The 267,648-nt window shown below is 52.0% G+C and overlaps 12 protein-coding genes, 1 non-coding gene and 1 pseudogene across 80 annotated transcripts; 5 read left to right on the forward strand and 9 right to left on the reverse strand.

Moving 5' to 3' along the window:
• Positions 1-1,478: 1,478 nt before the first annotated feature.
• On the forward strand, positions 1,479-25,043 carry FBXW12 (F-box and WD repeat domain containing 12). The gene is given in 12 exon segments (XM_015131011.3): positions 1,479-1,676; positions 1,679-1,692; positions 2,141-2,178; positions 2,382-2,539; positions 4,082-4,200; positions 6,728-6,937; positions 7,825-7,983; positions 9,117-9,255; positions 9,258-9,323; positions 10,467-10,645; positions 10,722-10,852; positions 24,881-25,043. Coding segments are annotated over 12 exon segments (1,383 nt in total). The 5' UTR covers positions 1,479-1,603; the 3' UTR covers positions 24,978-25,043.
• On the forward strand, positions 6,119-103,577 carry TREX1 (three prime repair exonuclease 1). 3 transcript variants are annotated; one of them, XM_077992530.1, is made up of 3 exons: positions 6,119-6,122; positions 102,194-102,244; positions 102,563-103,577. In XM_077992530.1, exon 3 carries the CDS (start codon positions 102,588-102,590, stop codon positions 103,530-103,532), a length of 945 nt encoding a protein of 314 aa, XP_077848656.1. In that variant the 5' UTR covers positions 6,119-6,122; positions 102,194-102,244; positions 102,563-102,587; the 3' UTR covers positions 103,533-103,577. The 3 variants fall into 3 exon arrangements, with proteins under 3 accessions (XP_077848656.1, XP_077848655.1, XP_002802855.2); XM_077992529.1 differs by lacking the exons at positions 6,119-6,122; positions 102,194-102,244 and adding an exon at positions 101,660-102,104 and having other exon boundaries at positions 102,600-103,577; XM_002802809.4 differs by lacking the exon at positions 6,119-6,122 and having other exon boundaries at positions 102,158-102,244.
• LOC144339473 (small ribosomal subunit protein eS26 pseudogene) lies at positions 26,280-27,053 on the forward strand (annotated as a pseudogene).
• PLXNB1 (plexin B1) lies at positions 36,991-63,749 on the reverse strand. 15 transcript variants are annotated; one of them, XM_077992384.1, is made up of 39 exons: positions 62,551-62,657; positions 61,853-62,008; positions 58,626-58,678; positions 56,850-57,962; positions 55,798-55,980; positions 55,365-55,493; positions 55,139-55,239; positions 54,707-54,839; positions 54,257-54,413; positions 53,878-53,986; positions 53,695-53,803; positions 52,606-53,286; positions 52,273-52,395; positions 51,946-52,068; positions 51,567-51,660; positions 51,309-51,481; positions 51,029-51,180; positions 49,441-49,546; positions 49,123-49,259; positions 48,675-48,851; positions 48,253-48,439; positions 47,892-48,134; positions 46,984-47,160; positions 46,759-46,907; positions 46,152-46,252; positions 45,835-46,052; positions 45,536-45,714; positions 45,333-45,399; positions 44,957-45,103; positions 43,977-44,145; positions 43,560-43,663; positions 43,401-43,485; positions 43,010-43,182; positions 42,675-42,835; positions 42,433-42,580; positions 40,145-40,209; positions 39,966-40,041; positions 38,858-38,932; positions 36,991-37,726 (listed from the first exon to the last, which is right to left on the reverse strand). In XM_077992384.1, the coding sequence occupies exons 4-39, from the start codon at positions 57,954-57,956 to the stop codon at positions 37,622-37,624; spliced, it is 6,423 nt and encodes a 2,140-aa protein (XP_077848510.1). In that variant the 5' UTR covers positions 57,957-57,962; positions 58,626-58,678; positions 61,853-62,008; positions 62,551-62,657; the 3' UTR covers positions 36,991-37,621. The 15 variants fall into 15 exon arrangements, with proteins under 15 accessions (XP_077848510.1, XP_077848511.1, XP_077848516.1 ...); XM_077992385.1 differs by lacking the exons at positions 61,853-62,008; positions 62,551-62,657 and adding an exon at positions 63,491-63,749; XM_077992390.1 differs by lacking the exons at positions 61,853-62,008; positions 62,551-62,657 and adding an exon at positions 63,491-63,679 and having other exon boundaries at positions 56,850-58,141.
• CCDC51 (coiled-coil domain containing 51) lies at positions 65,452-73,809 on the reverse strand. 7 transcript variants are annotated; one of them, XM_015131003.3, is made up of 4 exons: positions 73,755-73,809; positions 68,111-68,430; positions 66,986-67,150; positions 65,452-66,445 (listed from the first exon to the last, which is right to left on the reverse strand). In XM_015131003.3, exons 2-4 carry the CDS (start codon positions 68,420-68,422, stop codon positions 65,687-65,689), a joined length of 1,236 nt encoding a protein of 411 aa, XP_014986489.2. In that variant the 5' UTR covers positions 68,423-68,430; positions 73,755-73,809; the 3' UTR covers positions 65,452-65,686. The 7 variants fall into 7 exon arrangements, with proteins under 7 accessions (XP_014986489.2, XP_028699917.1, XP_014986490.1 ...); XM_028844084.2 differs by having other exon boundaries at positions 68,111-68,304; positions 73,646-73,808; XM_015131004.3 differs by having other exon boundaries at positions 68,111-68,309; positions 73,646-73,808.
• TMA7 (translation machinery associated 7 homolog) lies at positions 73,914-77,786 on the forward strand. 2 transcript variants are annotated; one of them, XM_077990778.1, is made up of 4 exons: positions 73,914-73,972; positions 74,072-74,127; positions 74,210-74,297; positions 77,500-77,786. In XM_077990778.1, the coding sequence occupies exons 1-4, from the start codon at positions 73,957-73,959 to the stop codon at positions 77,526-77,528; spliced, it is 189 nt and encodes a 62-aa protein (XP_077846904.1). In that variant the 5' UTR covers positions 73,914-73,956; the 3' UTR covers positions 77,529-77,786.
• On the forward strand, positions 80,199-101,582 carry ATRIP (ATR interacting protein). 13 transcript variants are annotated; one of them, XM_077992486.1, is made up of 14 exons: positions 80,199-81,523; positions 82,189-82,237; positions 83,738-83,871; positions 86,200-86,370; positions 89,077-89,195; positions 93,128-93,285; positions 95,012-95,107; positions 95,435-95,564; positions 95,757-96,446; positions 99,681-99,817; positions 99,977-100,068; positions 100,514-100,594; positions 100,763-101,015; positions 101,418-101,582. In XM_077992486.1, exons 3-14 carry the CDS (start codon positions 83,770-83,772, stop codon positions 101,483-101,485), a joined length of 2,097 nt encoding a protein of 698 aa, XP_077848612.1. In that variant the 5' UTR covers positions 80,199-81,523; positions 82,189-82,237; positions 83,738-83,769; the 3' UTR covers positions 101,486-101,582. The 13 variants fall into 13 exon arrangements, with proteins under 13 accessions (XP_077848612.1, XP_077848615.1, XP_077848606.1 ...); XM_077992489.1 differs by having other exon boundaries at positions 99,980-100,068; XM_077992480.1 differs by lacking the exon at positions 82,189-82,237 and adding an exon at positions 97,307-97,393 and having other exon boundaries at positions 80,199-80,556.
• A 226-nt stretch (positions 103,578-103,803) lies between the features above and the next one.
• Positions 103,804-141,125, reverse strand: SHISA5 (shisa family member 5). 11 transcript variants are annotated; one of them, XR_013413855.1, is made up of 8 exons: positions 140,907-141,125; positions 137,949-138,105; positions 117,152-117,232; positions 105,563-105,678; positions 105,197-105,409; positions 104,901-105,022; positions 104,251-104,477; positions 103,804-104,145 (listed from the first exon to the last, which is right to left on the reverse strand). XR_013413855.1 is itself a non-coding variant. In XM_015130998.3 (7 exons), exons 1-6 carry the CDS (start codon positions 140,974-140,976, stop codon positions 104,943-104,945), a joined length of 717 nt encoding a protein of 238 aa, XP_014986484.3. In that variant the 5' UTR covers positions 140,977-141,125; the 3' UTR covers positions 103,804-104,477; positions 104,901-104,942. The 11 variants fall into 11 exon arrangements, 6 of the variants coding, with proteins under 6 accessions (XP_014986484.3, XP_001098155.4, XP_077848665.1 ...); XR_001443021.3 differs by having other exon boundaries at positions 104,251-105,022; XR_013413856.1 differs by lacking the exons at positions 137,949-138,105; positions 140,907-141,125 and adding an exon at positions 118,021-118,288.
• Positions 141,126-150,006: 8,881 nt separating this feature from the next.
• PFKFB4 (6-phosphofructo-2-kinase/fructose-2,6-biphosphatase 4) lies at positions 150,007-200,629 on the reverse strand. Of its 23 annotated transcripts, none has more exons than XR_013413918.1 (16): positions 195,792-196,034; positions 189,305-189,421; positions 189,051-189,147; positions 180,635-180,701; positions 176,711-176,785; positions 176,271-176,327; positions 175,511-175,632; positions 172,958-173,165; positions 172,161-172,307; positions 165,569-165,673; positions 163,713-163,842; positions 163,549-163,611; positions 162,010-162,074; positions 159,354-159,911; positions 155,994-156,055; positions 150,007-150,360 (listed from the first exon to the last, which is right to left on the reverse strand). XR_013413918.1 is itself a non-coding variant. In XM_028844089.2 (15 exons), the coding sequence occupies exons 3-15, from the start codon at positions 189,414-189,416 to the stop codon at positions 159,852-159,854; spliced, it is 1,308 nt and encodes a 435-aa protein (XP_028699922.1). In that variant the 5' UTR covers positions 189,417-189,421; positions 190,047-190,117; positions 195,792-196,034; the 3' UTR covers positions 157,778-159,851. The 23 variants fall into 23 exon arrangements, 12 of the variants coding, with proteins under 12 accessions (XP_028699922.1, XP_028699921.1, XP_077848925.1 ...); XR_013413927.1 differs by lacking the exons at positions 150,007-150,360; positions 155,994-156,055; positions 195,792-196,034 and adding exons at positions 157,778-158,537; positions 164,902-165,024; positions 200,473-200,629; XR_013413924.1 differs by lacking the exons at positions 150,007-150,360; positions 155,994-156,055 and adding exons at positions 157,778-158,537; positions 164,902-165,024.
• A 235-nt stretch (positions 200,630-200,864) lies between these two features.
• Positions 200,865-202,398, reverse strand: UCN2 (urocortin 2). The gene has a single exon (XM_015130990.3). It carries the CDS (start codon positions 202,396-202,398, stop codon positions 202,054-202,056), a length of 345 nt encoding a protein of 114 aa, XP_014986476.3. The 3' UTR covers positions 200,865-202,053.
• Positions 202,399-203,341: 943 nt separating this feature from the next.
• COL7A1 (collagen type VII alpha 1 chain) lies at positions 203,342-235,142 on the reverse strand. Its single transcript, XM_077992568.1, has 118 exons — positions 234,922-235,142; positions 234,215-234,395; positions 233,389-233,548; positions 233,208-233,301; positions 232,954-233,115; positions 232,674-232,837; positions 232,469-232,598; positions 232,250-232,366; positions 232,001-232,147; positions 231,797-231,913; positions 231,572-231,721; positions 231,363-231,491; positions 230,599-230,742; positions 230,385-230,510; positions 230,139-230,282; positions 229,519-229,638; positions 229,246-229,389; positions 228,789-228,914; positions 228,561-228,707; positions 228,184-228,306; positions 227,700-227,846; positions 227,325-227,459; positions 227,095-227,238; positions 226,877-227,013; positions 226,463-226,589; positions 226,232-226,378; positions 225,974-226,146; positions 225,840-225,875; positions 225,730-225,756; positions 225,589-225,633; positions 225,455-225,517; positions 224,934-225,014; positions 224,809-224,844; positions 224,633-224,668; positions 224,384-224,455; positions 224,198-224,275; positions 223,935-223,961; positions 223,800-223,853; positions 223,617-223,679; positions 223,455-223,514; positions 223,292-223,327; positions 223,029-223,073; positions 222,916-222,951; positions 222,517-222,561; positions 222,386-222,421; positions 222,231-222,266; positions 221,824-221,856; positions 221,620-221,673; positions 221,173-221,232; positions 221,048-221,083; positions 220,860-220,940; positions 220,723-220,758; positions 220,483-220,527; positions 220,186-220,257; positions 219,905-219,949; positions 219,636-219,662; positions 219,389-219,418; positions 219,192-219,272; positions 219,085-219,120; positions 218,974-219,009; positions 218,802-218,882; positions 218,524-218,559; positions 218,037-218,099; positions 217,905-217,949; positions 216,259-216,294; positions 216,151-216,186; positions 215,938-216,033; positions 215,784-215,819; positions 215,661-215,696; positions 215,510-215,557; positions 215,128-215,163; positions 214,897-215,019; positions 214,614-214,814; positions 214,483-214,518; positions 214,340-214,402; positions 214,073-214,141; positions 213,953-213,997; positions 213,764-213,826; positions 213,538-213,582; positions 213,173-213,208; positions 213,008-213,043; positions 212,841-212,885; positions 212,644-212,676; positions 212,502-212,564; positions 212,350-212,385; positions 212,191-212,271; positions 211,989-212,057; positions 211,823-211,858; positions 211,701-211,742; positions 211,459-211,503; positions 211,333-211,377; positions 210,573-210,608; positions 210,431-210,490; positions 210,185-210,292; positions 209,965-210,036; positions 209,789-209,824; positions 209,599-209,658; positions 209,458-209,502; positions 209,208-209,243; positions 209,052-209,087; positions 208,919-208,975; positions 208,707-208,778; positions 208,119-208,190; positions 207,835-207,870; positions 207,403-207,483; positions 207,150-207,203; positions 207,022-207,075; positions 206,886-206,948; positions 206,449-206,511; positions 206,228-206,344; positions 205,986-206,063; positions 205,836-205,889; positions 205,553-205,601; positions 204,905-204,937; positions 204,680-204,766; positions 204,379-204,471; positions 204,049-204,246; positions 203,342-203,689 (listed from the first exon to the last, which is right to left on the reverse strand). Exons 1-118 carry the CDS (start codon positions 235,004-235,006, stop codon positions 203,673-203,675), a joined length of 8,832 nt encoding a protein of 2,943 aa, XP_077848694.1. The 5' UTR covers positions 235,007-235,142; the 3' UTR covers positions 203,342-203,672.
• Positions 218,507-218,582, reverse strand: MIR711 (microRNA mir-711). Its single transcript, NR_032735.1, has one exon. It is a non-coding gene; the product is annotated as a microRNA mir-711 (primary transcript).
• Positions 235,143-238,827: 3,685 nt separating the features above from the next.
• On the reverse strand, positions 238,828-250,396 carry UQCRC1 (ubiquinol-cytochrome c reductase core protein 1). Its single transcript, NM_001040119.2, is given in 13 exon segments — positions 238,828-239,012; positions 239,455-239,530; positions 239,882-239,970; positions 240,301-240,386; positions 240,511-240,671; positions 240,806-240,949; positions 241,176-241,291; positions 243,694-243,773; positions 244,365-244,563; positions 244,782-244,911; positions 246,189-246,275; positions 249,912-250,052; positions 250,315-250,396. Coding segments are annotated over 13 exon segments (1,443 nt in total). The 5' UTR covers positions 250,384-250,396; the 3' UTR covers positions 238,828-238,947.
• An 11,272-nt stretch (positions 250,397-261,668) lies between these two features.
• Positions 261,669-262,568, reverse strand: TMEM89 (transmembrane protein 89). The gene is given in 2 exon segments (NM_001194540.2): positions 261,669-261,854; positions 262,275-262,568. Coding segments are annotated over 2 exon segments (480 nt in total).
• Positions 262,569-267,648: the final 5,080 nt, after the last annotated feature.

Raw genomic sequence — 267,648 nt, forward strand, 5'->3', positions numbered from 1 at the left:
TACATTTGCCTTCTTTCTCATCTGTCTTCTTTTCCATTTTATTCCTCCTCTGTCTTGTCTCACAGTTCACTTAAACTTATATTTCCTATCTGTATGTTTTATAATATTTGTGTTTTAATACTTTTAAAATATCCTTTATTTTACTGTTTCTTCTCTTCCCTTGTCATATTTTAAAGTGTTTTATTTCTCAGACCTCTATATCTTTGCATTAATTCTGTTCCTCTACAGTCGAGTCTGTTCCAAGCTTTCTCTCCTCCTTTGTCCTTCCACGGCCCTGGCTCTCTGCATTATTTCCTTTTAATGAAATACAAATCTTTTCCCCTTGTATTTCTCTCACTTCTCTCCACACATCCCTTGTCTCGCCTTTCCCCATGCCCCTTTAGGTGCTTCTTGATCTTTGCTTTTCCTTTTTAATTCCTCACCATATCAATTTGTAATTTTCCTCTCTTACTACTGTGTCATAAATGGGCCTCCCAACAACCACTCCCGTGTGTCTGCCTGGAGGCAGCAGTTTTAAGAAGGATTGGCCGCTGAGCCTCACAGAGGGACCCCCGTCTTATCCTGCAGCGAAGTACCATAGACTGGGTGGCTTACAAACAACAAATTTATTTCTCAAAATTTTGGAGGTGAGAAGTCCAAGATTCACCTGTTGGCATGGTCAGGTTCTGGTGTGGGCCTTCTTCCAGGTTGCAGCTGACACCTTCTCATGTCCTCATATGACATAAACAGGGCTAGAGAGTGTTCTGGGGTCCCTTTTATTAGGGCACTGGTCCCATCATAAGGACTCACTGCCTGTGACCCACTTACCTCCCAAAGGCCCCCCACCTCCAATCACACTGAGGGTTAGAATTTCAACATAGGAATTTTGAGAGGACACAAACACTCAGGCTATGACACGGTCTTTAGACAATCCCAGAATGAGTTGTCAGGTTCTTGGGAGATCTGTAACTGTGGGAAAGCGTCACATCCCAGGGAAAGCCACCGGCTGGGAGAGCCATCCCCGGCAAGGCCTGCTCCCTTTGCGCGGACCTCTGTGGAGAAGCTGCCTTGGCACGTTCTTTCTCCTCCACTGCAAAGTTAAATGTGAGAAGGTAGAAACCCAGAGGCCGTGCTGGCGCTGAGAGATGAGCCCCACTCACCAGATTCAAGATCCTATGATAGGCACAGACACGGGGCAAGCTGACTCCAATTCCAGGAGTTTGGAACTTAAATAGAGTCATAGAGACACTGGGATCTGATCAAAGTGAGTGCATTCGATGACATTTCCTAGAGGGTCCTGACAACTTCATCTGCAGCTGGGGCTGCCCCAGGTTCTGCACCTCCAGCTCACAGTGCACAGGTGTTGCTGAGCTCCTGTAAACAATGAACAGCACTAACACGTGGGTTTAGGTAGGGATGCCGCCAGCTGTGTGGATGAGGCCCCAGGGGAGAGGCCGGGGTGGAGGTCAGCCCGGGAGTCTGCACACCTGCAGCTTGTTTCTACTGCACACAGATGGGCAGGGGTGAAAATCTTTACAAGTGCTGCAGACTTTGGCAAAGCCTTTAAATTCAGAGCAGCCCAGAGAGGAGAAAGGAAAGTGGATGTGGGTTCAGGCTGTGTGAAATGGAGATCCAATTGCCTGACTTAGCTTTGAAGCAAATCTTCTCTTTCCTGGACCTGTTTGGCTTGCTGCAGGCTTCCAGGTGAACAAGGTAAAGGCCTTCCACCTCCCACTGCCCCCACGCCAGCTGCTTCTCTCGACCAGTTTGAGCACCACTTTGCAGAATAGCAGAGGGCTACATTGAGGCTTTGGGGGTTAGCATCCTTCACTCTGAAGGCCTCATATTCTGTTAAACGGAAAGGACAATCTGACATCCAAGAGTTGTGCTGACTAAACAGTCCTTGAGGCTCCCATTTCAAGCCCTAGGAAATCAGAACGTCTTCCTGTGAACTCATGGGAATACCCAGCGCTTGTATGAGCAGTGACAGGTCTCTGTTGTTACCATTTCCTTATCTCCCCGCACTGGGGAGTGCTTTGAGAGCTGGAATCCCAGCTGATTAACCTGTGCCAGCCCAGCTCCCAGAACAAATAATAGCAGAGGATTGCCCCTGCTCTCTGATGTACCTGATTGCCTGCTTGTCTCTTCCTTTCTCCCATAGCATTGGAATAGGATTGCAGAGAGCGATTTCCTGTGGAGGTAAGGAAAGGGAAAGGGTAAGGAGGGAAGGGGAGAGGAGATCATCTGACTGCGCACCCGTGCTGTGTACCGAGGCCTGTGTGTGGCTGTGTTGTGAGATATACACAGAAAGTTAGTGTGAGTAGGGGGTTGTGATATAACCAGAGCTCTGAGGAGGTGAACTGACTGAGAACAGCCTGATGGGACTGTGACTCTGTTTCCAGGTCGCTATCTCTGCAGAGATGGGACTGCAGCAACTTCACCAATCAACACCTGGGCACACACACATGGAAGAAATTTTTCCTGCATCAAAGAAGGAAGGAGCTTCGGTTGGCATTGGCACAGCCGCATAACTTTATCTACAAAGTCACGAAGAACATTGGTATGGGGACAGGTGCCCTAGAGGAACATGAGAAACTTGTTTTCAGAGGTCCACTCTATTTGATTTTTGCTGTGTGCAGTTGTGTGTTCTCATTCAGTGAAGGGAAAAGGAATTAAAATTGAACCAGACTGGTTTGCCGTGGTACCATGCGATGTCTCCCTGCTTCCTCTTGTCCCCGCCATCTGTGCTGAATGAACAAACTAGAGTGATTTTTTTCACAACATAAAATCAGGTCCTGTTACTCCCTTTTTCCTAAGGCTTCTCATCCCTCCCAAGATCAAAATAAAAAATTAATGGGAAACTTTAAAAAACAGGAGGATCTCTTGAGCCCAGGAGGTTGAGGCTGTAGCAGTAGAGCCTACGTATGCATTTATTTAGAGACAGGGTCTGGCCCTGTCACCCAGGCTAATTTTAAAAATTTTTTATAGAGATAAAGCCTCAACCTCCTGGGCTCAAGAGATCCTCCTGCCTCAGCCTCCTGTGTAACTGGGACTACAGGGGTGCCCCACCACAACCAGCTAACTTTTTTTTTTTTTTTTTGAGGTTGAGTCTTGCTCTGTCATCTAGGCTGGAGGGCAATGACACGATCTCAGCTCACTGCAGCCTCTGTCTCCTGGGTTCGAGTGATTCTCCTGCCTTAGCCTCCTGAGTAGCTGGGATTACAGGCATTTACCACTATGCCTAGCTAATTTTTATATTTTTAGTACAGATAGGTTTTCACCATATTAGCCAGGCTGGTCTTGAACTCCTGACCTCAAGTGATCCACCTGCCTTGGCCTCCCAAATTGCTGGGATTCCAGGCATAAGCCACCATGCCCAGCCATAATTTTTTAATTTTTTGGTACAGATTAGGTCTTACTTTGTTACCCAGGCAGGTCTTGAAATCCTGAGCTCAAGCGATCCTCCAACCTTGGCCTCCCAGGCATGAGCCATTGTACCTGACCTAATCCTGATAACTTTTTTTTTTTTTTTTTAAGACAGAGTCTCATTTTGTCACCCAGGCTGGAGTGCAGTGGCGTGATCTTGGCTTACTGCAACCTCCGCCTCCTGGGTTCAGGCAATTCTCATGCCTCAGCCTTCCAAGTAGCTGGGGTTACAGGCACCTGCCACCATGCTAATTTTTGTATTTTTAGTAGAGACAGGGTTTCAACATGTTGGCCAGACCAGTCTCGAACTCCTGGCCTCAAGTGATCCGCCCACCTCAGCTTCCCAAAATGCTCTGATTACAGGCGTGAACCACTGTGCCTGGACTTGATAATGCTTTTAAAACTCAGAAAAGTTCTCTGATGGAGATATTTTAATATGCCTTTTATATCTTTGGAAACTGAGGATTAAAAGGAAAAGCAAGCTGGCCAACATCTCCCAAATGGCCAGTCTGCCATGGGAACCTGTGTTTGGATGACTCTGGAGCCCAATTTCTATCTTCTTCATATTGTTACCCAAACCTTCCTAAGAGGGTACAGAAATATTTTAAATTATCTTCTTTTGGTTTGGATCATCCCTTAACTATCTGGTGGCCAAGTCTTCTGTGTTTCCTTCTAGCATATGACATGGAGTTGGCTTATCTCTCAGGAAATAGCCTGACAATGGATGAACAGGAGAAATCAGTCATTTGTGGTGTATCTCCAAAGCAAGAGCTTTGCGCCTGGGATGTGCAAGAGGTGAGTCTGGCCAATATGTAGCAAAAGTACTGCATTGCATCCATCCTGTTCTGTATGTGAAACGGAAGTGCTGAGAGGAAAATACTCGGAAGTGGTAACAAAAACAAAGTGTCAAATCAGGTTTTCTATCATGTAATTTGTGACCTTTTCATTTGGACCATAGACACACATAGAATTCACTTTTGTTGTTGTTGTTTTTGTTTGTTTGTTGTTTGTTTTTTGAGATGGAGTCTCACTCTGTTGCCCAGGCTGGAGTGCAATGGTGCAATCTCGGCTCACTGCAAGCTCCGCCTCCCGGGTTCACGCCATTCTCCTGCCTCAGTCTCCCAAGTAGCTGGGACTACACGTGCCCATCACCACACCCAGCTAATTTTTTTGTATTTTTGTAGAGATGGGGTTTCACCGTGTTAGCCAGGATGGTCTCAATCTCCTGACCTCGTGATCCGCCTACCTCGGCCTCCCAAAGTGCTTTGATTACAAGCGTGAGCCACTGCGCTTGGCTGAGAATTTACTTTTTAATTTGTGTTTCTATCTATAAATTTGTGTAAGGTCTTATTTTCTATCAATAACATGGAGTGCATTTGTGAAATAATGTTTGGGCTTTGTGCATGTTTATTACCTGTTCTATTGCCTCTTTGTCAATAATTGGCATTTGTTATATTGGTTTTTTCAGAAAGTAGTCTCTAGCTCAGATGATCTCCAAGGCGCACAAAGGATTTATCTCAAAATTGAGTGTGGCTTTTGTCTAATTGTATAAACTGCAGTGAGGTTCTTAGACCCACAAAGTTTTTGTTAAAGAGAATTACATTGGCAGAAACACTGCCAGCTTGGATTTAAAGGGGCCAAAACACACAAAAGGAAAACAGGCTTTTTGGATTTCAGAACTTTGGCAGGAAGCAGACTACCAAAACAATTTAGCTGAAAAATTGGGCCACCATATATAGAAAGTAAAGGATGACTCAGACAGAATCAAGAACCTAGAGAGTAGAACCAAGAGTCATCAAAAATCTTTCTTGGGCCTTGCGTCCTAATCAACAAATTGCCAGCATGTTTTCTATTGGATTTCAAAATTTCTTGTAGCAGTGATTCCTATTTTTCCATTTTCACCTTTTCTGAATGACAGCGACTGTTATCCTGCGCTTACCCCACACTTGTACTTTGGGGATGGTGAGGGACAGATAACTTGTATATTTAGTTCGAAGATTTTCACATCAAGATAAACTGAATCTACAGAGCTTCATCTATACCTGGACCTAGAAACAATGAGATCCTAGATTCTGCAATGATACTATCATGGTATGAGACATTTGAGAGCATTGGGAGATGGTGGATATATTTTCATGTAGGGGAAAGTGAATCACTGGAGGCTATGGGGCAGGCTACGGCTGCCAGTCTCTTGAGATGGCCCAAATATCGTTGCCCAACAATAATCACGATCAATCTTGTATAGTCCACTGCCGCAGTGAATAGGGCTGACCTGTGGAACCAATAGAATATTGTGGAAATTATGATGTATAATTTCTGAAGCTGTCACAGAAGACAATTCTTCACTCATGGGTCATTAGCTCTTAGAAATCCAGTCACAGTGTTATGAGAGCTCTCAAGCAGCCCTCCAGAGAAGATCTGTGTGGTGAGGGACTGAGGACCCCTGCCAGTAGCCAACATCAACTTACACAGCTATATGAGAAGCCGTCTTGGAAGTGAAACTTGACTTCACCCTCAAGAGACCTACAGCCAGAACTATCCAGTCAAGCTGCCCCTGAATTTCTGATCAAAAGAAACTGAGTTAGCAAAAGCCTGTTTCAAGCCACTAAATTTTGGGATGCTTGGTTATGTGGCCATAGATATTACTGCATAGGCAACTTGTTATAGTGTGAGGAATCAAAATAGTGATTACATTTGAGTGTGGGGAGCCATGGGGGAGTTGTGAAATAGAGCACATGCAAAGGGGATTTTGGGAGGGCTTAGAAGTGGTACATTAGCATTCACTTGTGATAATTTATTAAACTTCGTGCTCTTTTCTTGTATGATATACTTCACAATTTTTTTAAAGGCTAAAGAATCATCTAGAAAGAACTATTCTATCTTATATGTAATGTACAAGGTTGATGAATGAATAACAATTTTAATGATAGTTAATGCGTTCTGGGTTCCTACTGTGTCCTAGGCAAAATTCTAAGTATGTTTCATGAGTTGTGAAACGTAATGACAGCCTCATTAGAAGGCATGATAGAAAGCAACTTGCTGAAGCTGTACTGTTAGTAGGAGGCAGAAGTGATTTGAACTCAGGAAGTCTGATCATTCTTTGCACCTGTTATGTACCAAGTTCTTGTCTCTGAGCATAGTGTGTAGTTCCTGTTTTTGTGTTCACTCCTCCAAAATATTGAGATGTGGAGAATTTTCATATCTTTTGCCAGAAGCAAGAAGATCTGATTTGGAAGAGACTTCCAAATAAACATGGACAGAATGAAAGCACAGTAGATGTAAGAGTTCCTTGAACATAGATTGTATTACTCTTGTTCTCTAGGGCACCATGATCTGGTCAAGCCCAGTCCATGAGTTCTATTTCTTAAATCTGGTAACCCTTCCTCAGATGCATCTTGCCATCACTATGGATCAGAAAAAAACTATCAAAGTGTGGAACTGTCAGGACAGGGATGCTCTGGCCATTCTCCGCATGCCAGAGTCCTGTTATGGCATGGAAGCCTATCTCACAAAGGATGGCCCATTCCTGACGGTAAGTGAGCCCTGAATTTAGAGGGGACCAAAAAATCAAATGCCTGCTGTTTTGTCAGGCATCCGTGTCACATTACTGTCCTGTCCCTATTTTTTTTTTTTTTTTTTGAGATGGAGTCTCACTCTGTTGCCCAGGCTCGAGTGCGGTGGTGTGATCTTTGCTCACTGTAACCTCTGCCTGCTGGGTTCAAGCAATTCTCCTGCCTCAGCCTCCTGAGTAGCTGGGACTACAGGCACACGCCACCATGCCTGGCTAATTTTTTGTATTTTTAGTAGAAACAGGGTTTCACCATGCTGACCAGGCTGGTCTTGAACTCCTGACCTCATGATCTGCCCACCTCAGCCTCCCAAGTGCTGGGATTACAGGTATAAGCCACCACACCCAGCCTATTTCTCTTGTAGTCATCCCTTCCACATACCCTGTGAGTCAATCACAATATATCAATGAATGTTATACAAACCTCCATGCTATCTTGGCCCTTGACTTGCCTCAAGTACATTTCCCCAGCCATTCTTCTAAAAACAAAAAGCCAAAAACTTTCTGAATTACTTTATATGTGCCTCTTTCCAGTGTGTGTTATTGTCCAGTCCATGAACTTGGTTGGGGATAGTCGAGGGAGAGAGATGGCTTTGGGTGACATTGAGAAAAAGCATAGTGTTGATGTGCTAATGAATAACTGTCCTTGAGAAGAATGCTTTGGGGCTTGGAAAGTTTTATTCCATGGGATTATCCCAACAGTGTCTCAAGCTAGACTGGTCAGAGGTTTTGATCTCCATTATGTGATTGAAGAAACGGTGGCATATCTTGCAGCTGACAGTGCTGCCTCCTCTGTACTTTAGGATTTCACATATCTTCCTATTGATGTGGTGGGGATGTTTTGGTTTCAGGTTGGTGATGCTGCAGGTAACATCTACACATTTACACTGCCTGGGTTAAGGGATGTTTCTAAAGTTACTGCATCTCAATATGGTATTGTATTTCTACACTGCTCTCCTGACAAGAAATGGATATTTGCATGTGGGACATATCGTCGTACCTTGCCACAGGTAGGTGCTGTTCTGTGTATTTGAACTTCAGGATGGGAATGTCAAGTTAGGAAGCATGCAGAGAAACTGCAGAGCTCAGTGAGGACCAGGCACACTGCTCCCTCTCTCAGACCATATCACAAGGGGAATCCATTGTGATGATCAGGAAACAATGTTCTTTGAAGCAACAACATCCAGTTGATGTGGCAAATGTTAATGAAAACTCATTCATGAAGCCCGAATTTGCCAAAGAAATGGAGGAGGGTGAGACAGGTATCAAGAAATAGGGATTGCTGGGCATGGTGGCGTGCACCTATAGTCCCACCTACTCAGAAGGCTGAAGCGGGAGGATCGCTTGAGCCCAGGAGTTCCAGGCCATAGAGTACTATGCTGATAGGGTGTCCACACTAAGTCTGGCATCAATACGTTTACCTCCTGGAAGCAGGGGACCACCAGGTTGCCTAAGGAGGGGTCAACTGGCCCAGGTCAGAAACAGAACAGGTCTAAACTCTCATGCTGATCAGTAGTGGGATTGCTCCTGTGAATAGCCACTGCACTCCCACCTGGGCAACATGGCGAGACCCTACCTCTTAAAAGAAAAAAAAATTTGTTTTTTACAAAAATATCTTTGACCTTGTTCTCTTTTGCCTTCTTTACTTTTATCTATGTTGGCTGGAAAGTATAGAGAAGTCCAAAAGTAACTGAATATGCAACAGCCTCTGAATATCACTCTGAGGAAGGCTTTGGCCTTTGAGCAGGCCTTTTGTAGGGGGGCACTAGTGGACTGGGCACCAAAGAGGGAAGAGTTCAGAAGGCAGGTAGTAAAAGCCACACAGTCCTTGACTTGTTCCCCAAGAAGGGAAAATCTGCTTAGCCAACCTCAACTTGACCAAGGGTTCAACATGGTGAGATGGTTTTGTAACCCCTTGGTATGCTTCAGGGACACTGTTCTGTGAATGGGACAGGAAGGATAGGAAGACAGTGAGTTCCTTGTAGGCTGGAGTGGTAAGCAGTGACCCCTCATCACTCCTGAGATGTTGAACAAAGCTTTAGCCACAAGATGAGAATTTCTAAGAAGGCTCTTCTGGAGTCACTCCTGTACTGAGAGGCTATAAGTTCCCTTCCCCTGATCACGCACGCGATGCTCTCTTTAGGTATTCCTCACAGAGTCCTTACTGAGACCATCAGAAGGCAGTGCTCCTCTATCTACCTCTCTCCCACATAAATTATGTGTCAGTGCCTGCTGGACCCCAAAGGTGAAAAACAGGCTGACACTGATGTCCCAAAGTAACCCTGAAAAAAAGAATTTGTCACCTTTGATCTAACAACCAAGAGGACTGGAGGCCAAACAGTCATCCAAGGTAGGCTGTGCCACATTAGAAATGCTTGTGGCCGGGCGCGGTGGCTCAAGCCTGTAATCCCAGCACTTTGGGAGGCCGAGACGGGCGGATCACGAGGCCAGGAGATCGAGAGACGATCCCGGCTAACACGGTGAAACCCCGTCTCTACTAAAAAATACAAAAAAACTAGCCGGGCGAGGTGGCGGGCGCCTGTAGTCCCAGCTACTCGGGAGGCTGAGGCAGGAGAATGGCGTAAACCCGGGAGGCGGAGCTTGCAGTGAGCTGAGATCCGGCCACTGCACTCCAGCCCAGGCGACAGAGCAAGACTCCGTCTCAAAAAAAAAAAAAAAAAAAAAAAAGAAATGCTTGTTTCTCTTCCTCATTACACAGTCATTCATGTTTAGCTATAATAAATGGGTCAGTCTGTAAAAAGGGAGCAGGAGATTTCTTTTTTTTCTTTTTTTTTTTTTTTTTTGAAACGGAGTCTCGCTCTGTCGCCCAGGCTGGAGTGCAGTGGCGCAATCTCGGCTCACTGCAAGCTCCACCTCCTGGGTTCACACCATTCTCCTGCCTCAGCCTCCCAAGTAGCTGGGACTACAGGCGCCCGCCAGCATGCCCGGCTAATTTTTTGTGTTTTTAGTAGAGACAGGGTTTCACCATGTTAGCCAGGATGGTCTCGATCTCCTGACCTCATGATCAGCCTGCCTCGACCTCCCAAAGTGCTGGGATTACAGGTGTGAGCCACCGCGCCCGGCCAGGAGTAGGGGATTTCTTTAGCTGGGGGTGAACCCTCCCCAGTTTGGCTCTAATACCCATGCTGATCTCTACCCCGACCCTGCCCTCTTGGGTGAACACATATAGATTTCCATCATGTTTTAGGGCCTGCATTCCAATGTTCCTTCCCATTACAGGTTTTGCCTCAATGCCCAGGGGATTGTTTATTTTCCACAAACTTCTGTTCGTGTGTCCTAGCACCTGTTAACCACAGTCAGTGATATGTATTTGTCAGGCCACTGGACTACCCTTCATTTTCCTCCCTGGAATGAAGTCTGTGGAAGTGGGGACTATGCTTTTTTATTCAGTGTGAGGATATTGTTCTTATTCAATGATCTGATATTTACTTCCTTATGTGTGTGTATATATGTGTGTTTTACATGAAAACAGTACATAAGATTGCAAGTTTCCAGTTGGCAGCTCATCTGGAGTCCCCTGTTTGGATGGGAGCCAATGATGGATATACGATTGTCTTTACCAATGGGCCATACTTGTTACTCTTCAGCATCACTGGCTTCCTGCTGCAACGATTTGAGGACCACCAGGCAGCCATCGACAACTTCTGGGTGGTATGTATGATTCTGCTCCACTGCTTTTTGATCTGACTTTGACTCCTTGGCCACTCACTCTGGCTATCCTTGGAAGGATCCTCGCTATGTGCTCACCACGTCCAAGAACTCTGTGCACGTGTACATGTGGGAAGAAGGAGGCCGCCATCCATACCTCAGGAGCTGCTATCGCCTGGAAAACATATGGCATGATCCCACAACAGATGAGTAAGCTCTGTTTTGTGACCTAAACATTCCCTGAACACTTTTTTTTTTTTTTTTTTTTTTTTTTTTTGAGACAGAGTCTCGCTCTGTCACCCAGGCTGGAGTACAGTGGCCGGATCTCAGCTCACTGCAAGCTCTGTCTCCCAGGTTTATGCCATTCTCCTGCCTCAGCCTCCCGAGTAGCTGGGACTACAGGCGCCCGCCACCTCACCCGGCTAGTTTTTTTGTATTTTGTAGTAGAGACGGGGTTTCACCGTGTTAGCCAGGATGGTCTCGATCTCCTGACCTCGTGATCCACCCGTCTCGGCCTCCCAAAGTGCTGGGATTACAGGCTTGAGCCACCGCGCCTGGCCTTTTTTTTTTTTTTTTTTTTGAGACGGAATCTCCCTTTGTCACCAGGCTGGAGTGCAGTGGCGTGATCTCAGCTCACTGCAACCTCCGACTCCCGGGTTCTAGCAATTCTCCTGCCTCAGCCTCCCAACTAGCTGTGATTAAAGGCATGGTGCCACCACACTTGGCTAATTTTTGTATTTTTAGTAGAGAAGGGATTTCACCATGTTGGCCAGGATGATCTTGATCTCCTGACATCTCGATCTCCTACCTCGTGATCCGCCTGCCTCGACCTCCCAAAGTGCTGGGATTACGGCGTGAGCCACCGTACCCGGCCAAAAACTTCTAATTTCTACATCAAGATGAATGAAGGGAGAACAGGGATTTTTTTTTTTTTTTAAGATTCTTTGAGGATAGATATCAATAAACTCATGCCTGAAAAGAGAATCACTAGTTCTTGAAGTCACGGCACTTGCAATAGATGTTAAAAGTCTTCCCAAAGTGGCTCTCAATCTATATTCCCACGAGCAGTGGATAGATTATGTCCTCAATACCCTGTGTTTTCTTGCTAAGTTGTGCCTTTTGTGAGTTCATTAGCCACTTGGTGGCTGCTTCAGTGAGCTGCCTTTCCCTCCATTTTGTTGATTTTTGCCCCTGGTTTGCTTGCCTTTAAATTGTTTTTCTTGAGATTTTACGTAATACACGTAGAAGTCTTGACTCCTAAGTCTTTGCAGACATTTTCTTCCAGATTATTGCTAGTCATTATACTGCTTATAGTGCTTTATTGGCAACATCTAAGAAAATACATATATCCTTTGCACTGCCAACACCACTAAAAAGAATTTACTGTGAAGCTATACCTCCAATCATTCAAGTACATTGGCTGTTTGTTACAGCAGTTGTGATAGTCAAGAGCTGGAAACTCCCTAAGTGCCCAAACATAAGAGATTGTTTAAATTACCGTCGTATGTCCACACTAGGAAGTATCATGCTGCTGTTATTAACTTTTTTACAAGAATAGGAAAATGTCTACGTTCAGATAATTATTTTCCAGTGTTTTGAGGCAAAAATACTTTGAATATCTGTGATCGTGCTTAGCAGACTTTCATGGTTTTTGCTCTCTGTATCTAATAAATTTTAGCCTACACCAATCATAAATACTTATTTCCTTTCAATAACTTCAAATACTTTCCCGGGATTTGTTTTCTGTCTTACATTTGAATGGATGTATAGTGATACCTCATTGTGATATTTATTGTGCCTTTTCCCAGTGACATTGAGCAATTTATTTGCCATCCACATATCTTCTTTGACACATTTTTTCAAATCTTTTGACCATTTTTTAATTGGGTTGTTAATATTGAGTTTCTTAATATTGAGTGTTGATAGTCCTTTATATATTTGGAATACACGTCTTTTATCAGATAAGGGTTTGCAAATACTTTCTCCCACTCTGCTTCGTCTTTCTACTCTCTTCACGGTGTCTTTCAAAGAGCAAGTGTTAACTGTGAAGTACAATTTTTCTTCTAAAATGACTGGGCTTGGGGCATTGTACCTACGAAATCTTTGCCTAACCCAAGATCACAGAGATGTTCTAAGATTTCCTCTAAAAGTTTTACAGTTTGGGGTTTTACATTTAGGTCTCTGATGTATTTTGAGTTAAATCTTATAAGGGAAAGATAAAGATCAAGGTGTATTTTTTTTTGCATATGAATGTTTAATGATTCAGCACCATTTGTTGAAAAAACTCTTTTTTCTCCATTGAATTGCCTGTGTACCTTTGTCCAAAATCAACCATATTTACATGGGTTAATTTTGAGACTTTCTCTTTTGTTCCAATCATCTATATATGTATCTTATCAAATAACACACTATGTTGAAAATGTAACTTTATAGAGACTTTGCAATCAGATAATATGAGTCCACTAATTTGTTCTTTTGCAGAATTATTCAGACTATTCTGGTTCCCTTGTTTTCCAAGTGAATTTTAGAATTGGTTTGTAAATTTTTACAAAAATTCTGCTGAGATTTATATTGGAATTTGTAGATCTAGAGATTAATTAGGGGGAATTGGCATCTTTACTATTTTGGCTCTTTCAATACTTGAACCTGAATGTCTCTTACTGTTTTAGGCCATCTTTAATTTATTTTATCAGTGTTTTTGTAGTTTTTAGGACAAAGATTTTGCACATATTTGTAAAACTTATACCTAAATATTTCATTGTTTTGATGCTATTATAAAGAGTACTGTCTTATTTCAATTTCCATTTTTCATTACTAGTATATAGAAATATGACTGACTTTTGTATACTGATTTTGTATCCCACAACCTTGCTAAACTCATTTATTCTAAAAGCTTTTATTCATAGATTGGTAGAGACTTTGTGCTTTCTCTATGTAGACAATCATGTCATTTGTCAAACAGCTTTCTTTCTTTCTTTCTTTTCAAATGTATGCCTTGTTGTTCTTCCCTTTTTGCACTGGCTATAACCTCCTGTGTGGCACTGGAGTGGAGAGCCAACATCCTTGCATTGGATGAAAAGTGTTTGGTCTTTCACCATTATTATTATTATATTCACTGTATGTTTTTGTAGATGCCCCTTACTGGGTTGAAAACATTCTCTTCTAGTCCTAGATGGCTGAGAGGTTTTTACTATCATGAATAGATGTTGAATTTTCTCAAAGGCATCTTCTGCATAAATTGATATGAGCATATAATTTTTCTTTTTTAGATTCTTAGTAAGGTGAATTATATTGATTTTCTTTTTTTGTTAGTGGTCAGGACAGAGTATCTTATTAGTTTTTAATTAACAAATAACAATTACATATTTATGGGTACAATGTGATTTCATAGATGTATATATTATAGAATGATTATATCAAGCTAATATATCAATCACTTCATACAGTATTTTTGTGGTAAAAAAAATACTTAAAATCTACTCTCAGCAAATTTGTCAATATGATACACTATTATGAACTACAGTCACCATGCCACAGATCTCTGAAACTTATTCCTCCTGCCTAATGGAAACGCTGGGCCCTTTGACCAACATCTCCTCATTCCCCCTCTCTCCCAGCCTCTGTTAACCACCATTCCACTCTCTGCTTCTGTGAGTTCGATTTTTTTTTTTAAGTTGTCACACATAAGTGAGATGATGCAGTATTTGTCTTTCTGTGCTTGGCTTAGTTCACTGAACATAATGAACTCCAGATTCATCCATGCTGTTGCACATGACAAGATTCCCTTTTCTAAGGCTAAATCGTGTTCCATTGTGTGTGTGTGTGTGTATATATATGTATGTATACATATACCACATTTTCTTTATCCATTCATCCATTGATGTACACTTAGGTTGATTCCATATCTTGGTTATTGTGAATAGTGCTGAAGTGAACATGGGAGTAATGAGAGTACAAACGTTTCTTCAACATACCGATTTCAATTCCTTTTGATGTATACCCAGAAGTGGGATTGCTGTATCATATGATAATCCTATTTTTAGTGTTTCGAGGAACTTTCATGTTGTTTTCCATAAGGCTGTACTAATTTACATTCCCACCTACAACATACATGGGTTCCCTTTTCTTCATATCCTCACCAACACTTGTTTATCTTTCGTCTTTTTGACCATAACCATTCTAACACCTCTAATGAGGTGGTATCTCATTGCATTTTTAATTTGCATTTCCCTGATAATTCATAATGTTGAGCATTTTTTCACATATTTGTTGGCCATTTTGTTGGCAATGAAGAACCTTTGCCCATTTTAATATGGTGGTTTTCTTGCTATTGAGTTCTTATATATTTTGTTTTTTTGTTTTTTTGTTTTTTTGTTTTTTTGTTTTGAGACGGAGTCTCACTCTGTCGCCCAGGCTGGAGTGCAGTGGCCGGATCTCAGCTCACTGCAAGCTCCGCCTCCCGGGTTTACGCCATTCTCCTGCCTCAGCCTCCCGAGTAGCTGGGACTACAGGCGCCCGCCACCTCGCCCGGCTAGTTTTTTGTATTTTTTTTAGTAGAGACGGGGTTTCACCGTGTTAGCCAGGATGCTCTCGACCTCCTGACCTCGTGATCCGCCCGTCTCGGCCTCCCAAAGTGCTGGGATTACAGGCTTGAGCCACTGCGCCCAGCCGAGTTCTTATATATTTTGGATATTAACCCTTATATGTATAATTTGCAAATATTTTCTCCCATTCCATAGGTTGTCTTTTTGATCTGTTTTATTTCCTGTGCAGAAACTTTTTAGGTTGATGCAATCCCATTTACCTATTTTTGCTTTTGTTGTCTGTGCATTTGGGGTCATATCCGAAAAATCATTGCCCAGATCAATGTCACAGAGCTTTTCCCCAGAACTTTCTTCTTGTAGTTCAGGTTTTATATTTAAGTCTTTAATCTATTTTGAGTTTTGTATGTGATGTGAGAAAAAGCCCAAACTTATTTTCTTTTCATGTGAATATCCAGTTTTCCCAATGCCATTTATTGAAGAGCTTGTCCTTTCTCCATCATGTGTTCCTGGCACCTTTGTTGAAAAACAATTGACTATAAATGTGCAGGTTTATTTCTGGGATCATTTATTCTGAGCTGTTGGTCAATGTGCCTGATTTTATGCCAATATGCTGTTTTGATAACTGTAGCTTTATAATATGTTTTGAAATCAGATAATATGATGCCTCCAGCTTTATTCCTTCTCAAGATTGCTTTGAGTATTTGGGGTCTTCTGTGGTTCCATATTCATTTTAGGATTGCTTTTTCTATTTCTGTGGAAAAGGTCATTGAAATTTTGATAGGAATTGCATTGAATCTGTAGATCATCTTGGGGAATATGGACATTTTAACAATATTAATTCTTCCAATCTATGAACATGGGATAGCTTTCCATTTATTTATGTCTTCTGTTTCTTTTATCAGTGTTTTATAGTTTTCAGTATACACATCTTTTACCTCCTTGGTTCAATTTACTCAAGTATTTCAATTTTGGGTGCTGTTGTAAGTGGATTTTCTTCATTTATTTTATTGGATATATGGAATTTCTGAACATTAAATCAGCCTTGCATTCCTAGACTAAACCCCACTTACTCATTTTTTATTATTCTTTTTACATATTGCTGAATTGAGTTTAATGATTGTTGGCTTCTGTGTTTCTGAAGGATATTGGTTTGTAGGTTTTTTTTCCTTTTTTTTTCCTTTTTGAAATGAAGTCTTGCTCTTGTCCCCCAGGCTGGAGTGTGATGGCACGATCTTGGCTCACTGTAACCTCCACCTCCTGGGTTCAAGTGATTCTCCTGCCTCAGGGTGTTATTTCTCCCTTAAATGTTTAGTAAACTTCAGTAGAATAATCTGGGCCTGGAGATAACTTTTTTGAAAAGCTTTTAACTATACATTCCTTAATAGTTATAGTACAACTCAGATTATCTATTTTATGATGGGTGAGTTTTTATAGTTTGAATTTCCAGCAATCAGTCATTTTATCTAACTTGTGAAATGTGTGTAGATTTGTTTCTTTTAATCCTCTTAATGCCTGTAAAATTTGTAATATGAGGCCGGGCGCGGTGGCTCAAGCCTGTAATCCCAGCACTTTGGGAGGCCGAGACGGGCAGATCACGAGGTCAGGAGATAGAGACCATCCTGGCTAACATGGTGAAACCCCGTCTCTACTAAAAAAAAAATACAAAAAACTAGCCGGGCGAGGTGGCGGGCACCTCCAGCTACTCGGGAGGCTGAGTCAGGAGAATGGCGTGAACCCGGGAGGCGGAGCTTGTAGTGAGCTGAGATCCGGCCATTGCACTCCAGCCTGGGCGACAGTGAGACACCATCTCAAAAAAAAAAAAAAAAAATTGTAATATGAACTCCTTAATTTATAATATTGGTAATTTGTGCCATTTCTGTGTTTTTTGTTTTGGTTTTGTTTTTTGGTCAACCTTACTAGAGGCTTATTAATTTTAATTATTTTTTCAAAGAAACAGCTTTTGGTCTCTTTTTATTTTATTTTATTTTTTTAACCTCTATTTTGCTGTTCTGGATTTGTCTATGTCAGCTCTTAAATTTTATTTTCTTGCTTCTGGTTACTTTTATTTTGCTATTTTTTCTAGTTTGTTTGTTTTTAGACACGACCTGAACCTGTCAGGCTGGAGTGCAATGGGGTGTTATGTCAGCTCACTGCAACCTCTGCCTTCTGGGCTCAAGTGATCCTCCCACCTCAACCTCCCAGAGTAGCTTGGATTACAGGGGTGCACCTACATACTAGGCTATTTTTTAATTAATTAATTAATTTTTTTTTTTTTTTTTTGGGGGTGGAGATGGGGTTTTGCCAGTTTGCCCAGGCTGCTCTTGAATTCCTGGGCTCAAGCAATCTGCCTATCTCAGCCTCCCAAAGTTCTGGAATTTCAGGCATAAGTCACTGTGCCTGACCTTTTCTAGTTTCTTAAGGTGGATGCTTAGATCATTGATTTCTGACCTCTTTTTGAAATATAAGCATTTGGTGTTCTAAATTCTCCATTAAACACTGTTTTAGCTGCAATCCTCATATTTTTATTTTTATTTTCATTGAGTTCCATATATTTCCCTTTTCCTCTTTGAGTCATGGACTATTCTAAAATATGTTTAATTTCTAAGATTGGAGATTTTATTGTGATCTTTTTGATCATGATTTTCTAATTTAAAGCTGTTATGGCCAGAGAGCATCCTCCATATTTTCTTCATTCTTTTATATTTGTTAAAATTTGTTTTGTGACCCAGGATATGCTCTATCTTGGTGAATGTTCCATGTTTCCATGTGAGCTTGAAAAGAATGTGTATTCTTCTCCTGTTGGGCACAATGTTTTATAAATGACAATTAGATCACCTTGGTTGATCTTCTTTAGTTCTTTTCTATCCTTTCTGATTTTCAGTATAGTGATTCTATCAATTGAGAGACTGTTGAATTTCCTATTATGGATTATTTTTCCTCTTTGTTCTATTAGTTTTCATGTATTTTGCAGTTCTGTAACTTGCTGCATACACATTTTGGATTAATATATCTTCTAGGTTAATTGGCCCTTTTGTTTTTGTGTAATGTCTCTCCTTGTCCCTGATAATCTTCTTTGCCCTGAAGTCTACTTTATCGAATACTAATTTAACTACTCCTGCTTTATTTTGGTTAATATTTGCATGTTATATTGTTTTTCATTCTTTTACTTCCAACCTACTTATATCATTATATTTGAAGTGAGTTTCTTGTAGATAGAATCTGGTTGGGTCACGCTTTTTATCCATTATGCTAATCTGTCATTTAAGTTTAAATACAAAAGTTTAATGGACAAAGAATACTTGTATATATTTATGGGGTACAATATGATGTTTTCTCGCATGTATACACTGAAATGATCAAATTGGGCTAATTATCCATCCCTTCAAATATTTATCATTTATTTGTGGTGAAAACATTTAAAATTTCTTTGAGCTATTCTGAAACATACAATATGTTATTATTAACTATAGCCACCATGCTCACCAGAATTTATTCCTCTTGACGAACTGAAACTTTGTACCCTTTGACCAACACCTCCCTGTTCCCTGTCTAACCCTCTGCTCTGACCCTGCCTAGCCTCTGGTAAACACCATTTTATCTTTTACATCTATGAGTCTAACTTTTTTTTTTTTTTTTTTTTTTTTTGAGACGGAGTCTTGCTCTGTCGCCCAGGCTGGAGTGCAGTGGCCGGATCTCAGCTCACTACAAGCTCCGCCTCCCGGGTTTACGCCATTCTCCTGCCTCAGCCTCCCGAGTAGCTGGGACTACAGGCGCCGGCCACCTCGCCCGGCTGGTTTTTTGTACTTTTTAGTAGAGACGGGGTTTCACCAGGTTAGCCAGGATGGTCTCGACCTCCTGACCTCGTGATCCGCCCGTCTCGGCCTCCCAAAGTGCTGGGATTACAGGCTTGAGCCACCGCGCCCGGCCGAGTCTAACTTATTTAGATTCCATGTATAAGTGAGATCATCAGGCATGGTGGCTCACGCCTGTAATCCCACCACTCTGAGAGGCCAAGGTTGGGGGATTGCTTGAGCCCAGGAGTTCAAGGCTGCATTGAGCTGTCCATGTTTGCCCATTTTTTAATGGGTTTGTTTTTTACTTGACTTGTTTAAGTTCCTTAGAGGTTCTGAATATTAGACCTTTGTCAGATGCTCGATTTGTGAATATTTTCTACCATTCTATAGGTTATCTGTTTACTCTGTTGATAGTTTCTTTTACTGTGCAAAACCTTTTTTGTTTTGTTTTGTGTTTTAGATGGAGTCTCACTCTGTCACGTAGGCTGGAGTGCAGTGGCACAATCTGGGCTCTGGGCTCACTGCAACCTCCGTCTCCTGGGTTCAAGTGATTCTCCTGCCTCAGCCTCCTGAGTAGCTGGGATTACAGGCATGCGCCACCACACCTAACTAATTGTATTTTTAGTAGAGACAGGGTTTCACCATGTTGGCCAGGCTGGTCTCAAGCTCCTGACCTCAAGTGATCTGTCTGCCTCAGCCTCCCGAAGTGTTGCGATTACAGGTGTGAGCCACCGTGTACAGCCTGTGCAGAAGCTCTTTTGTTTAATTAGGTCCCACTTATCAATTTTTGTTTTCATTGCAATTGCTTTTGAGGACTGAGTCATAAATTCTTTCCCGAAGCCAACACTGTTGTCTAGAATAGTGTTTCCTTAGGTTTTCTTCTAGGACTCCTATAGTTTGGGGTCTTACACCTAAACCTTTAATCCATCTTGAATTAATTTTTGTGTATGGTGAAAGGTAGGGGTCCAGTTTCACTCTTCTACATTTGGCTAGTCAGTTATCCCAGCACCATTTATTGAATAGAGAGTCTTTACTCCATTGTTTTTTTGTCAACTTTTGTTGATGATCAGTTGGCTGTGGGTGTATGGCGTCATTTCTGGGTTCTCTATTCTGTTCCTTGAATCTTTATTCTGTTTTTGTGCCAATACCATGTTAATTTGGTTATTATAGCATTATAGTATAGTTTGAAGTCAGAAAACTGATGTCTCTGGCTTTCTTCTTTTTCCTCCAGATTGCTTTGGCTATTCAACATGGAATCAGGATCTTTCCTGATACCATATAAATTTTAGAATAGTTTTTTCCTAGTTCTGTGAAAAATGACATTGGTAGTTTGATAGGAATAACACTGAATCTGTTGATTGTGGCCATTTTAATGATACTACTGCTTCTTCTCCATGAGCATGAAATGTTTTTGCATTTTTTTTTTTATGTCACCTAGGATTTACTTTTTTTTTTTTTTTTTTTTTTTTTTTTTTTTTTTTTTTTAAGACAGAGTCTTATTCTGTTGCCCAGGCTGGAGTGCAGTGGTGCAATCTCGGCTCATTACAACCTCCACCTCCCGGGTTCAAGAGATCCCGCTGCGTCAGCCTCCCAAGTAGCTGGGACCAGAGGCACGTGCCACCACACCTGGCCAATTCTTGTATTTTTAGTAGAGATAGGGTTTGGCCATGTTGGCCAGGCTGGTCTCAAACTCCTGACCTCAAGTGATCCGCCCGCCTCAGCCTCCCAAAGTGCTGGGATTACAGGCGTGAGCCACCACATCTGGCCTATGATTGCTTCTAGTAGTGTTTCGTAGTTCTCCTTATAGAGATCTTTTACCTCCTTGGGTAGATGTATTCCTAGGTAATTTATTTTGTGGGGTGCTGTTGTAAATGAGGTTTCATTTGGCTCATTTGCTTAAATGAGCTCTCAGCTTAAACAGTATCAGTATATGGAAATACTACTGATTTTTGTACATTGATTTTTGTATCTTGAAAACTTATTGAAGTTGGTTTCAGTTCCCAGAGCATTTTGGCAGAGTCTTTAGGGTTTTCTTTGTATAGAATCATATTGTCATGGAGCATAGTGGCTCATGCATGTATTCCCAGCACTTTGGGAGGCTGAGGCAAGATGATCACTTGAGCCCTGGAGTTCAAGACAAGCCTTGGCAACATACAGAGACCCTGTCTCTACAAAAAAAAAAAATTAGCCAGGCATGGTGGTGTGCACTGGTGGTCCCAGCTACACAAGAAGCTGAGGTGTGAAGATCACTTGAGCCCAGAGGTTGAGGCTGCAATGGGCCATGATTGTGCCACTGCACTCCAGACCGAGTGACACAACAAGACCCTCTCTGGGGAGATTTTAAAAATACATATTATATATATCTATACACACAGACACACACACACAGACACACACACACACACAAAATCAATCATATTGTCATATTGTCCACAAAGAAATAGTTTTACTTCCTCTTTTTCTATTTGGATGCCCTTTCTTTCTTTCTCTTGGCTGACTGCTCTAGCTAGGGCTTCCTAGCTAGAGCTATCACTACTATCACTACTAGTCACTACTATGTTTACTAGGAGTGGTGAGAGTAGGCATCCTTGTCTTGTTCCAGTTCTCAAAGGGAATATTTCCAGTTTTTGCCCATTCATTATGACATTGCCTGTGGATTTGTCATTGATGGCTCTTATTTCAAGGTATGCTCCTTCAATGCCTAGTTTCTTGAGGGTTTTTGTCACAAAGGGATACTGCATTTTATTGAAAGCTTTTTCTGTGTCTATTGAGATGATCATATGGTTTTTTGTTTTTAATTCTGTTTATGTGGGGAATCATGTTTATTGACTTGCATGTGTTGAACCAACCTTGCTCCCGGGAATGAAGACTACTTGATCATGGTGAATTAGCTTTTTGATTTGCTGTTGGATTCAGTTTGCTACTGTTTTCTAGAGGATTTTCACGTCTGTGTTCATCAGGGATATTAGTCTGTAGTTTTCGTTTTTCATTGCCAATACCATGTATTGAAGAGACTGTCCTTTCTCCATTGACTGTTCTTGGTACTTTTGTTTAAACAAAAATCAATTGACCTTAAATGTGAGGGTTTATTTCTGGCCTTCTATCCCATTCCACTGGACAATGTATCTGTATGTATGTCAGTACCACGCTGGATTTTTGTTTGTTTACAGTTTGTCTCTGGGGATGAAAACACAAGAACCGGCCAGGAGTGGTGGCTCACGCCTGTAATCCCAGCACTTTGGGAGGCCGAGGCGGGCGGATCACGAGGTCAGGAGATCAAGACCATCCTGGCTAACATGGTGAAACCCTGTCTCTACTAAAAATACAAAAAAAATTAGCTGGGCGTGGTGGCGGGCACCTGTAGTCCCAGCTACTTGGGAGGCTGAGGTGGGAGAATGGCGTGAACCCAGGAGGCAGAGCTTGCAGTGAGCCGAGATCATGCCACTGCACTCCTGCCTGGGTGACAGAGCAAGACTCAGTCTATGGCCGGGTGCGGTGGCTCAAGCCTGTAATCCCAGCACTTTGGGAGGCCGAGGCGGGTGGATCATGAGGTCAGGAGATCGAGACCATCCTGGCTAACATGGTGAAACCCCGTCTCTACTAAAAATACAAAAAACTAGCCGGGCGTGGTGGCGGGCGCCTGTAGTCCCAGCTACTCGGAGGCTGAGGCGGGAGAATGGCGTGAACCCGGGAGGCGGAGCTTGCAGTGAGCCGAGATCGCGCCACTGCACTCCAGCCTGGGCGACACAGCGAGACTCCGTCTCAAAAAAAAAAAAAAAAAAAAAAAAGACTCAGTCTCAAAAAACAAACAAACAAAAACAAAACAAAAACACCACAACCATGATGTTTTGATTACTATAGTTTTGTGATGTATTTTAAAATCTGGTAATGTGATGCCTCCAGCAAATGTGGTAATGAGGTTTGCTCAAGATGGCTTTGGCTATTTGGGGTCCTTCTACACTCTGTATGCTTTATTTGTTGTTTGTTTATAACATTCTGCTGCTGACCAGGGATACTCTGTTTTAATTGGCGTATTAACTTCTTTTAGCATTTGAAAAATGTTTTGCCTCTTCCTTCTGGCTTCCATGATGTCTGATGAGAAATTCATTGTCATTCAAATCTTTGTATCTCTCTAGATAATGTGTCATTTTGCTCTGGTTGAGTACAGGTTATTTCCTTTGTTTTTAATTCTCAGAAATTTGATTAGGATATGTCTGGTATGAAATTCTTTGGGTTTAACCTGTTTGGGTTTGATTAACTTTTTGAATCTTTAGGTCTATGAATTTGGGGATGTTTTCAGCTATTATCTCTGCAGTGCTTTGTGGGCAGAGGAAGGGGTACCTTTTTTTTTTAGACGAAGTCTCACTCTTTTGCCCAGGCTAGAGTGCCAGTGGCATGATCTCGGCTCACTGCAACCTCCACCTCCTGGTTTCAAGCAATTCTTCTGCCTCAGCCTCCCAAGTAGCTGGGACTACAGGCATGCACCACTGTGCTCAGCTAATTTTTGTATTTTTAGTAGAGATGGGGTTTCGCCATGTTGGTCAGGCTGGTCTAGAACTCCTGACCTGAGGTAATCCACCCACTTTGGCCTCCCAAAGTGCTGGGATTACAGAAGTCAGCCACCACACCTGGTCTGGGGTACCATTTCTACTCACGTCAGTGCACTCGGGGAGATAGTCGACAGGATTCCATCTCTGTGTCTTCAGGGCCTGGTGGGGAGGGGGAGAAGTGTCACCTTTACTTGAGTTAGTGCAAGGCAGAAGTGGTCAACAGGGTACTAACCCTACAGTTTCTGGGCTCCTGGTGGAGAGGGGTAAAACTGTCACTTCATTAATGCAGAATAAGAATCGACAACAGAGCTATGCTCCCACCATTCCCTCATCACACAGTGGGGAGGGAAGCATGGCATCTCTTATGATATTCTATTGGAGTAGAACAGGTATACTCAAAAGGGAACAGAATTCTATTTTAAAATAAAAATCTAGGGCTGGGCACAATGGCTCATGCCTATAATCCCAGCACTTTGGAAGGAAGGCTAAGGCAGGCAGATCGCTTGGGTGCAGGAGTTTGAGACCAGCCTGGGCAACATGCTGAGACCCCATCTCTACAAGAAAAAATATATATACATATACATCTACTATATATATAATTTTATATATATAATATAAAATATATATATTATATACTTTTTTTTTTGAGATGGAATCTCACTGTGTCGCCCAGGCCGGAGTGCAGTAGCGTGATCTCGGCTCACCACAACCTCCACCTCCCGGGTTCAAGCAATTCTCCTGCCTTAGCCTCCCAAGTAGCTGGGACTACAGACATGCACCACCACGCTGGCTAATTTTTTGTAGTTTTAGTAGAGACGGGGTTTCACCGTGTTAACCAGAATGGTCCTGACCTCGTGGTCCACCCACCTCGGCCTCCCAAAGTGCTGGGATTACAGGCATGAGCCACCATGCCTGGCCTACAAGATAATATTTTTAAAAATTAGCTGGGCATGGTGGCGTGTGCCTGTAGTCACAACTACTTGGGAGACTGAGTTGGAAGGATCATTTGAACCCAGGAGATGGAGGTTGCAGTGAACTGACATGGTGCCACTGCACTCCAGCCTGGGCAGCACAGCGAGGCCCTGTATCAAAAAAAAAAAACAAAAACAAAAAAAAACAAAAAAAACCTCTCCAATCATCATTAAACCAGATAATCTGTCAAATCAGATACTGACAATTCTGGCAATAATATTTGAGAGCAGGTTGAGATTGCTATTCCTGCAAATAATAATCAGTGTAACTTTCCCTGGAAAGAATATTGATATCTTAGTCAAGTTCCAATTCAGTATTAACAATGGATAGACCTACTTTTTCTTTTGTTCACTGATGATCTTATTTTTCCATTGACAGCTGCATCTCCAGTGTGATGTGTGATAATGCAAGCATAGTACTTACGGTGACAGCAAGTGAATACAGCATGCTGGTGATGTATTCTTTGAACACGTAATATGGAAACTAACAAAATTGACCTTGCATCATCTTCTGCAATGTAGTAAAGAGAATTCGTTTGCAAGCCCAGAATGATTATTTTAGTGAAATTTAGATGTTGTGGCCTGAAGTGGTGGCACATGGCTGTAGTCCCTGCTACTTGGGAGGCTGAGGTGGGAGGATCCTTTGAGCCCAGGAGTTTGAGGCTGCAATGAGCTGTGATTGTGCCATTGCACTCCAGCCTGGGCAACAGAGTGAGACCCTTAGAAGAAAATGAAAATTAAAGAACAATGGAAGTGGTCATATGACATGGCTGAAGAGATCTAGTTAAACCATTTTCTTGATTGTAAGAGATAACAAATTCTATAAGGTAATACATGGGCAGTGGAGACCAAGGTAGAAGATAAGACAGAGGGAGAGAAATTGTAGAATCATGTACAAAGAATGTCACTTGCCAAAGGAAACAGGAATAAGTAGGATCCCACAAGGATCTGCAATTCCCAGATAACTTAGGTTAAAAGGTGGGTAAAATTGAATTGCTGTTGGGCTTTCATTTTCCAGAAACATGGTGGCCCAGAGCAAAGCATGTATAGCACCTCAGCATTGTTCAAAACTACAAACAAGGCCGGGCGCGGTGGCTCACTCCTATAATCCCAGCACTTTGGGAGGCCGAGGTGGGTGGATCATGAGGTCAGGAGACCGAGACCATCTTGGCTAACATGGTGAAACCCCATCTCTACTAAAAATACAAAAAATTAGTCGGGCATGGTGACGGGCACCTATAGTCCCAGCTACTCAGGAGGCTGAGGCAGGAGAATGGCATGAACCCAGGAGGCAGAGCTTGCAGTAAGCCGAGATCGCGTCACTGCACTCCAGCCTGGGCAACACAGCGAGACTCTGTCTCAAAAAAAAAAAAAAAAAAAAAAAAACTACAAACACAAAACAAAACTAAAAAATCCATGGTTAGATGGCTGGAATAGAATACAAACTTCCAAAATTGGAGAATGAAAAAAATCCAGAAAATTCAACAAATGCTGAAGTTAATGTCTTATTTCATAGAATTCCAAAGGCTACATGATGAAATACAGGCCTCCACCAAATTGGTGGTGAGATCAGAAATCTACAAGATCCGGGACCCTCAGAAAAGTAACACTCCTTGTAGGTAAACTGAAGGAAAATCTATTAGAGAAGGGTGAACAGCTACCTCCCTCAGCTTCAGAGATGGGTGAAACCAGGATAGAAAAACAATTATCTTCAGAGAATTCCTAACCATAACAAAAAACTCACATTTGGGATTTATATCAGTCAAGGTCCCAGGATGATAAAGATGTCACATATAAATTAAGGTAATTTGAGGAAGGTTTAATAAAGGGGCTATTATAATTTGGGGCAGTTTTTTTTTTTTTTTTTTTTTTTTTTTTGAGTAGATGAATTGGCTCTCTCCAGTCTGTGCCTCCAAGATGACGAAGAAAAGGAACAACAGTCATGCCAAAAAGGGCCATGACCACGTGCAGCCTATTGGCTGCATGAACTGTGCCTGATGCGTGCCCAGTGACAAGGCCATTAAGAAATTCGTCATTCGGGCCGGGCGCAGTGGCTCACGCCTGTAATCCCAGCACTTTGGGAGGCTGAGGTGGGCAGATCACAAGGTCAGGAGATCGAGACCACGGTGAAACCCCGTCTCTACTAAAAATACAAAAAATTAGCTGGGCGCGGTGGCGGGCACCTGTAGTCGCAGCTACTCAGGAGGCTGAGGCAGGAGAATGGCGTGAACCCGGGAGGCGGAGCTTGCAGTGAGCCGAGATCACGCCACTGCACTCCAGCCAAGACTCTGTCTCAAAAAAAAAAAAAAAAAAGAAATTCATCATTCAAAACATAGTAGAGGCCACAGCAGTCAGGGACATTACTGAAGCAAGCCTCTTCGATGCCTATGTGCTTCCCAAGCTGTATGTGAAGCTATTAATACTGTGTGAGTTGTGCAATTCACAGCAAAGTAGTCAGGAATCAATCTCATGAAGGCCACAAAGACCGAAAACCCCCACCCAGATTTAGACCTGCGGGTGCTGCCCCATGACCCCCACCAAAGCCCACGTAAACAGCTGAGTCCTTCAAGACTGAAGAATATTCTCTGGAGAAAAATAAAATAGAAACTGTACTTAATATTGGATGTTGAGTGTGTCGGTGTCAGATAGGGTGGGGATTTTGTGTGTGTGTTAGACCAAGTGTGAAGCAACACATAGTATTTTCATGGGGAAGAAAGCTTATTCATGTAAATTAAATTTTAATTGTTTGCAGTCATATCCTTGCCCTCACAATTTGCATAGCTGTGTGAAATAAAAGAGGGTTTAGGCATCTGTAAAAAAAAAAAAAAAAAAAAAAAAGCCGGCGCAGTGGCTCATGCCTGTAATCCCAGCACTTTGGGAGGCCAAGGCAGGCGGATCACAAGGTCAGGAGATCGAGACCATCCTGGCTAACACAGTGAAATCCCGTCTCTACTAAAAATACAAAAAAAAAAAAAAAAGCCAGGCGTGGTGGCGGGCACCTGTAGCCCCAGCTGTTCGGGAGGCTGAGGCAGGAGAATGGCATGAACCTGGGAGGCGTAACTTGCAGTGAGCTGAGATCACGCCACTGCACTCCAGCCTGGGTGACAGAGCAAGACTCCCTCTCAAAAAAAAAAAAAAAAAAAAAAATGGGAATGAAAAAGTTAAGAGAAGCCACAGAAATAATCTAGTGTTATTCTAACACCTCTTTAGTGGCCATCCCTCTGGTCTTAGGTGGCTATGGCCACCCACTTCTGACTTAGACTCAGTAATCCAGGTTTGATTTTCTTTCTTCCTCAGACACGGGAAGCACTACTTGGTAGGCATCATCCAGTGGGAACTAGCTAACCATCCCCTACCAGTGAGGGTGATAAATAGGTCACTAGGGCACAGCAAGGCACTGAAGGATAATAGCTGGTTGTAGCTGGCATAAAGAAGGGGTGTTGAATTTTACCATCTCGCCTCTTCCATTTCCCAGTATGGCCTGAGCTTAATCACTACTGCTGAGTGGAGGTTAGCTAACTCTAGACTCCAGAGAATTACACAAGGCCATTCCCTTTATGAGAGCACCTCTACCAGATGGCATCACTTTAATGGATGACATTCAAGATAACATGGGAATGGTTTACAGATTTGACTGATATGTTCTATTCAGTAAAAATTTCACAGGAGATGGAAGCATCCCTATCACCACCCACATATGTGTTCCATGGAAAGCACTTGGGACAAACCTAGACCTGCTTCTGATGCCCAGGAGATAAAATTCTAATTGCCCCTGGACCAGGTAGCAACGTTGGGTGACACTTGGGAGAAAAATGGATCCTCTGCTGCTGGTTTCAGACGGCCTATGATTTTAACCCCTCCTCTGCTGCTGTGCCTCTTCCTTACCTGAGAAGTTCTTACCCTCACTGGTGTTGACTGTACCTAGTCCGACATTACCTTCTGGCTGCTAAAAGAGGGGTCTATGTTCTTGTAAGCACATTTCACTGTATGTGGATGTCTACAGCAAGCTTTATAGATACCCAGGGACATACAGCCAAGGGCCAGAATATATCATTCTGCTAAACAGATATATCAAAATCTTCTCCTTTGCCTGGCTCTTCCCACTAAATACATAGACTGGCTGTGAATAGGCTTTGAAATTGTAGTTTGTACCCTTGCAGTATTCTGGGTCCTAAAGATGCTTTCACTGACTCCAAGCCCAGGCATTACAAAATAACATACCATGTAGATTATGATTATGATTATTAAAGAGATCAAGACAAGATCTCACTATGCCACCCAGGCTGGCCTCAAACTCCTGGGCTCAAGCCATCCTGTCTCAGCCTTCCAGAGTGCTAGGATTACAGGCGTGAGCCACAGTGCTGGCCACAATTTTGAAAGAATCTCAGACCATGGGATCAATTGTTAAAAATGAGCCAAAGACAGCCTCCAAGTATTGACTCCGGGACTGTTTATTTTTTATTTATTTTTTAGACGGAGTCTTGCTCTGTCACCAGGCTGGAGTATGTGGCACAATCTCAGCTCACCGCAACCTCCGCCTCCCAGGTTCAAGCGATTCTCCTGCCTCAGCCTCCTGAGTAGCTGGGACTACAGGCATATGCCACCAAGCCCAGCTAATTTTTGTATTTTTTAGTAGAGACGGGGTTTCACCATGTTGGGCAGGATGGTCTCGATCTCGTGACCTCGTGATCCGCCTGCCTCGGCCTCCCAAAGTGCTGGGATTACAGACATGAGACACCACGCCTGGCCCTGGACTGTCTGATGCAGGCTGAGACCCATTAGCCCAAGATTCTGGGGACAAACTCAAATTTTTACCTACGTAATTATTTTTTAAATGGCCCAAACAAGCAGATTTTTAGTCCTTTAGAGCCTGCCTGCTTTGCATGCTATCTCCCATGCCATCCCTCCCCACAGACCTCATCTGACAGCTATTGCCCTTTGGTAAGATAGTGCCTTCTGGTTATAACACCCTAGGCTGCTACAGCCATTCAGAGCTCTCTGACCCAGAGATTCCCATCTGCTCCCATGCCCCTGCTGCTGAGCAACATCACCTAGACACAAAGGTCCCCACTCCCATCTCCTCTCCAAGTGTTCCCTTGCTCTCCTCCCCTTCTGGATGGTGGCTCCTGCACCTCAAGCCTCTAGACGGTCTCATGCTCTCACACGACCCTACCCAAGCCCCACTCAGTAAAGTTTGCTGCCTCCCATGGTCACATATTTTTCTTTGATCAGCTCCCAGGTCCCTCAAACCCCTACAGATCTGTATCCCAAATATATAAAGAGCTCTCGAAACTCAGTAAGAGGCCAGGTGTGGTGGCTCATGCCTGTAATCCCAGAACTTTGAGAAGCCAAAGAGAGTGGATCACCTGAGGTCAGGAGTTCAAGGCCAGCCTGGCCAACATGGTGAAACCCCATCTCTACTGAAAATACCAAAATTAGCTGGGCATGGTGGCAGGTGCCTGTAATCCCAGCTACTTGGAAGGTTGAGGCAGGAGAATTGCTTGAACCAAGGAGGCGGAGACTGTAGCGACCCGAGATCGCGCCATTGCACTCCAGCCTGGGCCACAAGAGTGAAACTCCATCTCAATAAAAAGGGGAAATAAAATAATTCAAATAAATTCATATAATATGATTACCAAAATGCTGCTTTCAGGAGAATACTTTCCTTTGTGATTGTTGGAAATCTCACATTTGAAAGATTAGCAATACCTCAAATTATTTTGGCATAAACTTGAAAAAAATGAAATATTTAGAAACCATAATTTGAAAAGCAGCAAAATATGTTAATCTGGAAACTAATATATTTTCCTGGGTTACAAGTAAATACTTTATCCCCTTATAAAAGCACACACACACACACACTCAATCAGAAGCACATGGTTTTATGGCAACTCAGTAGCTTCTCCTTTTTTTCTTTTTTTGAGACAGGGTCTAGCTCTGTCACCCAAGCTGGAGTACAGTGGTACAAACATGTCTCATTGTAGCCTCAACCTCCTGAGCTCAAGCAATCCTCCTGCCTCAGCCTCCCAAAGTGCTGAGATTACAGGCAGGTGCCACCACGCCTGCCCTCAATAATTTTTTTTTTTTTTTTTTTGAGACAGGGTCTCACTCTGTCACCCAAGCTGGAGTGCAGTGGTGCAATCTTGGCTCGCTGCCTCAACCTTCCAGGCTCATGTGATCCTCCCACCTCAGTCTCCTGAGTGACTAGGTAACTGGGATTACAGGCATGCACCACCACCCCTGGCTAATTTTTGTACTTTTTGTAAAGTCAGGGTTTCGCCATGCTTCCCAGGCTGGTCTTGAACTCCTGGGCTCAAGAAATTCTCCCACCACAGCCTCTCAAAGTGCTGGGATTACAGGCATATAGGATCCAAAAGTTGACAGAGTTAAAAGGAGAAATGGGCATAGCCGTGGGAGGTGTGAGAAGGCAGCCAGTGAGAAAGCAAAAGACTGAAGAACAAGGAGACTGGGGTGGGGAGTAAGAAGCAAAGAAGGACCTGTGCTTGGCTAGTCCTCCAGGGGACCCAGGGACCCCCAGTCCAATCATGGACTGAGGACACAGAGGGGCTCAGGAAGTGGCCTGAGGCCCCCCGGCGACAGCAGCAGGGTAGGAGGTGGAACCTGCACAGCATGGAGCAGTGGAAGCCTGGGGTTCCATCTGGAGACATGGGTTCTAGTCCCGCTTGCTGTGTTTTTGGGGCATGTCACTCCATGTCCCTGGGTTCAGCCTCCCTGGGGAAGGAGGCTCTCTTCACCCTTCCCCAGCCTGGCCCTCACAAATGATGATGCCAAAACAGTATCCTTCATGTGTGGGGTTAGCAATAGGGGTGCTGGTCAGACAGAGGATAGAGGCAGGGCCTCTGGCATCGTGGGGAGCCTGGATCTTGCTCTGCAGTCTGGGAGAACCCAGGGAGAACCCTGGGCATGGGACGAAGAGGCAAGAAACCTCTCAGGCTAGATGACGGCCTCTGTGGGCTCACACCGTCATCTACCCTAGGAGAGGCCAGGGCAAGGTATGTACCCTGCTGCTTCCTCCTTGTCCTCCTCCGAGGCCTCAGGCAGTCGCCCAGTTGGGTCACTCTTCACCAGCGTCAGACCTGGCACCTCGGCATTGAGGGCCAGCTCTTGCCCACAGGCTCTAGAGGCTCTGAGGGAGACCAGGGTCCTTCCGCCTCCTGTGACAGTTTGCACAGGATGCTCCCTTTGGAAAGATGGTTAGGGACTTGCAGCTTACAGAAGAGGAACCAGAGGCTTGGAAGAGATGACTGTTCCTAGGTGGTCAGTGCCAGGGCCTGGCCAAAGCCCACTTCTCAAGCTGTAAGTCCATGGAGTGTTCCACCAGAACATCATTCCTCAGTGAGCACAGCCTCTGCCTGTCCCCAATGCCACACACACACATCAAACATATACATCAAATATACGCGCACGCGCGCACACACACACACACACAGTTCTGCCGCCCCCACTCCAGTCAGCAACCTAGGCTGGGCACAGGCACGAGGGGTTGTCTCTGCATGGGGGCTTGGGAGTGCCCCACACACATTTCATTGGGTGTGGGTAACCAGGCGCCCTGGCCCCCCTCAACTCTGGATGGGTCTGTGCCTGGCCCTGCTGACTTCTGCCCTGAGATGAAGCTGTAGACACAGACTGTAGCGTGGAGTCTTCCTTGGGTCTCTATTTGCACACCCAGCATCCCACCCAACCTGGAGAGAAAGTGAAGAGAAAGTGAAGAATGCCCAAAATTTGATGTTTCCAAGATCCTTCAGGTGGACAGTGCAGCACCGCCCAAGGAGCACTAGGGCATGGAGTGTGGTGGAAAATTCTGCAAGCCAGGGGGCTGGAAACCAAGTCCTGCTATGGCCATGACCTTGTGGCGCTGAATAACAAAGCACCTGCTAGGTGCCTCGCAGGGCAGCAAGTCCTCGGGCCAGAGGCAGTTTTCTGCCCACTTCTTCACTACTCAGCAGTCCAGAGGCTGCCCTACCATTTGGGCTCCCCTCTCTGGCTTTCAGGTGGCTTGGCCAACGGGACAGGCTGACAGGAGTCTGGACAGTGGGGAGGAGCAAGAGGCCAGGGTAATTATTCCCCCAGCATCCTCCCTCCAAAGCTTCCACTTTTAGCCATAGCCCCACTGGTCCTGATTACTACTCTGTCCCTACCCCTGGAGCCCGGGACTGATAACAGCTGTGCTTCACCGCCCCTTATCAGCTTCCCAGAGCCCGCAGCTCTGTAAGTAGTCCCCTCATTAAACTCTCTTCCAGCTGCATCTTTCCTGGTACATGCTGTCAGTTTCCTGCCGGGAGCTGGACTGATCCAGCAGTTGACAGATGTTTCTTCATCCTGCCAGATGCCAGCTTGGGATCCAACTCCATGACACAGGGTGGCTCCTGCCACATGCCAGAATGTCCCCGCCCTTCTCTCCAGAGGCCCAGTCAGTGAGAGGAGGAGGAATTAGAATCCAGGTCTCCTGACTCCCAGAGCAAGGCTCCTGTCACTCCACTCCCTGGGGCTTCTTGGGCCTGAGATCTTGAGACAAGTCTGGTGGTGGAGGAGGTCTTGAGCAAGAGAGGCTTGAATCCTCTTCCTGGTGGCACCCATTCACTAGGGCAGCAGGTGCCCCAGCAACACCAACTCACCAGTGTGGGTGGAGGGGCCAGGATATCAGGTTCCCAGGCACCTGCAGCGTCAGTGAGCATGCAGCTCCTGGCTTCCCATGGGCGCCACTGAGTCAGCAGTCAGGGGCTGTGGGTAACACTGCTGTCCCCTTTGCCAGCTTATAGGTGACAGAGGCTTCTATAGTCACTCACCGCTGGATAACTACTACCCTTTTTGTCCTTCACACACTTTCATAATCAATCCCTTATATTTAAATTCCTTCCATTGGAAACACGTAGAGTGGTTTCTGTTTTCTTTTTTTTTTTTTTTCTTTTTGAGACAGAGTCTGGTTCTGCTGCTCAGGCTGGAGTGAGGTGACGTGATCTCGGCTCACTGAAACCTTTGCCTCCCAGGTTCAAGTGATTCTCCTGCCTCAGCTTCCCCAGTAACTGGGATTACAGGTGCACACCATCACACCCAGCTTAATTTTTGCATTTTTAGTAGAGATGAGGTTTCACCATCTTGGCCAGGGTGGTCCCGAACTCCTGACCTCAGGTGATCCACCCGCCTCGGCCACCCAAAGTGCTGGGATTACAGGCATGAGCCACTGTGCCCGGCTATTTTCTTGACTAGTCACTCACTGATATCTGTTAGCCCAGGACTAATAATAGCTGTGCTTCACCACCCCCTTATCAGCTTCTATCTCAACTACGTCCTAAAACATAGCTCACTCTAAAACCAGAATTCACGTTAAAGACAAGGTAAGATTATTCACTACGCTCCAGCACTACTGAATTCCACTGTTGTGATTTCTCTCTCTCTCTCTTTTTTTTTTTTTTTTTTGAAGAGACGGAGTCTCACTCTCACCCAGTCTGGAGTGGAGTGGCATAATCTTTCACGGCAGCCTCAAACTCCTGGGGTCCAGCAATCCTCCCACCTCAACCTCCTAAATAGCTGAGACAAGTGTGTGCTACCATGCCCAGCTAATTTTTAAAGATTTTTTTAAAAGATAGGGTCTGGCTATCTTGCCCAGGCTTGCAATTTATAGTGCTCCAGACACCCTCATTGGTAGCTGCTTCTGATAAATTCCACACTATGGCCAGAAGATGGCAGCAAACCACCAGCTTCAGCCACTCACCTGTGGCCCAGGACACCGGACCGTTTCCAAAATCTGAGCTTCACATTCCTAGACCTGCAGAGGTTCTCTTCATGGCCACCTGGACAACTGGCAAACCATTCTGTTTCCTTACACGTGCACATATCATCCAGATAACTGAAACTCTTATCAATAAAACCCCAACATCACAACCAGGGCATAAATTCTCTTTCAAACATCATGGTGATATCCTTATCTTAGATTTTTGGTAAACATTTGGAATTGGATAAACCATCATCCTTAATTAAGACAGAACACTTTCTCTTTTTTTTTTTTTTTTTTTTGAGATGGAGTTTCACTCTTGTTGCCCAGGCTGGAGTGCAGTGGCACAACCTCGACTCACTGCAACCTCCGCCTCCCGGGTTCAAGCGATTCTCCTGCCTCGGCCTCCGGAGTAGCTGGGATTAGAGATGCCCGCCACCACACCCGGCTAATTTTTTGTATTTTTAGTAGAGACGGGGTTTTGCCACATTGGGCAGGCTGGTCTCGAACTCCTGACCTCAGATGATCCACCTGCCTTGGCCTCCCAAAGTGTTGGGAATACAGGAGTGAGCCACTGCGCCTGGCCAACAGAACACTTTTAAAGAGAGATCCATAAAACATCACCAGTCAGCTGACCTAGGTGGTTTGGGTGTATCTGTTGTTCAATGTGCCATCCTTAGGGAACCCGGTGGAGGAAACACATGCATCAGCAGCCATTGGTGCCCAGCAGAACACAGCTGGGTTCCCTGTATCCCCCAGCACAGCCCAGAGCCACCTGTTGGCACTGGCCAATGGGATCGAGTCCTGACCATTGGGAAGGTTTCAGGTGGCTTCTAAGAATTCCAACATTCATGAGCATAAATTCAGTTGTTATCTTAATTAGCACATGACTCTTTCAGTATCAGAAAATTAGTAAAAATATAGAACTCCTGAGTCATGTAACCATTTGGACAATTATTCCAATTTTTAAGTTGGTGAAAGCTCTTTTTAATAAAGCAAATCACTCCATAAAATGCCTTAAGGAGCCCCGGGTGGTAATGAGAAACAAAGGCCCTTTATATGCTAACAGGTTTGTGAAAAATGTAATAATGAGGGCACACTTTCGTTGCAGTCTTAAGAAAAAATTAGGAAAAAATTGATCAAACTGAATTACAAATGTTCTATGCAGCAATTGTGGCCATAACCCAAGTTAAGTGATCACAAATTCTTGCTGGTGTTGGAATCTCCATTCTTGGTCATGGTTTGGAGCAAAGACAGAATTTCCTATCTTCTTGTGCCAGGTTTTTCTTCTCTATGTCTATATAACAATGTTCTGTGGCAGCCGAGCCATGACTCAGTGAGTGACTCAGAGCACGTTCAGTACTCACCCCTCCCGCGGGCATGCACCCAGGCGTGCAGGCACATGGCCCCCCTCTCCTGGGAGCCTTCACCTGCCCCTAAAACCTGCATGGGCCTGAACCTGGAACAGAGAGGCCTCTGTAACAGAAGCACGGCTCTGTCGAGGTCTGTGATGCTGACCAAGGCTGTTTCCCTCTGTGCCTGCTTGAAGTCCACCCCAAGTGGATTTCCCATTCACCCTGCTCCTGGAGATGGTCAAGATGGAGACCCATTCCACAGTTTGGCCAGAGCAGCCAATGGGGGAGAGTCAGGACCATTCTGGGTGGCTACAAAAACCTGGCCAGAGCATCCAAGCTCACATGCTCCCAAATGATGGCACCTGGCTGCTGACCTGACTGTGCTCCCCACATCCAGCAGAAATGGGAAAGAAGGGACAATGAAGCCACTGCAAAGAATAGCAGCTATGACTACCCCTGGCACAGACAAGACCAACATGGCTCCTTAGGGACAAGGACTTTGTGGATGGCTTTATTTAGGGCCAAAAAGAGGCAGGGGATAGGAGTCCTCCTGGAGTTCTATCAGTCTCTATATCTCCAAACACTCAATGAAGACCCTGAGGGGAGGATGGGTCTCTGTGCCAAATGAGAGGAAATGCTAAGGGTCACTGGGTTATGAAGGGTAAGCAGAGGGCCAAAGGGATGAGCCCTCTGAAGGCGTCAAGGCAGAAGGGCCCTCCTCTCATCTGCCAGGCATAGCTGCCACCCTATCTCTTCTGTTCCATGGGGGGCTGGCCTTCTGCTAAGGCCGAGGGTGGTCTCAGTCAAGAGGGGCATCAATCCCCTGCCCTACAGACCCAACTAGCAACATGAGAGCAGGTAAGACAGTCTCCAAGCTCACCTCCAGCTACAAATCAGGAAGAATCATATAAGGCGGACTTCATGGAGGCAGACAGTTTAGGAGCCGGCCCTAGGATGCCCTGATTTGGAAAGCAACACAGAAACCCTAAGTCCAGGAACAGGACCATGGAAAAGAGCCCTCGAGACCCCCTCTGCCTAGAGTTGCCTGTAATTATGTCATCCTTTCCTAGTCCCTTTCAAGATAAATAGAACATGAGTGGAGAAGTGAGAATAAGCAAACTGCAGATAAAGCAGGCCCCCCTGAAGAGACTGCAGACCCCTCTATCTCAGTCACCAGCTCTGCCCCAGATGGGGTTCTTACTTCCTTCATGGAAGCCTTCACCCCACCAGGCCCTGCCCAGGAGTCAAGGAGAGCCTCAGCCAGCCCTGCAGTCTGGGATACGGTGGGGGACCATGAGACTTCCCCAGGGCGCAGATACTACATCCCCCTGGTACCTGTCAGGCATAGCTGCCATCCTCCTAGTAGCCGGGGGCTGGGCCAGGCTCACACATCAGACTCAGTGCAGTGTGTTATCCTTTAATGAAGAGCTGGGTCAACTGAGCCACCACTCTCCCCAAGACCCCCCTGCAGCAGATGGCCCTCACCATGGCTCCCTGTGAGGCAGGGTGGCCCTGTGACAGCCAGCCCTGCTGAGGGGTCAGTCTGCAGTGGCCTAGGAGAGGCATTCAACTCTTAGACCTAGGATGTGGCAGCAGCAACGAGGCCAGAGGCAGCTCAACTGAGGTCAGGAATGGTGGAGGAGGCAGACAGGAAGTATGGGGCTCTCCTCCTTCCTCTCCGAATCCCAGTGCAGCCAAGGCCAGTGTTCAGGAACAGCACAGTCTCCCCAGGGGCCTGGAGGCTCTTCCGGCCACTCTCTGGAAGCCCTCAGTCCCCAACTCCCTGCAGACCGGTGTCATAGGGTCCCTGGACTCGGGAAGCAGGCTAGGTCCTACCCCATGAGCCTTGAGGCCCCTGGCCTAGGAGGTGGGTCCAGCAGGGCCAAGGCCAGAGCCACCAGGAGACTGTGAGTCACCTTCCACTAACTGCTTGTCAGTCACTACAGGCACCTAAGAAGGTGGCCTCTCCCCCCGAGGTTCCAGGGCTGCCCAGGCCGGGCTGAAGCAATAGCAGGCCGTGGCTCCTGGGTCCCTATAGATCTGTGACCTTGTTTTCCACAGCAGCTGCAATCTGCTGGAGCCGATAGCCCAGCTGCATTTTCTGGGCCGTGCCATCCTCCTCCAGGGCAGTGATGATCTGAAACAGAGACCGATGCCATCAGGGGGAGACTTCTTTGGCCAACGTGTTTGCTGCAAAATTCAACAGCCCTCCTAAGACGCTGTGGCACAAGTGGGATAGGAGGCCAAGAAACCCAGCCAGTCACTTCACGTACTTTCTGTGACCTCAGGGCCTCGCCAGCAGGAGGGGTAATAACATCAAAGCCACCGTTTCTGGACGAATAAGGTAGGAAATGAAGGACCTGACTCAGTACCGAGCCCCTCAGAAGCCCTGATGCAGCCATCCTGGCTCACCCACCCGCCCGGCAACAGCATTTCCCAAGTTCCTATCTGCCTGGTGCCAGACAAGGGGCAGAGACCCAAGAATGACCAGACACATGTGCTGAGAAAACAGACACTGATCAAACACCAACCACAAATTGGGGGCTGCCACCAAGGGAGCCAGTAGGAACCGGAGGGCAGCAGCACTTTGGAAAACAGCCACTGCCCACTATGTCTCCACGAGGGGACATGCCTGCATTACACTCTGCCTCCCCCATGCCCCATGCCATGGCCCATACCATGCCCAGGAAGACTGTGGGCCATGAGGCAGGTTCCTCATCTCTGAGCAGCAACAATCACTTCACTGGTGCCACACAAACATCTAAGTGGACTATTCCATCAGGCACCCAGCAGGTTGACTGGCAGGTGCTCAGCTCTTCAGGCCCAGCCCAGGGATCGTCCAAAAAGATTCACCAGCTCCAGTGTACCCTCACACCCCAGCCCGTGTGCCTGGACTCTCCTCTTCTCAGCTCATGCAGCCAAGCCAGGCCTGCACCTGCATGTTGGCCATGCCCAACATGCTGCCAACTCAGCAAATGCATACCACCTCCAGGCCCTGGTAGACCCCTTGGCCCCCACAACCACCAGCACTGTGCCTCGCCATCCTGCTGGGGAGCCGGAATGGGGAGTGGTGGGACAAGTGAGAGTACAGTCAATGCCAGGAAACCCGCCTGGAGAACACTTCCCAAGCCGCCCAGGGGCCCGGTCCCCCACTATGCTGTTCCTGGGGAAGACCAAAGCCCCCACCATGAGTCACAGGGTCAGAGCCCCTTAAGTCTCCTGGGATGCCTTGGGTCAGCCTCCCAGTTGGGGCCCAGGGCCTGCCCACCTGGTCATAGTACTTGTTGATGTACTTGTAGAGTTCATGCAGGGCCACTCGCGCCCCGAGGTCTCCAGAGTAGTTCTAGGAAAGAGGCCAAATGAAAGGTGAGAGAGATGAGGGGTACAGACAGCCACAGGAGGTGGCCCAGGACCCCAGGGAAGGGTTGGGGGAGAAGGGGACCTGAGAGGTAGGGAATGGGATGGGCACTACAGTGGGAAGCAGAGTCCCCTCCATGGCCCAGGGACCCCAGGCCAGGCGTGCCAGATGGTGACAGAACAGGGCAGCGCCAAGAGGGTCTCCGTGGTAGGAAGACAGCTCAGGTCTAACTGCTTCAGCAAGGTCTGGGGTTTCCACTGGAGCCCTGCCTCTCTCAATCCCTTAAGGTTCTAGCCCAGACCCTCTGCCACCCAGGTGACTCCAGAGCCAAGTGGCACTGATGTCACTTGCAGGCTGACAGCCCAGCATGATTCTGCTCTGGCCTAACTCAAGTATTTCCTGAGGTCACTCTCAGGCCCCTCCATGGGGACATCTCTGAGCCTCAACTTCCTCACCTGGATGATGGAGTCAGTGTCACTTAACTTGTGGAGTTCTTGTGAGGATCAAGTAAGACAATCAAAGCACCCCATGAAGGGCTTCACACACAACACCCCAAAATTACAGCTGCTATTAGTGTTGTGGTTGTGGCTGTCATCACCATCAACATTTCAGAAACATTGTTCGTAACTCCCTGGAGTTACATTTTAGGGCTGTTTTAGGAATGGGGGAAGTGGAGGGGACACCTGTGCCACCAAGGGAGGCACAGCAGTGGGAAGATGCACACAGGCAGACCCAGGCAGGCCTGAGGCTGAATCCCAGCTACCTTACAAGTGCCTGGCTGAATCAGGGTATATGGCAGCTGCCAGGACAAGACCCCTGCTTGTTCTGTGATGAGATGGTGGGAGCTCTGGTCTTTCAGTGGCAGTTGGAACATTCTGTACTTATGTTTCCTGCCCCAACCAGCTCACAGGGCTACTGAGGTTCCCAAGGGCTTCCTTGCAAAGGGGCAGTGTGAAGTGGACAGGACCGTTGTGGCAGGAGGCCTATGCCCAACCCAAGAAGCAGAGGGAGGCCTTACCCAAGACAGCTCAGCCAGGACAGAGTTCATCTCTTGGTCGCTGGCTGGGACAGCCTGTCTGATGTCTGCATAGTACCTGCCAGAGAGACAGGGCACAGCAGCTGCTGGGTAAACAAGCCCACTCCCCGAGTCTCAGCTGCACACACCCTCCAACCTCTACCCACCGCACCCTCCAATACCTTTCCACCATCTGCTTGTACCGGGGGATGTCCCGTGCATACAGAAGTTTGTTGATCGGGGAGTCCTGGACATAGCAGGAGGACAGAAAAGAGGAAGGAAGGAAGGATGATCACCTGTTCGAGTGATCAAGTGTCCTGGGTTTCCCAGCACTGCTTCAGTTTTGAAAAGAAAGTCTCACATCCCAGGAAGCCCCTGAGTCCCAGAAAACCAGCTCAGGTGGTCACCCTAGCATACTTCCTTCCGCAGAAGCCTCCACTGCTCCCTCCCCTCCACCAACGTCCAGCCTCTGATGTCATCAGAAATAATTTCTCGGCTCCACATGCCTCCATCTAGATCCAGCAAGAGCCCGGTATGCAGGGCACGAAGCTGCTGTTCACTCCCAGGGTCATCATTTTAAAAGTGAGTGAACTGAGACCCAGAACATTACCTAAGCGGCCACAGACCACTTCACTCCCCAGTGGCTGAGCTAGGATTTGAAGCAGGTCTGTCCAGTCAGTTTCCACCACTTTAACACACCTAGACACAGCCTCTACCACTGAACTGGGTTCAAGTCCCAGCAGCCATGGGCTCTGGGCAGCATACTTCTGTTCTCAGGACCTCTCCTCATCTTACAGCTGCTGGGACTCGAGGTGGCACTGCCCACCGTGAGCAGGGACCCAAGGCCAGCTCCTCTTGTCAACCTGAGTCAGGATTCGCACCTTCTCGACAACTCCCCATGGGGGAACCCTTGGCATTCCTGGTTGGGGCTACTCCTGAGCTACCCAGGAACCATCTGCTGTTCTGCTGGGAAGGGTAGGTACTGGGAAGATCTGGTAAAAATCCCAGCCACCACATAGGGTCTACCCTGGAGGTGGCCCTGCGGGTCCTGGTGTGGCCCTTTGGTTCTTAGCTCATTATAGGCATGATGACAGCATCTGGATGAAAAATGGCTCCCAAAAGACAGTGCTACAATTTTGAACAGAACTTTCTGTTTTTTTGTTTTCAGACGGTCTCGCTCTGTTACCCAGGCTGAAGTGTAGCAAACAGCGCAGTCATGGCTCACTGCAGCTTCAACCTCCCAGGCTCAAGTGATCCTCCCACCTCACCCTCCCTCGTAGCTGGGACCACAGGCGCACACCACCACTCCTGGCTAATTTTTGTATTTTTTGTAGAGACGGGGTTTTGCCATGTTGCCCAGGCTGGTCTCAAACTCCTGAGCTCCTCAGGCGATCTGCCCACCGCAGCCTCCCAAAGTGCTGGGATTCTAGGTGTGAGCCACCGTGCTCAGCTAATTTTGATTTTTCCCAGAGGTGTAGGGAAGTATCTCTCAAGAGGTCCCTCGCCGACTGAGACCTGGGGGTAAAGGCTAAGCAGAGCCCCACTCATGGACCTGCAGAATTACACGAGGGCCCTGCCCACTGGATGCCTGAGCAGACACCTTGGGGACCTCATATGTCAGGGAACTCCCGGCTTTGACTGCTGTGACAACAGACTCCCAACCTCTGTGCTCCCGGACAGCTCCGACTACTCAGTCTCCTGTACTTCCCAGCTCTCCTCCTCACACATCCCTCAAACCGTGACACCCCTTGGACTCTCTTCCCTACTGCCCTACTGGCAGGCAGACACCTCCAGCACCCTAAGGAACCAAACCCACCCAGCAGCCCAGGGCTGCTCTGGGATTGAACAATCCATGTCTCTACCTGGAAACCCCACAAACACCAGACTCACCTCCTCCAAGTCTGAGCTTACCATAGCCAGAGGCCCAGGGATCATGTGTGACCCCCCCTCCTTCTTCCTCATCCCCCACATCCAACCTTCAGCTTCTGCCTGCCCTGCACCCTCCTGCCCAGCTTGAACCCAGCCGCTGCTTGTCAGAAGGACAGCACAGCGCCCTCGTGGGACTCCCTCACTCAGCTCATCCATGCACAGCAGCCACAATGTTCCACAAACTCTCAGGTCTGGTCACACCACTTCCCTGTTCCCAGACTTTCTGTGGTTCCCACTGCCACAGGAGTGAGTCCTGACCAACTGGCCCTGGCCTACTTCCACGCCTGGCCAGCACTCTATGCCCCAGCCACACCAGGCTGCACTTGCTGCCCACAACTTCAGCTGTGAATTGGCACACAATGCCCCAACCTCTTGCTCATCCCTTAAAACGGAGGCGGCCCTGGGATGAAGCCTTGGCTTGGAAGGTCAGAGGTCTCCCCGAAGTCCTCCTTGAAGTTCTCAGAAGCCTAGAATCTGAGTGCACACACAGCACTGTCCACCCTCACCCATCCCCCTCCACATCCATCCCAGACTTGCTCACCCGGCCCAGCTTGTGGTCGGCCAGGGTGCAGGCGTCCATGAAGGTCTGTGCAATGACAAGGAGCACCGCATCCATGTTATCAGATGTTTGCACGTCGAACACAAACTGCGGGTTTTTTATTATATTGATCCAGAACCTCAGAGGCAAGCTGCGGGTGGGGCAGGCATGGCCAATGAATGTGCTGGGGAGGCACAAGAGAAGACCCCCCACACACACCCAGAGCCCACCCAGCACCACCCTACCTGTTGGTCTTCCAGATGTGGATGGTGTCCTGGTCGGAGATGCCATGCTGCTGGGCCTGCTCATCCAGCAGGTCAAAGAAGTACTTCACAGCGAGTGGCACGGGGCGGCTGGTGCTGAGAATCACCTGGAACAGGTCGTCCACAAACTTCTGCAGGGTGCCCTGTGGGAAGGGGGAAGCAGAGAGGTGTGGTCAGCAAAGGGCCCTCAGCAGCAGCCCAGCCTCAGACACCCCCCGGCACTGTACCTGCACAAACCCCACAGCACCCCCAAATCCCACGAGTGGCCATGCTCCCCCTCAGCCCAGGCCCCACCACCTTGGCAAGCCCCACCCCACCTTCATGGACAGCAGGCGGGTCAGGTAGATCTCAGGGATGGCCTTGGCACGCTCACGCTCCCCGCCCCGAAGGCTGCCCCTCCGAGGCCTGGGCGGCTCCGGCTCATCACTTGGTTTCACCAGGTGCCAGGGCCGGATGCCCCCCTCATCTACATCCTCCAGCATTGGGGTCCCTGTGCCAAGAGCCCACAGCTGTCACCCTTCCCCAGGTGCCACTTCCCCAGGCCCCCTGGTTCTTGCCAGCTCTCCCAGGGGTGGGGGCACCTGGTTGAGAGCTTCCCTGGGCAGAAAGGAAATAGGCACAAGCCTGCCCTGAGGCCCAGAGGACCTTCCCCCTGACTCTGGGCTGAGCACAGCAGGGACAGAGGGCCGTGTTGGGGGCAGTACTCACGCTCTCCAGGGACATAATCCTGGTTTTCCCGGAGCACATGCTTGGTGAGGCAGGGGACGAGGGCCACAGTTGCTCCATCCGGGACCTGCTGAGCACAGCTGGTAATCCCTCCACCAGCCCCAGCTCACCATGCCCTCCTCCAGCTCCCACCCCTCCTACCTTGTAATGCTGCAGTGTGTTCAGGCGCCTCCATAGACCCTGGACCTCAGAAGTGACATCCTCATCAGAAAGAATGAGGTGTCCAGCCACCCCAGACCGCCACTCTGCAAGGGCAAGGCAGAACTGGCTGCAGGGCTGGAGGATACCCTTCCCACAGTAGAGCCCATCTCCTCCTCCACGGGGACACCAGCCCCTCCATCACAGGGCAGTCATACTCAACCTCAACCTCTCCAAAGACCAAGAGCAGGACCCCTCCCCAGATGAGAGGCTGTCCAACAAAGATGTTCCAAAGCCGGCTTCTGCCCACCTCCCAGCATCCTCCCCACCCTGAGTGATGAGCTGTCCCTGCAGAGCTGGTCTGGGGCCAGCCCAGGCCCAACACTGGCTCAGGTCCCCAGGGGCTCTCCACGCCCTTACCAACATCAAGGGTGCGAGGGTCTGGCCGCTGGGTGAGAGACACTCCTTTATAAAGCTGGTCCAGCATCTTCTCCTTGGCCTGGGAGATGGTGTCACAGTCCAGAACCTTCACGGGCACACCCTGGGCCTCTCCTGCCTCAGGCCCCACAGCCAACAGTGCATTCAAAGTCTATGCAGGACACACAGGAGTCGTCAGGGTTCATGTACACTCAGGATGACCAAGACACAGACCAAGGGCAGGGACAACTCATGAGGGGCTGCTGCCTCTGACCCCCATGCACCACACATTCCCTAACTCTCGTCTCTTCACCTGCCTGCCTTCCCCAGGGACAGCAGCTTCCTCCCCATTGTGACCCCAGCACCTAGCGCAGAGCACTTGTAAATGACTACAGGGTAAATGGCAGAAAAAAAGGAGTGAGCACAAGTCCCTCATTACTCAGATCCCCAGGTTCCTGGCTGAATGGGCCAGGCTGAAGGAGCTTCGGGAAGCCTGCATGAGCCAATATTCCCACCCATCCAACAGGGGAGGGGTTCAGCAGGCCTTAATGGGGGTTTCCCGCAGGAACCCTTGTGCGTAACTAAGGGGAAAGCAACCCAGAGAGAAGACCTGCCAGAGTGGGGCTGGCTTGGTGGGCAAGGCCGCATCCCTGGTAGGAGGGCCAGGCCGACAGGTCAGGCCCTGGCACAGCTCAAGCCCATGGTCCAAGGTAGGGCTGGCTCCTCCTAAACCCTGGTTGTGGCTACCCTGGTTCCATCCCTAGTCTGGGGCACCTGGAGGCCTTATCATCAAGGTCTGCTCTAAACTGCCATCCTGCTAAACTAGTCTGATGGGCTCTCACCAGCAACCAGCCAGAGGTCACCCCGCTCTACATCCAGGTACCCACATCAGAAGCTGGTGTCCAGAGCCCACACACCCACACACTCTCCACCCTCGCCCTCACCGCACTCAGACTGCAGGCCACACACTTGCACACCCTCACCAGGGGACGGTACTCCACATCCTCTCTAAGTAGGCGGTTGTCATTCAAGGTGTATTTGGCCTTGCCTGTCACACTGTCCACTGGCCCCTTATCCACTTGATGCTTAATTCCACGAAAGAGCATGTACAGAGGCTCCCCTACAGAGTCCTAGGAGAGCACAGGCAGTTAGGGCCCTCTCGGCAGGTGGCAGAGGTGTATGGGACATGACGCACACTGGGAAAGGGGACAGGACACGGGCTTAAGGGGACTGAGGACAGGCTGAGCAGGAGTCTCTGCTCTGGCACAAGTGTCCGAGCTGCAGGGTGGCTGAGGGCTTAGCAGTTTAGAGGGCCTGACCCTCCCTAGACAGGAGCCCTGTCCAGCTCTGCCCCCTCACCCTCACGAAGGTGTACAGACAGATGGACATCCAGTTGGTGAGCAGCTTCTCCACCACAGTCTCTGTCCTGAGATGATGGGAAAGGGGAATGCCAGGGTCAGCAGGCGGGGCTGCGGGCCTCTCTATCCTGCAGACCCCCCAGCCTGAGGCCCCACCCCAGCTCCAGCTATCCAGGGCCACCCAGCCCCAACAGCCACACAGACCTCCGCAGCATCAGCTTGGGGTTCTTGGCCACATACTGGGCAACCAGGTCACTGAGGAGAGTGCGGAGGATGTCAGTGAAATACTCAAGCTTCCCATGCAGTGCCACAGTGAGCAGAGACGCCACGTAGGCACGGTCCCGAGCTGAGAAGGTGCGCTGGCTCTCCAGCGTGTGGATGAACTGCAGCCAAAGAGAGGGGGTGGGAGAAGGGGGTTGGGGGACAGAAGGGCGGGCTCAGAAACCACGCCCTGGAGAAGGGGCAGGGCCAGGGGCAGGCCAGGAAGATGCAGGTGGGGGCACCTTGGTGAGGAAGAGCTTGCTGTTGAGCAGGTTAGAGAGCTGCCCCAGCCCTTGCTCCACGGTGGGCCGTCTGCTCTCAGGCACACCCAGGTCCCGGTGCAAGGGCGACTCGCGGTGCCCGGGGAAGAAGATCCTCTCCGCATACACCTTGTAGTCGAGGAAGGGGATGCCACTGCCCAGGAGGTCACTGGTGAGATCGGTCATCTCGGTCATGAGGTCTGTTGAGCAGAAGAGGCCAGGTTTGGGCACCAATCCCATGTGATGGGAGCGGGTTTGGGCAGAGCCCTGGAGGGCAGGGCCCGTTCTCCTGGGCACACCTGTGAATTCCTTCTTGCAGCGGTCCCGCACGCTGCTCTCCAGATTCTCCAGCTGGATCTGAACCTTCTTATAGTCCCTCAGGGCCTGCTTGCTCTTCCTCCTGCTCAGCACCAGGGTCAGGAGGGGACGGCCGGATGAGTCCTACTGGCCCAGGCCTGCCTGACCTATCCCGAGGCACACCCTGGCCTCATCCACCACAGTCCAACCCAGCCATGCCAGCCAAGCTCAAGCCTAGCCCAGTACAATTCAGCCTTTCCCCTCCCAAGCAAGTCACAAACACCCGTGCCCCGTCTAGCCCAGCACAGTTTAGCCTAGAGATCAGTCAACCACAACCAGGCCAAATCCATCCCACAACCTATTTTTATAAATAAAGATTTGTTAGAACAGAGCCACATTCATGTGTTTTCATGTCGTCCCTGGCTGCTTTTGTGCCACAGTGGCAAAGTTGAGTTGTTGAGCAGAGACCACTTGGCCTGCAAAGCCTAAAATATTTACTCTCTGGCCATTTACAGAGAATGTTTCCTGACTCCTGGCCCAGTCTGTCCCTTCCCAGTCCAGCCAGATCCCACGACCTGCCCCAGCCCAGCCACATCTGGCTGCACCCACCTGTACATGAGGACAATGATGATGACACCCAGAGCCAGAAGAGAGGTGCCCACCCCCAAGCCCACCTGGGCTGCCACAGGAAAAGCCCCAGGGCTCTCGCCATCATACTGCACGTGACCCAGGGAGAAGCGCAAGTTTCCCATCTGCACCTGTGTCGGGAGCCGCCTGTAAGCAAGGGTTCAGCCCAGGTCAATGCCCAGCCCGGCCAGGGACCTGCCCACTGACCGTGAACTCAGGCAAAGAGTCAAGTGCCTCTCGGAGGGCATGGTGCTGTGGCAGGGGCTGCTCCACAGGGGGCTCGCAGTACAGGTGGTGCCGGGTCAGTGTCTTCACTACACAGGGGCCGTCCCCTATCATAGCCACCACCTCCTCCTTGGACATTGCAAGGTCCAGGTTCTCTCCCTGGAACAGAGGGTCACCGATCAATCACTCAGGACCCTTCCCTCAGATCCTGTCCTCCCCAAATGTGGGAAGGACCCTGAGACCCACTCCCAGCAGCAGGGCTGACAGCCTCTCAGCACCCGTCCCCTGCGTGCAGGCCAGTCACAAGGTGTCCTCCAAGCTGCTCCTCATCACCCTTGGCTGCCCTTTCCTATCTTTCTTCTCCAGAACGAAAAATCTGGAGAACATAAAGCTGTCTCCCAAACCCTGCCCAGTTACCTAACAAAGCCGGAGCCCCCACTCTGTGTCTGATGACTCACCAGGTGGGTGATGATGGCATATCGACCTGTGGTCTGCCCGCATGCCCGTCAGCTGCCCACTGTGTATGTCCAAGACACATGCCTAGTGCATGTCTATGTGAGCCAGGCTGCCAACTCGGGGATTAGCCCGATGGCCTATGTGGACCACGCCACCCAGCTACTGCACAGGCCAAACATACAAATGCAGTCATTCCAGAGCCTGCCATGGAGTGCATCAGGACCCAGGCCACCAGCCAAGCAGTCAAGCCCATGCCAGATCCTGGGCTAGGCACCCCCCACCAGCCCCCTCTGCCCCCGACACAGCAAAGATGAGGAGCCATGTCCATCCACCGGCCCTTGCTCTACGGTCTCGGCCTCTCTACCACACACAGTAGAGATGTCCAGCCAAGGGAAGGGTCTCGGGGCCCTGCCAGGTCCAAGTAGGAGCTGTACCTCCACAGAGAACACACTCCCAGGCTTGTGCCGGAATGGCATGGTGGGGTCCTCAGGGTTGAGTGGCTGCAGGGTGGGGTCAGCCTCGTAGGAGAAAGGTGTGGGGTTCAGTGTTGCAAAGTCAAAGATCAGGTTGTCAAGGATAAATTCCACCCGGACCCAGGGGTCCTCGGGCAGGCCTGGGAGGGCAGGTGTGCGGCATGTGATGAGCTGGGAGGAGTTGACATGGCATAGTTCCTCAAACTGGAAGGAAGACAGGCAGGTTGACGGGGGGCCAAGCAAAAATGGGAAGAGCCTCCTCTGGCACCTGCTCTGGCTATCCCCAGGGTGTGGTATGGGGCGAGGGGAGAGTGTGGGGTACCCAAGGGTGTCCTGCATGCTGGCTACTGCAGGAGGGTCCAAGAGAACACGCCGTCTCCGGGACCACGCGACGCCTCCGTCCAAGCCCCTGGCTGGGCTGCAGCATTCTCGAGACCACGGTCACCCGGATTCTTGGTGTCTGTACCACGTCCAGATTCTGGCCACGGACCAATATCTCACGTCCTCCACTGAAACAGACCATGAGCTTACGTAACGTAAGATGGCTTATGTTACCTGGACCTAAAGCACAGCCCAGTCCCAGCTAGGTCAGCTCAGCCCCAGCCCCAAACCACATGACCCCCTGCCCCTACCAGCAGCATGGGATTCTCAGTGCCCCAACATAAAGCCCTACAAACCCCCACATAGTGGAGCTGCAAAGATCTCCCTGCCACCTGCCATGCAGCCACACCCTTGGCCCAACACCTGAGGAAGCTCTTGGTGGGGCCAGCAGAGGTGATGTTGGGGTCGAAGGTGTACTTGAACTGTCCACGTTGAAGCCTCCGCTCCGTGGCCCCAAACCACACAGCCACAGGGAGCGTGGCAGGTGCGGGGCATGGGCTGGTCTCACACCGCAGCTGTTCTGACTGCTGCCCCGGCAGCCTGGGAGGGGAGGTGGGAATGAATGGAGGGGCGCAGGCAGGGGAAACTTGGACCACTCAGGCCCCAGCTGGCTTCCCTCTAGTGCTGACTGCAGTCTCCACCAGGTGTCCCTGGAGGTGCACTCCCACCACAGCCGGCTAGGGAGGGTCCAGCCACTCTCTGAAGAAGCAGACTGGCCCTCTTCCCCTTTCTGCTCTCCCCAGGATCCCAGACCCCTCCATCTTTCCCCTGGAGCACATGGATTTTTGCAGGATGAGGAAGTGCCCCTCACAAGTGACAAGGCTGGTCTCCAACCACCACTCGGATGTCCTCCAGCCGCCCAGTCAGGAGCTTGGAGCCATTCAGGGTGAGATGGGTGCCCCCAGCTCTGGGGCCGCGGGTTGGGAAGATGGAATGGACCTTCGGGTCCTGTGGGAAGGAGGACAGGGAGAGAGATAAGCATCAGACCAGACACAGGGAGGCGGGGACAGCCTGAGAAACAGGATGGTCCAGGACTGGCAGCCCCACCAAGGCAAAACCAGATAGGTTGAGAGGAGTCACCAGAGGGGGTGGCCCGCTGGCAGCTGGGGGTGGCTCAGCAGTCAGGTACCTGGTAGGCAAAGTCGTGCTCTGAAACGCCACGTCCTCTTCCCAGCACCTCCACCGCTGCGGCGCCGGCCACCTCCTCCCCACTGGCCCCGGTGATGCACACGAGGCTGTAGGCACACAGCAGGCTAGGGGGTGCCAGGCTGCATCGACGGCCCCTCAAGCTTACCTGGCAGCCCCTCTCCCTGCCCCACTGTCAGGTGGTCTTCCCCTTCCCATCCTCCACAAGATTGACAGAGACCCTCTCTCACTTTGGAGGGAATTCTTTATGACACATCAGAAGGCCTTGGTATCTGAGAATTAATATTTGTGGTTTCAATCATTTAAGTTCAACCCCAGAGGCCCCCAACAAGGAAGAATTTATCTGTGGCATAACTTTACAAAGGGGCCCTGTTAGCCTGGTTGTGGGGTGAGCTTCTGAGCAAAAGAGTGGGCACAGCTAGCCGCCCATGTCCTCTGCCACGTCACATGCACAGTACCCACTCAAAGCATGGTAGAAACTTGATTTATTCAGGAAAAAGAGTCCCTGAAAGCCTCTAGTCAGACAGAGGAATACATGTGAAGGGAAAGTGAACCGTCTAAGAAAATGCTGGTTCTTAGCCAGAAAACAGAAGCTTGGGCAAATTAACTTCCAGAGTGTTAAGCCTGCAGTGGCTCAACTCAGTGACATTGTCACAGTTGTTGCAAACACTCTAGGAAGACACAAGTCACATGTGAGCCACGCAGGGGAGGCTCCAGACAGAATATATGCCAATTGCTTCATAAATCACAAAGTCTTATGGTCTGGAACACTAACAGTCTAGATAGTCACTGTAAGTTCTCAGTCATAACACATTCAGGGGACACTCCATGCTCTAGCAGAGTGGTTCTTTATTTCAAATACAGATTCTGGGGCCCCACCGTGGGCCTCCTGAACCCAGATGTCTGAGGGGCAGTTAAGGATCTGCTCTGTGTTGGTTTGGGACAGGGTCTGCAGATTACCCTGATATTCAGCCAGGTTTGGGCCCTGCTGCTTGCGGACATCTCCTTAGGAATGTCCTGCACATGTACCTTTGGGGCCTGCAACCGCTGGCCAGGTTACCATAACCCAGGAGCCCCAGGAAGGCAGCAGGGGTCCCGAGAGACGACAGTGGAGTCTGGCCCTTGGCAGGTGTGCCTTTCTGAGGTGTGCCTTCCAAGTCTACCTTCCTGAGGAGCCTGGCGGCCCAGGACAATGCCTGGGGAAGAGTGAGCTGGTGAGAAGGCCAGCCCCTGAATTTATCTGTCTGATCTCAGGGTCCTGCTGCCACAGCTATTAATATATCCACAGTCCCTCAGAAGACCAGGTGAGCAGAGCAGGAAGCAGAGCCACCAGTCAGCTCTGGGCAGTGACAGGCCCAGGAAGGATTCCCCAGAAGCCCATGCCAGGAACTTACAGGTCTGGTGGGCGCCCAGGGTCTTCAGTGGCAACCCTGGCACTCAGGCATTGTGGCCAGAATCAAGGAACAGGGAGACAGTGGGGCAGATGAGCGGGGGATGGAGGCCCCAAGCAGAAAAGCCAACCGTGGAGGCCCCAGGCTGTGCCACGCTCCAGCTGGGTGCAGCCAGCTCACCTGCTAGAGACCTCATACTCCTGGGCAACCACAGCACAGGGCACTCCAGCCACCGTGACCATGCCCAGCACATCCTGCACATGCTGGCCCAGGTTGGAGCCCCTGATGGTGACACGGGTGCCTCCGTCTACAGGCCCAGTCAGTGGCTCCACCTGTTCCAGGACAAGGACTGCTCACCTCTACTCAACTGGAAAGGCAGCCCCAACCTCCCACCTTTGGGCCCCCACACCCTCCCTCTAAGGGCAGCACTGAGGAAGGGATGGCCAGCCTTTCAACAAACCGAGTGGATGAGGGGCGCTGGGCACTGGGTGGCCACAGCCTCAGCCTCACCACAGGCCTCCCGGGTCACACAACGTGGACGCTCCCCCTCACACCACACACAGCCATACTGGGGCATGGCGGTTTGGCAGCGGCTGCAGTCTCCATGTCCCACGGAACAGTCATACAGTACCACTGGGGGTGGCAGAGACGCACGTGAGAGGCAGGCCTGGGAGAGCCCTGCTACCGCCGCCAGCCCAGCAGCCCGCAGGTGGCTCACCATGCAGCCCCTCAGCACTGTCCACACGCAGACGGCCGGCCCGACGCAGAAACAGCCCCACACGGAGCTCTGGCTGCAGAGCCTCATAGCTGAGCTGGAGAAATGGGAGTGGGTTCAGAGTCAAGCACTGGGGGAAGCGTCAGGCCTGGGGAGGGGGTAGTCAGAGAAAGGACTAAAATGACCAGTTAGGAGCATAGGGTCAGAGGGACCCCATGGGGCCACAGGTTGGAGGGCAGAGCCAGAAATGGAGTATGGGGACCCCATGGGGCCTCAAGTTACAGGTCAGAGCTGGGATGCAAGGACTCTATGGGGCACATGGTCAGAGGTCGGAAATGGGTGTGCAGACTCCCTCAGGGCGACAGGCGCTCATGGTGTGCACCTGGTGCTGCTGGCAGGTGACATGGCACTGGCTATCTGGAGGTGGCTCACACTCGACCCGGGCCTCAACCACCACCTCAAGGCCCTCCAGCTCCATCACACACTCATTTTCTCCTGGGCCGTCCTGAGGGCAGAGAACACAGCTGTTTGGGCAGTTTCAGGAGCTGGGTCCAGGGAGTCCTGTAGGTCGCCCAACAGATCCCCCAGCACAGCCTCTGGGTTGGAGTTGAGCCCTCGGACTCTGCCCTCTTCCTGCTCCCCAGGGCTTGTGCAGAGTTTGTCAAAGCTAAGGAGGCTGCAAGGACAGCGGCAGGCAGGACACACTGACCTGGAAAAGGTGAAGGTTCCTGCCTAGCAGCCGGATTTCCCGCTCCACATGGACCGGCATCAACGTGGAGCCCTGAACGCTCTCTACACAGGGGCAGGAGCTTGCCCCCGAGGTCACCTCTTCCTGCAGGCACCAAGGGCAAGGCAGTCTATGGAGCCCACCCTGCCCAGCTCAGCCCTCTGCCTTGCCAGATTCCAGGGGCAAGGCCTGTGTGGGGCTGCAGACTCCACCCTGCCCCTCGCCCCCTCCCAGTGCAGAATCACAAGGCAAGCTAGGGGTAGCATCTTCCCCACATCCCCTCCCCTGAGGCCTCCTTCCTGGGCTGGGCCTCACCAGCTCCCAGAGCCCGGGGGTGTCATACTGGTAGTCGAGGCTGGACGGGAGGATGAGGGGGGCGGGAGGGCCCTCAAGCTCTGCTGAGTCTCCATCACCTGAGAGGAGGGTGGAAGTGGAGAAGGCGGGTGCGTCACCCCCCGTCCACTCGTCCGCCTCGGGCAGCTCGCTGCCTTCTCTCGTCAGCCAGTCCAGGGCGGGCTTCACGGAGCCCATGGCCCCTGGGAAAGTGGTGGCAGGAACAGTGGCAGGGGGCAGGTCCAGGGGCACTGTGGGAGGAAGGGCCTCAGGGCCAGGGTCTGCAGGGGGCACTGCTGCTACCTCTGAGGGTGACAGCGGGGAGGCCAAGAGGTCCTCAGGTGTGGCTGTGGGTCTGAAGTCAGTGGGGGCAGGGACAGTGGTTCCAGGTCCATTTGGGGGGTTGGGAGGGGAGGGCTCCTCATGGAGAGGCGACTCTGTGGAGCTGAGGGAAGATATGGGGCCAGAACCTGCCCATGGCCCCCAGGGGCTGAGCAGGGAAGGACTGGCCCCAGGTGAGATGTCCAAAGTTGTGGCTGTGGACGGAGCCCCAGGCTCCACAGGAAGGGTATTAGGAGCAGGGGTGACTAGGGCTTTGGGGGCTGTGGGTGGGGAGGGGCTGGGTCCGTCTCTTGCAGGATGGGCTGGGGAGACAAGGGGGCTCTGAAGGGGGAGGCAGAGGAAGACAGGAAGGGCCACTCAGCAGGCAGGCGCGGGACAGGATGCAGGCAGGCACAGTGTATGTTAAGAGGAAAGGAGACCAAGGAAAAGAGAAATAAAAACAGCCCATTAATTCTCCACAGGAGAAAACTGTGGGGGAAGGCTCCAGGGGTGTCTGTGCCGAGGTGGGGCATGAAGGCCAGACCTCCCCTGCCTCTCAGCTACAAACGCCCTCTCCCAAAACAGGCGGGATGTATCGGCGGCTGTTCTCCAGGGAGTCCGTTACACACAGCGGCTCTGGTGCACAGGACAGAGCCTCACATAGGCAGACAGACCCCAGGCCATAAGAAAAACTCTCACACTGGGACCCCCAACCCACCCCCGTATGGCCCAGCCCAAGGTCACACTCACCTGATGGCTTGCAACCATGGGCCCGGTATCACACGAGGCCTTGTGTGTGCACAGGTGCTGCCAGACACACCAGTTACACCCCCAGCGGCTGCTCACACAGGCCTGGCACCTGCACAGAGCACAGCCATGGGGCAGGGGTCGCCACGGGGAAGCCCAGGCCTGGGGACAGGGCGAGGAACTCACTGCGCAGATGGGCGGAGTTCAGCGACCGCCACACAGTCATAGAAGGAGAGAGAAGTTTTGGCGATCACAACGGCGCCAAACCTGAGCTCCACGCTCACGGAGACGTGGTCTGCAGAAGGGGAGAGGGCCAGGGTTAAGCAGCAAGGAGGTGCACTCAGACCCAGAGCCGATATCCTGAGCCCTTGAATGGGGAAGACGACCCAGGGTGAGGGAATACAGTCCAAGGGCACAGAATGGAGGCTTCAGGTGGTTGGGGAGTGGGAGGACTCAGAGAAAGGCATTCATTCATGGCTCTTTGCCTGGATTCACACCTTAACCCCACCACATCCCTTGGAGCAGGGGCTGGCCTCCCCCAAGGCTGGCCCATTCTCTCACCCACCGGCTCCTCTTGGCAGCACTGGGGCCTCATTAGGGTCTGGGGAGGGGCACATCACACCAGAACCAGTCAGCAGGGCAGGACTCTGATGTTCCCCAAAGTGGCAGGAATATGACTCCCCTGGCCACAGTGGTGGCAGGTCTGGCACTGATAGGAAAACCTGCCAAGAGAGCCAAGGACAGACACACTGTTGGGGCTAGTGGGCAGCAGACCAGGGCTCACATTTATGGGGCACCCAATGTGGACAGGCACCAGCAGTTAACAGACCTCAGGCCTCCCCAAACGCCCTCTAGCCTGAGTTAGAAATACATGGGCAAACTGAGCTCCTAAAAGAAGTGACTTGTGTGAGGCCATGTGGTATCTGACATGTCTGACACCAGGATCTAAGATCTCTACCCAGACCTTGATGCCCAGAGCCCTCCCCACCAGGGCCCTCCCTATCTGATCATTCACCTCCCTCGTTTCCTCTCGGCTGATGTTGGCAGGACTCATGGCTGCCACTCGCAGACAGCCCAGCTCAGACTGGAAGCTCCATAGCCACTGCTCTGGGCCCTGGCCCCTTGAGCACTCAGAACTGCGACTGCACCTGAGCAAGAATGACCAGTGTCTATCTGTGACCCTCACAGGCCACTGGGAGTTCATAGGGTAGGGACTCCTACAATCTGGAGGACCTGGGCAGGGCCCTAGAGTGGGTATGATACAGGTTCCTGTGTCTGCCCTGGCAGGGCACTGATGCCCAGTGCAGAGGATGGGGGTGGGGAATCAGGGTGTCTGGGGATCAGGGGTTGAGAGTCAAGCACTAAGGTTCAGGAATTCTGGACAGGACAATTATGCAGGAGCATTGTGGGCTTGAGGCTGAGACTGGGATGGGGTCAGGAATCTGACCTGCCAAGGAGCACACACCACCCACAGTATGGGTCCCTGTGAGCAAGGCAAGATGCACAGTCCAGGTGCTGAGCACAGGAGGCCACGGGAACCTTCAGAAGCTGTGACAGCAAAGAGGACCTGAGGCCAGCAATCCAAACACCAGTGGCTCACCCACAAATGGGTCTCTGGCCCCACCCAGAGGCCCCTCCCAGCAGCCATGCCCTTGTTTATGCCTGGCACTCACTGTGCTCTGGGTCATGACATACAGGTGCTCAAAGTTCCCATCAAAGGTGAGGTCTCTGCTAACTGCAGACCCCTGATGGATGCTCTGTGTGGAGTACGAGTGGCCATCGCTCCCTGGGCCCAAGTAGACCTGGGATCAGAGACCACAGGGTGTGGGATCCAAGTCCATGGGCAGAGGCCCAAAGCCCTCCCCTCCTCCACCCAATCGAAGTAATTTACAGACAGAATTTCCTCCTGGGCAGTCACAGGTCATACCAACCAGCCTAGCGGGGATGGAGGAAAATCACAGGTAAACACCACCCAGTCCTGGGAGAGCAGCTCAGGTCATCTCTCCTGGCCCACGGGTCACAGGGATAGCTTAAACCAGGCTGGGTCCCCAGCAACCTGTTCCCTCCAGACTCTGGGACAGGGGCCAGTACTTCCTGTGGGCTCACCCTGTGCAGCTGCCCTTGACTATCACCCAGGAAAGCAATGGTGTGTCCATCTTCCACGGTGACTGCCACAGCTGTTAGCTGAATCCCTGGCCACTCCAGAATTGGTGTGGCTTCCAGTGGGACCCGGCTCGCCATGGGGCTGGGCGTATGGTCTGAGCCACAGGGATAAGCATCCAGGGTGTCCTATAGGCAGCAAGAAGCATCAGGAAGGCCCTCCCTGGATAACCTCCTTGGCCACATCCTCCCTGGCCAACCTCATTCCCTCCCGCAGCCACTCTGGTAGCTCTCCCTATACAACAGTGTCTTCTCTGCTGGCCCTCCTGGGACAACCCCATCCCTGTCCCCAGTCTCTCTGGGCCCTCCCTAACAACCCTTCCCTGGACAATATCCCCCCAGGTACATCCTTAGCCCTATCGCAGTGGACTGATCTCCAGTTCTGCTCCAGTCCTTGGGCAGTTTCCAGTGGCTCCTTCCCCCTCTTTTGATCCCCACCGCTGCCTGTGGCCCCACCTTCTCCCATCCCTGGCCTGGGAGTGCTTCCTCCAGTTTCTGTGGTCACCTTGCTCCTGGACCACTTCTCCAAAACCTCTCACAGCCTGCTTTTCTGCTCCAAGTCCACTCACCGGGGCCCTCTCCTGCCTCTGACTGACTCAACCCTGTGTGCAGCTTCTTCCCTTTTTTATCCATCCTGAGGCTACAGCTCATCAATCCCGACCTCACCTTCCTCTCCTGCTCAAGAGCCAAAGGTCTCATTCCATTATAGGTCCCTGTCCCTACCCAAGAACCCCCAAACATCCTCCCAATCCACCTACACTAGGGCCACCCCTCCAGCATCCTAGTCCAAGCCCATCTAGACACTGCTGCCACCCGCATGCCAGGTTTGTGGTAAGGTACCACTGCCCAGGAAACACAGGAAGCACTTAATATCTGCTGATCTGATCATCCTCGTGCTACCACCAGCTGCCCTCGGACACTCTGGGCAGCTCCTTGGCTGCAAATACTTGGCCAGTGGCCTCAGAGAGGGGGAAAAGCAGGGCAACACTGGAACTCACCACTGGCAGCTGTGCACAGTCAGAATTGACATCATACTCGATGTAGGCCACCTCGGTCCCATCCTCAGCACGGCCCTCCCGGGTGTAGCAGGCATCTCGCGTGCGATTAGCAAGCCGGTCCACCTCATCCAGGGGGAAGGCACAGAGGGCAGAGGCTCCAGATGCCCCAGCAGCCACCAATGGGGGTCGGCCCACAGTGGGGGGTGCAGCCGAGGAGAAGGCTGCAAAGAGCACCTCCCCATGCGCCACCTCCCTGGACGTGGCCACAGCTGCAGCCTGGATCAGCCCGTAGCGGCCACCTTGGCAGGCCAGAGGCAACTCCACATAGGAATAGTAGTGCTGGTCCCGGAGGCACACTCGAGACACATAGGCACGAAAGGCTCTAGACTGAGCCTGCAGGTCCCGCCGCAGGAACAGGAAGTAGGCGCTGGCCCCACGTGCAAAGGCACTCACGAAGTGGTGGCTGTACTCAGAGAGGCGGCCCACTGCCAGCTTGGCTGTCTCCTCATAGGAGAAGGCAGCTTGGGGGTCCGGCGGCCACAGGGCCCGGGTTGTGATGGGTGGAATGCCACCCCCCACACCCCTGCTGGTGTATCCTCGCCCCACAAACAGGAGGGGCTCCCCTGCCAAGCCCTGGGCTACCAGCCCCACCGTGCTGACCGCAGGATCATTGGCAGCCACATACTGGGTGTCCCCAGGCCGCTCTGGCCGCAGCAGCAGCTGCTCAAGCTGCCCCAGGCGCCGCTGCTCACAGACCCCCTGGTGCACGCTCCCGCACACCACCAGGGCCCCTGGGCTCACCAGGAGCAGCTGGTTCGGGTTGTTGGTAGGCTGGGCCTGGGGGCACTCATCAGGCATCACAGGTGGCAGGCAGTCCCTGCTGTCTAGCACAGGGCCGGTGGACACTGAGGCCTCCAGCTGCAGCCCAGGGCTCAGCTGGAACAGGAAGTTGGTGGCCCCCAGGTAGAGGGTGCCTGAGGTGGGGTCTCTTGCCAGGTGCTGCAGATACGTGCCATTGGGAGTGAAAGCAGCTGGTGGAAGGGGCTGGAGGGTGAGGACCCACCCAGCCCAGAGAGCCTGGAGAAGAGCTGGGCCCAGGGCAGGCATGGTCACCTGGCAGGGAGACACGTCGAGAGAGTGGGGCTCATGTGGCTGCCAGAGCACCCTGGGGCCACTGGTAAGGGATAGGACTGTGGCATTGCCAAGATGCCCCTCCTAACCTAGGGGGTGAGCAGAGGAGGACCAGGCTTCTTAGACAGGCACTATGTCCAGGATGACCTCAGGACCACACACTAGAACGAGGTCAGAAATAGGAGATACTTCCTAGACAACACTGCCCATTCTTGGCAGGCACGATTCTCTAAGGAGACCTGCACCCCACTCACCATCCCCCCAGATCAGAGGGTGAGGGGCTGGAGAGGCCATGCCCAGGAAGCAGGGTCTGGATGGGGCAGGAGAGCAGGTGATGGGAAGGAGGGGCCCAGACCCCAAGAAAGGAGAGGCTCTACATGGATGAGGGTTTCCCAGGCAGAAGGAGGAAGGAGAGGGAGGTCTCCTGAGCCAGCAGAATGTTAGAGCAAGACAAGAGTTGGGGGCAGGGCCTTTCAGGCCAGGAATCCAGAAGGGTAATAACCACAGAACCAAGAGGCCTGAGAGATGTGAGGAGGCTCCAGCTCGGAGGGGTGGGGCCTGAAGGGCTGCACCCCACCTCCGAGAGCCCTCAGAATAGGTAGGAGTCATGCTGTTCCTAGATATCTAGTGTGAGGTCAGGCTCACCTGGCAGGGCTGGCTGGATCAGGAGACAACAGCATGACCCGTGTGGGAGTCACCTAGAAGAGGGGAAAGCCGAGTGTGAAGCTGGGGCCTGGGCTGCAGGCACATGGAAGCCCTGGGCTCCCCACTGGGGAGGCAGCACAGAAGCACCCCCTCCCCACCGCCCAGCCTGCTGGTGGAGCTGGGCCCAGCCTGGCCCCTGGCCACCAAACACATTCCACAGAGGACGCCTCCTCGGAGCCCACACGAGGAGGGGGAGGGCGGCAGAGCCAGGCACCCGAGGGGCCTGGGAAAGGTCAGCTAGGAAGGAGCCCCACGGCTGGCAGGGTCCAGCCAGGCCCCCAGCATGGCCCTCTCCCTGTGAGGTCCCTCTCTCTGCTCAAACTTCACCTTGTAAAGGAACCCAGGTATACACCCTCTACACGGCCAGGGGCTGTCCCAGCCCAAAGGGCTACCAGCGCTTCAGCAGACAGGCACTCGCACAGCAAGATGCATACACACCACCCACCCTGCATGTGTACGCCTACAACACACACACACACACACACACACACACAGAGATGCAGATGCCATCTATACACACAGCACAGTGACACACACAGACACAGCCACCCATGTTCAAACACCACATGAAGACACATCCATATCGACACACAGGAACACACACACGTCACACTCACCTGAGACATTCAGACCACCACTCACATTTAGACACACACACACATTCATGCACACTCCCCTCGTTCGAGAGTACTCAGTTGGAGCCCTACATATAGAGAGCTGTAGAAGCTAGGCCATCTCTTGCTATTTCCTCTCCTGCACTTCAGAGTAGTGCCAGGACCCAAGATGTGGGCTAAGTGGAGTGTGTCCTGGAGGAAGGTGCCATGCCTGGCTGTTCCCAGGCCCATCACCAGGACCTCCCCAGACTTTGGGTGCCTGCTCTCTACACAGACCCCTTCTTGGGCCCCAGCTGAGGCTCCTGAGTCCCTGAACCAAGAAACTATGGCAACACCACCTTCCCCAGTGGTCCCCAGCCAAGAGCACCAAGGTTGGTGAAGTCCTGGGACAGACAATGCATCTCAGACTGGGAGACACTTCCCCTACTTGCCTGTGCCCAGGCCACGTTGCCCAGCCCCTCCCATCACCCAGCTGCCAAGCTGCCTGCGCAAAATATCAAGCGCTTGCTTCTCCCAGGTCGGCTCATCCTAGCTGAGGCCTGAGCAGCGTACTCCTGAGGCTGCCCCAAAGTGAACAGGGCTGGGCACAAGGCTCAGGGGAGGGTCCAGCAGCCTGGTGGAAGCTGGGACACTGTGGCCACAGCCCGGTGGGAGCAGGGGGGCCGTGGTCACAGCCTGGCTGGGCACTGCTCCCGAAATAGCTTGGGGGTTTCCATTTTTAGTGTGCAGAAAACAGGGCAGCTCTATGGGAGCAGGAACAAGGCTGCCTCTGTTTGCCACCCAAGGGGGCGGGGGGGAAGGGGGCAGCAGGGAAAGTCTTGAACCCGGCCAGGATCCCAGGACTGTGGCAAGACCAGGCTGCCCAGGAGCCCCCCACCTAGTTTCCAAGGGATGAGGAAAGAAAGTTTCTTCCCATGGGAAGACAGAGTCCACCTGAGGATGGGCAGAGGTCATCTCTTGCACGGGGCTACTGTTCAATTCTCCTGCCACCGCATGCCAGGGATGGGCCTTGGGCACAGGGTCCCATAGTTAGACCAATACTCACTCCTACATGTTTACAAATATTTGCTCAGAGCCTACTGCATGCCAAAGTTCTCCAGCCCTCAAGGGGCAGCAACAAAACCACTCCCCATATGTGATATCAAAACTGGATTGATGGATGACAGAGCCTTGGGAGATGAAAAAATAGTAATAATAATAATTAATTTAAAAAAAAAAGAACACTGGATGAGGAGACAACAGGAAGAAATGGGTGGGATCAGAACAGCTCCTGGCCAGGCCACCGAGGAGATCGGCCGCTGACCCACTCCAGGGAAAGTGGTCAGGCTTCTGCAATCAGTCTCCCTGTGAATCAGGACCTAGCACCCCTTGCCCCTCCACACATACCATGGGTAGCTGAAGGAGGAGAGAAAGAAGAGCAGTGCGTTTTTCTCTTCCATTATCAGGCACATGGATTTCACTTTATCTCTGCCACAGGCCACTGAGCAGCTCCCAGCCCCTCCAATCTAGCCTCCCAACTCCCAACTTCTTGGGGCTTTACTTGAGTAGAATTGGAGTACACCCCTCCCCCAAAAGCCTCTGGGGCACCCCAGAGCAGGAGGGATAAAGGCCCACCCCTCCAGTCCACACCTCTCCCACCCGATCCATGCCAGTGCTCCCCCACAAATGCCCTTCGTTCCTGCCAGCCTGAACTGCAGGCTGCCTCGCTCCTCCAGCTGCCGCACAGGCTCTTGCCGCTGCCTGGAATGCCCACTCCCTCGCTATCCCATTAACTCCTACACCAACCATCTTCTAACTGGGGAGCCTCCCCTGTCCTCCCAGGCTTCTGAGGAGGCCACTGCATGCAGTGGACAGAATGGACACACCTAGCCAACACTCTGACAGGCACGGCTGCTCGGCCTCAGGCTCTCCGAGCCTCAGATTTCCTAGCTGTACAATGGGAAGAAGGATTGCTCTGACCAGTAAACATGATACAGCATGTGCCTGGCATTAGTGATGCCAGCCAGAGTCACTTTTCTCCCAGTTCCACCCTCCTACTCTGGACTTGAAGCTCCTTGAAGGCAGGGAGTATGCTTTTGATTCAGAGGCCCCGGCAACTTGCACAGACTTCAGCACAGACCAGATGCTCCCTGCATGGTGAACGTACCCCCATTTCACAGCCAAGAAAACCCAACAAATAGGGGAGATAGAAGGCCCACAATCCCTCCAAGCCACTTGGTCTCTCAAAGGGAAGACGTTGGCCCCACTTTTGTTAATGACCAGGCCAGGGCAGACTGAAAAGGCTGATCTAGAACCAGACCTCACATCCCCAACTTACACAGCCTGGATCTCCTGCCCACTCCTAACATCTGAGGCCCTGTTCAGGCTCACAGCCAAAGCCTAATTCTGCCTGTGCCCAGGCCTGCCTGGAGTCTCTTCTGGGCCCACCCTACTCTGAACCTTTTCAGGGGGCCCAAGACTGCCCAACTTTTGTCTGCAGAGCAAGCACCTCCCGGACCCCCGTGGAGCTGTCCTCGACAACAAAAGGGGCTCACAAACCCCGCCATTCCGCACCTGCAGAGGGGCCATAGGACAGCCCACATTTGCCTTGCTTTCCAATTAGTGGGAAGCCGGCCTTCCCGTTTCAACCTCCTGCTCAGCTTCCAGGGTCCACTACAGAGGTGAGTTATTCATTGACAGTGCAGCAGTGCCCGCTGCTCGCCCTGTTTTCTGTGTGTTGAGGAGGGGTGGGGAGATCCACCATTTACCAGGCACCTGCGATGACCCCAGGCGCTGATCGATCACCCACTGAATATGTCTGTGTGTGGAGAGGAGGGCCCCCCTCTGGGGGTCAGCAGGCTCGAGGTCCGCCTTTGTCAGTCCCACCGGGAGCATCCAGAAAGGGCTGTTACTACTGAGGGGAAGCCCCGACCTCCCCACTCGGCTCGTCCTTGACCCTCCCCAACCTCCGGACCCCGAGGCGAGGACCCCATCAGTGGCCCTGGGAGGGCGGGGAAGGGGCCGGCCGGTCCCCGGTGGCGGCGGCGAGGAGGGGGCGCGGAGGAGCAGCTCCACCTCCTCAGTCTCCCAATCGCGTTCCAGGCGGAGCCGCCAGAGTTTCCCTTAGCGCGGAGAAGTGTGGTCCCAACTCTCAAAACCAAAGTCGCCCACCACTCACCCAGGCCGCCCCTGCCCGGCAGGATCGAGGCCCCGACCCGTTCCACCTCTGGAGCCCCGGTCCTCGCCGCCCCGGCCCCGAGCCCCGCACTCACCACCCGGCCAGGCCCCACGGGATGTGCGCGCCGAGGCGGGCGCCGGCCGCTCCGCGCTCGGGCTCCGCGCGCAGCGGCCTCCCCCCGGGTCTGGCGGAGCCGCAGCTGTTACCCGGAGACCGAGGGGCGGAAAACTGCGCCCGCTGCCCGCCCCTCCCGCGCGACGCTGCCACCGCCGGGAACAAAGGAGACAAAGCCGCGTCGGCCGGGCCCGGCTCCGCTCCTTCCCCCTCGCCTGCCGGGCTGCCCTCCCCCCGCCCGCCGCCCGAGCCAGGCCGGAAGCAGCCCGGAGAGCCGGGCGCGCGGCCCCGAGCCGCCCGGGACCCTGCATTCCAACCCCGCGGGCTCAGCGTCGGCCGAGGGCTGGGGATCCGACCCCTCCCGCACGCGGGAGGGCGGGGGCGGGTTGCACAGCGGCGGTCGCCATGGCAACGCCGGTAGCCCAGAGGGGTGAGGAGTGAACCCCGGGAGCCAAAGCCGCCCCGCCCCGTCGGCCTCACCTGCGCGCCGCCTTGGAACCGGAACTGGGAACTTTCCCGGTTACTAGGGGCCGAGGCGGAGGGTCGCGCTCCGCACCCGCAGGTGCTGGTGGAACAGCGCCCTGGCCTCTTCCCGCCCGTCCAGAGCCGGGTCGCACCCGGGTCCCTCACCTGCCCGACCCGTTCTCCTGCCAGCGCCCGGCCTCGCCCCGCGCCCGGAGCTCCTTACCCGGCTCCGGTGGTCATCCTCCCCAACTTTCTTTACCTGAACTCCGAAGCGCCTTGTTTCTCCCCTGCGCACCTGGCCCTGCCCACCGCCCCTGCTCCCAGTACTCCCCAACAACCAGTCCCTCCTTCCGGCCCCACCTCTGGCTGTTTGAGAACATGGGCTTTGGACCTGGGCTTGCGCCATCAACTAAGCCATGTAACCTGACACCAACCCCCCCAGCCTATTTGCTCACCAGCAAGTGGGGGTGATACCACCTCTAGCGGGGCTGTGAAGGCAGGGCACCTGGGCTGCAGAGGCGCACAAGCAAGGGCTCACTTCCTTCCTTTCTTCCCAGCCCAGGACCCAGACCTGGACCCACCCCAAGCTGAGAAGCATTGAGCAAGTCTGGGCTCTCTCACTGGCAAACACCTGGGCCTTCTGCGGGAGGAAACACTGGCAGAAGGGTTCTTTCCTGGGGACCATTTGTCCCCTGTGCAGGGCCATTCACACCCTGGCACGCCCACGGCTAACTCAGGAGCCAGAATCTGGCCCATCCGATTAGGACTTTTGGAGGACTTTGGCTAAAAGCCATTGGCACAGCTTCCTGGGAGGCAAAAATGTCACACGCATCATCTGAAAGCCTCCAAGGCCTCCACAGGCTAGCTGAACCTCAATCAAGAGATTCAGGTCATCCACACTGGCTACTGCCCTAGAGCTACAGACACCCTCTTCCCACCTCCCGCCAGCTATCAAGGGTCTCCCGTCAGGTCACCCCTTTTCCTCCACTCCCACTTCCAGCATCTGAGTCCAGGTGCTTAGCACCTTTTCTGCAGCAGCATAGCAATCCCTCCCTGGATCCCTCACCCTTAGCCTCTCACCTCAGACTGCCAACCTGGTACCCCGGGCCTCTGACTTCATGCTGCGCAACTCCCCCACACTCATCACCACCCCAGCCAGGACAGTCTGCCCCAGTCCCTCACCCACTTTGGCTTTCCTGCCTATGTAGCTTGCAGGAGCCCCCTTCACATGCACAGAATCCCTCCCTCCCCAAATCCATTCATCCAAGCACACACCCTTCAGGACCTATCTCACCTCAGAGGAAACTGGGTCTTCCAAACCCCACAACCCCCTTCATCTGTACACAGATACGATACCTACTGCCCTATGAGGAATGTGAACACTCTAAGCGAGGGTCTTTCCATCCCATGCCATTCTGGGGAGCCATTACTCGCCAAGGATAGAGTGACTGAGGGACCAGGTGCTGAGAACCTGAGGTGGGGGGCATTTGGGCCATACTCACTGCCCAAGACTGAACACAGGCTCCAAGAAGAAAGTATGCCTTATGGGAAACACTCCTGGCTCCACAGGCTCTGACAGCTCTGCACAGACACCAGTGAACAAGCCCCCACCTGCAGCCCCTGCATACAGCTACCCTGCGCTCTCAAAGGGGAGTGGGTTCTCTGGAACGTGCCTGACTTCCAATACTCCAACACCAGGACTGAATACTAGCCCAAAGCTCCTGTTTACTCAGGGCACACAAGGCCACCCATGGCCATTTAGTCCAGGAGGTCATGGGTCACTGTTCCCCTCTGAAAAGATATCATACACATGCCCCCACTGCACCTCCCACCCGTGGGAGACCCCCTCTTCCCTATCACTGCCTCTCCATGCACACTCCTGGTGTCCTGAGCTCTGCCTATGCCTGTGGAAGATTTCCCCGGGCTGTGTGGAGGTGCACCCAGCCCCAGTGGCACACCAGTGCTGCCCAAAGCACTCTCTATACCAGGGATCCAGATTGGCCATCAATTCCTATACTTATGTCCCCAGCAACATTTATCAACCATTCTCCCAGTCTTTCTTCCCTGCTTTCCTCTGATCACTCCTCCAGTACTAGAACCAGGAAGTTCTCCCCCACATGGTAGAGAAAGTGATCCAGGAGATGGGAAGTAACCGTGGTCACCAATGAGTAGGCAGCTGGCTAGGTTCCACTCGCTGGAACTCCCAGGCCATCTGACATCGGACAGTCAGGTAAGTGGAGGGCAGGCCAGGAAATTCAAAATGAAAATCTAGGCCTCAGGAGTGCATCCGTAACAGTTCAGAAAAGAGGACAGACAGGAGATGAGAGAGGAACTAAAGGGGGTGACTACCCCAACTCCAGGCCCAACCTTCAAGTCTTGGATCTTGATTCTCAATGAAAAAAACTCAGTCTGATTGTTTTAAATAATAAAACTCAGGATATTTTAATTGGACATTAGCACAAAGTTTTGATAATTAATGTAAATGAACCTTGTCTGCAAAGTGAAGTGTGCCTGCTGGTGAGTGACACAGATGCTGCTCCTTCAGATTGAGGTTATACACACCCCCAAAGGCTCACTTCATTGCTACAAGTCTCTAACTAAATCCACATTTACAGATATTGCCTCAGACCCTCTGGAGGAGGGGCCAGGGGTTAGCTGGCTCTGAATAGCATGTAGAGCACAGGTAGTGTGGCCACAAATGTCACACAGGTGACCAGGGTGCTGTAGATGGTGTTCCTGTTGACTTGGGCTTCTAGTCTCTGCTCCGTGTCCGACAGTGCCAAGATCATACTCCCCTGCTCTAGCAAGGAGCTGGGCATAGCCCCGTCTGCTGGTTCCGCCAGGCCTGGGTGTGCTGCAGCCTTTACAAGCTGAACCACCCCAGCCATTTGGCTACAAGTCTTTTCTAGGCCATCAAGCTGCTCTCGTAAGCCTTCTAGACATGAATGGACTTGCCTGGAATGACTGAGCTGCTCTTTCAAGGCAGCTGAAAGGACGTCTACATCTCTGTCTCTGGTAGGGGGAGTACCTGCCTGTGACCCAGAGCCCTGCCCCGGCCCAACTGCATGTACCAGGCCTCTCAAGTCCACCATGAGATTGTGGAGGTCCCTCTGCTGGAGGGAGTAGCTAGACGCCTGTTCTCGAATGGCCTCCTGGAGACTCACAGGCCCCTTCTGTGCCTCCAGGAGTAAGGCCTTCAGCTCCTGTAGCCGGACACGGTTCACATAGGTGGAGCCAGCCACACCAATCAGGGCCCCCAGGACTGAGCCAATGAGGGACCAGTTCTTGGTCCTCTCCGCCCTTGTGCGCTCCTTCTCATGACTTTCCCGCACAGCTGCAGAGAAGAGAGAGAATTTCTCGCGCTCAGAGTCTTCTGCACGCAGATAGGCTGTGCGAAGTCTCTTCTCCTCCTGCAGAAGCAAAGCCATGTTACTGGGTTACATGGGGACAAGGTGGCCCTGCAGCTATAGCCACCAACAGATGGCTCACTACCTTGTGCCTGGCAGAGTACATGTTCCATAGACCCCTGCTGAATGAATAAAGGTAGCACGAACCCGGCTGGGTCAGAGGGGCAAAGGAATTGGGAGTGAGCAAAGTGAGTTACATGATCGTCCCACCTGAGCAGTCCTGGGTTTGACCAGAGGTGTACTTATGTCTACACGAAGGGAAGTGTCCAGCACTTCCTGGGCCAGCCCCTCCATGGTTCTCCTTCCTCAGCATTCTGGGTCCCAGGCTACACTGCTCTGAACAGTTGGCCCCTGTACTCCAGAAGAAAGTAGATGGACAGGCTCTGGAAGCTTGGGGTTCTGTCCCTCCGTAGGAGCTTCTGGTTCACCTCTGTACCAGGCCTCTGATTAAGGACCAGTCAGGGTTCCCACCTGGCCCCTCCATGATCTGCCAGGCGAGGGTCACTGTCCAGGTGTGAAAGGATTGCCTCCTGAGGTGCCTACCTGCAGCATCCTGTGCTCGAGAGTAGCCAGTTCCAAGTACTGACTGTCCTCCCTGGAGACACGGTCCAAGCGGTCCCTCACCTCCTTCAGCTTGGCCTGGTGAACTTCCAAGTCCTCCCGAGCCTCTCGGACAAGCCCTCGGGCCACCATGAACACTTTCTCAGCCTGCAAAGAGAAAACCGGAGGCCATCTGCACCTTCTCTCCACACCCACACAGGCTCAGCTGCATTCCCAGCGAGGCTGTGGCTAAGAAGAGGTCACTGGGGTGTGAGCTGCAAAGGGTGGAAACGGAATTCCTTAGACACTAATCCTGGCTCACCCAGTGGTGTTCAAAGTGCAGCCTTGGGCCACACCCATCAGAATCACGAGATTCAGCCATTCAAGCAGAAATAACATGCCCCTGAAAAAACTTGAAAACAGCTAACAATGCACACAATTTGTGTCCATCAAACCTGTGTTGGTAGGCTTGTGTTGGTAGGCTGTTTCCCGTGTGTTGCCTTATATATGCCTCATAACAATGCCATGAAAGGCACTGCTGCAGCCTACAGTTTATAGACCTGGAAACACCAGCTCAGCCAAGCTCAAAATCTCCAAGGAAAGAAATGGCACTGTTTGTCTCAAAGCCCCCGCTGAACCCCAGGTTCTTCCCACCTTGCTACACTACTCCATGCCTAAGCAGGAGTGGGAACAAAGATGACAGAATGCTTTTCTGCCACCACAAAGGACTTGACAACCACAACTCGCTCTTTCCACTCACAGTGTGACATTTCCTACTGCCCTCTACCTTCGCAAAAGATGTTGTAATTACACACGGTAACAGTACTGCAGCAAGCCCCAGGTAACTTTCACCATCAATCCCCAAACAGTCCACAAAGGAAGTATTTGCTGGCCTCACAGACTGGATGTTAGTGGCCAGGGACTTATTAGTACACAGTAACTGTTTTTAGAGAAAGTAGGTGGCACAGTTACATGGAGACCTTCACCCCAGAAGCATCAAGCCCAGGTTTCCACATGAGAAATGAGGCCAAACACAAGTCTGGATGTGGCTACCCAGCACCACGTGACTGGTTTGGCACATTTCCCAAGTCAGAGGGCAGGGCCAGCCACCCCAGCTCCCCTCCTCACCTCTGTCACCTTTCCCTGGGCCTCTCGAACCTCATTGAGTCCAACAAACTCTTCATATCTATCCCACCAAGTCTTGGCTGTGGAGGTCGCTCGTTGCTGAATGCTGTGCCCCAGGGCTCTTCCCAGTGCTGGGAGGCGGTGATGCAGCCCGAGGGCCACTTCCTCAGGTCTTTTCTCTCTGGGTTGGCTTGGGCCTGGGCTGCAGAGAGTCCTGGTCATAAAGAGGTCCCTTCCAAGGAGGCCCCTCCGGACCAGTATGCGGGGCACACCCACGATGTGCTGCATGGCAAACCCAGGGCTGCGCCCCGCCATCAGGAGATCTGTGAGGGGGACGCCAGACAGGTCAGCTCACAGCTGAGAAAGGCTGGACATAAGTCCGTTCTGAGGCCTAGGGACAGTTCTGAACAGACTAATCCTCACTAAAATCATCTAAACTGAGCACCACCCTGTTGGGCCCAGAGACTGCGGCCCCTGTGGCAAGAGGATGGTCAGGCTCTCCCCTGGGTGCTCTTGGGCAATGGAACGCAGTTGGGGAAGAGCCTCTAGGATACCATTCCTTCCAGTGCCTGCCACCATGCCACACAAAGCGGGCCCTTCCCTGCTACCCACTTCCCTACATCCCCCAGGTCTCTCTGCTGTGACTTGAATGAGAATCCTGATGTCCAGGTTTCTGATATCAAAGACAGTTTTGAAACCAGAGTTGTATACATGCTGACAAAGCCCCACAAAGATGCATAAATACTCCCTGCAATGTTGTAGAACTCAGGGGAATTCAGGAAGACTAAGATCCAGGATCATTTCTGTTAAACAGCCTCAAAACCAACTCCCCAGACTCTCTAAGGACTGCCTCAGCACAAGGGAAGCAGAGTTTCAATTCTGTGCAAGGGCCTAAGGACACAGGCCATTTGTGACCCAAGACAGAAAACTCTTAGCTCTCCTCTAAGACAATTCCAAGGGCAAAACAAAACAAAACTGTTTTTGCCACAGAGGACTTTTCTTAGGTTCATGCCATCCGTCTTCGCCCCCAGACTTTCCAGGCCACCAACTCTCAGTCTCACACTTCTTGACTTCCATAAACTTTATCTTTCCTCTCCAACCTGCCATTGCTCAACGGGTTAGGTTTCTCTCATCTTTCCCTCTTCCATCTTGCTTTGATATTTGGGCCTGCTTCTCATTACCTGAACAGCAGGGAGTCTCCTGTTATCCAGAATCAGGCCTCACCTGAGCCCAAGAGTGCCAGTGACTCTGAGGACCACAAAGAGGTGGCCAGGTGACCCGTTTTCTCAGAAAAAGCTGAGCCAACAGCACCCTCCTCTGGCCAAACCACACCTCAAAGTCCCTAAGCGCTGATCCTGGCTGTGAGAGCGACACCTGGTGGCCAACAGACCAGGCCAGAGAGAGAAAAGCAAAGAGAGCTGCAGACAGGAAGAAACTGAAGGTGCTCCAGATACAGAATAGAAAGGGGCTTCCTGATGGAAGGTGATGTGAGACAGAGGCCCCCCACAGCACCCTAGCCTCCTCTCCATCATGCTGTGCTAAGAGCTGTCTTTGGAGAAGCTCAGGGGCTTTGAAAACACAGCTGGTAGGGTAGAAACATGTCTTCTGGGCAAAGTGGGCCTGAGCTGAGAGCCACAGAAGGGAACATCACTGTGACAGTGGTCCCAAGCTCGTGCCACATCCAAACCGCTGGGCCCCCTTCATAAGGCTGGGTTCCATAGCCATGAGGGTGCATACCATCCAGGCCCCAGCAGCCAGTCAGACTCCCAGGCCTCAAGGCCAGCACCCACGACGCACAGGCTGGGACTCTATAACACCCCTGCAGGTGTATCCTTCATCAAACAAAGCATGCAGTGTCCACCATGGCTGGCACCACTTTTCAACACCCTCTCTTCCCAACATCACTGCCCCTCTTGGCTTCCTCCAACCTTCTCAGCCTCCTTTCCCAGCACCGCCTCTACTAGCTGCCCACTTTTAGACCCCAGGAAGGTCACCCATTCCTGGCAGAGATGACAACTACTCTACTGTCTCTTGTGCAATCTTCGCTTTCTTCCCTCCCCTCCCCCACCCCCACGTTCTGCATATGGCAGCCCAAGGCTCCGTAACACAAAAATCAGATTACATTCCTCTGATCAAAATCCCCTAAAAGCTCCCATTTCACCTGGCGGTGGCCAAGAAGCCCTGAGACCTCTCAGCCCTCATCCTCTTCCTTCTACTGCCATACTCTGCTCCAGCCACTGTGCTGCTCTGTGCTCTGCCACCTCCTCCAGCTGGATGACTCTTCCTTCACAAGTCCACTCAGCTCACCCTGACATCTTCATCTTTGCCCAAATATCACCTCTCAGTAAGGCTTCCTTGACCACTCCCTCCCCAGCTAGCTTCTCTGCTTTATTTTTCTCCTGATGGACACATTTCCTTATGTGTTGCCTATTCTCTCACTAGAACCTAAGCTGGGTGACAACAGAGACTTCATAAGGGAATGTGGCAATAATCCCCAAGTTGTTTCTCCACTCCAGTCCCTCCCCTCAGGCTCTCCACCACCCCACCAGCCCCCAACCCCAGGCCCCATTTCTCAGCCCCCAGGATGTCACCACTTAGATGTTTCACAGGCCCCCCAACCACCAAGGGGAAGAATGTTCCTGGCAAAGAGAAAAGGTGGAAAGTGCTTGAGGTTGCTCAAAACCTGAAAGGCAGTCAGTGCAACTGGAAAGCAAAAGCAGAGATGAATGGATGGAGAAGCTGGACAGGTGAAGCAGGGCCCTGAGGGTCAAGTTCAGAATCCTGCCCCTTCAGATCCATTCTCCCATCTATGTAGATGGCTGTCTCCTACCAACTGCCCCTTCCTCAAGCCTCTATCATGTTCCTCATCTTCACTTCCAGCCTGATAGTCTGCTTGCTTCATTTTCCACCAAGAAAATAATAAAAAGTTGGAAGAGAACTTCCACAAACTCCCAATCACCAGTAACTGCCCCATTTCCACCTCCTCTCTTGATCCTCGGGATAAAAAAACCCATGCTTCTAGGGAAGACCAACCTGTGCCCCAGGGCCCAAATCCTCTCTCTTCCTGAGACACTGCTCAGTAATTGATCTGACACCCCCACCAGCAACTGCCCCATTTCTCTGGTTCCCTTTATAACCAAACTCCTTGACAGACTGCCTGAATTCACTGTTTCTGTTCCTCTTCTCTGATTCCATCCAGCTCCCTCTGATCTGGCCTTCACCCCCTCCTCCTTCACATGCCGTTTCACTTGGTTTCCAGTGCCCACTCATCTGCCTAACCTCTGGAATATGCAGCACCCCAGCGCTCAGCACTCAGACTCCTCTCTTATCCAGTCCTGTGGTTTTAAAAATCATCTATGAAAATGGTCTAAAAAATTTATTTTAGTGAAGGCCATACAACTCTGTGAATATAATAAAACCACTGAATTGCACACATTGCATGAATTGTATGGTATGCAAGTTATACATCAATAAAGTTGTTTTAAAAAAAAAAAAATTATACTCTTGACTTCTCCAGCCTATACCTCTCTCCACAGGGTTCTTGGCTCATTTATCAAACTTCCCAACCTGTATCTCTGCCTGAAAATCTTTTTTTTTTTTTTTTTTTTGAGACGGAGTCTTGCTCTGTCGCCCAGGCTGGAGTGCAGTGGCGCAATCTCGGCTCACTGCAACCTCCACCTCCCGGGTTCAAGCAATTCTCCTGCCTCAGCCTCCTGAGTAGCTGGGATTACAGGCACCCCACCATGCCCAGCTAATTTTTATATTTTTAGTAGAGACGGGGTTTCACCATGTTGGTCAGGCTGGTCTCGAATCCCTGACCTCGTGATCCACCCACCTCAGCCTCCCAAAGTGCTGGGATTACAGGCAGGAGTCACCACGCCCGGCCCGTCTGCCTGAAAATCTAATGGAGATCTCATCTTCCCCTCCCAAACCTGTTTTTCCCATAGCCTTCTCCAACATGGATGACAGCAATACCAGGTTCAAGTATTCAGACCAACAACCTCGCATCACCCCTGATTCCTCATTTCTCTCCCACCTCACATCCATCTATCAGCAAATGCCACTGGCTTTCCAAATCCAGGATCCCTCCTCTTCTCACCTCTGCCACTGCTACCAAATGGTCCCAATGACCTACATCACATCTCTAGCCTGGACTATCCCAAGAGCCTCCTGACAGACGTCACCCTGCTTCTATTCCAGTCACTGCAATTTATTGTCAGCAGAGTCAATGTTCCTTTCCAAACACAGGTGGGACCATGTCTCTCTGCTCAACCCCTACAACGGTTCCCCACTTCTCTCAAGGTAAAAGCCTGTCTTTTCCATGGCCTACAGGGAACCTACCCACTGGCTCTCATTCCTCTGACCTCATCTCCCACTAGTCTCCCTTTCCTCACTCCACTCCAAGCACATGGATCTTCTTGAAGTTGCTGGAGCGCACCAGGTTGTCCCCAGCTCAGGGCCTTCATGACAGCTGCTATCAGTGCTGCTTGCTCCCTCACCTTCTTCAAGTCCTGCTCAACTAGTAGCCCCTTGGGAGGTCTACACACACCCTATCAGATATGGCGATCCCACTCCCACCCTAGCACTCCTGACCCACTGTCTACACTTTATTTTTTCCATGCACCTATCACATGACCTACAATATGTATCTCATTTATTTGCTTTGGTTATAGTCTGTCTCACTCACTAGAATTTCAGCTTGGTACCTACATATAGTACATACCCAGCAAAAAATGTATTCATCTGCCTAATCTTTGGACACTGTAGCATCCCAGCACTCAGCACCGTTACTTAAAAAATTAAGAGCTTTGGCCAGGCGCGGTGGCTCACGCCTGTAATCCTAACACTTTGGGAGGCTTAGGCAGGAGGATCATGAGGTCAGGAGTTCGAGACCAGCCTGGCCAATATGGCAAAACCCCGTCTCTACCACAAATTTTCCAGGCATGGTGGCGGGCATCTGTAATCCCAGCTACTGGGGAGGCGAAACCCCGTCTCTACTAAAAATACAAAAATTTTCCGGGCATGGTGGTAGGCACCTGTAATCCCAGCTACTGGGGAGGCTGAGACAGGAGAATCGCTTGAACCCAGGAAGCAGAGGTTGAAGTGATCGTGCCATTGCACTCCAGCCTGGGCGACAAGAGCAAGGCTCCATCTCGGGGGGGGAAAAAAAGCTTTATTGATATATAACTTGCATACCATATAATTCACGCAATAACTTGCATACCATATAATTCACGCAATGTGTACAATTCAGTGGTTTTAGCATATTCACAGAGTTGTATGGCCATGACCAAAATAAATTTTTTAGACCATTTTCATAGATGAATAAACAGAATTCGCAAACTGCTGCACCCCTGACTATATTATAAAACAAACTCCTTACAGGGGTTTTCAAAGCTATAGGACCATGTGATATAACTCCCTCCCACTTCTGCCATCTCCCAGCCTACTCTACCTCCACCCAAGCTGTGCTTTCCTCGGTTCCAAGAACGCGCCGAGCTTCAAGGCCTTTGCACATGCACATGCCCTGCTGTGTACCTGAAGTGCTCTTCCCGCGCACGGCCACAGGCCTGGGGGGCCTTCCGATTAAGTACCCCTCTTACGGTTCCGGATTCTACCCTGGCAGGACGACCCTAGTTCCTCGTACCTGGCGCGGCCGGACCTAGCGTCTGCCACTCAGTTGACCTCTGACCTGTTAGTCCCCGCCCCTGGAGCGCCGCATCCGGTAGCGAGAGTTCAACTTCCTGACTAGGAGCCAATCAGGGGGGCCGCCCCGCTGTCTACGACAGAGGGTGGGGGAAGACGCGCCGTTTCCGGTGGCAGGGTCTGGGGAAGGGGCGCAAGGCGCGATGTCCGGCCGCGAAGGTAAGTGTTGCGGGACGGTGAGGACTGTGAGGACTGCGGGGACGGCGGGGCGGGGACCGGGCGGCAGGGGCAGGCCGAACGTGTTCGTGTCGCCCACAGGGGGCAAGAAGAAGCCACTGAAACAGCCTAAGAAGCAGGCCAAGGAGATGGACGAGGTGAGGGCGGGCGCGGAGACACGGGCGGGTGCGGAGGGCCTGGGAAACAGGCCTGAGTTGAACCCCCTTTGCCTCTCCCCAGGAAGATAAGGCTTTCAAGCAGAAACAAAAAGAGGAGCAGAAGAAACTCGAGGAGCTAAAAGCGAAGGCCGCGGGGAAGGGGCCCTTGGGTAAGTGGGGGCTGAATGTAGCTCAAGCTGGCCAAACGCTATGAGCGTCTGTTGGGATGAGGGCGCGGACATGCCTTTTTCCTGCCTACTGAACTGCGAGGTCTCGTTTTCCGACGTCCGCTGTAGCGGATGGTCCTTAGCCAGTCTCGGATTTGCAGCAGCAGTAAGGGCCGGGAGCTGGAAACGAAGTCTCCTGCCTCCCAGGCAGTCTGGACTTCCATTCCTTAGGGAATGCAGAAACGGAAACATTGAAATGTATTTACCTCAGACGCAGATTCATACAGTTAAGTTTCTCAGTGTCTTCCGCAATCTCTTGCCCCAAATTCGTATTTTACTGCCTTCTTAGTGTTTGAACGTTACTTGACTTCGAAGTTTTTCTGTGTGTTTTTTGTTTTGTTTTGTTTTTTTGAGACAGGCTCACTCTGTCTCCCAGGTTGGAATGCAGCGGCGCGATCGCGGCTCACTGCAGCCTCCGCCTTCCTGGTTCAAGCGATTCTCCTACCTCATCCTCCCAAGTAGCTGGGCGTACAGGCGGCTGCCACCACGTCTGGCTAATTTTTCTCTTTTTTTTTTTTTTTTGAGACGGAGTTCGGCTAATTTTTGTACTTTTAGTAGAGAGAGGGTTTCACCATCTTGGCCAGGCGGGTCTTGAACTCCTGACCTCGTGATCCACCCGCCTCGGCCTCCCAAATGCTGGGATTGCAGGCGTGAACCACCGCGCCTAATTTTTTTCGTATTTATTGTAGAGACGGAGTTTCACCATGTTGGCCAAGCTGGTCTCAACTCCTGACCTCAGGTGATCCACCCGCCTGGGCCTCCCAAAGTGCTCGGATTACAAACCTGAGCCAAAGCGCCCGGCCACCCTTTTTTTTTTTGGTACTCATATTATCTCTATGCTTTTGCTTTCTGAGTCTTTTTACTTCTGGGTGTGCCTAGACTAAAAGATAAAGTCCAGGCTCTTCAGTGTGCTGTTGCTCCATATGCTTTTCTAACTGAATCCTCCACCTTTTTACATCTTTTATGTAGGAGGAATTCATTACATTTCAAAAGATTTTTCAGGCCCAGCAGTTCTAGTACTTTATGTGCATCTTAAGCGTTATTTTACATTCATCCAACTAGTGATTATTTTCTCCACAGTTGTTTATGCCCTATTTGAGCACTGTGAGCCACACTAGGCATGATGGAGACAAGGATGGTGGGAGTGTCATCCGGGGCTTCTCAAGACCTCTCTCCCAGTGGGTTTGATCCATTATTCTTTACCTACCCAGCACTGAGATTCTAGTTCTTGAGATTCCTTTTCAGAATGGTGTAAGGGGCCAGGCACAGTGGCTGACGACCATAATCCTAGTGCTTTGGGAGGCCTAAGCAGGAGGATTGTTTAAGGCTAGGAGTTCACAGCATCAAATGGAGACCCTGTCTACAGAAAAATTTTAAAATTAGCTGAGCGTGGTGGTGGTGGCTCATTTCCTGTAATCCCAGCTATTTAAAAGGCTGAGGCAGCCTCATTTAAGCACAGGAGTTAAAGGTAAGAGGATTATTTGAGCACAGGAGTTCAGGCTGCAGTGAGCTGGGATCACGCCACTGTATTCCAGCCTGGGAGACAGAGTGAGATCCTATCTCAAAAAAAAAAAAAAAAAAAAAAGGTATCTTGCACCCTCTTTTAATCTGTGATTGTGTATAGGGAAAAGATCAGTCCTTAGTGTAACTCTATGCTAGTTGTTTGTCATTGAGCATCATCTAATATTTTTTTTTTAAGGTTTGTCAGGCCCCTTTGGATCTTCTTTCCTGTATTAGGCATATATAACCCTACACTGTTTCTTTTTTTTTTTTTTTTTTTTTTAAGATGGAGTCTCACTCTGTCGCCCAGGCTGGAGTGCAGTGGCGCGATCTCAGCTCACTGCAACCTCCGCCTCCTGGGTTCAAGTGATTCTCCTGCCTCAGCCTCCTGAGTAGCTGGGATTACAGGTGCACACCGCCATTCCTGGCTAATTTTTGTATTTTTAGTAGAGACAGGGTTTCACCATGTTGGCTAGGATGGTCCCAATCTCCTGACGTTGTGATCTGCCCACCTCAGCCTCCTAATGTGCTGGGATTACAGGCGTGAGCCACCGCGCCTGGCCCAATCCTACACTGTTTCTTAAATCGCCTACTGGGTTCCACATATATGATGATTTGTAAATTAGTAGAGTATACCAGGTGCCAGGATCATAATATGGAAGGCAGTGTAACGTGGCAGTTAAGAATGTGGACTTTGAAGTCAGACAACTCAGGTTGGAATCCTGGCTTGTCACATACCTTGAACAACACCTAACAATAATACTTCTTTTTTGGCTGGGCACAGTGGCTCACGCCTGTAATCCCAGCACTTTGGGAGCTGAGGTGGGTGGACCACTTGAGGTCAGGAGTTCGAGACCTGCCTGGCCAACATGGTGAAACCCCATCTCTACTAAAAATACCAAAATTAGCCGGATGTGGTGGCGTGTGCCTGTAGTCCCAGCTACTCGGGAGGCTGATGCATAAACAATCGCTTGAACCCGGGAGGCGGAGGCTGCAGTGAGCCAAAATTGCACCACTGTAGTCCAGCCTAGGTGACAAAACAAGACTCTGTCCCCAAAAAAAGGCTGGGCTCGGTGGCTCACACTTGTAATCCCTGCATTCTGGGAGGTCGAGGCAGGCGGATCACCTGAGGTCAGGAGTTCGAGACCAGCCTGACCAATATGGTGAAGCCCCATCTACTAAAAATACAAAAATTAGCTGGGGCTTGTAGTCCCAGCTGCTCGGGAGGCTGAGACGGGAAAATTGCTTGAACCCAGGAGGCGGGGGTTGCAGTGAGCCGAGATCGTGCCACTGCACTCCAGCCTGGGCGACACAGCAAGACTCTGTCTCAAAAAAAAAAAGAACTTCTTTTTCTGTAAAATGGGTTGATAGGGCATGAGGATTAAATAAGCCAATCTGTGAAGTATACAGGAGTGTAGATCTAGACCAGTGCGCAGCCAGCCACTGCTTGTAAACTCCATCTTATCCTCATTTTACCTTTACCTAGAACAGACAATATCAGTGAAGCTGCTATCCATGCTTGTGTTAAAACGAATGCCCAGTACAAAAGCCAGGCTTTACTAAGGTCCACAGCAGGTCCATGGGGCTTCTACCGTAAGAACTATATTTTTCCCTAATTGTGACTATTTTTCTTTTGCAGCCACAGGTGGAATTAAGAAATCTGGCAAAAAGTAAGCTGTTCCTTGTGCCTGAGGAGATGGTGACCCTTTATTTCATCCTTATTTAAACGTCTATATTCCCTGCCATAACATCTTTTGCCACCTAAAGCTGGAATTAAGTGTTGTCTTGGAGCTGTTGTACATTTAAGAATAAACTTTTGTAAAAAAAAAAAAAAAAAAAAAAACTTACAGTGGTTCATCATCTCTTTAGTTGTTTTCACTAAGTCATTCCTACCATAACTGTGAATTTAAAGTAAAACCAGCTCAGAACCTTGCCAGAGTCTGCTCTTTGGTCTTTGTTCTACCCTAAACTTTGTATCACCTGAAATTAAACCAACTCGTTTGTTTGAAAGGATGTCCTTCTCGTGTGGTTGTATGCCTGACAATACCTTACATGAGGTTAGTGGAAGAATTTGCACGTTTTTTTCTTGGCGGGGGAGGGGGTGGAGTGCAGTGGCATGATCTCTGCTCAATGCAACCTCCACCTCCCGGGTTCAAGGTGTTCTCCTGCTTCGGCCTCCCAAGTAGCTGTGGTTACAGGCACCTGCCACCATGCCTGGCTGATTTTTTGTATTAGTAGAGGGGGGTTTCACCATGTTGGCCAGGCTGGTCTCAGACTCCTGACCTCAAGTGATCTGCCTGCTTCAGCCTCCCAAAGTGCTGGGATTACAGGCATGAGCCACTGTGCCTGACCAGCATTTGTGCTTTTAAAACCCATCTTTATGTTGTGACATCCAGATTGCCGAATGTTTTGGTGAGACTTGTTCATCTGTTCATGTAAGGCGTGTGCTATATGCAGGCACTGGGGTACGTACCAGGGAACAGTTCCTGTTGTCAAGGAACTTCTCTACTGTGGAAGAGGCAGGGCAGGGCAAATGATACGATTCTCCAAGTTGCTGGCGGTGAAGTCCCCATGCCCACCAAACAGGTCCAGGGCAGCAGCTGCAGGAAGCCCCAGCCCACTTGCTGGTGGATGGAGGGGGTGCTGGTGCCAGTGCCAGGCAAGGGGTTGGGGGTGAGACCATAATGTATGCTAAATATGTATTAAAACGCTTAGCTGGGTGTGGGGGTGCACTTCTGTAGTCCCAGCTATTTGGGAGGCTGAGGTGGGAAGATCACTTGAGCCCAGGAGTTTAAGGCTGCAGTGAGCCAAGATCACACCACTGCACTCCATCCTGGGAGACAGAACAAGACCCTGTATTTTTAAAAAAAATTAATTCAGAAGCACAAAGAGAGCTCTGGAACCATTATGGGGCTTTGCTAAATCAAAACTAGGTTTTAGAATATTTAAAACTTTCATGATTAATGTACTAGATATTAACGCAGGATGGGGGGGCGGGGGGAAGCCTGTGTTGGTCCTCTCCAGAAAGTTGCACAGCCAGGAGCACCCTTCTCTAGGCTTCAGGCATTCCCTATGGGGCCTTGCCAGCTGGCACCCAGCCGTATGCTGCTAAAACAAGCCTGAGCACCAGTGATTGACACTGTTCGTGAAAGCAAGTTACTTGGTGGAACCTATCCCCCTTTAACAAATGAACAATCCTGTCTCTTTCCAGGACCAGAGTCCTGCAGCAATTAAGCATGCAACATTTGGGCAGCTATCTGAGGGAGACTACCAGTTACTCCAAAAAACTTTTCAACTCCTTAGACACTGAAGGCCCTGATAGCACTTTTTCATTTAATCTTTTTATTTAATGCCTTCACAAACATTCCTGGGACACTCACAGGTGAAGTTTGGCACTGAGCAGGTAAGGCTGAAAGGGTCTTGCTCCTGTTACTCTCCATTGCCAGTTCTCTATTGCGGCTGTTCTGCACACCACAGCTGCCCAATAAAATGTGTCAGGCACGCAAGCCCACCTCAAATTGCTGCTCCTTTGTGAAGCTTTACCTCTGTCTTCGCCACAGGTAACTGACCTGGCCTTTCTGTGGCTTCCCTTTCAATGTAGAATTCTCGTGTTAGTCTTATGTGCCGGCCTCCTACCCCTCTATCCTGCTAACTTGACTCAACCTGTAGGACAGCCCAGGTGCCATTTACAGAGGGACTTCCTTGACCTCCTGAGCCCTATTCTATGCAACCAGGGCTTACAAAAAAAAAAACACTCCAGCACTCAGAGGAATGAATGTTAACAGCCTGGGCAGCTCCCACCCCCTCCCACACAGGAACAGCTCCAAACATCACTCCTCCTTGGACTTTCCTCCTCCCTAAGCCTACCTCAAATGTACATATGTGAAACATTCACTATACCCGAAGATGTCTGCACACGACAGCTCTATTCATACTCCTCATCCAACAAATTACACTCTCCTCAAGAAAGCCTCGAGGCTTGTAGGAAGTAGGTCTGGCGGGAGAACGAAAACGAGGTCACGGAGACCACATCCCTGAATGCTGCCTGGCTCGACTCAAACGCAACACGCGTTAAATGCTAGGGCAAGCTGCTCCTGCGCAGCCCTCCTCCACAGAGTGCCAGGGAGAGAGCGTAAAGCCACCCGCGAGGCGGAGCTGGTGCGCCTCCGACCCGCGCCTACGGTAACCGGTCGTGCGGCACTGAGTCCTTGCAGCAAACCTGCCGAACTCCAGCCGTGGACCTCTGAACACCCGGCAGGGCCGGGTTTGGCGGCGCGCTGGGACTTTCGTCATTCTTCCGCGCCCTCCGCCTGCCAGCTGATTGGCCCCTGGGCCAGGGGCGGGGCACTCGCTGTGGAGGCAAGCCGCGGCGCGCGGGCGGTTGGTCGGGTTCTCGGGCCTGGCGGTAGGCAAGTGTGGCTTGTCGCTGTCGGATACTTGGGGTGAGCGGAAAGCATGGCGGGGACCTCCGCGCCAGGCAGCAAGAGGCGGAGCGAGCCCCCGGCGCCTCGCCCCGGCCCGCCGCCGGGCACCGGGCACCCCCCTAGCAAGCGGGCCCGGGGCTTCTCCGCGGCCGCTGCCCCGGACCCTGACGACCCGTTTGGCGCGCATGGGGACTTCACTGCCGACGACCTGGAGGAGCTTGACACCCTCGCGTCACAGGCCCTGAGCCAATGTCCGGCCGCGGCTCAGCACGTGTCCAGTGAGTGCTCCTCGCGGCCTTTTTCTCGGAGGGAGTTGCAGACCGCGCCAGATCGCCTTGATGGCTGTGGCTTCGGAGCCTCGCGGCCAGCACTGCCCTTTCGCCTTTTTAAAATATGGGAACACTCTGATTTAAGCAGCGGTTGTCTTCCAGAAGGTCCTTTGATTTTAGGGGGAAATAAATTAGCCAGGTCATACAGCAGATTTGAAACATAGAACGCTAAGTTGACATTTTACTTTATTTTCTAAAGTTTAGGCCACTTGGTTCTTGGTTCTAAGCAGAGATCCTTGGAACACACCTACCACCACCATCAGAACCATCACTACCCATGCATGAGGACCCATTCTTGTGACAAGTTTGAGCGGCTTTAGATCTTATGAAGCCCACTGTCTCCCTTGGGCAGTGTTAGCATGGGAGGAGTCTGACACAGGCAAGAGATGAAATAAATTTATTCTTTTATACAACCAGTAAACTGCTAGGTGCCCAAACGTGAGGAACTGCAACTGAGCTAACAATGAACAAAATACAAAAACTGTCCTTCATGGAGCTTACATGCTAGTTGAGGAATGAGTGAAGTCTTGAGGACTCCTAGAAAGAGAAAGGTTTTGAGTGCACCTTGCATCTGTACTTGAGTGTCTCAAGGCACCTTAAACTCAACACGATCATTTCCTGGAAACCCAGTCCTCCTCCAGCATTTCTAGCATGGTGCCGGCAAAGCAGACATTCAGAGAATGATGACCACAAGGAAGTAACTAGCACCACTCTCCATCCAGTGGCACAAGGCGACTCTTCGCCTTTCCTTGACTCTACATCTAATTTCGTTGCAAAGCCTGTCAAGCTTACCTTCTTAATCCTTCTCTGGACTCTTATCACTTCTACCAACTGCCTGATCTATACTGCCATGAGTCCTCCCTTGAACAATAGTCTGCTAAATTGGTTTCCCATTTCCAGTCTTGACTCCCTACAAGTGAGGCTTCACATTACATTCTGAGTGATCTTTTCAAAACTCAAATCTGGCTGTTATATACATAACTATTATCTTATATACATTAACACCCCTATTTTTTTTTTTTTTTTTTGAGACGGAGTCTCACTCTGTCACCCTGGCTGAAGTGCAGTGGTGCCATCTTGGCTCACTGCAGCCTCCACCTCCCAGGTTCAAGCGATACTGCCTCAACCTCCCTAGTAGCCTCAGCCTCCCAAGTAGCTGGGATTACTTGTGCCCACTACCACGCCCAGCTAATTTTTGTATTTTTAGTAAAGACGGGATTTTGCCGTGTTGGCCAGGCTGGTCTCAGACTCCTGACCTCAGGTGATCCACCTGCCTCGGCCTCCCAAAGTGCTGGGGTTACAGGCGTGAGCCACCGCACCCAGCCATGAACACCCCTAATGAAAGCCCTTTAATAATTTCCCACTTCTAGTGTAAAGACCAAAATCCTTAACATGGCCTGCAAGGCCCAGCCTGATTTGGCCCTTTCTCACTCTCTGGGTTCTGGCTGCACTAACTTTCTTTGAATTCTCTCTGCTTCTTTACAATACAGGAACTTTATACATTGTTCTTTCTTTGTACATTGAGTATACTTTCCATTCATTCATCTCCACTTATCTGGTTAATTCCTACTTGTCCTTCAGCTCTCAGCTCCTTCAAGTCTTCCCTAGGGAAATGTTCCAGTCATCCCACGTAAGTCAGATTGCTGTCATATTACAGACTTTCCTGTATTTGTTCTCTTCTGCAGTTCTTAATCACAGTTATAATTTTCCATTTATCTGTGTGATTATTTGTCAAATGTCTTTTAAGCTCTGTAAGGACAGTATCAATTTTGCTCGCCATTGTATCTGTAGAGCCTAACATGCCTGGCATATTGTATGTGGTCAGTAACTATTTTTTTTTTTTTTTTTTTTTTTGAGACGGAGTCTCGCTCTGTTGCCCAGGCTGGAGTGCAGTGGCCGGATCTCAGCTCACTGCAAGCTCCGCCTCCTGGGTTTACACCATTCTCCTGCCTCAGCCGCCAGAGTAGCTGGAACTACAGGCGCCCGCCACCTCGCCCGGCTAGTTTTTTGTATTTTTTAGTAGAGACGGGGTTTCACTAAACCCCGCCTCAGCCTCCCAAAGTGCTGGGATTACAGGTGTGAGCCACTGTGCCCGGCTGCCTGGCTAATTTTAAAATTCTTTGTAGAGATGGGGTTTTTTCCTTATGTTGCCCAGGTTGGTCTTGAACTCCTGGGCTTAAGCAATCCTCCTGCCTTTGCCTCCCAAAGTGCTGGGAAGAATTGCTCTTGAAAGCAAAGCAGAGAAAGACCTAGTAAGCAATATAGGTGTTTTTCAACCTAAGAACATGGTTCAAACTCATAAATGATCCTTCTTTTTTTTTTTTTTTGAGACGGAGTCTTGCTCTGTTGCCCAGGCTGGAGTGCAGTGGTGTGATCTCAGCTAACTGCAACCTCCACCTCCCAGGTTCAAGTGATTCTCGTGCCTTACCCTCCTGAGTAGCTGGGATTACAGGCATGTGCTACCAGGCCCGGGTAATTTTTATATTTTTAGTAGAGATGGGGTTTCACCATATTGGCCAGCCTGGTCTCAAACTCCTGGCCTCAAGTGATAAGCCCGTGTCGGCCTCCCAAAGTGCTGGGATTACAGGCATGAGTCACCACACCGGCTGAAATTCATAAATGATCCTTCTAAAACAACAGATCCTGTTACTCTTTCCCTATCCTTCATCCAATTCCAAGAGTCTCATCTAAAGCCTGAGGAGATCTCATTGGCCAGAACTCAATGATCTATTTATTATTCAATAATAGTTACTGGCTGGGCGCAGTGGCTCAAGCCTGTAATCCCAGCACTTTGGGAGGCCGAGACGGGCGGATCACGAGGTCAGGAGATCGAGACCAGCCTGGCCAACATGGTGAAATGCCATCTCTACTAAAATACAAAAAAAAAAAAAAAATTAGCCAGGCATGGTAGCACACACCTGTAGTCCCAGCTACATAGGAGGCTAAGGCAGGAGGATCACTTGAACCCAGGAGGTCAAGGTGGCAGTGAGCAGTGATCACACCACTGCACTCCAGCCTGGGTGACAGAGCAAGACCCTATTTAAAAAAAAAAAGTGGGTATTTTCAGCATTTTCTGGTGAAAGTGGGAAAATGTTGGGTCCTGAAATGTATATGGAACTGTTTTTTACAGGTGATCATAAGGTCCACAGATTAATAGATGGCATGTCAAAAAATCCTGCGGGGAAAAACAGAGAAAGTGTTCCAATTAAAGATAATTTTGAATTAGAGGTACTTCAAGCACAATACAAAGAACTGAAAGAAAAGGTAAGTGACTTAACTTGCTGTTTTTGTAGCTAATTCATTCACGTATGTGTTTAAGAGCATGTACAGTAAAATATACAAAAATTGCAAAACAAGTGTCTAGATTCATCCCTATGACATGGGAGAAGACTAGGGAAAGACAGCCAGAAAGTTTAGGCTGAAAGAAACTAAATCATGAAATTCCTAATGGCAAAGGCAAGAAGAAAAACACTGTATACCAGATCCAAAAAGAGATACAAACTTAGGGTACTGAGACGAATTTATAGCATATATCTTCACGTGAAGAACACAACTTCATAATGGTTGCTATTTTCTTTTTTTTTTTTTTTTTTTTTGAGACGGAGTCTTGCTCATTCTCCCAGGCTGGAGTGCAGTGGCGCGATCTCGGCTCACTGCAAGCTCTGCCTCCCGGGTTCTCGCCATTCTCCTGCCTCAGACTCCCGAGTAGCTGGGACTACAGGCGCCCGCCACTATGCCTGGCTAGTTTTTTGTATTTTTAGTAGAGACGGGGTTTCACCGTGTTAGACAGGATGGTCTCGATCTCCTGACCTTGTGATCCGCCCGTCTCGGCCTCCCAAAGTGCTGGGATTACAGGCTTGAGCCACCGCGCCCGGCCAATGGTTGCTATTTTCACTAGCAGCTTTGCAAGAAAGCAGACACCCTTCATATCACCATCTGTAGGTCCCTAAGAAAACCAGGAATATAATGTGGAATTTTAGTTGTGCAAAGTATGTGACCCAGATCTTTTTTTTTTTTTTTTGAGATGGAGTCTGTCATCCAGGCTGGAGTGCGGTGACACAGTCTCGGCTCACTGCAACCTCTGCTTTCTGGTTTTAAGCGATTTTCATGCCTTAGCTTCCAGAGTAGCTGGGACTACAGGTGTGCACCACCATGCCCAGCTAATTCTTGTATTTTTAGTAGAGACGGAGTTTCACCATTCTGGCCAGGCTGGTCTCAAACACCTGGCCTCAGCCTCCCAAAGTGTTGAGATTACAGACATGAGCTACCACACCCAGCTGACCCAGATTGTTAATGCCTCTTAGAGCCTAAAGAATCCAGCTAGACATGGTGGCTCACACCTGTAATCCCAGCACTTTGGTAGGCTAAGGCCAGTGGATCACCTGAGGTCAGGAGTTCAAGACCAGCCTGGCCAACATGGTGAAAACCTGTCTCTACTAAAAATACAAAAATTAGCTGGGCGTGGTGGCGGGCACCTGTAATAGGTCAGCTACTCGGGAGGCTGAGGCAAGCTGGAACCCAGGAGATGAAGGTTGCAGAGCCGAGATCGTGCCATCACACTCCAGCCCAGGTGACAACAGAGAGACTCCGTCTCAAGAAAAAAAAAAAAAAAAAAGCTTGCCGGGCACGGTAGCTCAAGCCTGTAATCCCAGCACTTTGGGAGGCTGAGACGGGCGGATCACAAGGTCAGGAGATCGAGACCATCCTGGCTAACCCGGTGAAACCCCGTCTCTACTAGAAAATACAAAAACCGGCCGGGCGCGGTGGCTCACACCTGTAATCCCAGCACTTTGGGAGGCCGAGACGGGCGGATCACAAGGTCAGGAGATCGAGACCATCCAGGCCAACATGGTGAAACCCCGTCTCTACTAAAAAATACAAAAAAAATTTAGCCGGGCGTAGTGGCGGGCGTCTGTAGTTCCAGCTACTGGGGAGGCTGAGGCAGGAGAATGGCGTGAACCCAGGAGGTGGAGCTTGTAGTGAGCCGAGATCGCGCCACTGCACTCCAGCCTGGGCGACTGAGGGAGACTCAGTCTCAAAAAAAAAAAAAAAAAAGGAATCTGGCCAGGCAAGGTGGCTCATGCCTGTAATACCAGCACTTTGGGAGGCCAAGGTGAGAGAATTGCTTGAACTCAGGAGTTCAAGACCAGCCTGGGCAATACAATGAGACCCTGTCTCTACAAATAAAAATGAGAATTAGCCAGGTTAGTGGCACATGCGTTATAGTCCGAACTACTCAATAGGTTGAGCTGAGAGGATCACTTGAGCCGAGGAGTTCGAGGTTACATTGAGCTATGATTGTGCCACGGCATTCCAGCCTAAGCAACCCGATCCCCCTCCCTGGCAAAAAGAACCTGCATGCATGAGTGACAAGTGTATCCTTAAGCTGTCTTGATGAATATCAGCTGTCCCATGAACAGGCCTAGCAGACCATGGTGACATCTGGTTGCTGTGGATATATTTTGAGTACTCATTTATCTGTAGGATATGTTTTTCCTGTGCTTTCTCCATCTCCCCAACTACATGTTAAAACAAAGTACATAAGTAGTTTTCTCTTACAAAGTTTTCACGAGATTAATTTGGTATTTACAGATGAAAGTAATGGAAGAAGAAGTTCTCATTAAGAATGGAGAAATTAAAATTTTGCGAGACTCACTACATCAGACGGAATCCGTTCTAGAGGAACAGAGAAGATCACATTTTCTTCTTGAGCAAGAGAAAACCCTAGCACTCAGTGACAAAGAAAAGGAATTCTCCAAAAAGGTGACCCAGAGCATTTGTTTTGCACCAGCTTTTCCTGCCCACTGAGTTCCTTTGACCAGGGTTGCCTGTAAATCTTCCAGGGAGATTTCAACATTTGTTTATCTTAAATACTTTCTGCTCTCATCTAATTGCCAAGCACTCTTCTTCCAGTGTCTGGATATGTTTTGGGAAGGGATTTAGGTGAAACTCTATTTTGCTGTGGTCTTGGCGGGAATGAATAACTAGCTTAGCATTTCTAGAAACAGGCTTACATTAGGGCTCTTTTGCTAGATCAGAAACTCAACTGACCTAGCTTAGGCTAAAAGGAAATGTATTGGCTTCCATATCCAAGTCTTGGAAGAACAGGGGTGTGCTGGGGCCTTAAATGACTTAAATCTTGCCAGGACATTTTTATTCTCTATGCTATAAAAAGGCTCTATCATTATGGTAGAGGGTGTGTTCTCCAAAAGCTCCTGGGCTCATATTTTGTAAATACAGAGCAGAATTAAGACTTAAGGCCACGTGCAGTGGCCCACACCTGTAATCCCGCACTTTGGAGGCTGAGGTGAGAGGATCACTTGAGCCAGAAGTTCGAGACCAGCCTGGGCAACTGGTGAGACCTCATCTCTACAAAAAAAAAAAAAAAAAGAAAAAATTAACAAAATCATCTAGGCATGGTGGTGTGCACCTGTAGTCCTAGCTACTCAGGAGGCTGAGGTGGGAGAATTGCTTGAGCCCAGGAGGTTGAGGCTGCAGTAAGCCACGATCATGCCATTATCCTCTAGCCTGGGCAACAGAGCGAGACCCTGTCTCAAAAAAAGACTTAGGCTTCCTCATTGCAAGTTTTAAAATTCTGAGAAAGGCTCTGATTGGTCTAACTTAAGTGTCTGTCCCTGGCCAATTGCTGTAACCAAAAGCAAAAAAATGATAGCTCTCATTCTAATAAAATAGTCAGAGGTAGGGAAATTACTGACTTTTTTTTCTTTTTTCTTTTTCTTTTTTTTGAGACAAGGTCCAGGGTTTCACTCTGTTGCCCAGGCTAGAGTGCAGTGGTGCAATCACAGCTTGCTGCAGCCTTGACCTCTCAGACTCAAGCAGTCCTCCCCCATCAGCCTCCCAGGTAGCTGGAACTACAGGCACACACCACCAGGCACAGCTAATTTTTAAATTTTGGTACAGACGGGGTCTTGCTATGTTCCCCAAGCTGTTCTCAAAATCCTGGGCTCACACAGTCCTCCCACCTTGGCCTCCCAAAGTGCTGAGATTACAGGCATGAGCGACCATGCCCAGCCTGTTTCTCAGGGAGAGGAAAATGCTATTCTGGAAAGAAAAACAGTAGGTATCCAGTACCTACCACAACTTTCCCTCAGCACTTCCCCATGCTTCAATCAGGACATGGGATCTTACTCTCTCATTGTTTCATTCAGCAAACTTAGCAAACTTTAAGCACTTACCTGTGCCCAACACTAACTGCAATAGTTAACTTTCTGTATAAGTGATGAAGAGCAAGGAATTTGCAGTCAGACAAACCTGAATTTGAATCCAGGCTTCATCACACATTAGCGGTGATCTCAAGGTAATAACTTAAGCTCCATGGCTCATTTCCCTTATCTGTTCCAAAACATAACCAGAAAGGTTGTTGGGAGACTCACACGTTCTTGCACTTACTGTGTCTGGTGCTGGGCCTGGCACAGAGTGTGCTTGGGGAATGATGGCAGTTACTGTTGGGTGTGGCACCTACAGGCCAGAGCAGCAGGTGTCTCTATACTGCACAGTGTCTTGGTAAACTATTCCAAATACTCTTCCCAAACTTTGAAGAAGACCTGGAATTGTGCACCATTGCATTGGTTAATAAAGGTCAGTATGTTACTGCTGACATAGAGCCCCTTAGCAAGCTCTGTGCTGAGTGTTTTACACTCATCATTCTGCTTAATCCTCCCAACGATGATGAAGACAGGCATTTTATGTTTCAAATAAGCTAGAGTTCAAAGACATTTAGTAAATGGTGGGCTGGTATTTAATTCTTTTTTTTATTTTTTTAATTTTTTTTTTTTTTTTTTTTTTGAGACGGAGTCTCGCTCTATCGCCCAAACTAGAGTGCAGTGACTGGATCTCAGCTCACTGCAAGCTCCGCCTCCTGGGTTCACGCCATTCTCCTGCCTCAGCCTCCCAAGTAGCTGGGACTACAGGCGCCCGCCACCTCGCCCGGCTAGTTTTTTGTATTTTTTAGTGGAGACGGTGTTTCACCGGGTTAGCCAGGATGGTCTCGATCTCCTGACCTTGTGATCCGCCCGTCTCGGCCTCCCAAAGTGCTGGGATTACAGGCTTGAGCCACTGCGCCCGGTCTATTTTTTAAATTTTTTGTAGAGGCAATGTCTTGCTATTTTGCCCAGGCTGGTCTCGAATTCCTAGACTCAAATGATCCTCCTGCCTCAACCTCCCAAAGTGCTTAGGATTACAGGCCTGAGCCACCACACCCAGCCAGGGCTGGTATTTGAACCCTCACAAACTACCCTTATAATAGTTAGAGTCCATTATCTTTTTAGCGCACCATATTGTCTTTCAGAAAGAAAGCTAATGTTTGATATTTTAGGACGTTTATGTCACAGCAGACTTTCATATGTATTTTTTCATTGTTTGTCTTTTACTGGCTTGTGATTTTGAAGCCCAGAGATATTTTTGTGTATATGATGGGGCCACTACAAGCATGTTTCTTTTGCCTTCCAGCTCCAATCATTGCAGTCTGAACTCCAGTTTAAAGATGCAGAGATGAATGAATTAAGGACAAAGCTCCAGACCAGTGAACGCGCAAATAAACTGGCTGCTCCCTCTGTTTCCCATGTCAGGTAATGATGGTGCTGGAGGAGGGATAGTTCAGTTTTGCATTATTTAGTAAACAATCTGCATAACAATGTCAGGCCAGTCCTAAATGAAGGTCATTTAGACCCTGCCACCTGGACAGAGATCCTCTTTTCCTGAAGGATTCAGAGGTGGTTTAGATGAAGCTTGCGTGGTTTGAGACATCACAGCATAAAGGCCCATACTCTAGAAATGCTGCCACTATATGGCACTTTACAAACATAATTCCTCCGGACCAGAAAGACCTGGAAAAACGGACCGGGTGTGGTGGCTCACACCTGTAATCCCAGCACTTTGGGAGGCCAAGGTGGGCGGATCACAAGGTCAGGAGATTGAGACCACGGTGAAACCCTGTCTCTACTAAAAATACAAAATGATTAGCCGGGCATGGTGGCGGGTGCCTGTAGTCCCAGCTACTCAGGAGACTGATGCAGGAGAATGGCATGAACCTGGGAGGCAGAGCTTGCAGTGAGCTGAGATCACGCCACTGCACTCCAGCCTGGGTGACAGAGCGAGACTCTGTCTCAGAAAAAAAAAAAAAAGAAAGAAAGACCTGGAGAAATGATCTCCAAATTTTGGGGGTGGGCCAGTCTTTACTTTTATGTAATTTGTTTAACTGATTTTGTTGCAAGCATGAGTGTATTTTAGTTCCAGCTACTTGGAATATTTTTTCTTATTTGCTGTCTGGGGACCCTTGTCCAACAGCCCCATTCTTTGTGGTCAGATGTGCTCAACTTTTTTGTTTTTCTTTTTTTTTGAGACAGAGTCTCACTTTGTCACCCAGGCTGGAGTACAGTGGTACAATCTCAAGCTCACTGCAACCTCCACCTCTTGGGTTCAAAAAATTCTCCCTCAGCCTGAGTAGCTGGGACTACAGGCACACACCACCACGCCCAGCTAATTTTTGTATTTTTAGTAGAGATGAGGTTTCACTATGTTGGCCAGGCTCATCTCAAACTCCTGACCTCGTGATCCACCCTCCTCGGCCTCCAAGGTGCTGGGATTACAGGCGTGAGCCACTGAGCCCGGCCTTGTTTTGTTTTTATACAGAGGCGGGGTCTCACTATGTTGCTCAAGCTAATCTTGAACTCCTGGGCTCAAGCAATCCTCCCACTTCGGCCTCCTAAAGTGCTGAGTTACAGACATGAGCCGCCGTGCCTGGCCTCAACTTGTTAATGATCTGTCCTGCCCTCTGCCTTACAGAGATGTCTGGCACTGTCAGTATCAGCCTTGAAATTTGCTGTGGTTTTTTGTTGTTGTGGTTGTTGTTTTGAGATGGAGTCTCACTCTGTTAGGCGGGGGTGCAATGGTGTGATCTCGGCTCACTGCAGTCTCCACCTTCCAAATTCAAGTGATTCTCCTGCCTCAGCCTCCCGAGTAGCTGGGATTACAGGCATGCACCACCACACCTGGCTACTTTTTGTATTTTTAGAGATGGGGTTTCATCATGGCCAGGCTGGTCTCGAACTCCTGGACTCAAATGATCTGCCAGCCTGGGCCTCTCAAACTACTGGGATTACAAGCATGAGCCACTGTGCCTGGCCCAGCCTTGAGATTTGAACAGTGTCAGGGCATCTTCTGGTTTTGAACATTCTGCTGCCTTTGCTCATAATGGGCAGTGTGTGAAACTGAACTCTCCATGCCTTGCATTGTCCACATAAGAGAGCAGAGGGGATCCTCTTCACACATCAGTAACAGAAAGACCTCAGCATTATATGATCAGATCAGAGGGTTAACACTGCTTCTCTAACATAAAGACATTAGCACTGAGAAGTTGCTCAGTTTTCAACATACTTAATAGGTTTATCAAAATTTTGATACTTATTTTGATAACTCTTTTTCTATTTAAAGTCTTTGCATTCTATTGGAAGTTTTTTTTTTGAAACAGAGTCTCGCTCTGTTGCCCAAGTTGGAGTGCAGTGGCATGATCTCAGCTCACTGCAACCTCCACTTCCCAGGTTCAAGTGATTCTCCTGTCTCAGCCTCCCAAGTAGCTGGGATTACAGGCACACACCACCACGCCAGGCTAGTTTTTTTGTTTTTTTTGTTTTTTTTTTTTTTGAGACAGAGTCTCGCTCTGTCGCCCAGGCTGGAGTGCAGTGGTGCAATCTCGGCTCACTGCAAGCTCCGCCTCCCGGGTTCACGCCATTCTCCTGCCTCAGCCTCCTGAGTAGCTGGGACTACAGGCGCCCGCCACCGCGCCCGGCTAATTTTTTGTATTTTTAGTAGAAACGGGGTTTCACCGTGGTCTCGATCTCCTGACCTTGTGATCCGCCCGCCTCGGCCTCCCAAAGTGCTGGGATTACAGGCGTGAGCCACCGCGCCGGGCATTTTTTGTATTTTTTTTTAAGTAGAGACGGGATATCACCATGTGACATCAGGTGATCCATCCGCCTCAGCCTCCCAAATTACTGGGATTACAGGTGTGAGCCACCACACCCAGCCTGGAAGTCTTGTGACTATTAAAAAATCGTTTGTTCCACATTGGCTGGGCGCAGTGGCTCACACCTGTAATCCCAACACTTTGGGAGGCTGAGGCGGGCAGATCACTTGAGGTCAGGAGTTCGAGACCAACCTGGCCAACATGGTGAAACCCTGTCTCTACTGAAAATATAAAAATTAGCTGGGCATGGTGGCATGCGCCTGTAATCCCAGCTACCTGGGAGGCTGAGGCAGGAGAATCACTTGAACCTGGAGGCAGAAGTTGCAGTGAGCCAAGATCACACCACTGTACTCCAGCCTGGGCAACAGAACGAGACTCCGTCCCAGAAAAAAAAAAAAAACAGTTTGTTCCACATTGAAAAGATGTTTTGCACCAGGCATGGTAGCTACACAGGCAATCCCAGCTACACAGGAGGCTAAGGCAGGAAGATTGCTTAAGGCTAGGAGTTCGAGACCAGCCTGGGCAACATAGCAAAACCCCACTGCTACTAAAAAAACAATAAAATAAAATTACCGGCCCTGGTGGCTCACGCCTGTAATCCCAGCATTTTAGGAAGCTGAGGTGGGCTGATCATTTGAGCCCATGAGTTCAAGACTAGCCTAGGCAACATGGTGAAACCCAATCTCTAGAAATAACTCTATCTCTAGAAAGAATAAAAAGTTAGCCAGATGTGGTGGTTGCATACCTGTAGTCCCTGTGCTACTCAGAAGGATGAGGTGGGAGGATCACTGAGCCCAAGAGGTCGAGGCCACAGTGAGCCATAATTGTGCCACTGGGCTCCAGCATGGGCAACAGAGTGAGACACTGTCTCACCAAAAAAAAAAAAAAAAAATTATCTGGTCATGTTGGTGTGTGCCTGTAATCCCAGCTACTCAGGAGGCTGGGATTACAGGTGGATGGATCGCTTGAGCCTAGGAGGTCAAGGCTGCAGTGAGCTATGATCATGCTACTGTACTCCAGCCTGGGCAACGGAGCAAGACTCTGTCGCAAAAAAAAAAAAAAGTTTTGGTGGAATTGGAAATAGTGATAATAAAGAATAGTAAAAGAATTTTGGCTAATATTATATTTTTGGATGATTAGAAAAATAGAAAAATGAATAAAAAACTTTTTCAACGATTTGGATCAAAATGCCTGGAATTGGCCAGTAACGGTGGATCATGCCCGTAATCCCAGCACTTTGGGAGAACAAAGTGGGTGGATCACTCAAGCTCAGGAGTTCCAGACCAGCGTGGGTAACTTAGCGAAACCCCATCTCTATAGAGAAATTAAAATTTAAAAATATTTTTAAAAAAGAAAACCAAATGCCTGGAATTTTGCACTGCTCCCCTGACAAAGAATGGTAGACATAATAGATAAAACCTTTGGTTAAAACACCTAGACATGAAAAGTTTAAAGTTTGTTAGAAATTTTGTAACCAGGTATTTTGAATTGTTTTAGTAGAATCATTACTTTGCTTTCATAGTTAACTTTTTCCAGTCCTAGGAAAAACCCTTCTGTGGTTATAAAGCCAGAAGCATGTTCTCCACAATTTGGAAAAACATCTTTTCCTACAAAGGAGTCTTTTAGTGCTAACATGTCCCTTCCCCACCCCTGCCAGACAGAGTCAGGATACAAGCCGCTGGTGGGCAGAGAGGGTAAGTCCATAAGTCATCTATTGCTTTTTAACAAACTACCCAAATTTGTGGCTTAAAACAATTGTTATTTATTTTCTCCCAATTTCTGTGATCAGCAATTCTGACAGGGCACAGTGGGGACAATCTCTGCAGGGACTGGAATCACTGAAAGCTTGTCTTAAGCTGGAGGATCTATTTCAAGATGGCTCACTCACATGACTGGCAGTGTAATTCCTTGCCGCATGGGCCTCTGCACATGGATACGGGGTATCCTTATAACCTGGTGGGTGGCTTCCTCTAAAGCCAGCAAATCCAGAGAGAGAGAGAGCCAGGCAGAAGCTGTCCTTTTGTGGCCTAGCCTCAGAAGTCACACAGCGTCACCTGTGCCACATTCTGTTTGTTAGAAGCAAATCACTGAGTCTGGGCTTCACTCAAGGAGGGGAAATCAAGCTATACCCTTTGAAGGGAGGTGTGTCAAAGCATTTGTGGGCTTTTTTTGTTTGTTTGTTTTTTTGGAGACGGAGTCTCACTCTGTCACCCACCCAGGCTGGAGTGCAATGGCACGATCTCGACTCACTGCAACTTCTGCCTCCCGGTTTCAAGTGATTCTCCAGCCTCAGCCTCCCGAGTAGCTGGGATTACAGGCACCTGCCATCATGGTTGTGGGTATATTTTTAAACCATCAGTAGTATGCAGGAACCTGTTTTTCTTTTCTTTTTTTTTTTTTTCTTTGAGGTGGAGTCTCACTCTGTCACCAGGCTGGAGTGCAGTGACGTGATCTCGGCTCACTGCAACCTCCGCCTCCCAGGTTCAAGTGATTCTTCTGCCTCAGCCTCCCGAGTAGCTGGGACTAGGTGCACACCACCATGCCCAGCTAATTTCTGTATTTTTAGTAGAGATGGGTTTCACCATGTTGGCGTGGATGGTCTCAATTTCATGACCTCGTGATCCACCTACCTCAGCCTCCCAAAGTGCTGGGATTACAGGCATGAGCCACCGTGCCCAGCCTCTGTTTTCCTTTTGTAGTCCAGCTTTTGAGTTTTTATAACTCAGTCCAGGTTGAGGGGATGCTGCTGTTTTTTTGAGAGAGACAATCTAACATCAGTAGGTTTTCAGACTGCTATGTCAATGTATCTTATAAATCAGATACATTGACCCTCTTTTTACCATCAACCTTTCAAATCCTTGGCCATTACACACTTCTGAGAAACTGCAGCCCACTTACATTTTTGGAATCTAGCAGCTAAAGTGGCAGTGTACAGTAGTGTTACAAGCAGGCAGTAGAGCCCAATAGCCTGGATGTGAGTCCCAGTAATGCTACTTACTGGCTTATGTAATTTGGGCAAGTCCTTTAGTCTCTGTGCCTCAGTTTCCCTATATGTAAAACAGAGCTAATGATAACTACTTGTAGGGTCACTGAGGAACAAATGGGCTGATGTGTGTAAAGCTCTTAGAACAGTGTCTAGCACATAACAAGCACCATGTCAATGTTAGTGGTTACTGTTTTATCTAATTGCCTCATTTTGAGTGAGGCAAACAGCTTGATTTTCTTTTCCTTTCCTTGTATGAGTTCCTGTTTTACATAAGAAAGGTAAAAAATGCAGGGCTTTTGAGCTGCTTTGGCTCTTGTTTGATCCAAGGTGGAAGAAGTAGAACAGCCTGTGTTTTAAACTCATTGCATGTAAAAGTTTCTAATATGCCCATGCTTTTGTGCTCAAGTTTTGATTTACATTTTATCACATTTCAGATAGTAAGACCCACAGTCTGAGAGGTGACTCCATAAAACAAGAAGAGGCCCAGAAAAGCTTTGTTGACAGCTGGAGACAGAGATCAAACACTCAAGGTACCAGAATCCCTGCTTCTGCAGGGGCCTGCATGGCTCTGAGTGATATGCAGAAGAATTGCCCAGGCCTCTGAGAACCGGCGCCCTGGGCAGTCCTTCAGGGAGTCCAGGGAAGTCAAAGTATGTGGCTTAAGCAGAAGACTTTATAAAGTGGAAAGGGCCAAAGGCAGGTATGTCCCAGAGCCTTCCGCACCCACAGGCATCTACCTGGGGCTTAGTGGCAACTTAGAGGACAGTTGGCATCCAAAGAGTCCTTACTGTTTCCTTCTGAGGCCACAGAAAAGATCTCCCATGTCAGAACCTTCTAGAGTCACCTTGTCTTCACAGGTTCCATTTTGATAAACCTGCTCCTGAAGCAGCCTTTGATCCCAGGGTCATCCCTAAGCCTGTGCCACCTCCTGAGTAGTAGTTCTGAGTCTCCTGCTGGCACCCCCCTGCAGCCACCAGGGTTTGGCAGGTAAGCATAAGACTCCTGGAAAGCTTGTTTGGGAAGGAGCTTCCTGGAAGCAAATTCCTTTCTGGTCCTAGCCAGCCTGGGAAGTCTGTGGGAAGGGCAGGGAGCCTGGAGAATTTGGCAGGCAAGCTGTTTGGGGCCCTTGACCTTATCTCCATCCCACACTTACCTATTTTTCTTTGTGTTTGTTGCCAGTACCTTGGCTGGAATGTCAGGCCTCAGGACCACAGGTTCTCAGGATGGGTCATTTTCCCTCTCAGCCCTGAGAGAAGCACAGAACCTGGCATTCACTGGACTGAATCTGGTTGCCAGGAATGAGTGCTCACGTGATGGAGACCCAGCAGAGGGAGGCAGAAGGGCCTTCCCACTCTGCCAGCTTCCTGGAGCCGTGCATTTCCTCCCCCTTGTACAGTTCTTCATCGGCTTACACTGCCAGGCCCTGCAGGACTTGGCAGCTGCTAAGAGAAGTGGAGCACCTGGGGACTCACCGACACATTCCTCCCGCGTGAGCTCTGGGGTAGAGACCAACCCTGAGGACTCAGTGTGCATCCTGGAAGGCTTCTCTGTGACTGCACTTAGCATTCTTCAGCACCTGGTGTGCCACAGCGGAGCAGTGGTCTCCCTATTACTGTCACGAGTTGGGGCAGATTCTGCTGCTGGGGAAGGAAATGGGAGCCTGGTTCACAGGTTTAGTGATGGAGATATGACCTCAGCCCCAAGGGGGGTTGCTGATGACCAAGGACAGCACCCACTGTTGAAGATGCTTCTTCACCTGTTGGCTTTCTCTTCTGCAGCAACAGGTCACCTTCAAGCCAGTGTCCTGACCCAGTGCCTTAAGGTTTTGGTGAAATTAGCCGAAAACACTTCCTCTGATTTCTTGCCCAGGTATAAAGCAGCATAGGAGTCATGATTCTTTGTGGGTCTCACCTGACCTGTTAAGGTCTAACCCGTGTCTCTTGTACTTTGCTCACATCTTGACTTATCTACACTAGTTAGTTCTAAGGCCTGGTTCAGGGAGTTCTGAAGTGATGGGAAGTGGGACCAAATGGGAGAACCAAGGAAGTGGTTTATTTGGTTTTTTTTTTTTTTTTTGAGACGGAGTCTTGCTCTGTAGCCCGGGCTGGAGTGCAGTGGCCGGATCTCAGCACACTGCAAGCTCCGCCTCCCGGGTTTAGGCCATTCTCCTGCCTCAGCCTCCGGAGTAGCTGGGACTACAGGCGCCCGCCACCTCGCCCGGCTAGTTTTTTATATTTTTAGTAGAGATGGGGTTTCACAGTGTTAGCCAGGATGGTCTCGATCTCCTGACCTCGTGATCCGCCCGTCTCGGCCTCCCAAAGTGCTGGGATTACAGGCTTGAGCCACCGCGCCCGGCCGTTTATTTGGTTTAATTCTGCCTCTGAACAACAGGTAAGCAGAAGGCACACATGATTAAAGGAGGCTGCTAACCTCTGTGGAGGAGGGCCCTGTCCCAGAACAAGGGCTAAGACAAGGGGCCTCTGAACCTGAGATGTGGGTAAGGTGAAGACCATATATCACAAGCACGTTGAAGTTTAGTGGGTTCCCTAAGGAAGCAGAGGATGTGGGGAGGATCTGCAGGCTGACCTTGCTGGAGTCTCTGCCTGTCATTGTGCCCATCTTTAGCATGCATCTGGGGTGGCATGTTCCTCTTATGGTTTGTGGGTAGTAGTATTACAGTGAACCTAGCGAATGAACACTGATCATAAATTCCTCCCTTGGGATTCCAGAGCCACAAGACTGGGGAGAACTGTGAACACAGCCAGCCCATCCCCTCATCCAGTAATCCAGTCTCCCTCTCAGCACTCTACCAAAGGGCCAGTTTCTATGTTGGAATGATTCCACTGGCTGAATGTATCTGAAACCATCTCATCTCTGAGCTCAGCACTGCTGTTTCCTGATCTATTTCCATCTGAATATTTTTGGTTGGTCTGGCCCATGCTAAAGGTGGTACTCAGAGCTGGACACAGCACCGCAGTATAGTGTAGGCAGTGGGATCAGGCAGACCCAGCACTCAAGTGCCCAGCAGGGGCCCAGCTCATAGTGGCTGTTTTGTTTGTTTATTTTTGGTTTTGTTTTGAGACGAAGTTTCACTCTTGTTGCCCAGGTTGGAGTGCAATGGTGTAATCTCAGCTCACTGCAACCTCCATCTCCCAGGTTCAAGCAGTTGTCCTGCCTCAGCTTCCTGAGAAGCTGGGATTACAGGTGCCTGCCACCACGCCCAGCTAATTTTTGTATTTTTAGTAGAGACAGGGTTTCACCATGCTGGCCAGGCTGGTCTCAAATGCCTGACCTCAGGTGATCCACCCACCTTGGCCTCCCAAAGTGCTGGGATTATAGGTGTGAGCCACTGGGCCCAGCCTTGGTTATTTGTTTAATAATTGTTAAATGAATGAATCCCAGGCTGGGCACAGTGGCTCCTGCCTGTAATCTCAGCACTTTTGGAGGCCAAGGTGGGAGGATCACTTAAGCCCAGGAGTTTGAGACCAGCATGGGCAACAAAGCGAGACTCCATCTCTACAATTTTTTTTTTTTTTTAATTAGCCAGGCATAGTGGCAGTGAGCTGTGACCATGCCACTGCACTCCAGCCTAGGTGACAGAGTGAGACCCTATCTCAAAAAAAAGAATCCCAGAAACCATGTTTTTGCTGGTGGTAGACACACCATTATTCCATTCCTGTTGAGCTTGTCCACAGGGACATTCAAAACATAGCCATGGCTGGGTGCTTATCTATTTCATGTACTGGGGCTCTTCATAAAATTTCATTTAAAAAGGTTCTTATGGGCCAGGCGTGATGGCTCACGCCTATAATCCCAGCACTTTGGGAAGCCGAGGCGGGTGGATCATGAGGTCGGGAGATTGAGACCATCCTGGCTAACACGGTGAAACCCCATCTCTACTAAAAACACAAAAAATTAGCTGGGTGTAGTGGCACCTGTAGTCCCAGCTACTTGGGAGGCTGAGGCAGGAGAATCACTTGAACCCTGGAGACAGAGGTTGCAGTGAGCTGAGATCATGCCACTGCACTCTAGCCTGGGCCACAGAGCAAGACTCCATTTCAAAAAAAAAAGAAAAAGTTATTACACTATCAAAAAATAACTTGGAAACCACTGTGTTGTATATAAAGGTGGATTTTCCTTGCAATACCTTCTGCAAGTGGCAGATATTGGGCTTCTTACAGCCCAGTAATGAAACCAGGTAACAACCATGTTAAATTGAAGCTTCCCGCAAAGGTCTGCACACCCTGGCAACTAAAAAGCATTGGACTTTTTGTCTGCTGTGCAGGATTTGCTCTAAAGTGAGTTCACCCCACATAGTGAGACCTTGCTTCCTAAGGACATACTGAGGGATATCTTGACCTTCTGTGCTCAAGAAACTGCAGATGTCTGAAGGGGTACACAGCTGGCCAGTCCCCACAGGGTGTTTCAGAATTGCTCTTCTCTCCACCCACCAGGCCAGTCCACCGTGCTTCTCCAGGCTATGTGGGTTTAGCAAACAGCAGCAGTTGCCTTGGGGCTTGGTTTCTTGGTAATAGCTTTCCTTTTGCCCCTGAGACCTGTGGCAGTGTGCCCAGAACTCCTCCCTCCTGCACACCCCACAGTAGGCACATTCTCCTACTGGCAGCAGATACGTTTTCTAACAAGTAGAGAAAATGGTTTTTCTTGCCCTGCAAGAGGTCTCATAAGATCCAACTATAGCCAAGGCCATGTTTATCACTTGTGGAGCCCTGGCCGATCCTTCTATGGGCACAGAACATTTCTCTCCCACCTAAGTTAGGACCTGCATCCCTGTTTGGGAGCATATGGAAGCCAGGCATCCCAGGTCCAGGAGGTCATCCCACTTCCTGGGCAGTGCTATGCCAGATGAGGGCCTGTCCTCTCAGCTGCAGCATCTTGCAGTGGAAGTGCCTGCTTGTTCACATGAAACAAGTTTCATAGTAAGTAAGTGGAGGTCAGGCCAGCACTGAAACCCAAGTCTGGCTGAACCAACTCACCTGTTCGTATTGCCTTGCTCAATTTTCTGTTACCTCTAGTGGAATGTGAGGGTAGGTTATGAAGCTGTGGTTGGGGAGTGTCACTTCTCTCTGGGTCCTTGTCTTTTAGGTTCCAGTGTGTGTTCCAAGTGCTGCCAAAGTGCCTCAGCCCAGAGACACCCCTGCCTGGCGTGGTGCTGGCTGTTGAGCTCCTCTCCCTCCTTGCGGACCACGACCAGTTGGCACCTCAGCTCTGTTCCCACTCGGGTAAAGCAGGGTGGGGCGGGCGTCTGGACTGCTCCTGCAGATCAAGGGAAGTGTTGGGGTGGGGACAGGGTCAAGGGCCTCGGAGGGCTTCTGCAGCATGTAGCCCAGGCTCTTCATGAGAAAGGGCACCCTGAGTGAGAGGTGCACTGTCCTTTTCAGAAGACTGCCTCCTGCTGCTGCTGTACATGTACATCACATCACGGCCTGACAGAGTGGCCTCAGAGACACAATGGCTCCAGCTGGAACAAGAGGTAAAAACTCCAGAGCCCCTTCTGGACACTGTCCCCACCCCATCCTAAGAACCGACAGAATCTCCTCTTTCTACTGGGGAGAAAAGGAGCTTTAGTTCATTTTAGTAACGAGTATATCAAGCAGCTAAAGAGGTAAACTCAGTTTGGGGGCTGTGCACTACACAGATGCAATGCAGACAGGAATTGGCAGAGTTGCCTGATGACTGAACCTGTCCTGGCTTTGGGGCTTGGGGGCAGGATGGGGGGCTGGAGGCAGGTGGGTTGCTGGTGAGACATGGGTGCTCGTCCTGGGTCTGCCCTGGGAAGGTCCCACACCACTTCTTGGACCCCATTTGTGCAGACAAGCAGTTGCTGAAGTAAGTGAACTCTTACAGAAGCTTGAGAAAGCCCTCACAGGGACTGGTCTTCTTCTGCCCACGATGGAGCTGATCTGTTCTTGTTCTAGGTGGTGTGGCTCCTGGCTAAGCTTGGTGTGCAGAGCCCCTTGCCCCTAGTCACTGGCTCCAACTGCCAGTGTAATGTAGAGGTGAGTAGGCAGGGGCCAACAGCTGGCAGCTCTGTGGGTGGTAAGGGGACTCTGTGCAAGGACTGTAGACCCCACTGCAAACCCCCTCACCTGAGGTGGCTAGGCTGAATGGATTGTTAGGGTGCAGGCCATGGTGGCACCAGACAGTCTGTGCCCCCTCTCTCCCAGGTGGTCAGAGCGCTCACGGTGATGTTGCATAGACAGTGGCTGACAGTGCGGAGGGCAGGTGGGCCCCCAAGGACTGACCAGCAGAGGCGGACAGTGCGCTGTCTGCGGGACACGGTGCTGCTGCTGCACGGCCTGTCCCAGAAGGACAAGCTCTTCATAATGCACTGCGTGGAGGTCCTGCATCAGTATGACCAGGTGATGCCGGGGGTCAGCATGCTCATCCGCGGGCTTCCTGACGTGACCGACTGTGAAGGTGAGCCTGCCAGAGGCCCTCCCGCCCAGCCCCCACGGCTTCTCCCTGAGGTTCCCCAACAACTCATATTCCTGGGCATCCCCTCAGCAGGCCCCTGCCCATTACAGCCTGTTCCGGCACTGGGGTCATTTTCTTTTATCTTCTGCCCCAGTTCTTCTCCAAGCATATTGGGCTGCCTTTTGCTCCTATCTGTTGAATGTGCCTGGCAGAGCCACAGTTTTTCCAGAAATACCTGTGTCTGAATTGCTTTTGTATCACTTTGTTTGCAGTAGCTGAGGGAGCAAGGCCTGGGTCTGGAAGGGACTGGTTAGTTCCTGCGGGCGTTGGGGGAGGAGAGGTGGGACCCGCCCTAGGCCCTGGCACCTTTGGGCCCTCACCAAGAACCTCTCCTTTTTGTCTCAGAGGCAGCCCTGGATGACCTCTGTGCCGCGGAAACCGATGTGGACGACCCCGAGTTGGAGTGTGGCTGAGGCCCTGAGTGTCCAGCCACATGGTGGCACCAGCACCATTCCTTTCCTTACCACATCAACTGATTAAAGCAGTGACCAGCAGGAACTGCCCAGAGAACCGGCTGGCCTTGTTTCCTGAGTCTAATCTCTTTGGCGGAGTGGGAGGGGTGGAGCGGGACCGGGACGGGACCTTGAGTGGCTGGGATCCTTCTTCCTGTCCCTGGCTGCTGCTGATCCCCAGTCCCCATGGTAACCGATCTGCCTTGAGGAAGGAGCCCTGCCTTGCCTGTGGAATTGTCCTGAGTCATTGCTTTGGGCTGGGGCCATGGGAAGAAACCATTGTGTGGCAGGGAAGGAGGTGGCTCTTGGCCCAGGCCTAAACCAGGAAAGCCTGGAAAAGTGGGACCCACAGGTGGGCACGAAAGGGCTGCAGCAGGAGCTCCCAGCAGTGTGTAACACCGGGAGCTGGTCTGGCGCCACTGCCCTGGTCCTTCCAGCTGCCTGTCATTGGTGTGATGGCCCGGTGCATTGTGCCACCATCAGGCCACAGCCGTGGATCTCAGAAGGCCTCTGGGGTCCCCTGGGGGCGGGGAAGTGGGGGTGGGGGGACGGATGTTGGCGAGAGGGACAGACCAGGCAGGCTGACGAGCAGGGCGGGCCTGGCTCACGTGGGGCTGTAGGCGGGCCCATACCAAGTTTCACTTCCCGCCACTGCTGCCAGCGAGAGCCGCGGGAGAGTGTGCAGCAAAGTCACTACTGCCTGCCTGCCTGCCTGCTACGGTAAGTGTGGCTCCCCAAGGGGATGGCGCAGGGCAGGAGGGCCATGGGTTCCCCGACCCCAGACTAAGGGGGCACTAGGGGAGGGGCCAAGTCATGTGAAGAGGGAGCCCTCTCAGACAGTCGAATGTGCTGGTCCCACTAAGGAAACCACCCCACCCTCTCCAACTTCCTGCCTGAAAATGGGCCCTGGAGCTCACAGACAGGGCAGGATTGTGCAGGGAAGGCCTGAGATGTGCTTCTGCCCACCCCCTACCCCACTCCCTCCCCTTCGGATCTTAACACTGGGCACTCACACACCCACCCTATGCTCCTCCCCAGGCTCAGCGGCAGGTCCTACCCAACCATGGGCTCGCAGGCCCTGCCCCCGGGGCCCATGCAGACCCTCATCTTTTTCGACATGGAGGCCACTGGCTTGCCCTTCTCCCAGCCCAAGGTCACGGAGCTGTGCCTGCTGGCTGTCCACAGATGTGCCCTGGAGAGCCCCCCCACCTCTCAGGGACCACCTCCCACAGTTCCTCCACCACCGCGTGTGGTGGACAAGCTCTCCCTGTGCGTGGCTCCGGGAAAAGCCTGCAGCTCTGCAGCCAGCGAGATCACAGGTCTGAGCACAGCTGTGCTGGCAGCGCATGGGCGTCAATGTTTCGATGACAACCTGGCCAACCTGCTCCTAGCCTTCCTGCGGCGCCAGCCACAGCCCTGGTGCCTGGTGGCACACAATGGTGACCGCTATGACTTCCCCCTGCTCCAAGCAGAGCTGGCTATGCTGGGCCTCACCAGTGCTCTGGATGGTGCCTTCTGTGTGGATAGCATCACTGCGCTGAAGGCCGTGGAGCGAGCAGACAGCCCCTCAGAACACGGCCCAAGGAAGAGCTACAGCCTAGGCAGCATCTACACACGCCTGTATGGGCAGTCCCCTCCGGACTCGCACACGGCTGAGGGTGATGTCCTGGCCCTGCTCAGCATCTGTCAGTGGAGACCACAGGCCCTGCTGCGGTGGGTAGATGCTCACGCCAGGCCCTTCAGCACCATCAGGCCCATGTATGGGGTCACAGCCTCTGCTGGGACCAAGCCAAGACCATCTGCTGTCACAGCCCCTGCACACCTGGCCACAACCAGGAACACTAGTCCCAGCCTTGGAGAGAGAAGGAGACCCAAGGATCTTCCTCCAATGAAGGACCCTGGAGCCCTACCCAGGGAGGGGCTGCTGGCACCACTGGGTCTACTGGCCGTCCTGACCTTGGCAGTGGCCACACTGTATGGACTATCCCTGGCTGCACCTGGGGAATAGGCCAAGAAGGAAAATCTGAAGAATAAAGACCCCCCCCGTCCTCCAGCACTGAGTGGTCACTTGGCTCCTACCCTTCTTGGCAGTCCAGACCTCTGCCCACACTCAGGGACCTGGGGAGGAGGGCATAGTGTTTGTCCCTCACTTTCCCTAGCAGGATGATCAACTATCTGAGCTCAATAAAAGTAGGGAAAACACGAGAAGCCCGAATGGTTGATGGAAACAGTACAGCCTGATCCCAATCCCAGCAGCCAGGAAGAAAGGGGACAGCAGCTCCAAACGATTGCATTTATTATAAACAAGAGTACAGACCCCAGACTCAGAAACACAACAGATTTGAAGCTAAGACAGCTCTGGTGAAACAGTAATGGAGGAGGAACACCGAGGTATTCATGTCTGGGCCAGAGCTGCCATCCAGGGCCCCACACCCCACCTTTGGTCCAGATGGCCCCTTGGCCCAGGTGTCCCTGCTGCCAGAACACCCTGGACTGGGGTACCAGGGTTGCATATTCCATGAGGCTGGTGTCGGGGAAAGCAGGGACTCACAGTTGCCAGGTTGTCCGTCTCCTCTGAGCCAATTTCCCTCCACTATCCTGGGGTTTCAGTCTCATATCAACTATCATGTTTAAAACAGAAAACAGGCAAAATGTTTGGCTAAAATAAAATGAAAACACGGCAGGGAAGAGACCTGAGTGTGCTGGTGGACAGGAGCCCTGCTCACCTGTGGGAAGGGCAGGGCCAGCAAGGGCAGCAGAGCTCCCTGTGGGCAGCTAGGCTGTGTGTGGATGTGGCCCTCCGGGTGGTCCCAGGGAAGATGCAGGGACAGGGGACAGTCCAGGCAGACAACTCTCAGGTGAGAAGGGCTCTGCCTGAGGTGTTCTGGCATCAGGAGGCTGCCTGACCCCCAACAGGCACGACACAGGCTCCAGGGAACAATGGGACATCTGCCTAAAGAATCAAAGCCCAACTTGGTCAGATCCCAAGCTTCGCCTGCATCACCTCAAGCAGCAGCTGGCTACACTGCCAAAACCAGGACACATCTGCATCATACAGAAAGCTGCGCCACCCTGGTGCGACAGGCCATACTTGGTCACCCTAGGGTAAGCTGGAGAAGAACTCCAGATGTGCCCTGGAGAACCCCCCCACCTCTCAGGGGCGACCTCACAGGGTGCCCCCACCACCCCATTCTTTGAGTTTGGCTTGAGATTTTAGGAAGCATAATTTCAGGTGAGGAAGAGAACAAAGTCTGGTCCCAGCCCACTCTGGCAAGGATCATTCCCCACCTCGTCAGCATCAGAGGAAGCCACATATACAGGCAGGACACACACAGCACGGCTGGGACATAAGGAACCGTGCCTGCACACCACTCACACACAACATAACCAAGTGGCAGCCAGAGAGGTCGGAGAACACTCAGAGGGCCGCCTTCGGGGCATCCACGTAGGCCGGGTTGTAAGGAGGCTGGCTGGCAGGGTAGGGCGCGGCTGCTCCTCCTGAAAGCAGAGAGGATCCTGGTTGGCTGTGAGCATGGTGGGCTGCCGTATGAGTGGCAGGCGAGCAGAAAGGGGCAGAGGCCTATTCAGTGATGTACTCTGGGATGGGTGCCCGAGGGATGCTGGCAGATACTCAGGGAGTTGGGCAGGGCTAGAGTCAGCAGGGGCACTCACCAGCCAGGGTCTCGTGGTAGGCCGGCGGGCCCATGGGTTGGGCCGGGTAAGGTGGTGGGTACTGCATTGGGTAGGGTGCTGCTGGCATCCCTGGCTGAGGTGGCATGGTGTGGTAGCCCTGGTAGCTTGGTCCAGGGTAGCTGGGCGGCACACTTGGAGGCTGAGGATAAGGGGCATGCACCACAGTGGTGGATGTGGTGGTGGTGACAACCGCTGCAAAGAGAATTCCAGTGAGGACCCTCCTCCACCTCCCCAGGTATTAGGGCCAGGCTTGCCACCCATCCCTCCAGCTTAGCCAAAGCAGGGCCTGGTCAGCTCCCCTTGCCATCCCAGGGGGTCACAGTGGAGCAGGGTAGGCACACTTACGACGTGGTCGGCGGCACGTCTTGTACAGGCAGCAGCAGGAGCAGGTGAAGCAGATGATGATAGCGACGACAGACAGCACAAAGATGGTCAGGCCAACGGCCAAGGTTGCTCCGAACCTGCCAAAGAGCTGGATGTGACCTGGGGCCCCTCGACCCTCCCCCGAGACCAGCATCCACACTCCACCCCTTCCCAGGGCACGCCCCTCTTGCCAGAAGGGGTCTGGGCAATACAGATACAGCTACTTCCTTGTTGGGTGGCCTGCACCTGTTTCAATCTGTTTCCTTGTGTGTAAACTGGGGTATATGTGAGTCTCTATAACCATCTTGCCCCGGGTCTGCCCCGCTTGTCCCACCCTCAGAGGCATGGGAGGAAGCTCAAGTCCCACCCCACACACATACATCTATCTTGTCCACCTCACAACCAAGTGATGAGGAGATGGGTATAGGGCACATGCCACAGTCAGGCACTGTGATTTGAGTCAAAAAACTTAACAGTGGGCAAGACAGCCAGCCCCGGCCTCTGGGAGCCCACAGTCCAGTGTAAGAGGCAGACAGTGAAGGTAAAATGGCTCAGGAAGCACGGGGTGAAGAGAGAGAGAAGCCCCAGGAGGGTAGAGGCCAGTGTGGCCGGAACAGGAGGCCCCTAGTGTTCCCCTGCACTCCACGACAGCCCCAGGGCAGGGAGGCTGGCCCCTGAGTGATAAGGACAGTTGCCTCTGCCTGCAAGCTTGCTGTGTGCCAAGCACTGTGCCAGGGGTCACACACACCCCTGGGTCCCCCACCTCTGACCTGCTCGGCCACTTCTACAGGTGAAAGGGCCAAGAGCCAAGGGGAGGACACAGAGGCCTGGAGGCAGGAGGTCAGAGGGCCTGCCCTTTGAGAAAGCAAGCCTGGGCTGGGAAGTTCACCAAAATTGACTTCTAGGCGGGGGCGGTGGCTCATGCCTACAATCCCAGCACTTTGGGAGGCCGAGGAGGGCGGATTACCTGAGGTCTGGAGTTCGAGACCAGACTAGCCAACATGGTGAAACCCTATCTCTACTAAAAATACAAAAATTAGCCAGGCACGGTGACAGGTGCCTGTAATCCCAGCTACTTGGGAGGTTGAGGCAGGAGAATTGCTTGAACCTGAGAGGCAGAGGTTGCAGTGAGCTGAGATCACACCACTGCATACCAGCCTGGAGACAGGAGCAAAACTCTGTCTCAAAAAAAAAAAAAAAAAAAAAAAAACCCTGACTTCCAAGTGCAGACAGAGCCCCTTACTAGCCACCCTGCCGTGTTTGCAGAGGCCAAGCTTCATTCTTCTCTTTTTCAATTTATTTTTTGAGATCTCTGTCGCCCAGGTTGGAGTGCAGTAGTGTGATCACAGTTCACTGCAGCCTCCACCTCCCAGGCTGAAGTGATTCTCCCACCTCAGCCTCCCCAGTAGCTGGAACCACAGGCATGCACTACCACATTTATTTTTGTAGAGACAGGGGTCTCACTATGTTACCTAACTGGTTTCCAACTCCTGGCCTCAAGCTATCTTCCCTCCTCGGCCTCTCAAAGTGCTGGGATTAAAACTGTCATCATGGCCGGCCAGGCGCTGTAACTCATGCCTATAATCCCAACACTTTGGGAGGCCAAGGTGGGTGGATCACGAGCTTAGGAGTTTGAGACCAGCCTGGCCAACATGGCGAAACCCCGTCTCTACTAAAAATACAAAAATTAGCCGGTTGTGGTGGTGCACGCCTGTAATCCCAGCTACTCAGGAGGCTGAGGCAGGAGAATTGCTTGAACCCAGGAGGTAGAGGTTGTAGTGAGCCAAGATCGCGCCACTGCATTCCAGCCTGGGAGACAGAGTGAGAATCTGTCTCGAAAAAAAAAAAGAAAAACAAAAAACAAAAAAAAAACTGTTAGCCTGACATTTTGTGCTGGATGATAAAAGGTTTTAAAAAATAAAAAGCGGGCTGGGCACGGTGGCTCAAGCCTGTAATCCCAGCACTTTGGGAGGCCAAGACGGGCGGATCACCAGGTCAGGAGATTGAGACCATCCTGGCTAACCCAGTGAAACCCCGTCTCTACTAAAAAATACAAAAAACTAGCCAGGCGACGTGGCGGGCGCCTGTAGTCCCAGCTACTCAGGAGGCTGAGGCAGGAGAATGGTGTAAACCCAGGAGGCGGAGCTTGCAGTGAGCTGAGATCCGGCCACTGTACTCCAGCCTGGGCAACAGAGACTCGTCTCAAAAAATAAATAAATAAATAAAAAACAGCTGGGCGCGGTGGCTCACACCTATAATCCCAGCACTTTGGGAGGCCGAGGCAGGCGGATCACCTGAGATCTGGAGTTCAAGAAAGTACAAAAAAAATTAGCCGGGCATGATGGCGGGTGCTTGCAATCCCAGCTACTTGGGAGGCTTATGCAGGAGAATCTCTTGAACCCGGGGAGGCAGAGATTGCAGTAGGCCGAGATCACACCATTGCACTCCAGCCTAGGCAACAAAAGCGAAACTCCGTCTCAGAAAAGTAAATAAATAAAAAATAGGCCGGGCGAGGTGGCTCAAGCCTGTAATCTCAGCACTTTGGGAGGCCGAGATGGGCGGATCGTGAGGTCAGGAGATCAAGACCATCCTGGCTAACACGGTGAAACCCCTCTCTACTAAAAAATACAAAAAAGTAGCCGGGTGAGGTGGCGGGCGCCTGTAGTCCCAGCTACTCGGGAGGCTGAGGCAGGAGAATGGCATAAACCCGGGAGGCGGAGCTTGCAGTGAGCTGAGATCCGGCCACTGCACCCCAGCCTGGGCGACAGAGCAAGACTCCGTCTCAAAAAAAAATAATAAAAAATAAAAAAAAATAAAAAATAAAAATAAAAACTGGCCAGGTGCGGTGGTTCACGCCCTTGATCCCAACACTTTGAGAGGCCGAGGTGGGCATATCACTCGAGGTCAGGAGTTCTAGACTACCCTGGCCAACATGGTGAAACCCTGACTCTACTAAAAACACAAAAATGCCGGGCGCGGTGGCTCAAGCCTGTAATCCCAGCACTTTGGGAGGCCGAGATGGGCGGATCACGAGGTCAGGAGATCGAGACCATCCTGGCTAACACGGTGAAACCCCGTCTCTACTAAAAAATACAAAAAAACTAGCCGGGCGTGGTGGCGGCGCCTGTAGTCCCAGCTACTCGGGAGGCTGAGGCAGGAGAATGGCGGGAACCCGGGAGGCGGAGCTTGCAGTGAGCTGAGATCCGGCCACCGCACTCCAGCCTGGGCGGCAGAGCAAGACTCCGTCTCAAAAAAAAAAAAAAAAAAAAAAAAAACACAAAAATTAGCCGGGCGTAGTGGCACAAGACTGTAGTCCCAGCTACTCAGGAGACTGAGGCAGGAGAATCGCTTGAACCCAGGAGGTGGAGGTTGCAGTGAGCTAAGATGGCGCCACTGCACCCCAGCGTGAGTGACAGAGGGAGACTCCATCTCAAAAAAATAAAAAATAAAATAAATAGGCCGGGCGCGGTGGCTCAAGCCTGTAATCCCAGCACTTTGGGAGGCCGAGACGGGCGGATCACGAGGTCAGGAGATCGAGACCATCCTGGCTAACACGGTGAAACCCCTCTCTACTAAAAAATACAAAAAAGTAGCCGGGTGAGGTGGCGGGCACCTGTAGTCCCAGCTACTCGGGAGGCTGAGGCAGGAGAATGGCGTAAACCTGGGAGGCGGAGCTTGCAGTGAGCTGAGATCCGGCCACTGCACCCCAGCCTGGGTGGCAGAGCAAGACTCCGTCTCAAAAAAAATAAAATAAAATAAAATAAAATAAAATAAATAGGCCAGGAGCAGTGGTTCACGCCTGTAATCCTAACACTTTGGGAGGCCAAAGCAGTCGCCTGGGGTCAGGAATTTGAGACCAGCCTGGGCAACATAGTGAAACCCCATCTCTACTAAAATACAAAAAAAGGCCGGGCGCGGTGGCTCAAGCCTGTAATCCCAGCACTTTGGGAGGCCGAGATGGGCGGATCACGAGGTCAGGAGATCGAGACCATCCTGGCTAACACGGTGAAACCCCGTCTCTACTAAAAAATACAAAAAACTAGCCGGGCGCGGTGGCAGGCGCCTGTAGTCCCAGCTACTCAGGAGGCTGAGGTAGGAGAATGGCGTGAACCCGGGAGGCGGAGCTTGCAGTGAGCTGAGATCCGGCCACTGCACTCCAGCCTGGGCGGCAGAGCGAGACTCCGTCTCAAAAAAAAAAAAAAAAAAAAAAAAATACAAAAAAAAAAAGAATTAGCCGGGGTGGTGGCACGTGCCTGTAGTTCCAGCTACTCTGGAGGCTGAGGCAGGAGAATCACGTGAACCCACGAGGCAGAGGTTGCAGTGATCCGAGATCGCACCACTGCACTCCAGCCTGGGTGACAGAGCGAGACTCCATCTCCAAAAAAATAAAAAATAGTAAGTTTTTAAAAAGGTGTCAGCCACCATGCCCAACCCAAGCTTTATTCTAACAAAAGGCAAATGCTTGGTAACTGCATCAAACGCATTCAAAAACTCCAGAGTTGTAGGGCATCCCCTCAGCCTCTGCCCCACAGAGGCCCAAGGAGGGTGTGGGTTCCCCCCTTCCCCGCCCTGGGGCTGCACAACTTCAGCAGGGCCCCACAACACAGCCAGGGACAGAGCTAAAGACTCCGGGCTCAAAAGCACCCCTCAGGACTCTCAAAGCAGGAGCCATCAGCCCCAGGCCATCCAGGACAAAGCCCTAAGACAGGACCAGCAGACTATAGGTGTCTTCCTGCCCAACCAGAGGCAGGAATGGAGAAACGCACACACATTCACACGCCATCAATGACACGCGACCGCAAGGCCGTTATCATCCCTCCAGAGCTCTCTCAGTGTCTGTCTCTCACACACACACACGCAGCATGGGGCCCAAGCTCACCCCATATTAGCCTCTGCCTTCACCCAGAGGCCTCCTGTACCCCTGGGCTTCCCCTCTTCCCATCGTGGGCCACTCAGTTTCAACTTCCTCCCCTTTTGGAGAAAAGGAAAGCAAATCTCCTCCAGATGACGTCGGCCACAGGAAGCACAGACGCGAGGCCCCGTTCCACCCTCTTAAAGACACAGGATGGCCCCACCCAGTAGCGGGCTAGCAGCCAAGGAGCCAAGGGGTGGGGGCCAGAGAGGAGGGGAAGCAGAGGTGCCCCAGCTGCCTCCCAGAGCTGCCTCTCTGAGCGGAGCCTGCGGGGCCTGGCCTCGGAATGCAGCCTGGCCACTAGGGAGTCCAAGAGCCACCCCAGCCTCTGTGGGCCCCAACCACACTCTAACTCAGCAGCACCCCCACCCCCACTTCCACCTAACCCACCAGCCCTGTTCCACCAGCCTCCAGGAGGAGCTTCTGCATCCAACTAGGCCTAGAGGGCGACCCTGGGGCCCTGGCTGACACACCACAGCGAGCAAAGTCCAGCCTATCCCTTCAGCTCCTCCTCTCCCACCAGCACTCTCTCCAGTCTGTCTCCCCTGTTCTCCGGCCACCCTGCAGGGTCCATCATGTCACCCCCTACTCCAACGCCAGCTATGGCTCCTGTAGCTCTTGGGATTACAAAGGAATTTGCTTTATAATTACATGTTAAATAGAGTGTGTGTACCTGTGCTTTCCTGTATACGTATTATAGTTGACAATAAAAGAAGAGGCCACGTGCTGTGGCTCACACCTGTAATCTCAGTACTTTGGGAGGCCGGGGCTTTGGGGAAGCTTGAGCCCAGGAGTTCGAGACCAGCCTGGGCAACATGGCAAAACTCCGTCTTTACCTATCAAAAAAATCAAAAATTAGCCAGGCATGGTGGCACGCACCTGTAATCCCAGCTACTCAGGAAGCTTGCTCCTGCCTGGGAGACTGAGTGAGAATCTGTCAAAAAAAAAAAAAAAGAAGAAGAAGAAGAAGATTTATCTCACCAGACACTGAAACTTATAATAAAGGAAATTTTTTTTTTTTGAGGTGGGGTCTCACTTTGTTGCCCAGGCTGGAGTGCAGTGGCACAATCACAGCTCACTGCAGCCTCAAACTCCCAGGCTCAAGTGATCCTTCCACCTCAGTCCCCCAAGTAGCTGGAACCACAGGCACGCACCACCACACTCGGCTATTTTTTTTATTTTTTGTAGAGACAGGGTCTCACTGTGTTGCCCAGGCTAGATTTTAATATTTAATTAAAATTTTATTTTATTATTTTATTTATTTATTTTTTTGAGACAGAGTCTTTCTCTGTCATAGGGCTGGAGTGCAGTGGTGTGATCTCAGCTCACTGCAACCTCCACCTCCCAGGTTTCAAGTGATTCTCATACCTCAGCCTCCAGAGAAACTGGAACTACAGGCGTACGCCACCACACCTGGCTAATTTGTGTATTTTTAGTAGAGATGGGGCTTTACCATATTGGCCAGGCTGGTCTCGAACTCCTGACCTCAGGTGATCTGCCCACCTTGGCCTCCCAAAGTGCTGGGATTACAGGCATGAGCCACCGTGCCCGACCTTTAATTAACATTTTAAATAAAATAAAACTCCCTATTAGGCCCACAAAGTCATGTGTGGTCTGGAACTGGCCCCTCTCCTTCAACCTCTGTGCTCAGTCCCATTCCCCTCCTTTCAGCTTTGAAAGCACCATGCTGTGTCCTACTCAAGGCCTTTGTACATGCAGATCCTCCTGCCAGCTCAGCCCTTTCCTCTTTTCATCTCACCCACACCTAACTCATTTCTGCTCACCCCTCAGGCCTCAGCTCAAAGTGTCACTTCCTCAGGAGCACCTTCCCCACCATGCAGAAGAGGCCAGGCCCCTCAGCACATGCCCACATGGAATTAAATTCCTTTCTACCTCAGTTCATAAACAGACACTCTGTTGTGTGTGAGCATTTGATCAACTACATCTTGCCCCTGCTTTGTACCATTATCATCCAATACAGCTTTCGGCCACCACTGTACTTCCAGTGCCTACCATATGGTGAGTGCTCAATAAAAAAATTTTTTTAAACAATCTTGTGAATGAATCAATAAATATCGGACGGGTAAATGAATAAATTCACTCAGGGACCCCATGGTAGCTCCTGGCAGAACATCCAGGCGTGGTAACCTTAGAAAACCAAGCAAATTCAAGGAGTGGTTGCAGAGTGGGCCTAGGGTCCAAGGCCACACATGGCTACAGTACCAAAGGAACCACGCCTCTGAGAGGAAGGAATGGGGTCTCCAAAGGCCCAAGGCTGGGGCCAAGCTCAAAAGACAGAGTCAGCCCAAGCAGGAGAGAACAGAAGGCAGAGAAGCAGCCACCCTGGCAGGGAGTTCGGGCAGGATTGTAGGGTCTGGGGAGAATTGGGGGGCCTCCAAGAAATGGAAGGCTACAAACCTTAGACTGTGAATGTCATGCGCGTCCGTGTGAAGAGACCACCAAACAGGCTTTATGTGAGCAACATGGCTGTTTATTTCACCTGGGTGCAGGCGGGCTGAGTCCGAAAAGAGAGTCAGCAAAGGGAAATAAGTGTGGGGCTGTTTTATAGGATTTGAGTAGGTAAAGGAAAATTACAGTCAAAGGGGGGTTGTTCTCTGACGGGCAGGAGTGGGGGTTACAAGGTGCTCAGTGGGGGAGCTTTTTGAGCCAGGATGAGCCAGGAAAAGGAATTTCACAAGATAATATCATCCCTTAAGGCAAGGCTTGGCCATTTTCACTTCTTTTATGGTGGAATGTTATCAGTTAAGGCGAGGCAGGGCATTTGCACTTCTTTTGTGATTCTTCAGTTACTTCAGGCCATCTGGGCGTATACGTGCAAGTCACAGGGGATGCGATGGCTTGGCGTGGGCTCAGAAGCCTGACAGTGAACAGGCTGGCTCTGGACCTGGGATACCCACACTACCCCCATGGTGTCAGCAAGGCCCCAGACAGGCTGTACCACAGAGGGCCTGAGAACCACAAAAAGGACGCTTTGAGGGCTGGGAGGTAGCACAGCGGCTGTGGCCACACCTTGCCTAATGGGCCTCTCTCCCTTTCCCCTGCACTGTGGCAGTGGAGTCATGGCAGAGGGTCAATGGTGGCCTCCTTGGGGTCTGCAGCCAGAGCTTCTGCCACTCGGTGCTTAGAAACCCAACAGTCTTGCCTGACAGTCCCGTGAGTGCAAGGAGCTGGGAAGAGGACATGAGGGCAGGACCCAAAACAACCAGGAGACTAAGGAAGCTCTAGGGAGTGAACAAGCCATGAATGGCTGGAGCCACTCACCATTAAACAGAGATTCACTTGCCAAAGTCTAGGGGGCAGAAGACCTGGGCCAACCCTGAGCCCACAAACAGGGCCACACTATAACCCCTGCCATAGGTGGCATCCTCCTGCGGCAGGGGTTCTGGGCCAGGCATATGTGGACCCATCTGAATCCAGGCTCCAGCCTGCTGCCTCATGCCTAGAAAAGTCAAAAAATCGCCCAGGTCAGGCACGGTGGCTCACGCCTGTAATCCCAGCATTTTGCGAGGCTGAGGCAGGCAAATCACGAAGTCAGGAGCTCGAGAGAAGTCTGGCCAACATGGTGAAACCCCATCTCTACTAAAAATACAAAAATTAGCCGGGCATAGTGGCCAACACCTGTAATCCCAGCTACTCAGGAAGCTGAGGCAGGAGAATGGCTTGAACCCAGGAGGCGGAGGTTGCAGTGAGCAGAGATTGTGCCACTGTACTCCAGCCTGGGCAACAGGACAGACGCTCCATCTCAAAAAAAAAAAGCCCAGAGGGAGACAGTCAGAGGCAAGGGTCCCAAAATAAGAAGAGGAGGAGGGGTCAGTGGCAGGGAGTGGGGCAGAGCTGGGTGGGGCCCCTGGCCTGGGGTCTTTCCCCTGCCTGGCTTCTCCTGAGCTCCTGGCCATGGCCTTGACAGCAGGAGCCAGACCCTCACCAAGGAGCCAACTCTCCAGTGGACAAACAGTGCCCTTGGCCAAGTAGGCAGCACACGTATGCCCAGCAGAGGATGTCTCCTTGGGAGCCAGACAGGCAGCCACCTGAGAGTGTTCAAAAGAGAGGAGTCACTGATGACCCTGTCCCCGCTCTCCTCCCAGCACCCACTTCTTTTGCTCCTGCACCTTTATAAAGCAGGTCCTAGGCATGAGCTGGGGCTCAGAACAAAGCAGAGGACAAGGGATGACAGGAGGTGCGGGATGGGGAGCATCACTCCAGTCACCTGCTCTTCTCAGTGCATGGGCAAAATAGCCTGGGGCAGGAGGCAGCAGGGCGCACCAAGCACACAGCACACGAGGCCCAGTGCCGTGCACACCACGGCGGCAGCTGGGCTAACAGAACAGGTCCCACACGCATACCTTGGGGAGTCACAGGTGCAGCTGAGCTGGCCCCAGTCACCTCCCTGTTGCCACAACCCCAGGAAGCCACTCCTCCTCCTATGCCCCTCTGGGAGCTTGTTCCGCACTGTCTCCTCTCTGCTGTCCCAGCTCAAATCGCTACCATTGGAAGAAAAAACAAACAAACAAACACACCACAAGAAACCCTTCACATGGAATCTCCAACTCCCTTTTTTGTTGTTGTTTTTGAGACGGACTCTTACTCTGTCGCCCACACTGGAGTGCAGTGGCGCGATCTCGGCTCACGGCAACCTTTGCCTCCTGGGTTCAAGTGATTCTCCTGCCTCAGCCTACAGAGTATTGGAATTACAGGCACCTGCCAATATGCCCGGCTAATTTTTGTATTTTTAGTAGAGATGGGGTTTCACCATGTTGTCCAGGCTGGTCTTGAACTCCTGGCCTCAGGTGATCTGTCCGTGTCAGCCTCCTAAAGTGCTGGGATTATACGCATTAGCCACCACACCTGGCCTCCCTTAAAAAATAAAAATAAAAAATAAAAATCCACGGGGTCTTGCTATGTCGCCCAGGCTGGAGTGCAGGGATTACTCCCAGGCAGGATTATAGCTCACTGTACCCCTGAACTCCTGGCCTCTAGTGATCCTCCTGCCTCAGCCTCCCAAGTAGCTGGGACTACAGGAGTGTGGCACTGTGCCCAGCTTCAATGCCTGTCTTACTCCTCATCCATTCACGGCCAAAACTCTCCAAGGAGTTGCCTGCGACCAGCATACAATTTCCAACCGCTCTTCAGTCTGCTCCACTGCCTGGCTCTTGCCCAGGGTGCCATGGACTCCATGGTGTGAAATCTCCATTCCACACTGCACTTCACCGCAAGCCTGCCTTTGTCCAGTGTCCAGCCCCAGGTCCTTCCCACTCCCTCCACACCCTCCCTTGAGGGAGCTGCTGAATGTATGTCTCCATCCTCACCTCTCCCCTCCAAGCTCTGGCTCTCTCTGGCCTCCAGTGCCTCTGGCCAGGATGCCGCCTAAGGCCATCTCCTACAGAAACGACTTTCCACCTCCCACACCCGCCCCATCTGCTCTTTCCATCTTCCACAGAGCAGCCAGTGTGGTCTTCCTAAAACACCATTCAGTCCCCAGCGCTCCCAGGACCCTCCGTGATGCCCACTGTCCTCAGGACGAGGCCCACTCCTGGACTGCCTCCAGGCCCACACAGGCTGGGCGTAGGCATCTCCCACGGGGCCATCTGAAAGCCCACGATCCTGGGCCTCGGGGCAGGACAGCCAGCCGCTTCTGGGCTCCTGGACACGGAGGGGAAGGCCTGTAGAGATCTCAGGCTCCAACCAGCCCTGAGGTGTTGAGGAGGGGCACAACTGCACTTCTTCCCCTCCTCCATGCACAGGAACCCTGCCCTGATTCTGCTGTAGCCAGTGAGGCCCCATACCTGCCTGGGCCTATAGGATGGGATGGGGCAAAACAAGAACCCAAGCCCCCCACCCAGGCCCAGAGCCCAAGGTCTCTTCCTCCAAAGGGGCAACCCTGCCCTCCTGGGCAGAACTTTTCTTTAAATGGCTTCTAGATCCACCAGGGCAGGGGGGAGACAGCAAGTGGAATAGACTCAGCCAGGAAAGCCCGCCCTAGTGGCTGCACACCCATTCCACCTCCAGGAAGATGTCACAACTCCTGTTACCATGGCAATAACACAGGCCGGAGCCCAGCCAAGGGGACTGGGGCTTGGGGGCTGGGGTTGCTCCTTGGTTCCCTGAGAGAAGAGTCCTGACACAGTAACCACGACCCACAAAGCTTGACACGAACTGTGGCGTCATTGGTTATCCCAGGACCTCTCCCCACCGTTATCACCCCACTACCATGCGCTTGCCAGCACCATCACCCCATCACCATCACCCTTGTCACCAATGTCCAACCGCAATATACCCACCCCCATCTACCATCATCACATGCCCAGCACAGCCCCATTCTCTGTCACTCCTGCCCTTATTGGGACCCATCAGTCATCCGCTGACTCAACCCAGCATCTAGGGCAATGTGACCCCGACTCCTGGTCCTTCAACTGTCAACCTGCGACCGCAGTCACCCCCGTCCCCACCACCCCAGCACGCTAATGAAGACACCTTCACAACATAAGGAGCAAGTGTCCTCGCAGTCAGATATGGTGACAGCTTCTTGGGCTCCACCCCAATGACCGAATCATCCCAGTCCCCCAGATGCACGCTGGCCCCACCGAGTCCTCTTGTCACCTTTGCCAGGAAGATGCACCCAGCCTGCAGGCTTTACTTACCCTAACATGGGGTCGCTGTAGCCAGGGCGAAACCTCAGCGCTGAGCCCAGCTGCTCCACCGGCTCTACACTGGCGGGCACACTGCCAACAGGAAACCTCATGATCAGCACAATGAAACCCCACCGAGCGCGCCAGCACAAACACTACCTTAGGGCACCGCAAAATGTGTGCAGAAGCGACTATGAACCGGTGGCTTCAATGGCCTTCCAGAGGTGGACTCTGCCCACACTGGGATCTCACAGCACAAAGCCACACGTCCTCTCAGGTGTCCACTGGACTGTCTCCAGGAGAGAACATATGTTAGGCCACAAAACAAATCTCAGCAGATTTTAGAAGACAGATACCATACAAAGGATCTTCTCTGACCACAACAGGATGAAGTTACAAATCAGTAACTACATTGCCACAAAGTTTATTATTATTATTATTTTTTTGAGATAGAGTCTTGTTCTGTCGCCTAGGCTGGAATGCAGTGGCATGATCTTGGCTCACCACAACCTCCGCCTCCCGGGTTCAAGTAATTCTCCTGCCTCACCCTCCTGAGTAGCTGGGATTACAGGCACCCGCCACCTTGCCCAGCTAATTTTTGTATTTTTAGTAGAGACGGTGTTTCGCCATACTGGCCAGGCTGGTCTCGAACTCCTGACCTTGTGATCTGCCCGCCTTGGCCTCCCAAAGTGCTGGGATTACAGGCGTGAGCCACTGCACCTGGCCTACATTGCCACAAAGTTTTTTTTAAAAAGCACTAAAAAAAAAAAAAAAAAAAAAAAAAAAACCTTGGGAAACTAAAAGTACAAAAAAAAAAGCAAAATAAAACCAAAGCTCTTGAGTTGTATTGTGTTAAATAAGAACTCATACAAGATACTTACCTAGCAGGGGAGATACCATGATCACAAAGAAGTAAAAAAGGAGGCCGGGCGCGGGGGCTCAAGCCTGTAATCCCAGCACTTTGGGAGGCCAAGACAGGCGGATCACGAGGTCAGGAGATCGAGACCATCCTGGCTAACCTGGTGAAACACCGTCTCTACTAAAAAATACAAAAAACTAGCCGGGCGAGGTGGCGGGCGCCTGTAGTCCCAGCTACTCAGGAGGCTGAGGCAGGAGAATGGCTTAAACCCAGGAGGCGGAGTTTGCAGTGAGCTGAGATCCGGCCACTGCACCCCAGCCTGGGCGACAGAGCGAGACTCCGCCTCAAAAAAAAAAAAAAAAAAAAAAAGAGAAGTAAAAAAGGAAATTAACAAGTATGTAGAACTGAAGGATGAAAATACATCAAAATTTGTGAAACCCAGATAAAATAGTTCTTAGTGGGAGATTTATATCTTTAATAGAACTTATCAAGAAATGGGGAGGCCAAGGAGGGTGGATCACAAGGTCAGGAGTTCAAGACTAGCCTGTCCAGGATGGTGAAACCCCATCTCTACTAAAAATACAAAAATTAGCCAGGCACAGTGGCATGCACCTGTAATCCCAGCTACTCGGGAGGCTGAGGCAGGAGAATCGCTTGAACCCAGGACGTTGCAGTAAGCTGAGATCGTGTCACTGTACTCTAGCCTGGGCGACACAGCAAGACTCCATCTCAAAAATAATAATAATAATAATAATTTATCAGGAAATAGGAATGGTTAAAAATAAATGATATGGGCCGGGTGAAGTGACTCACACCTGTAATCCTGGTGCTTTGGGAGACCGAGGCAGGCAGATCACCTGAGGTAGTTCAAGACCAGCCTGGCCAACATGGTAAAACCCCATCTCAACTAAAAATACAAAAATTAGCCAGGCGTGGTGGCGGGCACCTGTGATCCCAGCTACTCTGGAGGCTGAGGCAGGAGAATCACTTGAACCCAGGTGGTGGAGGCTGCAGTGAGCTGAGATCATGCCATTGCAGTCCAGCCTGGGCAACAAGAGGGAGACTCCATCTCGAAAAATAATAATAAATAAATAAATAAATAAGATGATATTAAATTCAAGATGAGCCAGGTGCGGTGGCTCACGCCTGTAATCCCAGCACTTTGGGAGGCCAAGGTGGGTGGATCACGAGGTCAGGAGTTGAAGACCAGCCTAGCCAAGATGGTGAAACCCCATCTCTACTAAAAATACAAAAAATTAGCCGGGTGTGGTGGCAGGTGCCTGTAATCCCAGCTACACGGGTGGCTGAGGCAGAGAATTGCTTGAAACCAGGAGATGCAGGTTGCAGTGAGCCAAGATTGCGCCACTGATCTCCAGCCTTGGCGACAGACCGAGACTCTGTCTCAAAAAAAAAAAAACTCAAGATGATTTATTTAAAAGTAATGGAAAACCCAGGCAGGGTGGTGGCTCATGCCTGTAATAACAGCACTTGGGGAGGCCGAGGAGGGCGGATCACGAAGTCGGGAGTTCAAGACCAGCCTTGCCAACACGGTGAAACCCTGTCTCTACTAAAAATACAAAAATTAGCCTGGCGTGGTGGTGGCCATCTGTAATCCCAGCTACTCGGGAGGCTGAGGCAGGAGAATTGCTTGAACCTGGGAGACAGAGGTTGCAGTGAGCCAAGATCATGCCATTGCACTCCAGCCTGGGCGAAAAGAGCAAAACTCTGTCTCAGCTGGGCGTGATGGCTCACACCTGTAATCTCAGCACTTTGGGAGGCCGAGGCGGGCAGATCACCAGGTCAGGAGATTGAGACCATCCTGGCTAACACAGTGAAATCCTGTCTACTAAAAATATAAACAATTAGCCGGGCATGGTGGCAGACGCCTGTAGGCCCAGCTACTCCGGAGGCTGAGGCAGGAGAATGGTGTGAACCCAGGAGGCGGAGGTTGCAGTGAGCTGAGATCACGCCACTGCACTCCAGCCTAGGGGACAGAGCGAGACTCCGTAGAGAATAATAGAGAATAGAGAAGATTAGCAAACCAAAGCTGATAGACCTCTGACAAGACTAACCACAAAAAAGGAGGCAGTCAAGTGAAGTAGCACATGCCAGTGGTCCCAGCTACTCAGGAGGCTGAGGTGGGAGGATCACTTGAGCCCAGGAGTTCCAGGCTGCAGTGAGCTGTGATCATGCCACTGCACTCCAGCCTGGGCGACAGAGTGAGACTCTGTCTCGAAAACAATAAATAAATAAAATAACATAATAACCTTATTTGGATTCTGATTTGGACAAACCATCTGTGAAAAGGCATTTTGGAAACTAGTGGAGGCAACTGAACGCAGTATTGAAAGTTATCAGTGAAGTATTGCTAATTGTGCCAAATATAATAGTGGTTATATTTCCCTTATATTGGAAGGGAAATAGTTATATTTCCCTTCAAAGACCTCATTTTTAGCAATGAAAACTCACTTTTTTTTTGAGATGGAGTCTCATCTCTGTTCACCCAGGCTGGAGTGCAGTGGTGAAACCTTGGCTCACTGCAACCTTCACCTCCCAGGTTCAAGCGATTCTCCTGCCTCAGTCTCCTGAGTAGCTGGGATTACAGGCACGTGCCACCATGCCCGGCTGATTTTTGTATTTTTAGTAGAGACAGGGTTTTACCATGTTAGTCAGGCTGGTCTCGAACTCCTGACCTCGTGATCCGCCCATCTCGGCCTCCCAAAGTTATGGGATTACAGGTGTGAGCCACCGTGCCTGGCCTTTTTTTTTTTTTTTTTTTGAGACGGTCTCATCTGTCACCCAGGCTGCAATGCAGTGGTGTGATCACAGCTCACTGCAGCCATGACCTCCCGGGCTCAAGTGATCCTCCCACCTTGGCCTCCCAAGTAGCTGGGACTACAGGCACATGCCACCACACCTAGCTAATTTTTTGAATTTTTTGTAGACACAAGGTCTCACTATGTTGCCCAGGTTGGTCTGAAACTCCTGGACTCAAGTGATCCTTCCGCCAAAGCCTCCCAAAGTGCTGGGATTACAGGTGCAAGCCACTACACCCAGCCATATACTAATATTTAAGGAGAACTTTTTTTTTTTTTTTTTTTTTTGAGACGGAGTCTCGCTCTGCCACCCAGGCTGGAGTGCAGTGGCCGGATCTCAGCTCACTGCAAGCTCCGCCTCCTGGGTTCACGCCATTCTCCTGCCTCAGCCTCCCGAGTAGCTGGGACTACAGGCGCCCGCCACCTCGCCTGGCTAGTTTTTTGTATTTTTAGTAGAGACGGGGTTTCACCATGTTAGCCAGGATGGTCTCGATCTCCTGACCTCGTGATCCGCCCGTCTCGGCCTCCCAAAGTGCTGGGATTACAGGCTTGAGCCACCGCGCCCGGCCTTAAGGAGAACTTTTTATGATGTCTGGGATTTGCTTTAAAATAATTCAGAAAAAGAAAAGTGGCCGGAGGTATATAGCATAATGGTGTCAGAGTACTGGTAACTGGTAGTGGGTGATGGATGCATAGAGTTATATTGTTCTCTCTGCTTTTGTACTGATTTGAAACGTTCCAAAATTAGATGTAAAACAAAATAAAATGTAAAAGCGTTATAAACAATTATACCCTAATACACTTGGAGGAAAACCAGTAAAGCTAAGGAGAAAATATTTTTTAAGAAATCTGTGGGCTGGGTGCATATATATATACACACACACCCATATATAACAGATATATATTTATATATAAAACATATATATTTATAAATTATATATAGTTTATATATATACATATAAAAGAAATCAGTGTGAAAGCTTCAGAGAGCAATGGAAAGAATGTGAAGCTGATATGAGTGGTGGTGAGGCTGGGGACAAAGATCCAGAGATGAGCCTGACAGTTGAGGTCCTTTTTCTCCTTGGAGCACTAGCCAGTTTCAGAAGGGCAGCTGAGAGGCTAAGCAGCACTTCTGGAAGCTTCAGGAGACCAAGGTGACAGGGCTTAGATCCAGAGCCCAGCAGGTGAGGCGGCCCTGATGACCCCCATTCACTCAGGCTGAGACCCAAAAAGCTGTACCTTAAGAGAAAGGGAGAGACTGAGTAGACGGCTCAGCCTCTAATCATTTCAGTCTCTGCAGCTAAACCAGGTGATCCGAGAACACTAGAGTTACTGCCAGAAGCAACCTAAATCCTCCCTGGAGAAAGTCCTGAGTTCCAAATTTCTATAATCAATTTTGCAAATGCAATGTTAGGCACACAATCAAAAATTTTCAGGAACACGAGGAGACTAGACAGTATGAATAGAAAACAGTAGAAACAACTGACAATAGAAAAACCCACAGGCAGCCAGGTGTGGTGGCTCACGCCTATAATCCCAGCAGTTTGGGAGGCAGAGGCGGGTGGATCACCTGAGGTCAGGAGTTCAAGACCAGCCTGGCCAACATGGTGAAACCCTGTCTCTACTAAAAATACAAAAAAAAAAAATTAGCTAGGCATGGTGGCATGATCACACCACTGCACTCCAGCCTGGGCAACAAGAGCAAAACTCCATCTCAAAAAAAAAAAAAAAAAAGGTGAAAAAAGAGAAATGAATTGTTAAGCAAAAAAAGAACTAGAACTTAAAAATTTGGACAATTCTCAGCCTATTCATACTGTAAATACTAAGAGTATAGTCCAAAAACTGCGAGGTAAGGAGATTAGAATGGGTATGAACCACAGACCTAATCAGTCACCCTAGCACCGGCCAGAGGGGAGAAAGGGGATGAAGTAAAGGAAGGCTGTCGGATGTCTAAGATCCTACAGGACTAGGCCATAGAGCAAGCTTGTCCCACCTGTGGCCAGCAGCCCACATTCAGGTCAGGATGGCTTTGAATGTGGCCCAACACAAATTCTTAAACTTTCTTAAAACATGAGATTCTTTTTTTTTGAAATTTCTTTTTTTTTTTTTTTTAGCTCATCAGCTATCATTAGTGTGTGTTTTTTTGTTTTTTTGTTTTTTTTTGAGGCGGAGTCTTCACTCTGTCGCCCAGGCTGGAGTGCAGTGGCACCATCTCGGCTCACTGCAAGCTCCGCCTCCCGGGTTCGCGCCATTCTCCTGCCTCAGCCTCCGGAGTAGCTGGGACTACAGGCGCCCACCACCGCGCCCGGCTAATTTTTTGTATTTTAGTAGAGACGGGGTTTCACCGTGTTAGCCAGGATGGTCTCGATCTACTGACCTCGTGATCCGCCCGCCTCGGCCTCCCAAAGTGCAGGGATTACAGGCATGAGCCACCGCGCCCGGCCTCATTAGTGTGTTTTATGTGTGGCCCAAGACAATTTTCTTCTTCCAAAGTGGCCCAGAGAAGGCAAAAGATTGGACACCCCTACTACCGCTTTTTTTTTTTTTTTTTTTTTTTTTTGAGACGGAGTCTTGCTCAGTTACCTAGGCTGGAGTATAGTGACATGATCTTGGCTCACTGCAAGCTCCACCTCCCAGGTTCACGCCATTCTCCTGCCTCAGCCTCCCAAGTAGCTGGGACTACAGGCGCCCACCACCACGCCCAGTTAATTTTTTTGTAATTTCAGTAAAGACAGGGTTTCACCATGTTAGCCAGGATGGTCTCAATCTCCTGACCTTGTGATCCACCCGCCTCAGTCTCCCAAAGTGCTGGGATTACAAGTGAGAGCCACCACACCTGGTCTTTTTTTTTTTTTTTTTTCTGAGACAGGGTCTCACTCTGCCACCCAAGCTGGAGTGCAGTAGTGAGATCACAGCTCACTGCAACCTTGATCATCCGGGCTCAAGCAATCCTCCCACCTCAGCCTCCTGAGTAGCTGGGGCTACAAGTGCATGCTACCATCGATGCCCAGCTAATTTAAAAAAATATATATATATATAGAGATGAGGTCTCACTATGTTGCCCAGCCTGGTCTCGAACTCCTGGGCTCAAGCAATCCTCCCACCTCGGCCTCTCAAAGTATTGGGATTACAGGCATTAGCCATCATGCCTGGAAGAGCTATTTTCAAGGTGCAGTGTTCTTAAAGACAAGAAAAGGATCCCAAAGACAATTCAATCATCAAGGCTGCCACTCCCACCAAAGGTCCATGGTGCACAGGCCAAAACAAGGTTGCCGCCACCTCAGTTTTTTTTTGTTTGTTTGTTTGTTTTCTGAGACGGAGTTTTGCTCTTGTCGCCCAGGCTGGCTGGAGTGCAATGGCACAATCTCCGCTCACCACAACCGCCGCCTCTTGGATTCAAGCGATTCTCCTGCCACAGCCTCCCAAGTAGCTGGGATCACAGGCATGCACCACCATGCCCGGCTATTTTTGCATACTTTTTTTTTTTTTTTTTTGAGACGGAGTCTTGCTCTGTCGCCCAGGCTGAAGTGCAGTGGCTCGATCTCCGCTCACTGCAGGCTCTGCCTCCCAGGTTCACGCCATTCTCCTGCCTCAGCCTCCCGAGTAGCTGGGACTACAGGCGCCCGCCACCACGCCTGGCTAATTTTTTGTATTTTTAGTAGAGACAGGGTCTCACTGTGTTAGCCAGGATGGTCTCCATCTCCTGACCTTGTGATCCACCTGCCTTGGCCTCCCAAAGTGCTGGGATTACAGGCGTGAGCCACCACGCCCGGCTATCTTTGCATTATTAATAGAGATGGGGTTTCTCTATGTTGGTCAGGCTGGTCTCAAACTCCTGACCTCAGGTGATCTGCCCACCTTGGCCTCCCAAAGGGCTAGGATTACAGGCATGAGCCACTGCGCCGGGCCAGCCACCTCAGTTTTGAAGGCTAGGACCACCACCCAGCAGAGCCATGGGGGTACAGCCCCCACCCCAGTGGGTCCAGAGGGCAGAGTGTCCAGCCAAAGAGGATTATTCCCAAGCCTTAAAGTCTACTGGAGTTTGTCTTGCTAGAATTTAGAATTGCTTGGCACTGAGAACTAAACTCTGACTTTTTATCTTGCCCAAATTCCTATCTAAGGGGCCTGGGGAGTCATGCCCTACAAATCATACATTCTCATCAAATGGGTTTTATTTAATCCTATAGATCGTGATTTACTTTCCAACCTGACTCTGGCATAACATTATGAGACAAGGAAAAAAAATAAAAATATTTTACTCCAAAACATGTTTCTTTGCCATATTTTGAAATGGCCCTGCAAAGCTGTTTTCTATGGGGGGAAATGTGCATCTGTAAGAATCTCTATTAACATAGCTAGATCTTTTTCTTCCAGACCCTCCCAATCCTAAAGAGAGTAACTAAGATCTGAATAGGAAACATTTGTCATCTATTGTCACTAAGGGTAGCCACTAGAAGACTTCTTGGAACTTTGGTCTCCACAATCTTCATCTTAATCTGAACATTCCCTTTCTATCGATCAATTTTGTCTTTAGACAAACTCAACCAATTGCCAAACTAGAAAATGTTTAAATTAACCTATAGAATGGAAGCCTTCCACCCCCCACTCCCTGCCCTTTGAGTTGTCCTACCTTTCTGGACCAAACCAATGTATTTCTTTTTTGTGTGTGTTTTTTTTTTTTTTTTTTTTTTTGAGATGGAGTCTTGCTCTGTCGCCCAGGCTGGAGTGCAGTGGCGCGATCTCGGCTCACTGCAAGCTCCGCCTCCCGGGTTCACGCCATTCTCCTGCCTCAGCCTCCCGAGTAGCTGGGACTACAGGCGCCCACAACCGCGCCCGGCTAATTTTTTGTATTTTTAGTAGAGACGGGGTTTCACCGTGGTCTCGATCTCCTGACCTTGTGATCCGCCCGCCTCGGCCTCCCAAAGTGCTGGGATTACAGGCGTGAGCCACCGCGCCCGGCTTTTTTTTTTTTTTTTTTTTTTTGAGTCTCACTGTCTTCCAGGCTGGAGTGCAGTGGCACGTTCTCGGCTCACTGCAAGCTCCGCCTCCCAGATTCATGCCATTCTCCTGCCTGAGCCTCACAAGTAGCTGGGACAACAGGCGTCTGCCACCACACCCAGATAATTTTTTGTATTAGCCAGGATGGTCTCCATCTCCTGACCTCATGATCCGCCCACCTTGGCCTCCCAAAGTGCTGGGATTACGGTCATGAGCCATTGTGCCCAGCCTAACCAATGTATTTCTTAAATGTATTTGACTGATGTCTTATGCCTCTCTAAAATGTATAAAACCAAGCTGTGCCTGGATCACCTTGGGCACATGTTCTCAGGACCTGAGGGCTGTGTCACAGGCCATGGTCACTCATATTTGGCTCAGAATAAATCTCTTCAAATATTTTACAGAGTTTGGCTCTTCATTGACAGCACCTATCACTTCCTACTGTTTTTGTTTGTTTTTGTTTTGTTTTGTTTGAGACAAGGGTCTCACTCTGTCCCAGGCTGGAATAGAGTGGCACAATCTCAGCTCACTGTAACCTCTGCCCCCACCGACCTCAAGCAATTCTCCCACTTCAGCCTCCCAATAGCTGGGGCCGCATACGCGCACCATCATGCCTGGTGATTTTTTTAGTAGAGATGGGGTCTCACCATGTTGCCCTGGCTACGCTTCCTACTGATTTTTCTCCCTTTTGTAATAGGAGTGGCTATCCTTTGCCTGTCCCACAAATGCATTTCTGGCTTCACAGATTTCACAACTGGAGATAAATTTTGCCTCAGGATGAAATGCACCTATGGTCTCATTCATATCTGATTTAGATAATATTTGAATAAGGCTTTGCACTTTAGAGTTAAGAGGTGATTCTGGAATGAGGTAAGACTGGTCAGGGGGTGGAGGTTGCAGTGAGCTGAGACCGCGCCACTCCACTCCAGCCGGGGACAGAGCAAGACTCCATCTCAAAAAAAAAAAAAAAGAGGTAATTGTCAGGCCTCTGAGCCCAAGCTAAGCATCATATCCCCGGTGACCTGGACGTGTACATCCAGACGGCCAGAAGCAACTGAAGATCCACAGAAGTGAAAATAGCCTTAACTGATGACATTCCACCATTGTGATTTGTTTCTGCCCCACCCTAATTGATCGATGTACTTTGTAATCTCTCCCACCCTTAAGAAGGTTCTTTATAATTCTCCCCACCCTTGAGAATATACTTTGTGAGATCCACCCCCTGCCCCCAAAACATTGCTCTTAACTCCACCGCCTATCCCAAAACCTATGAGAACTAATAATAATCCACCACCCTTTGCTGACTCCCTTTTTGGACTCAGCCCGCCTGCACCCAGGTGAAATAAACAGCTATGTTGCTCACACAAAACCTGTTTGGTGATCTCTTCACACCGACGCGTGAAACAGTAATTAGGCTTAGATGAGATCATGAGGGCGAAGCTGCCAGGATGGGATTAGTGTCCTTATAAAAAGAGGAAGAAAAATTCGATTTCTCTCTGCATGCATGCCCCAATGTTTGGAGGTGAGCATGTCTGTACAAACCTTCACCCGAGGAAGCTGAGAAGCTGAAGAAAAAGGCTGACAAATCCAGTTTCTTTTTTTTTTTTTTTGAGATGGAGTCTCGCTGTCACCCAGGCTGGAGTGCAGTGGCACCATCTCAGCTCACTGCAACCTCTGCCTACCGGGTTCAAGCAATTCTCCCTGCCTCAGCCTCCCGAGTAGCTGGGATTATAGGTGTGTGCCACCACACCCAGCTAATTTTTGTATTTTTTAGTAGAGATGGGGTGGCACCATGTTGGCCAGGCTGGTCTTGAACTTTTGACCTCAGGTGATCCACCCACCTCAGACTCCCAAGGTGCTGGGATTACCGGCATGAGCCACCGCACCCATCTGATTTCTTTTTTAACTGACAAAAATTGTATATATTTATGGTGTACAAAAATGATGTTTTGAAATATGTATATATTGAATGGTTAAATTTAGGTAATTAGCATATGCACTACTTCACATACTTTTTTGTGTGTGTGGTGAGAACACGCAAAATATATTTCCTTAGCAATTTTCAAGTATACAACATATTATTGTAAACTATAGTCACCATTATGATGTACAATAGATCTCTTGAACTTATTCTTCCTAAGTGAAATTTTGTGTCCTTTGACCAACGTCTCCCTAATCCTGCCACCTCTTAGTCTCCAGTTACCACCATTTTATTCTGTTATATTCTATGAGTTTGACTTTGACACTCCACATATAAGTGAGATGGTGCTGTATTTGTCTTTCTATGCCTGGCTTATTTCACTTAACATAATGTTCTCCAGGTACATCCATGTCATCATAAATGACAGGATTTCCGGATTTCCTTTTTTTTTTTTTTTTTTTTTTGAGACAGAGTTTCACTCTGTTGCCAGGCTAGAGTGCAGCGGCGTGATCTCAGCTCACTGCAACCTCCACCTCCCGAGTTCAAGGGATTCTCCTGCCTCAGCCTCCCGAGTAGCTGGGATTACAGGTGCGCACCACCACGCCCAGCTAATTTTTGTATTTTTGGCAGAAACAGGGTTTCACCATGTTGGCCAGGATGGTCTCAATCTCCTGACCTCGTGATCTACCTCTGTCAGCCTCCCAAAGTGCTGGGATTACAGGCGTGGGTTACTGCACCCAGCCAATTGCCTTCTTTTTAAGGCTGAATGGTATTTCACTGTGTACATATACCACATTTTCTTTATCTATTTATCCACTGATGACAGGTAGATTGATTGCATACTTTGGCTATCGTGATAATGCTACAATGAACAAGGGAGAGCAGGTATCTCTGAGGTATGGATTTCATATCCTTTGGATATATAGCCAGTGATGTGATGGCTGGATCATATGCACATGGTAGCTCTACTTTTAATTTTTGGGGGAACCTCCTACTTTTTACCATGACAATGATTTATATGTGGTCTAGCATGTTGTATACATGAAATGTATACATCTGTTAAAACTCATCAAACTGAAACATGAAAGATTTGTGCATTTTACTGTACGTAATTATATATCGATTTTTTCTTTTCTTTTTTAATTTATTTATTTATTTATTTTTTTTGAGATGGAGTCTTGCTTTGTCGCCCAGGCTGGGGTGCAGTGACCGGATCTCAGCTCACTGCAAGCTCCGCCTCCCGGGTTTACACCATTCTCCTGCCTCAGCCTCCCGAGTAGCTGGGACTACAGGCGCCCGCCACCTCGCCCGGCTAGTTTTTTGTATTTTTAGTAGAGACGAGGTTTCACCAGGTTAGCCAGGATGGTCTCGATCTCCTGACCTCGTGATTCGCCCATCTCGGCCTCCCAAAGTGCTGGGATTACAGGCTTGAGCCACCGCGCCCGGCCTTTTCTTTTCTTTTTAGAGACTGAGTCTTGCTATGTTGCCCAGGCTAGCCTCCAACTCCTGGGCTCAAGCGATCCTCCTACCTCAGCCTCCCAAAGTGCTGGGATTACAGGTGTGAGCCACTCCACCCAGCCTATATCTCAATATTTTGAAAAAGATTTACAATCCAAGTTTTGAAGAGGATGTAGAGCAAACTGGAACCCTCATATATGGCTGGTGGGAGTACAAATGGCACATTTATAACATGTTGGAAAGCTGTTTGGAAGTTATCTGCCTAAACTGAACACATGCACATAATAACTTAGTAATTCCACTCCTAGATATATACCCAGAAAAAGTATGTTCCTTTTACAATGCTTTTTTTTTTTCTTTTTTTTTTTAATTGAGAGGGAGTCTCGCTCTGTCACCCAGGCTGGAGTGAAGTGGCTCAAAACAAAAAACAAAAAACAAAACAAATTGATTGCTTGGTCAGTGGGTGGGAAGAAACTCCCACACATTTGGTCACAGAAATCTTACGTTGATTGTTGTGGTGTGAGAGAATAGATAAAGCACTCTGAGTTTGTTTTTCCACTTTTTTGGGGGGGGCAGGGATGGAGTCTCTCTGTTGCCCAGGTTAGAGTGCAGTGACACGATGTCAGCTCACTGCAACCTCCGCCCCCTGGGTTCAAGCCATTCTCATGCGTCACCCTCCCAAGTGGCTAAGTCTACAACCATGCCTGGCTAATTTTTGTATTTTTTAGTAGAGATAGGGTTTCACCATGTTGGCCAGCCTCGTCTCGAACTCCAGACCTCGTGGTCTGCCCACCTCAGCCTCCCAAAGTGTTGGGATTACAGGCATGAGCCACCACACCCAGACAGTTTTCCACATTTATGTATCAATAAACAATTGGAAAATAAAAATCGTGGCCGGGGGCAGTGGCTCACACCTGTAATCCTAGCACTATTGGGAGGCCAAGGAGGGCAGATCACTTGAGGTCAGGAGTTCGAGATCAGACTAACCAACATGGTAAAACGCTATCTCAACTAAAAATACAAAAATTAGGCCGGGTGTGGTCACTCACGCCTGTAATCCCAGCACTTTGGGTGGCCGAGGCGGGGGGATCACGAGGTCAGGAGATCAAGATCATCCTGGCTAACACGGTGAAACCCTGTCTCTACTAAAAAAAAAATACAAAAAATTAGCCGGGTGTGATGGCGGGCGCCTGTAGTACCAGCTGCTTGGGAGGCTGAGGCAGGAGAATGGTGTGAACCCAGGAGATGGAGCTTGCACTGAGCCAAGATCACGCCACTGCACTCCAGCCTGGGCGACAGAGCCAGACTCCATCTCAAAAAACAAACAAACAAACAAACAAACAAAATTAGCCAGGCAAGATGGCAGGCGCCTGTAATCCTAGCTACTTGGGAGGCTGAGGCAGGAGAATCACTTGAACCTGAGAGGCAGAGGTTGCAGTGAGAAAGGATCATGCCACTGCACTCCACCCTGGTCAACAAAGTTAGATTCCATCTCAAAAAAAAAAAAAAAAAAAAAAAAAAAAAGCCGGGCACAGTGGCTCACGCCTGTAATCCCAGCATTTTGGGAGGCCAAGGCGGGTGGATCACCTGAGGTCGGGAGCTCAAGACCAGCCTGACCAACATGATGAAACCCCGTCTCTACTAAAAATTAAAAAAAATTAGCTGGGCGTGGTTGCAGGCGCCTGTAATCCCAGCTACTCAGGAGGCTGAGGCAGTAGAATCGCTTGAACCCAGGAGGCAGAGGTTGCAGTGAGCCGAGATCGCACCACCGCACTCTAACCTGGGGGACAAGAGCAAGACTTCATTTCAAAAAAAAAAGAAAAGAAATTTAAACTATACTATTTATAATATAATACCATCAAAAAAAGTACAAAGGAAAAAATGAAATATATATAAGACTTTGAAATAGAAAAAATATAATACAAAATTGAGACAGAAGGAAAGAAAACTAAATACACAAGCAGAAATACCATGTTAATGGATTGGAAAACTCAATATAGTAAAATATCAATTCCACAGAAATGGCCGCGTGTGGTGGCTAACACCTGTGATCCCAGCACTTTGGGAGGCTGAGGCGGGTGGATCACCTGAGGTCAGGAGTTCGAGACCAGCCTGGGTAACCTGGTGAAACCCTGTCTCTATTAAAAATACAAAAGACTTAGCTGGGTGTGGTGGCGGGTACCTGTAATCCCAGCTACTCGGGAGGCTGAGGCAGGACAATCACTTGAACCCGGGAGGTGGAGGTTGTAGTAAGCCGGGATTACGCCATTGCACTCCAACCTGGGTGAGAGTGAGACTCTGTCTCGGGGGAAAAAAAAAAAAAAAAAAAAATTCCACAGAAATGTTCTATAGAGTCAGTGAAGTCCAAGGTAGTTTTATTGACAAGCTGATTCTAAAATTTATATGGAAATACCAGAGACAAAAAGAGCCAAGACAATATTGAAGAATATCAAGCTTTATTACAAAGCTACAGTAATTATGAGCCTACTGTTAGCTCAAAGATAGAAAAATAGATCAATGCCCAGCACTGTGGGAGGCCGAGACGGGCGGATCACGAGGTCAGAAGATCGAGACCATCCTGGTTAACACGGTGAAACCTCGTCTCTACTAAAAAAAAATACAAAAAACTAGCCGGGCGAGGTGGCGGGCGCCTGTAGTCCCAGCTACTCGGGAGGCTGAGGCAGGAGAATGGCGTAAACCCGGGAGGCGGAGCTTGCAGTGAGCTGAGATCCAGCCACTGCACTCCAGCCTGGGCGACAGAGCGAGACTCCGTCTCAAAAAAAAAAAAAAAAAAAAAAGAAAAATAGATCAATGCAACAGAATAGAGCCTACAGACGTATCTATCCATGCGCATGTGAACACTCGATTTATAACAAAGTTGTAACTGCAGAGCAATAGAAGAAAAGGATTTCTCAATAAATGGTGCTGGGTCAATTGGATATCCAAATTAAAAAATGAAACTTGATTCTCACATCTTCTACTACGAACATATTTAAAATAAATGCATATAGTTGTGAGTGGTGGCGTGTGTCTGTAGTTCACTACAACTACTAGTAGTAAAGCAGTTGCTTCATGATAAATCATTGAATTGTATGTTTATTTTGTTCACTTTTCTGTGACTTATATTTCACAATATAACAGCACACAAAACCACCTCAGTGGATGGGCTTAACAGCAGATGAGGCTGGCACAGTGGCTCACACCTGTAATCCCAGCACTTTGGGAGGCCGAAGTGGGCGGCTCACCTGAGGTCAGGAGTTTGAGACCAGCCTGGCCAACATGGAGAAACCCCGTCTCTACTAAAAATATAAAAATTGGCCGGGCGTGGTGGCGGGCACCTGTAATCCCAGCCACTCAGGAGGCTGAGGCAGGAGAATCACTTGAACCTGGGAAGTGGAGGTTGCAGTGAGCTGAGATCGCGCCATTGTACTTCAGCCTGGGCAACAAGAGCGAAACTCCATCGCAAAAAAACACCAAAACAAACAAAAAAGAAAAACAGCAGATTAGACACAGCTGAAGAAAGAATTACATGACCTGAGAAGTTAGAAGATATTACCCAGAAAGCAGCATGGAGATGAACATAAGAGAAAGGCTAAGAGAAATGCACACGAAAGGGTGAAGTATAGCATGTGTCTACTCAGAGTCCCAGACAGAAAGAAAAAGGAGAAAGAAGCAATATTTAAAGAAGTAATGGGGCTAGGTGCGCTGGCTCACGCCTGTAATCCCAGCACTTTGGGAAGCCGAGGTGAGCAGATCATAAAGTCAGGAGTTCAAGACCAACCTGGCCAAAATGGTGAAACCCCGTCTCTATTAAAAATAACAAAAGTTAACCAGGCATGGTGGCACGCGCCTATAATTCCAGCTACTCGGGAGGCTGAGGCAGGGGAATTGCTTGAACCTGGGAGGCAGAGGTTGCAGTGAGCCGAGATCGTACCACTGCACTCCAGCCTGGGCAACAGAGCAATACTCTGTCCCCTACCAATAAAAAAAGGAATGGCAGATGTAATCCTAGCACTGTGGGAGGCCAAGGCTAGAGGCTCACTTGAGGCCAGGAGTTCAAGACCAGTTTAGGCAACATAACAAGACCCCATCTGCACAAAAAATAAAACATAAAAAAATAGCAGGGCATGGTGGCACACACTTGTAGTCCTAGCTACCTGGCAGGTTGAGGCAGGTGGTTTGTTTGAGCCGTGATTGTGCCACTGCACTCCAGTCTGGGCCAGAGCTAAACCTGGACTCAAAAAAAAAAAAAGTAATGGCAGACAATTTTCCTGAACTGATGGGATGTGAAACCACAGTTCAAGAAACTTAACAAATCCCAGCCAGGTGCAGTGGTTCACGCTGTAATCCCAGCTCTTACGGAAGCAGAGGCAGGAAGATAGCTTGAGCCCAGGAGTTCAAGACCTGTCTGGGCAATATAGCAAGACCCCGTTCTTCACAAAAAGCAAACAACAACAACAACAACACAAGCGTAAGAAGCTTAACAAATCCTTAGCAGCATAAAAAAAAGAAATCCATACCTACATACAGCACAGTGAACGAATAACACCAAAGACAAAGAAAAAAACAATCTTAAAAAGCCATCAGAGGGTTTAAAAAAAAAAGAGAGAGAGATTTCAACTAGGTGCACCTGTAATCTCAGCACTTTGGGAGGCCGAAGTGAGAGGATCACTTGAGCCCAGGAGTTCAAGACCAGCCTGGGCAACATAGGGAGACCCCCATCTCTACAAAAAATAAACAAAAATTAGCCAGGCATGGTGGCAGGCACCTGTAATCCCAGCTACTTGGAAAACTGAGGTAGGAGGATATGCTTCAGCCTAGGAGGCTGAGGCTGCCATGAGCAGTGACTGCACCACTGTACTTCAGCCTGGGCAACAGAGTGAGACCCTGTCTCAAAAAAAAAAAAAAAAAAAGAGCAAGAGAGAGATTTCTTTTCAATGAGAGACACTGGCTGTTAAGCCTATGTCTCAACAGAAATAATGGAAGCTGGGAGACAGAAGAATGGAAGCTTCAATATGATAAGAAAAAATAACCATCAACCTAAGCTCTATACTCACATAAAATACTGTTTTAGAGAGTAATATAATTTACCATATTAAGAGAATAAAAATTTTAAAATCATACAGTCATCTCTACAAATGCACAAAAAGCATTTGACAAAATTCAACATCTATCCATAATTAAAACTCTAGGTGTACTAGAAATGCAGAGAACTGCCTCAACCTGATAAAGGACACCTGTGAAAAAGCCACAGCTGACATCCTTCCTACTAGTGAAAGACTGAATGCCTTCCCCCTTAACTCGGAAACAAGACACAGATGTCTGCTTTCTCCACTTCTACTCAACATTGTAACTGAGGGCTTAGCCAACACAACAAGGCAAGAAAAAAAAAGGCATTCAGAATAGGAAAGAAGCCTGGGGGTGGTGGCTCATGCCTGTAATCCTAGCACTTTGGGAGGCTGAGGCAGGCAGACTGCCTGAGTTCAGTAGTTCGAGACCAGCCTGGGAACACAGTGAAACCCTGTCTCTCCTAAAATAAAAAAAAATTAGCTGGGCATGGCAGCATGCGCTTGTGGTCCCAGCTACTTGGGCAGCTGAGGCAGGAGAACTGCTTGAACCCGACAGGTGGAGGTTGCAGTGAGCCAAGATCACACCACTGCACTCCAGCCTGGGAGACAGAGAGACTCTGTCTCCAGAAAAAAAAAAAAAAAACAGAATAGAAAAGAAGTAACAATCGAAGAAAAACATAGTGTAAAAACAAATCAAAACAATACAGGAAGTAAAAAAAGGTTAATGCAGGAGAGACAAATAGCACAAAAGATGCAAATATAACCCCAGAATATCAATAGCTACATTAAATTAATTAATTAATTTTTGAGACAAGGTCTTGCTATGTTGCCCAGGCTGGAGTGCAGTGGCACCAATCATGACTTACTGCAGCCTCAACCTGCTGGGTTCAAGTGATCCTCCTACCTCAGCTTCCCAAAGTGCTGAGATTACAGGCATGAGCCACAGCACCCACCTGGCCCTCTACATTAAATTTAAATGGAATGCTCCTGCTTTTAAAAAAAGAAATACTGCCAGGTGCGGTGGCTTATGCCTGTTATCCCAGCACTTTGGGAGGCCGAGATGGGCAGATCACCTGAGGTCAGGAGTTCAAGACCAGCTTGGTCAACATGGTGAAACCCTGTCTCTAGTAAAAATACAAAAATTAGCCGGGCGTAGTGGCGCACACCTGTAATTCCAGCTACTCAGGAGGCTGAGGCAGGAGAATTGCTTGAACCTGGGAGGCGGAGGTTGCAGTGAGCCAAGATCGTGCCATTGCACTCCAGTCTGGGTGACAAAGCAAGACTCTGTCTCAAAAAAAAAAAAAACAAAAAAAACAAACAAAGAAATACCACAATAGTTTTTGTTTTTGTTTTTGTTTTAAGACAGAGTCTCTTGCTCTGTCACCCAGTCAGGAGTGGAATGGTGCAATCTCGGCTCACTGCAATCTCTGCCTCCCGGGTTCCAGTGATTCTCCTGCCTCAGCCTCCTGAATAGCTGGGGTTACAGGAACCCACCACCACGTCCAGCTAGTTTTTTGTGTTTTTACTAGAGACAGAGTTTCACCACATTGGCCAGGCTGGTCTTGAACTCCTAACCTCAGGTGATCTGCCTGCCTCAGCCTCCCAAAGTGCTGGGATTACAGGCATGAGCCACCGCACCCAGCCTAATTTTGCATTTTTAGTAGAGACGGGGTTTCTCCATGTTGGTCAGGCTGGTCTTGAACTCCCGACCTCAGGTGATCTGCCCACCTCGGCCTTCCAAAGTGCTGGGATTACAGGCGTGAGCCACCATGCCCGGCTACAATAGATGTTTTTTGTTTGTTTGTTTTTGTTTTTTTTGAGATGGAGTCTCACTCTGTCACCCAAGCTAGAATGCAGTGGCGTGATATCGGCTCACTGCAACCTCCGCCCAGGTTCACACCATTCTCCTGCCTCAGCCTCCGGAGTAGCTGGGACTACAGGTGCCCGCCACCGTGCCTGGCTAATTTTTTTTTTTGTATTTTTAGTAGAGACGGGGTTTCACAGTGGTTTCAATCTCCTGACCTCGTGATCCACCCGCCTCGACCTCACAAAGTGCTGGGATTACAGGCATGAGTCACCGCGCCCGGCCTACAATAGATGTTTTTAAAGACATTTGTAAAATATACAAATGGCAGGCCGGGTGCGATGGCTCACACCTGTAATCCCAGCACTTTGTGAGGTCGAGGCAGGTAGATCACCTGAGATCGGGAGTTCGAGACTAGCCTGGCCAACATGGAGAAGCCCCGTCTCTACTAAAAACACAAAATTAGCCGGACATGATGGTGCATGCCCATAATCCCAGCTACTCAAGAGGCTGAGGCAGGAGAATCACCTGAACCCGGGAGGTGGAGGTTGCAGTGAGCCAAGATCACATTATTACACTCCAATCTGGGCAACAAAAACGAGACTCCGTCTCAAAAAAAAAAAAAAAAAAAAAAAAGCCAAAAGGTGAAGTGAAAGGGTAAAAGCTGACCCGTTAGGAACCCTCAGGCAGAACTGACATGTGTGCGGCCCTGTGCACCACTCCCAAGAGCACCTGGAAGTTCTTAGTGGATAACTGTGTGCATCTATGACATGGCAACTGCACAACTAGATGTGTTTCCAAGAAAATTATTACACAGCTCCATAAAAGGAGGTATACCAGATGCCCACTGAAGCTATCTATCGTGATAACCACTGTGGACTCACACCATTCAGAGGGACACAGCATTAGTGGGCAAGAGCCAGACATGCCACAGCAATGTGGCTAGGTCTTACACTACAAGACCTACAAGTTCTTACTTTGCAAGAACTCAAGTAATAAAAAGGATGCACCTTATACATAGCAGACAGTTGCCCGTGGGGTGGGAAGGGAATGAAATGGTCCTGAGATATTAAAGTAAATATATAGGCTAGGCACAGTGGTGCACACCTATAGTTCCAGCTACTCAGGAGGCTGAGGGAGAAGGATGGCTTGAGCCCAGGAGTATGAGACCAGCCTGGGCAACATGGTGAGACTCCATCTCACAAAAATAATTATGTAAGACAGCGGGGGTTGGTCTTGCCCAGACCCAGGATAATCACCTGCCATGAGCAGAGGAGTATGACCATCTCAACCCTCTACACATGAGGCCAAACAAAGGAAATACAGAATACGGCAAACAGCCACACACAGGGGCCTGGAACCTTGGTCCCAGCCATGAAACCGTCTACACCCAACATGCAGGGAAATTCATAGGCTGCACTGGGAGGACACGGATAGAGCTCACACTGGGTCACATGCTTACGCACTGCGCCCTACAGGCTCCACAAGAGGGTCCCTGAACAAAGGATACCCTTTGGGGGCATGTGCATACTTTGGGGTACAGTCAAGCCCAGGTACCCACCCTGAGGATGTATCTTGGCACAGGTACACACCTGGGGTGAGCCACAGGACCAGCTGAGGCCAAGGACCCCTAAGAAACCTGCTCAGCCCAAGGCTCAGCGAGCCAGAGCCCTCAGGGTAGGGAGGAGATGGACAGGGGATTAACTGAGCAGGTCTAGGGGGTCCAGCCCAGAACAGGAGATCCCTAAACCCTCTGCTCCAATGCTCTGGCCACCACCTGGAGAGGGCTGAGAGGCCAGAGGTGCAGAGCTATTTCTCTTCCACATACTCTCCTGCGAGGCACAGGCTCAAGCCACCCACCCTGTGGCCCACCGCTGCACCCACCTGGCCTCAGGCACAGCACACCTTTCCTTGGTCCACACAAATTTCTTGAGCACGTCAGAGCAGCAGTATTGGTCATAACAGGTACCACAGCAGAAATCTGGACAGGACTCGGGGAAGAGGCTGAGTCCATGGGAAGCCGTACACACCTCACCATGCGCTGGAGAGGAGAAACACATCTGTTCATCTGTGCCCACAGGGCCAGGCCCCAGCAGACACAGTGCCCTCCCTGGCACAGCCACCAGACCACACACATGCTGCACCATCTCTGAGCCACCCTAGCCACAGGCCATCTTCTGACCCCTGGCCACTGCTCCCCCTCAGCCTTGCCCTATCCCAAAGGCCACAACAGAGCTGCCCTATCTGGGCTCCTTCTCTCCCTCGCCAGTGCACTGGCCTCCTGATAGGAGGGTGAGCTTTCTCAGTGTGAGTCTGATGGGGCCACACCCTGCTTTCAGACCTCCCCTAACTCCCACTACTTCAGGATCAAGGCCCCGAGTTTCCAAGCAGGGTCTAAACTGCAAAGAGTCCTGAAGATCACTCCAGCTCTCCAACCTGTCCACACTCTGTTCACATTCTTGCCTGGTTCCTATCCCTTGCCCTTCAACTCTACTCATCCTTCAAGGCCCTACTCCAGGCGGCCTCCTCCAGAAGCTGCCCAGGCAAGAAGTCACACAGCTCAACACCTGCAGGAGATCAGACACTGGACTGTCTGTTTCTTTCTTTTTTTTTTTTTTGAGACAGAGTCTCGCTCTGTTGCCCAGGCTGGAGTGCAGTGACACGATCTCAGCTCACTGCAACCTCTGCCTCCCAGATTCAAGCAATTCTCCTGCCTCAGCCTCCCGAGTAGATGGGATTACAGGCGCCTGCCACCAGGCCCAGCTAATTTTTTGTATTTTTTAGTAGAGACAGAGTTTCACCATGTTGGCCAGGCTGGTCTTGAACTCCTGACCTCAGGTGATCCACTCACCTTGGCGTCCAAAGTGCCAAAATTACAGGGATAAGGCACCACGCCCCAGCCAGACTGTCTGGTTCTTAATCCTCATTCACTCTCCCTCTCACTCAGCCATAGCAGCCTCAGCCCCTGCTGGGCACCACAACGGCAGGGGCCTGGCTCTCACGGACCACCCCATGACCGTGATGGTAGGCTAGCTCCTGGTCAGCGGAGCTTGCAGTGAGCCGAGATCGCGCCACTGCACTCCAGCCTGGGCAACAGCGTGAGACTCCGTCTCAAAAAAAAAAAAAAAAAAAAAAAAAAGAAATTGTCACACCCACCATACCAGTGTTCACAAAGCACTTAGCCCTGCTCTGGGCCTGCAGCAGTTATCCAGGAAATGTCTGTTTCTTCCAGGAGTTTGAGACCAGCCTGGGCAACAGGGCTCCAAGGCAGTGGCACCATCTGTAGCCCTGGAGCCATCACAAGCCTCTCAGCACAGAGTTGGGATCTAATGACATCCTTACAAGTCTCAATATACAAGGTCATGCTGAGGGGATCTGGCTGACAACAAATGTGGAAAATGTCCCAGGGTTTTGGATGACCACAAGGTTTACAAACCTCCAGGAAGATGCTACAGTCAAATGTTCCCATGTATCCTCAGGCTACATTAGCGGAGACCTGTGCCCACTAGCAGGAAGGAACAGTACCAGATTCTGCCAGAGCAGACTCCAAAGAGAACACCTAGTCCAGCAAGGCCCACAAGTCCACAGTAGTCAGGGGACAGGCCTGATGATAGCCCTGAGGCATAACTAGGTTGGCCTGGAAACAGTCTGGCATAGCACGTGGCCTCTGGAGACCCAGCCAGGCCAGGCACCTGGCCATGTGCAGCATCTGGTGCCCAAGCCTGATCAGGGCACCACACATCCTGAGGCTGTCAGTAGAGTGAAGCCCAGAGACAGACACTGAGTGACCTCCTTGGGAAGAGGGAACTTTAGTGGGGAATTGGGGGGAACTGCACTTCTTGGCAGCTCCAGGCAGAACCCTGCTCTTGGCAAAGCCATGGAGCAGAGGATTGGACCATTGACCAGCCCAGCTTGGCCAGCTGCCCACCTGAAACCTGGTACCATCAGCATGGCCCGCGCCTGGTAGCTCAGGTGAAAACACATGGAGCAGGGTCTTCACAGCCCAACCTCTGAGCTAGGGCTGAAGACACACCGGTGAGGCTGTTAAGGCTGAGTCCGTGGCACAAATGCGCTCTGACCCCCAGACCTCACTGAATCTGTGACCCTCCTACAGGCTCACTCCAGGGGTGGGGGATTTTGGGCACAGGTCTCCCCTTTCTCATTTCTCTGGCCCAGGTCCTCTGGATTCATCCCAGCCCCCAGGAAATATAGCCTTGACCCCCATGAAGCCACCCACCCCAAAAGGGTCTTTGGCTTCTCCTGGGTGGGCAGGGGGTTGTTCCAATTCCTAACCCTTTAAAGGGCCCGCCCCCAGCCAGCCTTCCAGAGTCTGTGAATTATCTATCTGCAACCAACACACACAGTGGTGTCTCCACCCCAGAGGACAGCCTCAGCGCCAGGCTCTCCAGCAACACAAGGGCCAATGGAGGCAGCGGTGGGGGATCCCAGACATTAAACACAGGCAAAGAGGGAAGGCCTCTGATGGAGGGGCCAGGCCGCCCTGTAGCCACCCGCCAGACTAAAGCTAGGTGGGGGAACCCTACCCTAGCCTCTGGGGATCCCATCCCCAGGGACAAGGGCGGAAGGGCAGACCCTTCCCCACCGTTCCAGGACAGACAAAGGTGGCAGCTGCCTGGGGTCTGCGCAGGGTTGTTCAGGAAAGGAGGGTACTCAGGTGAAGGAGAGGTCCGCAGTCGTGGGGGGACGCTGACGGCCTCGGGGCAATCAGGGGTCTGTGGGGGACATGGTGGGGCTGGTGCTGCCCGGCTCGTTGAAGCGGCAGCGCGGGTAAGTGTCTGCCCGGTCCCAGGGCAGGACGGGCAGCCCCCACCCTCGGCTCACCACCCGGAGGCGGCGGTAGCAGCAGCAGCAACAGCAACAGGATCCGCAGCGCGGAGACCGGCGCAGCCATGGCTGGGCGGACGGACGGGCGGACGGACTGACGGACGCGAGCGCGGGGCGCGGTGCCGCCACTGCCTCAGTGATCCGCGCGGCCGCCCCCTCCCTCGCCCCGCCCAGCCCCGGCCCGGACGGTTCCCGGAACCCCCGCCCGGGAAAGGAGGAGGGGGAGGGAGAGGAGGGGGAGAGGGAGGGGGAGGGGGGGAGAGGGAGGGGGAGGGGGGGAGAGGGAGGGGGAGGGGGGGAGGAGGAGGAGGAGGAGGAGGAGAAGGAGGAGGAGGAGGGAGGAGGAGGGAGGAGGAGGGAGGAGGAGGGAGGAGGAGGGAGGAGGAGGGAAGGAAGCGAATGCCTTCCCAGCCTCGGGGCCAGCTCCGCGCCCGGGGTCTGCGTGAAAACTTGGACCGTTCCCGGACCGGATGCTTGGGGGGTAGGGGCGGCCCACAGCTCTCAGGCCGGGAGGGCGTCCCCGGGAATATGCACCCTAACTCTGAGCGCCTACTGTGTGGGCGGTGGGGGGCAGCCACAGCCATCCCTCCCAGCCGCGGTCCCAGCGGAGCCTCACTTGCCCGAGGACTAAGTGAGGCGGTGCGAGGACAGTGCCCAGCGCAGACCTTGGCACTCAGTAGACACTCCACAAATGCCGGTTCCCTTCTGCAAGCCCAGTCACCACCTCAGAGGACACGCGATCTCCTGCCCCGTGGGACTGATACCCTCATCCCAAGGTGATCCCCAGCCTCAGCCCTGGCAGGCTCAGCGCTGGCGCAGTGGGCCAGGACTGAGCTAGAAACTGGCAGCTCCCAGGGCACAGCCAGGTCAACTTCCCGCACAGGGCTCTGCCCCCTCACTGCGGGGCAGGGGTCCAGGCAGAATCAGGGATGTTGAGTCGTTCTTCCTTTTATGCCCAGAGTTCCTGACCCACCCCCACTCTGCACCTGGCACAATCAGAACATTTCACTCAAGACAGAAAACATGAAATGTCACGCTAATGAGGCACCCAGGCCGGGTTGTGCACCCTGTGTGCCACCATATATTTCTCACCTAAAGGTGGGGGCATCGCTGTAGACGAAGAGGAACCGAAAGGGACAATCTGGGATGTTCCCAGCAGTTTCCCAGGCTAGGGTGTTAGAACCGGGAGAGGAAGGCCTGGGTCTCCAATAAGCCCCCATCACCTCCTGGCCAAGAAGGGCTTAAGACTCACCGTGCTCAGCACACATGTGGGGCGCAGGGATATGACTGTCCCCAGGCAGGATGCCCTCTGGGAGAGTCTTAGTATGGGACTGGAGTCACATCCTCCCTGACAGCCCAGCCTTGTTATCCCACCTCTGCCTCTTGAGCTCCACTCTCCAAAGCTGGGTGCAGCCCAGGTCTCCCTTCTGCAGAATGGACACTGCATGCCCCTCATGTCCAGCTCTAGAGCCATCCTGTGTTCCACACCCTGGGTGCCCAACCCTCTGCCTCCCTAAAGGTTGCTCATTCCACTCTGCACCATTCACAAGCTTGGTTTCTTTTCCCTTGGTTTTCCACTCCCTGCCCTCTAGCCAAGCTCCTAAGAGTTGTCCTAAGCCTGGGCAGCATAAGGAGACCCCGTATCTACAGAAAATTTTTAAATTAGCTGGGTATGGTGGCACGTACCTGTGGTCTCAGCTACTTGGGAGGCTGAGGTGGAGGATCATTTGAGCCCAGGAGATGAAGGTTGCAGTGAGTTATGATTGCGACACTGCACTCCAGTCTGGGCAACAGAGCAAAACCCTGTCTCCGAAAAAGAAAAACAAGGCTGGGCGCGGTGGCTCACGCCTGTAATCCCAGCACTTTGGGAGGCAGAGGCGGGCAGATACCTGAGGTTGGGAGTTTGAGACCAGCCTGGCCAACATGGAGAAGCCCCTTCTCTGCTAAAAATACAAAATTAGCCGGGCATGGTGGTGCATGCCTGTAATCCCAGCCACTCGGGAGACTGAGGCAGGAGAACTGCTTGAACTCAGGAGGCAGAGGCAGAGGTTGTGGTGAGCCGAGATCACACCACTGCACTCCAGCCTGGGTGACAGAGCGAGACTCCATCTCAAAAAAAAAAAAGGAAAGAAAAAAAAGAATTGTCCTTTCCCACCTCCCATGCCTTCCTTTGGCTTCTCTACTCTGCTGCCCCTACCCCCAGATCCTTTAGGGGCCTCTCACCTGGCTTCCTCCCTGCCTTTTTAGTCTTTGGCTCTCACACACCCTCTTATCTGCCCACAGCTCATGGTTGAGCTTGGTGGGTGTTTTGGGCCCCACCCAGGGCTGTGCATGGGCAAGAGAGTGGAGGCTAGGATCACCCCAGTAGCTCGGAAATTGCAACCATGCATCTCACAGGCATATGCCCACGTGTGCAGGCATTTTCTGTGGGTCAGGCTGACAAAGCCTGGAAATACAAGTTGCCTGGGGAAAGTGACCCCTCCAAGGCAGAAACCAAACTTGGCCCAGATGCTGTACCAAGGCTAGGTAGCTCTGTAAACAGCACTTTTTTTTTTTTTTTTTTTTTCTGGAGACAGGGTCTCACTCTGTCACCCAGGCTGGAGTACAGTCACGGCTCACTGTAGCCTCAGTTTTCCCAGGAAACTGGGGTGATCCTCCCACCTCACTCTTCGGAGTAACTGGGACCACAGATGCACACCATCACATCCAGATAATTTTTGTATTTTTTGTCGAAATGGGGTTTTGCCATGTTTCCCAGGCTGGTCTCAAACTCCTGGGCTCAAGCAGTCTGCCCGCCTCAGCCTCCCAAAGTGCAAGAGCACTTTTATTAAACTCTCCTCAAATACCCAGTTTGATAAGAATGACTGTTTTCTGCTGGGACCTTGGTTACAGTTTGTAGGTGAGAACTTTGCATCAGGCTGTTGGGGCAAAGCAACACCGATTGATGCTTGTAAAGCCCAGGGTGAGAGTGACCAGTGAGGATGAGGCCATCAGCCCAGCCCCAGGACTGACCGCAGGGCTAGGATGGGTGAGTTCTACAGTAGAACACTTGCCATTCTTCTTCATTCAGCACCTGGTCCCCTTTCCTCCACATCAGAGGAGGAACATTCTAGATATTATCTTTTTCAGATTCCTTTGCCCCAGGGCAAGTGCTTTTGCCCTAGCCCCAACCAATCAGACGTAGCCTCCCTGGAGTCAGTCAGGGGCACTGGTGCCGGCTTTGATGGAGGGCTGCAGCAGTCCTGGCAGCAACATGAGTCTGCACCTGTGGGGAGGGCTGTGTGAGTCACAAAGGCCCCTGCTTCCCCCTGGTGGCAGGAGAGTCAGTTTCCTCCAAATGATAGAGAAATTCTCACCAGGGCCAGGCACAGTGATGACTCATGCCTGTAATCCCAGCACTTTGGGAGGCAGAGGTAGGCAGATACCTCTTGAGCGCAGGAGTTCGAGACCAGCCTGGGCAACATGACAAAACCCTGTCTCTACAAAAAATACAAAAATTAGCTGGGCGTGGTGATGCACACCTGTAGTCCCAGTTACAAGGGAGGATTGCTTGAGCCCAGGAGGCAGAGGTTGCAGTGAGCTAAGATTGCACCACTGCACTCCAGCTTGGGCAACAGAGCAAGACTCTGTCTCAAAAAGGGGAAAAAAAGGCCGGGCGCGGTGGCTCAAGCCTGTAATCCCAGCACTTTGGGAGGCCGAGACGGGCGGATCATGAGGTCAGGAGATCGAGACCATCCTGGCGAACACGGTGAAACCCCATCTCTACTAAAAAATACCAAAAAAACTAGCCGGGCGAGGTGGAGGGCGCCTGTAGTCCCAGCTACTTGGGAGGCTGAGGCAGGAGAATGGCATAGACCCGGGAGGCGGAGCTTGCAGTGAGCTGAGATCCGGCCACTGCACTCCAGCCCGGGCGACAGAGCGAGACTCTGTCTCAAAAAAAAAAAAAAAAAAAAGGGGGAAAAAAAAAACACCTTAGAAAAAAAAAGAAAACGTCTGGACGAGGTGGCTCAAGCCTGTAATCCCAGCACTCTGGGAGGCCGAGGCAGGTGGATAACCTGAGGTCAGGAGTTCAAAACTAGCCTGGCCAACATGGCGAAACCCCATCTCTACTAAACATACAAAAAAATTAGCCAGGCATAGTGGCATGCACCTATAATCCCAACTACTCAGGAGGCTGAGGTGGGAGAATCACTTGAACCCAGGAGGCAGAGGTTTCAGTGAGCCAAGATCGCACCACTGCACTCCAGCCTGGGCGACAGAGACTCAGAGGCCAGTCAAAAGTCCCAGGGGGGCCCAGATGCTGTGACTCACACCTGTAATCCCAGCACTTTGGGAGCCCCAGGTAGGAGGATCATTTGAGCCTAGGAGTCCAAGATCAACCTGGTCAGGCTGGGTGCAGCGACTCATGCCTGTAATCCCAGCACTTTGGGAGGCCTAGGCAGGTGGATCTCTTGAGCCCAGGAGTTCGATTCCAGCTTGGGCAACATGGCAAAACTCTGTCTCTACAAAAAAAAAAAAAATTAGCCAAGTGTGGTGGTGTGAACCTGTAGTCCCAGCTACTCAGGAGGCTGAGGTGGGAGGATCTCTTGAGCCGAGGAGGTCAAGGCTGCAATGAGCTGTGATTGCACCACTGCACTCCAGCCTAGGTGACAAAGCAAGACTCTGTCTCTTGAAAAATCAAAATAAAACAAAAACAAACAAACAGACAAAAAAACAAGTCCGGTGGGGGCCAACTGTATTTCTGACTGGGCTGACTATAAATTAGGGGTTCTTACAACCCCCTCCTCAGGTTCTGTGCTTCACCTGAGTAGCTCACAGAGTTCATGAGAATACTTTACTTATATTTACTGGTTTATTATAAAGGAAGAAAAGGATGTAACTGAGGAGTAGCCTGTTGCTGTTTTTCTCAGCGCTCCCCTAACCACAGAAGGAACAACTGTTAAATAAAAATTACGGGAGCCATTGTTTGGACTGAACTCCTGCAGTAGGCCCCAGCAAACCAGACCAAATCAAAATGGAGTCACTCATGCTAAATGCCGCAAACTGAAACTTTATCTTTTATTTGAGACAAGGTCTTGCTCCATCACCCAGGCTGGAGTCTAGTGGCATGACCAGAGCTCACTGTAGCCTTGACTTCCCCTTGCTCAGGTGATTCTCCTGCCCCAGCCTCCTGAGTAACTAGGACTCCAGGTACACACCACCATGCCCATCTACTTTTTTGTATTTTTTGTAGAGGTGGAGTTTTGCCATGTCACCAAGGCTGGTCTCGACCTCCTAGATTCAAGTGAACTCCCAGAGTCAAGCAATCTGCCTGTCCCGGCCTCCCAAAGTGCTGGGAGTACAGACTTGAGCCACTGTACCTGGCCAAACTGAAGGTTTTTTGTCGTTTTTTTTTTTAGACTGAGTCTCCCTGTGTCACCCAGGCTGCAGTGTAGTGGCAGTGGCGCGATCTCAGCTCACCACAACCTCTGCCTCCCAGGTTCAAGCGAATCTCCTGCCCCAGCCTCTTCAGTAGCTGGGATTACAGGCACCCGCCACCACACCCGGCTAATTTTTGTATTTTTAGTAGAGGCAGGGTTTCACTGTGTTGGCCAGGCTGGTCTCAAACTCTTGACCTCAGGTGATCTGCCCGCCTCAGCCTCCCAAAGTGCTGGGATTACAGGCATTAGCCACTGTGCCTGGCCCAAACTGAAACTTTAAGAAAGCAGGCCAGGCACAGTGGCTCAGGCCTGTAATCCCAGCACTTTGGGAGGCTGAGGCAGGCCGATCACAAGGCCAGGAGATCGAGACCATCCTGGCTAATACAGTGAAAACCTGTCCCTACTAAAAATGCAAAAAAATTAGCCGGGTGTGGTGGTGGGTGCCTGTAGTCCCAGCTACTTGGGAGGCTGAGGCAGAAGAATGGTGTGAACCCGTGAGGTGGAAGTTGCAGTGAGCCAACATCATGCCATTGCACTCCAGCCTGGGCAACAAGAGCTAAACTCCATCAAGAAAGAAATAAAGAGAGAAAGAGAGAGAGAGAGAGAGAGAGAAAGAAAGAGAAAGAAAGAAGGAAAGAAGGAAAGAAAACAGATCTCAAAATAGACCAGTTTTTTCCTGAAAACCAGTTTACCTGAGCCAGTGTAATAAGGAAGTGATAGCAACAGGAGGCAGCCAAATGCCTAGTCAAAGAGGAGTGGGTTCCCAGTGAAACCTCACCTCCAAGCTGAAGACAGTTTAAAGCCTGAAAGCCAAGCTACAAATTAAATCCTCAGACCAGATTGAGAATGTGTCTTCCCATTTGTCGTGCTTTCCTCTGATTGATTCCTATCCTTCACCTATTTTACATAGACCTACCCTTTCGCAATTGGTTTTCTACACTGTCGTGCCCACCTTTGAGTGGTGTCTTCACTTTAACCTTTTTTGCAGACTCACAAACCAATCATCATGCACTCCCCATTCTGAGTCCATAAAAGGCCCCAGACCCAGCCACACTGGGTCTGGGGCCTGCCTTTGGGTAGGGGAACCACCCCCACGTCCGCTCTCTGCTGAAAGCAGTTTCCTCACTCAATAAAACTCCCCGCCTTGCTCACTCTTCGACCGCCAGTGCATCCTCATTCTTCTTGGGCGCAGGATAAGAACTCAGGAACATGTGCACAGGGAACTAGTGCACAGAAAACCCGTGTGTAAGCCAGACTCGGTCTGGGGGTGCCGAGTGGGTGGGCTGTCTCCTGCAGCAGGTTGTGTGGCTGAGCCAGGCCTGAACAGGATGTCACTGGCAGAGGTCCCTGGCTTGCAAAGTGACCAGGAAGAAAATCCTGCGTCAGGAGTCCCCTCTATTTTAACCCTTATAAGAAAGTAACCTGAAGTAAACTGATGTTAATCAGCCATCTTTTCCCGTATTGTTTCCTTGTTCCCACCTTACAAAACCCACCATTCTGCTACTGCCCAGTGGGAAGTCTCATGTAGAATGGAGATTGCCCTATTCATGAATTGTGAATAAAAGCCAATTATTTCTATAACTAAATTCATTGTAATTTTCTCTTTTAACAAGCCAAATGAAGGTATGCACAGGGTAAGGTATGAGGGGAGGGGGCACAGAGCTTCCATGTCATCTCCGAGCACACCAATCTTCCCTGCACCTCAATGTGTTTGCCAACACAGAAGCTCTCAAACCCCACTATTTAATAGTTTTTATGGAGGTTTCATTACAAAGGCATGACTGATTAAATCATTGGCTACTGGTGATTGAACTCAATCTCTAGCCTCCCTCCCTTCCCCAGAGTTTGGGAGATGTGACTGAAAGTTCCAAAACTCTTATCCTTATTTGGTCTTTCTTTCCTTTCTTTTTTTTTTTTTTTTTTTTTTTTGAGACAGAGTTTCACTCTTGTTGCCCAGGCTGGAGTGCAATGGTGCGATCTCGGCTCACCACAACCTCCGCCTCCCGGGTTCAGGCGATTCTCTTGCCTCAGCCTCCCGAGTAGCTGGGATTATAGGCATGTACCTCCACACCTAGCTAATTTTTTGTATTTTTTGTAGAGACAGGATTTCTCCATGTTGGTCAGGCTTGTCTCGAACTCCCAACCTCAGGTGATCCACCTGCCTCTGCCTCCCAAAGTACTGAGATTACAGACGTGAGCCACTGTGCCTGGAAACTTACTTGGTCTTTCAGGCCTATATCCTAAAGCTATCTAGTGGTGGTGCTCTGCTAGGAGTCATCTCATTTGCGTCAGAAGGACGGTAAATTCTAAGGGGTTAAAGCGCTCTGTGTGAGGAATGGAGAACTAAGACTAAATGTTTAGTTTTTTATCATGCAACGCCACCAGCAGTGACTTTACCGCCTCAGTCTCCTCTGCCTGCCACAAGTTGCCAGAGCCCTTTCCTTTCTCAGGGTTGGACTTCCGCTGCTTATAGCTCCAACCAGGCAGATGACCAGTTGGACACCCCCATTTCCCTGGGCATCTGTTACCATTCCTGGTGAGGACTAATTTTTAAAAACAATTATTAATTTTTTATTTCTCTCTCTCTCTTTTTTTTTTTTTTTTTTTTTTGACAGTCTTGCCCTGTTACACAGGCTGGTGTGCAGTGGCATGATCTTGGCTCACTGCAACCTCCGCCTCCCAGGTTCAGGCAATTCTCTTGACTCAGCCTCCCCAGTTGCTGGGATTACAGGCGCACACCACACCCAGCTAATTTTTGTGTTTTTAGTAGAGACGGGGTTTTGCCATGTTGGTCAGGATGGTCTGGAACTCCTGACCTCAAGTGATCTGTCCGTCTCAGCCTCCCAAAGTGCTGGGATTACAAGGGTGAGCCACAACGCCCAGCCTAGTTTTCTCTCTTTTTTTTTTTTTCTTTTGAGACACAGTCTCAAAGACCCCATGGGGTCCGTGCTAACTCCAGGAATTGGTATGTGAATTGAATTGCTGGACATCAGCTGGTGTCAGAATGAGCAAATGATTGTTGGTGTGGAAAACCCCACACAGTTTGGTATCAGAAAAAAAGACACCAAAGGAATCCAGTCAGATGATGAGCTCACAGAAGACAAGGCCTTTTCGAATAGCATGAATGGCCTGAGAAATTCACTAAGGTGTCAGGTGGTTGCTTCTTTTTTTTTTTTTTTTTTTTTTTTTGAGATGGAGTCTCGCTCTGTCACCCGGGCTGGAGTGCAGTGGCCGGATCTCAGCTCACTACAAGCTCCGCCTCCCGGGTTCACGCCATTCTCTGGCCTCAGCCTCCCGAGTAGCTGGGACTACAGGCGCCCGCCAACTCACCCGGCTAATTTTTTGTATTTTTTAGTAGAGATGGGGTTTCACTGTGTTAGCCAGGATGGTCTCGATCTCCTGACCTCGTGATCCACCCGTCTCGGCCTCCCAAAGTGCTGGGATTACAGGCTTGAGAAGTGGTTGCTTCTAATGGCACCAAACAGCTTAAAGAAAGAGAACGGCAGGATGAGGTCAAGTTGTTAGCTGCCTGTGTCAAGGCACAAACTGAAAACTTTTTCAACTCTGCTAAAATGAGCCTCTTGCAGCCATGGGGCTGAGATGGCCCAATATCAAACCCAAGGGCTGATTCTGTGTATTCCAGATTAAAATACTGGCTGAATCACAGCCTCACTCAGTCTTTTTCTTTCTTTCTTTCTTTTTTTTTTTTTGAGATGGAGTCTCACTCTGTCGCCAGGCTGGAGTATAGTGGCGCAATCTCTGCTCACTGCAACCTCCGCCTCCTGGGTTCAAGCGATTCTTCTGCCTCAGCCTCCTGAGTAGCTGGGATTACAGGTGCGCACCACCACACCCGGCTAATTTTTGTATTTTTAGTAGAGACGGGGTTTCACCATGTTGGTCAGGCTGGTCTCGAACTCCTGACGTTGCGATCCGCCTGCCTCGGCCTCCCAAAGTGCTGGGAGTACAGGTGTGAGCCACCACATCCGGTCGTTATTTTCCTTTCATTGTTGACCAGGCTCACTCAGTCTTTCCTGTGAAAGTTAGGCACTGATCAAGACAAAGCATGCCCCTGGGAAACTAGAGTCCACACACATGTCTACATCCAGTGGTCAGTTCTCTGACTACCTTCCCTGACCCTCCAGCTTCAGTGACAGGGCGGGACACTCCCTCTTCCATCACACACTCCTTACACTGCTGCTTCTCAAGCCACACTTTTTTTTTTTTTTTTTTTAAGACGGAGTCTCACTCTGCCGCCCAGGCTGGAGTGCAGTGGCGTGATCTGGGCTCACTGCAACCTCTGCCCCCTGGGTTCAACTGATTCTCCTGCCTCAGCCTCCCAAGTAGCTGGGGCTACAGGCACAGGCCATCATGCTCAATTAATTTTTGTATTTTTAGTAGTGATGGGGTTTCACCATGTTGATCAGGCTGGTCTCAAACTCCTGACCTCAGGTGATCCACCCGCCTCAGCCTCCCAAAATGCTGGGATTACAGACCTGAACCACTGTGCCGGGCTGGGCATTACATCTTGAACCCACCTTCAACTGCCAACCCCAATCCTCAGCTTGCTTCCCCCACGGGCTTCCACATATCCATAAGTGGCAGCTCCAGACCTTGGGATTATCTCTCTCTCACATGCCTTCATCCAAATCGTCAGCCAAACTTGGCTGTACCTGAAAAGTATATGTAGAATCCAACCACTTCTCCGCAGCTCCATCAGGAGCTCATTGTCTCACATTGCAGCAGCCTCCAGATAAGTGACCTGGCTTCCACTTAGCCCCATTTCAGATCAAGTCTTGATTCTGTAGCAGCCAGAGGAGTTCTTTTTTTTTTTTTTTTTTGAGACAGAGTATGGCTCAGTTGCCCAGGCTGGGGTGTGCAGTGGTGTGATTACCGCTCACTGCAAGCTCCGCCTCCAGGGTTCACGCCATTCTCCTGCCTTAGCCACCCGAGTAGCTGGGACTACAGGCGCCCGCCACCACGCCCGGCTAATTTTTTTTTTTTTTGTATTTTTAGTAGAGACAGGGTTTCACCGTGTTAGTCAGGATGGTCTCGATCTCCTGACCTCGTGATCCACCCGTCTTGACCTCCCAAAGTGCTGGGATTACAGGAGTGAGCCACCACGACCGGCCGAGGAGTTCTTTTTAAATGCTTATCAGATCAAGTCACTCTGCTCAAAACTCTTTCCTGGGCTCCCCATTTCCAAGGCCCCACATATTCTGTACCCCATGACCTCTCTGACCTGGTCTTCCTCCTCCTCCTCTCTCTTCTCCAGCTCCACCAGCCTCTTCTGTGTTTTTTGACTGGGCATAGCCACCCTCAGAGCCTTTGTATTGGCTATGGAATGCTCCATGGCCTCCTGTAGCCTTTGGTCACCTTCTCAGTGAGGCCTGCTTGCAATCCCCTCCCATGCCCGTTCCCTCCATTCCAGCACCCTCATATACTCTGTGTTTTACTTATTTGCCTACTGTATCTCCTACCAATAGAATATCATCTCTGTGACAGCAGGGTAGTGCTTACTCCTGTATCCCCACTGCCTGGCACATAGTGGGCACTTGATAAATGTGCTGAATTGGCTAGGCATTGTGGCTTATGCCTATATTCTGAGTACTTTGTGAGGCCAAGGTGGGAGGATCTCTTGAGGCCATGGGTTTGAGGCCAGCCTGGGCAACAAAGCGAGACCCCCATCGCAACAAAAAAAAATTTAAATAATAAAAAAACCAAAAACAGACAGGGTGCAGTGGTTTGCAACTGTAATCCCCACACTTCGGGAGGCTGAGGTGGGCAGATTGCTTCCATCCAGGAGTTTGAGACCAGCCTGGGCAACATGGCAAAACCCTACCTCTGCAAAAAGAAAAAACAATTAGCCGGTTGTGGTGGTGTGCACCTGTAGTTCAGCTACCAGGGAGGCTGAGGTGGGAGGATCACCTGAACCCAGGAGGTTGAGGCTACAGTAAGCTGAGATCACGTCACTGTACTCTGGCCTGGGGAACAGAGTGAAACTCTCTCAAAAACAAACACAAAAACAGAAACAAAAAACATAAAAAACCCCCACAAGTATGAAATTAATGAATGAAGTGGAATGAAGATACATGAAAGAATTCAGAGGAGTAAGATCCCCACCAACCCTCAGCCTCTTCTGCACCTCCCTTGCTTGCTGAGGCAAGGTGTCCTCCACTGAAAGACACCATGGACATCATGAAGGAGTTACCTTGCAAGAGGAAGCCAACTCTTCTCATGGCCCCTCCCCCCAATTCCTTATGACTTCCAGAGCTTTTAACTGGAGACAGATCTCAGCATGTCTGGAGACCCTTTCACAAAGTCAAGCCCAGAGTGGGAGGCTCACATATCAAAAGAATTGCAAGACTGTTATTTTATGTTGCCAAAATATGGAGAATATGTGTGGGAACAGACTGAAGTTCTAGACCAAGAATATAAGAACATAAGTGTATACTGGGCTGAATTTATCAATATGGGTGCACTTAGCAAGGATTTGGATTCCATGCACCAGCTCAAGCTGTCGGGGGTTGTTCCATACATCTATTTGGTTGGCTGAATAAAAACTGGATCCCACTCAATGCAGTTAAGGTGCCAAAAGCTCCCTGGTATAACACAGAGGAAAGAATCCAAAGCCTTAAGAAGATGTATTCAGGCCAGGCGCGGTGGCTCAAGTCTGTAATCCCAGCACTTTGAGAGGCCGAGACGGGCGGATCACGAGGTCAGGAGATCGAGACCATCCTGGCTAACACGGTGAAACCCCGTCTCTACTAAAAAATACAAAAAACTAGCCGGGCGAGGTGGTGGACACCTGTAGTCCCAGCTACTCGGGAGGCTGAGGCAGGAGAATGGCATAAACCCGGGAGGCGGAGCTTGCAGTGAGCTGAGATCCAGCCACTGCACTCCAGCCTGGGCGACAGAGCGAGACTCCGTCTCAAAAAAAAAAAGAAAAAAAAAAAAAAGAAGATGTATTTATTTTTATTTATTCAAAATAAATGTTGAGGCTGGGCGTGGTGGCCCACACCTGTAATCCCAGCATTTTGGGAGGCCAAGGCAGGCGGATCACCTGAGGTCAGGAGTTCAAGATCAGATTGGCCAACATGGTGAAACCCCACCCCTACAAAAATACAAAAAGTAGCTGGACATGATGGCAGGTGCCTGTAATCCCAGCTACTCAGGGGAGCAAGACTCCATCTCAAAAAATAAATACATACAGGCCGGGTGCAGTGGCTCATGCCTGTAATCCCAACACTTTGGGAGGCTGAAGCGGGTGGATCACCTGAGGTCAGGAGTTCGAGACCAGCCTGACCAATATGATGAAACCCCGTCTCTACTAAAAATACAAAAATTAGCCAGGCATGGTGGCACCCGCCTGTAATCCCAGCTACTCAGAAGCCTGAGAGAGGAGAATAGCTTGAATCCAGGAGGCGGAGGTTGTGGTGAGCCGAGGGGAAACAAGAGTGAAACTCCGTCTCAAAAAAAAATAATAATAATAAATACATACATAAATATATAAATGAATAAATATTGGACTGAATTTATCATGGACAACTCATCTTTTCCCTAACCAATCCCCTGGATTGAAGGGATTGGATTGAAGATTCAGAAGATATTCCTTTCTCAGCAATGAAAAGGGAAATTCATTGCTGAGGGGTGCGTCTTTGAAAAGCTTTAGTTTTAGTTTGCTATGGCTACCATGACAAAGTCCCACAAATTGAGTGTCTAAAACAACAGAAAATGTATTGTCTCACAGTTCTAGGGGCTAGAAGTCAGATCAGGGTGTTCGCAGGGCCATGTTCTCTCCGAAGACACTAGGTTATATTAGATTAGGGGCCATCCTACCGCAGTCTAACTTGGTCTTAACTTATTACATCTGCAATGACCTTATTTCCACATAAGGTCACATTCTGAAATACTAGGGGTTAGAACTTCAACATATAAATTGGTGGGGGGTGCATAATAAGCACCATAGTCACTCTTCTCCATAGGTTAGGGATTCTAGTGGGAGACACTAGAGTTGAAATGGCTCCTTGATTGCTTTTTTTTTTTTTTGAGACGGAGTCTCGCTCTGTCGCCCAGGCTGCAGTGTGGCGCAATCTTGGCTCACTGCAACCTCCAGCTTCCGGGTTCAAGCAATTCTCCTGCTTCAGCCTCCACTAGTAGCTGGGATTATAGGCATGTGCCACCAGGCCCAGCTAATTTTTTTGTATTTTTAGTAGAGACAGGGTTTCACCATGTTGGCCAGGCTGGTCTCAAACTCCTGACCTCAAATGATCCACCCACCTCGGCCTCCCGAAGTGCTGGGATTACAGGCGTGAGCCACCGCACCAAGCCGGCTCCTTGATTTCAATGCAGATACGAGGAGTCTGGGGTGCCAAGGGTCAAGCAGCAGTGTTGAGCTGCCAGAGGAGAGAGAGGAGCCGAGACTGGGAATGCAGGATTTACAGGTTATCGGAAAGGTCAGACCTGGAGGGATCTTTAGCAACCTGCAGGAATCTTTAGCAATAGGGGCCTGATCACCAGACCCCTAGCACCAAAATAGAGGGAGAGGCCAGAAAAGTCCCACTTATATAACAAGAGAGGGTGAAGTCCAACTGACAGAGACTCGTCTGCAACAGAGAGGAGACCCTCACCAATTTTCTAGATAAAAGTCAGTTTACAAACCCAGGGGCCCCTGAAGGAGGTGGGGCATGCACTCTTAAGGAGGGCCCTATAAAAACAGCACAGATTCATCCTGGCATTTTCCTCACAATCTCCCCAAAGAGACCTGTGGCCACAAGCCAGGTGTGGCAGATACTACTTGTGGTCTACGACAAAGCCATTTTTCACTTTTCTGGTTTTTGAGACAGAATCTCGCTCTGTCACTCACACTGGAGTGCAGTGGCACACTCATAGCTCACTGCAGCCTCAACTTACTGGGCTCAAGCAGTCCTCCCACCTCAGACTCCCGAGTAGCTGGGATTACAGGCACGAACCACCATGCCCAGCTAAGTTTTTGATTTTGTGTAGAGACAAGGTCTCATTACGCTGCCCAGGCTAATCTCAAATGATTACAGCTATGGGCCACTACACCCCACCTCATTTTTCACTTTTAATAAAATAGTTTTACCGACACAGTGGTGCGTGCTTGTAATCCCAGCTACTCAGGAGGCTGAGGCAACAGGATCACTTGAAGCCATGAGTTTATAACCAGCCAGGGCTACAGAGCAAAATCCTGTTTTTATTTTTGCTTTTGAGAGAGGGTCTTATTTTGTCGCCCAGGTTGCAGTGGCGTGACCCTGGCTCACTGCAACCTCTAACTTCTGGGCTTAAGCAATTCTCTCGTCTCAGCCTCCCAAGTAGCTAGGACTGTAGATATGTGCCACCACACTTAGTCATTCGAAAATTTTTTTGTAGAGATAGGATCTCATTATGTTCCCCAGGCTGGTCTCAAACTTCTGGGCTCACTCAACTCTCCCACCTCGGCCTCTTAAAGCACTGGGATTACAGGTGTGAACTATTGTGTTCGGTGCAAGACCCTGTTTTTACAAAAATAAAATAAAATAGTTTTGTTTAAACAATAGCATACCCAGAAATGATCAGTCTAAATCAAATATGGCAACACTCTTCTCTGCAAGTAAAAAATATTATCTATATTTATAGATATAAATCCAATATTGCTGAAACGTACCTATGTCTTTGCAACAATATTTGATTCTATCCAAATATTATCTGATCCTTTCAAGTTCATTCCTGTTGGTGTAAGAAAAAATGAAAACAGTCAGGCACAGTGGCTCATACCTGTAATCACAGCATTTTGGGAGGCCGAGACAGGCAGATCACCTGAGGTTGGGAGTTCGAGTCAAGCCTGACCAACATGGAGAATCCCCGTCTCTACTAAAAATACAAAATTAGCCAGGCGTGGTGGCGCACACCTGTAATCCCAGCTACTTGGGAGGCTGAGGCAGGAGAATTGCTTGAACCCGGGATGGGGAGGTTGCAGTGAGCGGAGATGACGCCATTGCACTCCAGCCTCGGCAACAAGAGTGAAACTCTGTCTCAAAAAAAATAAAATAAAATACAAAACAAATATCCTGTGACCTTATATGATGGCTATTATTTCCCGGTAACCCAAAATGCTACTCAACACAATAATATAATTGCCCTTTCTAGGTTATAGTACAACACTGGACCTGAAGAAAAACTCCGATATTGTTATATTTCATTCCTTTTGTTGTTTTCTACTAATATCTTCAAAACCTTCTTCCAAAAGTGCTGAGAAGCCTCAAAGAGAGTCAGGTGTCCACCCTAGGAACTCAGTGCCAAGACACAGGTGAGGACCCCGAAGCTGTCCTCCAAGCTCTCATCAGGTGGAGCTTAGTCACCACCTGAATCCTGCAAAGCTGCCTCTCCCTCAGACCCCTTGGCATAGTTGGAGAAGGCAGAAACATAGCTGCTGGCCACCCAAACCACCCAGAAGCAGGCCAGCCACAGCCATCCTCTGCCCTGACACACTGGGAGGAGCACAGGTGGGCACCTGGCGATGCCCTGCCCCATCTTGTCCACAGAGGAGCCCCCTAACAACCCACTTCCCGGAAAGCCAGCTGCAGGGCAGGAAGTATGGACAGCCCCATGACGTTCTGAGGTATGGGAAAAAGAACACCCTGCCCCTTGTCTCCACCTTCCCCACCCCAGACGCAGATGACAAAGAAAATACCAGAACAGGCTGGGCACAGTGGTTCACGCCTGTAATCCCAGCACTTTGGGAGGCGGAGGCGGGTGGATCACCTGAGGTCGGGAGTTCGAGACAAGCCTGACCAACATGGAAAAACCCTGTCTCCACTAAAAATGTAAAAATTAGCTGGGTGTGATGGCGCATGCCTGTAATCCCAGCTGCTCAGGGAGGCCGAGGCAGGAGAATCGCTTGAACCCGGGGCGGAGGTTGCAGTGAGGCGAGATTGTGCCATTGTACTCCAGCCTGGGCAACAAGAGAGAAACTCCGTCTCCAAAAATAAAAATAAAAAAAAAAAAGAAGAAAATACCAAAACAGTGGTCAGCATGCCCTCACCCACAGCCTCATGTAGCCACTACATCCTCGACCCAGCCCCCAGGGACCCTTCCCCAAGAATGCCGCATTTGGAGCCCACATTCCTAGGGACCTCAGAATCCTTCCCTTAACAGTGCTCCACTCCAGCTTCACCGCCCCCTCCACATTTGCCTCTTGTTCAGGGACAACGGCCCCATACCCCAGGTCAGCCCAGGGAAGACTCAGGCCCCTGCCCACGTGTGCCAGGCCAGGGCTCACTCCAGGGCAGCACCATTCCTCTTCAGTGAGAGTGAACATGGGGGTGGAAGCTGAACCAAGGATCCCAACACAGACCTTCGAGGAAGACCACAGCACCAGGCATCGACAAAGCAGGCCAGAAAAAAAAACACTTCACAAATGGAGAACTGGCTATCAAATACAACCTGAGATTATATTTTAAAAAGTATTTATTGCAAAGAATGCTGGACACAGTGTTGCATGTGGCTGAGATTCGATACCATCCATTCTGGGGAACTCGGGAAAATACCTGCAACATGGGCACACCAGCCCACATGGCCGAAATGTGGCAGCCAATCAGCCATGCCACAGCCCATGTGGAGACCATGCCAGGGCAGAGGCCGGGGGGCTGCCCCCACTCATGCCCTGATCCCTGGATGTCCCTCTGCCGTGTCCCCAGTCCTTGTAATGCATCCAGTCCAGCAGCTCCTAACTCCCCTCTGTACACAGAGAGAAAAGGCCTCGGTGGTCTCACCTCAGGTGACATCCAGAGGTACATGCACTGTTGCTGACCAAGGGGACCCACTATGGCTAACAATTGAGTGTGTCCAGGTGACAAAAGTCACCGAAACTCCAAAAGACACGGAAGCAAAGGCTGCAGTCCCCATGCCCCAAAGGGAGTGGCATGGTCCTTGGGCTGTGGGTCTAAAGGGTTTGGGGCTCTGACAGATGAGTGTGGAAGGAGGATCCTGCCCCTGCTCCGCCTTGGACATCTCTTAGGAGAGCAGCACACAAGGATGAGAGACCACCAGCCAGGGCCAGGGATGCTAACTTCTCTCAGGGGCAGGTGGCATCTGCAGGCTGCAAAGCCCTGGGAGGCTGGAAAGATGTGCTATGTTCCAGGCACAGGCCAGGTAAGGCTCCAGACACAAAGGACTTGGGATCCAGGGGCCTGGCTTCCCCAGAGTCCACCTGTGGACAGCAGGGCACCCGATTACCAGTCCAGACACTTTCTGACCCAGCACCACAACTTGCCAGCCAGTGTTTGCCAGCTGTAAACAGACTGCCCAGGCTGCCTCTCTGGGACCACAAGAACTCAGGGGCATGACAGACACTGGACTACACAAGGCCATTTTCACCAGACTCACATGCACATGAATGGAAAGCTGTGCTGCAGCTGGGAAAATCCTCCCTTGCCCAGGGACTGCCTATGGGTCTGCCTTCTCCCTTCCTCAGGCCCACAGGCAGAAGTCAAAAAACACCAGAAAAGTTTTACAGGACCATACAAGTGTTTCTGAATCATTTATGGCAAATGCATGTCTCTGCCACCAGTGTACATTCCTGTGTGGACACAGGCAGCAACAGGTGAGAGGCCACCTCCCCATCGGCTGCCAGTGTTCACAGCCAGGGAAGGGGAGAGCGGGCGGCAGCCTCTCCCTCGAGCACTTCGGTGTGTGCACCAGGAAGGGAACTCGTATGCCTACCCTGTCTTGAGGTGGTTTTACTGTGAGAGCAGGCCTGAAGGGGCATCCCTGGCCACCAGCTCCCCTAAGCATACCTAAGTAGCCGGGTACATGCACAACAGGGGAGGGGCGACCACAACTGCCCCCCTGCCTGCACATTTCTGTGCATTGCAATGTGCCGAAGCAAGCGCATTGCTTCCATGAATGCCTGCAAATAAGGGTGACATGGATACAAGGGCCTGGCCAGTGGCTGCCTGGGAAGCATCTGCTGTGGTTGGGGCTCTAGTTCCTGGTGGGTAAGGATGGGAAGGGCTCTCCCTCTTACCAGAGGCAGCAGAAGCTCAGGGCCCCATGAACACCTGGCCTCTGGCTCAGGCAGTGGCCACAGAGAGGATGGTAGAGGCCCTGCGGAGAGTCACCAGGTCCACGCTGGGCAGCTGGGCCACAGTAGGAACATCACAGCAAGCACTTTCCTTTCACATTGTAGGGTTTCACACTTCACAAAGCCAACTGAGCTGGCGAGAGTGAACACCTAAGAGCTGCGCCGGAAGAACCTGGGGCTGGGCAACCTCCGCACAGCCCATGCAGATGCAGTCTGGTCAAGTGACTCTTAGCAGCAGGTCAGGAGCCATGCACAACCTTGTTGCCGACTGTCAACAAAGAGCCAGGTGCGCTGGGGCGGGGGTTCTGGGTTCCGCCAGCCATATGTGGCTTCAAGAATATCCCTGCATGGCACGGTGACTGTCACACACACTGGAGGGCCTGGAATGACCCCCTCTGCAGAGACCAGTGCCTGCCTAGTGGTCACAGTGGATGAACGTGGTCACTGGTGAGCAGGCACCGTGACAAGGGCTTCCTCTGGAGGTCTTGAGATGTCCACGTTCTGTACAATAAAAACACAGAGCGTTCACTCCATAGCAGGAATAGATGAGAGGCCTGCTGTCTACCTTCCTTATCACTGTGGCTCGTTAGGCTTCACATTCTCACTGTAGCAGCCTTGGCCGCAAGACTCTAGAACGCAAGCTTCCCTGAGAATGCATGGCCAAGAGCTTCGTGCCACACAGTGGGTGGACAGACAATAGAACAAAGGTGCGGTGGAGGATGCCACCACGTTTTCTGCTCCACTGCAGCCAGGTCAGGAAATACCCAAAGCAAGGCTGCTACCTCCTCCTATCTTAGGGCTGGGTCAATTGAGGAGGAATGCCTGGCTTGGGGATTTTATCCTCATTTTTGGGGCAGGGATGGGGTTCAGCTCCTGGGGGTGCCTCCATCCTGGTTTAAAGGGTGGGCACACAGGTGTCAGAGGTGCCCCAGAAGCCTAAGGGCATTTCCTGGTCTGCAGCCTGGTCTGTCCCCTCAGAACTGGGGCACAGGGCCTCCTGAAGCCCTCAGCTATAGACAGCCCCCACCAACTTGCAGAGCTCAGTCCCATCCTTGGCCTGTCGGGCTCAGGGTGTCTCAGGCCTGAGGAACAGGGAATCTGAAACTTCCCTTAGATCTCTGAGGCTGTCTTATGTTCCCCCGAGCCTGGTGGCCCTCCTCCCAGCTGTGGGCCCTGGAACCATCACCTGCAGGAGCAGGTCACTGATGATCTGAGCTGCTGCCTTATGCAACATGACATGCCCAGATCTGCAGGGAGACATGGCCCCCATGGCCCATAGCCTGGGCTCATAGGACCGGCCCCTGGAATTGTAGGGGCAGGTATAATTCTTATTGCTGGGCAGGCTTCCTGAGGCACCCCTTTTCCACCACAGCCTGCCCCAACGGATGGGCTGGAAGGGAGCCATCAAGGAACCTGGGGTTAGTAGCAGTTTGCCTCTGAGAAGCACCCACCCATAGTGGGCCGAGTGACCGTCAGTCACACTATGGTGATGGACTGGCAGGGTCAGCTCCCAAGGGCTGCCAGGCCCAGGGGTCTCTCTTACCATCACTCTGTCAGCACTGGGGGCCCAGTGCCATCTGGGCCTTCCTTGGCCCAAAGGATGCCAGTTGGGAGGTGCCTTCCCCTGTGACTTGTGGGTACTAAATTGGGCCTGGGCTGAACTTGGCCAAGACATGCACGGACTCTCAGAGCAATGGGAAGAGAGGCCTGCAGGGTAACTGGTCCTGCTTGGGGGCAGTGGTGTTGGGAAGGGACAGGACACATCTACACAGCTATGCTATGAGGTCCAAGGCCAGATGTCCTGGTCCAGTTCAAGGCCTGCACCCTCAGCAGGGACCCAGAGCCGAAGCAGGCCCCATCATGGATGGCAATAGGCATCACTGAGGCCCAGGAGCCTTCTCCGTGCAATGGACTCCAGGAACTGGGACCAGGGCTCCCAGAAGTGTAGGTCCGACCCTTGGCCCCAATGGGAGAGGGAGCCACCATTGTAGAGGGACCCCACATGGGACCGAGTGGTTCTGAGCTACACTCTGAGGAGCTTCTACTTTCCACAAGGCACTTGGGGAGCACAGGTGGTGACTGCTCTTCTGGACCAAGGTCTCCACCCCATGCGGAGGCCCCTTCAGCATCTGCATGGCCCTTTCCCCAAAAGCGCATGATCCCATTTTAATTTTTAAAGGTACTGTGGTTAGAAAAGGGGCTCATGAGGCCTCGGCTGCAGGGATGGGGAGTGGGAAGAGTAAGCCTCATTCTTAGCCTCCAGCCTCTTTCTCACTGAGCCCAAGGGCCCCCTTGACTTAGACCTCCAAGGAGCTGCTGGGGAGCCCTGTGGCTCCTCAGGTCCTGGGGGTCCAACCACACCCAAGCTCAGGCACTCCTGAGCCTGGTGGCTCAGCATCAGGGATTTCCCCATCGCCAGGGCAGGTGCCTTGGGAAGGGCTGATGCAGGCCCCACCCTGCTGATAGGACAACAGTCTTGGCAGAAGATTCAAGCTCCCTCTGGCAGGTGCCCCAGCTGGGCCTGGCCCTGGAGGATGTGCAGTCTGGACACCCCCACATCAGGAACACCCCACTACCCCAGCAGTGACCCCATTGCTACCTGAGGCCTGTCCCGGTGCGTGTTCACAGCGGCCACATTCAGGAATATGGACTCCACTTTACAACCTGCCAAAGGGAAGATGCAAATCCATCCCCACTCCTGAAAGGCAGCTGAGCCGCAGAAGCTAGAAACTTCTCTTGGAGGGGGGTTTGGGTGTGTGGAATGGAGCAGCCATCTCAGCCTCACTCTAGTTCTTCCACTTTAGGCAGCTCTGGGGAGCCCCGGGAGGAAGGACGAGACACCCTGCCAGACCCATACTTATCCATATATGGCGGCCCAGACAGGGCCACACAGAGGCCCCAGGCTCCCCAACCCCAGGGCCGAGAGGGATCGGGGGAGCAGCAGGCCTAAGGTGAGGTCACTGGCTCTCAAAGTCTTCAGGGCCCCCAAACCACCCACATCCCAACTCTACCATGCAAGTCCCAGTCAACCACGTGCCAGGTGCACAGTGCAATGGGTGATGAGGCCATTATCACACAGTGGAGTGACATCAGCTGCCACTGGGCTTCACAGCCATTCCCCCAAGAGCACCTGTGTTAAAGGTGAGGAGCTAAGACCTGAGAGATGAAGTTGCCTGAGGTCTCTGCTGGTATAGCAAGAGGCAGGGGTGGGACTCACACTGCCCTGCACCCAGAATAAAGTCCAGGCCCTGGGGACCATGGGGCCTTGTGGGGGTTTGGAAAAATCAGTAGAAAAGCCCCTCATGCAGGTAGGCAATGGGTAAGCAAAGTCACTGGGGAGGCCTTCTGTGTGGCCACATAAACTTTTTCACGACAAAGTTTTTTTTTTTTTGAGACGGAGCCTCACTCTGTCGACCAGGCTGGAGTGTAGTGGCGCGATATAGGCTCACTGCAAGCTCCGCCTCCCAGGTTCACGTCTCAGCCTCCTGAGTAGCTGTGACTACAGGCACCCGCCACCATGCCCGGCTAATTTTTTTGTATTTTTAGTAGAGACGGGGTTTTACCATGTTAGCCAGGATGGTCTCGATCTCCTGACCTTGTGATCCGCCCGCCTTGGCCTCCCAAAATGCTGGGATTACAGGCGTGAGCCACTGCGCCCGGCCCCACAACAAACTTTTTAAAGGCAAATTAGGGCTGGGGATGGTAGCTCATGACGGTAGCTCATGCCTGTAATCCCAGCACTTTGGGAGGCCAAGGTAGGTAGATTACCTAGGGTCAGGAGTTCGAGACCAGCCTGACAACATGGTGAAACCCTGTCTCTATTAAAAATACAAAAATTAGCTGGGTATGGCGGCAGGCGCCTGTAATCCCAGCTACTCGGGAGGCTGAGGCAAGAGAATCACTTGAACCCAGGAGGTGGAGGTTGCAGTGAGCCGAGATCACGCCATTGCACTGCAGCCTGGGTGACAGAGCAAGACTCCGTCTGAAAGAAGAAAAACATATTGGGAAAGGTAGTGGGGTAGTGGGTGAAGGAATGGGTTCCTAACACAATTTTCCAGGAATTTGGAGAAAATCATGGAACTGTGCAGAGATCCAAGGTCATGGCTACCCATGGTCAATGTTCAGGAAGCTTCCTTACCGTATGCCACAGGGGTCAGCTTCAGGACTGTGTGCAGTGGACACTTGAGGTAGGGCAGCTGTTCTGTAGACACAGAGGGGGATGGCTAGCACACCAGAAATGCCTGGTGACAGTGCCTACCTTCTCACACAACCCTCCCACCTCCCCCAGCGCATGGCCCGCACCTGCTGCCTTGTCGAGGAAGTAGGCCAGCAGGCAGCGCATCACAGCCTGGTGGCAGATGACCAGCACATTCTCTTGCCTCTCCAGCTCCATGATGACAGGCTCCAGTCTCTGGACCAGGTCCTCGTAGGACTGCAAGGGCAAGCAGAGAGGTGTCCCTCAGGCCCAGCTCCGGGGGAGGGACAGACACATCCCGGACACTGGGCCACCTACCACTCCTGCAGCTGCTCACCATTCTGGGAAGCTGTGACTGGGCCTCCTCCAGCCTAGCCTTCTGAGGGCATGGGGGTGGGCAGCTAAGGAAAGGGGCCACCTTTCCCATCTCAGGGCCAGGTTCTGGTAGGATTGAGAGTGCAGAGCTAGGCCTCAGGCTCCATCCCAGGGTCCACCTCAGTGCTCACCCATGGAGCTCTGCACTGAATCCTCAGCTATGGAATTAATGTGACTGGAGAAGACTCTGCCTGCTTCCAGCCCACAGCAAAGAGAGTGTACCAACAAAAGTGCAGGGGAAGAGAGCAAAGACCAGGAACTTTCTGGAGTGTGACTCATCAGAAACAGTTGGGGTCCCCAGGAACTATCCTCAGTCTACCTGCCCAGTATCTTCCCCCTATGCCTGCCACGATGTACGGTTTGGGCCCCTGCTGGGCCTCTCGACCTCGCAGGTTTAGATTTTCATCAGTTTCATCCTTCTGCACACAATGAGTGGTCCTTCAAAAATGGCCTCCAGCAGTCAGAATTGAATGTACCCCGAGCTTTGATTAGGAAGCAAGAATGACACACTGATTTGTGCCAGCTCCTGGTAGTTCTGAGAAAATCCTAGATCAGTTCTTTTGGTAACATGAATTTCTCAACCAATTCTCCTCCCTGTATTCTCAAGTTTGAGCAGCCAGCTGCTTTGTTTCTCCTGACCGTTATCTGGGTTAGTTCTAAATCTGAACTTGGCCTCACAACATGATGTGGGGAATAATTAATGTTTCCAAGAGCTATACTATCCTGAGGATGGTACAGTATAGGGGCCTGTGAGCCTAGTTTCTGGGTGGAGGTACTTCTACATGTGTACATATACGTGTACATATGTGTGTTGATGGGGGGTATTTTTATTTGGCCCCTGCCCCAGGCCACCTCCTGGAATTGGAAGGAAATGCCTCAGTCAAGGTGACCCTCAGTTTCTGACCTGGGGCTGGGGCTGACCTCTGTCAGAGAAGGTGACAAGTGCAGTGGCTTGTGGTAGCCAACTCATGTGTGGAAGGTCTCCCCGGGTCTGGTGCCAGGGCTGGGGGTGGTGCCTGGAGCCACAGGGAGGATGGGCTCAGCCTGTGACAAAAGGAAGCATCCAAAGGAAGGGTGAGGCCCGAGACAGGGACGCGAATGAGCTGAGACCCAAGTCCCAGGTCTGCCATGGTCTCCCCAACTCCCCAGCCATTTGAGCACCCTGGAAAGGGCCGACAACTCCCTGGGAAAGGAGCTGGCCTGGGAATTCCAGGGGACAGCTCACTGTCTATAGGGGTCCCAGGAAAGCCTAACCCCACAGACCCCCCACCTCAGGCCCTGCCCTTCCGAATTCTCCACCCCTGGGAAGGGGAAAGACAAGAATGGAGAGCAGGGAGCCAAAGGTCTCCGGGTTGAAGGTCTGCCCTACACGGTACTGCCCACCCCACACCTGAGGAAGGGACTAAGGCCTGGGCCGCACAGCTGGGAAGGGGTGGAAATGAACCACACACCCAGGCTGGCCTGCCTCTGAGACCAGGCCCCTTCTGCTACCCCCGCAGCCCCTGTAGAGCCCCACAGGCCCTCAGCCACAGGTGGTACTCCCAGGCGGGCGGTAGGTGGCTGGGACTAAGCCCCAAATCCCACGTACCTCCCCTTTAGGGTACCGGTACCGGTACTTGTCCTGGTCCCGCAGGGCGAACTCCAGTGGATAATTATCCTGAATTTCCTCATAGGTCATTTCCTCACAGACGCCCTAGGGAGATACCACAGTCATCACACCTCCTACAATGCCTAGAAGACAAGCCTTGGGGGTGTTTGGGGTGAGGCAGCATCAAGCAGAGGACACCAAATTCATGGGCATTTCCTGGGCAAAGGGAACAGAAACCTGTCCAGGGAAGGGAGGCCCTCTAGGAACACTGATCATTGGTGGTTCCTTGTTTGTAAAAAGCTACCAGGACAGCCTTGTCCACCTATCCATCACCCATCCAATACATACAGAGATGCTATGTGTTTTTTCTTTTCTGTGCTGTGAAAATACTTCTCGTGAGTATAGGTTGTTATGCAAACTATGAAGGAAAACTTCACTTGTGTTATTTGGGATACACACACACACACACATACACACACACACAGCATAGATCATCTTCTACAAATGCCATTAAAAAAAAAAAACAAAAAAAGCTGACCGGGCATGATGGCTCATGCCTGTAATCCCAGCACTTTGGGAGGCTGAGGAGGTCAGGAGTTCAAGATCAGCCTGGCCAACATGGTGGAGGAGGCAGTGGTTGCAGTGAGTTGAGATTGGGCCACTGCACTCCAGCCTGGGCAACAGAGAGACTCCCTCTCAAAAAAAAAAAAAAGAAAAGTTGGTTGGGCATGTAATCCCAGCACTTTGGGAGGCCGAAGCAGGTGGATCACCTGAGATCAGGAGTTCAAGGCCAGCATGGTCAACATGATGAATCCCCATCTCTACTAAAAATACAAAAACTAGTCAGGTGTGGTGGCGCACGCCTATAGGCAGGAGAATCACACGTACCCAGGAGGTGGAGATTGCAGTGAGCCGAGATCGCACCACTGCACTCCAGCCTGGGGCAGAGAGTGAGACTCTGTCTCAAAAAAAAAAAAAAAGATGGGGACATATTGTATTAGAGTGGGTCCTAAATTCAATCATTGGTGTCCTTTTAAGAACGCCATGTAGGCCAGGTGCGGTGGCTCATGCCTGCAACCCCAGCACTCTGGGAGGCTGAGGCGGGTGGATCATAAGGTCAGGAGTCTGAGACCAGCCTGGCCAATATGATGAAACCCCGTCTCCACTAAAAAAATACAAAAATTAGCTGGGTGTGGTGGCACACATCTATAGTCCCAGCTAGTTGGGAGGCTGAGGCAGAAGAATCTCTTGAACCTGGGAGGCAGAGGTTGCAGTGAGCTGAGATCGTGCCACTGCACTCCAGCCTGGGCAACAGAGTGAGACTCCGTCTCAAAAAAAAAAAAAAAAAAAAAAAAAAAAAAAAAAAAAAGAATGCCATGTGAAGGCACGGACAGACACACATAGGGAAGAAAGCCATGTGACGACAGCCAGCGGACAGAGGTGGGATTGGAATGATGAGGCTATGAGCCAAGAAATACCAAGGATTGCTGACAACAACTGGAAACTAGGAAGAGGTGAGGAAGGTTCTTTATTAGCACCTTCAGAGGGAGCACAGCCCTGCTGAGGCCTTCATTTCAGAATTCCAGCCTCCAGAATTGTGAGAGAATCAATTCATGTCATTTTAAGCCACTCATCTGTAGTGCTTTGTTACAGCAGCCCTAGTAAACTAATACATACTTTTTTTTATATTTAGTGGTTCTTTTGTTTTGTTTCATTTTGTTTTTTGAGACAGTCTTACTCTGTCACCCAGACTGGAGTCCAGTGGTGTGATCTTGGCTCACTGCAGCCTCAAACTTCCCAGGCTCAGGTGATCCTCTCACCTCAGCCTCCCAAGTAGCTGGGACTACAGGCGTGCACCACCACACTTGAATACTAACACGTATTTTGGTACCAGGAAGTGAAGTGCTGCTGGCTGCTGTAATAAAGAACTAAAAATGTGGAAGTGGTTATGAAATTGGATAGTGGGTAGAGGCTGGAAGAATTTTGTGGTGCATGATAAAAAGCTTAGACTGTCTTAAAGAGACTGTTAGTAGAAATTTAGACATGAAAGATTATTCTGGTGAAGGCACAGAAGGAAGTGAAGAGGAAGACAGAGAAAGCTTCCATCTTATTTTTTTTTTTTGAGACAGGGTCTCGCTCTGTTGCCCAGGTTGGAGTGCAGTGGTGTAATCTCAGCTCACTGCAACCTCCGCCTCCTGGGTTCAAACAATTCTCCTGCCTCTGAGTGCTGGGATTACAGGCAGAGGCCACCATGGCTGGCTAATTTTTTGTATTTTTAGAAGAGACGGGGTTTTGTCATGTTGACCAGGCTGGTCTCGAACTCCTGGCCTCAAGTGATCTGCCCGCCTCAGCCTCCCAAAGTGCTGGAATTGCAGGCATGAGCCACTGCGCCTGGCCTATGCTCTTTATTCTAAAGAAAATGATACAAAAATGTTAAAAATAAAAGGGAAAAAAATAAAATAAAAAAATATGGACAGGTTGGGCATGGTGGTTCATGCCTGTAATCTCAGCACTTTGGGAGGCCAAGGAAGGAGGATCGCTTGAGCCCAGGAGTTCAAGACCACCCTGGGCAACATAGCAAGACCACATCTCTAAAAATTTTTTAAATTTAGGACAGGTGCAGTGGCTCACGCCTGTAATACTAGCAATTTGAGAGGCCAAGGTGGGATCACCTGAGGTCAGGAGTTTGAGACCAGCCTGACCAACATGGAGAAACCTCATCTCTGCTAAAAATACAAAATTAGCCAGGCTTGGTGGCTCATTCCTGTAATCCCAGCTACTCAGGAGGCTGAGGCAGGAGAATCACTTGAAACTGGGAGGCAGAAATTTTTTTTTTTTTTAATTTTGAGAGGGAGTTTTGCTCTTGTTGCCCAGGCTGGAGTGCAGTGGCAGGATCTTGGCTCACCACAACCTCCACCTCCTGGGTCTCGAACTCCCGAGCTCAGGTGATCTGCCCACCGTGGCCTCCCAAAGTGCTGGGATTACAGGCATAAGCCACCACACCTGGCCAAAAAAAATTTTTTTTCTTAATTTAGCTGGGCACAGTGATGTGCGCCTGTAGTCCTAGCTACTTGGGAGGCTGAGGTAGGAGGATTACTTGAACTTGGGAGGTCAAGGCTGCAGTGAACTGTGATGGTGCCATAGAGCTCCAGCCAGGACAACAGAGCAAGACTCTGTCGCTAAAAAAAAAAAAAAAGAAAAAGAAAAAATTATATGGACAGAAAGCAGGAATAACAAATCAAAACCACAATGCAATACCACACCCATTAGGATGGCTACTATTTAAAAAGAAAAGAAAAGAAAACAACAAGTGTTGACGAGGATGTGGAGAAATTGGAACCCGTGTGCACTTCTGGTAGAAATGTAAAATGATGCAGCTGCTATGGGAAACAGTACAGCAGTTCCTCAAAAAAATAAAAGCAGATGCCGGGCACGGTGGCTCATGCCTGTAATCCCAGCACTTTGGAAGGCTGAGGCAGGTGGATCGCCTGAGGTCAGGAATTCGAGACCAGTCTGACCAACATGTGAAACCCTGTTGCTACTAAAAATACAAAAAAATTAGCTAGGCGTGGTGGTGTGCGCCTACAATCCCAGCTACTCGGGAGGCTGAGGCAGGGGAATTGCCTGAACCAGGGAGGTGGAGGTTGCAGTGAGCTGAGATCGCGCCTTGCCCTCCAGCCTGGGTGACACAGCAAGACTCCGTTTCAAAAATAAATAAATAAATAAAATAAAAATAAAAACAGAATTACCATAGGATCTGGCAATTTTACTTCTAGGTCTATATCAAAAACAACTGAATTGAGAGCAGGGTCTCAAAGAGACATTTATATCCATATTCATAGCTGCATTATCCACAATAGCTAAAAAGTGGAAGCTGTCCAAGTGTCCATTGGCAGATGAATGGATACAGGAAATGTGGTATACAATAAAATCTTATTCTGCCTTAAAAAGGAAGAAAATTCTTCAGGTTGGGTGTGGTGATTCACACTTGTAATCTGAGCACTTTGGGAGGCCAAGGTGGTAGAATCGCTTGAGGCTAGGAGTTTGGGACCAGCCTGGGCAACATAGCGAGCCTCCCTTCTCTACAAAAAATAAAAGAATTAGCTAGGCATGGTGGTGTACACTTGCTAGTCCCAGCTACAAAGGAGGCTAAGACAAGAGAATCATTGAGTCTAGGAGTTTGAGGCTGCAGTGATTGCTGCATTGCACTGTAGCCTGGGTGACAGAGTGAGATGCTGTCTTGAAAAAAAAAGGGGGAAGGAAACTCTTGTGCAAGCTGCAACCTGGATGAACCTTGAGGATGTTACGCTAACTGAAGTAACCAGTTACAAAAAGACAAATACTATATGATTTCACTTACATGAGGTGTATAAAGTAGTCAAAGTCATAAAGACAAAGTGGTTGCCAGGGGCTGGGAGTAGCAAATAGAGTTATTGTTTTTCTTTTTTAAATTTTTTTAGAGATGGGGTCTCGGCCAGGCGCGGTGGCTCAAGCCTGTAATCCCAGCACTTTGGGAGGCCGAGACGGGCGGATCATGAGGTCAGGAGATCGAGACCATCTTGGCTAACACAGTGAAACCCCGTCTCTACTAAAATACAAAAAAAAACTAGCCGGGCGAGGTGGCGGGCGCCTGTACTCCCAGCTACTCGGGAGGCTGAGGCAGGAGAATGGCGTGAACCCGGGAGGCGGAGCTTGCAGTGAGCTGAGATCCGGCCACTGCACTCCAGCCTGGGCGACAGAGCGAGACTCCGTCTCAAAAAAAAAAAAAAAAAAAAAAAACAAAAGAGTTCTGCAGATGCATGGTGGTGATGGTTGCGTAACATTGTAAATATACTTCATAGCCCTGAAATGTACACTTCAAAACAGCTATGATGATAAATTTTATGTTATGTGTATTTTACTACAGTAAAAAAAAAAAAAATGGAAAAACAAAAGCAGGGGTGGTAATATTCAGATTAGTCAAAGTATATATCCACAGCAAAACTTTTCATATTGAAATGGGAACCACCCATAATACAGATCAAGCCACGATGGAGCAACTGGTACCAGATTTGCTCTGGCCCCAACAAAAACAACTATTATTTAAAAAAGGACAAAATGGCAGGGTGCCGTGGCTCACACCTGTAATCCCAGCACTTTGGGAGGTCGAGGCGGGTGGATCGCCTGAGGTCGGGAGTTCAAGACCAGCCTGGCCAATGTGGTGAAACCTTGTCTCTACTAAAAATACAAAATTTAGCTGGTGTGGTGGCGGGTGCCTGTAATCCCAGCTACTCTGGAGGCGGAGGCACGAGAATCACTTGAACCCGGGAGGCGAAGGTGGCAGTGAGCCGAGATCGTGCCATTGCACTCCAGCCTGGACAACAAGAGCAAACCTCCGTCTCAAATAAATAAATAAATAAATAAAAGGACAAATCAAACAACTGTTTTTAGACACAAGACTAGGCAGGACTGTGATCCTTGAGAAAAGGGAAGCAAGCGGAGGGGAAGAGGCAGCAGCTTACTGCCCAGAGGCACTTCCTGGACTTCAGAGCCAAGCACCATGAAGAAATAATGAAAGATTCAAGAAAGGAAAAAAGTGGAATTCCCGGAGCTTTGAAACACCACATCTGATATGAAAAGTTCACTGGATGGGTTTAATAAAAATGCAGAAGTAGCCGGGCGCGGTGGCTCACGCCTGTAATTCCAGCACTTTGGGAGGCTGAGGCGGGCAGATCACAAGGTCAGGAGATCGAGACCACGGTGAAACCCCGTCTCTACTAAAAAATACAAAAAATTAGCCGGGCGCGGTTGTGGGTGCCTGTAGTCCCAGCTACTCGGGAGGCTGAGCCAGGAGAATGGTGGGAACCCGGGAGGCGGAGCTTGCAGTGAGCTGAGATCCGGCCACTGCACTCCAGCCTGGGTGACAGAGCGAGACTCCGTCTCAAAAAAAAAAATAAATAAAAATAAATAAATAAATAAATAAATAAATAAATAAAAATGCAGAAGTAAAGATAAGTGAACTAAAGCTCGGAAGGAAAAAAAGACTGAGAAAAAATGCACAGAAGAAAGAAAAAAACCAGAAGTTCAGTGACCTATGGGATGATACTGGACAGTTGGCCAGGTTGGAGTCAAACTCCTGACTTCAGGTGATGAGCCCACCTCAGCTTCCCAAAGTGCTAGGATTGCAGGCGTGAGCCACCGCTCCGGGCCAGAACAGCATCTTTAAAGAGACAAAGGCCGTGCTGGTTCACCTCATTTGTGTCTCCAGATCCCTGGCAGGTTGGCTATGGCTGACTGCAGCTACCAAGCTCCCCTGGCCGCTGATTTCTTGTTGAGCTAGACCATGAGGAACCCTAGCAGGAGGCCACAGGGAGGGAGGAGAGTAAGGTTGAGGTGTCAATTCCCAGGCTCACTCCTGAGAATGGTCTAGGGCTCACCCAAGGTCCCATCCTGTTAGGCTGCCCTTTCCTCTCTGCTCCCAGCCCCTAGGTTCCTGTATCCTTTCTCTCTCCTCTCCTTTGCCCAAGGGGAGCAATGGTCACTGTTGTTACAATGCGATGCATCGGCCCTGCGGTGTCCGGGAAGCAGACAGGGAGGGAGGGACGGTAACTACCGCGTCAATCTCGTTGAGGACCTTCCACTGTTCATAGGGCACACCTAGCGCCTCAGCCGTCTGGATTGTCCTCTTCATCTGGCTTGTCCAGACCTTCAGATCCTTGATATTCTGGTCACTGATGAACTGGGCCAGACTCTTGGCAAACTGAAATACATCATAAGCAAACTCAGACCCACAGGTCCTGGGATGCCCTTAAAGCATCCCACAGCCGCAGGGTTCATGAGATCATCCTCACCTTGAACGCTCACTACAGGTTTGGTAAAAAGCATGAACTAACTTGTCAATGACACACATGCTGACACACAAGAACACAGTGCTGTTCTTGTCCACCCTCCCAGACCCTGAGCACAGTAGCGCAGTTCCAGCTGTGACTCATCAGGGCCACTGTCTCCCCACAACCAGGTGCCCTGTGCTTCGTGACCACTGAGGTCTCACTATCTCCCCTGGACTGCGACACAGCCATCTGCTACACTGTATGGACTCAAGTCGCTCCAAGGGTGGCATGCCTCTGACAAAAGGGGCTCAGCGAGTGACAGTTCACACGGACACCAGAGATTTGCCTGTTGCTTGGTGACCTTCCTTACATGATGGGAAGATTCTAGGCTGAATGAAGGTCATTCACCTCGACTGCACATTAAAAGAATGGAAGCCCCACCCCCAAAAAATACAAATAAAAAATAAAGAAAAAAAAAAGAATGGGAGCCCAGCCCCAGCACACACACACATGCATAAACCTAGCCATGCAGAGGTACAAATGCAGGCCCATGTGCACACGCAGGCACACATGCACTGACCTCCCTGCCCCGGGGGGACAGTCCTGGGTCCCCGCCAATCCGGCCCTTGAGGTTGAGCTCACTCTCCCCGTGCCGGCAGAGGTAGATGGAGCGGGGGGTCACGTGGATGTTCATGAGGTAATATACGATGCGGCTCTGGATGTGGTCAGCTACACGGTTCACCACGTAGCTCTGACCCACATCCATGATCTTGATATAGGACAGGTCCCTGTCCACAGAGAAGGTAGAAAGAAGCCTGTGAGTGTGGCCAGGGTCCTCACAGAGCACGTCTGGCCAGCCACAGAGTCGCTGCGAGGCCTTGCACCTCTGACCACCAGAGATTACAACCCTCAGGACCGTCAGCTGGTGTGCAAGTGATGGGGGTGAGGCGGGAGCAACACAGTGAGTTTGACGCACAGGCAAACCCTGTGGGAGACAGGAGATGGGAGGTGCTCATCACTCATCATGCTTCCCAAAGGTGACAACCAAAGTTGGGGGTCCGCCATACCACATCATGACTTTCTCCGCTGCTCATGTGTCCCTGGGGCCCCTCTGGCCTACCTCCGAGTTCTCAACACACTGTCTGTAAGTTGAACCAAGAGACAGGTTTCCCCAGGGTTGTTGACTTGAGAGTAGCTGGCAAACGCTCCACGCCCCCACTCTTCCTGGCCAGCCATCCAAGGACCTGGCCTTTCCTTCCCGTGACCTCCTCCCACTACAGCCCAGTCCAGGTCATCCAAGTGTGCTGAGCAGCTGCCACACCCCACCCTGGGCAGCTGGTGGACGAGACAAGAAGCACAGGAGGATGGTGCCGGTGGTGGCAGCCGATAAGTCCAGCTCAGCCACTTTCCGTGCTCTGGATCCATATGGCACTGCAGCTTGGACAGCACACTGATCAGTCTCTGTGGGGGTGCAGGGTGTGGGGGTGCACGGTGGGCTCTGGTTCAGGCCGAGAGTCCTCTGGATATTCTCAGTTGAGCTCTCACTGTCTGGACCTTGGGACCTTGGTTTGGGGGTGTCGTGATGACACCACCATAAAAGCAAGAGCAATGCTTACTGACAAACCACCACTCCAGACAAATGGATCACACCACAGAACCATGAAAAGAAATGCTGTGTGGGGGAACCATGAAAGCCACAGAGAGACCCAGGCGGCAGAGGCCATTCAGCTCAGGCCCGGCCTGGGCTGGCTCCAGAACCCAGCTGAGGACACTGCTCTATGCACACCCCAAAAGCATTCATCTCAGAGTTGCTTATGTTTCTTGGTTTACGTGCATCCTTTTTTTGTTTTTGAGACAGGGTCTCACTCTGTCACCTAGGCTGGAGTGCAGTGGTGCAATCACAACTCACTGCAGCCTTGACCTCCCTGGGGTTAGGTGATTCTCCCACCTCAGCCTCCTGAGTAGCTGGGACAACAGGGGTGCGCCACCACGCCAGGCTAATTTTTTTTTTTTGAGACAGAGTCTCGCTCTGTCGCCCAGGCTGGAGTGCAGTGGCATGATCTCGGCTCACTGCAAGCTCCACCTCCCGGGTTCACGCCATTCTTCTACCTCAGCCTCCCGAGTAGCTGAGACTACAGGTGCCCGCCACCACGCCCAGCTAATTTGTTTGTATTTTTAGTAGAGACGGGGTTTCACTGTGTTAGCCAGGATGGTCTCGACCTCCTGACCTTGTGATCCACCCACCTCGGCCTCCCAAAGTGCTGGGATTACAGGCGTGAGCCACCGCGCCCAGCCGCCAGGCTAATTTTTGTATTTTTTGTAGAGATAGGGTTTCACCATGTTGCCCAGGCTGGTATCAAAATCCTGGGATTAAGGAATCCTCCCGCCTCATCCTCCCAAAGTGCTAGGATTACAGGCATGAGCCACTCTGCCCGGCCTGTATTACAGATGCTTATAGAATTATAGAACCCAAGCACAAGTTTGTATTCCAGCCTTTTCACTGAATGCAGTGTTATATTTTCCCATGTCTCTCCACAATGACGAGTTATAATGATGACTGTAATACTTCACCAAGTATTACATTCTGTGATGTAATACTTCACATTATTATTTACCCAGCCCACTGCCCCATGTGTTCTGTAAGACAGGATTTGGTAAACTATGGCCAGACAGTCAAATTCAGCTGCGGGCTGTTTTTATCAAGTTTTACTGGAACACAGCTATACCCATTGATTTACATATCATCTATGTTTCATTTGTACTGTGACAGCAGAGCAAGTGCCTGCAACAGAGGCTGTACATCCTCCAAGGTCTAAATACAATATTTACTTTCTGATCTTTGACAGAAAATATTTGCCAACCCCTGCTTTAAGACCCCCTGCATAGAAATTCGGCTTGATTTCATGATGGAATAGTATAAAATCCTGACTCGCAGAGTTTCGGATGAGGTAGCAGGTGTTCTGCAAGTCACCTGTGGCCAAAAATTTCTGCCCCAAGGAAATAAACAAGAAAATCAGACCATCTCTGCTTTTTGGTCCCCCAGCCACCACCATGGGGAGCCACAGGAGGCAACCAAGTATGACCCCTGCTGCCCGCCATGGCAGCTGCAGGGCCCGGCGCTGCCCTGACTCACCTATCCAGGTCCTCATCTAGCGACTCGTAGGAGTTCTCATAGCACTCAATGCGCCTCATGAAGTCCTCGGTAGCCTCGTCACTGTCGCGGTTAACATAGTCAGGGCTGCCCAGTTTCACTTGCTGCCGGAGCCAGGCACAGAGCAAGGACATACCAGGGTCAGAAGCCAGGCGGGGCCAGAGACCAAGGAGACTGCGGTGCAGGGGGCTGGAGGAGGTTGGGCCAGAGACCAGGGCAGGGACCTGAGGCTGGAAGCTGAGGTTGGGGGCTGGTCCAGCAGCTCCCTGGTCTGAGTTCTCATACGAGTGCAGAGAGGATATCACTAAGGGTCCAGGGATTGAAGTCCCTCATCCTTGTGGGTACGGGGGAGGCCTAGAGGCCTTTCCCCACCCTGAACTCTCATTTCCCCAGACCCAGATGGCCATTCCTGAGATAAACTGGGGGAGGAGAAGGGAAGAATGAGTCTTTCTTTCTCTGAAATATAAAACATGCCCCTCACCCACCCTCCCACCCCTGCTGAAGGTGCTCTCCTAGTGTCCAGGTGGTTACGATGGGGAGAAGGGGTGAGTGAATGTCCACCAGCCACCCAGCCTTCCACACAGTGGTCCACAGAGTGCAAGGCTCACCTGACCCAGCATTTGATGTTACACTGCCTCCCTACCCCCCGCAAGGTTCAAGATCAAATTAAGATTAGCCAAAACCTGAAAAGGGATGTCCCTGTCACACACGACCTTCTGACAAGGTCAGATGCACCACTCACCACGATGTTGGCAGCTATGACCTCAGGATCCACACAGATGGACTCGACAAAAAAGGTCTGCGGCAGGACCAGAAGCGCCGGGATGGTGGGAGGGAGGAACACGGACATGTTCAGGGCCTCCTGCCTTGCTCGGAGCTCTCCATCCCCCGAGGCCCATGCTGACCAGCAGCCAGGCCCTGAAACCCTGCTCCAGGGGGCTGGAGGCAGGGTCAAGGAGTCCGGAGCTAAAGCAGGTGCTGCCCTATCCTAGACTCTCCCACCAAAACCCCCTTCCCTCTGGAAAGCAAACCCCAGGTGGAGACAGCCCTTCTCATCCCAAATTACACTCAGGAGCCATGCCAGCCCCATGCCCCTTATGCATCAGCAGGCGGTGAAAGGAGCCCTGGAGGGCAGGGGGCATGCCACAGTTCCACCAAGGAGAGGAGCCAAGGAGGCCTCACCTTGTAGCCATTCTGTTCTCCAAAATTAAAGATGGTCGCTCTCCGTTCTCGGGTGGTGTTTGTGGCATCAAAAACCTAGGACCAAACTAGGGTTAACTCAGCCTCTGGCCCTGGGGAAGGTAGGAGTCACCTGAGGGCCGCAGCACAGGCTCTCTGGGGACTGGTTTTTTACAAGGACCAGCTGCTGCCAGGGCCACCTGCCTGGCCGGTCTCCTTCAGACTTGCAAGGGCTGGGCTGGCCCTCCCCTTCCTTGGAGAGAATGACCCAAGGAAGATGGAAGGAGAGGATGCCTATGCTCCCAGCAGGGGAGCAGATCTTTAGCACAGAAGAACCTACTCAGTGCTGCTCTGCACACAATGGGCACTCAGTTTGTGTTTGACCAACAGGAATTTCAGTGAAACCAGTTAAACCTGGTGAACTGAACCTACTTTTATTTCTACTCCATCTTGACACCCCAGTAAAATGGGAACGGAAAGACAAAGAGAAAAAGAGAGGACAGGAGATGGAGGCATCTACAACATTCTGTCAGATAGATCCATGGTGACGGACTCAAAGTCATGGAGGAAACCAAACACAGGTGCTCGCCAACCCCAGTTCACACCACCTGCGCAGGACCAGAGAACTCAGGAGGGTGTGCTGGCATTGCTAGGAAAAGGGACAAAGGTGGGGAGGAAATGGGAAGACTGGCTGGCTGATAAAGAAGAGCTGGAGGCCCAGGCCCCCTTCCCAACCCCATCCAGCTGGGCACTGACCCATCTGGAGCTCTTTGAGAAGCATCCTTTGATGCGGCCCACCCACCAGCATGTCTAAGCCGTTTTTTTAACAGCATCATTTTTTTATTTTTTAAGTTTTTGTTTTCTTTTCAGAGATGGAGTCTCGTTGTGTTGCCTGGGCTGGAGTGCAATGGCTATTCACAGGCAAGATCATATGCACTGCAGCCTCAAGCCTCTGGGCTCAAGAGATCCCCTAAACTTAGCCTCCTGAGTAGCTGGGACTACAATTGTGCACCACCACACCTGGGTTACAGCATCATTTTTTGTTTTTGTTTAAAAAAAATTTTTTTTGAGACAGGGTCTCCCTTTGTCGCCCAGGCTGGAATATAGTGGAGCAATCATAGCTCACTGCAGCCTCAACCTCCTGGGCTTAAGTGATTCTTTCACCTCAGCTTCCCAAGTAGCTGGGATTACAGGCATGTACCACCATACCTGGCTAATTTTTTTTTTTGTTTGAGACAGAGTCTTGCTCTGTCGTCCAGGCTGGAGTGCAGTGGCGTGATCTCGGCTTACTGCAAGAATTTGGAGGTGGAGGTGGAGAATTGCTCCACCTCCCTGGTTCAAGCAATTCTCCTGCCTCAGCCTCCTGAGTAGCTGGGACTACAGGCATGTGCTACCACACCTAGTTAATTTTTGTATTTTTAGTAGAGATGAGGTTTCACCATGTTGGCCAGGCTGGTCTGGAACTCCTGACCTCATGATCTGCCCACCTTGGCCTCCCAAAGTGCTGGGATTACAGGAGTGAGCCACTGCGCCCAGCCACACCTGGCTAATTTTTTTTTTTTTTTTTTTTTTTGAGATGGAGTCTTGCTCTGTTACCCAGGCTGAAGTGCAGTGGCATGATTTCAGCTCACTGCAAGCTCCGCCTCCCAGGTTCACGCCATTCTCCTGCCTCAGCCTACTGAGTAGCTGGGACTACAGGCACCCGCCACCATGCCTGGATAATTTTTTGTATTTTTTTAGTAGAGACGAAGTTTCACTGTGTTAGCCAGGATAGTCTCAATCTTCTGACCTCATAATCTGCCTGCCTCGGCCTCCCAAAGTGCTGGGATTACAGGCGTGAGCCTCCGTGCCTGGCCCACAGCTGGCTAATTTAAAAAATTTTCTGTAGACACAGAGTCTCGCTGTGTTGCCCAGGCTGGTCTCAAACTCTTGGGCTCAAGCAATCCTCCTGCCTTGGCCTCCCGAAGTGCTGCGATTACAGGCACGAGCTACCATGTCAGCCCAGCATCATTTTTTTAAAAAGGGCATCCAGCCAGGGCTCACTGGACACTCCAGCAAAACCTTTAACAAGAAAAACAGAAAGTAAATCAAACAAACAAACAAAAAAAAGGAATTTGGGCCAGGTGCAGTGGCTCATGCCTATAATCCCAGCACTTTCAGAGGCTGGGGCAGGCAAATTGCTTGAGACCAGGAACTTGAGACCAGCCTGGGCAACAAGGTGAAACCCTGTCTCTATGAAAAATACAAAATTAGCCAAGCATGGTGGCACATGCCTGTAGTCCCAGCTACTCGGAGGCTGAGGCAGGAGAATGGCGTAAACCCGGGAGGTGGAGCTTGCAGTGAGCTGAGATCCGGCCACTGCACCCCAGCCTGGGCGACAGAGCGAGACTCCGTCTCAAAAAAAAAAAAAAAAAAAAAAAAAAAGAATCAAGCTAGCATGCAGCCACCAGTTCTAGAAAAAGCAGCTCAGAAAATGAGAGTAGGGATGGAGTGAGTTGCCAGAAAGAGGCAGAGGTGATTTGTCACAGAAATAATACATGACAATTTCCATAACCTGGACAACAAGAGTGTTATGATGAAAAGGGGCCCCCTAGGACCATGTGTGGTGGAGGAGAGAAGACCCACCACAAACCACATCACCTTGAAGACCCTAAAGGCCTCCCAAGAGGAAGGAGCATGAGAAATTCTCAGCTCCCTCTCAGAGATGAAGCTTTTAGGAAGATCAGCAAATCAGAATGACGTGAGACTTCTCCACAGCCATACTAGAAGCCGTAAGACATCAGAGTGATGTTGTAGAAGTTCTAAGGGAAAAGCACTTTCCACCTAGAATTCTATACCCAACCATCAAATGTGAGGATTAAAAAAAGACACTTCAGGCCGGGCGCGGTGGCTCAAGCCTGTAATCCCAGCACTTTGGGAGGCCGAGATGGGCGGATCACGAGGTCAGGAGATCGAGACCATCCTGGCTAACACGGTGAAACCCCGTCTCTACTAAGAAATACAAAAAATAGCCGGGCGAGGTGGCAGCGCCTGTAGTCCCAGCTACTCGGGAGGCTGAGGCCGGAGAATGGCGTGAACCCGGGAGGCGGAGCTTGCAGTGAGCTGAGATCCGGCCACTGCACTCCAGCCTGGGCTACAGAGCGAGACTCCGTCTCAAAAAAAAAAAAAAAAAAAAAAAAAAAAGACACTTCAGACATGCAAGGTCTCACACAATTTACCTCCCCAAGCACCTTTCTCAGGAGGTTACTGGTGAATGTGCTTCAACGAAACAAATCAGTAAGTCTAGGAGAAGATGATGTGGGATCCATAGGCAGAACATTCAACCCAGGAGAGAGAAGGGCAATGGCTGTGCTACAGGCACAGATTGTAGCTGGGGACAGAGAACTCCGGAAGGCATGACTCCAAGAAGGAAAAGGAAGGGAAAGAACAGACCCTGTGTTTGACTATATAAGGTTGGGGTAGAGCCCTTTCCCACAGACACCCCAGCTCAACCCTGTTCCGCCCTTCCATCTGACTAGGGGGGCCAACACACAGGTGGAATCCCCTTAACCCAGGATTTGGTGGGTTCCTGCAACAACCAGTAATGCTGGGCAGGACTCTCTCCACACCAGGAAAAATCACATTTACTAAAGACTTAGGCAACCTGATGCCTGTAACTTCTGGGGTGGCCAACAATACAAGTATCCAGAGGGAAGTCCTGCAGGGTCAAGTGCGGCCACCACATGCCCAGAGGGAAACTCCTGGCCCACATCCAGTCTCTCGCTTCCTCCTGCATAGCTGTTGTAGACTTCCTCCCAAGGGCTGGCACCCAGGGCATCTGGGGCACACACACCCTGCCTTCCCCTCCAGATGCCTGATGAGCAAAGGCACAGATGTGGGTGGGCTCCCATGTGTCACTCCCAGCTGTCACCAGGGTGTCACACTCACCGCCACATGTCCCCCCTCCTCACTAAGGAATCGCCGGACGTCACGGAGAGCTGCCAGGGCACACTGCCTTCAGGAGAGAAAACACAGGGTCAGCTCAGCACCCGACCCTGGCTGCAGGAGGGTGGCCAGGGACACACGACAGGAGGAGACATGACAGGAGAAGGAACAGTCCCAAGATCTCTTGCTCTCTTTTCAAAATTTCTCTTGTCTTTCCTCCGCATAATGTTCAGTGTTTGGCTAACTCTGCTCCTGTGAGGTGGAAGGCTATATATTCTTGGCCATTAGCAACATTTTTTAAGCATTACGTTTCTGTATTTTCCCTCATCTTCTCATTGTGTGCAAATCCATGTTGTCATTGTGCCATATTCATGATTTCTAATTGTCATATATTTTCCCTGATTATCAAAATAGGCCTCCTTTTTTTTTTGAGACTGAGTCTCGCTCTGTCACCCAGGCTGGAGGGCAGTGGCGCGAGCTTGGCTCAGTGCAACTTCTGCCCAGTTTCAAGCCCTTTTCGTGCCTCAGTCTACTGAGTAGCTGGGATTACAGGCATGCACCACTACACCCAGCTAATTTTTGTATTTCAAAATAACCATTTTTAAAAGCAGCCGTTTTCTTGTGTGCATGTCAGGAGTTGGTGGTGGGGATGGGAGGAACGCTAGTGCTGGCCCTCAGGCAGTGTTAGGCTTAATGCTCAACTTTCTTTCCTGAAAGAGAATTCCCCAAACCACCCCTTCTGGGGGAGGGTTCTGCATCTCTGCTTCTATCATATGCATACCCTCCAGAATGGGAATCCCCCACCTATGACCGAACACTGACCATACAGTTTTCAGATCTTTTTTTTTTGAGATAAGGTCTCGCCCTGCCACCTAGGCTGGAGTGCAGTAGTGGGATCATGTCTCACTGCAACCCAAACTCCTGGGCTCAAGCAGTCTTCCTGCCTCAGCCTCCAGAGTAGCTGAAACTACAGGGGTATGCCACCACACCTGGCTAATCTTTAAATTTATTTTAGAGATGGGGTCTTGCTATGTTGCCCAGGTTTACACAATCTTTATAAGTTCTCAGCTTTTTCATTTATTGCTGCAAAATGGATTGACACATAAGGATTTTTTTTTTTTTTTTTTTTTTGAGACGGAGTCTCACTGTGTCACCCAGGCTGGAGTGCAGTGGTGCGATCTCGGCTCACTGCAAGCTCCGCCTCCCAGGTTCACGCCATTCTCCTGCCTCAGCCTCCGAGTAGCTGGGACTACAGGCGCCCGCCACCACGCCCGGCTACTTTTTTTGTATTTTTAGTAGAGACGGGGTTTCACCATGTTAGCCAGGATGGTCTCGATCTCCTGACCTCGTGATCCACCCGCCTCGGCCTCCCAAAGTGCTGGGATTACAGGCTTGAGCCACCGTGCCCGGCCTTTTTTTTTTTTTTTTTTTTTTAGACAGAGTATTACTCTCTGTTGCCCAGGTTGGAGTGCAGTGGTACAATCTCAGCTCACTGTAACCTCTGCCTCCCAGGTTCAAGCAATTCTTGTGCCTCAGCCATCCAAGTACCAGGGATTATGGGTGCTTGCCACCACATCTGGCTAACTGTTGTATTTTCAGTAGAGATAGGGTTTCGTCATGTTAGCCAGGCTGGTCTCAAACTCCTGACTTCAACTGATCTGCCCACTTTGGTCTCCCAAAGTGCTGGGATTACAGGCGCGAGCCACTGCGCCCAGCCAGGATTGTTCTCATCTTTTCTTTTTGAGACGGAGTCTCACTCTCTCTCCCAGTCTGGAGTGCAGTGGCGCGATCTCGGCTCACTGCAAGCTCCACCTCCCGGGTTCACACCATTCTCCTGCCTCAGCCTCCCGAGTAGCTAGGACTACAAGCGCCTGCCACCACGCCCGGCTAATTTTTTGTATTTTTAGTAGAGACGGGGTTTCACCGTGTTAGCCAGGATGGTCTTGATCTCCTGACCTCATGATCCACCTGCCTTAGCCTCCCAAAGCCCTGGGATTACAGGCATGAGCCACCACGCCCGGCCTGTTCTTATCGTATCAATTTCTCCTATGAGGTCTGGAGACAGCTAAATTACCTTTTGATCTATTTTCTTTCTTTCTTTTTTTTTTTTTTTTTTTTGAGACGGAGTCTCGCTCTGCTGCCCAGGCTGGAGTGCAGTGGCCGGATCTCAGCTCACTGCAAGCTCCGCCTCCCGGGTTCACGCCATTCTCCTGCCTCAGCCTCCCGAGTAGTTGGGACTACAGGCGCCCGCCACCGCGCCCGGCTAGTTTTTTGTATTTTTTAGTAGAGACAGGGTTTCACCGTGTTAGCCAGGATGGTCTCGATCTCCTGACCTCGTGATCCGCCCGTCTCGGCCTCCCAAAGTGCTGGGATTACAGGCTTGAGCCACCGCGCCCGGCCTTGATCTATTTTCTTTCCTTCTTCTATGTAAGGGTAAAGCTAGATCTCCTAGCCTTGTGTTTTTTGGTTTTGATTTTTGTTTTTTTGAGACAGAGTCTCACTTTGTTGCCCAGACTGGAGTACAGCGGCATGATCTCAGCTCACTAACCTCCACCTCCTGGGTTCAAGCAATTATCCTGCCTCAGCCTCCTGAGTAGCTGGGATTACAGGCATGTGCCACCACACCCAGGTAATTTTTTGTATTTTTAGTAGAGATGGGATTTCACCATGTTCCCCATGTGGGTCTTAAACTCCTGACCTCAAGTGATCCACCCTCCTCAGCCTCCCAAGTCCTGGCATTACAAGCATGAGCCACAGTGCCCAGCCTTCCTGACTTTGTTGATCTTTGGATTTTGTGTTTAAACTACCAGCATGTCAAAGTCAAAGAGCTCTCATCAGGACGATATGCCTGAAATACAGAGGCAGAAGCTGATCTGGAAACCACAGAGAAATCAGTGGTAGAGCTGAGTCCAGGGCACTGAAAGAAGCTCTCCTCTTATGGCTCCTTGTGACCTTTCTTTTCTTTCTTTCTTTCTTTCTTTCTTTTTTTTTAAGAGACGGGGTCTCACTATGCTCCCCAGGCTGGTCTTTAACTCCTGGCTTCCAGTGATCCTCCTGCCACAGCCTCCCCAAATATTGGGATTACACACGTGAGCTACTACGTCCAGCCCTTGTAACCATTTCTTTGCCCCAACGGTTCTTTCAGTTAGAGCCTCAAGGTGCTTTCTTCCTCATGCCAAAAACATCTGAATTCTGAGAGTCCAGGTAACTGGCATTTGTGGGGACATTTCTCACCACCTGCACTTAGAGCCCCATGTTCTGGGCTAAGATCTCTTTTGTGGGCTGCTCTGGCCATGACACCACCATGCAGAAGACACCTCAGGGCCCCGGTGGAGATGCTGAGGGAAGAGCCTGGGAGCCTGTGTGTGCGTGTGTGTGTGTGACAAAGTGCGAATAGGGTGAAGAGATGCATATGTGCATGAATCCACATGTGTGGGTGGATATGTATGAGTGTGTTGTGCCCAAATATGTACATGTAAATCTGTGAGTGTACCTGTGTGAGCATTCCCTGGGCCCATGTGTGAGCACAGATGCATACACACATAAGCGTGCACTATCCCTGTGTGCAGTGTGTGACTAAATGGGCATAGGTGTGAATGAGTGTGCCCGCATGTGTGCACACAGGATGTGTGTGCATGCACCCATGTGTATAAGTTTGTGTGTGTGTGTCCAAGCATATACAGAGTATGCATGTGGGGGTGCCCGTGTGTGTACACGTGGTGTGTGTGTATACATCTCTTCATGTGCTATGTGACTGAGCACAAATGTGATCATGCTTGGTGTGTACGTGTGCACAGATCCACATGTGCATACAGGTGAGCACAAGTGTGTATGTGCCCACACACATGCCTCTGAGGTATGCATGTGTGTGCACCACCTTCATGTGTAGTGGGTGACTGCATGTGTGTGGAAGAGTTAACACAGCAGGTGTGAGAATGGTCCCCTTCAAAAGGCCTGCTTGTGAGGTTGGCCGTTGGCCAGGATCGGGGAAATTTTTTTTCTTTTTTTTTTTTTTGAGACGTAGTCTCGCTCTGTCTCCCAGGCTGGAGTGCAGTGGCGTGATCTCGGCTCACTGCAAGCTCCGCCTCCCGGGCTCACGCCATTCTCCTGCCTCAGCCTCCCAAGTAGCTGGGACTACAGGCGCCCGCCACCACGCCTGGCTAGTTTTTTGTATTTTTAGTAGAGATGGGGTTTCACCATGTTAGCCAGGATAGTCTCGATCTCCTGACCTCGTGATCCACCCGCCTCGGCCTCCCAAAGTGCTGGGATTACAGGCTTGAGCCACCGCGCCCGGCCAAGGATTGGGGAAATTGATGGTAAATGGTTCCCTCTAGTGATATAAAACTTTCCCTGAATTGGCCGGGCGCAGTGGCTCATGCCTGTAATCCCAGCACTTTGGGAGGCTGAGGCAGGTGGATCACGAGGTCAGGAGATCGAGGCCATCCTGGCTAACACTGTGAAACCCCATCTCTACTAAAAATACAAAACAAAATTAGCTGGGTGTGGTGGCGGGTGCCTGTAGTCCCAGCTACTTGGGAGGCTGAGGCAGGAGAATGGCATGAACCTGGGAGGCGGAGCTTGCAGTGAGCCGAGATCGCGCCACTGCACTCTAGCTTGGGCGACAGAGCAAGACTCCGTCTCAAAAAAAAAAAAACAAAACCTTTCCCTGAATTATAAGAGGAGCTCACTGTGCATAGACTGTTTATACAAACAACATGGTTTATGTTGGATACCTGCTTTCCTTCTGGAGTCTGGAATTTTGGTACATGCTAGGCACAGGGTGCTTATGTGACCAGCCTCCAATAAAAACCTTGGTCGTTGAGTCTCTGATGAAATTCCCTGGCAGACAACATTTCACACGTGTTGTCACAGTTCAATGCAGGAGGAATTAAGTGCATCCTGTGTGACTCCATGGGGACAGAATCTTGATGCTCACTCCTGGTTTCCTCTGGACTTCACCCCAGGCCCCTTTTCTCTTTCTGATTTTGCTTTGTGTCATTTTGCCATACTAAGTCTTAGCTATGAGTCCAGCTATATGCCCAGTCCTGGGAGTCACCCTAGCAAATCACTGAACCTGAGGGCAGTCTTGGGGAATGCCAACACATCATGTATGAGCCTGCTCAGGTGTGTATGTATATACAGGGTGAGAACATGTGCGCCTGCATGTGTGTAATGGCCCTTGAATCATGTGTGGCTCACGTGAGCCCAAGTATTTATATGTGTAGGTGCCCACACATGTACATATACCCTGATGTATAATGTGACTGTGTACACAGGGGGTGTGCATGTGTATATACCCTGTACATATGGTATATGCATGTCCAGATGTGTGCCTATGAGGTATGCACATGTATGCACGTGCCCACATGTGTGTGTGCATGGGGGCTTGTGTGTGGTATATGACTGTGTGCAGGAGTATGAGTGTGCCTGTTTAGAATATGTGTACTCATGCCCTTGCATACATTTTTTTTTTGAGACACAGTCTTGCTCTATCAATCACCCAGGCCGGAGCACAGAGACGCGATCTTGGCTCGTTGCAACCTCCACCTCTCAGATTCAAGCAATTCTCATGCCTCAGCCTCCTGATGTAGCTGGGATTACAGGTGTGCACCACCACATGTGGCTAATTTTTGTGATTTTAGTAGAGACGGGGTTTTGCCATGTTGGTCAGGCTGGTCTCAAACTCCTGGTCTCAAGTGATCCACCCACCTCAGCCTCCCAAAGTGCTAGGATTACAGGCGTGAATCACTGCACCCGGCCTTGCATGCACTTTTCTAGATCTTCTGCTGTGTCCAGTGTCAGAGAAGGACTTCAACATTGTGTGAGTAACTGGGCCTCTGGGAAACACAGCTGTCTCTTCCCAGGTTTTCCACTTTAAAAACTCCGGTTCTTTTATTTTGCTAATTGGGAAATTTTGGGCTGATTAATAGGAAATGGCCCTGTGGCCCAGCCAGAGCCAGGATTCAGATACAGGAGAGAGGGTTTCTAGGGCAGCCACAGGGTGTGCCTGCAGAAAGGCAGCAATGAGCCTGTCCCCAGCTTCTGTCGCAGGGTGACGCTGGACTAGCTTCCCAACCTGTATTGAGTCTAGGTCTCTTCATTTGAATTAATCCGAAATATCCCCACCTTAGGGGGACAGCCGGAGTGGAACGGCTGGCAGACTCTCCCCACTAACACTATGGATTCAGACAGGACAGACTTCAAATTCAAACCCTGAGTGACCCAAGGCACCCCCCTCACTTTCTGGCCTTGGTCTCAGCATCTGGAAAAGTGAGGCACCACCCACCACAGAAGCTGCTGGGAAGATGAGACAGGCTAGGCTATCAGCATCCACAGCTTGGGTTGTTTAAAATTTGCATCTGGTGGGGGTATTAAAAAATAAAATAAAATAGGCCAGGCACGGTGGCTCACGCCTATAATCCCAGCACTTTGGGAGGCCAAGGTGGGAGGATCATTTGAGGTCAGGAGTTCAAGACCAGCCTGACCAACAAGGTGAAACTCCGTCTCTATTAAAAATACAAAAAAATTAGCCAGGCATGGTGGCATGTACCTGTAGTACCAGCTACTTGGGAGGCTGAGGCAGGAGAATTGCTTGAACCCAGGAGGTTGCAGTGAGCTAAGATTGCACCACTGCACTCCAGCCTGGGCAACAGAGTGAGACTCCATCGTGAAAAAAATAATAATAATTTAAAAAATAAATAAAATTTGCATTTTATATGTTCCTTGACCTACCTATTGAGGAATATTGGAATGATGGACACTTTTTAGCAGTAGATGGGCTTAGATTCAAGTCTGGGTGCTGACGTAAACTTGCTATTTTGTGTGAGACTCCTGGCCTGTCCGAGCCTCAGTTTCCTCATCTGTAAAAGGGGGGTGACAACAGGCATCAAGAACCCAGCACATGGTAGGTTCAGACATTAGTCCCCTACTTTTTTTTTTTTTTTTTTTTTTTTTTGAGACGGAGTCTCACGCTGTTGCCCAGGCTGGAGTGCAGTGGCGCGATCTCGGCTCACTGCAAGCTCCGCCTCCTGGGTTCACGCCATTCTCCTGCCTCAGCCTCCTGAGTAGCTAGGACTACAGGCGCCCGCCACCGCGCCCGGCTAATTTTTTGTATTTTTAGTAGAGACGGGGTTTCACTGTGGTCTCGATCTCCTGACCTTGTGATCCGCCCGCCTCGGCCTCCCAAAGTGCTGGGATTACAGGCTTGAGCCACCGCGCCCGGCCTTAGTCCCCTACTTTTTATCTGACTCAATATAACCAGAGGGTCCAGCCTTGATTTTTATCCACAATTTAGCCACAGAAACCTGAATGTCAGGCTCCCCTTCCCTTCTTGGTGCCACAGCCTTGCCAGGCCACACCGATGGAAGAACAAAGGCAGTCTCTGGTCTGAAGGTCCAAGACCCACAGCAGGGAGTTCCTGCCCCCTGGTGGCCAGAGAAAGAACAGGCAGCCTAGTGTGGACCCCAGTGGCAGCCTGGTAGCCTCTGGCCTGGGGCTAGGCTTAATTTGGGGAAGTCACTAGAGCTGGGTCAACCTCTGCTCACTGCCCTATCCTGATGGCTGGGCCAAGAGCAAGTCTCTGTCACCCTAAGTTGATAAGGTGCTTCTCAAGCCCCCAGCTAACACCTCCCGAGAAAAGCACAGCATGGCTGCTCAGACCACCAGCTGGTACTCAGTTCCTTGAAGAAAGGACTCAGTTCAAGTCTGAAAGTTGTTCGGGGTGGGGGTAGCATATACACATTTCTATCTCAGGAATAACAGCAGAAGTGTGAACGACTCACCCAGCAGCACCTAGGAGATGTCAATGCAAAGTCAATCACACCAGCAATCACACACCAAGAACATAGCAAGCACAGGGCAAACATGCTCCAAATACACAGGAGAGAGCTTATCCTGGGGCAAGGGAGGAAGTCCCCCGCCCCCTGCTCCATCCCTAAGGCCTGTATGCTTGTACTCACTCAGGTTCTCTTACCCAGCAGCAGGCATCCCCACGGGGGCGCTGGGGTGAGCGAGGATGACCTCCAGGCAGCAGCTCCTATGACCTGTGTGGGCTGAGCCCCTCTCACCTCCCTGAAGCTCTGTCCTCCCCTCCCACAGGCTGTTCTTCCCAAGGGCTCCTTAACCCCAGGGCAGGAATGGCCCAGCCACCAGGAGGCCACACAACACACCCTCTCTTCTCATCCCCAAACCCATCACCTCCCACCCCCACCACATCCTGAGAGATCCAGAGACCAGCCTTGTCACACGGCCCTGTCACACAGCCGTCAGGGCCGGGCAAGGCCAGGGCTCAGGAGTAGCTCAGTCATTCACCAGCAGCTCCACTCCAGGGGCTTCTCAGTAAATGGTCAGTAATGTGTTAGCTATCTCCACACTGGGTCCCCCAGCAACCTCTCCCCCAACACCCAACACATATACTTACTTCCTGATTTTCAGGCCCTCTTCATTGTCGGGGAGAAAAAATTCAAAAGATTTGTAGGTCTTGACCATGTTCCGGCGATACTGGCCAACATTGAACTCTGGCGGAAAGGAGAGGCTCAGCTTTCACAGCAACAGCAACCCCTACCAACCCTGACCTTGATCCACCCCCAGGCCAAAGAATAGAGGATAGGCCTTCTCTCTTCTCTTCGCCATGCCCCACAAAGCTTCCCTCGGATAGCTGGGGCCAAGCCTCACCCCGAGTAGGCACACCAATCCAGTTCAGGTATCGAGTGAGCTTCTTGGAGATGTAGGTCTTGCCCCTGGCGGGCAGGCCCACCATGACAATGAGCGTTGGGCAGTTGGTCATGCACACTAAAAGGCAAGCAGCACAGTGTCAGATGAGGGCCGGGACCCTCCCAGCAAACCCCTCCCTCTCGGCCTGTGTTCTCTCAGCCTCAGGGCATGGGAATGGCACCAGATGTATCTTCTTGGCTTCCTAGCATCACACAGTTCCTGGAGTGGCCCCAGATGCCGGTTTCAAGCCACCATTGGCATGTCCCCCTTCCCCAGGCCCGCCTGGGCTCTGGCACACACAGTGGGATCTCTCCAGCCCTTTTCATCCTGATGTGCACCACTAGGTATAAAGTCAACCGACCTTGCCACTGGCTAAACACAGCTAGGAGGGTCCCCACATCATGAAGGACAGGACCAAAACCCAGCAGGGTAATCAACATCCTGCCTCTGTCATCCAGGAATCCATACCCTAACATTTTTACATCTCTCCCACCCCAGCCATCACTCAGTGCTCCCAGAACACACAGCCCCACTGCGTGCCCTCCCCGTGGTGAACTTCTTTTCATCACACAAAGCCCACCTCAAAAGTCACTTCCTCAACGAGTCCTTTCCCCAAGGCATCTCCATGGTCACCAGGAACACCCTCACCCTCAATCCTGGTCACCTCACTAATGACACTCTTCTCTCTAGACTGATCACTTACAGCAGAAGAAGCCCTGTGGTATCTGAGCCCTTCAGGGTCCTGGGGCCTGGCACAGCGCTGGTGCTCGGGAACTGTGGGCAGGATCAGGGAGGGAGGCATCTAGAAGTCTCTCAGGGTAAGGACAAGGGGTTGAGACCAGAGACCCAGACAGATGCCCACAAGAACAGTCCCTCTGATAGCCCACCCACCACCATCCATGTGCCACAGGTCAGTGTGCCAGCCAGAGAAGACGCCAGGCTAAAGGAATGAAGGGTCTGAATGCAGCCCCTATATACCCAGCTAGCTAGAACAGATGCCAAGGCAGCAGAACTGCCAGCTCCATCTCGTGGCACCCAGCTCAGTTTTCTTTTTTTTTTGGGACAGAGTCTCGCTCTGTCTCCCAGGCTGGAGGGCAGTGGTGCGATCTTGGCTCACTGCAACCTCCACCTCCCAGGTTCAAGAGATTCTCCTGCCTCAGCCTCCCAAGTGGCTGGGATTACAGGCACCCACCACCACGCCTGGCTAATTTTTGCATTTTTAGTAGAGACAGGGTTTTACCATGTTGGTCAGGCTGATCTCAAACTCCTGACCTCAGGTGATCCACCCACCTGGGCCTCCCAAAGTGCTGGGATTACAGGTGTGAGCCATCACCCCCGGCCTTCTTTTTTTTTTGAGACAGAGTCTCGCTCTGTCGCCCTTGCCCAGGCTGGAGTGCTGGAGTGCAGTGGCGCCCAGCTCACTGCAACCTCTGCCTCCCAGGTTCAAGCGATTCTTGTGCCTCAGCCTCTAAAGTAGCTGGGATTACAGGTGCACACCTGGCTAATTTTTGTATTTTCAGTAGACACAGGATTTCATTATGTTGGTCAGACTGGTCTTGAATTCCTGACCTCAGGTGATCTGCCCGCCTTGTCCTCCCAAAGTGCTAGGATTACAGGCATGAGCCCAGCCCCCAGCTCAGTTTCCAGTGCCATCAAATGCGGTCTCACGTCAGAAGCCTCAGGAAGCTTCCTTTTCCTCATCCTTAGGACCTGGGTCAGGTAAAACCATAGCAGACAGGCAGATGGACAGATGTGGGGACCTGTCACTGCCCCTCTTCTGCCCACTTGGTTCTGCAAGTGCCTTCACCTGGTTGCCTAGACAGACTGTCCCCACCAACAAGTTGTCTCCCTCAGAGCACAGAGGCCCCAGGAGCACTTCCGCGGGGTTTCAGGAGTCAGGCCTGGGTTGCCATCTCGAGTCTGACACTCATTGGGAACTCTGAGCCTCGGCGTCCCCAGCTGTAAAACGGGGCAATCATCCCTCAGAGAAGCCTAGTGCTATCTCCATGGAAGAGCCTGGGCACTTCTGGGAAGCTGTGCCCTCTGTCCTATCCTGGCAGATACTGAGCTAAAGCCATAGGTATACCTCAGCACCGACTGCCCTTGGGACTCAGGGCGTGGAGGCGGTGGCCTGGCCCCAGGCAGGCCCTGCAGAGAAACAAAGGGCCTTGCTGGCCAGTGGGGCTCCATCACTCCTGTGCATGCCCCTTGTTTAAAGGTGACCCAAACAGTGAGCCTCAGGGGCAGGAAGGAGGAGACCCCATGAAACAGGCTGACTGAGTGAGAGTGAAGAAACTTGCAGAGAAATATCAGCATTGGCTAAGGTGAGAGGAAAACAAGTCAGGCAAGGCCTTGCCTCCTCAGGGCCGGTGGACAGCTGAGGTCTGCATTGTTTGCATAGCTCCTGGCCAGGTGGCCGGGCTCTCAAGCAACCGAGGGTAGTGTGACAGCTGCTAAGCAGGAGGAAATCCTGCATCCACCCTGCTCCCGCTGACGGGGCCACCTCCCGACCGCTCCTTCAGGGGCTCCCACAACCTCAGGACTGGGGATCTGCACCCCCTCTCCACATCTCCTATTTTCCCAGAGACAGCTCCAGCCTCCTCCCTTGGCATTTGGTGACATTTCCCTTCCCCCCTCCCACCCACATGCGCAGCACAAGGTGCGCAGGCAGGGCAGCAAATCAGGCCTGGGTGCAAAACAAGGCAATAAATTACCTATCTCCTCTGCTCCCCAAGATAAGATCCCAAGGAAATGACCCAAAAGAAAACCAAAGTTCAAGTGTATCACAACAGCTCCGCTTACCATAGCAAAACACTGGGGAATTCCAGCCATGAGAAATTGCCAACTGAGGCACAACAAGGAGGGAACACATTGCATCCCTTGAAACAGAGCGCGTGAACTAAGCGGGCTGGGTGTGCAGCTGCACCTGCGGCTGTGAGCCCACAGGACCGTGACACTGAGCAAACAGGACAGCAGAACACACTGTTTATAGCTGGGCGTGATGGCCCATGCCTGTAATCCCAGCACTTTGGGAGGCTGAGGCAGGCGGATCACCTGAGGTCAGGAGTTCGAGACCAGCCTGGCCAATATGGCAAAACCCTGTCTCTACTAAAAATACAAAAATTAGCCGGGTGTGGTGGTACACGCCAGTAATCCCAGCTACTCAGGAGGCTGAGACAAGAGAATTGCTTTAACACAGGAGGCAGAGGTTACAGTGAGCCAAAATAGTGCCACTGCACTCCAGCCTGGGGGTACAAAGTGAGACTGTCTCCAAACAAAAAGAACACACTGTTTATAACATTGAGCATGTGCGGAAGGAAATGTGAAGACATGTCAGCCCAACTTCCCTCACGGGTTCCTTTCCTGTAAATTTGCTGCAGGCCCCATGAGCTCTAGGAGCCAAGCGGCCTGAGACATGCCTGGCAAGGGGCAGTGTTTATGTTCCGGCACTTCCACCCAAGGAGCAGCCACAAGTCCCTGGAGGGGGTGCCAGAATTGACTCCTGAACTGCAGCTGCTCTCACCTCCTTAGGCCAGGCTGGGGAAGGAAGAGCTCTTTAAAATAAAGCAATGTGCCATGGAGGCCCTGTTCAGAGGGGACAGAAAGTCATCTCTCCTGTTGCCCTGTGCACACACCAGTCATGTCCTTACCCAGGAATAGTCTTGCCACCTTTCAGCTGAGAAAAGCCATCAAACACCGTCCTTTCTGCAGTCCTTCCTGAGTTGGCTCTTGACCCACCTGCCCCCAGAGTTTCTCCAGGTCTGAGCTCAGAGGCCAATGATGGGAAAGGTAAAAGCCTCCCAGCCCTCAGGTGTGGCTTTAGGTTTTATCAAGTGGGGGTGTGTCTGTGGGAGTGGAGGAGGTGCAGTACATCCCTCAGTCCACTAGCCCCTAGTGCCCTGAGGAGCTGGGGACTAGACTCCAGAGAAAACCCAGTACAAAGCACAGACCAGCAGTGGGTCCTAGTTCCTCCTCCCCACAAAGCCCTGGGACCAAATCCGCTTCCAGCCCCACCCACGCCCTCTGGGTTCGGACTGTCCTTGCAGTCACTCAACATACAAGTCTACCATGCAAAGGGTAAAATGTTGCCCAAATGCAGGCACTGGGAGCTGGAGGTGCTGCATGGGCAGGTTTCATTCATTCACTACCCACTCCCTGCTGTGAACCCTGGGACCTTGGCTGAGGCCCAAGTCCCCACACAACCTGCAGGTCTCATCTTTGGCCTCTCGGGTGCTACTTCCTCCTCCAGGAAAAAGTGTGGACCTAGAACCCAGTCTACCCCAACACCCTGAGACACTGTGATGGCATGAGCCCCTCAGCTCAGGCCAGAGCCACATTTCAGTCCCCCACTTAGAGCTTGGAGAAACAGAGGCCCTGCCTCAGGAGCTATGAGACCTACCCATTGGGCCTCAGCTTCCTCTCACCTGTAAAGGGGGTTGGCTTGGAGCTGATGCATCAATCCCTGACTCAGACGTAGTGAGAAGCAAACAAAGAATGGTAGTGATGACAGAATACTCTGCCTCCACTTATTGAGGACCTACTCCTTAAAGGCTCACAGACTTGGCTGGGCACGGCAGCTTGTGCCTGTAATCCCAACACTTTGGGAGGCCGAGGGGGGGCAGATCATTAGAGGTAAGGAATTCAAGACCAGCCTGGCCAACATGGTGAAACTCCATCTCTACTAAAAATACAAAATTAGCCGGGCGTGGTGGTGCATGCCTGTAATCCCAGCAACTTGGAGGCTGAGGCAGGAGAATTGCTTGAACCCAGGAGGCAGAGGTTGCCAGTGAGCTGAGACAGGACCACTGCACTACAACCTGGGCAACAAGAGTGAAACTCCATCTCAAAAAAAAAAAAAAAGGCCAGGTCCTCACTCCTTTCCTCTGTGTAGTAATAGCAGCCACCCCTCTAAGTCAGGACCACATAACACTAATAACACAGACTGGCTCTGCCTCCATGCCTCCAGAAGAGTCTCAAAGGAGGGCTGGCCATAGCCGTCAGGACTGAATGTGCATTGTAGACAGCCACAGACCCCAGGACCTACATCACAATCAGAGCCATGAGTTACCACGACTTGGTCTGGTCAGAAACATGGCCTTCCCCTACCAGGACTCACAGTGGGGCCAGAAATACACACACCCTTCCCCCAGGATTCATATCATGATCAAAGCCGTGGCCCCAGGCTGCTGCAGCAGGATGAGCACAAAGAACTCTCCCCTTGCTTATCATACATAAGCAGAGGCAGGATCACAGGGAGACCCAGGCATGTCACACAATCTCCTGATCTCCATTTCACTGTGAGTTAAACTAGATGTTCTCTGAGGTCCTGGACAAGTTGCAAATTCATTACAATGTTTCAGTTACTCCTAAAACAAATCTTTCTTTTTCCTGGTAATAAAAAAGTTGCAGGCCAGGACCCATGCCTGTAATCCCAACACTTTGCAAGGCAGAGGCCAAAGGATCCACTTGAAGCTATGAGTTGGAGACCAGCCCAGACAATATAGCAAGACCCTGTTTCTACAAAAAAAAAAAAAAGTTGGGTGTGGTGGTGCACCTGTAGTCCCAGCTAATCGGGAGGTTGAGGTGGGAGGACTGCTTGAGCCCAGTAGGTTGTGACTGCAGTGAACTATGATCGAGCCACTGCACTTGCTCCAGCTTGGGCCACTGAGCGAAAAAAAAAAAAACAAAACTGCCAGCTCATTTAAGGACAGGCAGAAACTCAAGGAAGCGGTTTAAACACCTGGGACCCTAGGAGAGGTGAGCCCCTGAACAATTCCATGAATTTCAGCATTCTCCTAGCTGTTTCACCCTCCAGTTTTACTGTACACCCATGACCCCAGGTGGATACTTACATGTCCAGGGACACAGACACAGGCCCACATGGCATACTTTTCTGTCTCTATCCTGAGCACATCTGCGCTGAAGTTCCTACCCAAGCTCAGCTTTAAGGCCAAGAGGCACCCTTCCTCCTGTTGGAAAACTAGCCCACCTTTGAAAGTTCTGGGCTCAGAGAGGTCAAGTAATTCACCTAGGGCCACACAGCTCAGTTCCAGTCCAACAATCCGGCCCACGCTCCTTCGCCAGGAGAGAGGGAAGGGCCTGGGGTGCCCACAGGGTCCTCCCCAGGCTGGGGGCGATGGGGATTGGGGCGGGAAGCGAGGGGGCCAGCGCCCTCCCCGAGGTGATGGTAGCCAGACCTAGTCACCGCCAAGCCGATATGCCCCCACATACCTGTCCCCGACCCCTGCTCTGCCACACCTGTCTCTGGCCCACCACTGTCACGACCGCCTCACCTGTCCCCAGCAGCCTCCCCAAGTCACGGCGGCCTCACCTGTCCCCGGTTCCCCACCTGTCTACAGCCCCTTCTCCATGCGAGACCCCCGCCCAGGCCGCGCTACCCACCCATCCCGGTGCACCTCCCATCCCCTCCCGGAGGACCCCGCCTCACCACCGCGCTGGCAAGCGTGCAGAGCGGGCCGCCCATTGCTGTATGGCATCCAGATCTTCTTCAGGGGGTTCTGGGTCAATTCCCGTGGGGACGCCATCCCGGGGCCGGGATGAGTCGGATTACGCCGCTTCCAACCCAGCAGCCGGGCCACCTCGGGCCACCCGAGGTCCCGCCCCTTGGGCCACGCCCCTCCCCAAGCCGCGACAGCCCATGTCTATCTTCCCGCAGGCCCCGCCCCAGAGTGAGTAGGCTCCGCCCCAGCTGAGAGGGCCCGGCCTCCGACCACGCATGCCCAACTCACGTACCCGCCCGTTTTGGAACAAGCGGGCCCAGTTCTTCAGGCCAGGATCGAGAATGCGCATGCTCAACTCCGGATCGTGCTGGCCCCGCCCCAGTTCAAGACCCGGATTATGTAGGCCCGCCCCGGATGCGCAAACTCAGCGCTCCCAATCTGCCCGCGCTGATTTGCATAGGCCCCACCTACGGGCCCCGCCCCGGCGCTGCATACCTGAGCAGCGGCACGCGTGAATTCTGCTCCCTCCTTGCCGGGGAGCCCGGGGCCCCCAGGAGGGAGGGGTTTTCATGCAGTGGGACGAGGCCTACGTGACCCGCATGGCCAGGTTGGTCAGAGCCGACAGGGGCCACTAGGCCTGTTGTGCCAGCCGTCAGCTCCGCTTCGCCCTCCTGCCCCTGCTCGGGGTCCCCCTTGACTGCTCCGAGCCCCGGGACTCTCCACCGTCCATAGGAGTGCGCTCAACCACGCTGGAAAAGCTCCTTTATATCATGGATAGAGACGCAAAACACATTTCAATATTGTTCCTCTTTCTCTTTGCTTTGGCTGCTGGAGACGGAGTTTCGCTCCCGTTGCCCAGGCTGGAGTGCAATGGCGCTATCTCGGCTCACTGCAAACTCCGCCTCCCGGGTTCAAGGGATTCTCCTGCCTCAGCTTCCCAAGTAGCTGGGGTTACAAGCGCCTACCACCACGCCCTGCTAATTTTTGTATTTTTAGTTTCACCACTTTGGCCAGGCTGGTCTTGAACTCCTGACCTCTGGTGATCCGCCCTCCTCAGCTTCCCAAAGTACTGGGATTACAGGCGTGAGCCACCGCGCCCGGCCGTGCGTGGGACTTAGTAACCAAGTACTTTGGGTACTCACTAAGCCCGGCAGTATCTTGTCTTTCCAGAATTTCAGTTTTTCCAATTAACTTTTTTTTTTTTTTTTTTTGAGACGGAGTCTCGCTCTGTCGCCCAGACTGGAGTGCAGTGGCGCGATCTCGGCTCACTGCAAGCTCCGCCTCCCGGGTTCACGCCATTCTCCTGCCTCAGCCTCCGGAGTAGCTGGGACTACAGGCGCCCGCCACCACACCCGGCTAATTTCTTTTTGTATTTTTAGTAGAGACGGGGTTTCACCGTGTTAGCCAGGATGGTCTCGATTTCCTGACCTTGTGATCCGCCCGCCTCGGCCTCCCAAAGTGCTGAGATTACAGGCTTGAGCCACCGCGCCCGGCCCCAATTAACTTTTCTTTGTTTGTTTTTTAGTATTTTGGGTTTTTTTCCAACTAAATTTTTACATATTTTTTGAAAATAGTATGTTAATAACATTTTCTCTTCATCAGGAAAATGGGATGTGCACATCGTCAATCTTGCAGTATTATAGTATGAATTAAATATGTCAATCTCTAAGAAATTCATTTTAAACTACGTTAAGGTTGCCTTTTACTATATTTGTATCTCCCTCTTGTCTTTGAAAATGCACTGGGGACAAGGAACAGGGGAGAGATCCAGAAGTTCGTAAACCGCTGGCTCACTCTCTTGTTTGGCCCCCACCGGACTCTTTCAGGCTCCCGCCTCCTCAGGATCCCCAGCCCCGCCTCTCCAAGCTTTGTACACTCTCCGCCCCAGCCCCCACCAACACGGCTTCGACCTGAGCCACACTGCCCTCTAGCGACCTCATCCACAACACCCCTGTCCGGTGCCCTGCATCCTCAAGTTCTCTCTGCCCAGTGTGTAGCCAGCCAGGAGCCAGGTGTTGAGGGCATGGGACTGGCAACAAGACTGGCCTCGTGGGCTATAGGTGTAGCACCCCTTCCCATGCCATCCCTGCCAGAGCCCTGCCTTGGATCAGTCCAAGTCCACCCAGCTCTTTAAAGCTTGGCAAGGACCCTTAAGATGACTGACACAGATGTCTTGCCCACTTCATAGGAAATGAAGATTCCGAAGGTCCACATTCTGGAAGCCCATCTGGACCCTCCCCCAAACCAGCTCTAGCTGCTTGCCCTGGGAACACCCTGCCCCAGGCAGGGTCAACGACTTCTTCCTTCCTCATCCTCCTTTTGCAGTATCCACCCACTCATTCCTCCACCCCAGTCCCAGCAGATCTGAGCACATCCATGGGCGGCTCCTGATGAACTGGGTGCCCCTTGTGTCCTGCTCCCTACTTCTCCAAAGCCACTCATTCTGTTTGTGACACAGTCAACCCTCTTTTCTTCTGGCCACTGCCAAGGCCATCGTGGTGCCACTGTGGCCTCTGAGACCTCATTACCACACACCCACACCCTGTCTAACCCACAGGACTCATTGCAAAACCTATCTCCTCTGACATCTACAGACACCCAGCACCTCCTCCGGCCTGTCCATTCTTCTCTTCCCAGACCTCCTGGCACACTAATCAAGGGCTGGGGGTAGAGGACAGCCGGCCTGGGCAGGGGGCCACGGCTATCTCTGGGAAGGCATCCTCACACCCAGACAGGATGAGCCTGGTTCCCAGGAAATGCAGCAGCTCTGCACCTCCCTCTCTTCCCCAGAAAGTCTACCCGTGGCTGACCCAGGCACCCTCCTTCAAGCCCCTATGTCCAGCTGGAAGGTCACAGTTCAACATCAGGAGATGCCTGGGGTTCCTCCCCAAGGCCACAGTCCACATCTGCTCTGAGGATATTCTCCATCTCCCCTCCCATGGCCCTGTTTGTCAGGTGGGAACCTGAGGGTCGGGAAGAGGGAGAAGGGCCCAAGATCACAGAGTGAGTCCGCAGTGCAGCATGGACTCAGTTCAACTCCCAGCCTTCCGGACCTTGCCTCCCACACTCCACTGGAATTGCACAGTCCACCTCCACACGTGTGCTCCCACTCCCCCGTGTCCTCTCCATGGAGATGCTGTCCCGGCGTCTGCTCTCTCAGCATCAGCAGATGCCTGGTAGAATCCCTGGCCCTCATGGCTTTTTCCTCCTCAGCATATCCCAAAGCGAGCCAGCTGTCCTGTCCCAGGTGTGAGAAGTACGCTGGGATGTTTGTACACACATGTGTGAACATGTTCTGCTCAGCCTCTGCCCACCATGAACCTGGCTGGCCTGACCCTGGTTGGCTCCCAGGGTGCCCTCTGCACTGACAATGGACTTCCTCCCAGTGTCCCAGCCTAGAAGCCATGTGGTGGCCAGTCCTCAAAGTTCACTCTTCCCAGTCCCTGTATCTACTGGCCAGTCATGACAGACCTGCCAAACCATCCCACCACACACACACGCAGATACACACACACACGCAGATACACACACACACACACACACAATTTTCTTTTTTTTTGAGACAGAGTCTCGCACTCGTCACCCAGCCTGGAGCACAGTGGTGCAATCATGGCTCCCTGCAGCCTTGAACTCCTGGCCTCAAGCGATCCTCCCATCTCGACCTCCCAAAGCCCTGGGTTTATAGCCGTGAGCTACCACATCTGGCCCACAAACCACCCTTTGCAGCATAAAGACCCAGGGGTGTCAGTGCGTGCCACACAGGCCCTCACACTGATGCACAGAGACACTGGCACAGCTGCACATGCACACACAGATGCACACACACTCACAAGCCCTGTACCCAGGCATGTGCAGAGACAGGCAGGCTGCAGTGGGGCCTGCTGCTCTCTGCTGCCTCCCTTCCCATATATATCTCTCCACCCCCACCCCTGCTGTCCACTGGGAGGTTCAGGAGTTTCCAGGAATTCCAGCTTCCTCTGGCCATTTCCAGCAAAGGATTGTCCCCTGTGTTTCCCTGGGCCCAGGGCTCACAGGGAGTGTGAGGTTTTGACTTCGGGGTATAGAGCCATGTCACCAAGCAGCCTGGGAACCCTGATCTGCACTTCCTTCTTCCAGCCTGCCACAGGGCGTACAGTAGGTGCTTAGGGATTCAGGACCAGCAAGGGCACACAGAAAGAGTTCAGAGAGGTTCATGACCAAACTGTGTACATAGCAGGTGTTCAGAGAAGCTCAGGACTGGCACAGGGCACACAGCAGACACCCTAGAAGTGCTGGTTTAAGGGCTAAAGCCATATCATGTGAAACCCTTCCTAAATGAGCCTCTAGACCTCCCCAAACTGGTGTGACCCCTAAGAGGAGACCTGGACAAACATGATCCCTTGGAGGCCAGCAAAGAGCAGAGCAGGAGGGCCTAGGCAGCTCCAGCTGGCAGTCCCTCCCCCTGGGCTCGAGGAAGACACTATTTATAGTTCCCCATTGGCCCAGCCCCCTCTCCTTTGCAAGGCGACAATCTTCCCCCTCCTTCAGGCCACTGACGGATGAATGCCCCTCAGAGCACCCCTAAACCAGGAGAGACCCCCCAGCATTCTCGCACCCCTCCAGCACAACTCTGACTTCATCCAGGTCTTTCCCTAACCCCCCACCCTCCCCACGCTGTCCCGTGCCTACCCCGCCTGCTGCTCCCTGGCCCCAGGTCCGTCAGGGAGCTGCCTTCTAACGAGCATCTGTCCATCCTGCAACCAAACTGGCCAGGGTCACTGCCCCCTGCAGCTCCAGAGTGGGGTCACCCCGCCCAGCACTCTGAAGAGTGTGGTTCCTGCAGCCCCGCCTCCCCAGCCCGCCCTAGGCCCGCCCCTACAGGGCTGCTTACAACTGCGAGGGCAGCGCCAGTGCCCCCACTCCAGTCAGCCGGCCACGCTCGGTTAATATGGCCTCCCTCTCCCGCCAGAGCTGCCCATGCCACCCAGCGTCTGCCTTCATGTCCACCTAGAGTTGTCTGCACGGCCCAGAGTGCCTGTCCCCTCTGCAGGCAAGCCTATCCACGATGCCCAGAAAGTCAGTTCCGTCTCTGGCCCAACAATGGAGTTGGGCTGTGAAATCAGGCAAAATTTAATCCTTCCAAGCCAAGGGACCAGGTCAGTTAAGGGGGGAGCTAGGGAGGAAGGCAGAGAAGCCAGGTGTGACTCACCACTCATGTGTCACAGCCTGGGTGCACATGACTGGGATTCTTGCACATCCCATCCTTCAATTGCTTTGCATTTATAGAGCACCTCCTGCTGCAGGACTTCCATGTCTGCTACACACACAATGCTCACAGGCTTGCTGGTGTCGCTCTGCTTTACAGATAAGGAAATCAAGGCTTGGAAAGGTGAACACCTTTGCCCAGGGCAATCTGTGCATGAAGTGGGGCAGAGTTTGGTCAGAGCTCCAGCAGCCTGAGCCCTGTCTCCTGTGAGCCATGCGTGTCCCTGGGTTGAGGCTGGGGATGCAGGGGTACATGGGGAGGACAGTGCCTGGCTAGGAGTTGTGCTTGCTTCATGCAGGTTTGGGGGACAAGCACCCACTCCTCTCAGACCCCTCACGTACCTTTACCCTGCTCACACACACTCATAGCTGTCAGAGGACCAGCCACACACGCACACATGCGTGCCATGGTCATAGGCTTCCTGTGTTCAGGCTTTGTGCCTGGAGATACCCCTCACAGCCCCGTCCATCTGGGGCAGGTGCTGCCTCATGGGGCACAGAGCAAGCAAGTGACCCTCAGCCAGCATCTCCCTGTGTGGTGGCCTGTGGCAGGACAGACCTATGGGCCTCAGAGGGTTGTCTCAGAGGCAGTGTTGAGCTCTCGTGTTGAGGCTCCTGAAAGTAACATGATGATGACTGCATGTGGCAGTGTCCAGGTGCTCTGTGACTATGGGGCACCCAGACACAGCAAGACTCGCCACAGCAGTGACCTTACGTGGTAGCATCCAAGCTGTTCAGACATATATTAGGTCTGTGGGGCACACAGGCATGGCAAGACTCCATGTGGCAGTGACCCAGCTTAGCAATGTCCAATATCCAAGCTGTCCAGACACACTGTGACTCTGTGGGGCACTCAGATGTGAAATGACCTGCATGACAGTGGCTTCATGTGGCAGTGTCCAGACACTCTATGCCCAGATGTGGCAGCATCTGTCCAGCTGTGTGGCTAACCTCCAGGTCTTCCCATCCAGGGCAGCCCTATCACTGTGACCCTCTCCCTCAGGCTCAGCGGCGGCCGACACGGGCCAGGATGCGGGCGTTGGTGGTGGCCTGCTCCCTGGCAGCCCTGGCCCGGGCTTGCTCCAGTAAGATCTGCAAGAGGCCGATGGAGACATCCAGCGATAGGACAATGCGCGAGCCAGAGTGGCGGGTGGGGCTGCGGTGGCTCTGGGCAGCCCAGGGCCATGTGGGAGCAGCTGAGGGGCTCTCTGAGGCTGCAGGTGCAGGTCCGGGAGTGGTCTGGGGAGAATTCTGAGGGCGGAGCTGGAAGGTTGGGATAGGGGTCACTGGGACAACCAGGACTCTGCCAAACATCAGGACCATCAGCACCAGCAGAGCACACCTGGTCATCGTGAGGTCAGGCTGCAAGGAGAAAATGGGCTCAGGGCAGGGGCCCTGGTCAACAGGGGTCCATGGACAGAGACAGATGGCAAGGGCAGAGCGACAGAGAGGGGGATGGAGAGAGAGGAAGACACCGAGAAAGGGGTTAGAGAGGCCAGGCCGGAGACAGAGAAGGGGAAACAAGAGGAGAGGCAGAAAGCAAGACAGAAAAAAAGAGACAAAGAAATTCAGAGACAGAGAGACAGCAAGAGGGGGAGATGAAGGAGATGGAGGCAGAGCAAAATGGAGACTGGAAGAAAAAGACAGAGACAGAAACCATCCCAGAGACAGGGAGCACGATGGAAAGAAAGATTCAGACAGAGAGAAACACAGAGTCCACAGGAGGGCAGGCAGTTCTCAGCAGGAGAGCTTGCAGCTGATCCAGGAAAGAGAAGGGCAGGAATGGGGTCTCAGAGGCAGAAAAGCAGCTAGAGATCCCAGAGCCCTCTGGGTCCAAGCCCTCCATAAAGCCAAACCCCAGATCCACTCAACCCCCAAGATCCTTCCCATCCCTACCCAACCCAGTCCTACCGCCACCAGCTTCTTCTGGGGTAAGTCAGGCTGCCGTGGCTGCCTGGGGCTGGGGCCAGGCAATGCTGTACTGTGGTCTGACCCTCTACCCCGCTTCAGGGCCCATTTATCTCCCTCAGCCCCCTGGGGTGGGAGCTGGGACATGCTTCCTGGCATGAGGCAGCCCCCCAGCTATGACTCATCCCTCCCAGGGGGCAGTGGAGACATGTCCTTAGCTCCCACCCTATCTACTCCTTTCTGGGGACAAGTTAGAGACTGCGAATCACAAGACAGCGACCAGGACTGGGCAGAGGGACTGTGTACCCATGCAGAATAATACCAACCCCCCCAGGGAAAACCTTCCCCCTTGACACCCCCATTTTCCCAAACAGTCACAACAGGAGCCTTTTAAAACAGCAGCTTTAATGCCCCCCAGAATCAGCACCATGTCATCACAGGCTTGGGTCAAGGGGCGGGTCAGACGCCAGTCACATCCGCTCACTGCCCACAGCCACCCCCCACAGTGAGTCATCTGCCAGGGTGGCAGGAGCCACAATGGGGGTTTGTCCACAGGGGGGAAGGCCAGACCCACGGGACCAAGTCACTGAAATAACAGACATGCACACGCACGCTCACGTGCACACAAGCCTCTAGCACCAAGGGGAGGGACAGCGGGTTCTGCTGAGACCCTGACTCCTCTAGGGGATGCTGAATCTCAGCTCATCATCTGGGCCTCAGTCCTGGATAGCACCTGGTGAGGACAGGTTGGAAACGGTCATCAGCCATCTGACCTTACCCAGAGAAGCTCAGGCAGAGGCACCCATGGGGAGGGAGTTGAGGTTACAACAGGAAGTGGGGGCTCTGACCTCAGAAGGGTCCATACTTAGGTCTTTAAAGAAGGGAACATGGAAGGGGACCCTACTGGGGGCTCCACAGCTGGTGCTCAATATTCAGCTCTTTGGTCTGGGTGTCTGCCCCAGGTCCCCTAGTGTGAAGGAGCGTCTCCTCCAGGACCCTGACCTGGGACCCTGGCCCAAGGACTCCTCCCCCAGACCCTGATCCAGGCAGGTTCAGTGCCCAGTCCCCCCACTGTGGGGGCTCAGCTCATACCTATCCCCTGGCTCTGGGCCACTCGGGGTGGGCAGCGGCGCTCACAGGCCTCACGGGTCCCAAAACGGTTGGCATTCCCTCCACAGCCGCCATAGACAAAAGGGTGACAGGCCTCTGTGCTGCCTGGCACAGCCCGATGGTACCAGCGCAGGGTGTAGGCAGTACAGGAGCCCTCATCCAGCGGCAGGGAACAGGGGTCTGGGCCAATGGGGTCAAGTCAATAGGGGTTGTGGGAATCAGAGAGGGTTAAAAGGTCAGGGGAAGGTCAGCAAGGGTCAGCTCTGCCTGCCCCTCCCCAAGCCCCGTTGGGCGCAGCCCCCCCATTCTCACCATCGCTATCCCAAGGGGCTTCAGGGTCCTGGTACTCCTCCACGGAATACTCGGAGTATTCGGAGTACTCATCATCCTCAGGGGGCACCCGCTCTGCAGGTAGGGCAGGGTGTGCTGGGAACAGTGGCTGCTGGCCCCGGGGCAAGGTGGGCAGCACTGATCTCCATTGTGTGCACACAGTGCCCATGCGTGTGCCCTGCATGCAGACCCTATGTGCTTGGCATGTGCCCTGCATGCATGAACACCCATGTGCATGTCTGGGCCCCACCCATAGCTGCCCCACGGGTTCAGCTGTCCTCACCTTCCTCCTCTGCATGAGAGACGCGGAGCACAGGCACAGCATGGAGCTGGGAGCCAGCAGTGTCTGCAGCATAACTAGGTAGGGGTCCTGGAGCCAAGAGCAGGGGCCTCAGGGCCCTGAGGTCACCATGGGCAGCCATCCCAGCCAACCCCGCTGAAAGGACCCAGGTGATAGGTAAGGCAGGGCCTGGGGTGAAGAAAGTTCTGCGAGTAGAAAACTACTCACGTGATCCGGATGCGATGAACTGGCCCTGGCAGGCTAGAGGGGGCAGAGAGGGATAGAGAGAAAATGACAGAGAGAAGGATGGGAAGATGGAGAGACAGACAGAGACACACACGCAGAGGGGTAGAGATACACAAAGAGACATCAGGAGAGGGTAACAGACAGGAGAGAGAGGAAGAGAGAGGGTGGGAGGTAGATAGAGAGATGGAAAAAGGGAAGAAGGCAGAGGAGAGGGAAGTTGGGAACAGGCCAACAAAAGGCAAGAGACAGAAGCAGGCCAGACACAGAAACACGCAGGCGGCGCAGACAGAGATGGGAAGACACAGCTTCACTCTGATGCCCCTCAGGGTCGTCATAGTCCCATCGGGTCCAGGTCAGGCCCAAGGGGACCAGCTCTGGCTCCCACCATCATCCTGCTCCCCATACAGCCAAGCTGGACATCCAAGAACACTGCATGGCAATCCTCATCTGCCTGTGTGTCTCCCTTCACTGGGGACACGTGTCATGTGTCAGTACTGAAGCACACGTGTCCTGTGTATCCATCCATCCCCCCATTTTCTTAACTGCTTGCCCTGTAAGTTCTAGGGGCCTGCCTGCCCTTGCCTAGGGTGCTGGCACGGAGTGGGAGACTGCAGGCTGGGCACCACTCACCGCAGTGCTGACTCATCTCCTGGCGCACAAAGCCCCGGATGTCATCCTCCTGGGAGCAGAAGGCCAAGGGAACCATGAAGAACCCATGGCTCACAGGAAGGACATAGGGCACATAATGCAGGGACCATAGAGAGACTGCATGGAGCCAGGGCCCAGGGGTCAGGGTGCTGGGTGAGGGAGGGAGGGCCCCAGCCTACCCAGGCCCACCCAGGCCCACCCAGGCCCATCCAGGCCCATCCAGGCCCACCCAGGCCCATCCAGGCCCATCCAGGCCCACACTCACCGTCAGTGCAGCTTCTCCCTTCTCGCCTCGGGGGCCAGCAGGCCCTGGCCGCCCCTATGTATAACAGATGGGACCAGGCTGTGACCTCTGATCTCAGGGACAACAGAGGTCACCCCGATCTCTGACCCAAGCCTGGGAATCCCAACTCACCTGCTCCCCTCTCTCGCCAGGGGCTCCAGGGGCCCCAGGAGCCCCCACCACTCTCTCTCCAGGGGGACCTCGCTCACCCTGTCAGACACAGGGACCAAATGAGCAGGGTCAGAGACAGCAGGGATCAGGAGTCAGGCAGGTTGGGGGTCACAGCTTCAAAGGTTGGGGCAGGCAGGCTGGAGGATGATTATGAGGTTGGAAGGGTAGGGAAGGGGTCAGGAGTCAGAGCTGGGGCCCCTTACCTTCTGGCCCTGAAGTCCTTCAGGGCCTCTGGGACCAACACCGCCAGGTGGCCCCGGGGAACCAGCAGAGCCATCACTACCCCTGGGGCCTGGGAAGCCCCCAATTCCTGGGGTTCCCTGGGGAGATATAAGACAGAGTCAGTAATTAGAGGCCCCAAAGATGGACCCTCTCCCAAAGGGCACGCTTCCCTCAATTCACCATGACCATGGCCTCAACTCACCCGTTCCCCTTTCTCGCCCTGGTCACCCTTGGGGCCTGGCTGCCCATCAAAGCCTCGGTCACCCTGGGAACAGAAGAAGCATGAGAGACCTTCTGCCCTGATCTCCCTCAGCTCTGGACCCTCCCTGAACTGCCATGCACTCCCTGGCCTAATGCCCAAACTTTCTGTAACCCGAGTACCTGTGAGCCAACCAGATGTGATCCCCATGACTCCAACTCCACTATAGCCCCCTGTCCTGATACACATGCCCCCTCTACCTCCCATGCTTTCATCCTAACTCCACTGTGACCCCAACCCACCTTGACACCTCAAGACTAGCCCCACTTCAGTCCCAACCCTCCACAGCCTTCCTTGTCCCTACACCCCCATGACCCGACTGTGAGCTTCCCTGCCCCATCCTGACTCCCTGTCATGTCCACTGTCCACAGACCCTGTACCTTGGGACCGATCAGGCCCTCCTTGCCAGGGGCCCCCGACTGGCCCGGCACACCAGGCTCCCCCTGGAGAAAAAAAGACATGAGCTTGGCCCCAGTCCGCCCATGGCCCCCTCATTCTGAGCGTGCCCACACTCACCATCTCTCCTTTGTGTCCTGCCAGCCCAGGGCGGCCTGGGGGACCAGCTTCTCCCTGCAGGCATCAGGCAGTGGGGTCAGCCTTAGGCCCCAGGCCCCATAGCCCCCCATCCCCCATCCCCTCTGCACCTTGTCTCCCTTCTCTCCATCAAGGCCACAGGCTCCCTTCACTCCCCGTTCACCCTGAGGGAGAAAAGCAGGTGAAGAAGTGATTCCCAGACGCCTCACTCTGTGATCCCCTTCGCCCTGAAACCAACTCTCCAAACAGGCCTCAGGTACTCCAACCTCTGACCCAGCACCCTAACATCTGACCCCAGGCCACTCGCCCTTCAACATTAGGCCTTTCTGACCAGAAAAAAATACAATCTTGTTTCTTTCCTACCTTGAGGCCCCGGGGACCCATGAAGCCAACATCTCCTTTTCCTCCTCGAATGCCAGGCACTCCATCCTTTCCTGGGGAGCCCTAGCAGGGAGAGGGTCCATGTGAGGTCAGAGGAGGTCAGCGAGGGACCAAAGAGAATTGCCCTGGATAGTGGGTAGGGAACTCCATGGGATGGGAGTCACCTCTGGAGGTCGGAGCCACTGAGGCTTGCCATGGGGACAAGGGTCACCACAGGCAGGGGATAAGGGTCACCATCAGCAAGGGATACCATCATAGGTGGCTACTGTGGAAGTGGGGGACCCTGGGCAACATGAGGACACCATGAGAGCACTGGGTCACTGTAAGGTCAAAAGCTACCACATTAGTGGGACCACCACGGTGACGGGGGCCCTCTGGGAACAGGGGGCCCCTGTGGGAGCAGGGGCATCTTACCGGGTCACCAGGGATCCCTGCTGCACCAGGTTGACCCTGTGAGAAACACAGATGGGGGAGCCCTTCAGTGGGACTGTCCCCAATGCTGGCCCATCCGCTGCATGTGTGGCCACTCAGATGCTCAGTGGCCGGGGCCCAGCCCACACACAGATCCCAGGTGAACACACATGGGGCCAGCAGCGAGGGAGCCAGAACCCCCAGCACTCAGAGGACCCCCAGGATATGTGTGTGTGTGATGCTGGCTCTGGACCTGGGCCTGGGCCTGGGCCTGGGGCAGGACTTGCCTGGGGTCCTGGGAGTCCACGCAGTCCTGGCGACCCAGCTGAGCCCTTGTCACCAGGCTCTCCCTTGCTGCCCTGTGGGATAGGGAGAGGGATACAATCAGGACCAGACCAGGCTGGCAGCTTAGAATACAATGAGCCCGCCAGCTGGGGCAGAGCTTGAGTCACTCACGACTGGACCCAGCGGCACGCCCCTCCCAGCCCATGCCATAGCAGGGTGGAGCTGGGGGCTGTAGTCCACAGACTGGCTCATTTCTCACCCCAAGGACTCCAGACTCTTGCCCCTCCCTCTTATCACTGGGTTCCTCATCCCATCTGAAGCACCTTCAGATGGGGACACCCAAGGAGCCCCCTTCCTGTCCCTATAGGGCCCCTCATAGGGCCAGTGCACAGAGCTCTCCTAACCTCACACCAAAGCCTTGAGCTCTCCCTGGAGCCCCTCCTCTCAGTCACTCCACAGTCAGCCACAGAAACCCTTCCCCCTGAACCCCAGAAAGTCCCCTCCTATCCTCCCCTCCTGCCCTCACAGACGCTGTGGAACTCCCATAGCCACAGGACCCCACAGACAGTACACCACCCCCTTCCCCGTACCTTGTCACCAGGGTCCCCACTATCTCCCCGAGGTCCTTTTTCACCATCCAAGCCCCGAGGCCCTCGTTCGCCCTGGGTTGGGTAAGAAGTCATGGTAAGGGGCTGAAGGTCCCTCACCCTCTGGGGGTTTGAGCTCTCAGATGCCCTGGGCCAGCCCCATGGGGTCCCTCTCGCACCCGGGGAAGACCCAGTCTGCATGTGGGCTCACTCACCATGTCCCCCTTGGCACCCCGTGGCCCTGGAGGCCCCAGGATCACAGCGGAGTCTCCCTGAGGGGGCAGGGAGGAGTCAGAGGAGTTGGGAGCACCCTGGCCCCTGCCCTGCCCTCCCCATGCCCACACTCACCTTGTCGCCCTTTAGTCCTGCAGTCCCAACATCACCCTATTGTGCGAAAGAGTGTGAGTCCCACCCAAACTGGGGAGGCCCCAGGCCTGAATTCTAATATCATGCAAGATCCACTCACCCGTCCCACTCATGCCAGGACCTTCCCCACATTCCTACCTTCTCCCCACGCTCTCCCCTGCTGCCAGGGGGCCCCTGTGTGAGAGAAGGCAACTGTGAGCTACAGGAACTAGGGCAGTGGAGGAAAGAGGAGGATCGGGGGGAGGAGGGAAACACTGGGGACCAAAGGGGACAGGGGTAGACCAGGAGGGCCAGAGGGCTAGGGAGGATGGCAGAGAGTCCTGGGGCACAAAGGGCACAGGCAGGGGACTGAAGTCACAGCACTGTCACTTCCTCCAGCGGGACCCACCGTGAGTCCTCGGGGTCCCTCCTGGCCAGGGCGGCCATCTTCACCCTTTATGGTGACATTAAGTTCATTGACTCAGAGGTTGGAAATCTGAGGCAAGAGCTGGGATGAAGGGAGCTCGGCTGTGGAGTAGGACGTACATACCCGGACGCCTGGCTCCCCACGCTCGCCTCGGGGCCCGGGCAGCCCTGCTCCAGGGTCTCCCTGGAGACCAACAGGACACGGGGGATCAGTGAGGGGAATCAGTGGGGGACGCAGGATCATGGGAGGTCAGTGGAGGCTGGAGGGGGTGACGAGGGCACAAGAGACAGCCGGTAGCATTTGTCCAACCTACCTTGTCTCCTTTGAGTCCAGAGGCCCCAGGTGGTCCCTATAGGTCAGAGTGAGGTGAGGGTCCTGTGGGTCTCAAAGTGCCTCCCCCAACACCCCACAGTATGGCCCAGCCCCCATCTTAAGTCCTCACGAGGACAGGCAATCAAACACGTGGGGCTTTAGGGCACCTCTACTCACCACTGACCCCGGTGGTCCAGGTGGCCCCAAGGGGCCTGGAACTCCTTCTCTCCCTGGGGGGCCTGCCAGACCCTACCAGAAAAATGGAGCAAGAGAGGCAGAGAGTGACTTGGAAACCCTCCTACCCTCTGCCCCCTCAAGACTGGGAACCCCCAAAGCAGGGCCCTCTCCTCCCACCACAGATTCACCAAGCCCCTACATGCTGTTTCCAGTCCCTCACCCGCTCTCCGCTAGGGCCTGGCTGACCCATCTCTCCTCGAGGGCCTGTCTGACCCGGGAACCCAACAACACCAGGAGCACCAGGGGGGCCAGGGAGGCCCAGATCTCCCTGAAATCAACACAGCAAAGGGAGGAAATGGTCAATGCAGGACCTCTCCCGGGACTCTCATCAGAACTCCCTCTTCCTCCTACCTCCAGCAGCCGCCTGGCCCGCTGCCCCCACAACCGGTGATGGGGTATGACTTACCTTCACACCTGGAGGGCCAGGCAGCCCAGGGGAGCCTGGGACCCCAACTCCTGGGTCACCCTTTGAGGAAAAGAGGCATCAGATCAAGCTCATGGAGTCTCAGGACCAGGACCCCAGCAGGGACCCTTCTGGGTACACATACCTTGAAACCTTTGGGTCCTGGAGCCCCTTTCTGACCCTAAAAAACCCAGCAAACAGCATGTGAGAGGGTAGGAACATGAGCACAGAGTTCAGACATGGCCCAAAATATTCCCAGGGGAGCTCAGATGTGACCATGAACACCTGGGAACTCAGACATGCGACCAAGAATTGGCTCACAGGAGCTCAGACATGACCATGGCCTGTCTCAGGATGGCACAGACAGAGGGACACTCAGATACGACCATAGACAGGTGGGAGTTCCGGCATGGCCACAGGCACACGGAGCCCACACACGAGTGCAGACATCTGGCTCCACAGACGTGAGTGCGGACACACGGGAGCTCAGAGGGGAACCCCAACACGTCCACTCCCGGGTAGAGCAGGCGTGGCCACAGGCTGAACGCTGGCAGTCAGGGGCAGGGGAAAGGAGGACTGTAAACACAGGACCAAGGAGAGGTTCACAAGAACTCAGGTGTGTTCTGGGATCTGGGAGATCAGACCAGAGCACACATGTGTGTCCAGATGCGGTGAGGAACAGACCAAGGACAGGCACACAGAAGCCAAGACACGGCCCCCCAGAGCTCAGTGTGTGGAAGCCAATAGCCTGTGGCTCCCTGTTCTCCAGGGAGCAGGCTCCTGGATGTTGGGACATGCAGCCTGACTCAGGGGCTCAGACATGTGCCCAGGCCCAAGAGTGGCCCCTTGTGCCCACCATCACCCGCCTCAGGCCAGGCTCACCCTTGCCCGGGCCCCAGACTCACATCTTCCCCAGGGTCTCCGGGCTCCCCTGCACGGCCAGCTTCACCCTGCAAAGAATGGCTGGAGAGGGGTGTCTGGACTGAGCCTTCTCTTCTCAGTACTCAGGTCCTGGGGCCAGCCCACCTCACCTTCTCGCCTCGCGGCCCTGGCAGTCCTCGGTCACCTTTGGCTCCCTGTTGACAGAGGTCAGGAGGCAACACAGTCACAGATGAGACTCCAGAGGGAGGCATGAGGCCAGGGCTCAAATATGGGGTCTACTGTGAAAGCTGAGGGTCATGAGGGTAGGTAAACTATGGGTCAAAGGTCAGATGTTGGGCCACTGGAGAGACAGGAACCCCAGAACTTCTGCTGTCAGAAGTTCCCTACTCACCGGCTCACCCACCAGGTCTCCAGCAAGGCCTCCAGGGGCTCCCTGGTAAGGGGGAGGGGTCAGTGGGATTCCTCGGCCCCCACCAGTTGACCCCTCCTCACTGGCAGCCCCTACACACTCACCTTCTCTCCCTTTGCTCCAGGGAGCCCGACCACAGCCTGTGGGGAATGCTAGTGAGTTTCCTTCTCCTCCCCGCCCCCACCCTGCCACCCCCATGCGTTTGGAAACAGGCTTGTGGGTGAAGCAGAGGAGTTACTGCAGGGGGTGGAAGTCAGGGTCAAAGATCACCTGTCCAGGGGCCCCCGTGGGGCCAGGCTCTCCTTTAGGTCCGACAGGGCCGGGCAGACCTGGTGATCCCTATGGCACAGCAGCGGGAGGAACTCAGTGTCTCCACTACCACCCCTGCTGCCCCACTCCTCATATTTCAAGCTCACAGCGGGGCACCACACCCCACAGCAGGCCCACAGCGAGCTGCCCCCAGAACACATACTGGCACACCAGGGCTCCCTCTGTCTCCATCTTTTCCACCGGCACCATCTCGACCTGGGGCTCCCGGCTTCCCTGTCTCCCCCTGAGAGGGAGGAGCTCTGTCAGGGCTGCCTGCTGACCCCTGACCCCTGGAGCCCAACCCTTGACCCCCAGAACTCACCACTTGTCCAGGCAAACCTGGAGACCCCTGTGGACCCTGAGGGAGAACAAGTAGGATGTCAGGGTAACAAGGGACACACAAGGACATGAGAGAACATGGGCCCCAAGGAGTGAAAACACAGTGTCCCTGCAGGGGCCACAGGGCTCACTCACCACAAGGCCCGAAGGCCCGGGGGGACCAGGAAGTCCCACAGCTCCAGTAGGTCCAGGCAGGCCCTGGAGGAAGAGAAAGTTCAGGGCAGTGCCAACCCCACCCATCTCCCTATGACCCTAACATGTGAGCTAGGCCACTCACCCGTCCAGGGGGTCCTGTCTCTCCAGGCTCCCCCTGCAAACAACCCAGAGACTGCATGAGCAGAGCCCACACGGCCAGGGCTCCTGGAGCTCAGCCTTACTGCAGGAGATGACAGCCCAGGAGGTTGGCACACACTACCCCGGGCATGGACATGGCTCAAAGGAGCCTCCTCCTCCCATCCACACACCTAGACTCACCTTCAGGCCAGAGGGTCCCTGGGGTCCTGCAGGGCCAGCAAGACCCTAGAGAAAAGGGTCAAGGGCAGGGAACAGGGCTCAGGGATTAACACAGAGAAGGTGTGGCTTATCAGTTGTGGCCAATGCCTATCCCATCCCTTCCAGACCCTCACTCCCTGGTCACTCACCGGGGCACCAGGTGGTCCAGGGTCTCCATGACCACCCTGTTGGGGAGAAAAAGAGTCTGATTAGGGGGAATTAGCCTCGCCCCACCAGGGAAACTAAGGCAGTACTGCTCATTGGGGCAGGGCACAGGATGGAGGCAGGATAGGTGAAGGTTCTTGGGTACTCACCGCTGGGCCAGGGGGTCCTCTTGGACCCTGCAGACCCTACGTAGAGAGGGCACTGATGAGCCTCAATCTGGGCCTCACTTGGGCCTGTTCCCAACCTCTGGGGCTTTTACCTTGGGGCAATTTCCATACCTCACCCTTTCCAGTCACAGATAACACCTACCTATGGGCTGCCTCTCACAGATAGCACACATGGGCCTGCACACACACATCCACATACAACCACACACACAGACACAGGCACACACAGACAGGCACACACAAGCAGGCACACACAAACACACACACACAGACATGCACACACACAGCAGCAGCAGCACCTAGCGGAGAGTCCAGAGCCTGGGCCGGGTGCTTCAGCCATCACTCACCGGCTTCCCTTCAGGCCCAGCCACACCACGCTCTCCCGGTAGACCCTGCAGAGAACAGGTTTCAGGCCTTAGTTTCCCAGTTCCAACTTCCCCTCCACCCACCATCCCCCTTGACAGAGTCAGGACTCAGACAGTCCCAGGCAGTGCAGACCCCAGCCCTGCACATAGAACAACATATATGAGAGCCACCTTCTTGCACATGTGTGGCTGTTGGGCAAGGACTTACCAGGTTGCCATCCTGGCCCCTCGGTCCAGGCTCTCCCCGGTCTCCTTTGATGCCTGGCACACCCTGAAGGCAGAGTGTTGTGCCCTGAGTCCCCAGTCACTGCCACACACCCAGGTACTTAAGCACATCACCTCTCACGTGCCCCCAGAAAGGAGGGGGACTCTATGGAAGTGTGGGGAGAGGTCTCACCCTGTCTCCTTTGGGACCTCGGTCACCATCGCTGCCTGGCTCCCCCTGTGGGGATGAGATGTCAAGTCAGTCCCTAGTGCCACGGTAGAGGGTGGCCCCGAGCTGAACCCACACACTGACCTTAGCACCCTTGAGTCCAGGGGGTCCCTGTTCTCCAGAGAGTGCAGGACCTGGCCCATCCACAGACACCTAAAAACACAAGGTCACAGGGGAGAGATGTCTCTGTCATAGAGGCATGGGCGGGTCATCACAGATCTTAGCATCACAGAGGGTTACAGGGTCAGAAATTCCAGGGTCATGGCACACACTACCATATTTCTGGGGACCAAGCTAAGGGTGGCTTCCTGGTCACCAGTCACAGGCTTAGGGCAGGGATGGGGTGATCACCTTGGGGCCAGGGGGTCCAGGGAGCCCAGGGGATCCAGGGAGGCCAGGAGGGCCATCTCTGCCCTGCAGGAAACAAGAAAACGGGGTGGCAGCCCCAGCACAGCCTCCAGGCAGCCTGCCCCACAGAGCCCATCGCAGCCCACCTGTTCTCCACGTTCTCCTTTCTCTCCCCGTTCTCCCTGAAATGCAAATAGCGGGTGAGGGCCAAGCCCATGGGGGTCCCACCCCTCCCAACCGCTCTTCCCTTACTCTCCCGGCCAGCCCCCAGCCTCACCCTCTCTCCTGGCCTTCCTGCCTCTCCCACACCCCCAGCCCTGCCTGGGAGCCCGGGAATACCAGGCTTTCCAGGCTCCCCGGCAAGGCCGGGAGGTCCAGGGGGGCCCCTCTCCCCAAGGGCCAGGCCAGGTGGCCCCTGAGGGCCAGGGTCTCCACGGTCTCCCTTCAGCCCGCGTTCTCCAGGAAAGCCGATGGGGCCCTGCAGGAGTTGAAGAGAGAATGCTGGTTGCTGTACAGCTACACCCCCACAGGGTACACCCCACTGAGCCACCTCTGCTCACCTCCTTGCCTGGGGAGCCCCGCTCGCCTGGGTCCCCCTTGGGGCCTCGACGCCGTTCGGGCACAGGCAGGAAGCTACCAGAGCTCTCATCCCAGGTCTCCACGATCTCCCGCAGGGCAGACACCTGAGGGACAGCAAGAGGTCAGAGGAGCGGGGTGCATCGCTGCAGCTCCCGTGCCTGTGGGCCCTGCTAGGCCCACTTGCCCCTATCCCCAGCCCCTAAACAACCCACCTTGATGCCTGCAGTTTCCAGCAACCGATCCACGTTCTAGGGACAAAGGCTGGGTGAAGGGCTGCCCATGACAGAGAAGCTCCTGCCTTCTGCTCCACGCAGCCTCAGGAAAACACCTCCACGCCCTTTTCCCCAGGCCTCTTGCCCAGAGCACCCTTTAGCACTTGGCTGAGGCATGGCTGGAGACCCCTGAGAGCCCCTTTCTGGCATGTCCCCACTGCCCAAGTTCCCTTGAGTGTGGGCTACAAGAACCCCAATGGGGCAGGGCACTGAACATACAGCACAGAACCTATGGAGCCTCGTGGCAAGGGGAAGGGGATGGTGAGGTGGCCCCCATGGGCATGCAAAACAGAATCAAGGGGACTTCCCAAGGCTGGCTCACCGGCACACTTCCAGGCTCTCCTCGCAGGCCACGCTCTCCAGGGAGGCCCTGGAAAAATGAAGACAAACTGCTAGGAACCAGCCTATGGGCGTGCATGTGCGCATGTGGGTGCTGTGGCTACCTGGGCGTGTGGAAAAGGTGGGGGCCTCACCTGCTCCCCTTTGGATCCAGTCTCCCCACGGTCACCCTGAAAACAAGAATGACCAGGTGAGGAAATGACCCCCAGCCTGGTCAGCCCCTCATCACGCCCCCTACCCAACATCCACACACTTACCTTGGGGCCCGTGCCTCCTGGAACACCAGGAAAACCCTGAGATACGGCAGAACACAAAGGGGTCACACAGGCCTATGGCTTCCTGGGAGGGTTATCCATGAAAACATAATGGCTTCTAATGCTCTCAAGTCCCAGAATGACCCAGGACACTCACCTGGCCAGGAGGGCCCACTGGCCCTGGGAGGCCTGGAGGGCCCTGGGGTCCAAGGATGCCAGGAACGCCACGCTCACCCTTGGGGCCATCACGACCCTGTGAGGGATGCAGTCAGCATCAGGACCCTGAGACCTCAGAAAAGAGTGGAGTCATATCCCCCAGGGTCAGGGTCAGGGTCAGGGGTCAGAGGTTGCAGAAAACTCCAACACTCACTTCTCTCCCAGGGGCACCTGAATCTCCTTTCTCTCCCTAAGGAAAACAAGGATGCTTCAGACATGGCTCCAAGCAGAGACCAGGGAGACCCCAGGTGGGGGACTTTACCTTCCTCCCGTCTTCTCCAGGGTCCCCAGGTTCTCCCTGTGGGCAGAGGACTCACATCAGCCCAAACATTCACTTGTGTCTGACTGCAAGACACTATCTTGGCAGATTTCAGATGACTATGACTGTATTTCTGGGCCTGTAGCTCCATGGCTGTGTATGTCTTGGAGCATGGCCTGTGGCCGTCCGAGTGAGCTGCTGCATGTCTAAGGGTGTGCCTGTGCAGCCCTGCTCACCCCAACAGGCAACTGCACACATGTCCTCTGTCTCTGGCTCTCTAGAGGTAGCTCCACATTCATGCATCTCTGGGTTGGTGATTGTCCACATGTCCTGGGTGTGTGCATATCCATGTGTGTCTTAGTACATGTACCCATGGGTCTGGGTGTCCTAGTCTGTTTGCACATCTTGGCCCATGTCTGCATATGGGCATGGGCTTATATATGTCTCCAAAGGCTCCCAGTGCCTTGGGTCTTGAGGCCTATGTGTTGGCATCTGTCTGCAACTCGTGTGTAGCTCAATGTGTACGACCATAAGCGTGTGGGTGACGATATAAAGTCATGTGCCAGCATGTCGTAGCACATGTCACAGGTCAGAGCCATCCATGTGTGTCTCACCATGTCTCAACACAGGTCCACATGCAGTCTTGGGTCCATGTCTGAGCACATGAGTCTGGGTGGAAGTGTCTGGGTGTCAACATGTCTCTAAGTGCCTCAAATGTGGCTTCACACTAGTGTGCTTGTGCCTGTTGGCCTGTCTGTGGCTCTTCACTTGTGCCTATGGCTGTGGGTTATCTGGGCATGTGTCAACCCATCCTGGCACAAATTGGCCCATTCACCAAACCCCTATGTTTCTGTGAGGCTGCATGTGTGTGCATATAGAACTATTTTTCCAGGCCTGATGCGGTGGCTCACGCCTGTAAACTCAGCACTTTGGAAGGCCGAGGCGGGCGGATCACCTGAGGTCGGTTCGAGACCAGCCTGACCAACATGGAGAAACCCTGTCTCTATTAAAAATACAAAATGCAGCCGGGCGCAGTGGCTTAAGCCTGTAATCCCAGCACTTTGGGAGGCCGAGACGGATGGATCACGAGGTCAGGAGATCGAGACCATCCTGGCTAACACGGTGAAACCTCGTCTCTACTAAAAAATACAAAAAACTAGCCGGGCGAGGTGGCGGGCGCCTGTAGTCCCAGCTACTCGGGAGGCTGAGGCAGGAGAATGGCGTAAACCCGGGAGGCAGAGCTTGCAGTGAGCTGAGATCCGGCCACTGCACTCCAGCCTGGGCGACAGAGCGAGACTCCGTCTCAAAAACAAAAAAACCCAAAATGCCAGGCGTGGTGGCGCATGCCTGTAATCCCAGCTACTCAGGAGGCTGAGGCAGGAGAATCACTTGAACCCAGGAGGCAGAGGTTGCGGTGAGCCGAGATTGTGCCATTGCATTCCAACCTGAGCAACAAGAGCGAAACTCCGTCTCAAAAAAAAAAAAAAAAAAAAAAAAAAAAAGAACTATGTTTCTGGATGCATCTGTATGTCTGGGCCAGGATGCATGTGTCTGCACGTGTGCCTCATGTGTTGCTAGAGATCTTGGCTATGTAGGTGTGCTGGCGTTTCTTGGCAGGTTTCGCCGCAGTTGCCCTGGACACAACTCACTTTTTTTCCATTCAGGCCAGGTTTGCCATCCTCGCCTGGCTTTCCCTGTGGGAACAGATCACTGGTCAGATGTCAGGGATCAGGTGAGGGTAGTAAGGGGGAAAATAGGGTAACATGAAAGTCTGGACTCACCGGTAATCCAGGGGAACCAGAGGGGCCAGGGGGGCCCTGTTCTCCACGGAGGCCTGGAAGCCCCTGGAAAAAGTATTTGTTAAGATTTATAGGGCCTCTGAGATATTCCTTGGGGCATACCCCATGGACTAAGAGGACCCCAATAAGATCTCCCTCCAGGGTACAGACCCCCAAGACTGGGAGGTCCCATTGAGATCCCTCAGGCACAGACCCCATGGATGGGGGGCCCCCTGCTGATACTCCCAAGGGAAGAACTCCCAGAACTTGGAGGGCCTATGAAGACTCCCAAGGCAAAGAAGGTCAGAAAGGGGGATTCTACTAAAACCTGTCTGCCAGGGACTGAGACCCCTCCCGAGGACTGAGACCCCTCCCAAAGGCAAGGGTGAACCAACGCCCCCCACTCTCCTGATGCTGTGACTATGATGATCTGGTCGGAGCTTATGCAAACCCCTGAGTTCCCTCTGTCCCAGCATCTCCCCTCACTTACGTCTCTCCCTGGGTCCCCAGCTTTGCCTGCAGCACCCTGAGGAGAGACTCAAAGTCAGTTCATCATGGTCATGGGGTCAGGGGCTCTAGTCCCTGTAAGCCTAAGGCCTGCATGGCAACAATGCACCCCACCCAGGCAGGGCTCTGGGAGAAGACAGAGACAACATGTCTGGCCCCAGAGCTCGTCAAGGCCAAGACCAACCAACGAGGCTGGGGTCTAGGGCCCTCATGTGAAGGGATAAGGGAAGGGGACAACCAGGCAGGACTACCTAGACTCACATTCAGCCCAGGGGGCCCGGAGGCTCCTGGTTTCCCATCCAGTCCGCTCTGGCCATCCAGCCCAGGGGGACCCCGGTCACCCTGTGGAAAATAGAGTGGTAAGAGGCCACCAAGGCCGAGGTGGATCTGATAACCCAGGCTCATGTCCTGAGAAACCTACACACCCTCTCACCTTTTCTCCTGCTGGGCCTCGGACACCTGGGTCCCCCTGGAGGGAACAGGGTCAGATAAGAGGTGAGGGCAAGATGGGGACTCGGCAGACAGGGCAAAGTGCATCACTCACCTGTGGGCCTGGGGGCCCGCGAAGCCCATCTATGCCCTGAAGATAGGGGAGGAAGAAATCAGAGTGGGCCCTCCCACACCTGCACCCCCAGGACCAGCCATACTCACCCTATCCCCAGGGGCTCCAGGGAGGCCAGGGTCGCCCTTGGGCCCTCGAGGACCCTCTTGTCCGCGGTCCCCAGGCTCTCCCTGTGGCAGAGATAAGCTTGCTGAGGAACAGCCTGGAAGCTAAGCCATGCCCAAGGTAGAACCTGCCGGGAGGGGCACTGGGGTCTTTCTTACCCTCCACCCACAGACTCTAATACCTTCTCTCTTGCTCCAGGTCCTATGTCTACCTGTGGGGGGAATGGCCAGTGAGAAGAATGGCTCAACAAGGGGAAGAGTGGTTGGCGAGGGGATACAGGGTCTGTGAGGGGCTCCAGGGATCTATGGAGGTTTCAGAAGGGCAGCTGGGGGAAGTGGGAATTAGTGGAAGGAACGAGGGGACATGACGTGGAGCCAAAGGGGCAAGTGAGGGCAATGACAGAGGACCAGACCCAGTGCAGCCCTTACCAGCCGTCCCGGGAGTCCTGGGGGACCCTGGGAAAGGAAATGATTATAGTCAACAGGAAGCCTCAGGTCCCAGGCCATGGCTCTGGTTTGCTCCAGGCTCAACTCTGCCCCCAAGTTCCCCGAAGTACCCCAATGCCAGCCCCCAGCAGGCATGGGTGGCCATCCATGCTTCCCACCTTGACCTCCAGACCCCTCGTGTGAAGGCACACTGGCAGCAGTGCCAGGGGACCCTCAATCCTTTCTGAGCCCAGGACACCAGCCCTACTCACCGGCTCCCCACGGTCACCCTTGGATCCAGATGGTCCAGGGCTGCCCTGCAGAAAGGCAGGGGTCAGGACCACTCAAGGTGGGCAGCAGTTTGGGGGAGCTTTGGAAGCACCATGGGGACTCATGGGAATGTTGGTAGGCTTCAGGTGGGCGTGATGCAGGGGTCACAGGAAGTAAAGATTGGGAGGGTTTAGCATTACGGGGTTGGGGATAGGATCAGGTGTTGGGAATTGACTGGTTGCAGGGTTAAGGTTGGGGTGAGGAGTCATAGATTGGGACTCACATTTTGTCCATCCGCTCCAGGATCTCCCTGGTTTCCCTTCTCACCCACAGGCCCCCGAACTCCAGGTGCCCCCTAAGAAGAGCAGCTGGCCTGAGACAGACCCAGTATTTTGCAGGTACCCCTGTGACCCCCTACACTGCCTCAGGCTCCCCATCACTCCAAAATCCACATCAGAGGTTCCCATCACCCCATGCCTCCCTGCAGGGCCTCCCATCACCCCTTAGCCCCCCTCAGCCTTTCCTATCACCTTCATGCCCACCTCCCATCACCCCGTTACTTCTCTCTGCCAAGACTCACCCGAAGGCCACGCTCGCCTGCTTTTCCAGGCAAACCTGGGTCACCCTGGTGATAGAAAGAAAAGTCATACTGCACAGGGGAGTTAGGATCTAACTCACTCAGGGAGAGGGGACAGAGAAGGGCCTGAGCAGCAGCTGGACAGGAGGCAAGGAGTGGATGGATGGTCTGGTGGAGCCCCAGCCCACTGGGATCCTAGTTCAAGGGTAAAGGATCAGAAACCACAGTGGGAAGAAGTCTCACCGGAGGACCCTCGTCACCTTTCTCTCCAACTTCACCCTGTGAAACATGAGTGTCAGCCCTGGTTTCAAGAACCCCATGATGCTGGCAACAGCCCTACTCCCTTACCCGCCGTGACTCCCCCGGCTCCAGCCTCTTACATCTCGTCCTCGGGGGCCAACAGGTCCTGGGGGGCCAGACCGCCCAGGGTCTCCCTTCTCTCCAGGAGGCCCTGAGTCACCCTGTGGAGGAGGCAAGAGGGAGGTGATGCAGGATGCTCAAAGCAGGCAGTCCTCAAGGGGAGGGGATCCCGGAAGCCTTGAGGTTGCCCAGGGTCATGGGTACTCACTGGGGGTCCTGCTCTGCCAGTAAGGCCAATGGGACCCTGAAGGGAATAGAAGGGGGACAGGATTTAGTCAGGGTCCTACCACCTCATCTCCCTCTGTCACACTCCCCATTCCGACATTGATTCACCCGGTCTCCAGGGTCTCCCTTGGGGCCAGGGTCTCCAGGAAGAACCAAGCCAGGTGCGCCCTGTGGATGGAAGGATAAGAAGTCAGGAAGACAACCTCTACCAACCACCCCCTAAACACTTCCCTTCACGGGCCAGGCGCAGTGGCTCACGCCTATAATCCCAGCACTTTGGGAGGCCGAGACGGGTGGATCACGAGGTCAGGAGATTGAGACCACGGTGAAACCCTGTCTCTACAAAAAATACAAAAAATTAGCCGGCCATGCTGGCGGGCGCCTGTACTCCCAGCTACTTGGGAGGCTGAGGCAGGAGAATCATTTGAACCCGGGAGGCAGAGCTTGCAGTGAGCCGAGATCCCGCCACTGCACTCCAGCCTGGGCAACAGAGCGAGACTCTGTCTCAAAAAAAAAAACAAAAAAAAACAAAAAAAACCACTTCCCTTCACTTACCCGTTCCCCTTGGACTCCAGTAGCTCCTCTGGGCCCAGCAGGCCCCACATCTCCCTGGAGGTGACAAAGACCATCAGTGCTAGTCCCAGGCTCCAGTTAACCCCCTGACCTAGCAAGTCCTATGACCCTCAAGTCCCATACATAGGCCCTATGACCTAGACCTCAACTCTGTAGAAACCTCCCCTTGCCCCATACCAGGCTTACCTTTTCTCCTTTGGGTCCAGCAACAGCAGGTCCCTGAAAACAAACAGGACAGATACAGCTTGGCCCTGCCTTGGGGTTGTATGACCAGTCTTCATTGGAATGGAGGTCACACAGAATTCGAAGTCATACAGCTCAGTCTCCACCCAGAAGTCACAGGGTCACCGCCGATAGCAGGGAAGGGGTTATACGAAATGGACTGACACAAAGAGCTCATGACCTGCATGGCGGTCATGGGGTCACAGGATCACAGCCAGGAGTCTGGAGGCAGGTTCTAGCAGGTGAGCCACAGAGCTCTGAGACTGCTCACGGGCCCAGCACTGTGGAATCACAGCCCAGATAGTGTTCTATAGGAGGATCACTGCTCAAGGGCTGTGCTGTGCTCAGAGCCCCATCCTCTCATCACTCACCACCACTGCAGGGTCCCCAGGACGACCAGGCTCCCCCTGTGGAGAGAGGATAGGAGCAGGGACAGGTCAGGGAGTCACCTTGGAGCCCCAAATCCCAGTGTCCCACCTGCCACACCCCTAGTACCAGATAGTACCACCCCCAGTCGAGGACCCACCTTCTCTCCTTGGCGGCCGGTGGGTCCTGGTGGCCCCTGAATGTAGAGAAAGTGGGAGTCCAGGAGGGGAAAGGAAAGGGGAGGGACACATAAAAGTCCCACTCGTGGTCCCACCACAGTCACAGACTCACTTCAGGACCCTCTGCTCCAGGACGTCCAGCAACCCCTGGCAGCCCCTGGAGGAAAGAAAGGGAAGAGCTGTGCAGGTGGGTGGGGATGGGGGATATGGGCAGGGCTAGAGGCTGGGGTGGGGGCTGGAGAGGGGTCAGGGAAGATTGGGATTTAGGTTGGCAGGGGTAGACTTGGCAGGAGGACAGAGACCAGGTCAGTGAAAGTCAAGGTCAGTTCAGCAGGGTCAGAGATTTAAAGCCAGGTCCCTGGGGCTGATGGTTAGAGCCTGTATCAGCAGGGATAAGGGGTCATTGAGGAGGGGTGAGGAGCAGGGGCAGCGGGGGTCAAGGGCAAAAAGCCAAAACCAGAAAGGGCACAGCCAGGTCAGCTGGTATGAGCATTGCAGCCAGTGGGCTTACCCGGGATCCCGCTGGGCCTGGGGGTCCACGTTCGCCCTGATGGAACAGAAGAGGTCAGAGCTGAGTTGGGCCAGATCCTCCAGGGCCCTTGGAGCCCCCCAGGTTACACTTACCTTCTCTCCAGCCTCACCCAGGGGCCCTGGAAAGCCCCGGTCACCCTGAAGACAGAGGATGAGAGAACGACAGAGAGAGAGGGTTGGTGGCGGGCTTGAATGTCAAACCCCAGACAAGGGGTCTCAAACTCCAACCACCCCCTCCAAAACCACAACCTCTGACCTGGAGGGAACTGTTATCTCCTGATCTTCCAGCCTCCCCTAACACCACGGGGAGCCCGGAGTAGCACCCCTCACACCTCAGTCCCCCAACTGGTACTCACTTTGGGGCCAATAGCTCCAGGAGGTCCCCGTGGGCCCTGGAAGGGATGAATTTGGGGGTTCAGAGATTTGCGTTTGGGCATGAGGATGGAGCAGTGGTTGATGATTGAGGTGGGGGCTGGAGCTGTGCCCACCACATTCAGAACCCCTGGCCCCTCCACTCACTTGCTCACCCGGAGACCCAGGTTGTCCTGGGAGGCCTGGAGCTCCATCCTCAGAGTCACCCTGAAGGAGAAACGCGCGGGTGGGAAGACCGAAGGGAGGCCCTGCCCCTAGCACCCAGCCTCCCACCCCAGAACTGGGATATCATCAAGTCAGGCTCCCTACTTTTTCTCCTTTCTCTCCAGGGGGGCCAACGGGGCCTTGGGGTCCAGGGCTTCCGGGAAGACCCTAGGAGGAAGTGAGTAAAAATGTGAGCAAAGAACTATGAAGCCCAGCACCCAACCACTGCCCCAGGAGAGACCCACAGCCCTGAGCAGGGCCCCCAGCAGAGCCTCAAGGCCCACTCACTGGCAGCCCAGGCTCCCCGGGAGCAATGCCACCTTCACCTGGTCCAGGGGGACCCTGGAAGAGAACAGCAGGTCACGGAATGAACAGGGGAATCAGACTCCAAGCCACCCCCAGCACAACCTGTCCCTCACTTACCCGCTCCCCACGATCACCTTTGTCACCCTAGAAAACAGATGATGACCCCATGACCCTGGGCCACACCTCACTCCCAAAGATACTAGGAGGGATGAGGGTCATGGGGTCCAATTAGATTACAAGGATCTTGGGAGAACTGAGGCATCATGGTGAGGATGGGGGTGATCAGAGGGTCACAAGAGCCAGAGGAACTGGTAGGGGTTATGTGGGTTCAAATGGGGTCACCAGGTCTCTGCATCACATGGCACTCATGAGGTTGTCACCTTCATGGCTGTTCCAGGAAGCCCTGGGGGGCCACGGGGTCCTGGGTCCCCCAGTGGTCCACGAGGTCCAGGGGGGCCCTGATGGAGGAGACAAAGTATAAGGTGCAACCCCATAGACCCTCCTCTCACCCCCTCTTGTCAGTCCCCCCACTACCCATCACTCGCCACCACATACTCTGGACTTACCGATGGTCCAGGGTCCCCTTTCCGCCCAGGAAGCCCAGGTCCTTCGCCTCCAGTGATTTGTCCGGGAGCCCCCTGTAGGGACAGAGAGCAGTGGGCAGGATTCAGGATATGGGGACCTTGAGCTGGAATAAGTCCCTAGACACGTCCAGCTATTCCTATTCGCGCCTTAGGCCCTGCACAGGGTCTGGCGTGGGGCAGTCCTGCTCCTCCCTGGGACATCCCGGCCACCTCCCTTCCCCCTTCACCTACCGGCTCCCCCTTTGGGCCTCGAGGTCCTTGCTCTCCCTGAGGACCAAACAGAGCAGAGGGTGGTGCTTGGGCTCAGGCGAGTGTCAGCGTGGGCACTGACCCACCACCCCAGGCTCCCGCCCTGTGGAAGAGCCCTGGGAAGACACTTGGAGAGCAAAGAAGGGAGGGTGCCTTACCGGTTCCCCACGAGGGCCAGGCAACCCTGGAGAGCCCTGCAAATGGAGGCCAGAGGCAGAACAGTCGGAGCCACCCACCCACTCAGGCAGCGCCCACCCTGACTCGCAGGGCAAGGCTTGCTCACCTTTAGGCCAGGGGCTCCAGGGGTCCCAGGAGTCCCGGGGCGGCCAGGGCTGCCTGGACGCCCATCTGCTCCAGGGAAGCCCTGAGGAGGTGAAGAGGTCAGGGCAGGAAGGGACCCTGCCCCAAGGCCCCTGGTTTGCTGGAGGGGCCTCACCCCATCAACAAGGGGTCCCCTACCTCACTGGCCCCCAGGTATTATTGGGGGTGGAACAGTGAGGCAGAGAAGTGGCCCCTCAGAGCTGCACGGAGTCCAATTCCAGGCACAAGGGCAGTGACAAGGCAGAGGGCTTCCCTGCCTCTGGGACTTAGAGCTGCTGCTCAGGCTCTGCAGAGGGGCTAGAAGCCCCACTGGCCCTTCTACTTCAGAGTGTCCCCTAAAGTCTCTGCGGTGGTTTATAACCTCCAGCTGGGCTTCTAGGAATTTCCGATGATTCTAACTCTGCTTATTCCTTCCCTCTTGTAAAAACCCTGAGAAAGCTTTGAGGAGTGCCTCAGAGAAACCTCGATGGTCCCCACACTCACCCTTTCGCCCTTAGCAATGGCACTTCCAGGGGGCCCCTGGGGGCCAGGAGCACCAGTCCTGCCCTGAGAGAAGAGAGCAGGTTAGGTGGTGATAAGCCAGTCAGGGTGCAGGGACAGATGTGGGGGGCACTCACCGGGAGGCCAGGGTCGCCAGGAGGCCCAACTTGTCCTCTCAGGCCCTAGGAAGGGTGATCAGTGAGACCTGTGCTGCCAACCTCCCCTGCCCCACTGACACCCAACCCACTCTCTATTCCCCGCCCTACAGGGGCACTTACCATTTCTCCAGGTTCCCCCTTCTGGCCCTGGGGAAAGACATGTCAGATGTGGGTCAGAGTGGCTAGCCCCAGGTGCAGCTTCTGCCCACCTCTCGTCACAGGACTCTTACCTTTGGACAATATACTGGGCAGGGTTCTGGCCGGGGCTGTGGACATAGGGTCTCTTTGAGGTTGAACATTTCTACCAAGAACCCCCAGATCCCTTATTTTCTACCACCTAGTCCCCCAGAGGCCTCTTCCAAACCTGAGTAGTGAAGGATGCCTGACACAGGGCTGCGGCCAGACCACTGACTGCCCGGTCCAGGCTTGGCCCATCATCCACGGCGAAAAAGGTCTGGACAGAGTCCATGCCCGGCACCAAGCGACGCAGCTGCTCTGGGTCCGCTCCAGCCATTCCCAACATCACCACTTTAAGCCCTAAGGTGGGGTCCAGTGGCTGCTTGATAGCCCTGTCAGGGCCACCCCTATTCCCAGACCCCTTCCCCATCAGCCTACTCCTTACCAGCAGCCTGGGCCTCACGGATGGGGCTGAATATGTCACCTCTCAAGGGTTCATCCACTAGCAGAACCATCACCCCTGGCACGTGCTGGCGGCGCCCAGGAGCATCTGGTGCCAACACATATCTGTGAGCTGTGACCACGGCTGTGCCTGGAAGGAAGGACATGTCAGAACCCTGGGGCACCAAGTTCCCAGTGGATAGCCCCAAGAGTCCATGCCTGCTGCAGTCCTCACCCAGGTTGTTCCCACTTGGGTCCATGTAGGGCATGTCACGGATCCTTTGCAAGATAATGCCAAGGTCATAGGAGCCATTCAGGGGGAACAGTGGGGAGGGCCGGTGACTGTAAGACAGCAGGCCAACCTGGGGTGGAGGGAGACCCAGAGCCTAAGGAGGATGATAGAGCAGGGATGGGGGTGCACAGAGCCTGGAGAAACACATCAGGCTGTATGTGACCAAAGCCTGACTATCTATTAGGGAGTCAGCAGTGACGGCAGGATAGGAAGCCAGGCAGCAGGTGAGATCTGGAGCCTGTGGGAGAGCTGGGAGAATGACTGAACCTGTTGGGTGGTCAGGAGATGGTAACTGGCATGGAGCCTGGGTGGGGGGCCACAGGGAGAGGTAAGAATCTGGTTGCCCCAGGACCAAACCTGAACCGCCTGTGGCCCAAGAGGCCCAAGTGCCAACACCAGACGCTCCAGGACCCGCCTCGTAGCCTCCGCACGGTGAGCATTGTCTTGAGTGGCGTGTGGTAGGAACACCACATCCGCCAGGCCACGGGGACACACTGCAGGAAGGGGAACAAGTTACTGAAGCGAGCAGCCCACCCAGACACACCTTTCTGCCCTTCCCACTATGCCCGCCATACCTGGCGCCTGTGTGATGGATGCCTCAGGACCCTGCACGCCATCCAGGACAGGCGTCAGGGAGAATATGTAAGAGACGCCAGGCTCTAGCCCTGTCACCCGCTGGGAGCTTGAGATCCCTGGAAGTGTCTGCGGGGCCCCAGGCACTTATGCAGGAGAGAGAACTTGATTAAAAATCAGTCTCCACAGAACCCCAACTGCCAGCCCACCCCAACCCTGGCCTCCCCCTCACCCTGGCCAGGGCCTCTGAGTGGCCGCCAGGATAGGATGTAGCTGGATGCCCTGGACACTGGGGTCCAGGCCAAAGTCACCGAGTCGATCGAGGTGTCCACCACACGTAGTTCAGTGCTTGGAACACGAGGTGACTCTGAAGGAGGAATGAAAGATCGAGGATCAGAGGTTGAGTCCTGAGAACCCAGAGGGGAGAGAGATCTGAGATCCTGGGTCGGGTTTGTCTTATTGAAGCGTCATGAGAGGTCATGCTGGGGTCACCCAGGGTCAGAGGGTGAGGGGTGGGGGTACAGGAGGAGTCACTCAGAATCGGGGTGCAGGAAGCCAGGGTGGGTCATCAGTAGGGGAGGAGCACGCCAAGGTGAGGCAGGCTTACCAGTGCGCACAGTCATGTCTGCAGAGGGCCCTTCTCCAGCCGGCCCTAGGACACTCAGCCTCACGCGGTACTGTGTGGCTGGCTCCAGCCCGTCCAGGTGATAGCTGTTGAGCTCGGGCCCCAGGACCCGGGACTGTTCTTGGCCACCTGGGGCAGGCGTGAGGGTGGGGGCCAAGAGCATGTGGGAGAGTGACACCTGGAGGCATTAAAGGGCCCACCCACCTCACTGGCTCTGTTAACTGGGTCCACCCTCCTGACTTCCTCATCCTCACTGACTCTGCCCACTTTATGGACCTTGCCAGACTGACCCTCCATGAACTCATTGATCCTGCCCACTTCATTGACTGATCTTACCTACTGTCACTGATCTCACAGACCCCCAATGACAGACCCCACTCACTGTCACTGTCCTCACCTACCTTGCAGCATCTGCCACAGCTTTGCCCCCATTGGTTCCTAACCCCCTCCCAGGGACACCCCTCACCCTCTGGTTGCCAGCGCAGAAGGAAGCCCTGCACTCCGGGCACCGGCTCCCAGCGCAGCCTCAGCGAGTGCTCCCCGCGCTGTACCACGTGAAGCGTCCCCAGGGCTGGTGGAGCCTCAGGCGCTGGAGAGAAAGCTCAGGAATCAGGGAGGCTCTGCCCCAATGGCCCCTGTGCCAATCCCAGGCCCACCCTGGCACACGCACCCCACCCAGCCAGCCCCTCTGCCTATCCCGGGCTTCACCTTCCCTCCTCTCAGACCCCGCCCCCAAAGGCTCACTACCAATCCTGGTCCTTTCTCCAATCTGGAGCACAAGCCCCGATCCCCAAACCATCCACACCACCCATCCCGAGGCTCTCCAGCTCATGCTCTGCCTACGCGTGGTGACGACAATGGAGACAGGTGTGCCCTCGCGGTCCCCGACAAGTGCAGTCACTCGCACTGAGTAGCTGACTCCACCTTCGAGACCCCGGATCTCTGCAGAGTCTGTGTTTCCTGGGAGTATCTGGTGTCTCATGGGGCCACCTGGCCAGGTGGGCATAGAGCAATGGTTAGGGGTGGGCAGTCCCAGCCAGGAAGGATAGGGGTGGCATCAGGGAGCCATACCTTCACTTCGGCCCCAGGCCAGTCTGTAAGCTGTGGCCCCAGTGACCCCTACCCAGGTGATCCGCAGAACGTCGCTGGAAGCATTGAGGATTTGCAGCCTTGACACACGGCCCACAGGCTCAGGGGCTGGGGACAGAGGCAAGGTAAAGGGGTCTGGCAGAGAACAGAGTGGTAGTGCAGGCATGGTTGACACGGGGGTAATCTGAAAGTCAGTGTGAGGTTAGTATGGACAGGTCACTGTAGGCAGCCCTGAGAAGGAGGAGGTCAGTGCCTTGGGGTGGGCAGTGTGGGGCCACCAGGAAGTCACCGTGGGTGGACACTTAATCAGTGCGGGGTGGGTCAGTGTGGATAGGACAGTCACTAAGCAGGGGCGTGGAGGCAGCTGGGCAATCAGGAATACACAGCAGGGCAGGGTAGCTATTTCGGTGTGGCTAGCAGCTGGTTAGGGTCCACTCACCAGTCCTGACAACCACAGAGGCAGGGGGCCCATCCACACCAGCCACATGGGCCCTTACATGCACCGTATACTCAGTATCTGGCTCCAGCCCGTCCAGCTCAGCCACCGTGGCCTCCCCAGAAACCAACTGGGATTTCTCTGGGCCTAGGAGCAGGGACGGAGGCAACTCCAGGGCTAGTCAAACTCTGTCCCCCAGAGCCCCACCTGGACCCCCAATAAACCCCCAGCCCCCATTCCACCCTGACCTGCCCCCTCCCAAACCCCAGTCCCCACCGTGGGCTGAGTGCCAGGAAACCCTGTATCCTGTGGCGCCAGGAACCCTGGTCCAGGTAATGGTGACAGATGAGCTGCTGGCCTGAGTCACATGGACGGTCCTCACTGGGCCCAGTGGGTCTAGTGAGGAGAGGCAATGGGGAGTCTGTTGGAGCAGGCAGGAAGGAGTGGGGCTATCTGATACTGATAGTGGAAGGCGATGAGAGTCTAACAGAAGACAGGGATCTGATAGAGGAGATGGTGAATAGGTCCAGTGGAGAAGTGGGGAGATGGAGGTTTTAGGAGGCAGTGAGGGGGTCTGATGGAGGAGAAAGTGTAAATCTCAGAGGAGATTTGGGTCCAGCAAAAAAGGGGTGGGGGTCTGAGGGCTGAGGTGGTGGAAATTTGAGGGCAAAGATTGTGGGAGTCTTAGGGGAGAAGCGGGGGAATCTGAAGATGGGAAGGGCTTAAGGGGAGACAGCTGAAACTGAAGGGGAAGCAGAGTCTCTGAGGGAGGAGGGAGTAGGAATCTGAAGGGGGAGGCAGGAGTTCTGGGGAGTAGCAAGGGTCTGCAAGGGAAGGCATGGGGGTCTGAAAGAGCAATGGAGGCAGAGAGTCAAGGGACAGGGGTAGGCCCTGACCTGTTCGAGCCACGATGACCGCAGCGGGGCCCTCCTCTCTCCCTCGAAGTACAGACACAGCCACCTGGTAGGCGGTTCCAGGCTGCAACCCTGTGATGTCTGTGACAGTAGAGTCTGGGGGCAGTGTCTGGCTGGACTCTGGACCTGAGGTCAGAGGGAAATGCTGGCATGGCTCCTGCCTGTCCCCTCCGGCCCCCATACCCTCATTGGTCCCTTCAGCAGTCCCCCCACACACCCCACACTGACCACTGCCTGTGCTCCAGCTAATCCGAAATCCACTGGCTCGAGGGACGGGTCCCCAGGCCACCCTCACTCTCGTAGCATCTGACACCACAACCCGCAGCCCTGGAACAGCAAGTGGGGTTTCCGGCTCTAGGGGTTAAACACAGAGGTCAGAGGTCAGAACCAGGACCAGAGTGAGGCAGACAGCTGTCCTCCACAAGCTTCCTGTAGTGCTCACCCCGGCGGACAGTGAGGACACTGGCACTGCCCTCACGGGAACCCACTCGAGCAGACACCCGCACAGTGTAGCTAAGCCCAGCCTGAACGTCATCCAAGTCGAACGCTGTCTGACTCCCGGGAAGCATCAGGATCCGCTCAACCCCTAAGAGAGAAGTCAGCGTAGGTGGGCAGGGGTCAAAAAGAGACAGGGATGTGGGACGATGGCAGTGATGGACAGGGACACACAGCAAGAAGGGCCATGGAGGTGGGGATGTGGGGTGGTGGGGACCAGAGAGATGGGATATGGTTGAAAAAAGTGAATGCAAGACAAGGACATAGGATGAAAGGGGCCAGTGATGGTCAGGGACACTGGAGGACAGGGGTCCGTGGGATGCTGGCATGTAGGATGACAGGAGCCAGTGGACTGCAGTGAGAACTGATGAGCTGTTGATAGACACTGACGTGGGATGGCAGAAGTCGGTGCTGGATGGGGACATGCAATGAGAGGTTGGTGTACAGTGGTCACCACTAGGGTCACAGAAAGGCAGGTGACTGAGTTTGTGGCTGTGCAGAGTCGCAAGCCATGGACAGGGGTGTGGGGCAGGGAGGAGATCGGCTGGGGCAGGGTAGGGGCAGACACACCCTGTGACACTTCAGGGCTCAGTGCCATCCTGGGAAGCAGATGGATAAGGAGACAGGGAGGAGACTATAGGGACCCAGGTGTGGAAGGAGAGGCTGGAACTTCAGTGTGTGTGGTGGGGGTGCTGGTTGTGTCCACCTTACCCTGGGTGCTGCGCACAATGATGCGGTACTGGGTGGCACCAGGGACTGGGCTCCAGGACACTCGCACCCGCTGCCCGGGCAGCTCGGTGGCTTGCAGGTCCATCACAGGGCCCACAGGCAGCTCTGGTCCTGTTGGAGAGCACAGCATAGAGGCAGCCTGGGGCTCCGACACCTCCCCCACTCACTGGCCCAGCCCACAGAGCCCTCACCAGTGGGAACCACGGTTGCAGGGGTGGCCACCTCGCGGCCCTCCAGCAGAGTGTAGAGTGTGAGGCGGTACTCTGTGCCCGGCTGCAGCCCATCCAACTGGTAGCGGGTCACATCAGAGGGCAGCACCACCTTCTGTGGTGGCTCCAAGCCTGCAAGATGACAGGGTCAGGCCAGCTGACGCCATGCCCTGACCCTTGCCTGTCCGTCCCTTCCCCCACACTGACCAGTCTCACGCCGCCATTCCAACCGGTAGCCACGGGCCTCAGGCACCAAGTTCCAGGAAAGGAGGATGGATGTGGGGCCCAGGATGACCGGGCGTAGGGTCTGCTCAACAGAAGTGTCTGCCCAGGGCACATGGGATGTCAGTGGCCTCCGGTCCTTGCCCTGCCTGCCCGTCCCAGCCTGACGAAAGTGCCCAGCCTTCTCACCAGTGCGAGCCGTCAGGGAAGCGGTGGGCCCCACACTATGGCCAAACAGAGTGCTTATGGTCACCTCATAGTCTGTGCCAGGCTCCAAGTCGTGCAGCAACACTGAACCTTGCCCAGGGCCCAGCTCCTGCTGCTGTGTGGGCCCACCTGCATGGGGGGCACCAAAAGGCCAGTGAGCCTTGCAGACACAGGACTCTACAGTTTTGTCTGAGGTGCAGGGACTCCCCTCAGCCCACATCTCTCACTCACCACTGAGGACCCGCCATGTCACACGGTAGCCAGTGGCACCTGACACACTCCGCCAGGCCACCAGGAGGCTGTGGGCTGTGGTATTCTGGATGGTCAGTTCCGGCCCCTCCAGGGCAGCTGGGGGAGAGTCCCACCAGGGATTCATGGAGTCAGGAGTGGGAGGGGGTACTGGGGTGGGGAGTTAGGTGAATGGGGTCAGAGGCTGGCAGAATTGCTCACTGGTCCGAGCTGTCCCGCTCACTGCCTCCCCGATGCTGTTGGCGTAGAGGGCAACCACAGTCACTTGGTACTCAGTCAGTGGCCGGAGACCCTGCAGCCACACGCTGGTCTCACCAGCTGGGATGTTCACCTGCCCAGGGCCAGAGGTCACTTTATCTTGCCCAGCCAAGTCCCCAGCCACCACTTATCACTCCTGACATCCTACCTCCTGCCGCTCGCTCGGCAGTGGCTGTCCCAGCCCCGTCAGAGGAGTATACTGGACCTTGTAGCCAGTCACAGGGCCACTGGCCGCTGTCCACTGTACTCTCAAGGATTGGCTGCTTGGCTCAGACAGCACCAGGTCTCGTGGAGCAGAGGTTGAGTCATCCACTGGGAATGGGGGATCAGGGGATCAGGCAGGAGGACTGGGGTGGGCATGTGTGGTGCAGAGTTGGGGTTAGGGTCCAGGGTCTAGGTCGGGGCACACCATGTAGGCAGGAACTCACGAGGCCGGGTCACAGGCATGCCACCAGCAGTTGTGCACACTCTCCGGGAAACGAGGGGGAGTAGTGTCCTCAAGATGCTGAAGTCATTGACGAAGAAGAAGAACTCACTGGTGGGCTGTGAGGCAACTCGCTTCAGCTCCTCAGGGTCGGCATTCTTGATCCCTGAAGTGACAACCAGTCAGGACTCAGTCACCCACATGCTCTCTGACCGCTCCCACTCCCCAGCTGACCTGTCATCCCTGCTCGGTCCTTACCCACAGCAAACAGCTTGACCCCCTGCCCCTTCAGCTTTTGGGCAGCTGTGTCCACCAGGTCCTGGGACTTCCCATCTGTGATCAGGATGCAGACCTGGGACAGGTGCAGGGGTCAAATCACGGCTCCTCTGAACACTTAATTTGGGGTCATCTTGGGAGGCATGGAAGGGGTAAGGATCACCTTGGGGACACCAGGTCGGGCCAGCTGGGGCAGGAAGACACGGTCAGCCACATGGAGAATTGCAGCCCCTGTGCGAGTGTTGCCCCCTTTGTAGCTGAGCTCACGGATGGCGCGGATCACATCACCCCCAGAGCCAAGTGCATCCAGGCTGAACTCTGTCCTGTTGGAGGGTAGGGGTGGCAACAGGCTAGGACTCAGGATCTCTTCTGGCCCTGGCCTTGAGGAGGCCTCTAGGGTGAGGGTTATGGGTATCAGGCTCTCTTGAGAGGTCCCTTCATTCTGTGATTCTCCACATCCACTTTCCTCTGGAACCCCCAGGTTAACAAACTCCCCAGGGGCTCCTTTGTGCACCATCTGCAGCTGGGCCTGGGCAGGCCTGAAGGAGCCCTTAGGGGCTCACAGTCTGTGGGAAACAAGATGCTGCTTAATTAAATAATTGCAGGAGGAGGGGTCCAGATGTAGGAAAGTGGATGCTGGCCAGATGGAGCACCTCTGGTGAACGGCTGCAGGGGTTAAGGGGCTAGAACATGAAGAGTCCAACAGGCATGGGGGGCCCCTCCTGGGCTCCCCATCTCCAGCTCAGAAAACACAGCCTGTCTTGCACCTTCCTGTCTTGCAATAGCCTGGAGGTGCTTCAGGGCATGAAGGTTCTACCTAGGGAATCCTTATCTCTGTCTCCAGAGGAGGTCCTGGCTAGGGGGTCTCTAGGTTCCCCAAAACTTGTTTCCGGAAAGACCCGGTCTGAGGTTTCCGGGGTCTCCTCCCTTCCTGGGGAAGGGGTCTTGGTGGGATCCCGGGGTCCCCAGCCCCCAGGGCCGCTACTCACCGTGGGTCATCACTGTACTGCACTGTGGCAAAGCGCACACCCTGTGCACTGGCTGCTCCAGAGAAAGGCAGCACCAGCCCTTCGAGAAAGCTGCGGACCTCGCGGAAATTGCTGCGGCCAATGGATGAGGAGCCATCCAGTAAGAACACAATGTCAGCGGCGTAAAGGCGCGTGCAGGTCACTGGGGCGGGCAGAAGAGATCAGGGCCTCTTCTGGGAGGCCAACCACCCGCCTCCCCGCACGGTGGCCTCGCTGGGACTTGGGATGGTGGGGAGAGTAGGCCTCATCTTATGCAAACCAGGGCCGAGTCGGCCTGAGCCTGGGGGCCTTGGAGGGAGTCGAGCTGGGTGGGTCCCAGAGCAGACTCCCGCGGGGGGTTGGGGTGTGCGGGGGAGGGAGAGTCGCCAGCACGGGTGTGGACTTGGGACTGAGGTCAGCCTCTAGGGGCCGGCGCCGATTGACATAAGGCAGGGGACCCCGCGTGCATCCAGGGAGCCAGAATTTGAGTCGGAACAGGATAGGAGGCAGTTTAGGGAACCCAGCACCGACCGCGGAGGGTTCGGGGAGTCCCAGAATTAGGAGGAATCCTCGGGGAGTCGCGGAGTTGGCTGGGTTGTGGGCGGGGGGGTGTCGGGGATGAAGGCCGAGTGGAGCGGAGGGTGACACGGTGCAGTGCCCCGGGCCGGGTCCTCCCTTGCGGTGCCCACCTCTCTCCCTGTGCTGGGCTCGCACTCGGGGCGCCCCTGCCAGGATCCCGGCGCAGAGCGCGGCCACCAGAAGTCGCAGCCTCATCCTAGTCGGTAGAAGCAGTCAGCTAGGACCCCCGCCTCTGCCCCTTGCTCCCCTGCGGCCTTGGCGGGTCCGAGCCCAGCGCCCCTCCAGCCCGAGTCCTGGTCTTGCCTGCGCGTCCGCCCGCTCCCGCCGCCGCCGCTGCAGTCCCGCGGGCAGAGCAGAGAAAAGTCCCTGATCTCGGGGGGCGGAGCGGCAGGCGGGGACCCAGGCACCCGCCCTCACCCACATCCCTGAGAGGTCGCCGCCCCCACCACCCCTCCCCCAGACAAACGATATGACGCACTTAACTACAAACCCACCGACCCCCCTTGGCTTCTGGGAATTTCCCAGAAGGTTCTCCATGGACAGATGCTGAGGGAGTACCCCTAACTCCATCTAAGGTCACAGGTCTTGGCTGCTTTAGGTCAATCACAGTGACCAGGCTGAGGAGTGGACAGGTTCCTGCAGAGCCACAAGGCAGCAGCGCCGTGGGGGGTGGGGGCTGCAGCTGAGGATGACTCACCACCAATCCGGTGGGGGTGCCCAGACAAGCCCTCAGGCCATGGGTCCCGCCGGCCACTCCTGTGATTCAGCCATCTGTCTGGTGGGCCTCCTGAGCCCCACCCCAATCTCCTTGACAGGAGAGAAGCCCTGGCAAATGAGTGACTCTGGGCCTGTCTTAGGGAAACCAAGGTCCCCTTGGCCTAGATCCAAGTAACTCACCCTGTCTTTGTAGGGGATAAGCCAGAAGGAGGAGAGAACCTGTGTCATGCTTATGCATATGTCCCAGTGTCCCACACCCTCTACCATGTCCCAGGCAGATGCAATCCAGCTGTGCCTGAAGGGAGGGGGCCGCCCATCTGTGGAGAGCGGGACCACCCACAGTGACAGCTCATCTCTCAGGAATCCAGGAATCCAGCCCTCCATGCCTCAGGCCGGGTCCCCCTACCTACATGTCCTCACCCATAGGCATCCCCTCATTCCATCTACTTTTCTTGCAGGTCCCTGCCACCCATCTCCCCCACCAGGCCGAGGTCTCCTTGGGCCCCTTCCTCCTTTCCTCATTGCCCTCATGGTACCTGTAGCTTCTGGCTTCATAACTGCCCGCTACCTTACTCCTCTCCCCTTACCCAGGCTGACTTCCCACCCTCCTCCAGCTTGGCTTCTGAGGCTGTGGACAGTCCCCCAATACACCAGACCAGGGCCACTGTCCCAAGGAGGTGGGACTTTGTATATGCGTATCTCTTCGTTAGATGGGTGACACTAAGGCAGACAGGCACCCCTAAGAAGGGCAGGCCTCCATCTGGGTCCTGCTCCCCCTTTTTTTCTGCTAATCCTGAATAACTCTGGGCAGCCCAGAAAGCACATCTATACTCACCAAGGCTGCTGGGCCCCTTCTAATATGCCCAGCCCCACAGCCTGAGGACTCCGGTGTGGCCAGAGCTGGAGGCAGTGAAGACCATCCATGCTGCCTGCTTTCCTATTGCCCAAGGAAGGCTGGGGCTATTCCTTATTACTGACCCCCGAAACTATCCTGGGGCACAGTGCTGTGACCCCATGGGGCCTAGAACCTTATTCCAAGGTCAGAGTCTCCTCAACCATGTCCCAGGACCCCCCATCCCTGCAAGGTGTGCTCCAGGTGAGGGCTGCAGAGAACCACATATGTTCTCATCACACAAGCAGCCCCTTCCCACTAAGACTGTCACTTCCTCCTGCAGAGCCAGGGCGGGCGAGAGCAGGCCAGTGGCACAGACAGTACAGTACAGACATATGTGCACACGTGGGCCAGCCTTAGGGGAGACAGGAGGCCCAGCTGGGAGGGTGGGTGCTCAGGCAAACCTCATCAGAATTGAGGTGCCCCCAAAAGAAAGGACAGGTTGCTGTGAGAGGGTCTCTCAAAGGGTGCTGGGAGAGGCTGTTGGGAAGGTAGGAGTAAGGTTGGAATGACTACATGTCTGGAGCTCCTATGAGGCTTATGAGCAGGAATGTGGCCCTCTGAGGCCCCGGCTCTGGCCTCCTGGGAGGCACACAGCCTAGGGCACAGCCCCAGAGGCCAGTACCTGTCTGCAATCCCATCAGGGCAGTGGAGCCCCCAGAGCACATCTTTCTCCCTCCCAAGCTTCCCTGAACATTTCCTTCCCTGGCCTCAGTCACTACCTCTCCCCATCTGTTTCCAACCAGGGCCTCTTTATCAGGTGCCAGCCCCACACATCCCACTGTGCCCTAGACACCACCAAACTCCTCACTGGACTATGGAAGATTACCCTCCTCCAATCCACTCCTGCCCCTGCGTCTCCCAGCCCTGCTGGGAATGTAGTCCTCTTTGTGTCCCCTGCAGCTGGCTCCAGCTCTTGTGTGGCCATGACCTCTGCTCTGCCACAGCACAGCTCACCAGGACTGATACAGAAATGTGGCCCGAGAGTCCCCATGCTGAATCTCAATGCTGACCAAGTCACTTCTCTTCATGGTAACCTCCACACACCTCCCCAGCATGGCTCCAGGGTAAAGACCAGAGTCCCTGGTTTGGTATGCAAGGTCCCTTAGAACCAGACCACTCCCAGCAGCTCAAGCTCTCGTGACCAGCACACCTGTAGTCTCTAAGGGCCAGGCTGGGCTTACAGATGAAGCCCCATCCTCCAGGAGCTCAAACTTGGCAACAGACTTGGCACTTGTTCCCCTGCCTGGGTGTTGCATCTCCACGAGCACCCAGGGTTGGGCCTGTCAGGGTTCTGCGCTGCCCAGCATCTTCTCTCCAGCGGTTCACAAAGTAGAATGATCTGTGCAATGCCCTGGTCCCGGACCATAGAAGGTGCTTAACAAATGTCTCCGAATTGACAACTTATGGCACCCAATGGTGAAGGAAAGGCACTGGGGCAGGGTGAGAACGGTACAAGGGTTCCTTGGGCTACTTCCAAGCTAGGATGCCGGGGGGACTTCTCAACAGCCCTCTTCTAAACGACCTTGTCCCAGCACCCTGCTTGTGATTGCCAGGCAGTGACTTCCTCAAAGGAAAACTGGGCCCCTCACTTTCAACTTCCCCCTGGGATCCCAGAGAACCTGATTGTGGAAGCACTGGGGGGTGAAGGAGGAACGGCCTACCTGCCCACCCACCATGGGGACCAGAATCCAAAGAGATAACAGAGGGACTAGGTAGCTAAGAGCTGTACCGGGTCCTGGCAGCCTCAGGAAAATGGGGAGGGGATTGTCAGGGCAGCAGCTCTGGACTTGCCTGGGACAGATGTAGTTGAAGGAGGGGGCTTGGGCCCCACTGAGCTCAGGGCTATTCTTGGAGCCTGAGTCAGCGGAGGCAAAGGATTCTTGCCCTGCTTGTCCAGGCAGCAGTTAGAAACCAAATGGGAACACTATGCCCCAGGCTATCCTCCTCCCAGAATCCAGAGTAAACACACGCAAGAGGCATCCTTGGAGATACCCCTTGGCCCCTCTGGTCCACCCCAGCAAACTAGAGACCACCAGGGGGTGACCTGGCACAAGGTCCACAGTGAGGGGTTTCCCACCTGAGCCCCCAGGGATTCCAGGCTGACTCCTACAGGGGCAAAGGCTGGGTTTACACTTCCTATGGACTCCCATAGCCCACTCTTGGGACCGGCTGGCTGAGGAACATCCCCTAAGTGGCTGAGTGGAAACATCTGGGCTCAGCTCCCTGCAGGCATCAAAGACTTCCGGCCTCTGCTGCAGCCCCCATGCTTGCCCCTGGCTGAGGACACATCAGCCTGTGGGAAGGCAGGAGGATCCAGGAGCTGCAGAACTAGAGGGAAGTCCTTGCTCCCCATCTACTGCCCCATGGACTCCATGTCAATGCCAAAAGAGGGACGACACATTTCTCAGCAGAAGATTTTATTGGTGGTCACCTGCGGCACAGGTTAGAGGAGCCGGAGTGCTGTGTTTGTGGTGGGGGGACCACGAGCCCCAGCCCAGCTCTCTTGTTTACACAGGCTTCCCGCCTAGAAGCGCAGCCAGAACATGCCGCTACGGATCCGGTTGTAGTCTGGGAGCTGCTCAATGGGGCCTGTGGGGATAGGGTGGAGCGTCAGGGTGGGGTACCTGGCCTGCACAGGGACACCTGGCCCTGCGCCGCACCCAGTTCGGAGCTGCTGCCTAGAGCAGCACAAGACAGGCTTTGAGTGGAAAGAGGGAAGAGAACATTCCCCCAGGGGTGCTGAGCCTGTCCCTTCATGTTCTGGCCCTTGAAGCCCCACCCCACATGGAGGTGCCCGTTACCTGACGGGTGCAGGGTATTGATGGAGGCACCCTGGCAGGCAGTCAAGGAACTGCCGGGACAGGTTTTCTGAGCAAGAACTCCCTGGCAGCCAGGGGACTTGGGAGAGCTGCTTGGGGCCTTAACTGGCTGCTCTGTAAGCTGAGCAGCAGTGGGGGAGCAGAGGTGGAAGGCGAGGCCAAGAGAATGGCCTGAGGAAATAAACAAAGAGCAGATCCCCTAGGCCACTTACCATATCCAGCCACCGCTGGGCACTGGTCATAGATGTACTTGGAGCAGATCTCACGCACCACACTGGCATCCACCTCCTGCAGGGTGAGGCAGAGGACATACTAGCTAACAGGCACCTGGCCACCACCTCAGCCAGTCAGCATCATCCAACTAGCTGAGATCTCCCACAGGCAGCATGCAGCTGTCCCCAACCCAAAAGGGGAAAGGCGGAAGGGATCCCTGCTATAGACTTCCATGGGCCGCACCCATCTCCACAGCCATCAGCACCTCTGCCCTGCCCTCCCACTATGCTATCCCTGCAGGTGACAGCTGCCTAGGACACCAGGGATGCCTATAGGAGCAGGCTCTGCTGTGCCAGGCCCCAACGCTGCACCTCCAGGTGTCTGTCAGGTCAAGATTCCAGAACCTCTCCCAGGGGCCCATGTTACCGCAATCCGGCTTTCCCATTCAGCCAGGGGGATGCGGCGGCCATAGGTCAGGAGGCTGCGACCAATGTCCTCACACACAGGAGTAGTGCCTTTAAGGATGGGGGAGGGCTCAGAAGTCCACCCAGCCCAATCCTGGACCCACAGGTACACAAACAACTTCCAGCCTAAGGTTGACAAGGACCTCCCTGACCTCATGCTGACCCAGATCACAGCCCTCTCTTCTGTGGTCACCTATTATGGCAGCGATGGGCTGTGGACCTGTCCCACACCTGCCTGCATCTCCAAGGGTGGGGTGATGGGGCACAGTGTGGTCTTCAAAGTTTTCCTTTCTAACTTTGGTTAGTTAGGAGTGGTGGCCACCTTGGGGCTGTCGCTGGCAAGATGCACTCTATCCCTCCCCACTGAGCTGCAGGACTCACCATCTAGATGAGATACCAGGGCATTTCTGAGGATGTTTTTGCCCCGGGCCACCTCACTCTCCGTGGCACTGGTACACAGGCGCATCCTAAAGTCGGAGGGGGCGGGGGTGGGTGGGTGGTGTTCACTTTGAGCCAATGTGTCCTCTCTCAGCCTCCCACTGCACTGGTTAAAGCCGCCATCCCACCTAGGAGTACCAGGCTGCCACTTACCACTGCCCTTGCAGGACGAACATCATGTCATCGATTTTCATTCGGTCACAGACAAAGTGTGCACCCAGCAAACCCGTGTCTGCATAGCAGATGCTGAAGGTCTGGAAACTCTGGCATAGCTTGTTGGCCACGGCACCTGAAGCCAGTGGGCTGGACAGGTGCTGCCAGGGGGATAGGTGGTCAGCACCCACCCTCTTGTCTTCAACCCATACTGTGACCCCCACGCACAGAAGCACACAGCCCCAGCACCCTCTCTTCCCTGAAGGTGAGGTACCATGCTCACTCTGGCACTCACCACGCCACCACCGTAAGTGCAATCATAGTGGCCGATGATGGCATTGGCCACTTGCAAGGCCACATTGTCCGGGCTGGCCCAGCCAGGACCCTCTACTGCAATGGCCACATGAGCAAAAGGTAGAGCATCGTCACGGTGGCGGATCTGAAACAGTATATGACAAGGTTGAGGGACAGCCAGACTGCCGGGGGAACAGAAAAGGTGGGTAGAGGGTGTACGTGTGTGTGACCATGTGTGCCTGTGACGCAGAAGCCAGAGAACCCCTTCCCAACTGCTGAGGTATCTCTGGAGTCACCAGGATAACCATGCACATGGGGGTCCTCCCACAGGCCCCCAGCTGAGCACTACCCCGGCCCAACAGGCAGCACACCTCACTGCCAGTGAAGCGGCACGGAGTAAGAGCAGGCACAGTGTCCTCTGCGTATGTCCAAGGGATGTCACCAAGGTGCTTCTGGGCAAGGTCTAACAGTTGCTGGTGCTCCACTCCTGCTGAGACAGACAGTGGCATTACTGACCAGCCAGGGCCCAAAGCACAGGGTGCAGGGGAGTTCACAGACAGGCGGAGGACCCCCATGTCCTGTCTTAGTGGGAGAAACCAGGAGTATGTGACATTAGAACAGGGTGAGGAAAGAAGGTCCTCCTCAGACAGACCCTGCCTTGTGGACAGGACAGACACCTCAGGGCCAGATAGCTCCCACGGCCTCAGTCCTAGAAGAGCAGCAGTGCTCAGAACTTCAACACGGGCTGCCATGTGATGTAAGTGTGGGTTCTCACTTGAGAAGGTGCATTCCACCTATATCAAGGACAAGACTGGTACTCCTGGGTACAAAGCCACCTGGCCTGCCTTTTCCCTCTAGCTCTCCCTCAAGTATTTCTGGCTGCTGGCCCGGCAGGGGGTGGCAAGTGAGGGGGCAGAAAGAGGTGCTATTACAGGGCTGTGATAAGGTCTGGGGTCCCCTGAGAGCTGGGGACATTTGCAAATAATGTTACAAACGTATACCCTAGGACTCCTTGGATCTGGCCTCCTCACCTCCACAAGAGGACTCTGTGGTGCCACCAGTTACGCTGGCCTTTTTTTTCCCCCCCAAGACGGAGTCTCGCTCTGTTGCCCAGGCTGGAGCACAGTGACGCGATCTCAGCTCACTGCAAGCTCCGCCTCCCGGGTTCACGCTATTCTCCTGCCTCAGCCTCCCAAGTAACTGGGACTATAGATGCCCGACACCATGCCTGTCTAATTTTTTTGTATTTTCAGTAGAGGCAGGGTTTCACTGTGTTAGCCAGGATGGTCTCGATCTCCTGACCTCGTGATCCGCCCACCTCAGCCTCCCAAAGTGCTGGGATTACAGGCGTGAGCCACTCCACCCGGCCTGTGTTGGCCTATTTTTTTTTTGTTTTTGTTTTTTGTTTTTTTGAGACGGAGTCTCGCTCTGTCGCCCAGACTGGAGTGCAGTGGCACGATCTCGGCTCCCTGCAAGCTCCACCTCCCAGGTTCATGCCATTCTCCTGGCTCAGCCTCCCAAGTAGCTGGGACTACAGGCGCCGGCTACCATGCCCGGCTAATTTTTTTGTATTTTTAGTAGAGACGGGGTTTCACCGTGTTAGCCAGGATGGTCTCAATCTCTTGACCTCGTGATCCGCCTGCCTCGGCCTCCCAAAAAGTGCTGGGATTACAGGCGTGAGCCCCTGCATCCTGCCCTGTGTTGGCCTTTTATTCCTTCCGTGAGCTCAAGCCCTGCTAGTCTGACAGACATGTCAGACTGCTGTTACCCCCAGGTTCCTCAGCTCCAAAGCCCCGGTCATGTTCATCCTATTGGTCTTTTATGCATACTCAGCTGCCAAAGTCAGCTCAGCTGGGAAGCTTTTTTTTTTTTTTTTTTTGAGATGGAGTCTCATTCTGTTGCCCAGGCCAGAGTGCAGTGGCACAATCTCAGCTCACTGCAACCTCCGCCCCCCGGGTTCAAGCGATTCTCCTGCCTCAGCCTTCCGAGTAGCTGGGATTATAGGTGCCTGCCACCACGCCTGGCTAATTTTTGTACTTTTACTAGAGACAGGGTTTTGCCATGTTGGCTAGGCTGGTCTCGAACTCCTGACCTCAAGTGATTAACCTACCTCGGCCTCCCAAAGTGCTAGGATTACAGGCGTGAGCCACCACGCCCAGCCAAGATGGGAAGCATCTTAACCTCAGTTCCTTACCCATGTCCAGACCCCAACCAGGTTCCATCTATAAAACCACCTGGAGTACATTTACTGCTCCCCCTTGCTCCTGCCATCTCCTGCCCAGTCCCTACCACAGCCCCTCTCTAGCTAGCCTGCCTGCACTGTGACCCCACACAGCAGCAGAGCAAACCTCAGACCATGACATGCTCTTCCCCTGTGCTCAGTTCCCCATACCACCTAAGTAACACTCACCACCTTTCAGGCTTCTGTTCAAACTACAGGTGCTTTAAAAAGCCCCTCCCCCAACCTACAACTCTGAGGCCCCAGTGAAATCTCCCCGACCCCTCTGTGCCTTCCTTTCAAGGCACTTCTTGGTCTGTTATCAGGCATGCATCAATACACAACTAATGGCTGGCTCTCCCAAGGGCAAGGCCACAAGGAACAAGGCCAGGGGCTTACATCCCCTACCAGCCCATAAACTCAGTATCCTAGGACTAGGTGGGGCTAAGACAGACCTGTACCAGAGGGACAGCATCCTGTTTAACCAGTCCCAGTGGTGGCAGCAGGGTAGACTCCTATCCCACCTCAGACAGCACAGGCGGAAGGTCATTCCCCTCAAGGTTAGGGTGGGAGCAGGGTCCCCTGGGGTGGAACGTCCCCTATGGTGGGAACCAGGACCTTGGCTTTGATAACCAAGGCTAGGACCCCACTTCAGTGAATCCATCACTCACCTCCAGCTGCTGCCAGCACCATTCGAGGGGCCTTGTAATGAGTGCTGAAGTACTCGGTCAAGTCTGCACGAGACAGCTTCCTACAAGACATATGGCCAGTGTGTCAGCACCTCTACCACACTGGAGTGAGTTGGGGTGTGTGCGTGAATGGGACGGAGGAGGCAGACTAGGAGAGGCATGGTTTCTCCAAAGAGTGGGCCCTAGCACACCCCCGACCCCCTTTCCCCATCTCTGCCACCCACCCCTCCAAGGCCCAGAGGGCAACCCTCGTCTGCCCTTGCCTCATGCCTGACCTCAGGACAGGCTCATAGTCTTCTCTGAGAATGTGTGAGCCAACACTGTGGGACTCTCAAAGGGCAGTATCAAAGCTCCCAGAGCCATCACCAAAGGAGACAAGAGACCACATGGAGGGGACACCCAGACACCCCGCCCTTGGACTGTCAGGACATGCACCAAAACATACCTTAAAACAAAGCCCAAAACTCAAGTGAAGCCCACAAAGCCATTAAAAAAGACTCACTGGACCACATGGATATAGAAACTGTCTCCAATCGCATGACTCAGGAAAATAACCCCGACAGACAGTTAGCCAACTAAAAATGTGACCTGGAAAGGGTCTGGCCAGGCGAGAATGGGGCAAGCATCCCACCACAAGCCCAGCCAACTCTCACCTGACATTCTCACTGGGCCCCTCCACAGCCTGGGCTAGAGGTGTGCCCTGGAATGCTGTGGCATGCAGGTAGTCAAAGACCACGTCTCGCATAGATGCGTCATTCTCCTGCATCTCCCGCAGGATCACATCACGTTCCTTCTCGATCTGTGAGTCTTCCAGACTACAGTTCTGCACAATGTCACCCAAGAGCTCCACAACTAGATGCAAGGAGGACATGTTTAGGTGCCAGGTGGACCACTGGAGACCAATGACAGCACAAAATCCCCAGGCCTGGCATCTCCTGCTGCCCACACCTAGTTGCCCAGCTGCAAAGCCATACGCTAAGGGTAATAGGATTCTGTGGTCAGCCAGGGACTCCTGGGTAGCTGTCCTCTGCTCCCCTGCCCTCTGCCCCACCTCTTCCTCCAGGTGTTACCTTTTGGCAGATCCTTGGACAGCGCCTTGATGTAGTAAGCTGTGTGTTCCCGGGTGCTGTAGGCATTAAGATGGGCCCCCATGCTCTCCACCTCCTTCTCCAGGGCACTGCCAGGCCGATTCTTTGTTCCCTGGAATCAGATATCAACCAGACCAATCAGAAGCCACACAGGAGCCCAAGAACCCTGTCCTCAGAGGCTAAAGATCCAGCAGGACCACTGGTCCACAGGTACCTCCCTCAGCATAGACTCTGGGGACACAGATCCCAGAGTCTGTGTTTACCAAGTACTAAGCAGGCCTTGTGGTGACCAAGGCCATGGCATCATGGGCCAACAGAATAGAGATAACCAGGGTGAGGACAGAAGGGCATGGCCAGACCAAGTGTTTCCTAAAGCTCCTGTAACACCTTACCAACAAGCAGTGGGGTCATTACCAGTACACCTCCCCCTTCTTATTGACAGCCATGGTCAGGTAAGCCCACACCTGTGTTCAAGTGATACAACCCACTCCTCCCATGCCATTCCCATGACTGTATGTGTCTGTTTATACATGCTAGTGGCCACCTCTGTGGGACCCAATCCTAGTCCTATGTGTGGAGAACAGTGGTGCTCTCTCTTGGTTAATACTGCACACATACCCGTGACATTGCAGCTGGCTGGGTTGCCCATTAGAGCTCCATGGCCCTGCCCACCCCAACCAAGGGATGCCCAGGTATTCCACCACAGCAGAACATTTCATAAGCAAGCATGTACGTCCATGTCTGTGGGTTTGTTACAATGCACGTGCATATCTATGTGTGTTCCACAGGTCTCCTGTATGCATGCACATAACACAGGCCTGGCTTCTCTGGTGAAAAGTGGGGTTCCTGTGGTTCCTTGGGTCTTCTTGGCTCTGAGGGCCTCATGCAGGGGCTCATCAGATACCTGCCTACTCAGGAGACGTTAAGCTCATGTGGTTCCTTTTAGGAAGGCTGGCCAGACATCCGCCCCGCCACTGAGGCCCATAATCAGGCTATTTTTTCTTTTTTCTTTTTTTTTTTGAGACGGAGTCTCGCTGTGTCTCCCAGGCTGGAGTGCAGTGGCGTGATCTCGGCTCACTGCAAGCTCCGCCTCCCGGGTTCACGCCATTCTCCCGCCTCAGCCTCCCAAGTAGCTGAGACTACAGGCGCCCGCCACCACGCCCGGCTAGTTTTTTGTATTTTTAGTAGAGACGGGGTTTCACCATGTTAGCCAGGATAGTCTCGATCTCCTGACCTCGTGATCCACCCGCCTCGGCCTCCCAAAGTGCTGGGATTACAGGCTTGAGCCACCGCGCCCGGCCTAATCAGGCTATTTTTTTCTGACCTTCATCCTCAGGAGGGACAACAGGCAGCCCTAAGTCCAGAGGAGACAGACTTCAAGAGCCTCACCTTGAAAGCCAGATGCTCCAAAAAGTAGCCTGCCCCATTGTTCTTCTCAGTCTCAAAACGGCTGCCAACATCAATCCACACTCCCACCTGGACAAGAAGCCACCAACAAAGGTTACAAACAAACCACTCCCCAGCCCCCTACTCACACCCCACCTGAGTGACTCAGTACAAGCCCCAGGCAGGGACTCATGAATCCTGGAGTCAGGGAGAACTGCCCCAGCAGGACCCCTGTGCTTGGAGATACAGTCACGCCTGGCAAACAGAGGGCCAGCCGAATGACTAGTCACACTGCATCATTGCTCTCCTGATTGGCTATCAAGGACCCCCAGGGACACTTCTAACTGTGCACATTTACCTGGTCTCACCAGCATACAAAATCCTTAAATTCACTCTCACTTTTCAGTTAATTATTTGTTTTTGTCTAGGCATACAACACATCATTTGCAAACAACTACTTATTTTTTCCTTTCTAAAAATTACACGCTGCCTTTGTTCTGGCAATGATTTGATCCTTTCATCATTAAGGAAGGGACTATTGGTTTAGACTGTATATTTTATCACACTAAATATTGTTCCTATAACACCATTTTGTTGTCGTTTTTAATCAGATCTGGACACCAAACACTGCCCAGTGCTGCCCTGGCACCCAATAAGATAATATTAATTTTCTTTCTTTTTTTTTTTTTTTTTGAGACAGAGTCTCGCTGTGTCTCCCAGGCTGGAGTGCAGTGGCGTGATCTCGGCTCACTGCAAGCTCCGCCTCCCGGGTTCACGCCATTCTCCCACCTCAGCCTCCCAAGTAGCTGAGACTACAGGCGCCCGCCACCACGCCCGGCTAGTTTTTTGTATTTTTAGTAGAGACGGGGTTTCACCATGTTAGCCAGGATAGTCTCGATCTCCTGACCTTGTGATCCACCCGCCTCGGCCTCCCAAAGTGCTGGGATTACAGGCTTGAGCCACCGCGCCCGGCCGATAATATTAATTTTCTTGACAGCCTCCTGGTTGCTGTGAAACGTGCACCACAGGCCAGGCGTGGTGCCTTATACCTGTAATCCCAGCACTTTGGGAGGCCAAGGCGGGTGGATCACGAGGTCAGGAGTTTGAGACCAGCCTGGCCAACATGGTGAAACCCTGTCTCTACTACAAATACAAAAATTAGTTGAGCATGGTGGCACATGCCTGTAGTCCCAGCTACTTGGGAGGCTGACGCAGAAGAATCGCTTGAGCCCGGGAGGCAGAGGTTGTAGTGAGTCCAGACTGTGCCACTGCACTCCAGCCTGGGTGAGACAGAGACTCCATCTCAAAAAAAAAAAAAAAAGAAAGAAGAAAAAGAAAAAGAAACAGAAACATGTACCACTCACCCCACCTGGTCACATGGTCTAGTCTTTCAATTTAGTATTTGTTCACAGCTGATTTAAGTTTTTCACATCTACTTTCCTAAGATACTTTTCTTTTTTGAGACGGAGTCTCACTCTGTCACCCAGGCTGGAGTGCAATGGCGTGATCTCGGCTCACTCCCGGGTTCACGCCATTCTCCTGCCTCAGCCTCCCGAGTAGCTGGGACTATAGGCGCCTGCCACCACACCCGGCTAATTTTTTGTATTTTTAGTAGAGATTGGGTTTCACCATGTTAGCCAGGATGCTCTCGATCTCCTGACCTTGTGACCCACCCGCCTCAGCCTCCCAAAGTGCTGGGATTACAGGCATGAGCCACCGCGCTCGGCCATTTTTTTTGTTTTGACATGGAGTCTCACTCGGTCACGAGGCTGGAGTGCAGTGGCCTGATGTCAGCTCACTCAACCTCTGCTTCCTGGGTTCAAGCGATTCTCCTGCTTCAGCCTTACGAGTAGCTGGGACTATAGGTGTGTGCCACCACGCCCAGCTAATTTTTGTATTTTTAGTAGAGGTGGGGTTTCACCACGTTGGCCAGGATGGTCTTAATCTCTTGACCTCATGATCCACCTGCCTCGGTCTCCCAAAGTGCTAGAACTACAGGCATGAGCCACTGCGCCAAGACTTTTTTTTAATTGTATAAATTTATGGGGTACAAGCGCAATTTTTAAAAGTTTCTATCCACACCCAAAACTCCATTTTTTTTTTTTTTTTTTTTTTTTAAAGACAGAGGGCCTTGCTCTGTCACCCAGGCCAGAGTAATCATGGCTCACTGCAACCTCGTATTCCTGGGCTCAATTGATCCTCCTGCTTTGGCCTCTCAAAGCCCTGGAATTACCTGTGTTAGCCACTGTGCCCCGCACACAAGTGCGATGTCGTTACATGCACAGAATGCACAAGTAGTCAACGGAGTTCAAGACCAGCCTGACCAACGTGGAGAAACCCCATCTCTACTAAAAATACAAAAAATTAGCCGGGCACGGTGGCACATGCCTGTAATCCCAGTTACTCAGGAGGTTGAGGCAGGAGAATCACTTGAACCCGGGAGATGGAGGTTGCAGTGAGCTGAGACTGCACCATTGCACACCAGCCTGTGTAACAAGAGCGAAACTCTGTCTCCAAAAAAAAAAAAAAAAAAAAAGCACAAGTAGTCAAATCAGGGCTTTTACGTTATCCATCACCAGAATAACACACCTTGTACCCATTAAGTAATTTCTTCTTTTTTTTTTTTTGAGATGGACTCTCACTCTGTCACTCAGGCTGGAGTACAGTGGCACGATCTTGGCTCACTGCAATCATTATCCACCCTTTCATCTTTCCAAGTCTTCACTGTCCACCATTCCACTTTCTACATCTGTATGTACATATTTCTTAGCTCCCACTGATAAGTGAGAACATAAAGTAATATTTGCTTTCCTAAGAGATGTCAATGCATATATCATAAGTCACACAATCTTAGATGAACATGTATTTCACATCTAACATCTTGGAATGCAAGAGGCATTTTACAATCTACAGCACCCTTTTATCAAAATTGGCAAGATTCTTAAGATTCTCTGCACTGGAACACAGACGGCTCCTTACAATCTAGGACATTTTGAAGTTCATGTAATATAGCATTCTTTACTACAACAGGTGCCATATAACAAGGAAGTTGCAGGCCACCTTTTCCTATGCTTAGTAATAATTTAAATCGCAGGACATTGTTTCTGGAAAACTAAAAGGATGTGTCAATAAAAACATCTGGCCCTGGAGCTGGGGGATGGGGACTGAAGGGAGGAGGAGATAATTATTTCTTGGGAATCTTCTCACCTATTCATATATCTATTTGTGAGTCAAGATTTCTATCCTTGAGTCAATTTTGAGAATTTGTATTTTTTGGAAAATCACACATTTCATTGTACTGTTAAAATTAATTTCTTCCTAAAATGCATTTGTGGTCTAGCCTGGAGATTATGAGCTTGGGCATAATGAGGGTGACAGACCTGGACGCCTGCAAGTCACCTAAGGTGTCTGAATCCCATTTTCCGCATTGTAAGAGGAGACGTGATCACTTCTCTTACATGGGCTCCTTAACAAAAGGCTGGAAAAGAATTTGGCCGCCTACTTGACGGGCATTATATGCTAAACAATGTTGGCTTATAGTGAAGATTGTCCCGTGAAGCCAAGGCGTGGCTAGGGTCGCGAATGGGGCCATTCTTGGGGTGAGTGATCCTGAGTCCGAATCCAAACCATAAACGGGAAGACCCGAGCCCAAGGTCACACCCCAACCTGAGAAAAGATGGCAGGCCTAATCTGGAGGCCCTCTCCCCAGTGGCGTCCCCAGCTCACCGTGCAAGTGGGCTGAGAGGACTGCTCGGAGGCCACACGCAGGCCGTTGTCCAGCAGGCTAACCTGCGTCTCCGGCACGAACTGGAGCGCCTGAGCGAAGGTTGCCGTACTCCGCAAGGCTGGCGTCCGCAGCAGGGTCGGCTGTGGAAGGGAACAGCTGCGAGTGAGGACTCTGTTGGGGAATCGCTCACCACCTCCCAGGTGCTCAGGAGGATGCCAGTCCCCCTCCCCGCCCCCGCCCCTAGGCCAGCGGCGAGGTACCTTCCCCCGCCCTCCTCCATGACCTTCCCACAGCCCTGACCCCGCGTCCTCCCCACCTCGACCTGCCACTGCTAACAGCCCACACCCGTCCGCTTCCCGAAGCCCTGTCCCCTGAAGCCCCGCGCTCTCGCCACCACCTTACCGAGCGGCGGGCGCGCAATAGCACTTGTGCCCCGGAGGTAGCAGCCCGGCAGACCACGGACGCCGCCATCTTCCAGCTCTAGTCGGCTCTAAGTTGCGCCGCGCAAGCGTAGAGTAGGCGCGTTGGCGGTCGCGGCGCAGGCGCAGTATCGTAAAGTTGGCGCTCGGCCGCCTCCTGGCGGGATCCGGGACCGTCAGTTGTGCTGGCCTGGCTTTGGCTGGCTGCCTGGCTGGCTGGCTGGCTCTATCAGTGCCGCCGCCCGTGCCTTCGCACACAGTCCGCCTGCCGTCCATCAGCCCGAGCAGGTTTGCCCGCCGTGCGGTCCATCTCCCCGTTCCACGCGTGGAAGTCAGAGTGCACAATGTTTCTCACCAGCCGCGCTGCGTACTCCGAGTAGAGGTCTGGCGGGTGGGGCGTTGCAGCCGCAGCGTGTCCGCAGGTTCGAGCCCAGGGCTGAAGTACCAGAGTGGAAACTTACCTGGGACCACAAGGCGGTGCTGAAAGTCAGTTTTTTTTCTCTTTATTTATTTATTTTTTATTTTCTGAGACGGTCTCGCTCTGTCGCCCAGGCTGGAGTGCAGTGGCGCGATCTCAGCCCACTGCAGCCTCCGCCTCCCGGGTTCAAGCAATTCTGCCTCAGCCTCCCGAGTAGCTGGGATTACGCCCGGCTAATTGTTGTATCTTTAAGAGACAAGGTTTCTCCATGTTGGCCAGGTTTGCGCCCTGCCAGTTTTCTCTTTAAAAGAATTAAGTAGAGACCGGGCGCGGTGGCTCACGCCTGTAATCCCAACACTGGGAGGCCGAGGCACGTGGATCACTTGAGGCCAGGAGTTGGAGACCAGCCTGGCCAACATAGTGAAACTTTTCCTTTCCTGTAAGAGGAAAAAGAATTCTAGCTGGGCGCGGTGGGTCAGGCCTGTAATCCCAGCACTTTGGGAGGCCGAGTCGGGCGGATCACCTGTCAGGAGCTTAAGACCAGCCTGACCAACATGGAGAAACCCCATCTCTACTAAAAACACAAAATTAGCTGGGCGTGGTGGCGCATGCTTATAATCCTAGCTACTCGGGAGGCTGAGGCAGGAGAATCACTTGAATCCGGGAGGCTGAGGTTGTTTGCCCAAGATCGCGCCATTTCCAGCCTGGGCAACAAGAGCGAAACTACGTCTCAAAAAAAAAAATTCTAAGGTATGCTTTGTTATGTCAACTAATGAAAAAAAAAAAAATCAAGCTTTTAAATATTTAAAGTTAGTTCTATTCAGAAGTCTTACTGTGAATTACAACCCAGGAAAGCCTTTCAGGGAGTTTCTGCCAGATTGCTCCAAAGCAGCGTTTCCGACACAGCTTATACACTAGTGGTGGCGGCTTTCCATGTGCTCAGAAATTACATATGTGCTCAGAAGTTACATTAGAGCAAAGTCTCATCAAGGTTTGGGTGTGAGAGTACATCTGTTTATAGGTCACAGAAGTGTAATCATTAATCCTGTCGGAGAGTATCTTAAGTATAGGAAGAGGCAAGGGCTAGGATCATTGCATTTTCTACCATGTTGGCCAGGCTGGTATTGAACTCCTAGCCTCAGGCAATCCACCCGCCTCAGCCTCTCAACATGCTAGGATTACAGGGGTGAGCCACCATGCCTTACCCAAAAACTACTCTTATACTTAAAATAAAACTATCTTTATAAAAATCATGCCAGGCACCATGATGACCACAGGCTCGCACACTACACCCAGCTAATTTTTTAAATTTTTTGTAGAGACAGGGGTCTCACTATGTTGTCCAGGATGATCTTGAACTCCTGGGCTCAAGTGATCCTCCTGTCTCAGCCTCCCAAAGTTCTGGGATTACAGTCGTGAGCCACCGTACCAGGCTGACTTCATTTCTTATAAAAGGTTGCGACCTGCAGTCTGGGAAGTGGGCCTCTGGTCGAAACCAGAGACAGACCTCTCAAAAGAGGAGGGATTTGGGCAGGAGCTGTATGTCGAATGGCTTGGCTAAACATACATCTTCAGCTGGACACGGTGTCTCACACCTGTAATCCCAACACTTTAGGAGGCCGAGGTGGGTGGATCACAATGTCAGAAGATTGAGACCATCCTGGCTAACACGGTGAAAACCCATCTCTACTAAAAATACAAAAAATCAGCCAGGCATGGTGGCATGTGCCTATAATCCCAGATACTTGGGAAGCTGAGGCAGGAGAATCACTTGAACCCGGGAGGCGGAGGTTGCAGTAAGCCGAGATCGCACCACTGCACTCCAGCCTGGGCTACAGAGGGAGACTCCGTCTCAAACACCACCACCACCACCACCACCACCACCACCACCACCACCACCACCAAAAGAAATACAATTAGCTCCATATGTCAAAATATGAAGCAAGGATACAAAAGCACTCACTGCACAGGTTCCATAAACCAACTAAAGCCAGTCCCTGCTCAGTGGTCTCTTATCAGGAAAAAAATCACTAAAATCAGTCTCTTGTCCAATCAAAGCTATAGTTAACGGCTTGTGGAACAGGGAATGGGGTCAGTGTCTGGTGATGGATGAACTGCAATTGTTTCCGTATTGCTCATCTCAAGGCCAGTGCTTGTTTAGCTGCTGGAAAAAAAGAAATACCTTGCAGCAGTTAGAACATAGTTTATTCTTTGGTGAATGGCTTAACTCTTGCCTGGCATGGCCTTAGGTCTTGTTTATACTTTGGTATCTTATTGCTACAAAGAGTTAATTCTTTCAGTCTTAGGATCTCTATTATTTTTCTTTCTTTTTTGAGACAGCATCTCATTGTGTCATCCAGGCTGGAGTGCAGTGGCATGATCTCTGCTCACTCCAACCTCCACCTCCCAAGTTCAAGCCAAGCAATTCTCCTGCCTCGGCCTCCCAAGTAGCTGGAACTGCAGGCACATGCCAATATGGCTAATTTTTGACGGAGTCTCGCTCTGTCACCCAGGCTGAAGTGCAGTAGCACAATCTTGGCTCACTGCAACCTCCGCTTCCTGGATTCAAGCAATTCTCCTGCCTCAGCCTCCCAAGTAGCTGGGATGCCACACGCCACCATGCCCCGGCTCAAGTGATCCTTTTTTTTTTTTTTTTTTTTTGAGACGGAGTCTCGCTCTGTCACCCAGGCTGGAGTGCAGTGGCGCAATCTCGGCTCACTGCAAGCTCCGCCTCCCGGGTTCACGCCATTCTCCTGCCTCAGCCTCTGAGTAGCTGGGACTACAGGCGCGCACCACCACGCCCGGCTAATTTTTTGTATTTTTAGTAGAGATGGGGTTTCACCGTGTTAGCCAGGATTGTCTCGATCTCCTGACCTCGTGATCCGCCCGCCTCGGCCTCCCAAAGTGCTGGGATTACAGGCGTGAGCCAAGTGATCCTTTTACCTCAGGCTCCTGAGTAGCTGGGACCACAGGTGCTCACTATCATACCCAGCTAACTTGTATATTTTTTGTAGAGACAGGATTTTACTTCCTTCCTTCCTTCCTTACTTCCTTCCTCCCTTCCTCCCTTCCTCCCTTCCTTCTCTCTCTTTCTTTTTTTTTTGGAGAGGCTCTCTGTTACTCAGGCTGGAACGCAGTGGTGTGATCATGGCTCACTGCAGCCTCAACCTCCCAGCTCAAGCCATCCTCCCACTCCAGCCTCCTGAGTAGCTGGAACTATAGGCATGCACCATCACACCCAGCTAATTTAAAAAAAAATTTTTTTAGAGACGGGGTCTCACTATATTTCCTAGTCTGGTCTTGAATTCCTGGGCTCAGGTGATCCTCCCACCTCAGCCTCCCATATGAAATATTTCTAAACCCAGTCACCTAGCCTCCCTCCCTATACTCACTGCTACGCTGGGCTAAGAAGGTAAGGCCATTGAAGTAGGAGACAACCAGGAAGTGTGATGCTGGTTGGGAATGACGTGTTTCAAGGGGTTGGTCAAAACAGGAAATATTACTAAAATGTTAAGTGCAAGCAGTGATCATTGCAATAATTTTGCCACAGTGTTTGGTGACTCATTGATTTTCTGGAATTTACTTGGTATATGGAGTGAGGTAAGGTCAAAATATCCTCTTTCCCCCTAAACGGCAAACTAAATTTTGTAACACCATTTCTTGACCAGGCCCTGTTTTCCAATCCATCTCTAATGTTCCCTCTATCATCCCAGAGATTCTCAAACCTGTACCAGGTCCCTGCAGGCTGTGTTCTGTTGGGAGGGCTCTGGTACTCACCTTACCCTTCTTACTCAATATTTATTTGATACATTCACCTATTTATTCCTCTAGATTTTTCTTTTTATTTTTTAAATTTACTTTTACTTTTTTAAAATAGAGACAGGATTTTGCCACGTTTCCCAGCTTGGTCTTGAACTCCTGGGCTCCAGTGATTCCCCTGCCTCAGTCTCACAGAGTCCTGGGATTACATGAGCCACTGCACACAGCTTTTTTTTTTTTTTTTTTTTTTTGAGATGGAGTTTTGCTCTTGTTGCCCAGGTTGGAGTGCAGTGGCATGATCTCGGCTCACTGCAACCTCCACCTCCCGGTTCAAGCGATTCTCATGCCTCAGTCTCCTGAGTAACTGAGATTATAGGGGCCTGTCACCATGCCTGGATAATTTTTGTATTTTTAGTAGAAACAAGGTTTTACCATCTTGACCAGGCTGGTCTTGAACTCCTGAGAGATGGGGTTTCATTGTGTTAGCCAGGATGGTCTCTATCTCCTGACCTTGTGATCTGCCCGCCTTGGCCTCCCAAGTCCTGGGATTACAGGCGTGTGCCACCATGGCCTGCCTCTTCTATTCATTAATGAAAGTGGGTGGTTGAAATATGTACTATAATTGTAGAGCTGACTACTTTCGATTCTGTTTTTGTTTCATTGTTTTTGGGGCTCTGTTAGGCACATGAATGTTTCTAATTGTCATATTGCCTTGTTTTGAAACTTTTATTAGTTGGGTGGATCACCTCAGGTCAAGAGTTCAAGACCAGCCTGACCAACATGGATAAACTCCATCTCTACTAAAAATACAAAATTAGCAGGGCATGGTGGTGCGTGCCTGTAATCCCAGCTACTCAGGAGGCTGAGGCAGGAGAATTGCTTGAACCCAGGAGGTGGAGGTTGCGGTGAGCCAAGATCATGCCATTGCACTCCAGCCTGGGCAACAAGAGCGAAACTCTATCTTAAAAAAAAAAAAGAAAAGAAAAAGGCTGGGCGCAGTGGCTCATGCCTGTAATCCCAGCACTTTGGGAGGCCAAGGCAGGCAGATTACGAGGTCAGGAGATAGAGACCATCCTGGCTAACACAATGAAACCCCATCTCTACTAAAAATACAAAAAAAAATAGCTGGGCATGGTGGTGGATACCTGTAGTCCCAGCTACTTGGGAGGCTGAGGCTGGAGAATGGTGTGAACCCAGGAGGCAGAGGTTGCAGTGAGCCATGATCGTGCCACTGCACTCCTGCCTGGGCAACAGAGCGAGACTCCCTCTCAAAAAAAAAAAAAGAAATTTTTATCAATAGATAATGCCCTTCTTTGTCTCTTGTAACCTTTTTGATTTAGAGGCTACTATACCTGACAATAATAAAGCCACCCTGGCTCTCTTCTGGTTATTATTTGCATGAAATATTTTTTTTTTCTTTTTTTTCTTTTTTTTTTCTTGAGACAGAGTTTCACTCTGTCGCCCCAGGCTAGAGTGCGGTGGTGTGATCATGACTCACTCCAGCTTTGACCTTCCTGAGATCAGGTGATCCTCCCACTTCAGCCTCCTGGGTAGCGGGGACTAAAGGTGCACACCACCATGCCCAGCTAATTTTTTGTGTTTTTTGTAGAAATAGGGTTTTGCCTTGTTGCCCAGGCTAGTCTCAAACTCCTTAAGCAATCCACCTGCCTCAGCCCCCAAAGTGTTGGGATTACAGGCATAAGCCATCATGCCTGGCCATAAAATATTTTTTCCATCCTTTTACTTCCAGTGTTTTTATGTTCTTATATCTGAAGTGAGTCTCTGATAGGCAACATATAGATTAACCTTTTTAAACCAATCTGAAAATCCATTTATTAATAGGAGAGTTTAATCTATTTACATTTAATGAGGTTACTGACAAATCATTTGCTTCTGCTGTTTAACTATTTGTTTTCTGTATGTCTTATATTTATTTTCTTGTTCCTCCATTCCTCTATTACTGCCTTTTTTTTTTTTTTTTTTTTTTTTTTGGTGTTTGATTTTTGAAGTATACCATTATAACATTTTGATTACTTTTTTTTTTTTTTTTTTTTTTTGAGACGGAGTCTTGCTCTGTCACCCAGGCTGGAGTGCAGTGGCTCCATCTTGGCTCACTGCAGTCTCCAACTCCCAGGTTCAAGAGATTCTCCTGCCTCAGCCTCCGGAGTAGCTGGGACTACAGGAGTGCATCACCACGCCCAGCTAATTTTTGTGTTTTTAGTAGAGATGGGGTTTTACCATGTTGGCCAGGCTGGTTTCAAACTCCTGGTGATCTGCCCACCTCTGCTTCCCAAAGTGCTAGGATTACAGATGTGAGCCATGGCGTCCAGCCTTAATTATCTTAGCTTCAAGTTCACTGATCCTTTATTCTGCCTGCTCCAATCTGCTGCTGAATTCCTCTAATGAAATTTTCATTTCAGTTACTATACTTTTCAGGTTCAGAATTTGTTTGGTCCCTCTAAATTTTTTCTCTTTGTTAATATTCTTTATGTTCAGACATAATTTTCCTAATTTCCTTTAGTTCTTGTCCATGGCTTCCCTTAGTTCATTGAACATACTAAGACAGTTGATTTATTGTTTTTGATTAATAATTCCAATGTCTGGGCTTCCTGAGGGATACTTCCTGTCAATCTCTTTTTCAGCCAGGTGCAGTGGCTCATGCCTATAATCTCAGAACTTTGGGAGGCCAAGGTGGGAGAGTCACTTGAGTCCCGGAGTTTGAGACCAGTATGGGCAACATAGTGAGACCCTGTCTCTCTTTTGACTCCAGCCTACTTCCCCTTACTTGGAGGACATCAGAGAGGCTGTGGCATTTTCAGGGTCCAGCCAAGGGGAAGGTGGGTTGAGGATGGTCCCAGGTTGGGTTCTCTAGGAATCCGACTCCAAGAGGAAGATCAGTGTACAAGATATTTATAAGAGTCCCTTGAGATGAGCACCTGAGGGAAGGAGGGAAAGGGTTGGGCAAGGAAGAAGTCTGGCTATAGGGGCTCTGCACAGCCAGAGTGGACCTGTCTGCTGGCTGTCTCCCCAGTGGCTGGCAGCAGCTGGCCTTCATGTGGCACACCTCTGAATCTACCACAGGGAAACACCGGGTGTTATAAGTAAAATGTTTATTCAGAAACAGAATGCTGTTCTTCAGTACTGCAAGGAAAAATTAGCATTGAGACAAAAAGTTTTCTCAGCAAGGCAAATTTACTTTCTGCAGAAAGGGTGCTCCTTTCAGATGAAACAATGGTGAGAGCACACTTGAACAAAGGAGGGAAGCAATTTTTATTCTTTATGCAGCTTGTCCTTGCTACTGTGTCCTGTCTCCATTGGCTGGAGCTGGACTGCACAATCTAAGCTAAACTTGACTGGCTAATAATTTAAAACTTTCTTAAATAGGTAAAGGCAAGGGAGAACAAAGGAAAAGAGGAAGTTGCTTACAAAAAGACTTAGCCGGGCGCGGTGGCTCAAGCCTGTAATCCCAGCACTTTGGGAGGCCGAGACGGGCGGATCACGAGATCAGGAGATCGAGACCATCCTGGCTAACACGGTGAAACCCTGTCTCTACTAAGAAATACAAAAAACTAGCTGGGCAAGGTGGCGGGCGCCTGTAGTCCCAGCTACTCGGGAGGCTGAGGCTGGAGAATGGCATGAACCCAGGAGGCGGAACTTGCAGTGAGCTGAGATCCGGCCACTGCACTCCAGCCTGGGTGACAGAGCGAGACTCCGTCTCAAAAAAAAAACAAAAAAAACAAAAAAAAAACCAAAAAGACTTAGAAGGACTTAGAAAAGTAATAAAATTTCTTTCTTTCTTTTTTTTTTTGAGATGGCATCTCACTCTGTCGCCCAGGCTGGAGTGCAGTGGCGCAATCTCAACTCACTGCAAGCTCCGCCATGGGTTCTCACCATTGAACTAGCTGGGACTACAGGCGCCCGCCACCATGCCCAGCTAATCTTTTTTGCATTTTTGGTAGAGGTGGGGTTTCACTGTGTTAACCAGGATGGTCTCGATCTCCTGACCTCATGATCTGCCCGCCTCAGCTTTCCAAAGTGCTGGGATTACAGGTGTGAGCCACTGCACCCGGCCAAAAGTAATAACATTTCGAAATAAGGCAGGCACATAGGCTGCAAGTTGGAATGTGCCTGTGAGTGTGTCCAGCACAAATACCTTGGTTAAAGTACAAGGACATAGAATGTACTTATTTCTTTATATCGAACAGCTACATAGGATAGGGCTTAACAAAGTGAGGAGGCTTAAAGGAAGTTAGTCTTTAAACTAAACTATTATTTTAACACATAATTTATTCTTTAACAAGGGAAACTTTGAAGAGGAACTTTTTTTTTCACTTTCTACACCAGGTTTAGAGGGACATATTTATGTGGTTTGCTCCACCCTTGTGTAAAGTTAGTTTATTGGTCTTGTTCTAGAATAAACTAGGAATGTGGCTTGTAGGAAAATCCTGCTGGGTAAGGACAGAAGTGCAAAGTCCTATTGCCTTAAGGACATGCCCCACGGCACCCAGTGCTGGGAAAACTGTGAGCCATGGAAGGAAAACAAGGTTTGAAATGCGTGGAGCCAGAACCTCATCTGTGGTAAATCCTTCCAAATTTCACAGTTCCTATATGACAGATGGCTGATGACAGTTTCTCAAATTTTACAACAATCTAGAACATTTATATGTCATCATCAACAGGTTAGGAATTTTAACTTTCCTAAACTACCAATAATTAAAACACAAATTTCAACCATGTTAGGAGGAAGACTGAACTATCTTTTCTCTGTATGGAAAATATCCCCCCAAAATCACAAAATCCTTGTCCTATGTGGAGGCCTTCAGAGTAAGAAGCCAAACCATGTAGGGGACCAAAGTATTATAGAAATATGTCAGGAAGTTGTCACAAATTATGTTATTTTTCTGGATTTAGTATTGTAGTATTTGTCAATTTAAAAAAAGTTTTCAAAAAAAAAAAGTTTCCAAAAAAAAAGTTTCATCATTTCTTTTCTCATTATTTTAATTCACTTCCATTTTTGAATTCATAACGTTGTTCTCTTTTTCTAAAACAGGAACCTGGAACAGGCACTGTGGCTCATGCCTGTAATCCCAGCACTTTGAGAGGCTGAGGCAGGAGGATCAGCTGAAGCCAGGAGTCAAGACCAGCCTGGGCAAGATAGTGAGACCCCATCTCTACAAATATATATGTTTTTAATTAGCTGGGTATGGTGATGTATGCCTGTAGTCTCAGCTACTTGGGAGGCCGAGGCAGGATTGCTTGAGTTGGTCAAAAAAACAAAAAGAGGCCGGGCGCGGTGGCTCAAGCCTGTAATCCCAGCACTTTGGGAGGCCAAGACGGGCGGATCACGAGGTCAGGAGATCGAGACCATCCTGGCTAACACGGTGAAACCCTGTCTCTACTAAAAAATACAAAAAACTAGCCGGGTGAGGTGGCGGGCGCCTGTAGTCCCAGCTACTCGGGAGGTTGAGGCAGGAGAATGGCGTAAACCCGGGAGGCGGAGCTTGCAGTGAGCTGAGATCTGGCCACTGCACCCCAGCCTGGGCGACAAAGCGAGACTCTGTCTCAACAACAACAAAAAAAAAAACAAAAAGAGGCCGTGCGCGGTGGCTCATACCTGTAATCCCAGCACTTTGGGAGGCTGAGGCGGGCAGATCACGAGGTCAGGAGATCGAGACCATCCTGGCTAACACAGTGAAACCCTGTCTCCACTAAAAATACAAAAAAATTAGCTGGGCCTGGTGGCGGGCACCTGTAGCCCCAGCTACTTGGGAGGCTGAGGCAGGAGAATAGCGTGAACCTGGGAGATGGAGCTTGCAGTGAGCTGAGATCGTGCCACTGCACTCCAGCCTGGGCGACAGAGTGAGACTCCGTCTCAAAACAAAACAAAACACAAAAAGAAACAATTTTTTAAAAGGGAAAAAAGAAAGAGAAAGGGAGTAAAGTGAGGGTCCCTTCATGGAGCTTCTCCAGGGGCCTTGGAGCAAGGGCCACTGAGGTACTAGAGCACGTTTGAGACTGCCATAGAAACAAAGGCAGCTAGGGCGGCCTGCCTGACCCCAGGTTGGGGTTGCTGGAGCCAAGGATCTGGGGAGGGGCTGTTATTGGAGGCAGAGCAGTGGCCCCTCAAGGGAGGGCCTTGCAGGGCCTGGGAAGAAGAAACCAGAGCCAGCTGCTGATTGATGGCAGGACTAAAGTCACCTCCATGAGGTGGTGACAAGGATGGGTGAAGCCAAAGGGTGTGTGACTCTACAGTGACTGGGGGCTTGGAGCTCTCAGTCCCCCATCAGAGATCCTCAGTGTCTGGTTCCAACTTCACCACTGCTCTTCTCAGCTGACCAGGTCCCTCCTCGGCTCCCCCTGTGCACTGGAGAGGCCCAGGACCCTCACTCGGCACTTGAGGCCCTTTATCATGGGCACTGCCCACCTTGTCCATGTGCAGAGAGTACCAAAGACAGCACGTGGCCTTTGCTCAGAACCAGACCTCCACCTGAAGTTCCCTTCTTTATAGCCATTTCCCCTCAGGGCTCAGCCAGGCTCCTCTGGGCAGCCCTTCCTGAGCCACCCAAGTCTGTCCCAATGGTAAGTCCTCTCCCATCACACTGGGAGTCCCCAGGTACTGGTCAGGCCAGAGGAGCAGTTTTTGTTTGAGACAAGTTCTCGCTCTGTCACCCAGGCTGGAATGCAGTGGTACAATCTTGGCTCACTGCAACCACTGCCTGCCAGGCTCAAGTCATCCTCCCACCTCAGCTTCCTGAGTAGTTGGTACTACAGGCATACATCACCATGCCCAGCTAACTTTTTTGTTTGTATTTTTTGTAGGGATGCGGTCTTGCCATATTGCCCAGGCTGGTCTCAAACTCTTGAGCTCAAGTGATCCTCCCATCTTGGCCTCTCAAAGCGCTGGGATTACAGGTGTGAGCCACCACACCCAGCCCAGAGGAGCAGTTGTGTCTCCAGGAGGGATCCTTAGGGAGGAAAAGTCAGTTGGTGGGGGCAATGGAGCAGTGTGAGCCAGCCTGTGCCCCACCTGCCCGCCTGTCCTGGACACCAAGTCAGCTGGCTTTAAAAGTAGAAAAGGGACACAGGGTCCAGACAGGCCTGGAGAGAGCAGACCTGGCCCAGGACCCCAGGCTGTCAGGCAGAGAGAGGCACATGTTTGGTCACCCACTCTGGGCGGAAGTCCCCTTTATTTGGATTTGCCGCTGGGTGGCTAGATGATGTAGGTGGCCTTCGATGTGGACCAGGAGGGCATCCAGCATGTGCAGGACCCCACGGAGCAGGGTGTGGTCTGAGATTGGGGCCCGCCGTTTCCAGGGTCCGCAGGGCTCAGTGGTCACCTGCGGATGCTGAGAACAAGACCAAGAGGCAGGAGTGAGAATGGAGGGCAGAGAGGGAGGTGCGATGAGGGGCAGTGATGAAGCTGGGGAGCAGGGAGTAGGGTGTGGGGCAGTGCCCAGATGGGATGGGAGACTCAGGGTGACAGAATCACCGAGGGTCTGTTTGGGCTACAGTGGTCACGGGGCCCTCAGGGGCTGGATGAGAGCAAGGGTTCTAAAGGGGAGAGCTGGGGGCAGGGTGCTGGCTGTGGGTGGTGGACATGGGTTCCACGAAGGTGTGTGGACACAGGGACAATGGGCTGTGAGCTGGGGGTGGGAGTGTGGGAGGCCCACAGGCCAGTGTGGACCCATGGGGCAGGGTTGGGTGGAAGACAGCTCACTGGGCGTACATGGAGGCAGGGGCTGTGGGGGAGAAAGAGCTGCGCTCACCTCACCCTTGGTGGCCTGTGAGCACCGCCGCCCCTGCAGTATCTTGCGGCAGATCATCAGCATGGTGGTGGTGATCATGACCCCAGCCACAGGGTAGATGCGGCTTGCTCCAGGGCCCAGCCAGTAACCAGGACAGCTCAGGCCACCCCTACAGCCCTCCATGCTCTTTGGCTGACACCCCCAGGGCTGCAAGTCCAGCCCCACCTGGTACCAGAGGGGTCGCGACCAGGCGTGGGTTGGAGCAGGCATCGCCAGCAGGAGCAGCAAGGGCAGCGAGGCCAGCACGTGCAGCATGGCCGCCGCTAGTGCCAGGGGCCGGAACCTGGTCGCCTGGCGACCGGCAAACGCCCCTCCCCCAAGAACAGGCCTGGCTCTGAGGCAGCAGGTTCCAGCGAGACCCATGGCCTTTCATGAGCAGCCTGGCCAGAAACTGGCTGTGGTAAGGGGGCTGGAGTCCAGGGCTTGAGGAGAATGGCAGACCTGGGTTCTGGGTCCTATTCTCCCAGTGGGCCTGGCTGGCCCCAAACTGAGGGAGCACCTCCTTTTGAAGCTGGGCCCTAGGCTGGGTATAGTGGCACACACCTGGAATCCCAGCACTTTGGGAGGTTGAGGCAGGTGGATGGCTTGAGCCCAGAAGTTTGAGACCAGCCTGGGCATCATGGCGAAACCCCCTCTCCATAAAAAATACAAATAATTAGCTGGGTATAGTGGCACATGCCTGTTGTCCCAGCTACCCAGGAGGCTGAAGTGGGAGGATCACCTGAGCCTGGGAGGTCGAGGCTGCAATGAGCTGTGGTTGCACCACTACACTCCAGCCTGGGCGACAGAGTGAGATTTTGTCTCAAAAAAGATAAAAAAAGAAACTAAGCCCCGAACAATTAAAGAAACCAGTAACTAACAGAATTTTTTTTTTTTTTTAAGAGACAGCGCACTGCAGTCTTGACCTCCTGGGCTCAGGTGATCCTTCTGCCTCAGCCTCCTGAGTAGCTGAAACTACAGGTGTGCACCACCATGCCTGGCTAATTTATTTATTTACTTATTTTTAACATTTACTTTGTAGAGATAGGGGTCTTATTATGTTGCCCAGGCTGGTTTCAAACTCTTAGCCTCAAGTGATCCTGCCACTTCAGCCTCCCAAAGTGCTGGGATTACAGCTGTGAGCCACCATGCCTGGCCCCTAGAAATCCTTGAGTTTACAGGATGGTAGATAAGGAAAGAAACAACTTGCTGAAACGCTGAAATTCCCTCTGCTTGTAAGATAACAAAACTGAAATCAGATGGACCCAATATTCCCGACTGGAGTGTGCACAGAAAGAGCTTGCTGACATCACAGCCTGAATTTCCACCATGTTTCATATAACTCCTCCAGAATTTGCACAGGAGACCCATGAGGAGGCATGAAGAGTTAATTGCACATGCCTGAGAACTTTCCAGACCTCCTGCTTCCTTCTACCAATCACCCACCTACTAATCCCAGTATCCATCCCCTAAACCTTTTCTAATAAAATTACTGCCTTAAAGCCAGCACAGGGAGACACATTGAAGCTGGACTCCTGCTTCCTTGCTAGTTGACTTGCAATAAAAAGCTTTTCTTGGCTGGGCACAGTGGCTCACGCCTGTAATTCAGCACTTTGGGAGGCTGAAGTGGGTGGATCAGTTGAGGTCAGGAGTTTGAGACCAGCCTGGACAACATGGTGAAACCCTGTCTCTACTAAAAATACAAAAATTAGCCGGGTGTGGTGGCGGGCACATGTAATCCCAGCTACTTAGGAGGCTGAGGCACAAGAATTTTTTAACCCGGGAGGCGGAGGTTGCAGTGAGCCAAGATCACGCCACTGCTGTAATCCTAGCCACTGGGAAGGCTGAGGTAGGAAAATCACTTGAACCCGAATCTGGTGTCCGGCCCACAACTGTAATCTCAGTACTCTGGGAAGCTGAGGTGGAAGGATCTTTTCAGCCCAGGAGTGAGACCACGGTGGGCAACATAGTGAGACTCCGTCACTATATTTTTTTAAAAAAGAAATTAGTTCAACATGGTGGTATGCACCTGTAGTCCCAGCTACTTGGGAGGCCAAGGCGGGAGGATTGCTTCAGCCCAAAACCCAGTGTCACAGTACTGGTTTCTAGCATTTCAAGCAGTGAGTCGTTTTGCTCAGTAACACTTTCACCCTGGCCTTCTCCTCACCTATCAGCCAATCCCTAAAATCCAAACACCTGCAGTGGCTCACGCCTGTAATCACACTTTGGGAGGCTGAGGCTGAGGATCTCTTGAGCCCAGGAATTTGAGCCCAGTCTAGGAAACATAGTAACAACCCATCTACGGATTTTTTTTTTTTTTTTTTTTGGGGGACAGACTCTTGCTCTCTCACCCAGGCTAGAGTGCAGTGGCGCAATCTCAGCTCACCGAAACCTCTGCCTCCCTGGTTCAAACGATTCTCCTGCCTCAGCCTCCCGAGCAGCTAGGATTACAGGCGTGCATCACCATACCTGGCTAATTTTTTGTATTTTTAGTAAAGATGGGGTTTCACCGTGTTAGCTAGGATGGTCTCAATCTCCTGACCTCGTGATCCACCCACCTTGGCCTTCTAAAGCGCTGAGATTACAGGCTTGAGCTACTGCACCCAGCCCCAATTTTTGTATTTTTAGTAGAGACAGGGTTTCACCATGTTGGCCAGGCTGGTCTCGAACTCCTGACCTCAGGTGATCCACCCACTTTGGCCTTCCAAAGTGCTGGGATTACAGGTGTGAGCCACCACACCCGACCTTACAAACTGTTTTTTAAAAACTAGGCCGGGCGCCATGGCTCAGGCCTGTAATCCCAGCACTTTGGGAGACCAAGGCAGCCGGATCACCTGAGGTCAAGAGCTTGAGACCAGACTGACCAACATGGAGAAACCCTGTCTCTACTAAAATAGCCAGGTGTGGTGGTACATGCCTGTAATCCCAGTTACTCAGGAGGTTGAGGCAGGGGAATCACTTGAACCTGGAAGGTGGAGGTTGCGGTGAGCCGAGATTGCGCCATTGCACTCCAGCCTGGGCAACAATAGCAAAACTCCATCTCAAAAATAAATAAATAAATAAAAGCCCGGGTGCAGTGGCTCAAGCCTGTAATCCCAGCACTTCAGGAGGCCGAGGCGGGTGGATCACGATGTCAGGAGATTGAGACCATCTGGCTAAATGGTGAAACCCTGTCTCTACTAAAAATACAAAAAAAAAAAAATTAGCTGGGCATGCTGGCACACCCCTGTAGTCCCAGCTACTCGGGAGGCTGAGGTAGGAGAACTGCTTAAACCCAGGAGGCGGAGGTTGCAGTGAGCCGAGATCATGCCACTGCACTCTGGCCTGGGCAACAGAGCGAGACTCCGTCTCAAAAAACAAGCCAACAAACAAAAACTAGCTGGGGCTGGGTGCGGTGGCTCACGCCTGTAATCCCAACACTTTGGGAGGCCGAGGCAAGAGGATCACTTGAGGTCAAGAGTTCAAGACCAGCCTGGCCAACATGGTGAAACTTCGTCTCTACAAAAATGAGCTGGGCATGATGGTGGATGCCTGTAATCCCAGCTACTCAGGAGGCTGAGATAGGAGAATCACTTGAACCCGGTAGGCAAGATCGTACCATTGCACTCTGGCCTGGGCGACACAGTGAGACTCCATGTTTCACCATGTGAGACTCCATCTTTTTTTGGGGGAGGGGGGAAACTAGCTGGGTGTGGTGGCGTGTGCCTGTAGTCCCAGCTACTTAGGAGGCTGAGGCAGGAAGATCGCTTGAACCCAGGAGGTCAATGCTGTAGACAGTGGTGATCACAGCACTGCACTCCAGTCCGGGGGACAGAGCAAGAGCCGATTTAAAAAAAAAAAAAAAAAAAATCGACATGGCCCCTAAAACCTTTTGCTTTCCACCAGGGGCATCACCTCTCTAGGCTGACCAAACTTGCAGGTCCCCCACACCCAGCCTCAGCCCCACAGTCCACATCGCAGTTGGGTGAGTGCTCGAAGATGTGGGATCCAAATCCACAGGCGGCTCCCCCACTGTCAGAACAAAGCCCGAAGGCTTCCCCTGGACTGTGAGGTCCCCTCACCCTCTCACCTCAGCTCATGCTGCCCCTGCCTCCCTCAATACCCCCACTGTTCCCAGTGTCAGGACCACAGCTCCCCACGTCTAAAAAGTCACCTTCTTATGGCTGAAGTTTCAGTTCCAGGGTCACCTGCTGAGTCCCCCTCCCATAAGCATCTTGGGTAACATATGACCTCTATCACATGACCCTGCTTTATTTTCTTCAAAGCATTTCTAAATACCTGAAATTTCCTGTTTGAGATCTACTGCCCTCTCCAACATATAAGCTTCATTCAAACAATATTTACAGAGCAGCTGCCAGGCACCATTTCTGATGCTAGGATGTGGTGTGACAGAATAAATAAAAGCTCTTATTTCCTGGGGCTGAGCTTCTAGGCCATGAATGGGGGTGGTGGGGATGATGGTGCCAGGCAGCAACACAGGCCATGATAAAACAGAGCCAGGCAAGGGTGTCTCTGTGATTTGAAGGGCAGGGTGGCCTCTGTCCATGCTCAGGATGGTGCCCAGACCCCAGCACAGGGCCTGGCACCTGCTCGGACCTGATGAACAGCAGCGCTCACATGTTTGGAGCAGAGGACCTGAGCCCAGCATTGTTCTAAGCATTTCCCAGCATTTCCTCATTTATTTATTTATTTTTGAGATAGGGTCTTGCTCTGTCACACAAGCTGGAGTGCAGCTCCCTCCAGCACGATTTCAGCTCACTGCAACCTCCACCTCTTGGGTTCAATCGATCCTCCCACCTCAGCCTTCCCAGTAGCTGGGATTACAGGCACCTGGTACCATGCCCAGCTCATTTTTGTATTTTTAGTAAAGATGGGGTTTCACCTGCCTCGGGCCTCCCAAAGTGCTGGGATTATAGGCTCGGCATCTACTCATTTAATATTCACTGAGCAACCCATGAAACAAGAACTGTGACCACTCACGCTCTACAAATGAACAGTACACTGAGGACCAGACAGATCCTAGGACCTGGTCCCTCCCCTGCCATCACTGTGTCAGCTGGCCCAACGCCCTACTGCCTGCTGGGTCACATGCCCAGATGTCGGCATTTAATGGCAGAAATCAACACACACTCCTTGGCTGACAGTGTTCTACCATGCCCAGGTGATCTATCTGTCACCCATGCAGTGGCATGATCTCTGCTCGCTGCAACCTCTGCCTCCCAAGTTCAAGTGATTCTCGTGCCTCAGCTTCCCAAGTAGCTGGGATTACAGGTATGCACCACCATGCCCGACTAACTTTTGTATTTTTAGTAGAGGCAGGGTTTCACCATGTTGGCCAGGATGTTCTCAAACTCCT

Source organism: Macaca mulatta, chromosome 2 (genome assembly GCF_049350105.2).
Source record: "Macaca mulatta isolate MMU2019108-1 chromosome 2, T2T-MMU8v2.0, whole genome shotgun sequence".
Taxonomy (NCBI): Eukaryota; Metazoa; Chordata; class Mammalia; order Primates; family Cercopithecidae; genus Macaca; species Macaca mulatta.

Bases quoted from the DNA above. Each gene is read 5' to 3' on its own strand.
- PLXNB1 (XM_077992383.1), bottom strand. From the start codon at position 57,956: ATGCCTGCCCTGGGCCCAGCTCTTCTCCAGGCTCTCTGGGCTGGGTGG. The intron at 48,440-48,674 runs GTGTTGGGCCAA...GGTCTGTTTCAG, and splicing joins CCCACCAAGAGCTTCCTCAG to TGGAGGACGTGAGATATTGG. The intron at 40,210-42,432 runs GTGAGCAAGTCT...TGCTATGTCCAG, and splicing joins CCGACCACAAGCTGGGCCGG to GACTCCCCGATCAACAAACT.
- CCDC51 (XM_015131003.3), bottom strand. From the start codon at position 68,422: ATGGCGGGGCGCAGCCCTGGGTTTGCCATGCAGCACATCGTGGGTGTG. The intron at 67,151-68,110 runs GTGAGGAGGGGA...TTCTCTTTGCAG, and splicing joins CCCAGGGAAAGGTGACAGAG to GCTGAGAAAGTGTTCATGGT. The intron at 66,446-66,985 runs GTAGGCACCTCA...TTGCTTCTGCAG, and splicing joins TCGAGCACAGGATGCTGCAG to GAGGAGAAGAGACTTCGCAC.
- TMA7 (XM_077990778.1), top strand. The intron at 74,128-74,209 runs GTGAGGGCGGGC...GCCTCTCCCCAG, and splicing joins AGGCCAAGGAGATGGACGAG to GAAGATAAGGCTTTCAAGCA. The intron at 74,298-77,499 runs GTAAGTGGGGGC...TTGCAGCCACAG, and splicing joins CGCGGGGAAGGGGCCCTTGG to GTGGAATTAAGAAATCTGGC.
- ATRIP (XM_077992480.1), top strand. From the start codon at position 80,310: ATGGCGGGGACCTCCGCGCCAGGCAGCAAGAGGCGGAGCGAGCCCCCG. The intron at 80,557-83,737 runs GTGAGTGCTCCT...TGTTTTTTACAG, and splicing joins CGCGGCTCAGCACGTGTCCA to GTGATCATAAGGTCCACAGA. The intron at 95,565-95,756 runs GTAAGCATAAGA...GTTTGTTGCCAG, and splicing joins CAGCCACCAGGGTTTGGCAG to TACCTTGGCTGGAATGTCAG.
- TREX1 (XM_077992529.1), top strand. From the start codon at position 101,790: ATGGGAAGAAACCATTGTGTGGCAGGGAAGGAGGTGGCTCTTGGCCCA. The intron at 102,105-102,599 runs GCTGACGAGCAG...ATGGGCTCGCAG, and splicing joins GAGAGGGACAGACCAGGCAG to GCCCTGCCCCCGGGGCCCAT.
- SHISA5 (XM_015130998.3), bottom strand. From the start codon at position 140,976: ATGGCTGCGCCGGTCTCCGCGCTGCGGATCCTGTTGCTGTTGCTGCTG. The intron at 117,233-137,948 runs GTGGGTGCAGCG...TCCTGTTGGCAG, and splicing joins TGTGCTGTGCCTGAGGCCAG to TGTGCCCGCCAGTGTAGAGC. The intron at 105,679-117,151 runs GTAAGTAAAGCC...GCTCTTTGGCAG, and splicing joins TACAGCGACCCCATGTTAGG to GTTCGGAGCAACCTTGGCCG.
- PFKFB4 (XM_015130991.3), bottom strand. From the start codon at position 195,888: ATGGCGTCCCCACGGGAATTGACCCAGAACCCCCTGAAGAAGATCTGG. The intron at 176,786-180,634 runs GTGAGTGTGACA...GTTTGGTCCTAG, and splicing joins AGGAGGGGGGACATGTGGCG to GTTTTTGATGCCACAAACAC. The intron at 165,674-172,160 runs GTAGTTACCGTC...GTATCTCCCTAG, and splicing joins TCCTCAACGAGATTGACGCG to GGCGTCTGTGAGGAAATGAC.
- UCN2 (XM_015130990.3), bottom strand. From the start codon at position 202,398: ATGACCAGGTGTGCTCTGCTGGTGCTGATGGTCCTGATGTTTGGCAGA.
- COL7A1 (XM_077992568.1), bottom strand. From the start codon at position 235,006: ATGAGGCTGCGACTTCTGGTGGCCGCGCTCTGCGCCGGGATCCTGGCA. The intron at 223,074-223,291 runs GTGAGTACCAGT...CTCTGTCTTCAG, and splicing joins CTGGAGCTATTGGCCCCAAA to GGTGACCGGGGCTTTCCAGG. The intron at 214,142-214,339 runs GTGATCACCCCA...TTGTGTTTTTAG, and splicing joins CTGGACCCCCTGGCCCCAAG to GTGTCTGTGGATGGGCCAGG.